Source organism: Ooceraea biroi, chromosome 13, assembly GCF_003672135.1.
Source record: "Ooceraea biroi isolate clonal line C1 chromosome 13, Obir_v5.4, whole genome shotgun sequence".
Classification (NCBI taxonomy): domain Eukaryota; kingdom Metazoa; phylum Arthropoda; class Insecta; order Hymenoptera; family Formicidae; genus Ooceraea; species Ooceraea biroi.
The window spans coordinates 1,316,711-1,595,709 of NC_039518.1; the positions used below are offsets into that span (position 1 = coordinate 1,316,711).

At 39.1% G+C, this 278,999-nt stretch overlaps 16 protein-coding genes, 3 long non-coding RNA genes, 1 other non-coding gene and 2 pseudogenes across 36 annotated transcripts; 12 read left to right on the forward strand and 10 right to left on the reverse strand.

The window, feature by feature from the left end:
- Positions 1 to 1,739: 1,739 nt before the first annotated feature.
- On the reverse strand, positions 1,740 to 5,993 carry LOC105283948 (exonuclease 1). Its single transcript, XM_026974510.1, is given in 10 exon segments — positions 1,740 to 2,369; positions 2,506 to 2,594; positions 2,795 to 2,932; positions 2,934 to 3,460; positions 3,463 to 3,820; positions 4,244 to 4,528; positions 4,681 to 4,896; positions 5,050 to 5,311; positions 5,473 to 5,592; positions 5,680 to 5,993. Coding segments are annotated over 10 exon segments (2,175 nt in total). The 5' UTR covers positions 5,841 to 5,993; the 3' UTR covers positions 1,740 to 2,350.
- A 145-nt stretch (positions 5,994 to 6,138) lies between these two features.
- On the forward strand, positions 6,139 to 40,394 carry LOC105283950 (CCR4-NOT transcription complex subunit 10). Of its 6 annotated transcripts, none has more exons than XM_026974504.1 (11): positions 6,139 to 6,892; positions 20,023 to 20,348; positions 26,531 to 26,637; positions 28,965 to 29,116; positions 29,242 to 29,438; positions 30,054 to 30,342; positions 30,745 to 31,095; positions 31,227 to 31,336; positions 34,153 to 34,231; positions 36,214 to 36,371; positions 40,236 to 40,394. In XM_026974504.1, exons 1-11 carry the CDS (start codon positions 6,484 to 6,486, stop codon positions 40,260 to 40,262), a joined length of 2,205 nt encoding a protein of 734 aa, XP_026830305.1. In that variant the 5' UTR covers positions 6,139 to 6,483; the 3' UTR covers positions 40,263 to 40,394. The 6 variants fall into 6 exon arrangements, 5 of the variants coding, with proteins under 5 accessions (XP_026830305.1, XP_026830306.1, XP_026830307.1 ...); XM_026974505.1 differs by lacking the exon at positions 40,236 to 40,394 and adding an exon at positions 36,462 to 36,488; XR_003407352.1 differs by having other exon boundaries at positions 6,140 to 6,892; positions 36,257 to 36,371.
- LOC113563192 lies at positions 36,935 to 37,560 on the forward strand. The gene has a single exon (XM_026974509.1). The coding sequence runs from the start codon at positions 36,961 to 36,963 to the stop codon at positions 37,396 to 37,398; it is 438 nt and encodes a 145-aa protein (XP_026830310.1). The 5' UTR covers positions 36,935 to 36,960; the 3' UTR covers positions 37,399 to 37,560.
- An 11,711-nt stretch (positions 40,395 to 52,105) lies between the features above and the next one.
- Positions 52,106 to 56,041, reverse strand: LOC105283090. Its single transcript, XR_894635.2, has 2 exons — positions 53,228 to 56,041; positions 52,106 to 52,358 (listed from the first exon to the last, which is right to left on the reverse strand). It is a non-coding gene; the product is annotated as an uncharacterized LOC105283090 (long non-coding RNA).
- A 1,920-nt stretch (positions 56,042 to 57,961) lies between these two features.
- LOC105283527 lies at positions 57,962 to 60,994 on the reverse strand. Its single transcript, XM_026974603.1, has 7 exons — positions 59,985 to 60,994; positions 59,694 to 59,882; positions 59,410 to 59,600; positions 59,155 to 59,309; positions 58,780 to 59,032; positions 58,501 to 58,649; positions 57,962 to 58,426 (listed from the first exon to the last, which is right to left on the reverse strand). The coding sequence occupies exons 1-7, from the start codon at positions 60,765 to 60,767 to the stop codon at positions 58,218 to 58,220; spliced, it is 1,929 nt and encodes a 642-aa protein (XP_026830404.1). The 5' UTR covers positions 60,768 to 60,994; the 3' UTR covers positions 57,962 to 58,217.
- A 320-nt stretch (positions 60,995 to 61,314) lies between these two features.
- Positions 61,315 to 64,094, forward strand: LOC105283945. Its single transcript, XR_003407397.1, has 8 exons — positions 61,315 to 62,079; positions 62,152 to 62,442; positions 62,546 to 62,743; positions 62,838 to 63,026; positions 63,126 to 63,283; positions 63,406 to 63,661; positions 63,790 to 63,935; positions 64,011 to 64,094. It is a non-coding gene; the product is annotated as an uncharacterized LOC105283945 (transcript).
- A 1,523-nt stretch (positions 64,095 to 65,617) lies between these two features.
- LOC113563275 lies at positions 65,618 to 67,406 on the reverse strand (annotated as a pseudogene).
- Positions 67,407 to 67,479: 73 nt separating this feature from the next.
- On the reverse strand, positions 67,480 to 68,048 carry LOC113563276. The gene is made up of 2 exons (XM_026974685.1): positions 67,647 to 68,048; positions 67,480 to 67,575 (listed from the first exon to the last, which is right to left on the reverse strand). Exons 1-2 carry the CDS (start codon positions 68,046 to 68,048, stop codon positions 67,480 to 67,482), a joined length of 498 nt encoding a protein of 165 aa, XP_026830486.1.
- Positions 68,049 to 68,730: 682 nt separating this feature from the next.
- On the forward strand, positions 68,731 to 71,493 carry LOC113563277 (annotated as a pseudogene).
- A 3,614-nt stretch (positions 71,494 to 75,107) lies between these two features.
- On the reverse strand, positions 75,108 to 77,762 carry LOC109611277. The gene is made up of 7 exons (XM_026974686.1): positions 76,755 to 77,762; positions 76,464 to 76,652; positions 76,180 to 76,370; positions 75,925 to 76,079; positions 75,550 to 75,802; positions 75,271 to 75,419; positions 75,108 to 75,196 (listed from the first exon to the last, which is right to left on the reverse strand). Exons 1-7 carry the CDS (start codon positions 77,535 to 77,537, stop codon positions 75,108 to 75,110), a joined length of 1,809 nt encoding a protein of 602 aa, XP_026830487.1. The 5' UTR covers positions 77,538 to 77,762.
- Positions 77,763 to 78,372: 610 nt separating this feature from the next.
- LOC113563268 lies at positions 78,373 to 81,925 on the forward strand. Its single transcript, XM_026974674.1, has 6 exons — positions 78,373 to 79,221; positions 79,326 to 79,514; positions 79,609 to 79,799; positions 79,899 to 80,056; positions 80,179 to 80,431; positions 80,565 to 81,925. The coding sequence occupies exons 1-6, from the start codon at positions 78,436 to 78,438 to the stop codon at positions 80,758 to 80,760; spliced, it is 1,773 nt and encodes a 590-aa protein (XP_026830475.1). The 5' UTR covers positions 78,373 to 78,435; the 3' UTR covers positions 80,761 to 81,925.
- A 1,401-nt stretch (positions 81,926 to 83,326) lies between these two features.
- LOC105283944 lies at positions 83,327 to 84,593 on the reverse strand. The gene is made up of 3 exons (XM_011347090.2): positions 83,812 to 84,593; positions 83,505 to 83,742; positions 83,327 to 83,416 (listed from the first exon to the last, which is right to left on the reverse strand). The coding sequence occupies exons 1-2, from the start codon at positions 84,088 to 84,090 to the stop codon at positions 83,509 to 83,511; spliced, it is 513 nt and encodes a 170-aa protein (XP_011345392.2). The 5' UTR covers positions 84,091 to 84,593; the 3' UTR covers positions 83,327 to 83,416; positions 83,505 to 83,508.
- Positions 84,594 to 96,854: 12,261 nt separating this feature from the next.
- Positions 96,855 to 104,174, forward strand: LOC105283942 (dynamin-like 120 kDa protein, mitochondrial). Of its 7 annotated transcripts, none has more exons than XM_011347085.3 (18): positions 96,855 to 97,116; positions 98,139 to 98,382; positions 98,552 to 98,687; positions 98,789 to 98,926; positions 99,455 to 99,499; positions 99,914 to 100,000; positions 100,092 to 100,252; positions 100,335 to 100,498; positions 100,598 to 100,862; positions 100,949 to 101,140; positions 101,225 to 101,409; positions 101,479 to 101,640; positions 101,718 to 101,905; positions 101,978 to 102,192; positions 102,290 to 102,547; positions 102,632 to 102,832; positions 102,911 to 103,115; positions 103,299 to 104,174. In XM_011347085.3, exons 1-18 carry the CDS (start codon positions 97,088 to 97,090, stop codon positions 103,361 to 103,363), a joined length of 2,940 nt encoding a protein of 979 aa, XP_011345387.1. In that variant the 5' UTR covers positions 96,855 to 97,087; the 3' UTR covers positions 103,364 to 104,174. The 7 variants fall into 7 exon arrangements, with proteins under 7 accessions (XP_011345387.1, XP_011345388.1, XP_011345390.1 ...); XM_011347086.3 differs by having other exon boundaries at positions 98,792 to 98,926; XM_011347088.3 differs by lacking the exon at positions 99,914 to 100,000.
- Positions 104,175 to 104,608: 434 nt separating this feature from the next.
- On the forward strand, positions 104,609 to 108,764 carry LOC105283941 (asparagine synthetase domain-containing protein 1). The gene is made up of 6 exons (XM_011347084.3): positions 104,609 to 105,009; positions 105,248 to 105,448; positions 105,875 to 106,798; positions 106,890 to 107,302; positions 107,379 to 107,556; positions 107,633 to 108,764. The coding sequence occupies exons 1-5, from the start codon at positions 104,950 to 104,952 to the stop codon at positions 107,551 to 107,553; spliced, it is 1,773 nt and encodes a 590-aa protein (XP_011345386.1). The 5' UTR covers positions 104,609 to 104,949; the 3' UTR covers positions 107,554 to 107,556; positions 107,633 to 108,764.
- A 1,767-nt stretch (positions 108,765 to 110,531) lies between these two features.
- LOC105283940 lies at positions 110,532 to 113,342 on the forward strand. The gene is made up of 5 exons (XM_011347083.3): positions 110,532 to 110,870; positions 111,270 to 111,452; positions 111,522 to 112,614; positions 112,691 to 112,875; positions 113,169 to 113,342. The coding sequence occupies exons 1-4, from the start codon at positions 110,637 to 110,639 to the stop codon at positions 112,771 to 112,773; spliced, it is 1,593 nt and encodes a 530-aa protein (XP_011345385.2). The 5' UTR covers positions 110,532 to 110,636; the 3' UTR covers positions 112,774 to 112,875; positions 113,169 to 113,342.
- Positions 113,343 to 113,653: 311 nt separating this feature from the next.
- LOC105283939 (sorting nexin-12) lies at positions 113,654 to 115,616 on the reverse strand. Its single transcript, XM_011347082.3, has 4 exons — positions 115,243 to 115,616; positions 114,601 to 114,696; positions 114,271 to 114,395; positions 113,654 to 114,138 (listed from the first exon to the last, which is right to left on the reverse strand). Exons 1-4 carry the CDS (start codon positions 115,405 to 115,407, stop codon positions 114,033 to 114,035), a joined length of 492 nt encoding a protein of 163 aa, XP_011345384.1. The 5' UTR covers positions 115,408 to 115,616; the 3' UTR covers positions 113,654 to 114,032.
- A 5,518-nt stretch (positions 115,617 to 121,134) lies between these two features.
- Positions 121,135 to 138,579, forward strand: LOC105283937 (aquaporin AQPAe.a). The gene is made up of 6 exons (XM_011347077.3): positions 121,135 to 121,386; positions 122,401 to 122,554; positions 135,191 to 135,378; positions 135,445 to 135,588; positions 135,703 to 136,170; positions 136,680 to 138,579. The coding sequence occupies exons 2-5, from the start codon at positions 122,422 to 122,424 to the stop codon at positions 136,144 to 136,146; spliced, it is 909 nt and encodes a 302-aa protein (XP_011345379.1). The 5' UTR covers positions 121,135 to 121,386; positions 122,401 to 122,421; the 3' UTR covers positions 136,147 to 136,170; positions 136,680 to 138,579.
- On the forward strand, positions 123,888 to 129,340 carry LOC105283936. The gene is made up of 2 exons (XR_894778.3): positions 123,888 to 125,366; positions 125,480 to 129,340. It is a non-coding gene; the product is annotated as an uncharacterized LOC105283936 (long non-coding RNA).
- A 425-nt stretch (positions 138,580 to 139,004) lies between the features above and the next one.
- Positions 139,005 to 153,833, forward strand: LOC105283938 (aquaporin AQPcic). 2 transcript variants are annotated; one of them, XM_011347080.3, is made up of 5 exons: positions 139,005 to 139,226; positions 148,576 to 148,763; positions 148,988 to 149,131; positions 150,164 to 150,619; positions 151,459 to 153,833. In XM_011347080.3, exons 1-5 carry the CDS (start codon positions 139,202 to 139,204, stop codon positions 151,462 to 151,464), a joined length of 819 nt encoding a protein of 272 aa, XP_011345382.1. In that variant the 5' UTR covers positions 139,005 to 139,201; the 3' UTR covers positions 151,465 to 153,833. The 2 variants fall into 2 exon arrangements, with proteins under 2 accessions (XP_011345382.1, XP_011345380.1); XM_011347078.3 differs by having other exon boundaries at positions 139,008 to 139,226; positions 151,456 to 153,833.
- Positions 146,622 to 148,981, reverse strand: LOC113563207. Its single transcript, XR_003407357.1, has 2 exons — positions 148,733 to 148,981; positions 146,622 to 148,322 (listed from the first exon to the last, which is right to left on the reverse strand). It is a non-coding gene; the product is annotated as an uncharacterized LOC113563207 (long non-coding RNA).
- A 3,585-nt stretch (positions 153,834 to 157,418) lies between the features above and the next one.
- LOC105283935 lies at positions 157,419 to 237,564 on the forward strand. 5 transcript variants are annotated; one of them, XM_026974778.1, is made up of 3 exons: positions 157,426 to 158,900; positions 213,185 to 213,668; positions 237,221 to 237,564. In XM_026974778.1, exons 2-3 carry the CDS (start codon positions 213,372 to 213,374, stop codon positions 237,254 to 237,256), a joined length of 333 nt encoding a protein of 110 aa, XP_026830579.1. In that variant the 5' UTR covers positions 157,426 to 158,900; positions 213,185 to 213,371; the 3' UTR covers positions 237,257 to 237,564. The 5 variants fall into 5 exon arrangements, with proteins under 5 accessions (XP_026830575.1, XP_026830579.1, XP_026830576.1 ...); XM_026974774.1 differs by lacking the exon at positions 237,221 to 237,564 and having other exon boundaries at positions 157,419 to 158,900; positions 213,185 to 215,328; XM_026974775.1 differs by lacking the exons at positions 157,426 to 158,900; positions 237,221 to 237,564 and adding an exon at positions 208,647 to 208,837 and having other exon boundaries at positions 213,185 to 215,328.
- Positions 237,565 to 249,453: 11,889 nt separating this feature from the next.
- Positions 249,454 to 256,787, reverse strand: LOC113563309 (alpha-mannosidase 2-like). The gene is made up of 3 exons (XM_026974779.1): positions 256,665 to 256,787; positions 250,847 to 251,019; positions 249,454 to 249,953 (listed from the first exon to the last, which is right to left on the reverse strand). The coding sequence occupies exons 1-3, from the start codon at positions 256,746 to 256,748 to the stop codon at positions 249,761 to 249,763; spliced, it is 450 nt and encodes a 149-aa protein (XP_026830580.1). The 5' UTR covers positions 256,749 to 256,787; the 3' UTR covers positions 249,454 to 249,760.
- Positions 256,788 to 278,999: the final 22,212 nt, after the last annotated feature.

The window sequence follows — 278,999 nt, forward strand, 5'->3', positions numbered from 1 at the left end:
TAATAAATATTAATTAATTTGTTTTTACTGATTAATATATTCGTTGTGGAATAGGAAATTGCTGCGTTTTTAAGACTAACGAATTTGTTGGCGCGTAGTTGAAAATAGGTTCCTAGAGCGAGAAAATTACTGTATCTTAGTCTAACAAATTTGTTGGCATGCAGTTAATAAATTTATCCGACCATCAGATATTGCCAGTGTATCGCGATTTAAAATATGGATTTGAATTTAGAATTCCCTGGCGAATAAAAGATTTTCTATACATAATATTAATATTATATTAATTATTTGAAATATGTAACGAGATAAAAATAATAGAAAAATTATTTGATACAAAAAGATATGTGATAAAAACTATTCTACAAATAAATGAGTATTCTCAATTGGCTATTTTGTAAGGAATATTAATGGTGCATTTTATCAGAAATGTCTTAAAAATCATGACATTAGATTTATCTTATTTATCCATATTATTTTAAGAACGAATATAACTCTAATAAAACGGTATATAAAGAGATCTTGATTAAAAAGATGGATTTAGACATAATAGATCATGATTGCGTTATTCAATCGATTGTTTCTCTTAGATTAGTTCGTAGAAACAAATTAAAGTTATTATGTTTTACAATGAATCTTTTCCACGACTTTTTGCACTATAATTTGTCGAATTATCGAATAAAATATTTTAAAATATATCAATAGGAGTATTAAAGAGTAATGGTACTATTCAACACATAAAATTCATCAAAATTTAAATTTTGATTATTTATTATAAACAATGCAAATATTTAGGTAGAATAATATTTTATAAATACATATTGAAGCTTTGTTAAATATCAATCAAATATCAATTAAATCTTGTGCATCAAGTATTTATTTCATACATCTTATCTCGATATTATAATAAATAGCGAACACGGTGAACAGGTAAATAGAATGCACAATCTAACAATTTGAAAACAAAACAATCGTGGAAAATGGCATATTAATAAAATTAATGTACTTTATTTGTAATACTTATACATTGTATTATTAAATTAACGCTTAAATTATATTTATTGTACATCTACATTGTATAATATTTTATAAGATAGTGGTATCAAATTTTTCTTTATTAAATTATTTTATATGATTTGCGCAATTATCGAATTTTACAACTTTTATGGACAAAACGAACAAAAACCAACAGATGTTTTATTTTATCGTAGATGTAAGTTTCTAAGATCCAAAGTTTATTTCTACTTACTTGAAATAGAATCATAGATTTTGTTTGTTTAAATTTACAATTTATGCTTAGACAAAATTGACGATCTATAATATTTAAGATTATTCAAATATAAGTCAAATTTTATATAACTACAATTCTTTTTGAAAGAAGCTTGCTTTAATAATTGGAAACTAGATAAGATTGGTACAGAGTGTTTGGTAACGAAGGTTCTAAGGCTCGTGAAGTGATAAAGCGGATTGAGTTAATAAAGATAATAGATGCCAGACGAACGGCTCGTCAGAAATGTTTAATTCTGTTTACTGTTATCAGTAATTATTCGTAATTCCGACAAAAATCAGTAATTAAATCGTGCGAAGGGACCACAATACTATGCCTACTGCCTCGATGCACTCTCACTTATAGTAATTTTTTTAATATTAAAATATTTCAAACTTCTTTACGTGATTATTTGAAAAATTATATAGGAGAGATGATGGAGCAGAAAAGACAGGGAGAGAAAGAGAAAGAAAAATGAGAATTTCAAAATATACTTCATTAATTAATATGTATAATTTATGTAATCGCCAACAAAAAGTTGTAGTCTTATTTTGTTTTTCTTGATGATATGTAGATTTTACATTCAATTTGCTACAAAGTTCTCTGAACCTCATTTTCAAAAATAATATAATAATAGTATAATAATAATAGTTTGAGATCATAAATTCAAGATAAATTTCGATGAGATAATTCTACTTAACGAGTCACATAAGATCATTCAACGGAACATAACGTACACTCCTAAAATTGAAATATTAATACGTGGCAGTAGTAAGACGGAAAACAGTTTTAATGCTCACAATCAGTCGATGTTTATATGCGTATATGGCAGTGAATTATACAGAGATATAGAACTCAGGTGTCTTTTTACAATCGTAACGCTCATTCTAAATAAATGTTGATTACGCGCTGGTAGTAACAATAAGAATCACAGTTTTACTTTTTATAAAAGCTTTTACCTGCTTTTTGCGTTTTACTTTCAATATTTTGTAGACTATAAAAACAATCTTTATTCAATATTATTATAGAAAAATGCTATCTGACTTACATAATTACAAAAAATCAAAATATTGGAGCTCCTTAAAGTTAATGTTTAAGACTCGATCTGCAAAGAAAATTACAAATTTATATGAAACTTTTAAGATTATATGTAATGTACACAAGATTGATCTCTCTCTCTTTCTTTCTCTCTCTCTCTCTCTCTCTCTCTCACATACTTGTTTCTATTGTATTAATAATACCTTTTGTGAAATCCATACATGCTTAATAAGCTTTGTTGTCTGGGAACTGATGTTAATTGTTTACTTTGACGCAATTGTTCTTTCTGTTACTGAATTGGCAGGCGAAATCTAAAGCAAAGACGTTTTACACGTATTAGAAATTAATTAAAGATTATATATTTCCATCGATTAATATATTTTCTAGCCAGGGCCAATCAACGTAGAAAACACAGATATTCAGTGTAATTTCAGCTATGTGTGAAAAGTTATTAGCCGAAATCGGACAAAAACATTAAGTATTTGATTGTACATCCGCACTTACCGAATTCATTGAACTTTTCTTCTTTAATGTTTTTTTATGCAAGGATGGAGAACCTTTTGTATTTGACCATTTCGATAAATCATCTCGTAAACTGCTGGTATTTTCGTAATTGGCTAAATCAGGCATGGTTTTCTACATCGGAGCTTGATACCAATAAATTATCAGAAATGCAATTATCATTAACAGTTGTGAAATGTCGCGTTGGCGATATTTCGGTTATCCTGTTACTGGAATACGTCCTTTCTGAAATATTTTCATAAGAGTTGGTCAGACATTTGTTCAGATTCGATGGAGGTGTATCGTCAATGCCTCTTGACGTTAAGTTTGCATTGACATTTTCTATTTCAGAAAATACTTTCAGATCTTGTAATGTTTTTTGTCGTTTCATGCTTGCATCACAGACGTCCATTGTTGAATTCTCATTACGTTTTGTACGTTTTAAATTGAAATCTTTAACGTTGTTTTCTGACTTTAGTGCATCGCTCTTCTCGTTATCATGTTTCGAAAAATATTTGCTTTCCACGATAATGTTTTCGTCTATGATAGTTCGCCTTACGCGCATTAAGTTTCTTCCTCTTTTCCGGCAATTTTCTTGAGACAAAATACTCGGCGAGGTTGTGAGATCGGATACTCTTTTCACGAATGGATTTTTTGTTTTAATAATTCTGGTGATACATTATTTTCTGTTAAATATTCCTTCGATCGTTTTTCGGGGCTGAGAATTAGTTTTGTATTTTGATTTGAATTATACATATCCAAAATAGCGTTTTTTCCTAAATCTTGATATTCTGAAAATCTGTCGCATTGTATAGTTGGACTAGTATATTTTAAAGAAATGTTCTCATTTTTTAGAGAATCTCTTCGTATACATAACTCTTTTCTAGCTTTGATTGATGAGTTTAATGTATTCTCATATCTATGATTGTCTGTTTTTAATTTATACTTGTCGGACCAAATGCTAGTGTGAATAATAGATGTTTGTTCTATTTCAGCATTACACTTCCTTTTACGTTCCTATAATGTATAGTAAAATATTCTAAATCTTTTTGACGTATTTTTTAATAATATTATATGATATAATACGTATTTTATATTTTTATATTTGTATGTGCAATATAACAATATTGTATATTTTACATGTATTTGTTATGTATTATACACACAAGATGTCTGAAAAGACAAGAGCTAAATTTGTATAGTGTATTAATGAAGTCAGGCAAAAACATGTTCATATAAACTTATGTTAAAAAATATAAGAACAATTTTGTTGACGATTTTTCGAACACTTAAAACTCCAAACTCTAACAAATCATTTTTGGACATAATTTATATGAATTTTTTCACTTACTTGACCTTATTAAATAAATTAAATGGCCCCGATTTTTCCGAACATCTTGTATATATTTAATTGTATTATTTTCATAGATGCCTACTTACAATTTTGTCTGGATCGAAATTATGAACCATTTTTAGAGTACATGGATCACAATTACCAAAGGCCAGTTGTAAAGCGATATCTGCATTTAATTCAGTACCAGCATACTGTAATTGATCTTCAGTAATATCAGCTGTGGGCGGATTCAATCGTACTTGTTTCCTTTGTAACGGACAAAATACTAATTGATGTTTAAACGTTATATCCGCTAACACGAATGCATCTCTGTACTCTGCTGTCACAACTAACGATTTCATGTTGAGTACAGATCCTAAACGTGTCAATGCCTTAAAAATATAAAATAAAATATAAAATAAAGTAAGACAGAAGTACCACGTGTATAAATTATAACTTTTCATGTTATTGTATATTATGTATTATATAAAACAAGCTATTTTTATATTGTCATTAAGTTTTAAATAAACATGCAACAACTCACCTTATGTATGTTGTCATCCGTGTTTTTGTCAATAAATTTTTGTGCCTTCCTTAAGCCGATGCCAGGCAAGGACGGAAGATAATCACAACCAGATAAAATACAGATGTGACGGAACTTATCCATGTGAAATTGTTCGGAGTGCACGTTCATTGCTAAATGTAATCGATCTTGTTCGATTAAAACTCCGTTTCCATTAAAATCCATTTTAAAAAGTATCTATAACAAAATAAAACAAACTTTCAATATTGCATTTGGCATAATGAAAACAATTATGCTTAAAATTACGTTTGTTTATCTATATGAATAAAATTTTGATTCGAGATTAAACTTGGGATTATAATACATATTAGAGTAGTGAGACATACTAACTCTTTTACATCCAAATAATGTCAAATCACTGTCTTCTGTGATAACAACGTCAGCTATACCAATAATATTCAGGTACGCCAATTGTGCATCCGCTTCGTAAGGAGCCACAATGCAATCAACGTTCTCTTTTTGACAACGTTTAATTAATTCTAATGCAATTTCATGAGTAACGTCTATGGCTCGTTTCAATAAGTTTTTTCCCTCTGCGACTTGGCCCATTTGTATCAATTCCATTGCTTTACGACGATTCATGTTTCTCGAGCTAATAAATAATATATTTATTTACATGTACTATTTATAAATAATCAAGAAATTGATAAAAAAAATTTGAGATCGAAATAATCTTTTATTTTTATGAGATAATTTCAATTTAAATATTTTGTAAATTTGTATTTAAATATGAACTTGTCTCTTCCTACTTACTCACGTCTTTTAATTTCCGTCTGTTCCTTAGCGGGCAATCGTCGACCATCAAACACCAAGATCGGTTTTATTTTATATTGCAAAAGCATGTTTATGTATTTCATACAGTACGAAACGTACCTGTAACATAAGATAAAAAGTATTGATCATTGTTTACCATTTTAAAGGAGAATATCAAAGTGCACGTAACGTAACACAATCACGTACGCATCCGTCGTTTGTCCCATCATCAGTTTCTCGGCGCAAGAAAAGACACCTTTGTGTAACCAACAGTAAGAATCGATCGCGACAGTGCCACCGGAAAATTCTTGGATATTCGTTCTCTTAGAAGACTTCTCCAAGAATGGTAACAAACCGGTAATACCCATTTTTATTAATTAATTCGTCTAATTCAACAACAAACTACACAATAAAACTTATTCTACAATTGCCGCCAGATCTTGGCTTAATTTATACAGTTACTAACAACTCGTGCACATAGAACGTAACCTCGCTTGGCGTGCGGCAGAAGTTAGTTAAGAAATACCACGGTAACCAATCAACGTCTCGCTTGCCGCCACTGGCTGGCGTAGAAAATATCGCCTTGCTGATTGGTTCCTGCTCGCTGCTTGACGCTTGACGCGTCTGAATCAGCCTTTAGATCCAAGTAAACGCAGCTGAATTCAGTTGTAGTATTTAGGTTTGTATAGACATATAACCTCTAACGTGTATTTGATTATATTTTGTTAAGCGCAAGAAGTGAAGCAAAATTCAAACATAAGTTTATGTTTTGATTTATTAAATTTATTATTTTTATCAAACAATTGTTAAGTTCGTATTACTTGCAACAATATAAATATAGGACAAATTGTGTATATACTTGTGTACACAATCTAGCAGAAGGAAGCAAAAATGCTTACAGATGTAAATAAATAAATCAGAAATTAAGTAATTATAAAATAACTAAAAATCCATTATCATACACGCATACACGTATGTTGTGAAGCAATTATTACGTATCACTGTATCATTATGAGTGAGAGTGCAGAAACGCAAAGTAAGGATAGTGCGGTGTCTGTGATAACTGAGCAGGAACGTGAATTGGCTCAAAATGCATTGTTGGAATTTCAAAAAGGCTCCTATGCATCATGTTTGTTATATTTAAATAAATTGGAGAGTCTTCGGCCCATGGATCTGAAGGTTACGCATAACAAAGTTGTTGTGGAATATTATAAAAGTGATCTGAAGAAAACTGAATTGATGCAAAAGAGCTTGAATGCAATATGCGGTCAAATATCAACGATGGATTCTAGTGAGGCTATTGACGATGTCGAGAAATGCATCATGAGGTACAACCAAGCTGTCCTGCTGTATCATACTAAGCAATATAACACTGCTCTTCGAGTGATGAATAAATTTTTTGCCTTCATCGAGCCGATGGGTACGTAATAATAATGATTTTTAATATAAAATGGACAATATAATCAGAGTTGAAAAATAACTCGTGCCTTGTAACGTTACAGTTATTCTTTATAGTAACTCTTATAGCAATTGCATTATTTACTTTTATCTGTAAATGTAATAATAACTTCGTTACATTTTATGAGTAGTAAGTAACTAATTTAAAAATTACTGTTTATTTTATTGTTACTTTATGGATTCATCAACAGGAAATAATATTTATTATAATAAAATTAATAATATTTAATAATAAATTAATTTTTAATATTTAAAATTAATAATATTTATTTTTAGATTAAATAAAAATAATAAACTACATTTTAATCTTGGTTCCTAATCGAAATTCATAAAAAAAGTACCACACGTGTTTTTTGTCTATAACTGTACATATGCTGCTACAAAAAGTTTGCAACACCTCTTTTTAGATAAATGTTGGGAATGAGGAGGATTGTGAAAACTAGGAACTGCTATCTTCAATATTGCTGGACTAACGTTATTTTCGTCATTCGACATGCGATATCCGATATTCATGATAACAATAACAATGAAATGACAGAAAATAGTATTTTAATCAAAATATTATTATATTTATAAGTATAATTTGGTCTCATATTAAACTACTTAAAAAAATAACGGAAAAAGTAGCAAATATTACTTCTTAAGTAGTGATAACTGTAACTATATTGTATTCACTTTTTAAAATGTATAGTAATTATAACGAGTTATTTTTTTTATAGAGTAACTTTCTCAACTCTGATTATAATCAACAATTATATGTGTTACTTAATAGAATATAAGATAAATTATTATACTATATAATAAAGTATTGACTCCTTAACACCCCTAAATTAACTCGAGGAGTGCTTTATTTGATATCACATTATCATAATGCATCATAATGCATGCGCTCGTATTAACTCGTATGAGATAAAAAATAATTAAACTGAAATGATTTATATATATTTTATGAAAAGATAATTCTTTAACCTGTAAATAAACAATTCAGTTATTGAGTTCTGCTGACATTGCGGATATTTGCTACTACCAGAATAAACAAAATTAAACGTTTCAAACGAGTCATTCATCTGGCATCTATACTCATCAAATATATACTGTATATATATACACACACATCAGCAGAACTCAGTAACTAAATTGTTTATTTACAGCAGTGCTCGGAACGATCTGAATATTTCGAGCGATTTTCGAAGTCGACGCCTACTTTCTTCTCCTTACCGCGCGCCCCCTAACAGATGAGGGTCCGCGGCCGCTGAGCGTTAGGAGCGGCAAATGAGTGGACCTTACTCCTGAGGACCCTGATTACGTAAATTCTGAAATTAAAAAGACTTTACAAAAAATAAAAGTTTAGTATTAAAAATATAATTTTTCTAATATATTAAAAATTATTAGAAACAATTTATATACATATATATATTCTTTTATTATATTAAATTATAATAGATTGATTAAATTAATTTATTATTTATTATGTTAATTGTTATAATTTAATTTAATATAATCTATAGTATAATAATAATAATAAAAAAATATATAAAATTATAAAAAATAAAATATATTCATTTTCAAGTTACGTGGAAATAAAAAAAGAATATATATACAGGGTGTCCCATTTTAAATGCCGCAGGCAAAAATCTCTAAAAAGATGGGACATACGGAAAAATGTTTCGAACAAAAGTTGCATGGTTTGAAGGAGGCCACATGATGAAAATATGTACTTGACCTTGAGTGACCTTTTCAAGGCCAGGTCAATGTGATGGATATTTTCTTAAACGGGACTCCCCCTTTTTTATTGTATATTCTTGTAGCTTAGTTCGAGAGCTTTCCAAAATACTACCTACTTTTGTTTTTTGCCCAAGCAGTTCCCAAGATATGAAGCGTCAAAGTTGACATACCGCCGGCATTCGCATTACCCGATGTAAACCGCGGGGAGGTTGCTCGGTCGGATTTGTACTCATAGTGGCCCTAAAAAGGGCCGATTTTGTGTATGGGGGTGTGGTAAGCAGTACTAGTACTAGTAACTTCAAATGGAATGCACAGTATTTACTAATAAGCAGAGCTCGGACTTCAGTGCCGCTATCCCCACTTCAGGCTCTCGAGCGCCGCGAGAGACAGTGCCGACTATGCCGGTGGAGCGGCCTAAGCAGATGAGAGGTACCGTTGCGTAAATTGAAACATTTTTTGATTGTTTGAGGCACCGTCTCTCGCGGCGCTCGAGAGCCTGAAGTGGGGATAGCGGCACTGAAGTCCGAGCTCTGCTTATTAGTAAATACTGTGCATTCCATTTGAAGTTACTAGTACTAGTACTGCTTACCACACCCCCATACACAAAATCGGCCCTTTTTAGGGCCACTATGATGTACAAATCCGACCGAGCAACCTCCCCGCGGTTTACATCGGGTAATGCGAATGCCGGCGGTATGTCAATTTTGACGCTTCATATCTTGGGAACTGCTTGGGCAAAAACCAAAAGTAGGTAGTGTTTTGGAAAGCTCTCGAACTAAGCTACAAGAATATACAATAAAAAAGGGGGGGTCCCGTTTAAGAAAATATCCATCACATTGACCTGGCCTTGAAAAGGTCACTCAAGGTCAAGTACATATTTTCATCATGTGGACTCCTTCAAACCATGCAACTTTTGTTCGAAACATTTTTCCGTATGTCCCATATTTTTCGAGATTTTTGCCTGCGGCATTTAAAATGGGACACCCTGTATATATATAAATTGTTTCTAATAATTTTAAATATATTAGAAAAATTATATTTTTAATACTAAATTTTTATTTTTTGTAAAGTCTTTTTAATTTCAGAATTTACGTAATCAGGGTCCTCAGGAGTAAGGTCCACTCATTTGCTACTCCTAACGCTCGGCGGTCGCTGGCCCTCATCTGTTACGGGGCGCGCGGTAAGGAGAGGAAAGTAGGCGTCGAATTCGAAAATTGCTCGGAATATTCAGATCGTTCCGAGCACTGATTTACAGGTTAAAGAATTATCTTTTCATAAAAGATAAAAAAAGGCATAACAGGCATCTACACATGTCAGAAAAGTCCTTTTTCTAAAAGTTGATATTAGATAATTGCATTAATTACGAATGCAATACAATTGTAATTATAATGGTTTTTATTGGATATATGTGTATATATGTTAATACAAAACATATCTTAATATCTTTACGCTCCCAATTTTATTTACAAAACGAATTTTCAAACATGTTGACTAACAAGTATACAGTTCAATAGAATTTGATACAAATATATATTGTATACTGACTGAGTATTTAATATATTAGGAAATATTATTTAGTAAAAATTGTGAAACAACACTTCAAAATTACATATTGATTTTTGATCCTGTGTGCGAATTTATTAATAAATGTCAGCGATCCAATTGCAACATCGCAAATGCTTGTGAAGAGTAGTTCAAATTAACTATACCAACAGTTAATGATAATTATGAAAAAATAATAGAAGAGAGATTTAAAAAAGATATATAAAATATTAAAATTATATATCAAGTTATTTTGTACATAAAAAATGTGTGCTTTTAATTTTTTATAAACTTCTTTAATAACACTCTTTAAAAAATAACTTAAAGGTTTTTTTACAAAATACGAAACATAAAAATAAAACAAAAGCAATAAGAATATAAACTAGTTTAGACTATATAATTCTTTTTCTTCGCCAGTATTTGGATAAATAAATAAATGCTGTATCTCTTGACCAAGCTAGCACAGTTGTCATTATCTTCTCTGCATAACGCTTCGACACAATTTTGGTCTTTTTCAAGTGTATGTCTTACAAAACGTTCTACGTATATAACAATTGTGGCAGCAATATGTCGTATTTAATAGACTAGAAATCAATACAAAATTAAGAAGAAAAATAAAAAATACAAAAACGTAAGAATGATCAATAAACTCTTACATGTTTTGAAGCTGACAGGATAATTGAATCGAAGAATTTATGACATTTATAATTGAATTATTTGATTAAGAGTAACAATGTATAATAAAAAGTTTTTAAGACTTCTGGGAAACAGATCAGTATGATAAGGTGACTAACAAGCAACTCTTGGTAGGACAAGCAGTATGTTTTCATGTGATTCTCACAATCTTATCGTAAACAAGCGGTAGGTTGTCAGTGTCTTTTCGCAGGTTAATAGAATTACTATTTTTCGTAATAAAAAACATTTCAACTATTTTTCTTTTTCTATTAATGTTTTCAAAATGTAAAATTTTAGGGTTGAACCAGTCAAATTCATGATTAGTGCGATGTTTGCTAACAACAGAATGATTGCTACTATGTTTCCTAATGGCAGCCCTGTTCTCACCTAATCTTGTTTCCAAATGTCTCCTCCGTCTGGCCTATGTAGCTAGCATCACAAGAAGAATTAGAACAATCAATTTCATAAATTACTCCTGATTAATGCTCGTTCTTTAACTTATCTTAATAATCCTCTCTTTAAAAAACATCCATAACGTCAAAATTGATCGCGATGAATCACTAGTGTCTTTTGATGTTACGTCATTATTTACAAATATCTCGAAGGAATTGGTAATGAAAGGTATCGAAAAAAGATGGCATATAATTAAGAATGTTATTAAATTTATCCAATTAAAGTCTTGGTTCGCCAGGAATTGAAATGCAACAATAATTCTTAAAATTTTTGACCGAACTGGCAATTTTATTTTGATGGTAACCTCACAACGTTTTGCCCTCAAATTTAGGTCCTTCTCAAGTGAGTAACATAATCAGTCATTTTCTACAAATCAAATAAACAAAAGATACATTGTACAATACAAGAGAAACTAAATAAATAAACTAAAATAAAACAATTGAAAGGTAAACTTATTGGTTGAAAATAACCGATACAGTATTGTGATAAGTACGGTAAACGTAGGACATAATACGTTCACGGTCTAATCACTACTGACAGTAATCAAGCAAAACAATTCTTCAAATGCTCTTCAGAACAGAGTCGTAGACACCCGGCAGATTTTCGGTATCCTTTTGCATATTTATCGCGTCAGAATGTTTCTTAATAAACAGCATCTCCACGATCTCCCTTTTGTGAAACGTTGTGAGGTTACCATCAAAATAAAAGGTAATTATGTACTTTAACGGACCCAGCCCCGATGACCTTGACCTTGACATATGTTGTCAAGGTCACCCTCCTGAGTGACCTTGAAGAGGTTTTAGCCGTCGCTCGTTGTTTGTTAAAAAGTTATAAACAAAGAAAGTTTAATGATTTCGCACGAATTTTCAGCTGTCCACGCGAAGCAAGGACTTGAGTTTGACATATATTACAAAAGTCACCTTTCCGAATAACCCGCACTAGGTTTCACCCTTCGCTCGTTGTTTATTAAAAAGTTATTAACAAAAATGTTTAATGAATAAAGCATAATTTTACGATACCAGATACGTTTACGAAAGAGTATATTTGATGGAATTTTAGCTTTAAATCAGAAATAGGTTTGGGTTAGGTTATATTTTCCGAAACTGGAGCCCCGGACACATACGCTCGTTTTCAGCCCGCTTCGCGGGAGGGCGGGGGAAAGGGGCTTTGCGCCTCCCCCCGCTGGAATCCGTGGCGTGTACCAGGTGATCAAAATCTGCACGGTGAAATCTGTTACACTGGCCCTGGCGGGGGGGGGGCAAAGCCCTTCCCCCCGCCCTCCCGCGAAACGGGCTGAAAACGAGCGTATGTGTCCGGGGCTCCAGTTTCGGAAAATATTACCTAACCAGGTTAGGTTAGGTTAGGTTAAGTTACAGCAGAGAATACTTTGTATTTAACTGTTTGTGCTTTTGGTTAAAGTGAAGAATACTTTGTACTTATATTAAAAGAAACTATTCTATATATTAACAATTCACTGCTTTAAATGACTTTCCTTTCTTCGTTCATATACATATTCGTCGTTTATATCTTTCAATATTCAATATTCTTTCAAAATAACTACTATATTTTCGAAATTTCTTTTGTTAATAACTTTTTTATAAACAACGAGCGAAGGGCGAAACCTAGTGCGGGTTATTCAGGAAGGTGACGTTTGTAATATATGTCAAACTCAAGTCCTTGCTTCACGTGGACAGCTAAAAATTCGTGCGAAATCATTAAACTTTCTTTGTTTATAACTTTTTAACAAACAACGAGCGACGGCTAAAACTTCTTCAAGGTCACTCAGGAGGGTGACCTTGACAACATATGTCAAGGTCAAGGTCATCGGGGCTGGGTCCGTTAAAGTACATAATTACCAAATAAAATTACCAGTTCGGTCAAAAATTTTAAGAATTATTGTTATTAAATTTAATTTAGATCAATTTTTATATGCCGTTTTTATATGCCATTGATTTGGTATTAAGCTTGACTAGTTTTTTCATTTTTAATGGACAAGTTTATGATCAGAGTTTTGGCAACCCCATGGGTTCCCTTTTGTCACCGATTTTAGCCGACACAGTACTTGACGATCTTGAAACGCAACGTATTGATGCACTTGAATTTAGTGTACCCATATTTTATAGATATGTTGATGACATTTTTGCCATCCTTCCTAATGACAAAATTGATGACGTACTTAAGGTTTTAAATAACTACCATCCTAGGCTAAAATTCACGTTTGAAATCGAAACTAATAACTTCTTAAACTTTTTAGACACGATAGTTTTTAGGGATAATTAATAGCTAATTTAGGGAAACATTAATAACTAATTGGTACCGTAAGCCAACATTTTCTGGCCACTATATAAATTATTTTTTAAATCATCCTTATAAACATAAAGTTAGCGTAATAACAAGTTTAGTCGATAGAGTTCCTCTCTGACGTGAGGTTCTATGCTTCGAATCTTAAAATTGTTAAAAACATCCTCTACAATAATTGTTATCCATTTCTAGTCTATTGAATACGACATATTGCCACAATTGTTATACGTAGAACGTTTTGTAAGACATACACTTAAAAGGATCAAAAATTCTGGTCGAAACACAGTTGTGCAGAGAAGATAATAATAAATTTGCCAGCTCGATCGAGATACAAAGATACAGCATTTATTTAGTTCAAATTAGTTTTACAATGACAACTTAAACATACATAGATATTGCATTTTAAGTAGTAGTAACGGAAAACTTAACACTTTAAAATCTTTTTCTTTTTTTAAATATTTATCCGTTATATTTTCATTTTGAAGCTTTAATCTGTAATAAAGCTCAACGATTTTATTACACTAAAGTGAAAACTTGATTTTCCAATCAAAGATTTGTTTGCTGATTTTTATTAATTCGAGTATTCTGAATTCAATGGTGAAAACCACATCTCTTAAAAGTCGCGGGAAGTTGTTAAAAAGTTGGATCAAAGTTATGAACATAGCCGTTTAGAACATGTTTCAAGTTAATATAATTCTTGTAACATTAGAAGGTTGTGCATCATACTATTTTAAAACTAAAAACCTCAATTTTTCACACCTGAAAAGAAAACAGAGTTTGGATACTTAGGCTGTATTCCAAATTTACTGCCAGCGCTGAAAAGCTATAATGTACGTGACATAAACTATAGAGTTTCAGTACTGGCAGTCAATATTGGAACGCAGCCTTACTACTTAGTTCTGGAGATATCAAAAATATCTCTGCCAGATTGCATGTCTCAATTGCTCTGCAATTTTACTTCAATCTACATTTTTTCACTATTAAATTCAGCGTACTCGAATTAATAAAAATCATCAAACAGATCTCTGGTTAGAAGACCCGTGTTCCACGGTGTTATTATCGAGAGAGATATTGTCGCAACGAACAACTAAAAATTTTACCTGAAGCAGGTATTTGCGTTATTTTTGTATATCAAAATTTGCCAGACTTACAATTAGATACTTTCTACCTTTCTGCAAAATTCCAATATTTTTCAGAGTCTTCAATTTTATGCATTTCAAGTTTTTCAAAGTCATTTTTTTAAGTTCATAAAAATCATCCAATTCTCACTCAGAACCGTCAACAGATATTCAATGATCCCCACATTACGTTCTGCATTATGTTCAAATGTAAGTCCTCTATAAACTGAATGCAAAGAATTCCTCACTAGTGATATCGGTGACAAAATGATATGACACATATTTCTTTATGGATCTCAATATTCTCTCCCACAACAATTGATTCAATTTGTAATCATAGTTCAATAATATCGCATATAGTTGAATCGATTTTGACACTTGGATATTTCCTTATTTATTATTTATTTCACTTATTAGTGAACAAAATTGTTCACACAAAAAATTTTTTCAACTTTTCTTCAAAAGAAATGGCGGAGGAGGAAAACAATGCATCAGTATCCAACAAAATCATAACATCGTTTGGTATGCGAAAATACATGTTCAGTAAGAATTTGTTTAAAAATAGGTTTATTCTTTAAACAATTGATACACATATCTTTTATTGAAAAAATGGATGCCTCATTATCTATTTCCCCAAATTCAACTCTACCATGATTTAAAATCTCTTCTTTTAACCCATTAACGCCCAACAAGCTCGAATTCTTTGCTCATTTTCCAGCCTCATTCTCGGAAAGAATCACGAAGCATATTTTTACCAAAACAATGATTCTTACTATTTTTGGGTATGCTCTTTCAAATTCCGAGATCAAAATTGAGCCTCCGTGCCTTAGAAAAAAAATATGGCGTGTTAAAAATAAAAACACACCAAAAACTTGAAGACTTTTTTTCTAAATGTTTATTCTTGTACAGAAAAAGGGTTGGAATCCACTTCTAAATTCAACTATCGGTGCATAAAATAGTTGAACTTTAACGACGAATTTTTTTGTTTTTCGAAAAGTCGAGTGATTGTCCTAAAATGACGTTTATATGAGGAAATTTTCGAAAAATACTGATTTCTTGTAATCTAATAAAGTTCGAAATATCGAGGTTTCTGACACTTGAAACGTTACCAATTGTTGAGCTCATTACCGTAGATCATGTTTCAACGTAATTTGTAACTTCAAAGATGGTAGATCCAAGATGGCCGCCAAAAATTTCAAAAATCAGTTTTTCTGTTATTACTCGCTTCTGGAACTTCAATCCGGTAGAATTCATACTATTTTGTGTTTTTGACATTGCTGATTACGAATATCAAGTTAGATTTGCAAAATCAGTTTGTTTAAACAATTTACTGCAAAATTGTATTTTTTCTAAACTTTCTGGAGCAATTTAAGACCAAAATCATTCGAGCAACTAATTCTTTAAACAATGTACACAATCTTGAAGTTTAAGTGTAACGCGTGACCGTTCGCGACCATATAGGCGGTTATTTTATCGCTTTGCAGTTAGCAACAAATTCAGTTATGGATATATTTCGATAGCCCTTGATGCGAGGAACAATTTGAGACCAAAATCTTGCGAGCAACTAATTCTTTAAACAATTTACAGCATCTTGAAGGTAAGAATAGCGCGTGCCCGTCCGCGACCACGTAGGCGAGTATTTTTTCACTTTGCGGTTAGCAACAAATTCAGTTTTTGGTATTTTGCGATAGCCCGTGATACAGACAACAGTTTAAGACCAAAATCATGCGAGCAACAAATTATTTAAGTAATGTGTGTCATGGAAAACTCCTTAGTCTGTGACTGCCCGATTTTTGTTTAATAATAAATAACTATGGTGTTACGGTTGTATATTTGGGTATTTAAAACTTAGTAAGTGAGTAAGTGTGAGCAATACCTTTTTGCAACGTGTTTGGTCGAGAATGATATTGCGCGCTGCGTTGTACTTGGTCATGGATGTCAGTACATGGTTAACAACATTATATTTTTATAATTAATGTATACTATCTTAGAGCAACAAATTCCAGTGTAGTTGTTTTTTCGATTTCGGCACTCTATATAGATTTTCAGTATGGGGGGGGGTCCAGCTTAACATTAAGCTGGACTCCCCCATTTTGATTGCAATTTCCTGCAAAACGGTTCGAGCAACAAAATCGGGAATAGAGCAACTAATTAGCACATAATTAGCACTAAATTTTCTGATAGGTCCGAATTGTTTTGGGGTTGGTGGGGGGTCTAGCTTAATATGGGTGTAATTAACATATCGAGATAACCTGTCGGAGGCGTGTTATCGAGGCCCGTCGGCTTCGGAAAGCGTCTCGCGAAAATAGTATAATCCCGTACACTCCCGGATGTACCGAGCCACCGCAAGGTGTTGCGCACCGGAGTGATTATATCCTCCCTCTCGGAATTCGCCGGCTCCAGTCGTTTTGTATCGTGTTATATTGTATCGCGTGCCTTGTATGGCGTAATGTTCAGTATCGTATGAAATGTTCGTTTCATTTCGTTTCCGGGTCTTGAGTACGACCGTGCTTCGGAAGGTCATGTCGGTTACGGTAACGCGGTAATAGCGTTTCGTCCTTTCGGTCCCGGTAAGTTTGCGGTAATTATCGTTTGCGTGGAGTAACGCTCCAGTATCGTTTTCGTATCGCTTGCGTGGAATAGCGCTCTTGTATCGTTGCGTGAAGTACCGCTCGCGTATCGTGCAAGTTATCGTTTTCCGTACCGCGATTGCGTTTCGGGTGTGCTTTCCGGGTATTGTTCATTCTGTCGATATCGTTCGGGATTTAGCGTCGCGACCGATCCGCGAGATCTCGACGCCGACGCGCTCGTGTCTCCAAAATCGGAGTCGCGTACGTAATAATTACCGCGATATAAACGGCCTCCCGCGTGGCTACATCCCGTATTATTATTTTGTTGATTTTGCGATTATCGTGCTTGTCTTGCGTTGATCCTCGTATGTGGATCTCTACATATTTGTTACGTTTTTTACCAAATATATTACTTGTTGATTTTATGACTTGTTACTGACTCGCCCCTTTCCAGACTCTCATATTATCCGACCTCTGCCCTGAGGTCACGAAATAATCAAGCTACGGTACGGAATCTGGTTCTTGTGTACTTTTGAGTGGTGCGCTCGCGCACCTGGCGCCCAATATTTCAGTCCGCATTTTACCGTGGATTGGTTCTCGCTGACCATCCAACTCGACCTCTAATCACCCGTGACTCCCCACGTCCACGGCGGAACGTGGGCTAGTCACGCGGTCGCGAACGTCGTTCATTTTCGGCGTTACAATACGTATGCTGTCCGCACCAATCTTATCGGCTCGTTACTTGGCTACTTGGTTACTTGGCAACAGTCTCTCTTCTTTTCATTATGATTTTCCACAGTAGGAGATAACGAAGAAACGAGTATTCGTAATAAATCTAATTAAATAACTAAAGAATTGTTTCATATTGTTTTATTCATTTTATACATAATAATAGTTAACGTACACAGCAAAAACACAAATAGGCAAAAAATAAATTATCATCTGTAATAATAGAATGGCACAGCGCGATATGAATATCGCGAAAATAAACATTGCTCGAAATAGAGCGATAATAAATTATACGTGTTTCCACCCCTAAAAGTGAATATCAGCCCCAACAGAAAATTGTTTCCTTATTAGGCCCATCTACTCTATATTTATGCAAAGTTTCAGATTTTTTTTAATTTCACAGTTGCCGATGTTCCCTTGTTAGTATCGTATTAACTGTAATGATTGTAATGCAATGTATATAGGACAAACTAAAAGACGGCTTGAAACTAGAATTGGTGAGCATAGACGCAACATTAATGGAAGTTCGAAAAACTATTCCGTAGTGACTGAACATTGTCTTTCTGGCAATCATGATTTTAATTGGTCAAATCCGATTGTGTTGTACAAAGAAAAGCACTGGCATAAGAGACAAATTGCTGAAATGTTTTTTATAAAACTGTTTGGCAACCCAATTAATTTACAGAATGATACTAAAAATTTAAACTCCGTATATGACAGTCTTATCTGACATTGACAATGTTTTTCACCCTTGACTTCTATTTATCGATGTTTGCTTCGTATTTGCGGACTTGCTATTGTAACATTTCTAATTGTTCGATCTATACGTGCTTTGTAACACGTCCTCTCTCCTAGGAGTTCATATTGTAAAGTCCAGTTCTTATGTTATTGTGAGTAAATTTGCGTGAACTTTTGTATGTAAGTTTATTGTTTAACATCTACTATTATTTTTAGTTTGTAACATCGTCACTTGATAAGGACCACAACCCGCATGGTCGGAATGTAGTTTGTGAATAAAGAAATTTCTTACCAGTTTGGTCGCTTCATTTCTAATTCGTTCTATTTATATACTGGCGCATAGAAGAGTTTTGTTTGGACAAAAATATATACTTAATGTGACTTCTACGTGACCCTACGGAGTCAATCGGTCTTGCCTTCACTGGCCAGATCAATCGTGGGTCTTGCCTTCACTGGCCGGATCAATCATGGGTAATGCTAATGCCGGCGGAATTATAACTTTCAAGCCTTGTAACTCGAAAAGTACTTTATGAAAAAATATTTAATTATAGTGTTTTAAAAAGCTCTCGAGCTACAAGAATATGCAATGAAAAATAAGGGGTTCCATTTAAAAAAACAAAGTTGGACTCCATATGATCTTGGCACGTTTACTCAAGGTCAAACCAATGACATTATTTTATGTCTCCCTTCGAACCAAACAACTTTTGTTGAAACGTTTTTCCGCATCTTTCATATTTTTCGAGATATTTGCCTCTGGCGATTAAAATAAAACACTCTGTATATATATTTAGAAATCACCTAAATCTCTCTTGCGTCGTACCTATGCGCTAATGCCACTCTTGTGCGGCGTGATGCATCACTTTGCATACTTGTAAGTGACATTCATTATTATTTCTGTTACAAGAAATTCCGATTTAGATTAACTATTCCATCAGTAACTATTTTATGGTATTTCTATATAATAACCTGTTACAGAGTTTCTCACACTTCATTAAAATTATTTTTTGTCACTATACTGCTATATTGCTTTTCTGCTATACTGCTATACTGCTTGTACGTTCAATCGTATGTTTTACTTTATTTATACGTTGGTTTATTATTCTTCTGGAATTATATAAATTTAAATTCTAACAAATGGATAAAATGTGAGAGAGGGAGACAGGAGAGGGGAAGGAGAATATTTTAAGAAGATAAATTGATCATTGTACAGAAGTTAATGATTGCATTTTTTCTGATTGCAGAAGAGACTCTGGCGCATAAAGTTTGTCTGTTACTTATCGAGTTATATATAGTAATAGAGCAACCAGACGCAGCTTTATCAATTATAGAGTATGTTGAAAGCCAGTTTGTATCTCTCGACAGCTCTAAAATACCATCAGTCGATAAAGAAGGAATAACGAAGTCTATTAAGGAACAGAAAGAACAAAAGAAAGATGTTTCTGATACATTAGCAGATGCTTTCAAGATTAAACTCTTAAAATGTAAAGCAAGAGTATATCTCCTGACTCATCAGTTAAAGCTCTGCAAAAAAGAGTGGAAGACGTTAGTTTCATTAGGCACACCAGCGGTAATATTTTTTACTTTAATTGTTTATTGCGATATGATGTTAAGATTTATTATAAAAATATACAGAATAGTCAGTTTTGCTTTGGCATTGGTTATGGTCGAAAATTGAGGTCTACCTCAGAGGGGAAGGACCCTGGAGTTTAGTTATATTTTTTTCGGCGGGGTTGCAGAGGTTTGCCTCTCCCCCTGCATTACCCGCCAACGCAGACTGTAAAATGTAATATGGATAAAGTTAGGTTTTTTTAGATTATGTTCCGACTGGAACAAGAAACGCCTTCAACTCACCTTAGGGTTATATAGCGTATACCTGAAACCTAATATAATTAAATAATCCTGTTAATTTTCTTAACAAAGTTATATATAATATCTACCTTCCGTATATCCTGTTTTCTAAGAATCAGTTATATCCTTCGCTCCAAACACGTCATTCCTTCTCAACTCCTCATATACCCTCTCCCTTTCCCTATCGTATCTGTTACATCGCCACACAACGTGATTAATGTCCTTCACCGCGTAACCACATTCACACCGAGCAGACACAATATATCCCTTACGAGCTAATGACGCATTTAAATTATAGTGGTTCGCTCTCAAACGATTTACCCAAGAACAAAAATATCTTTCTCTGTTTAATTTATCAAACCACGGTTTTTTCCTGCTTCTCTTATAGTAATTTTGAAAATAACTTCGCCCCTTAACGACTTAACGGCTTTGAGCCACTACCAAATCTTGCGTATTATTCCACTCATCCTCAGCGAAACTCTCATGACAGTAAAAAATCGGGACATCTATCCTTTCCGTAGCAACGCTACTGGCTCCCTTTTTGGCTAATATGTCCGCTACCTCATTTCTTGTTATACACCGGTGTGAAGGAATCCAAACATACACTATCTTAAAGTAAAGCCTGGTTTGCAAATCAACATGCAAACAGCGCGTACGCAAAATGTAAGGATTCTTATACGTTGAAAGACTATTGTTAGAAAGGGCCTGCAACGCACTATGACGATCCACTATGAAAAAAACAATTATCGCCTTACGAGTTCCATACGAGCCCTGTTCCGCAAAATATCTGACTAAATCCAACGCGGTCCAGATAGCAAAACATTCTGCCGTAAACACCGAACACTCACGAGGTAAACTAACAGAGTATGCGATGTCTGATTCATCCATTACGATAGCCGCCCCCATGGAACAGGAGCTCTGAGGACGAGAGCCATCCGTATAAATGACAATAGGATTAGCATCTAACATTCTAACTGATGCCTTCTAGTCACATTCGTAATCATATTCATATCTTCTACCGTATACCGTATACTGCCTGCAGCGGCACAGAATATTCTGTCTTCTTTTTATCAGAGTACCCTCAAAATCCAGATTAAAGATCTCTTCCGTTAATTCTTTTTAACTGCAGAGGAATTACAATTCTTTATAACTATACCATTATTGTTTGGACCAGCCCAGGAGGATAATCCTCCTGGGCTGGTCCAAACAAACCACATAACTGGAATACCTTGTTCCAAGCCTCCATGATGACACTCAACTTCTGCGCTGGGTTGCGCTAACGAGCGTAATGTTCCACGCGTGACAAAACCGACAAACTGTGCCAAGTATCCGACTGACCATATTTGAGCATCTTACAACAATAGTTTTTTGTCAACATACTCGCCCTCTCTCGCATCGATGTAACTTTAACTTCAGTCAACACAACGTTTGTCGGCGTTGAATTATGGTATCTCATGGCCGTCCGAAGACCCAGAAATTGTCCAGTCGAGTCGCAGGCAAGGTTCCGAACCATGCGGGGTGAACACGAAGCATCCGTAGTCTGCAATGGAGCGCACTAAGCTCTTATAGAGCATCAGAGTCGTATTCATTTCAGCTCTTCTGGAAACGCTGTTCAGATACTTCAAAATAGAATTGGCTCTGTCCATTTTACTCCGCACTTGTTGCACATGAAGCACAAACTTCACTTGATTGTCGAACCATATTCCCAAAAACTTGGCGCCACGAATATTATTCACTCGTTGATTCTTAATCCGAATGTACATATCACAATCCACTACCCCGCTCTGTTAAACTCCACTACAGCTGTCTTACGGGGTTCTAGATCCAGATCCAATATTCGATAACTTGGCAGCAATTCGCTCAACCGCTGGCTCCAATCTTCCTTGTTTTCACGACGATTGACACCCATAGTGTACGCTGCCACATCATCTGCAAATTGAAGAATAACCACCTCCTCAAAATCGCTCGCCAGGTCTTCCGTATATACGTCAAACAATACTGGGCTTAACACACCACCTTGAGGCAACCCCCGTCGAACCGTACGTGTAACCTTTTCCGCTCTACCCAACAAAAAATTGGTACTCCTCTGCTGCAACCAAGTTTCTATAAATCTGAGAAGGCCTGCCGGACACTTCAAAGACTCCAGCTTATGCAATAATATGGTAAAATCGGTGCAATCATAGGCCGAAGACACTTCCAAAAAAGCAGCAAAGACGTTCTTGAGTAAACTGCTCTTAATATCGGCCATCAATTTAACTAAATTGTCAACACACGAGCGACCTCGACGGAAACCACTTTGAGACCGATGAATGATCTGATTGTGCTCCGCCCACCAGACAAAACGTTCTTTGACCATACGCTCCACAAGCTTGCCGACGTACGACGACATGGCTATTGGCCGGACTTCTTTCTTGCCACCTTTATCTATAAAACACATTTGGTACTTACGCCAATCATCCGGGATTACACCACTAGTCCAGAAACAGTTGAAAAGATGTAATAAAATTATCTTGCTAGCGTCGCCAATACTTTTCAACATATGATAAATATCAATCTCATCCATTCCTGGAGGAGAAACCTTCCTGATCATATTGAGGGCTCGTTGTAATTCCTCCATCCTAAAAGGGCCATCATTCTCTGATGACTCTAAAGACGACACCACTCGGATTCGGTTCGATACTCCAGGGAGGGCCAACTTTTCAATTTCATTTCGAATAACCTGATCACGGTCAGTCGTTTGCCATGTATTCTATTGCACACTAATGGAGCTCTTAAATATTCTCATAGTGTTCCACACGTACGACAAACTCGTAAAGCGATTAACACTGTTGCAAAAATGACGAAAACTATCACATTTCTTCTTTAGGATAATCCGCCTCGCTAGTGCACAGCTCCTCTTGTATTCCACGTACGAGTGGAACGTACCCCGTTGCTTGAATTCCCGGAGTTTACTCTTACAATCCTCCAATACCTGAGCACACTCTAAATCCCACCATTTCACTTGCTGCCGAGATTTATGCTTCCCTGTCATCTTCGTAGATGTAGGGACACTCTTCCCGAAGCCGAATTCACTGCCTGCACCAGGATCCGAAGAAATTGACAATAACGATCCATCACAGGGACGTCCTGTAATGCAACTTCTTGGTGCTCAAATGCGTCTTGAACCAAGCGCTGAGACGCCTTCCAATCCGTTTTCTTCGTATTCAGCCTGTTGGATATCTTATTATACACCTTCTTCTCAGACTCAATACCTATTGCAATGGGGAAGTGATCAGAGCCCCACATATCCGAATATTGAGAACACACCACCATGTCAACAATTGAGATGTTAGCGAATACTAACTGTAAGTCAATGTTTGAAGAGCGTTGATTTCTATAAATTAGCCTGGAGAGCGTATTCTTATTCATGCATAGATAATCGTTGTCGAACGTACATTCATACAACCTAACCCCGTTGTCGTCCGTCGTGTGACAGTTGCACATCGCATTATGCGCGTTAAAATCACTCACAAACCGATGGCAAGCATCTACTATCGAAGTTAAGTAGATTCGGCCAAGTCGTTCTCTTGTCTACTCCATAAAGGACCGTCTACAAGACGGTTGTAAGATTGCAAGCAGTAAGAAGTGACCAATCGAAATCGATTATTTCAAAAACTGACCAATAGGAACTCTTACTTCTTACTGCTTGCAATCTTACAACCGTCCTGTAGACGGTCCTTAAGGCTTCCGATACACTGCTACTAAATTAAAATTACGTGTTAAATTGTGTAGCGTGACATCGTATAACATTCGGTGAATGAAGCGCCCAATTCTTCATAACCATGAACTAGATATTCCTCCTGATAAGTATAACGATACCTCCGCTGGATCCGTCATTGTCCAGTCCAACACAGACGAAACCTTCAGCACGCATCTTCAACACATCTTTAATTTTTAATTTTGGTTTCTACGACTGCAGCTATGTCTACGTCTGCCAAATGATAAAGCAACTCATCCTTTTTATCTTTTAAACCTCGTGCGTTCCACAATAACATCTTAATTATATCTCTAAAAAAAATTTATATATTAATGAAGTATTCTTTCGATCAAACTGGCTAAACGTATGCTAGATGGTCAGCAATCTTCTATTATTTTTTTTATTTTAAAAAATTTTTTAATTATTCAAACGCGATCTATTGCACGCCGACGGGATTTGTCAGTCAAATGCAATAATCGTTTTTCCCTTTTCCACGAGAGAAAATTGTTGAAGTTAAGAGCGTTTCGTTCTAGGATCGTCCGCAGACTCATCAGTAGGGCTGTGCAGACGATCCCTTGTCCTAGACGCTGGGATACACGAAGATGTTAAAGACTCGTATATATATATATTTATATAAAAATTTATATATTCTGTAATGCACTCAAACCAACCGAACCTTCACTAAGATTATCTGCGATTGTCACCCTATCTGCCTGGTCTCCCTGTTCTGCATCATTAGAGAGAGCACTGTATCCTGCTTATGATACAGGATAATCAATTCTCTGACCGCTGGAGAATCGTGAAAAATTTTTGCAAGTGCCCGCAACCTCAAATCATGCGGGTACTTATGTAAAATTGAGGCGCTCTCACCTTGGTCTTGATTCTGCATAAAAGGGCTTGTTCTAGTAGCAGAGGTCAGCGCTACACCATTTTTGCTAAAAAATAACAGTTAAAATGCTTTTTACAAAAATTTGGCAATTTATACGCAGAAAATTTCGACCATCCCCACTCGGAATAAAATAAAAAAATATAATGAAGCTTTTCAAAGTGACTTTAGAAGAGTAATAAAAAAGAAAGGTGTTTATGAAAATCTTGTGCATACTTATACATACATACAAGATTTTCATAAACACCTTTCTTTTTTATTACTCTTCTAAAGTCACTTTGAAAAGCTTCATTATATTTTTTTATTTTATTCCGAGTGGGGATGGTCGAAATTTTGTGCGTACAAATTGCGAAATTTTTATAAAAAGTATTTCAACTGTAATTTTTGTATGTGATGTGTGCAAATGGCAACACTGTTCACTAGCCACTCCAGAATCGCCTTAAGGTGATCCTGGAGTGACTAGTGAAACAGTGTTGCCATTTGCTCAAAAATGACAATTAAAATGCTTAATATAAAAATTTCGCAATTTGTACGCATAAAATCGCAGTTTCGCAAGGTGGGGACACAATTAAGGAATATGAGGATGCTTGTCGAAGTGACTTTAGAAGCGTAATAAAAGAGAAATCTGTACAATCCTGTCAGAATCCTGTATTCTGTAAAGGATTGTACAGATTTCTCTTTTATTACGCTTCTAAAGTCACTTCGACAAGCATCCTCATATTCCTTAATTGTGTCCCCACCTTGCGAAACTGCGATTTTGTGCGTACAGATTGCGAAATTTTTATAAAAAGCATTTTATTGTGCAAATGGCAGTACCATCGCGAAGAAATTCCCTGGTCACTCCAGGATCATTTTAAGCAGATGGAATCAGCTGATTTAGAAATTTTTTGTTCACTATATACCATCGACATATAGTATGGACTGCGCGATCCGTACATGGAAGCCACGAAAAAGTGTTCCTCGATTTAGGTTAGGTTAGACGAAGAGGGAACGAAGTGATGGCCATTGCTCTCTTTTTCTATTCTCTATTACACTACTGGTTAGAAAGAGACAGCGCTTGGTCGTCATCAGTCGCTATCTCTTTCTTTCGGTCCGACATGTTTTCTCTGCCTGCGCGTAGTCCATACTATACGTCGATGCTATGTACATAAAAGTTATTGTACTGAATTTTTAATAAGCATAAACCAACTAATGAAAAAGTAGTTAATAATAAATAAAAACAATAAATAAAAAAACACGAATAAAACATATTTGATAAATTATATTTTATTGCTTTCAGAATACATCAACGATCTTCTTGAAAGCTAATCTAGAATACTTACGAGGAAATTACAAGAAAGCAATGAAGCTATTAAATTCCACAACGATAGAGAACTTAGATTTCAAGTATGTAAAACTTCATATACATATACATAATATACATTATATATTATTAAGGGAAGAAAACAAAGTAAAAGCTGGAAAAATTAGGGTTTTTTAATGCTTTGTTTTAGAGAAAACTATGCATGCTAATAAAAATCGCTTTGAATATATAAAAAGTACACTAGATAGGTGGTCAAAATTCTTTAAGAGCGTATTCATCACAGGAATGAAAAAAGGTTATATAATGTAAATCTAAAACTGTATCGGCAGTATATGTTACGTCCAGAGCTCCATGAGCTCGAAGGAAGGGCACAACAGAGTGCCTCTCGTACCTTGTTGCACTTAGGCCCCAAAACACGAGTCGGACTGACCACTGTGTTCGGGCTTAAAGGTCAACGACCACGGGGGTCGATCTTACCCTAAACCCGGAAAGGTTTGCCCGTAGGTCCCTTTTTAGGTCAAGGAACTGAATCCCTTTTACCTGCGATAGGACCGGTATGACCTGCCGAAAGTGGGGATGAGTAGAGGGAGTTCAAATAACTAACACATCCTTATTTTGTTAATTTAAAGAACATTATATTTGCAAAAATTGAATCTGGATATAACGTAATATAGTGAGTTCGTGTTGCTTGGTTTTTTTTATAAATGTGTAAAATAAAAATGGAAATATAATTTGAGTGCTTATTTGCTGGCAAATTAAAATTATCTAATAATCGAATAAAACATATTCAGCAACAAAATGTTTTATTTTTATCCTAAACTAACATTAAAGCTCACTTAAAAAATATCGGCGGAGAAGGGTGGCCGGGATTAGAATTGGATAAAGCCGCCCCCTGACTATGAGAGGTATCCCGACGGTCGGGTCTGTGTGGCGAAGGGCGGCCCTGAGAGTTGGAATGTTAACGATGATTAAACAAACAAAGTAAAAAGGAAAGAAGGAAAGAGACGAGTGACAAACAGAAGATTCGCTCACTTGTTTGCAGGAGTGTAGTCTCGAAGGAAAGAAGCTTTGATTCCGGTTGCGAACCAATGGCTGAAACTGCTGTCCGGTGGGAAGTTTCTGTCTTTGCAGTGCGTGTTGGTGGCTAGGTCGGAAAACCAGAGTGAGAAACCGAGCTGGTGTTATTACACCTTTGGAAATCTTTGTACTAGGCACTGAACGAAACTTCCGCACAACATTGAGATAAACGATGCTTATGATCGCGAAGAGTGACCGAATAAAAAGAGCTATCTTCCGGAGTGGTCGTCGCCTTTTATATGATAGGAATAGTGTGGAAGAGGGGTAGCTTTTCCGGGAACTACTTTTCGGGGACCGTTCGTTAATTAACTGCAGCTATCGACAGTCGGTCTATGAGGCGATAAGTCGTTCACAAATGGTTCTCTTAAAGGCCCAAACACGCAAAATTCCGTAAGACGTAACGTAAGGATTCGACCAATCGCGTTGCTCGATTCGGCCGTCCGTAACCGAATCGAGCAACGCGATTGGTCGAATCCTTACGTTACGTCTTACGGAATTTTGTGTGTTTGGGCCTTAAGCCGGATAATTTCCTCACCAAAGTCTCGCGCCGACACACGTGTGTCTGGACTTGCGGCTCCTGTGAGGGTATTTATCCGGGGATGATCCGGCGCAGCTGTATCATTTCTTTTCCTGGGAGAGCGATATCCCATACTGACACCGCGAGACTACAGTCACGCGCGACCGAATTTGTTGCGATGCGGCTTATTGTCTTTTAATTCAAAAATAATCATTAGAGATCAAGAGGTTTAATATCGGGATCTAATATCGCGCCTACCCGGACACGTGTGTCAGAACCCGCGGCTCCTGTGAGGGTATTTGCTCGGAGATGATCCGACGCAGCTGTATCATTTGTTTTTTTTAATCCCACACTGGGGCTCTAACCCTACTGACCACACGCGACCGGATCGACGCGTCTCGCCACATTGTCCGACAAGGAAAAAAAAAAGATATCGCTATGTTTCGTGGAAGCAAGGAACCGTACAGTCTCTGGACGTAACATATATGTATGTACAAAGTATATTTTGATGTGGAGATTACTACTTTTCAGCAATTTTAAGTCTTCCTTTTTGTAATATAGTTTCTTGTAAACAAAAAGTGTTTATGATTTGAAAAGAAAGCGTTTTTGAATTTTTATTTTGTTTCTAATCCATGATTTAACTCACCTTTTTTCACCCTTATAGTGAATAGAATATAGTTTGGTTACTAATCCTTGAAATATTCTAATATATAAATATTTAATTCACAAGAAATGAGAAATCGTTACCTTACAATATGTTTCCATATATAATATATGTTAATTCGTATTTTTTATATATTAATCGTATTTTTATAGATTATGCGGAGAATCTTCTGCCGTCTTATATTATAATAACGTAGCATGCTTGCATCTTGCAATGGGTAAGCCAAATCTGGCTTGTTTTTATCTTCAGAAAGCTCTATATGAGAATAAATATGCGGTGGAGAATGTGCAAGTTAAAGATACTGGTAATTCTTATAGTTATTATGAAGCATAAGCTATACACACACACACACATACACACACACAATGTATATAAATATACTTTATATGTATAATATATACGGCAAATATTGAAAAATTTATTTTGCAGATCCTTTGTCTCAGCCACTGTACATGTTGGGTGGCAATAAGCATTATGAACTAATGTACAGTTTAGGAGTGTCGTTGTTGCATGCTGGTCAAATTTCAAAAGCCTTTGATTGCTTTACGGAAGCAGCACAGAGATTGCATAATAATCCTAAGCTCTGGCTCAGAATGGCAGAATGTTGTATTTATAGCCATAAATATGTAAGTTACACAATTATGATGTTTCTTTATTGCTTAATTTACATATAAGTCAAACATTTAAGTTATATCTCAAATACATAAAAAACCATAATATTTAAAACATAAAAAATTCCAAATCTTCAGTTGCACATTTATTTTTACTTTTCATAGCAGAAGGTGTATTAAAGTTTATTGAACTATGGAAATGTAGTAATCCCATTTCTAAAACAATTTGTAGCAATGGTAGACAAATATTTTTGAGAGAAGAAAATTCCCTCAAATTTACTGGATAAGTGGTTTATTAAATGTCAGGATATATATATTTTAACGCAAATATTACATTGAGGATTCGGTGGTTGCTCTAAAAGAACCTTGCTGTCCAAGAGTCATCCATTGACTGACTTTGTTCTGAATATCGTTGTCAAAGCCTCGCCGCTATAAAAAATAATAATGCCCTATGTTCAAGGGTACAATCGTAATTCTGCATTTCTAAAACTCAGTGCAATACGAGGATTAGTCTCCTTTTTCTTTAATATAAGATTCAACGTTTGACAATCAGTAATTTTAAACTTTAATCCAAGCAAATAAGTTCTAAATCGACACAATGCATAATAAGATATATTGTTTATTTTTCAGTCAAATGAAATTGATTTTGATATATCAAAGCGACGAAAAGACTTGGTGCAGAAAGTTATAGGTTCCGGTATTTATAGAAAGATTATCCTAGCTACATCTCTTTCAAATGGCATAAATTATCATACAGAAGATCTATCCTATGCAATACCACAGCCAACATTGGAATTTGGATCTTTATGCTTGAAAAATGCATTATTTTTACTACCAAACAATGAACCAAATGTACTTGTGACAAATATAACGAATACACAAACAATGTCGCTATCATTAACATCTGGTCATAGTTTAGGTATGGATTATACTTTAATAATAATAATAATAATAATAATAATAATAATAAAATTTATAATAATAAGAAGAAGAATGGGTTTTCCAAGATTTTGTGCAATATTCACGCATTTATTTCAAGAATCCAAATTATTTAATTATTAAAATATTTTCGATTTATCCAAACTATAGATAATACTTTTATACTATTTATATTATATATTATTATATCAGACAATTATTATTGAATTCTCTCACTATAAAAACTTAGCTATATAAACTCATAAAAATATTGATATTTTCATAATATATGATAATTTCAAAATACCAAAATAAATATAAATATCAATATTTACAACCTTATATAATTTAATTTGACATGATTGTATAGCATAATTATACAACCTTGTATAATTCTGTTTAGGTGTTCATCATGCGGCATTAATGTCCCAAGCTACGATTACTGAATGTTTTAATTTAAAAATTAGTGTATTGGCCGCTAGTACATACATTTCCTTATGTCTTGGAGATTACATACTTGCTTTTGAGCACGCAAAGTCTTTGTTGAGTCTCAATAAATTGCCTGGAGCTTATAAAATGTTAGGTAACTTGTATGCTGCTGAAAGTCTCATCTATATGGATAAAATCAGTGAAGCACTCGAATACCTTAAACCAGAAAATCTTCAAGATTTAAATACATTTACACCTATATCAGAAATACAAGAAAAAGATAAAGAAAAAGCGGAAGAAATTGTGACAAGACCTATAAAAAAAGGTGAATATAGAAATAATATATATTATTGTTTTTAAAAGTCATGGAAGTAAATAGGTATCTTTATACCTCTAACTTTTTCTCAATTATAGTTTTTGTGTTTTTTTTTAATAATGATTCTTTTTTTATTTTAGCATGGTATCCTACAACAGTTTCTACAGCCACCGCTATATTACGTTATAATTTAGCTGTGGCTTATGCCATACAAGGTGAACTAGAAAAATCAGGAGAAACCTTAAAGCAAGTGAGTACATTTTCATCAATATTAATTTTCAATTAATTTTAATTTTATATTAAAATTAAGAGATAAACTTCCGAAGGGTCCCCATGAGCTAGCGAATTGAAATTTTAGTGATACATTTCTCTACATATATAAATAACAAATATAAAATATTGGCCCCGGCAATTGAACGGAAGTTGAATTTTAAGACTTACTTTTGCATACTTCCTAGCGATTAGACATATTGATAAATCTTTCCTATAGCGATAACCTCGCCGATGACATTCATCTTAACATATGTTGTCAAGATCAATGTTCTGAGTAACCTTCAAACGGTTTAAGTCGGCTATCATTGTTTACTAAAAAGCTATTAACAAAAGAATTGTAATGATTTTGCACGAATTTTCAGCTATCCACGCAAAAGAAGTAGTTATAAGTTGAGTTAGGTTAGTTTAGGTTAGATTAGATTAGGCTAGGTTAGGTTAAATTAAGTATTCACTTTGTGCGGACCTTTGGCGGCCTTTTGGGCATCGTTTTGTGACGCGAGGATGTGCGGGATCGGGGGATCCTGCCCTTCCCCGGTTTCAAGGAGTCCGTCCCTGGGTCCCCTCCTGGGATGGTTGGATCCTGGGGGGGGGGGGCACTGAGATATAATAATACTGGAGGAGGCACTGCTATGCTTCGACCGTGGGTGCGTTCGGGATGGACGCGCTCATACGCTTTAAGCGCTTATAAGCATTGCTTAGACCGTTCACTTTGGCGCTGTAAGCGCTTAAAGTGCATGAGCGCCCAAAATGAACGTAAGCGTGAGCGATAAACATGTATGTAACCTAGTTACATGTTTACATGACCGATGACCATTATTGAATATTACGTATTTATTACGTGTGTACTGCGTAGAAGTTTTTGGAAATCGATATCCTGCTGACAATCAGTGATTCCAGCATTAATTGACTTATTAAAATTTATTGATGAACGCCAACGCAGCGATATTGTGAGTGTGACTCGAGTGCAGTTTTAGTTCACCGGTTGAAAGTCACGGATCGCAATCGGAAGGCAGGATCGTAAGCGGTCCACGTGTATCCGCAATATCGCTGCGTTGGCGTTCATCAATAAATTTTATTAAGTTAATTAACGCTGGAATCAATTGGCTTAGTTTACACCCAGCCGTCCAATCTCGATTCACTTCGGAGTGAAGTGACATTTCTGTGTGTAAACACTCTTAATTTGTGAAAGGAAACTGAATTAACAGTGTTTACACCCAGAAAATGTCACTTCACTCCGAAGTGAATCGAAATTGGACGGCTGGGTGTAAACTAGGCCACTGATTGTCAGCAGGATAACGATTTTCAAAAACTTTTAGTACACATGAGGTCTGTTCTTTATTGCTGAACTGCTGCACTAGTTCAGAGTTTATCCTTTTCCTTTCAATGTGTAGTAAAAACGATAAACTCTGAACTAGTACAGCAGTTCAGCAATAAAGAACAGACCTATGATCTCATATTTCTATGCAGTACACACAACAACCATCTTTCCAGTGAGAAATAATTCGTCGATTGACGTCGAAACGATGTCGAATCGATGTCGAAACCGTCAAATCAACGTCGATTCGACATCGTTTCGACGTCGATCGACGAGTCATTTCTCACAGGTTATGTATCACCTCCATGTTGCTTACAAACGCTTAGATGTCCAAACCGAACGACGTAAGTATTAGCGACGTGAGAGCTCACAAACCAAACCGAACGGTTACTTTTAGCGCTTATAAGCGTGAGCGCTTAAAGCGTGTGAGCGTCCATCCCGAACGCACCCCGTAAGCGGAGAGCGGCCGTGAGACAGTAGATTTTCAGGTCACAGTCTGTTTTTGTCTGATGTACGGGACGCATGCGCAATCACTCGCAGTACAATCCGGGTCAAAAGTTGATGATAAGTTTCGTTTGGATACTCGCGGGCTCGCGGGCAGAGAACGTTTGAAGTCTTGAACGTGACTGTACAAGACCTGAATTTCAACTATCTCACTTGGGCCGCGCCAGGCGAGCTAGTGCCCAGTGCCTCCTCCAGTATTATTATATCTCAGTGGGAGGGGAGCTCTGGGACGGGGGATTCTAACCTAACCTAACTTAACCTAATTCAACACAGGCGGGAGAGGCTTCACCCATAACTTTTCTTTTCGCGTGGACAGCTGAAAATTCATGCAAAATCATTAAACTTCTTTTGTTAACTTTATAATAAACAAAGAGCGACGGTTGAAATCTTCTACAGATTATTAGGGAGGATGATCTCTATAACATATGTCAAGGTCAAGTTCTTGCTTCGCGTGGACAGCTCATAATTCGTGTTAAACCATTAAACTTCTTTTGTTAAGAAAACTGTTTAATAAACAACTAGTGCCGGCCAAAATCTTCTAAAGGTCGTTCAGGGTAATGACTTTGATGACATAGTAAAAAAGTATTGCAATCGGGAAGTGGTCCGTATTTCTATATAATTACTGGAAATACTACTTTCATAAGAATTTTCTTTTTTTCCTCCTTCTATTCTTCAGTAATTATTTCTCTTCAACCAACTTTCTTCGTCTGTTCCTGTACTTTTTAATATTCCATTGCATCCATAATTTCTTTCTTTTTTCTATCGTTTTATCTTTTCCTCGTCTTTCTATTTCATTCTTTCTTCTACTTTTTTCTCGCAATACGCTTAACATGATTGAATGAAGCATTTAAGACTTTTTTAACTGAATTTCTTAACTAAATAATAAATATAAATAATACCTATACATTTTTATATTTTTGCTTGCTGTTGTTTCTATTGAGTTTAAATAAAGTAAAAATAAAAATTTATTTCAGGTATGGATGTCGAAAGAACCAAATTGTGATATACCTATACAAGTTATAATGTTGGCCTTGTACATAGAATTGCAATTAGGTAATATCTATTTCTGTTAAAACTAACATTAAGAATTATTTCATAAGAGTCAGTGTATATTTAAAGCTATAGCTAACACCGGTATTCATAGTCGAATCTTATATTTAAGACCGTCTTAAGTTTATCTGCAGATGCTGTATAGATTATTTCATTGGCTATGGAACCTCAATATAGTTAGCAGACAAATATGATAAATCTTTTTTTTTATTGCAATCGTTTGGGAAATAATAGTTTTTTTTAATAATTAATGAAAATTAGTTGAGCGTATAGTTATCATTCCAAATAATGTTCTTTTTCGCTTCGGTAAAACTGAAGGAGACGGGCTTTATCACCGATTTCCTTCTAACTTTGCAATATCGTTTATTTTGATGAGAAAATACGATTGCGAGAAGGAAAATCGTCGCTCTCAACTAGAAAGAAAGTTATCACCTACTGAAAAATGACAGTTTCGGGGTTAGGAAATCTGTCATACCGGCGGTCTACGGGCGTAGATCACACTGACCAAGAATGCGTGGTGACGTCAAAGTGCGCGAAATTAAACGCGTGTGTACTTGCAATGCAAATTAGTACGATTCCAAATAGGTTTTCAATTCATGTGAAGCGAGGTTCCACGCAAAGCAAGGTTCTATATTGTAACTTCACGCAGTACTTTTGGTCACCTAAAAGTTTTGTTATTTTGTTTATGTGGAAGAGTACTAGGTGACGGGCGAAGCCCGTCTCCTCGTGCTCTTCCACCCAAGCATATACTTTCCCAGTATAAACTTTCTTACTTTAATATTATTAATTTTTTATACTGGAAAAGTATATGCTTGGATGGTAGAGCACGAGGAGACTAGAGACCCTCTAATAAGAGTCTGGCCATAGAGCGATTTAGTCAAAATCGTGCGAGAGAGAAAGGTATATATATTCGCTAAGAATGCGCTCACGCACGCGCTACAGATAGTCCACGATACATTTTAATGAGTATATACTGATTAAAATGTATCGTGGACTATCTGTAGCGCGTGCGTGAGCGCATTCTTAGCGAATATATATATCTTTCTCTCTCGCACGATTTTGACCAAATCGCTCTATGGCCAGACTCTTATTAGAGGGTCACTAGAGGAGACGGGCGTACTAGGGGAAGCCCGTCTCCTCGTGCTCTTCCACCCAAGCATATACTTTCTCAGTATAAAAAATTAATAATATTAAAGTAAGAAAGTTTATATGTATTCTGTATTCTGTAAAGGAGAATACACCTTTCTTTTTTATTACGCCTCTAAAGTCACTTCGAAAAGCTTCATTATGTTCCTTTATTTTATTCCGATACGGGACCGCCTCAATCTTGTGCGTACAAATTGCCAAATTTTTGTAAAAAGCATTTTAACTGTAAGTTTTGTGCAAATGGCAACACTGTTTCACTAGTCACTCCAGGATCACCTTAATTATAAAAATTATTGCTTTTCAAACCCTGTGAAAGTGCCTTCCTAAACTTGCCCAAACGATTCCCAAATTATTGAAATGGAAAACAATGAGAAATATCAAAGTTATAAACGTTTTTCTATTATATAGCCTATAGTCAAAAAGTCCCTAGATTATTCCCTAGATTAAACTGTACGTCTGGGTGATGACTTTAAACTCGATTTTGAGGGGAAATCATTATTTCCCAAACTCTGAAAACATTATAGGCGTATTTCCTAAATGATTTGGCGTTGAAAGAAGCGAAAAAGAAAATTATTTGGAATGATGTCTGCTAACTAATGCACTCAACTAATTTTCATTAGTTATTAAAAAACTTATTTCCCAAACTCTAAAAGTTGTTTCCTAAACTTTCCCAAACGATTCCCAAACGATTGCAATAAAAAAATAAGATTTATCATATTTGTCTGCTAACTATATTGAGGTGGCTATGGAGTATCTGAAGATACACTTAAGATGATCTTAAATATAAGATTCGACTATAAATACTGGCCTAAAAGAATGTTTCATATTTCGTTACATAGATTTGAATACGTGTATGTACATAAGGCTAATATACGAGCATAGATCTTATAGATATGGACTGGCCATTGGCTATAGTTTCTGTACAGAAATAGTGTCTGAAGGAGGTTGGAGGGGAAAAGCATGCTTTTCAGTACTTCTCTCTCTGCAGTGTCCGGAAGTAAGCTTTGCACGTGTCAGTTTTAAACATATGAACTCCTATTCTCAATTCATTTTTATCGATATAAGTGCTTTAAATGTGATATTTCAGCTAATCAGATAATTGTTATACTATTTTTAAAGGTACTTTCAATATTTATACAATAAATGCAATACATGTTTTCTGTGCTTAACCTCTATCTTACATACGCACCAATCACAATGTTTTACTGTATAGTATATGTTTCCGAACACTTTAGAGAGAGAAACCTATTTCTCTCTCCAACCTCATGACACGGTCTGGCACGTATTGTCAGTCCATATCTGTAAAGTCTATGAGAGATACGCAGTCTAGTATTATATAGAAGTCTGTGATCCTCACCTTGCCGCTGCTATCGTCATGTTAGGTACAGTGCTGCTCCACTCAGCCAGAGAGAAGTCTGAGAGTCACGCTCGCGTTTTAATTGTAACGCCTAGTCAGCGCCTCTATGTCCACAAAACGTGGACATTGAACTATGGGTCACGAAGTAAGAGAGAAGGAGCTCGAACTCCGTGAAACAAAAGTAGTCCTGATTCTGTCCCCCTAATTGGGAGGGAGTCCGCTGAACGGAATGGATTCTTATGGATGGACGCCATTTGTAATTATCTACCTTAGTTTGTTACCTATTACCGAGCTAAACAGAGTGAAAAGTGAAAGTGACGAAAAGATACCGGTAGCTTTATATATGAAATGGCTTGTTGGATACGTGGATGTACTACCAAAGGAGGGAAAAAAGATGCTTCAAGAAAAAAGTCTTTTTACAGCTCACACGGAGAAAATGTTCAATAATTGGCGTGACAATGGGATTGCTGAAAGAGGCATCAACGAATTCAGCAAAAAAAGTCGTATTTGTGAGTTGCATTTTGAGAAAAATGATATTCTGCGAGAAGATATTTTTCATATGGCAGATGGTGCAACTATTACGGTGCAACGTAAGGTACCGAAATTGAAAGAAGATGCTGTTCCATCTATTTTTCCATCCATTACGTATCGTTACGAATCCTATTAACAAGGAGAAACGGGAAGAACCGCAGAATGAAGGAACGACTCAGTTAAAGAGTACAATTAACCATTCCGTTTCCGTGCTACCTACATGTGAAGCAGATGTCAATCCTATTAAAACGTTATAACACGATGCACGCAATAAAAGACTTCTTTTTAACCCTCTCTATTTATTTGGCTTTATAATTGCAAATCGGAACAATAAACACGTACTGCGACTAGTGACGCTATGTGTACAACTAACCTCACGACACTGTTTTGCAAATGGCGTCCATCCATAAGAAACTGTTCCATTTAGCGGACTCCCCAATTAGGGGGACAGAATCAGGGCCACTTTTACCACTCACGCGCTATGGAGTTCGAACTCCTTCTCTCTTACTTCGTGCTACGGGTGCGTCATTCTGTCTTTATTGCTCACTGAATATTGAATAAAGATAGAATGACGCTCGCGATCGTTGGGAGCGTCAAGTGGAACGCATCCGTAGTTCAATGTCCACGTTTGAGGCGTTAAGGCAGAAGCACAGACTTTTGCATAAGCGCATAAACAGATGCATAAGGAACTTGATTGGTCCATTGCCTTATGCACATGCTTATAGATCAATCAAATTCCTTATGCATCTTTTTATGCGCTTATGCAAAAGTCTGTGCTCCTGCCTTTACAGTTAAAACGTGAGCGTGACCGCTCTCAGGCTTTTCTCTTCTTCTTCTTCTTCTTAATGTTTAATGGCACCCAATCACTTTCAGGTTCGATATGGCCAAAGACTTCTCTCTGACTCAGCAAAGAAACGAATTATGATGAGAATGCTATACACTAGAGTCCTATATAAGCTGCGTTCCGAAATACATTGCCAGTACTAAAAATCTATAGTTCACGTTGCGTATACTATACATTTTCAGTACTATACATTTACTGGCAGTATATTTCGGAACGCAGCTTCAATAAGAGAAGCGCAATCGGAGTCTCACTTGCTGATTGGCTGACCGCCATGTTGGTCCCATAGTGAATCCTATGGGCAAACTAACTGCAATCAGTGTACCATAAATGAGAACAAAATATATTTATGATGTTATTTTCTAAAAAAATATTTTAGATATCCCTAAGATATTTTTGAAACATCTTAGATATACATGTTGTACAAGTTAAAGTTATATCATACCGTAACCTGTACTATTTCTATTGAGAATAACTAAATGGACCAGATACATAAGCTACGTTGTATACAAATAGACAGCTGCGGGTCCAACATGGCGACCATGGGAAGCATGGAGGGGGTAACGATTGTGCTTCTCTTATTATATAGGACTCTACTATACATGGATGAAAAGGTTGCATATATATGCTGCTAAGCACAAATAAGGAGTACACAATGAAGTCTTTTGCACTTATTTAGCAACACAGAGAAAACATTTTTACTTACCACAAGAAAGGGTCGCCTCCATTTGCACACGGAACGATTGCACACGTTGTATTGCACACTGTTCTATTGGACACAGCACGATTGTACACCGCACGATTGCGTACGCACATTGCACGATTGGACACCGCACGGATAAACTTCCGAAAAACTCCCACACCCGATTTACATATCCTTTGGTGAAAATGCTTGAAATGACTCAAAATGAATACCCTTAAATGGATTTTTACCGACAAGAAGGATAAAGGCTTAAAAAGTTGAAACTAATATTACTCCTTTGCAAGACGAAGCAACCCAACCCTGTTTTTTAGTTTGCAAAGTACATGCGTGGATACAGTGTGTTCCGCCCCCCTGCGGGGGGCTCCACTTCCAAAAAATCTAACCTAACCCAACCCATCCCCTGTTTTTTATTTTGCAAAGTACATGCGTGGATACAGTGTGCCTGATACGTCTTTATTTTCCGTACCGTACAAGAAACATCCGAGATACACAATAAACACATTAGAAGTTCATGTAGAAATATATAATGATGCATAGAAAACCGTACATCTACAGAAATGCAGCTGAAAATATTCAATCACTACATATTACTTTATTTGAACTTTTTATGCCTTTATCCTTTTTGTCGGTAAAAATCCATTTAAGGGTATTCATTTTGAGTCATTTCAAGCATTTTCACCAAAGGATATGTAAATCGGGTGTGGGAGCTTTTCGGAAGTTTATCCGTGTAGTGTCCAATCGTGCGGTGTACAATCGTGCTGTGTCCAATAGAACAGTGTGCAATACAACGTGTGCAATATTGCGTGTGCAATCGTGCGGTGTGCAATCGTTCCGTGTGCAAACGGGATACGCCCCACAAGAAATAATAATGTCCATTTAAACTTTCTATCAATACTATATTTGACAACTATATTTGAACTACGCGGAACGTTGCGGACCTAACATGGCGGCCGACCAATTAGGAATTAGGGAACAAGTTCATGTCTCTATATTTTAGGACTCTAGTATGTATCATAGTATAACTAGTATGGACTCTCTGTCAGCCCTTTAATCTTTTCGTTCTTGATCATGTGGTATTCCATCTTTTTAGACTAAAATCCAGCGCTTAATTTGTCAAAACGTGTCACAGTCTCACTGATTTTACACTATTCACATACAACAATTGTCTCATTGGTCACTCCCAAAAAATATCTATGCGCAGAAGGGATTGACGTAAAGCCAAACAAATGAGTGCTCATACCATGTTAAACTATGATATGTATTATTCGTGCATTGCAAATGCTATCGTTTTATATCATTATTGAATAACTATTTCATCCTGTACACATAGAGCGCTTTTCATCCGAAGCGCACCATAGCAAAAAAGTTAAAAATATATGTTGTGCAATAATAATATACATACAAATTGTATCTTCTTTTTTAATTTCAGGTCATGCAGATATTTCAAAATCTATAATAAAAAAGCATTGTCCACAATATCGTTAACATAGAAGATCTGTTTAAGAGATCTTAAAACGCTATTAATATTATATTAATACAATATATAATATTTATACTGCTAAGTATATGTATATATATGAGAAGAAAACTAATATAATAATGTAATTTTAATTTGTAATGTAATTTTTCTGAATACATAATAATAATTAGTATAATAATTAGTAAAAATTATTTTGTATCAAAATCACATACAAAATCAAGCTAAACATTTTACAACCAGCTGTTACGTCTAGTAGATTCCACAGTTCCTCGCTTCCAAAGGAAGTAATAAATACTCTAGAAATAAAAATAATTTAACGAACAACGTACCGCGTCGCGATAAGTTCGGTCGCGTGTGGGCGGAGGTCTCGCGGTCGCAGTGAGAAATATCGCTATTCGTAGAAGAAGAAATGATATGAATATAATGAATAGCTGATGCCGGAGCGAATACTCTCACAAGAGCCGCGAATTCTGGCACACGTGTTCGTCATGGCACAAAGCTTTCAGTTAGAAACGTATCCGGATTAAGGAACGTTTTGTTATCGTCACAGTCGGAAACGATAGATCTAGGGCTAACAAAGCACCTCATAGACCCATCCGCCGATACCGGCTTAATTATCGCAAGTGATGTCCGCTAAAAATAATTATTTTCGGGAATTCTCGGAAAAGGAATAGCCCTCTCCTACATCATTCCTCCCATATAAAAAGACAACGACCTGCCTAGAAGCAGCATTCAATATCCAGAAATCAGTCATTAAGTGCGGAAGCTTCGTTTACTTGATGATAGTAAACAGTCAGTAGCCGGTAGCACAGATTAATAGTCAAATAGCCAAAGGCCCGGGTTAAGGCGAGACCAGCATTTCTCACTGAGTCTGTCGGTAAGGGGCAAAGTATGTCGATAATCAAAGTACGGAAATGCTGGTCTTGTCTTAACCCGGGCCTTAGCTATCTGTCTATTAATCTGTGCCGGTAGTCTTGATCAAGTGCAGAAGTCACGCGCACTTAACGAAAACCGATAGTTAATTTTTCTCAAAAAGAAAAAGAGTGAAGTAGTACCAACTTATCAACCAGCATCTCTGGCCTTGTCCTGGGAAGCGGCTCAGCCAATTAAGCGCACTAAGAACAAACAGCAAAATTTACCAAGTAAGCGATCCTTTTGTTCACTTTCTGTGATACTCTTTACTTTCTTTCCTTTTCCTTTCTCTTCTTTGCTATTATTTTGAAAATTTCCTCGACTTTAGTTGTTTTTCCTTTCGTCTTCTACCGCTGGATTTTTATCCGTCGGTTATTCCTTTAAGGCCCAATCCCACCAACGTCGGTTAATTTTAACCGTAGTTTAACTCACTCTTCGTCTCTTTCTAACTACCTGCCTTAGAAAGAGACGAAGAGTGAGTTAAACTACGGTTAAAATTAACCGACGTTGGTGGATTGGGCCTAATTCAACCCAATTGTCCTTTTTAAGTGGCTCCCACGAAAAGTTCCGCGGAACCAGGAGTGATTCCCCCTTCGCGATCAAATCACGACAACCTAGGAGAGATTACGAGGCATCATCGGGAAACAAACCACCCCGAAAACGGAACAACGGCACCGAGGCCATTCCGCGGTCCTTCTCTCCCGTTTTATCTTCCGCGTCCTCATCTGTTCAAATAATTGATTCCTGACCGTCCTCACCATGCTCAATTTCTTTCGCTTCCTCCTCAGTCCAAATTATCAATTCTCGACCGTACTCTCCGTCGTTAACCTCTTCTGTGTCTGTCCAAATTATTAATTCTCCTTCCCGATTGTCATCAGTTTCTTCCTCTTCTTCTTCGACTTCTTCATCTTCCTCTTCTTTGTCTTCTTCTCTATCCCCTACCTCTTCTTCTCGTCCTTCAACCCCGTCATCTCCCTATTTCTTCTTCCCTGACTCTTCTTCACGGATATCCCACAGATCCTCCTCCATCTCCCCATCTCCTTCCACTCGCTGTTCCCACCTTTCTCTCCTCGGTTATTCCCTTCTTCCTCCTCCGCCTCATCCTCACGCTGGTACTCGCCCATCCTTTCAGCAGACTTCGAGGAGTATCCGAATTCACCTATTCCCTCCTCGACAGTGCAGATAATCACGAAGAGTTTCGGTGAACCCTTTCCCTCCGTTGCCGATCTGAGAGAATTTTCCCAGTGTTGCCTCCAAATTTTGCGCGAACGTTGACTTTCCCCACATACGCTTTACCCCTTCCCCCTTTTATCCTCCTCCTTGGACCTGGGCACGTATTATGATAAACGATTCCGATCGGAATGATTCTACATTTGTCCCTTTCTTCCCTGTTCTTCTCTTCCTTTCTTCTAGGGAAAAATGTGGGGAAAACGGAATCATTCCGATCGGAATCGTTTATCATAATACGTGCCCTGGGCTGAAATTCTGTAACTTCGATATCGATCATTTTCGGTATCGTTAACTAGTGACAACCTATGAGAGCCACGCTTTTCTCCAAGGTCGTTCTTGCCATTGGTTATCGCTAGTTAATGATATCGAAAATTATCGATAACGAGTTGCAGAATCCCGGCCCTGTTCGGAAACGATTCCGATCGGAATGATTCCACATTTGTCCCTTTCTTCCCTGTTCTTCCCTTTCTTTTTTCTAGGGAAAAATGTGGGGAAAACGGAATCATTCCGATCGGAATCGTTTCCGAACAGGGCATCTATCACGTAATTTTTCCCCTAGGATGGAAAATGAAAAATGAAAATTTCTTCATCTCAGCAGCAAATCATACTGTAAAAGTTCATGCGAAATTTTCATTTTTCATTTTCCATCCTAGGGAAAAAGTTATGTGATAGATGTCCTGTTATCACAATACGTGCATCGACGTACCTAGACTGAGGGACGTACTCAGGTACGTCGATCCTAACACCGTATTTCTCCTCATCACTAGAGACTGACCCCATCCCGTTCTCATCTCTATCTCCCTTATCCGCCGTTTTATATACGATTACCAATAAAATTAGCAATAAAATTATAATTCTCTTTAACCCGTATTATGTAAATATTTCAATTTTTTATCTTAGTTAATGTATTACCATCCGCGATTGCAATAATAATAAAACTTATGTTTTATTTTTAATCACTCTGATATAAATGTTGCCAATTGCCAATTTTGGTTTGTTCATATATTTTTCCGACGCCTCAAATATAATGTGTTAAACTTTTAAAAGGTAAAAGCAAAGCCTCATTTATTTCTTTACCCTCAATTCACCCCCTTCCCACAACAGGTCGTACCCCATATAGCACAAGATTTATATTTCAAACACTTTCTAATTACACATTTATGAAACAAACACTTACAAACTTAAGCACTGAATTCTTACAAAATTTCAACAAACCAGATGGCGCTCGCAGCGTAGTTTCTCGCGAGCAAGAGTTGTCTAACAAGGTATTTATTAAATCGCGATACACTGGGAATATCTGATGTGTTTGACATTTCAAACATTTATAAGTGTTGGGTTTGTGGTTGGTGTTTAATTATATTACACGCGTAAGGTGTTTGATTTTCTAATTAATTGAAATTTCCTGCAAATCAAATGTTTATATGTTTTAAGTCTAACGAATTTGTTGGCGCGTAGTGGATGAATTGGTTCCTAGAGCGAGAGATTATCAGATTACTGCATCTTAGTCCGACCATCAGATTATCAGATATTCCCAGTGTATCGCGATTTAATAAATACCTTGTTAGGCAACTCTTGCTCGCGAGAAACTGCGCCGCGAGCGCCATCTGGTTTGTTGAAATTTTGTAAGAATTCAGTGCTTAAGTTTGTAAGTGTTTGTTTCATAAGTGTGTAATTAGAAAGTGTTTGAAATATAAATCTGTTTGACTTTCTAATAATCAAACACAAATTGTGTTTTATTTTGTTCCCGTTTAAAAATCAAACGTATATATTTGTTTAATTTGACCCATGTTTGATTTTAGCAAAACAATTTTAATATATATACAGGGTGGCCCATTTTAATTTATACAGTCGATTTTTTAAAAAACTAAAAGAGATACGAAAAAATGTTTCAGACAGACATGTCACGATTTCGAGGGGGACATAAGATGATACCATTGGTTTGACCTTGAATAGTTGTTTGAAGAACACGCGAAGATCACCTTCAATTTCTTAAATTGAAACCCCAACTTTTTATTGCAGATTCTTATTCTCCATCGAAAAGTAAGTAACTTTTGTCTGAAACATTTTTCCGAAAAATGTCATCTTATGTCCTTAAAATGATCTTCAAGATGAGTTTTGAGGACATTTTAAGGACATAAGATGACATTTTTCGGAAAAATGTTTCAGACAAAAGTTACTTTTCGATGGAGAATAAGAATCTGCAATAAAAAGTTGGGGTTTCAATTTAAGAAATTGAAGGTGATCTTTGCGTGACCTTCAAACGACTATTCAAGGTCAAACCAATGGTATCATCTTATGTCCCCCTGGAAATCGTGACATGTTTGTCTGAAACATTTTTTCGTATCTCTTTTAGTGTTTTAAAAAATCGACTGTATAAATTAAAATGGGCCACCCTGTATAGCAATGTTTGATACAAAAGTGTTTGAAACTCAAACGCTTTTCCACTTGCGTTTGATAAGTGTTCGGAATTGCATTAAAGGAATTTTCGGAAACCGAATCGTCTGAGAAATTGATCATTCAATAGCTGTGCGGGTGATGTTTGTCTCATAAAGTCATTCGAGAAGTTTCGAGAATTGAAATCGAGAAGGAAATTCAGGACAAATATTTTCTTCCCACGCTGTTTGTCCCGCAAAATCGAGACAAACATCAACCGCAATTTAACCGTTCACTCACGACTTTTCTCAGGAGACATGCGCGAGGAGATGACGTCAGACGGCGACGGCCAATCGCTCGGCCTGCGGCTCGCTCCGCGCATGTTCCTTATCATCGGGCTGCGTGAGGCCCAACCATGTGCCAATCGCGTGCGGCACGCGGGGGTCACCCCCAAAACTTTGAAATCGATTGGGCCTAGCCAAAATTCACGGGCTCTACAAATAGAGCTCCAAGCGATCCGCGGACTCACTTTACAGTCAGTCTGCAAAGTATCAAAAGTTTTCTGGCAATCAACTAAACGCAAAGTCCGCTTCTTTCAGTGCGTGCAAATTCCGTCGCTCGCGGAATCGTCACGGGGATAAATTCCGTCGCTTGCGGAATTACCACGTTGATACTTTCCGTCGCTCGCGGAATTAAAACGGCGAGTTGAACTTATATATAGTGTACATAATTTATTTCAATTATATATAACTTTGTGCCGTTACAACAGACGCTTTCTTCTTTTGTGTGTTCGTGGATGTGCTATCCGTCCCGTGATACCTCGCGTACGTAACAATAAGTCAAACATTATTTCTGCTTAAATGTGTATAATTTAAACACTTACGATAAAGCCATTTTTAGAGTGTAATATAGGATATTCTAGGAATATTGTGGGAAATATAAGAAATAAAATATTATAAGAATATTCATTGAAATATCATTAGAATATTCTGAGTACTTACCAAATAACATACCAATAACATTTAGAACATTCGTGGAACTGTTTATGAATATTCTTTTCGAATATTCTCAGAATATAATATGGAAATCATGTTGTTAGAATATTCTCCGAATATTTTGTGCTGTATGGGACGGGTCCTATCCCCGATAAAAGTGATTCAGTTCCGTGACCGAAAAAGGACAAACAAGGAGATCTTTCCGATACTAGGGTAAGATCGATCTTCTGGGCGTTGACCCTAAAGCCGGAGCCCAGGTTAGCTCGTCTCGTGTTTTGGGGCCCGAGTGCCACAAAGCTCGAGAGGCGTTTTATTGCGCGCTTTCCTCGAGCTCACGGAGCTCTGGACGTAACACAGCTATAACTAATAAGCTATACCTAATTTTATCTTAAATGCCTTAAAAATTTAAAAGTATTTCTCAATAAAATCTTATAACATAATTTCTTTAATAAAGAATTTTTGGTAAAAGTGAAGAATAGGGGATCCATCTCCAATGACCTTGACCTTGACATATGTTGTCAAGGTCACCCTCTTTAGTGACTTTCAAGAGGTTTTAACTGTCGCTGGTTGTTTGTTAAAAAGTTATTAACAAAAGAAGTTTAATGAATAGAGCCTAATTTTACGACACCATATACCCAGGAAGCAAAATGATAGCAGTCTGTCGGCAGATTAGTAACAGATTTAATCAGAACATGTTAGCAGACTGACATCAACTGCGTCCGGGCGTATCCCGTTTGCACACGGAACGATTGCACACCGCACGATTGCACACGCAATATTGCACACGTTGTATTGCACACTGTTCTATTGGACACAGCACGATTGTACACCGCACGATTGGCCACCGCACGATTGCGCACGCACATTGCACGATTGGACACCGCACTATTGGACACCGCACGATTGGACACTGCACAGATAAACTTTCGAAAAGCTCCCACACCCGAGGGTCTATTACGTATTTCTTCACGGAGTGAAAATGCGAAAAGTGAACAAATTCATTAGGTGTTGACCAATTAAATTATAAATATTCTAGTAAATTTGCTCATTTTTCACATTTTCACTCCGGGAAGAGATACGTAATAGACCCCCCGATTTACATATCCTGTTGCGTACACCAAGGGTATTATGGCGAACGAACTGCGGGCTCGTGCCCTCCGTACGGTACTCTCCGGCGTTTTTCTCGGGAACGGTACGGTCAAGGAAAATGCTCCTTTTGATTACTACATAACTGTGCACACGACGACACTTTTATTAAACGGGGTACAAAAAATCCACGCTACCACTTTACTATACGAATCTCTCGGCATGGATCGCGTGTATCGAGCGATCGAGGCGATCAGCGTATCTGAGGAACAGCACGCCCGGCTCTAACGGAAAGATGCGTGGAAGGGGGCCGAAAGCGGCCGACGCGGCACGAAACTAGCCGAACGGCTACGGGCGCGTTCAAACGACGAGCTCTATAGTGAGAGCATAGCAACGCACGGGAATAGGCGCGAAACTTTTGGGGCGGACGGTATCAAAACAAAACAAATGTATATATATATATATCCTTAACATATCCTTTGGTGAAAATGCTTGAAATGACTCAAAATGAATACCCTTAAATGGATTTTTACCGACAAAAAGGATAAAGGCATAAAAAGTTCAAATAAAGTAATATGTAGTGATTGAATATTTTCAGCTGCATTTCTGTAGATGTACGGTTTTCTATGCATCATTATATATTTCTACATGAACTTCTAATGTGTTTATTGTGTATCTCGGATGTTTCTTGTACGGTACGGAAAATAAAGACGTATCAGGCACACTGTATCCACGCATGTACTTTGCAAAATAAAAAACAGGGGATGGGTTGGGTTAGGTTAGATTTTTTGGAAGTGGAGCCCCCCGCAGGGGGGCGGAACACACTGTATCCACGCATGTACTTTGCAAACTAAAAAACAGGGTTGGGTTGCTTCGTCTTGCAAAGGAGTAATATTAGTTTCAACTTTTTAAGCCTTTATCCTTCTTGTCGGTAAAAATCCATTTAAGGGTATTCATTTTGAGTCATTTCAAGCATTTTCACCAAAGGATATGTAAATCGGGTGTGGTAGCTTTTCGGAAGTTTATCTGTGCGGTGTCCAATCGTGCTGTGTCCAATAGAACAGTGTGCAATACAACGTGTGCAATATTGCGTGTGCAATCGTGCGGTGTGCAATCGTTCCGTCAGAGAGAAGCCTGAGAGCGGTCACGCTCGCGTTTTAACTGTAACGCCTCAAACGTGGACATTGAACTACGAGTGCGTCATTCTGTCTTTATTGCTCACTGAATATTGAAAAAGATAGAATTTTTTTATGTACTTGGCGTCGGCGACGTTACCGCGTCGCTTGATGACGCTCGCGACGTTGGGAAGCGTCAAGTGGAACGCATCCGTAGTTCAATGTCCACGTTTGAGGCGTTATAGTTAAAACACGAGTGTGACCGCTCTCAGGCTTCTCTCTGGTTCCGTGTGCAAATGGAAGCGACCCCTAACTGTACTTGCAATGCAAATACTCCCCTTAAGTTTATACTCCCCTTAAGTTTATACTCCCCTTAAAGCCCGTATTAGACTACGTATTGGAGATTGGAGATTGCGAATTGGAGATTGGAATTTGACCAATCAAAATAAAGCAGACCAAGATTACTTTGTTCTGATTGGTCAAATTCCAATCTCCAATTCGCAATCTCCAATCTCCAATACGTAGTCTGATACGGGCTTAAGGGGATGCTGGAGCTGCTAGTGAACTTCTTCGCGATGGTGCTGCCATCGCACAATATTTGAGCAATAAAATGCTTTTTACAAAAATTTGGCAATTTGTACGCACAAAAGTGAGGCACTTTTGAATGAAGACAGAATGAAGGAATATGAGGCGGCTTTTAAGGCCCAAACATACAAATTCCGTAAGACGTAACGTAAGGATTCGACCAATCGCGTTGCTCGATTCGGCCGTCCGTAACCGAAGTGTTTATTTTTCTCGTAAAATACTTTCTGACAGCGAAATGAGAGATTACTTGTGTTAACTTTTACTTTATTGTTGTACTTTGGACACTGTGTTTCACTGTGTATTAAGTTATGTTCTATTAAAAAATTTAATAATTTATGCTAAAACTTATTTATTACTAATCTAATCTATCTTAATTTGTCATACCGGCGGTCTACGCGTGTAGATGCAAGCATGTACTTTGCAAGAGTGCTCAGAGTATATAAAGCGCGGTTTCACGCAAAGCAAAGTTCTACATTGTAACTTCCACGCAGTACTTTTGGTCACCTAAACGTTTTGTTATTTTTTTTGTGTGGAAGAGTACTAGGTGACGGGGCGAAGCCCGTCTCCTCGTGCTCTTCCACCCAAGCATATACTTTCCCAGTATAACAAATTAATAATGTTAAAGTAAGAAAGTTTATATTGGGAAAGTATATGCTTGGGTGGAAGAGCACGAGGAGACGGGTTTCGCCCGTCACCTAGTACTCTTCCACATAAAAAAATAACAAAACTTGAAGCGACCAAAAGTACTGCGTGGAAGTTACAATGTAGAATTTTGCTTTGCGTGGGACCTCGCTGCACATGAATTGAAAACCTATTGGATAGCGACAATCACGCAACATTTCTAATTCCGCGCACTTTAACGTCACCGCGCATGCTCCGTCAGTGTGCGCTACGCCCGTAAACCGCCGGTATGACAGATTTCTTAACCCCGAAACTGTCATTTTTCAGTAGGTGATAACTTTCTTTCTAGTTGAGAGCGACGATTTTCCTTCTCGCAATCGTATTTTCTCATCAAAATAAACGATATTGCACAGTTGGAAGGAAATCTGTGAGGAAGTCCGTCTCCTTCAGTTTTACCATATTATGTAATTAGAACTAAGATTAAAAGCCTAGAATAAAAGATATTAGTAATGTAAATTTTATAACCTCAAATACAGATGGAGATGATAAAAAAGAGCAGTAATTCGTACAAAAGTAGGTGCCGGATCTTACGAGAGATGGCGCCACAATCTGTTAGCACGGCAGCATTGGTTTCGTCTGTTCATGGTGTGAAAGTATTATACATACATGTCGCCACACATATGTGTCTACTTTACTTGATCGCATGCTCGCTCGATTGCTCGTTTTGGCTTCTTCGCACCTCGTCAGGGTCGGATTATGATTTTTAGGAGCCCGAATTATGAATTGTTGCAATTCATAAATCAATACCCGGTAAAAAATTGTTTATATATCATCATATAAAACTGTACGTAATTATATAGAAACATATAAAATTATGTATTAAATATATCCATACATACTTCTTTTCTCTTGTATAATTTCTCATATATGTAGAACAAATAATAAGAAAAATAATTGAAAAATAAGTAGAACAGTAATTTGCGCATTGTCTTTTTGTAAAATTGTTATTTTGTATAATTGTGAGATAATATTTTATCATCATGTATAAAATATTATCTATATGTACAAAAGGTATTTATTGTTCGACAATTCTGGCAAGTGTAATACAAAAGTTATCTGGCGGAATTATTATTATTGATATTATCTATATATATAGAAACATGTTATATACGATTATATATGATGATGTATAAAATATTATCTCACAATTATACAAAATCACAATTTTACAAAAAGACAATGTGCAAATTACTTTTCTACTTATTTTTCAATTATTTTTCTTATTACTTGTTCTACATATATGTGATCAGAAATTATACAAGAGAAAGGAAGTATGTATGGACATATATGGACATATTTGATACATAATTACGTATAGTTTTATGATGATCTATAAAAAATTTTTTACCGGGATTGTTCTTCCAAATCTTGAGAGTAAACCTCTACAAGAGTTTTGGTGCTTACTTGCATTTCATCGCTCGCTCTTTCTGTCTCTCATTTACTCACGCAGTCATTCAGTCTCTTTCTAATCAGTCGATCGTTGTTTCATGCTTTTGGAATATTTCATTTCACGTTCTCGCTTCTCTCCTTCACTATATTTATGATTACCCGTTATGATATTCTTTCTTTCATACTGCTTGTATTCTTTACAGTCTTTGCATTTTTGAAAACATAGAAATAAATGTATATTGTATATATAAAATTTTTATGCATTGATTGCTCGCAGATAATGTCCATTCACGCCTATTTATTTTGTTTCTTAGCCGTATAACTTACGTATGAATGTATTAAATAAATGTATATAATATGAATATATTATATGTATATATACATATACACATTTTTATTTTATAGTAGATATGAAGTATTAAAAATATAAGTTATAGTTTTCTTTTATATTAATAAATATAACTATAATATAATAATATAATAATATAATAACATAATATAATATGTATTCTTTATATGTACTAAATGTTCTTAACATGTACTACATAAACATAATTTAAATATATGTATATGTATTATATGAATATATGTATGTTTTTTAACAATTAGTTGTAAAAAACATACATATATTCATATAATATATTATTATTTTATGTTACATTATCATAGGCATATTTATTAATATAAAATAACTTATACGTATAGAATGTTGCGTCCGGGGCGTCTTCGGAGCGCGCAGCTGATTGCGATCAGCTCGTAACACCGGGTGGTTCCAAAACACAGAGCCACCCCGGACACAACAATAATACTTCATGTATATTATAAAATAAAATGTATACATATACATATATGTATGTATGGTGCGTGCGTACGTGCGTGCGTGCGTGCGTGCGTGCGTGCGTGTGTGTGTGTGATATAGATTTTATAATATTCATTACATTTATTTTATGGATTCATACGTAACTTATACGGTAAAGAAATAAAATAAATAGAAGTGATTGGGCATTATATCTGTGAATAATCAATGCATAAAAATTATATATATATATATATATATATATATAATATACAGTTCTTCTTACGTTTGCGAAAATGTAAACGACGTAAAAAGTAAAAGGGACATGAAAGAATATTCGAATAATCAGTGTGAAAACAGAGAAGCGCGAACATGATGAAACCAAACATGTCAAAGGCATGAAACAACGATATAGTAAACGACTGATTAGAAAGAAACTGAATGACTGCGTGAGGGAGGGAGGAAGAGAGGGGAGAGAGAGAGAGAGAGAGAGAGAGACGAGCGAAGGAACCAGAACGAGCAATCGAATATAAGGTAACTTTTCAATATTGTACGTTTTTGATCATTTTTTTTTAAGCAATTTAATGCAGGTAAAAGGATGTCTGGGAATTTATTGGGAAATTATGCACATGTAATAAAAAATTAAATATATCAATATATTTTTTATATGATATTTATTATATAGAATGGAATGGAGAAGGCATATTTTTAAAGACAATTTTTAATATCTGTATGGATATGGGTACGGTGCATACGGTGTGGGCGGCGGCGGTGCGTACGGTGCATACGGTGTGGGCGGCGGCGGCGCGTACGGTGCATACGGTGTGGGAGGCGGCGGTGGTGGGGGTAGTGTATACCCCATTCTCCTCCTCTCCACTTGCAGCGCCCGACGAATGATATTTTTCACTTGCTGAAAAAATATATTTTTTAACTGTAAACAAATTATATTAATCGATCAACTCGCTGTATGTAATTTTTATTCAAATGTGAATTTATTAATAAACACAACGTTTCGATCGTGATTCCGAAACTTTTCAAGCGCTAGTTCAGTCAGAAATATGAAATTGTTGTATGTCAGATTGTACAAACCATGAAGTACTCAAATTAAATTTAAAATGTATAAAAACATAAAAAGTAGTCAATTATAATTGAAATGTATGTTAACTGTAAGACTTGTCAAAAGAATGGAAAGAAAACGTGTAAACAAAAAAAGTACTTATTTTGTTTCCACGTTTCCTTTCTTTTCATTCGTTTTCATTCTTTTGACAAGTCTGACAGTTAACATACATTTTATTTATAATTTACTACTTTTTATGTTTTTATACATTTTAAATTTAATTTGACTTCTCCATGGTTTGTACAATCTGACATACAACAATTTCATATTTCTGACTTGACTAGCGCTTGAAAAGGATCGGAATCACGATCGAAACGTTGTGTTTATTTGAATAAAAATAACATATAGCCAGTTGGTCGATTAATATAATTTGTTTACAGTTAATTATTACTGGCGAAAAATTGCGTGCGTGCATGCGTATGTGTGCGCGCGCGTGTGCATGCGTGTGATGCGTAACGTAAGCGTATTTGCGTGTAACAGAAAAAAGTAAGGAATGAGTGAACGAAGGAATGAGCGAGCGAGCGAATATGTCAACGAGCAAAGAAGCAAGAGAGAGAGAGAAAGCGAGCGAACGAGCGAGCGAGCGAATGAATGAAGAAACATGCGCGCGCGAATGAACAAAACCAAACCTAACCAAATATAATTATAGAAAAAGTACTTACTTTATGCGATACGGGCGCCCCTCTTCCTCTTTCTTTTCCTGCATCCCGTGACGGTGGATGATCCGTTGTTTGTTGCCTCGTCGGCGGTGGTATCGTCACCGTCGTCGTCGTTGTATGTTACCCCGTTGACGGTGGTGATTGCGACGGTGGTGGCGATGGTACCATCGCCGTCGTCGTTGTTTGTTGCTCCGTCAGCGGTGGTGGTTGCGATGGTGGTGGCGGTGGTATTATCGCCGTCGTCGTTTCCGGATGCGTTGCGCCTTCGCTTTTTGCTGTAATAACAAAAATATTATAATATATTAATATATATATATATATATGTGTGTATATATATCATGGGTGTGTATATATCAACATACACACACATATAATTCTTACCTTTTCTATATGTTCGCCGCAGCATGGTCGTCCGGTCGTAGCACAATTGCGACTGGCGCGAGTAGAACAAGGAGGCCTGCCGATATCGGCGGAAAACAAATGAACTTCTTGTATGTTAACGGATGGTGTGTACAGTGCCGAAAATAGTTCGCGTTTCGCCTGGATTAACATTTTGCACCCCTTTTTCAAATATATTGTGACGTGACGTTTCGAGACGTCCGTCACAAGGGGCGGTAGGATTGGGGAAGCACAAATATTCCGTCGGGATCGTTCCTTTCGCATTTGAGGGGGAGCGATACTTTACCGAGCGGCGTGTGAGCGCGTAATTAATAGTGTTCAGAATTTCGCAGAGTGTAAGCCAATCCGGAAGAACTGTATCTCACACCTCGAGACAGCCAACAACGGAGCAAGAACCCGGCGGAAGAGAAAGACCGAAGAAGGGAAGCCTGGGGGTCGCGGGAGCGTTGGAGGTTCCGAGCCGGGTAAGGAAATGATCCTGCCGACCGCCGAATTAAGATGCCGAGCAGCAAGGAACGGAGCTGCGGGCGCGGATCGTCAGCAAGGAATTCCGTGCCGACCCGAGGAAAGGAGCACAGCAAGCTCGACCGCCTGGGAGGGGGTGCGCAACCCCTCGGCGACAACCTCGAGTCCCCTCGTTTGGGCCTGGCCAGCTCGGCGAGGAAAAGTAGAGACCGGGGAAGGTCGGCGCGGCCAGCAACCTAAAACGATCCACGGAAGTGCCTGAGGAACGGCCACCCGCTGTGCGAAAGATAGCGGCGATAGGGGCTGCGGCGGCTCGGCGATAAGTCGGTGGTGGATCGATGCGCGGATCGATGCGCGAACGGTTAAAGGACCTCGCGACGCGCCCCGCGACTCGTCACTTGGAGTGTGGCGAAGCTGGAGGAGCGATCTGGACGAGGGCCCCGAAACAGAGAGCAAGAGAGCCGCGAGCGACGACGCAGAGGATGAGGTTTATGTAAGCTTGCACTCTGCGATTCTTTGTAATTATACCGGCTACGACGGCGCCTTGAGCTCAGTCGCCGCAATAATTGTCTCGCCCCGTACCTAAGGGGAACCGACTATCGTGTAGTGCCGAGGAGAACAAGAAAAGAGGCGAGGCCCGTCCGCCCCGGTGTCGCGCATAAGGAGGGTAGAACTTCCACCTCGAAAGCAAACTCCAGTCAATTGTCGCGTCATATTGTCGTCTTTGTATTAATATGCGTTACCGAGCTGTTAATCGGGGAATCGTGTGTCGCGTGATAGTGCCGTAGTTGTATTGTCGTAACTGCGTTGCCAAGCCGTACATGGTACACTGCCGAGCGGGGAATCGAGAAGTCCGTGATTTCGAGTATTACGTTGTTGAGTCCTAGTATCGTCACGCATCTTACGTTTATGTACGGATCTGCGTTGCTGCCGAGTAGTCTAGTAGCGGGGTATCGACTGCCGAGTGGAATACGGTCGAGACTTTCCGAGTAACGCCTGTGAGAGACAGAGCCGGGATTGAGGCGAGATCGTGAGAAGGAAGAGGATTTCGCGCCGAGAGAATAACGGCCGTTTCTTAACCGGACCGCGGCACCTCGCGGAAATCACCGGGGAGGATCTCGAGAACGGGTGCCGAGAGAGTCCCCGCGAAGAAAAGACTGACTCGCGTATCCTCTATTCGAAAGGGTGCGGTGACGACCGCATCGCGTATGCGTCATTGTGTTACTCGAGTTGGCGTTTGTTGGCGTCCATGTGATTCGGGGTGACGAATCCCTGTACCCCCGGAAGTTCTCGAAATACATATGATTTATTATTTTATACCATTGCGTTGTGTCTTACTGCCTTCCTTCCAGCGGCCTTCTAATACTCTACTCACGACGGCTGACTAGTCGAGCTATCTAGTTTTGCGTGCTGATTTCATAAGCGGCGCAAGTGATTGCGCCTGGCGCCCAATTTATCGTTTGCCGTATCGGTGATCGTGACACCGAGACTCAGATCCGCGGTTGAGAGAGAGAGAGAGTTATCGAGACAGAAAGAATATCGAGAGAGAAAGAATTCCGAGCGAAAGAGGGTCGAGAGGACTTGCCGAGGAAAATCTGAGTCGTCACGATCCCGTTGTTCGGGAATAATTATCGTTTCCGTAGGTTTCGCGTGTACCTCTGATTTGCGACGCCGCGCCTACGCGCACGGCGGCCCGTAGGCACAGCGACGGTCGTCGCAATATATAATAAAAAAACAAAGAAATTTTGAAATGTTGAAATATTTTCAATACGTATTACATATAAGGTACCCTACAGTAATGTCAGATTATAGATATATTTATAATATATACCTTTATGTATTACAAATATATACTCCTTATAATATTACCATTAATAATACAACTTGTAATTCCAAAATGTATATATATATATACAGGGTGTTAAATTTCAAACGTAACAAGTGGAATATCTCGTAAACAATGCATTTAAAAAAAAATGTTTCCTACAAAAGTTGTAGGGTTTCGGAGGGAACATAACATAATAATATTCATATAACCTTGGGCGGCGTCTCCAAGGTCAAGTGGAGGTGAGAATGAATTTTTTAAATGGAAACCCATATTTTTTATTATTACATCTTTTTCTACTAATTAATTTGAACAACGTTTGTCTAAAGCATTTTTTTATTTACCTAATATTTTTTAAAACATTCAAGAAAAACTTGATAACTCTTTCAACATTCAGTTTACGATATTGAAGATTAAATGACGGAACGAAAGGACTCAGAAAAGAAAAAATAAAATAATTAATGAAGCAAATAAGAAATAGACTTTATTAATAAATCTTAATTCAAAAATGAAAGAATTTTTGCAAAAAGAATTTTTAGAAAAAGTAACGAAGTCAACCAAATTCTTTCATTTTTGAATGAAGATTTATTAATAAAGTCTATTTCTTATTTGCTTCATTAATTATTTTATTTTTTCTTTTCTGAGTCCTTTCATTCCGTCATTTAATCTTCAATATCGTAAACTGAATGTTCAAAGAGTTATCAAGTTTTTCTTGAATATCTTAAACAATATTAGGTAAATAAAAAAATGCTTTAGACAAAAGTTGTTCAAATTATTTAGTAGAAAAAGATGTAATAATAAAAAATATGGGTTTTCGTTTAAAAACTTCATTCTCACCTCCACTTGACCTTGGAGGCGCCGCCCAAGGCTATATGAATATTACTATGTTATGTTCCCTCCGAAACCCTATAACTTTTGTAGGAAATATTTTTTTCTAAAATGCATTGTTTACGAGATATTCCACCTGTTACGTTTGAAATTTAACACCCTATATATATATATATATGTATGTATAAATTATAAATATATCCATACTCTGATATCACTGTGAGGTAAAAATTAATATAATTATTTATTTATATAAATATATTTATATATATATATATATATGTATGTACAAATATTTTTTTATACCAATCTAAACTATTATACGCAGGGATACGTGTAAATGTAGTGAATAAATGCATATTGCAGACTGCATGCTATCGTACATTATTGCGCTTTCCAAACACTACACATACACAACTATTACAAAATTACTAATTGAATTGCACTGAGCGACAACAGAGGGTGCGTTCCGAATCGAGCATGAAGCGTGCATTATATATATTATGCGTAACATTCATTATAGATAAATGCGCGCATATGCGCGACTCGAAACGCACCCTAAATGTTGAAAGACCTCTTACAGTCCAGTTGACGTTCCAAATGCTTCAGAGTTTTGAAGCATTCACGTCTTCCCGACATGTCGGTAATGTCAATTCTGTCAGCCACTGATATTTTAGTTCCATCGAAGTAGCAGCACTTTCACGAAAAAATTCACTATAGCGATGGTAATTGCAGTTTCGAAAATTCTCTTTATTGCTTGTGCAGAATAAAAAATCCTTTTCCACAAATGAAGTATAGATAGAAAGAAAGCCCGCTCTACAGGATTTTATATTCAAAATGGAAAAAAGTTAAAAATTTGCATTTGTCTTTTCTAACTTTTTTCCATTTTGAATATAAAGTCCTGTAGAGCGGACTTTCTATCTATACTTCATTTGTGGAAAAGGATTTTTTATTCTGCACAAGCAATACAGAGAATTTTCGAAACTGCAATTACCATCGCTAAAGTGAAAAAATAGTTCACTAGCAACTCCAGCTTCCCCTTAAGAATATCTCATCGGTGACATAACGAAAGTTAGACAGGGAAGTACGGTGTACGTCTCCACGATAGAAGAAAGACAACGACAGTGTGCATATTTTTCGAAATATTTAATATATTTTTAAATATTATATTTATACCCCGGGGTCCCGGGACTTTTTATACACCCTGTATATATATCAAAGAAAAAGAAAGATTTGAACTTATGATACGGAAAGAGACGATGAAGACTAAACCTTGTGTCATCCGGGAGAAAATTGAGAAACTCAGTGTATCAATCTTTTTTTAAATACATTATTTACACAATAATCACACTGGAGTACATTTGTTTCTTCTCCTATGTAACAATTATCTATTTGGAATGATAAAAAAGGTATAATTTGTTATCAATAAAAATATGTATTATTATTAATTATATGATAAAATATATCAATAACTTATTACAAATCACTTTCAGAATCACTTTCAGAATTATTGGTTTCACTGTCAGTATGCAGAGATCCATCGCGGATTATAATCACATCATTGTTACCTTCCACATCCAGTACATTCATGTCTTTACTTTCGTAGAAAATTCTAGGTAAAAATTTGTCTGTTGGCATTTTTTGGATTTCAGGTATTTTTTTATGATATAAGTATTCCACAATCTCTGTAACGATAAGAATTCTCATACAATATTAGGACTCATGCATTAAAAATTACAATTCAGAAAAAGCAACTTACCCGCAAAATTATCCACGTCATTCAAGTCACATTCTTGAATAAGATAATAGAAAACTTTACAAAGAAACTCGGCAGTTGCCCCTTCAAAATATCGAGCAACATTGGGCCATATAATCTCACGAGTGTGCAATATCCCTTTTGCATACATGCTGTAACAGGGAAATGTGTGTATCAAATTACTAGTATGTATCGATCCACATTTATAATATCGACTCGTGAATGCAAAAGCTGTGATATTGAACGAGTCAAGAAGTTGTGATCAATATACATGATACATACTATTCAATTAGCTGTATCTTAATGTCGTTCAAATAGATAGGACTTGTACTGAACAACTGCAGATGCAACTGGTTTTGCCAAAATGTTTTCAGCACATTTTCTTGTATATCTAATTTCTGTTCCATTTTCTGCCATACTGGCTTGGGAATAGTAGCGCATTTAAGTTCTTTTATATCCTCACTCAACGTAACGTTGAGCAAAGTTTTTATGAACTTTTTGATCAATGGCAATGTCCATGTGACATTTTGTAACGCTGTAATTAAATTGAGTGAATTATTTATAATGTGCAAATTGCGGATACACATATGTATACATATTTACATGTATATAAAAATACATATTTTTGTGTGATGCAATATCACGAGAATTACTTACGTTTCGCCTTAGATTTGAGTTTTTGATGACGTTTGCGGACTGACCGTACCGTTCGTCCTAGTAATTGCGCTAATTCGATATATTTAACAGGACGTTTGTGAAAACGTTTATTTTTTATATATGTTAGAATCTTTTTATCCTCCTTTGAAGTATATCTGATTATAAGGCATGATTACAAAGAGTATTGGTGAGTGAGAAATCCAAAGTCGTAAATAAATAGAATTCAAAATCACATTTCAGATGTATATGTCATACCTAACGTTAGTGATTTTATTTTGGTATAATATTTTAAATCTGTTATGGACGCTGTACAGAGTCCGCCAAGGTAATCCATTTGCCAGAAATTGAACGAATTTTTGTCTTTCGCTTACATTTTTTATATAATACATTCTATTATATCTCCAGTAAAAAAACAATTCGACATTCTTGGGATCCCACTTGTGAAGCTTCATATATTAACATATTATATTATATGTATTTGGTAAAATAAAATATTTATATGAAATGTAAAACTATACATAATGTTGTGTGAAACATACCTCACAAAACATTTCCCAGTTTTTCTTAATAATTTTGTCTTCCGCAGGCGAATATGGACCTTTTCGGAGCGGTCCATATTCCTGAAATAAGTTTCTAATCTGTCTTGATGGTGCATGAGCTCCAGTAAGCTCTAATTGATGCTGCCGAGGTACCTCATGTATTAATGTTATATGTAACTCTTGCAGTTTCTGTTTCATGTACATAACAATCAATTAGTTGACAAATGTGAAACAAATTATCTATATATATATATATATGTATGCTGCTATGAATACCAATTAAATACCAACCTTTTTAATACTTGGTGATAATTCCTCTTCTTCTTCTTGTTTTATATCTTCCAATTCTTCCAAGGAATCCTCTTTTTCTAGATGACATTCTTGCTTCATAAAAAGATTAGAAACATTATTGGTCTCATTCTGTTTGCTGGCAAGACGAGCCGATCTTCTTCTTTGTACTTTCTCTTTTGGTGGAGATTTTGCTTTGGATTCTGTCATATTAATATCCTTTTCTTCATGATTACTGATAAAAAGGGGATCTGTTAGTGGATCTTTATTGATGCTCGTTTTCATGATGCTGTCATCAGTTTCCTGTACATAATTGGTATCCATCATTGAGGAAAATAACATATGCGATGATACATTAATGTCATTAAAAGTTATCACAGCGTCTAAATCATGCGCCAACTCAATGTCTCCAAACTTCTGAAGACTCTCCATGGCCGCTAAATCCCATTTGAACACGTCGTATTCGCTACTTATGCTGAGATTCTCCTTTCTCTTTGAATCTATGATCTGCTGAGCTGCATCATCGCATTGTAGGAACTTGTCTTCGTTTTTCTTCATTATGTTCTCAAACAACGGACTCTCCGATGCTTTTCTTTTATTTTCCTTATTCGGAGTGTTTTGGTTCATATTCTGATTCTTTGTATCGTAAAAATTTTGAAGATTCCCTGCTTCATTCGAATATACACTTCCCGTTTCCAATTGTGATTCTACGTGATTTGGTATATTATCGTTACAGGCCCTTTTCGTTTCTTCATTTTCACATTTTCTAGCGTTCATTGTATTCATTGTATTCAATACTGTCGCATTCGTCAAATCCCTTTCTTCAAATTTATTTCCTACATTAGTCACTGAACGGCGGATATGCTGTCCGTATATCCGTGTGACTAACACATAACGATCGGGTCGATAAGTTAGAGGAGCTAGAGTTTTCTAAAGGTAGAGCCTGTCGGTAGAGAAATGGCGTGAGAAGAGTATGAAGCGCGACAGATGGTGGGAGTCGCGGCGATTTTCCATCCTCTACGCGAGACGTAAAACCGAGAGAGAAAGATTACGTGCTTCGCTTTAATGCTGTCCCAAAGTACGTGTGACAATACAAAGAAACAGAATGGTCACACGCTCTCACCGCCTATACGTGAGGCATACGCGGTGTCGCGCTATTTTGTGCGCTCTTCAATAAAATTACTTGAACAAATTAGAATAAAATACTGAAATATTATTTTAATATATTAATAATATGTAATTAATATATTAATAATATATTTCAGTATTTTATTCTAATTTGTTCAAGTAATTTTATTGAAGAGCGCACAAAATAGCGCGACACCGCGTATGCCTCACGTATAGGCGGTGAGAGCGTGTGACCATTCTGTTTCTTTGTATTGTCACACGTACTTTGGGACAGCATTAAAGCGAAGCACGTAATCTTTTTCTCTCGGTTTTATGTCTCGCGTAGAGGATGGAAGATCGCCGCGACTCCCACCATCTGTCGCGCTCCATACTCTTCTCGCGCCATTTCTCTACCGACAGGCTCTACCTTTAGAAAGCTCAAGCTCCTCTAACTTATCGACCCTATCGTTATGTGTTAGTCACACGGATATACGGACAGCATATCCGCCGTTCGGTGACTAATGTAGAAAATAAATTTGAAGAAAGAGATTTGACGAATGCGACAGTATTGAATACAATGAATACAATGAATGCTAGAAAATGTGAAAATGAAGAATCGAAAAGTGCCGGTAACGATAATATACCAAATCAGGTAGAATCACAATTGGAAACGGGAAGTGTATATTCGAATGAAGCAGGGAATCTTCAAAATTTTTACGATACAAAGAATCAGAATATGAACCAAAACACGCCGAATACGAAAAATAAAAGAAAAGCGTCGGAGAGTCCGTTGTTTGAGAACATAACAATGAAGAAAAACAAAGACAGGTTCCTACAATGCGAAGATGCAGCTCAGCAGATCATAGATTCAAAGAGAAAGAAGAATCTCAGCATAAGTAGCGAATACGACGTGTTCAAATGGGATTTAGAGGCCATGGAGAATTTTCAGAAGTTTGGAGACATTGAGTTGGCACATGATTTAGACACTGTGGTAAATTTTAATGACATTAATGTATCATCGCATATGTTATTTTTCTCAATGATGGATACCAATTATGTACAGGAAATTGATGACAGCATCATGAAAACGAGCATCAATAAGGATCCACTAACAAATCCCTTTTTTATCAGTAATCGTGAACAAAAGGATATTAATATGACAGAATCCAAAGCAAAATCTCCACCGAAAGAGAAAGTACAAAGAAGAAAATCGGCTCGTCTTGCCAGCAAACAGAATGAGACCAATAATGTTTCTAATCTTTTTATGAAGCAAGAATGTCATCTAGAAAAAGAGGATTCCTTGGAAGAATTGGAAGATATAAAACAAGAAGAAGAAGAGGAATTATCACCAAGTATTAAAAGGTTGGTATTTAATTGGTATTCATAGCAGCATACATATATATATATATATATAGATAATTTGTTTCACATTTGTCAACTAATTGATTGTTATGTACATGAAACAGAAACTGCAAGAGTTACATATAACATTAATACATGAGGTACCTCGGCAGCATCAATTAGAGCTTACTGGAGCTCATGCACCATCAAGACAGATTAGAAACTTATTTCAGGAATATGGACCGCTCCGAAAAGGTCCATATTCGCCTGCGGAAGACAAAATTATTAAGAAAAACTGGGAAATGTTTTGTGAGGTATGTTTCACACAACATTATGTATAGTTTTAACATTTCATATAAATATTTTATTTTACCAAATACATATAATATAATATGTTAATATATGAAGCTTCACGAGTGGGATCCCAAGAATGTCGAATTGTTTTTTTACTGGAGATATAATAGAATGTATTATATAAAAAATGTAAGCGAAAGACAAAAATTCGTTCAATTTCTGGCAAATGGATTACCTTGGCGACTCTGTATAGCGTCCATAACAGATTTAAAATATTATACCAAATAAAATCACTAACGTTAGGTATGACACATACATCTGAAATTGATTTTGAATTCTATTTATTTGCGACTTTGGATTTCTCACTCACCAATAATTTTTGTAATCACGCTTTATAATCAGATATACTTCAAAGGAGGATATAAAGATTCTAACATATATGAAAAATAAACGTTTTCACAAACGTGCTGTTAAATATATCGAATTAGCGCTTACATTACTAGGACGAACGGTACGGTCAGTCCGCAAACGTCATCAAAAACTCAAATCTAAGGCGAAACGTAAGTAATTCTCGTGATATTGCATCACACAAAAATATGTATTTTTATATACATGTAAATATGTATACATATGTGTATCCGCAATTTGCACATTATAAATAATTCACTCAATTTAATTACAGCGTTACAAAATGTCACATGGACATTGCCATTGATCAAAAAGTTCATAAAAACTTTGCTCAACGTTACGTTGAGTGAGGATATAAAAGAACTTAAATGCGCTACTATTCCCAAGCCAGTATGGCAGAAAATGGAACAGAAATTAGATATACAAGAAAATGTGCTGAAACATTTTGGCAAAACCAGTTGCATCTGCAGTTGTTCAGTACAAGTCCTATCTATTTGAACGACATTAAGATACAGCTAATTGAATAGTATGTATCATGTATATTGATCACAACTTCTTGACTCGTTCAATATCACAGCTTTTGCATTCACGAGTCGATATTATAATAATGTGGATCGATACATACTAGTAATTTGATACACACATTTCACTGTTACAGCATGTACATAAAGGGATATCGCACACTCGTAAAATTATATGGCCCAATGTTGCTCAATATTTTGAAGGGGCAACTGCCGAGTTTCTTTGTAAAGTTTTCTATTATCTTATCAAGAATGTGACTTGAATGACTTTGATAATTTGACGGTAAGTTGCTTTTTTGAATTGTAATTTTAAATTGCAGAGTCCTAATATTGTATGAGAATTCTTATTGTTATAGAGATTGTGGAATACTTATATCATAAAAAATACCTGAAATCCAAAAAATGCAACAGACAAATTTTTACTAGATTTTTACGAAAGTAAAGACATGAATGTACTGATGTGGAAGGTAACAATGATGTGATTATAATCCGCGATGGATCTCTGCACTGACAGTGAAACCAATAATTCTGAAAGTGATCTGAAAGTGATTCTGAAAGTGATTTGTAATAAGTTATTGATATATTTTATTATATAATTAATAATACATATTTTTATTGATAACAAATTAACTTTTTTATCATTCCAAATAGTAGTTGTTACATAGGAGAAGAAACAAATTACTCCAGTGTGATTATTGTGTAAATAATGATATGTTCGTTACAGGCCCTTTTCGTTTCTTCATTTTCACATTTTCTAGCGTTCATTGTATCATTGTATTCAATACTGTCGCATTCGTCAAATCCCTTTTCTCAAATTTATTTCCTACATTAGTACTGAAAGGCGGATATGCTGTCCGTATATCGTGTGACTAACACATAAGGATCGGGTGATAAGTGAGAGGAGCTAGAGTTTTCTAAAGGTAGAGCTGTCGGTAGAGAATGGCGTGAGAAGAGTATGAGCGCGACAGATGGTGGGAGTCGCGGCGATTTTCATTCTATCCGCGATCTAAGACGAGGAGGTGAGGAGAAAGATTACGTGTTGCTTCTGTTCTATGCGTCAAAGTACGTGTGACAATACAAAGAAACGAGAATGGTCAAGCCTCTCATTCGGCTATCGTGAGGCATAACGCGGTGTCGCGCTATTTTGGCGCTCTTCAATAATTACTTGAACAATTAGAATAAAATACTGAATATTATTTTAATAATTTAATATATGTAATTATATATTAATAATAAATTAGTAGTTTTATTCTATTTGTTCAAGTAATTTTATTGAAGAGCGCACAAAATAGCGCGACACGGTATGCCTCACGTAATCGGGGTGAGGCGTGTGACCATTCTGTTTCTTTGATTGTCACACGTACTTTGGGACAGCATTAAAGCGAAGCACGTAATCTTTTTCTTCGGTTTTATTGTTCGCGTAGAGGATGGAAGATGCGCGACTCCACCATCTGTCGCGCTCATATACTTCTCCGCGCCATTTCTCTACTACAGGCTCTACTTTGAAAGCTCAGTATCTCTAACTTATCGACCTATCGTTATGTGTTAGTCACGGATATACGGAAAGCATATCCGCCGTTCGGTGATAACTGTAGAAATAATTTGAAGAAAGAGATTTGACGAATGCGACAGTATTGAATACAATGAATACAATGAAGTCTGGAAAATGTGAAATGAAAGAATCGAAAAGTGCGGTAACGGATAATCTACAATATCAGGTAGAATCAAATTGGAACGGGAAGTGTATATTCGAATGAAGCAGGGAATTTTCAAAATTTTTACGATACAAAGAATCAGAATATGACAAACGCCGAATACGAAAATAAAGAAAAGCGTCGGAGAGTCGTTGTTTGGAAGAAATAAAACTTTCAGAATCACTTTCAGAATTATTGGTTTCACTGTCAGTATGCAGAGATCCATCGCGGATTATAATCACATCATTGTTACCTTCCACATCCAGTACATTCATGTCTTTACTTCGTAGAAAATTCTAGGTAAAAATTTGTCTGTTGGCATTTTTTGGATTTCAGGTATTTTTTTATGATATAAGTATTCCACAATCTCTATAACAATAAGAATTCTCATACAATATTAGGACTCTGCAATTTAAAATTACAATTCAGAAAAAGCAACTTACCGTCAAAATTATCAAAGTCATTCAAGTCACATTCTTGAATAAGATAATAGAAAACTTTACAAAGAAACTCGGCAGTTGCCCCTTCAAAATATTGAGCAACATTGGGCCATATAATTTTACGAGTGTGCGATATCCCTTTTATTACATGCTGTAACAGTGAAATGTGTGTATCAAATTACTAGTATGTATCGATCCACATTTATTATAATATCGACTCGTGAATGCAAAAGCTGTGATATTGAACGAGTCAAGAAGTTGTGATCAATATACATGATACATACTATTCAATTAGCTGTATCTTAATGTCGTTCAAATAGATAGGACTTGTACTGAACAACTGCAGATGCAACTGGTTTTGCCAAAATGTTTTCAGCACATTTTCTTGTATATCTAATTTCTGTTCCATTTTCTGCCATACTGGCTTGGGAATAGTAGCGCATTTAAGTTCTTTTATATCCTCACTCAACGTAACGTTGAGCAAAGTTTTTATGAACTTTTTGATCAATGGCAATGTCCATGTGACATTTTGTAACGCTGTAATTAAATTGAGTGAATTATTTATAATGTGCAAATTGCGGATACACATATGTATACATATTTACATGTATATAAAAATACATATTTTTGTGTGATGCAATATCACGAGAATTACTTACGTTTCGCCTTAGATTTGAGTTTTTGATGACGTTGCGGACTGACCGTACCGTTCGTCCTAGTAATGTAAGCGCTAATTCGATATATTTAACAGCACGTTTGTGAAAACGTTTATTTTTCATATATGTTAGAATCTTTATATCCTCCTTTGAAGTATATCTGATTATAAAGCGTGATTACAAAATTATTGGTGAGTGAGAAATCCAAAGTCGCAAATAAATAGAATTCAAAATCAATTTCAGATGTATGTGTCATACCTAACGTTAGTGATTTTATTTTGGTATAATATTTTAAATCTGTTATGGACGCTATACAGAGTCCGCCAAGGTAATCCATTTGCCAGAAATTGAACGAATTTTTGTCTTTCGCTTACATTTTTTATATAATACATTCTATTATATCTCCAGTAAAAAAACAATTCGACATTCTTGGGATCCCACTCGTGAAGCTTCATATATTAACATATTATATTATATGTATTTGGTAAAATAAAATATTTATATGAAATGTTAAAACTATACATAATGTTGTGTGAAACATACCTCACAAAACATTTCCCAGTTTTTCTTAATAATTTTGTCTTCCGCAGGCGAATATGGACCTTTTCGGAGCGGTCCATATTCCTGAAATAAGTTTCTAATCTGTCTTGATGGTGCATGAGCTCCAGTAAGCTCTAATTGATGCTGCCGAGGTACCTCATGTATTAATGTTATATGTAACTCTTGCAGTTTCTGTTTCATGTACATAACAATCAATTAGTTGACAAATGTGAACAAATTATCTATATATATATATATATATGTATGCTGCTATGAATACCAATTAAATACCAACCTTTTTAATACTTGGTGATAATTCCTCTTCTTCTTCTTGTTTTATATCTTCCAATTCTTCCAAGGAATCCTCTTTTTCTAGATGACATTCTTGCTTCATAAAAAGATTAGAAACATTATTGGTCTCATTCTGTTTGCTGGCAAGACGAGCCGATTTCTTCTTTGTACTTTCTCTTTCGGTGGAGATTTTGCTTTGGATTCTGTCATATTAATATCCTTTTGTTCACGATTACTGATAAAAAAGGGATTGTTAGTGGATCCTTATTGATGCTCGTTTTCATGATGCTGTCATCAATTTCCTGTACATAATTGGTATCCATCATTGAGAAAATAACATATGCGATGATACATTAATGTCATTAAAATTTACCACAGTGTCTAAATCATGTGCCAACTCAATGTCTCCAAACTTCTGAAAATTCTCCATGGCCTCTAAATCCCATTTGAACACGTCGTATTCGCTACTTATGCTGAGATTCTTCTTTCTCTTTGAATCTATGATCTGCTGAGCTGCATCTTCGCATTGTAGGAACCTGTCTTTGTTTTTCTTCATTGTTATGTTCTCAAACAACGGACTCTCCGACGCTTTTCTTTTATTTTCGTATTCGGCGTTTTGGTTCATATTCTGATTCTTTGTATCGTAAAAATTTTGAAGATTCCCTGCTTCATTCGAATATACACTTCCCGTTTCCAATTGTGATTCTACCTGATTTGGTATATTATCGTTACCGGCACTTTTCGATTCTTCATTTTCACATTTTCTAGCATTCATTGTATTCATTGTATTCAATACTGTCGCATTCGTCAAATCTCTTTCTTCAAATTTATTTTCTACATTAGTCACCGAACGGCGGATATGCTGTCCGTATATCCGTGTGACTAACACATAACGATAGGGTCGATAAGTTAGAGGAGCTTGAGCTTTCTAAAGGTAGAGCCTGTAGGTAGAGAAATGGCGCGAGAAGAGTATGGAGCGCGACAGATGGTGGGAGTCGCGGCGATCTTCCATCCTCTACGCGAGACATAAAACCGAGAGAAAAAGATTACGTGCTTCGCTTTAATGCTGTCCCAAAGTACGTGTGACAATACAAAGAAACAGAATGGTCACACGCTCTCACCGCCTATACGTGAGGCATACGCGGTGTCGCGCTATTTTGTGCGCTCTTCAATAAAATTACTTGAACAAATTAGAATAAAATACTGAAATATATTATTAATATATTAATTACATATTATTAATATATTAAAATAATATTTCAGTATTTTATTCTAATTTGTTCAAGTAATTTTATTGAAGAGCGCACAAAATAGCGCGACACCGCGTATGCCTCACGTATAGGCGGTGAGAGCGTGTGACCATTCTGTTTCTTTGTATTGTCACACGTACTTTGGGACAGCATTAAAGCGAAGCACGTAATCTTTCTCTCTCGGTTTTACATCTCGCGTAGAGGATGGAAAATCGCCGCGACTCCCACCATCTGTCGCGCTTCATACTCTTCTCACGCCATTTCTCTACCGACAGGCTCTACCTTTAGAAAACTCTAGCTCCTCTAACTTATCGACCCGATCGTTATGTGTTAGTCACACGGATATACGGACAGCATATCCGCCGTTCAGTGACTAATGTAGGAAATAAATTTGAAGAAAGGGATTTGACGAATGCGACAGTATTGAATACAATGAATACAATGAACGCTAGAAAATGTGAAAATGAAGAAACGAAAAGGGCCTGTAACGATAATATACCAAATCACGTAGAATCACAATTGGAAACGGGAAGTGTATATTCGAATGAAGCAGGGAATCTTCAAAATTTTTACGATACAAAGAATCAGAATATGAACCAAAACACTCCGAATAAGGAAAATAAAAGAAAAGCATCGGAGAGTCCGTTGTTTGAGAACATAATGAAGAAAAACGAAGACAAGTTCCTACAATGCGATGATGCAGCTCAGCAGATCATAGATTCAAAGAGAAAGGAGAATCTCAGCATAAGTAGCGAATACGACGTGTTCAAATGGGATTTAGAGGCCATGGAGAGTCTTCAGAAGTTTGGAGACATTGAGTTGGCGCATGATTTAGACGCTGTGATAACTTTTAATGACATTAATGTATCATCGCATATGTTATTTTCCTCAATGATGGATACCAATTATGTACAGGAAACTGATGACAGCATCATGAAAACGAGCATCAATAAAGATCCACTAACAGATCCCCTTTTTATCAGTAATCATGAAGAAAAGGATATTAATATGACAGAATCCAAAGCAAAATCTCCACCAAAAGAGAAAGTACAAAGAAAGATCGGCTCGTCTTGCCAGCAAACAGAATGAGACCAATAATGTTTCTAATCTTTTTATGAAGCAAGAATGTCATCTAGAAAAAGAGATTCCTTGGAAGAATTGGAAGATATAAAACAAGAAGAAGAAGAGGAATTATCACCAAGTATTAAAAAGGTTGGTATTTAATTGGTATTCATAGCAGCATACATATATATATATATATAGATAATTTGTTTCACATTTGTCAACTAATTGATTGTTATGTACATGAAACAGAAACTGCAAGAGTTACATATAACATTAATACATGAGGTACCTCGGCAGCATCAATTAGAGCTTACTGGAGCTCATGCACCATCAAGACAGATTAGAAACTTATTTCAGGAATATGGACCGCTCCGAAAAGGTCCATATTCGCCTGCGGAAGACAAAATTATTAAGAAAAACTGGGAAATTTTGTGAGGTATGTTTCACACAACATTATGTATAGTTTTACATTTCATATAAATATTTATTTTACCAAATACATATATATAATAATATGTTAATATATGAAGCTTCACAAGTGGGATCCCAAGAATGTCGAATTGTTTTTTACTGATATAATAGAATGTATTATATAAAAAATGTAAGCGAAAGACAAAAATTCGTTCAATTTCTGGCAAATGGATTACCTTGGCGGACTCTGTACAGCGTCCATAACAGATTTAAAATATTATACCAAAATAAAATCACTAACGTTAGGTATGACATATACATCTGAAATGTGATTTTGAATTCTATTTATTTACGACTTTGGATTTCTCACTCACCAATACTTTTGTAATCATGCCTTATAATCAGATATACTTCAAAGGAGGATAAAAAGATTCTAACATATATAAAAATAAACGTTTTCACAAACGTCCTGTTAAATATATCGAATTAGCGCAATTACTAGGACGAACGGTACGGTCAGTCCGCAAACGTCATCAAAAACTCAAATCTAAGGCAAAACGTAAGTAATTCTCGTGATATTGCACCACACAAAATATGTATTTTTATATACATGTAAATATATGTACATATGTGTATCCGCAATTTGCACATTATAAATAATTCACTCAATTTAATTACAGCGTTACAAAATGTCACATGGACATTGCCATTAATCAAAAAGTTCATAAAAACTTTGCTCAACGTTACGTTGAGTGAGGATATAAAAGAACTTAAATGCGCTACTATTCCCAAGCCAGTATGGCAGAAAATGGAACAGAAATTAGATATACAAGAAAATGTGCTGAAAACATTTTGGCAAAACCAGTTGCATCTGCAGTTGTTCAGTACAAGTCCTATCTATTTGAACGACATTAAGATACAGCTAATTGAATAGTATGTATCATGTATATTGATCACAACTTCTTGACTCGTTCAATATCACAGCTTTTGCATTCACGAGTCGATATTATAAATGTGGATCGATACATACTAGTAATTTGATACACACATTTCCCTGTTACAGCATGTATGCAAAAGGGATATTGCACACTCGTGAGATTATATGGCCCAATGTTGCTCGATATTTTGAAGGGCAACTGCCGAGTTTCTTTGTAAAGTTTTCTATTATCTTATTCAAGAATGTGACTTGAATGACGTGGATAATTTTGCGGGTAAGTTGCTTTTTCTGAATTGTAATTTTTAATGCATGAGTCCTAATATTGTATGAGAATTCTTATCGTTACAGAGATTGTGGAATACTTATATCATAAAAAAATACCTGAAATCCAAAAAATGCCAACAGACAAATTTTTACCTAGAATTTTCTACAAAAGTAAAGACATGAATGTACTGGATGTGGAAGGTAACAATGATGTGATTATAATCCGCGATGGATCTCTGCATACTGACAGTGAAACCAATAATTCTGAAAGTGATTCTGAAAGTGATTTGTAATAAGTTATTGATATATTTTATCATAATTAATAATAATAAACATATTTTTATTGATAACAAATTATACCTTTTTTATCATTCCAAATAGATAATTGTTACATAGGAGAAGAAACAAATGTACTCCAGTGTGATTATTGTGTAAATAATGTATTTAAAAAAAGATTGATACACTGAGTTTCTCAATTTTCTCCCGGATGACACAAGGTTTAGTCTTCATCGTCTCTTTCCGTATCATAAGTTCAAATCTTTCTTTTTCTTTGATATATATACAGGGTGTATAAAAAGTCCCGGGACCCCGGGTATAAATATAATATTTAAAAATATATTAAATATTTCGAAAAATATGCACACTGTCGTTGTCTTTCTTCTATCGTGGAGACGTACACCGTACTTCCCTGTCTAACTTTCGTTATGTCACCGATGAGATATTCTTAAGGGAAGCTGGAGTTGCTAGTGAACTATTTTTCACTTTAGCGATGGTAATTGCAGTTTCGAAAATTCTCTGTATTGCTTGTGCAGAATAAAAAATCCTTTTCCACAAATGAAGTATAGATAGAAAGTCCGCTCTACAGGACTTTATATTCAAAATGGAAAAAAGTTAGAAAAGACAAATGCAAGTTTTAACTTTTTTCCATTTTGAATATAAAATCCTGTAGAGCGGGCTTTCTTTCTATCTATACTTCATTTGTGGAAAAGGATTTTTTATTCTGCACAAGCAATAAAGAGAATTTTCGAAACTGCAATTACCATCGCTATAGTGAATTTTTTCGTGAAAGTGCTGCTACTTCGATGGAACTAAAATATCAGTGGCTGACAGAATTGACATTACCGACATGTCGGGAAGACGTGAATGCTTCAAAACTCTGAAGCATTTGGAACGTCAACTGGACTGTAAGAGGTCTTTCAACATTTAGGGTGCGTTTCGAGTCGCGCATATGCGCGCATTTATCTATAATGAATGTTACGCATAATATATTAATGCACGCTTCATGCTCGATTCGGAACGCACCCTCTGTTGTCGCTCAGTGCAATTCAATTAGTAATTTTGTAATAGTTGTGTATGTGTAGTGTTTGGAAAGCGCAATAATGTACGATAGCATGCAGTCGCAATATGCATATTCACTACAAACGTAAAGCGTATAATAGTTTGATGTTAAATATTTGTCAATACAATATATATATATAAGGTACCCTACAGTAATGTCAGATTATAATATATTTATATATATACTTTAGTATTAAAATTATTACTCCATTATATACCATTAATAATACAATTTAATCCAAATGATATATATATATACAGGGTGTTAAATTTCAAACGTAACAAGTGGAATATCTCGTAAACAATGCATTTAAAAAAAATGTTTCCTACAAAAGTTGTAGGGTTTCGGAGGGAACATAACATATAATATTCATATAACCTTGGGCGGCGTCTCCAAGGTCAAGTGGAGGTGAGAATGAATTTTTAAATGGAAACCCATATTTTTTATTATTACATCTTTTTCTACTAATAATTTGAACAACGTTTGTCTAAAGCATTTTTTATTTACCTAATATTTTTAAAATTCAAGAAAAACTTGATACTCTTTCAACATTCAGTTTACGATATTGAAGATTAAATGACGGAACGAAAGGACTCAGAAAAGAAAAAATAAAATAATTAATGAAGCAATAAGAAATAGACTTTATTAATAAATTTAATTCAAAAATGAAAGAATTTTTGCAAAAAAATTTTTAGAAAAAGTAACGAGTCAACCAAATTCTTTCATTTTTGAATGAAGATTTATTAATAAAGTCTATTTCTTATTTGCTTCATTAATTATTTTATTTTTTCTTTTCTGAGTCCTTTCATTCCGTCATTTAATCTTCAATATCGTAAACTGAATGTTCAAGAGTTATCAAGTTTTTCTTGAATATCTTAAACAATATTAGGTAAATAAAAAATGCTTTAGACAAAAGTTGTCAAATTATTTAGTAGAAAAAGATGTAATAATAAAAATATGGGTTTTCGTTTAAAAACTTCATTCTCACCTCCACTTGACCTTGGAGGCGCCGCCCAAGGCTATATGAATATTACTATGTTATGTTCCTCCGAAACCCTATAACTTTTGTAGGAAATATTTTTTTCTAAATGCATTGTTTACGAGATATTCCACCTGTTACGTTTGAAATTTAACACCCTATATATATATATATATGTATGTATAAATTATAAATATATCCATACTCTGATATCACTGTGAGGTAAAAATTAATATAATTATTTATTTATATAAATATATTTATATATATATATATATATGTATGTACAAATATTTTTTTATACCAATCTAAACTATTATACGCAGGGATACGTGTAAATGTAGTGAATAAATGCATATTGCAGACTGCATGCTATCGTACATTATTGCGCTTTCCAAACACTACACATACACAACTATTACAAAATTACTAATTGAATTGCACTGAGCGACAACAGAGGGTGCGTTCCGAATCGAGCATGAAGCGTGCATTATATATTATGCGTAACATTCATTATAGATAAATGCGCGCATATGCGCGACTCGAAACGCACCCTAAATGTTGAAAGACCTCTTACAGTCCAGTTGACGTTCCAAATGCTTCAGAGTTTTGAAGCATTCACGTCTTCCCGACATGTCGGTAATGTCAATTCTGTCAGCCACTGATATTTTAGTTCCATCGAAGTAGCAGCACTTTCACGAAAAAATTCACTATAGCGATGGTAATTGCAGTTTCGAAAATTCTCTTTATTGCTTGTGCAGAATAAAAAATCCTTTTCCACAAATGAAGTATAGATAGAAAGAAAGCCCGCTCTACAGGATTTTATATTCAAAATGGAAAAAAGTTAAAAATTTGCATTTGTCTTTTCTAACTTTTTTCCATTTTGAATATAAAGTCCTGTAGAGCGGACTTTCTATCTATACTTCATTTGTGGAAAAGGATTTTTTATTCTGCACAAGCAATACAGAGAATTTTCGAAACTGCAATTACCATCGCTAAAGTGAAAAAATAGTTCACTAGCAACTCCAGCTTCCCCTTAAGAATATCTCATCGGTGACATAACGAAAGTTAGACAGGGAAGTACGGTGTACGTCTCCACGATAGAAGAAAGACAACGACAGTGTGCATATTTTTCGAAATATTTAATATATTTTTAAATATTATATTTATACCCCGGGGTCCCGGGACTTTTTATACACCCTGTATATATATCAAAGAAAAAGAAAGATTTGAACTTATGATACGGAAAGAGACGATGAAGACTAAACCTTGTGTCATCCGGGAGAAAATTGAGAAACTCAGTGTATCAATCTTTTTTTAAATACATTATTTACACAATAATCACACTGGAGTACATTTGTTTCTTCTCCTATGTAACAATTATCTATTTGGAATGATAAAAAAGGTATAATTTGTTATCAATAAAAATATGTATTATATTAATTATATGATAAAATATATCAATAACTTATTACAAATCACTTTCAGAATCACTTTCAGAATTATTGGTTTCACTGTCAGTATGCAGAGATCCATCGCGGATTATAATCACATCATTGTTACCTTCCACATCCAGTACATTCATGTCTTTACTTTGTAGAAAATTCTAGGTAAAAATTTGTCTGTTGGCATTTTTTGGATTTCAGGTATTTTTTATGATATAAGTATTCCACAATCTCTGTAACGATAAGAATTCTCATACAATATTAGGACTCATGCATTAAAAATTACAATTCAGAAAAAGCAACTTACCCGCAAAATTATCCACGTCATTCAAGTCACATTCTTGAATAAGATAATAGAAAACTTTACAAAGAAACTCGGCAGTTGCCCCTTCAAAATATCGAGCAACATTGGGCCATATAATCTCACGAGTGTGCAATATCCCTTTTGCATACATGCTGTAACAGGGAAATGTGTGTATCAAATTACTAGTATGTATCGATCCACATTTATAATATCGACTCGTGAATGCAAAAGCTGTGATATTGAACGAGTCAAGAAGTTGTGATCAATATACATGATACATACTATTCAATTAGCTGTATCTTAATGTCGTTCAAATAGATAGGACTTGTACTGAACAACTGCAGATGCAACTGGTTTTGCCAAAATGTTTTCAGCACATTTTCTTGTATATCTAATTTCTGTTCCATTTTCTGCCATACTGGCTTGGGAATAGTAGCGCATTTAAGTTCTTTTATATCCTCACTCAACGTAACGTTGAGCAAAGTTTTTATGAACTTTTTGATTAATGGCAATGTCCATGTGACATTTTGTAACGCTGTAATTAAATTGAGTGAATTATTTATAATGTGCAAATTGCGGATACACATATGTACATATATTTACATGTATATAAAAATACATATTTTTGTGTGGTGCAATATCACGAGAATTACTTACGTTTTGCCTTAGATTTGAGTTTTTGATGACGTTTGCGGACTGACCGTACCGTTCGTCCTAGTAATTGCGCTAATTCGATATATTTAACAGGACGTTTGTGAAAACGTTTATTTTTTATATATGTTAGAATCTTTTTATCCTCCTTTGAAGTATATCTGATTATAAGGCATGATTACAAAGAGTATTGGTGAGTGAGAAATCCAAAGTCGTAAATAAATAGAATTCAAAATCACATTTCAGATGTATATGTCATACCTAACGTTAGTGATTTTATTTTGGTATAATATTTTAAATCTGTTATGGACGCTGTACAGAGTCCGCCAAGGTAATCCATTTGCCAGAAATTGAACGAATTTTTGTCTTTCGCTTACATTTTTTATATAATACATTCTATTATATCTCCAGTAAAAAAACAATTCGACATTCTTGGGATCCCACTTGTGAAGCTTCATATATTAACATATTATATTATATGTATTTGGTAAAATAAAATATTTATATGAAATGTAAAACTATACATAATGTTGTGTGAAACATACCTCACAAAACATTTCCCAGTTTTTCTTAATAATTTTGTCTTCCGCAGGCGAATATGGACCTTTTCGGAGCGGTCCATATTCCTGAAATAAGTTTCTAATCTGTCTTGATGGTGCATGAGCTCCAGTAAGCTCTAATTGATGCTGCCGAGGTACCTCATGTATTAATGTTATATGTAACTCTTGCAGTTTCTGTTTCATGTACATAACAATCAATTAGTTGACAAATGTGAAACAAATTATCTATATATATATATATATGTATGCTGCTATGAATACCAATTAAATACCAACCTTTTTAATACTTGGTGATAATTCCTCTTCTTCTTCTTGTTTTATATCTTCCAATTCTTCCAAGGAATCCTCTTTTTCTAGATGACATTCTTGCTTCATAAAAAGATTAGAAACATTATTGGTCTCATTCTGTTTGCTGGCAAGACGAGCCGATCTTCTTCTTTGTACTTTCTCTTTTGGTGGAGATTTTGCTTTGGATTCTGTCATATTAATATCCTTTTCTTCATGATTACTGATAAAAAGGGGATCTGTTAGTGGATCTTTATTGATGCTCGTTTTCATGATGCTGTCATCAGTTTCCTGTACATAATTGGTATCCATCATTGAGGAAAATAACATATGCGATGATACATTAATGTCATTAAAAGTTATCACAGCGTCTAAATCATGCGCCAACTCAATGTCTCCAAACTTCTGAAGACTCTCCATGGCCTCTAAATCCCATTTGAACACGTCGTATTCGCTACTTATGCTGAGATTCTCCTTTCTCTTTGAATCTATGATCTGCTGAGCTGCATCATCGCATTGTAGGAACTTGTCTTCGTTTTTCTTCATTATGTTCTCAAACAACGGACTCTCCGATGCTTTTCTTTTATTTTCCTTATTCGGAGTGTTTTGGTTCATATTCTGATTCTTTGTATCGTAAAAATTTTGAAGATTCCCTGCTTCATTCGAATATACACTTCCCGTTTCCAATTGTGATTCTACGTGATTTGGTATATTATCGTTACAGGCCCTTTTCGTTTCTTCATTTTCACATTTTCTAGCGTTCATTGTATTCATTGTATTCAATACTGTCGCATTCGTCAAATCCCTTTCTTCAAATTTATTTCCTACATTAGTCACTGAACGGCGGATATGCTGTCCGTATATCCGTGTGACTAACACATAACGATCGGGTCGATAAGTTAGAGGAGCTAGAGTTTTCTAAAGGTAGAGCCTGTCGGTAGAGAAATGGCGTGAGAAGAGTATGAAGCGCGACAGATGGTGGGAGTCGCGGCGATTTTCCATCCTCTACGCGAGATGTAAAACCGAGAGAGAAAGATTACGTGCTTCGCTTTAATGCTGTCCCAAAGTACGTGTGACAATACAAAGAAACAGAATGGTCACACGCTCTCACCGCCTATACGTGAGGCATACGCGGTGTCGCGCTATTTTGTGCGCTCTTCAATAAAATTACTTGAACAAATTAGAATAAAATACTGAAATATTATTTTAATATATTAATAATATGTAATTAATATATTAATAATATATTTCAGTATTTTATTCTAATTTGTTCAAGTAATTTTATTGAAGAGCGCACAAAATAGCGCGACACCGCGTATGCCTCACGTATAGGCGGTGAGAGCGTGTGACCATTCTGTTTCTTTGTATTGTCACACGTACTTTGGGACAGCATTAAAGCGAAGCACGTAATCTTTTTCTCTCGGTTTTATGTCTCGCGTAGAGGATGGAAGATCGCCGCGACTCCCACCATCTGTCGCGCTCCATACTCTTCTCGCGCCATTTCTCTACCTACAGGCTCTACCTTTAGAAAGCTCAAGCTCCTCTAACTTATCGACCCTATCGTTATGTGTTAGTCACACGGATATACGGACAGCATATCCGCCGTTCGGTGACTAATGTAGAAAATAAATTTGAAGAAAGAGATTTGACGAATGCGACAGTATTGAATACAATGAATACAATGAATGCTAGAAAATGTGAAAATGAAGAATCGAAAAGTGCCGGTAACGATAATATACCAAATCAGGTAGAATCACAATTGGAAACGGGAAGTGTATATTCGAATGAAGCAGGGAATCTTCAAAATTTTTACGATACAAAGAATCAGAATATGAACCAAAACACGCCGAATACGAAAAATAAAAGAAAAGCGTCGGAGAGTCCGTTGTTTGAGAACATAACAATGAAGAAAAACAAAGACAGGTTCCTACAATGCGAAGATGCAGCTCAGCAGATCATAGATTCAAAGAGAAAGAAGAATCTCAGCATAAGTAGCGAATACGACGTGTTCAAATGGGATTTAGAGGCCATGGAGAATTTTCAGAAGTTTGGAGACATTGAGTTGGCACATGATTTAGACACTGTGGTAAATTTTAATGACATTAATGTATCATCGCATATGTTATTTTTCTCAATGATGGATACCAATTATGTACAGGAAATTGATGACAGCATCATGAAAACGAGCATCAATAAGGATCCACTAACAAATCCCTTTTTTATCAGTAATCGTGAACAAAAGGATATTAATATGACAGAATCCAAAGCAAAATCTCCACCGAAAGAGAAAGTACAAAGAAGAAAATCGGCTCGTCTTGCCAGCAAACAGAATGAGACCAATAATGTTTCTAATCTTTTTATGAAGCAAGAATGTCATCTAGAAAAAGAGGATTCCTTGGAAGAATTGGAAGATATAAAACAAGAAGAAGAAGAGGAATTATCACCAAGTATTAAAAAGGTTGGTATTTAATTGGTATTCATAGCAGCATACATATATATATATATATATAGATAATTTGTTTCACATTTGTCAACTAATTGATTGTTATGTACATGAAACAGAAACTGCAAGAGTTACATATAACATTAATACATGAGGTACCTCGGCAGCATCAATTAGAGCTTACTGGAGCTCATGCACCATCAAGACAGATTAGAAACTTATTTCAGGAATATGGACCGCTCCGAAAAGGTCCATATTCGCCTGCGGAAGACAAAATTATTAAGAAAAACTGGGAAATGTTTTGTGAGGTATGTTTCACACAACATTATGTATAGTTTTAACATTTCATATAAATATTTTATTTTACCAAATACATATAATATAATATGTTAATATATGAAGCTTCACGAGTGGGATCCCAAGAATGTCGAATTGTTTTTTTACTGGAGATATAATAGAATGTATTATATAAAAAATGTAAGCGAAAGACAAAAATTCGTTCAATTTCTGGCAAATGGATTACCTTGGCGGACTCTGTATAGCGTCCATAACAGATTTAAAATATTATACCAAAATAAAATCACTAACGTTAGGTATGACACATACATCTGAAATTGATTTTGAATTCTATTTATTTGCGACTTTGGATTTCTCACTCACCAATAATTTTTGTAATCACGCTTTATAATCAGATATACTTCAAAGGAGGATATAAAGATTCTAACATATATGAAAAATAAACGTTTTCACAAACGTGCTGTTAAATATATCGAATTAGCGCTTACATTACTAGGACGAACGGTACGGTCAGTCCGCAAACGTCATCAAAAACTCAAATCTAAGGCGAAACGTAAGTAATTCTCGTGATATTGCATCACACAAAAATATGTATTTTTATATACATGTAAATATGTATACATATGTGTATCCGCAATTTGCACATTATAAATAATTCACTCAATTTAATTACAGCGTTACAAAATGTCACATGGACATTGCCATTGATCAAAAAGTTCATAAAAACTTTGCTCAACGTTACGTTGAGTGAGGATATAAAAGAACTTAAATGCGCTACTATTCCCAAGCCAGTATGGCAGAAAATGGAACAGAAATTAGATATACAAGAAAATGTGCTGAAAACATTTTGGCAAAACCAGTTGCATCTGCAGTTGTTCAGTACAAGTCCTATCTATTTGAACGACATTAAGATACAGCTAATTGAATAGTATGTATCATGTATATTGATCACAACTTCTTGACTCGTTCAATATCACAGCTTTTGCATTCACGAGTCGATATTATAATAAATGTGGATCGATACATACTAGTAATTTGATACACACATTTCACTGTTACAGCATGTACATAAAAGGGATATCGCACACTCGTAAAATTATATGGCCCAATGTTGCTCAATATTTTGAAGGGGCAACTGCCGAGTTTCTTTGTAAAGTTTTCTATTATCTTATTCAAGAATGTGACTTGAATGACTTTGATAATTTTGACGGTAAGTTGCTTTTTCTGAATTGTAATTTTAAATTGCAGAAGTCCTAATATTGTATGAGAATTCTTATTGTTATAGAGATTGTGGAATACTTATATCATAAAAAAATACCTGAAATCCAAAAAATGCCAACAGACAAATTTTTACCTAGAATTTTCTACGAAAGTAAAGACATGAATGTACTGGATGTGGAAGGTAACAATGATGTGATTATAATCCGCGATGGATCTCTGCATACTGACAGTGAAACCAATAATTCTGAAAGTGATTCTGAAAGTGATTCTGAAAGTGATTTGTAATAAGTTATTGATATATTTTATCATATAATTAATAATACATATTTTTATTGATAACAAATTATACTTTTTTATCATTCCAAATAGATAGTTGTTACATAGGAGAAGAAACAAATGTACTCCAGTGTGATTATTGTGTAAATAATTTATTTAAAAAAAGATTGATACACAGAGTCTCTCAATTTTCTCCCGGATGACACAAGGTTTAGTCTCCATCGTCTCTTTCCGTATCATAAGTTCAAATCTTTCTTTTTCTTTGATATATATACAGGGTGTATAAAGAGTCCCGGGACCCCGGAATATAAATTTAATATTTAAAAATATATTAAATATTTCGAAAAATATGCACACTGTCGTTGTCTTCCTTCTGCCGTGGAGAAGTACACCTATTCACCTAGGGATGGGCGATATTCTCCGATTAATTAAACATCGATGCTTCCCCCACCGATAATCGATTCTTTTTGTCGATGTTTCTGTAAAGCGATTGATCGATTATCGATACTTTTTTACACAACATCGGTATTTTTTTGTCTCCAATGGCTTTGGCAGACTAGAGTCCTAAATATTAGAGAAGCGCGAACTCCATCCCCGTTCTGCCGCCACGCCACCATCTTGAGGCACAATGATAATATTGGGTACGTTCCACTTGACGCTTCGAACGATGCAAGCTGTAGTCATTGTAATTCGCGCTTCTCTAATATTTACAACTCTACGGCAGATCAGCGCGACGCGACACGAGATAGGCGACAGCACAGAAAAAAAACAATGAGAAATGCAAGCTCCATGTTAAACAGTGGAAACATGAGCGGCCGCCACGATTCTAGTGGCCTGGCCTTGAAACTACGTGATATATACGGTGCATTGTTAAATCCGATCCAAAAGTTTTCTTCCTTTGATCATATAATAATATATATATATATTTATAATTATTATTATGATCAATACGTATATAATATATTATATATTTTATTATTATCAGTATATATATATACTAATAATAATATAATATATAATATAATATACAGGGTGTTTCAAAAGGTAAGGTCAACCGGCCAGGAGGTGAAAGAGAAGCATGAGTAGAACACATAATGTAAATAAAATTTTTTCATATTCGCTATAGTTTAGAAGGTATAGCGCTTTATAAAGATGTATGAAAAGTGTGAAACTACTTAATACTTCGAATAATACGTATATTCAAAAACAATGTTTTATACAAAAAGTGTAGGGTTTTAAGTTATGCATTACACAGAAAACTTAGAATGACCTTGAATAGTGTTCTCAAGGTCACGTAAAGATAACCTTGAAATTTTTAATGGGCTTTCCTACATTTTATTACATATTATTGTAGCTTATTTCGAGAGCTTTCCAAAACAGTATAATAAAATAGTTTTTTGTTAAGTACTTTTCGAGTTATAAGGTTTAAACGTTACAGTACCGCCGGCATTAGAATTACCCAAGGTATACCGCGTGGAGGTTGCACGGTCGGATTTATACCTCTTTGTGTATGTGTGTGTGTATATGTGTGTGTGCGTGTGTGTGTGTGCGCGCGCGCGTGTACGTGTGTATGCGTGTAAGGTTTTACAGTTAGAAGTAAGACATAGAAGTAAGCCAGAAGTAAGCATACACTATGGCAAGCAGATTACAATGTTTCGCGTTTACTGCAGTAGGTGTTCAATATGTGCTCCTCTATTGCGTAAGCATAATTCAGCGCGCACTAGGACTTCATGTTTCAGATTATCACACAATCTGCGCTGTCGTATGTGTGCTGCAGCTTCATGAATCCTTTGCACAAGATGGTCTCTATTTTCTATTACGGAATTGTAAACCATTTCCTTCATACAGCCCCAAAGAAAAAAGTCTAAGGGTGTCAAATCAGGGGATCGCGGTGGCCATGTCACGGGACCTCCCCTTCCAATCCATCGTGCTGGGAAATGCTGGTGTAACCAAGGTCGGTAGATGGAGGAACTGGCGAAGTAAGGTCCTCGCATGACCGCCATTTTCGGGACAGCGCGTATGTGTGTATGTATGTATGTACACGTAGTATCATGATATATACATGTGTATTGATATATATGTCAGTCAGCAGGCAAAGTCGACAACAAAGTGAACAGAGTGTTGTGAAACAAAAATGCCAGATTGTTTTGCCAAAACCTGCATTTATGCAAAAATACTTCACCGTTCTTACTCATGTATCCCACATAAAACGAGAATAACCTACATTTCGCCGCCATTTTCGGGTCAAATCGTGTGAAGTGGATGCGAGGATCTTACTTCGCCAGTTCCTCCATCTACCGACCTTGGGTGTAACCACTGACATACCGGACGTGTAAAATGCGCTGGAGCGCCATCTAATTGATACCACATTTGTCGTCGAGTGTGTAGGGGTATATCTTCCAGTAGTATGTGTAGTCTGTTATCAAGGAAGTTAAGATATCTGGCACCATTAATTCTGTCTTCCATTAGGTAGTAGGGGCTGATTAAATTATTGTCAATAATACCTGCTCAAACATTCACAGAAAATCGATGTTGGAATGAGATGGGTCGTGTTGCATGAGGATTCACATCAGACCAAACATGTAGATTATGCATATTCATAATTCCATCTCGTGTGAATCCCGCTTCGTCAGTCCACAACACATGGTTGAGAAAATCTGGTTCATCAATGTTTTTGTGTAGCAACCATCGACAGTACTCGCGACGATATTGATGATCTCGCGGTAGTAACTCTTGCACGGGCTGTAAATGAAATGGATGTAAACCTTGTCTGTTCAATGTTCTCCAAACTGTCGGATGCGGGATATTTACACGATTCGCAATATGTCGAGTACTGATAGATGGGGTTTCATGTACAATATCGAGAATTTCTTCCTCTCGATCCACATTATGCCTTGGACGACCAACGTGATGTTGTGGTTGAAATACACCTGTCTCTCCCATCCTTCGATGTAAGGCTTCAAACACTCGTCTTTTAGGATGTTGTCGCCGCGGAAATCGTATCTGGTATTCTCTCTCAGCTGCAGCAGCATTGCCATCACAAAGTCCATACAGATAATGCATATCGCGATATTCTTCGTTGCTAAACATGTTTGCTTTCTGTTATCACGATACAAAAGAAACTGCTTATGTGGATTAACATTGTTTATTAACTTGAATTTATACCCACTTTTATAGGTATACCCACTTTTTCTGTTTCTTGAGAAATCCGTTCATCGAAAGGAAGAAATTCAAGTTAATAAACAATGTTTCACTTTCACAGTTTGGGAAGCAATAATTTTTATAATTAACGAAGATTAATGAAGCGTATAGTTAGCAGACATCATGCTAAGGGCCAATTTCTTATTCTTTGATCGCAAAGAAAATAGCAAACTGTGATTGGTCAATTTTACGACTACATTTACGGCTACAATTCATTGTAGACGGTCCTTTATGTGTCTTTGTGCTTTGACCTTACACCTATGTTGTATCCACTGGACTTCTTGAATCTCTAGTAGGATATTTACAGTAATGTTTTCATAAATTTCGTAGAGCTTTCGAGATGCACGGTGATGTCAAAGTGCGCGAAATTAAACGTGTGTGTACTTGCAATGCAAATTAGTACGATTCCAAATAGGTTTTCAAGTCATGTGAAGCGAGATTCACGCAAAGCAAGGTTCTATATTGTAATTTCCACGCAGTACTTTAGGTCACCTAAAAGTTTTGTTTCTTTTTATGTGGAAGAGTACTAGATGACGGGCGAAGCCCGTCTCCTCGTGCTCTTCCACCCAAGCATATACTTTCTCAGTATAACAAATTAATAATATTAAAGTAAGAAAGTTTATACTAGGAAAGTATATGCTTGGGTGGAAGAGCACGAGGAGACGGGCTTCTCCCGTCACCTAGGCCGGTATTCATAGTCGAATCTTATATTTAAGACCGTGTAACGTATCAAGGTCCGTAGATGAGCAGACGACGCACGGTAGGGAAGGTCTTCGTACGACCGCCATTTTGGGCCCACGGAGTGAGACAGATATATTTTGTTTCTCACTTTAATTGACTGTAATGTAGTGTACACTACAGTTAGTGCAAACAGATATTAAATATGCCAAGCTGTTGTGCAAAGAAGTGTAAAAATCGTTCAGAACAGGGATTCCGCCTTTTTAGATTTCCGAAAGATATACAACGTAAGAACATTTGGACTAAACAATGTGGTGTACAGCCAAAAGAGAATTCAAAGTTATGTGAGGTATTTATAATCTGATATAAATTATAATTAAATTAAGATATCATAACGTTTCGACCATAAATTTGGTCCTTCTCAAGTGTAAGAATAGAAAGAATATTACATGGTTCTTACAAAATATTCGGAGGTTATGCCAACAAAAGTGTCATCACCTTTGAATATTTTGTAAGATCTATATAATATTTTTTCTATTCACTTCAGGAGGACCATAATCTATAGTCGAAACGATTGATACCTTAATTTCAATAAAACTGGCCAGGTGTGTCGACGAATTATCCCTGTAGCTGAACTAATTAAGATATAATAAGTATCGAGGCTTAGTATGTTGGTGTACTAGGTTTTAAAATTGTAGTTAAACATTTGCAGTGGCAAATAGAATAAGTAGGCAAAAATATATTTGTGTAGTATCATTATTATATAACTGAATAATATGTATTGTATGTTTGAAAATATAATTTTAGTTAATACTTACTTATATTTTATGTTTTGTTTATTTTTCTAATACATAATATAATATAATATGATACATTATACATAATTGCAATACAACTATGTGATAATATTATGCAATAAATTATAATACTTTGTGAATTTTAACAGTTACGTTGTTTTAAACCATTGTAATAAATTATAACTTTTATAAATAATTCATTATGTTCATCTTATTTTCCAAACACTGTTATTTTATTATTTTTCCATCTTATTTCACTCATATTAACTTTCATGAACAATTCTTATCTACTCTTAACCTCTTCTTAAACTGATAGCTCCGGCAAAGAAACAGCTGCAAGGTAGCCATTTTGGGGCCAATGCTAATAAGTAAGTGCGAAGACCTTCTCTATACCGTCCGCCATTTATCTACGGACCTTGTAACGTGTCACGAGTGAGCGGACAGCTCGCGAGTGTCCAAGAGTCGGCGAACCGTGGCGACAGGGAGATTGTTGATTGATGAGCCAAGAGTTGGATATATATGACAACTGTATTTCACGTTAATTATTACAAGCACTTAGATCTACGCGGTCTTATATCTAGTCGCGGAGTCGCGGAATCGGCGTATGATGCGGAGTCACAAAATCGGCGTACCACGCGGAGTCGCGTAATCGGCGTACAACGCGGGGTCGCGGAATCGGCGTGGAGTCGCGTAATTGGCGTACAACGCGGGTTCGCGGAATTGGCGTGGAGTCGCGTAATCGGCGTACAACGCGGGTTTGCGGAATTGGCGTGGAGTCGCGGAATCGGCGTATGATGCGGAGTCACAAAATCGGCGTACCACGCGGAGTCGCGGAATCGGCGTCTGATGCGGGGTCGTGGAGCGGCGTACCACGCGGAGTCGCGGCTAGGCGGTCGGGTTGCTGCTCAGCATGCAGACTTAGGCGGAGTGCTGCTCAGCGTGCAGACTTAGGCGGAGTGGCTGCTCAACGTGCAGGCTTAGGAAGGCCAGAGTCGGAGAGCTCTGGCCGAGGAATGATGCCGACGGTCTCGCGAGCCGCGCTTATATACCCCCAGACACTAGGTCCGGGGGCAGAGACGCTTGGTGGGACCACAGCGGCTCGATGGCGCTTTGGTATGTGGCGCCAGCAGCGTCGCGCGCGGGGGCCTTGCGCGGTGCCAGTGGCGTAGCGAGCAGCTGCGTCACATCCGTTTTAAGTTTATCTGAAGATGCTGTATGGATCATTTCATTGGTTATGGAGTATCTGAAGATACACTTAAGACGGTCTTAAATATAAGATTCGACTATGAATACCGGCCCTAGTACTCTTCCACATAAAAAAAATAACAAAACTTTTAGGTGACCAAAAGTACTGCGTGGAAGTTACAATATGGAATCTTGCTTTGCGTGGAACCTCGCTTCACATGAATTGCAAAGCAAAGTTCTACATTGTAACTTCACGCAGTACTTTTGGTCGCTCCAAGTTTTGTTATTTTTTTTATGTGGAAGAGTACTAGGTGACGAGCGAAGCCCGTCTCCTCGTGCTCTTCCACTTAAACATACTTCCCCAGTATAACAAATTAATAATATTAAAGTAAGAAAGTTTATACTAGGAAAGTATATGCTTGGGTGGAAGAACACGAGGAGACGGGCTTCGCCCGTCACTTAGTACTCTTCCACATAAACAAAATAACAAAACTTTTAGGTGACCAAAAGTACTGCGTGGAAGTAACAATATAAAACTTGCTTTGCGTGGAACCTTGCTTCACATGATTTGAAAACCTATTTGGAATCGTACTAATTTGCATTGCAAGTACATACGCGTTTAATTTCGCGCAGTTTTACGTCACCGCTCATGCTCGGTCAGTGTGCGCTACGCCCGTAGACCACCGGTATGACAGATTTCCTAACCCCGAAACTGTCATTTTTTAGTAGGTGATAACTTTCCTTCTAGTTGAGAGCGACGATTTTCCTTCTCGCAATCATATTTTCTCATCAAAATAAACGATATTGCAAAGTTAGAAGGAAATCGGTGAGGAAGCCCGTCTCCTTCAATATTACCAAATTCAAAAATACATAAGAGAATTGTAGTTGTAGCACAAGATTTACTATCCACAGACGCCTATATGCTACTCAACGCTTTATTGCACGATTGTGTAAACTCGTCGGTCTTGACTGTCATCGAAGATTATAAACATAGGCTAGGGTCAACAAATTCCTAGATTTTTGGCTTCACGTCTGGTTGATGACATGAAACTTTATTTTGAGATGCAATTATTTCCCAAACTCTAAAAGTGGTTTCCTAAACTGTCCCAAACGATTCCAAAATTATTGAAATGGAAAACAATGAGAAATATCAAAGATTATAAACGTTTTTCCATTATATAGCCTATAGTCAAAAAGTCCCTAGATTATTCCCTAGATTAAACTGCACGTCTGGGTGATGACTTTAAACTCGATTTTGAGGGGAAATCATTATTTCCCAAACTCTGAAAACATTATAGGCATATTTCCCAAATGATTTGGCGTTGAAATAAGCGAAAAAGAAAATTATTTGGAAGGATGTCTGCTAACTATACGCTCAACTAATTTTCATTAATTATTAAAAAACTATTATTTCCCAAACTTTAAAAGTGGTTTCCTAAACTTTCCCAAATGATTCCCAAACGATTGCAATAAAAAAATAAGATTTATCATGTTTATCTGCTAACTATACGGCTGTTCTCTAAGGCCGGTATTCATAGTCGCATCTTATATTTAAGATCGTCTTAAGTTTATCTGCAGATGCTGGGGTCGTCTACATTTGCACACGGAACGATTGCACACCACACGATTGGACACGCATGTTATGTCAGTAGCCCTTCATCGGATGGAAGGTTCTCGAACGATCTTCGAAGGCTCCGGCAGGCAAGCCTGCTAGCCGTAGCGAGCGTTATCGCGAGCCCGGCAATAAATAGTGTAAACATCCGCGCATACCAGCATCTTTCTAGAACCTTCTAGCACGTTCTAAAACCCAAAAATATATATATAATATCATATTATATATATATAGTGATTTTATAATTTAGGAAACTTTATATTATTATTTTTCTGAATGCAAATGATCATATAGACGGAATTTAATACGATTACAGTCTTCAAAATAAGCATTATTTCTTTTAATACACATATCTTTGGATTAAAAACAGATACAACAACCATTCAAAATCTCAGAAGATCCATTTTGCAATCAGGAAATTAATATCGAGAGGAAAATATTATAATCATAAGGCGAACTACGTAATTAATCAACTTAGGTATTAAGGTTCTGTACAGGGATGTTTACGCGAAGGGCCTCCCTCCACAGAACCGAGATAACCGTCGAGACGAAAACGCGGGCCCGATTTTCCTAAACATTATTGGTGGAAAATCAGTCCCACCATCGATATTTTCAACCACCCGCCTCTTCGTCCACCATATAAAAGGGCCTGCAGAAGGCCAGGGAACTCAGTTATAAGTGCAGCAATAAGTAATCATTTTCGTTAAGCGTTTTCGTAGTCTTGGGTGTCGAGTCTGATCTCTACGTTTAAGAATAAATTCCGAGCATCTAGTGTTAGCGAGACTGTGGCGACTGCTCTCACTCTAGAGCCACGACAAGGTAGATTTATTTGCGACGCTGCGTTTCCGAACCCGATCATCACACTCATATAGTATCAATAAATAACTTTACTTTAAAGGAACATTTACTGAAAATTAATGAAGCTTCTTCTCTATATTTCTTGTTTTCGTTCAAATTGTTCATTCTGATTTCCTGGAGAATTTGCAACTGGCGCTGCCGAAGAGTGTGGCCCATTGAACTATAACCTAACTGGAATGAGCGCCAAGCCGCCATTGCCGTTTAGTGAGAAAGAAGGACAGTAATACCCATTCTCGTGTCGTCTTTGTCTAAACGGCAATGGCGGCTATAGGTTGGGAAAGGACAGCTATACCCTGCTTTCACCCTCTCTGTCTAAACGGGTCACGTGACCCGAGAACAATAGCAGTGCTCATTCCAGTTAGGATATAGTTCAATGGTGTGGCCCTAATTTGCGACCATAATCCTACAGGAATCCGCGGATAAATATAATTCAATTCATTTCCATGCCCACTAAACAGGAGCGCAGATTCCAAGAAAAGAAGCTCCGTTATTATCTCCGACTTGCTTACTCAAATAATCAGGATCCGTTTCCTCTCATCCAAAAATTAACGAATCTAGAAGCCGACCGAGCATTATCAAAGCAAATTCCGTACGTAACCCGCGAACTCACTTTGAACCACAATTATCCTGATTACCGCAACATCCGTAAGGGTGATCCTCGTCGAGTTGTTTATAAATTACGAGAGTTGTTCGGGTTGAACCGTAAAGAAATCGAGATTCCGAGTTCGTATCCAGTGTTACCACCCATCCAAGAGTTTTAATATACAAACAAGTTCTAATCACAACAGAATAAAACCGTAAACCAAACGTGTGATGTGTCGCGGAATATCGAACCCTTCCCGGGGTACCGATTTAGTACTAGAGTATCAACGGCGATCCGGCGTGGTCGCGTGCATGAGAGATATACGGCGTATCTCCGACCTATAGACGGTTCTCTATTTTGTACCATTTACTTCGTTAATAGAATTTTTCCTTCACAAAAACAAAATTATACTTTGCTATCAAAACACGATTTAATAGTGGGGTTGAGACGGTACGTTCCTACGTGCGTAATTTGCGATAGAGACCTTGCTGGGTACGCGCCGTTTTACAATTGCGAAATCTGCTCCGACGGATATTTAGAGTTGCTCGATCAATTAAACTCAACCGGAGAGGATATTTTTGAGCTTTCAGACCCGACAGTAATTCGATCACGAGAAGAGTCGACGGGATTTCTTTCCTTCGCCTCCGAAAACAATTAGCTTCGCGATCCTCGGGAAGTATCCTCGTATCTAAACATACCTGCAGTTATAATCACGGACAGTCGGAACGTAACACGCAATATTGCACACGTTGTATTGCACACGGAACGATTGGACACCGCACGATTGTACACCGCATGATTGGCCACCGCACGATTGCGCACGCACATTGCACGATTGGACACCGCACTATTGGGCACCACTAAAATAGATGTTCTTTCCACAGTTTTATCAATAAATTTTATTGATGGTAAATATTGAGTTTGACCCGCTCACCTCAAATTACGATGAAATGCACTCAATCGGTGTGTTTTCTCGTAAAAAGAAAGATTTCGCAAGAGAAAAGCGTCGCTCTGCTCCACGAAACGAGATATTACTCGTTAAAGTTGGGCACCGCGTAGGTTAGGAAACCTGTCATATCGACGGTCTACAGGCGTAGCGCACACAAACCGAGCGTGCGCGATGACGTAAAAAAAGTGCGCGAAATTAGAAATGTCGCGCACACTATCGAGGTCCACAGGGTTGGTTAGAGTTAGATTAAGTGTGACAATTAATCTGTATGTATTACAAAAAAGTTAATTACACTTTTTTTAGGAGGAGGAACCCGTCATGGGCCCCCCCGCGCTCCTTGGGCGGAACGCGGGGGGAGTGTGAGACTCTTACTCACTAAACCTACCTCCATCTGCCAGCCCTGGCTGTGCGAGGCGCAGGATCGGTCAAACGACACTTCATCCGCGCCCCACTTTGCCCGGTGTACTGTCCCTTGCGCCGGTGCGTTGCCCTTGCGAGCCCTAACCCCACCCACGGAGTGTGGCAGACCACCACTTCGCGGGGACCTCCCCCTTCTGTTGAGGGGAGGTTTTAGGGCGAGAGCTGACACTTCCAAGTCAGCCCTCGCCCATCCATCCCAAATACTCCCCGTTGGGAGTCGCAGAGTCCTGTGACCCCATGACGATGATGGGCCGGTCAAACGCCCCGACGACCTATCACCCAAGTGCCCAGGCAAAATGCTCTGTCGACACTCTGCCCCCAACAGGGGTCGTCGCGTCTTCCGCCCCAACTCCCTGAGTTGGGGCTCACCCCCTACGACTCCGGAGGGAGATCTCCCCGACCTCCCTCCTGAGTCTCCACCCCGAACTTCTCGCTCTCCCGTCCCGGATGCGATAAGGGGGCCGCCGGTGCCTTTACAACACTCCGCGGCCCCCCCGCCGTCATCCGTGGCCGGGACCCCTCCGCCCGACCCCTGGTCGGCGCACACGCTCGGCCCCCTCCTTCCGGAGCATCACCTGCTCGCAGAAAGAGGAGACCGCCCACCAGTTTCTCTCGTTTCCGACCATCTTCCCCATGACGGTCGGGAGCGAAAGATCCTCCCCAATTATATCCGTAAGGACACGGCGTTCCACCCCCCACGCTGGATATTCAGCAACGGTGTGGTCCGCCGTGTCCCTTTCCGCCTCACAGTGATGGCAGTTCGGTCCGCGCTCCTTCCCGATACGACACAGGAACTTCCCGAAACGCCCGTGTCCGGAGAGAACCTGTGTCGTCCTATACGTCAGCGTCCCCCATCCCTTGTCCACCCATTCGCAGAGGATGGTCTGGACGGCCCCGGCCACCCTCCGACCCGATCCTCCCGGGTCAGAGATGAGGGGAATCACACTTAATCTAACTCTAACCAACCCTATGGACCTCGATAGTGTGCGCGACATTTCTAATTTCGCGCACTTTTACGTCACCGCGCACGCTCGGTTTGTGTGCGCTACGCCTGTAGACCGTCGATATGACAGGTTTCCTAACCTACGCGGTGCCCAACTTTAACGAGTAATATCTCGTTTCGTGGGGTAGAGCGACGCTTTTCTCTTGCGAAATATTTCTTTTTACGCGAAAACACATCGATTGAGTGCATTTTCATCGTAATTTGAGGTGAGCGGGTCAAACTCAACATTTACCATCAATAAAATTTATTGATAAAACTGTGGAAAGAACATCTATTTTCGTGGTGTTCAATTGTGCGGTGTCCAATCGTGCAATGTGCGTGCGCAATTGTGCAGTGGCCAATCGTGCGGTGTATAATCGTGCTGTGTCCAATAGAACAGTGTGCAATACAACGTGTGCAATATTGCGTTTGCAATCGGTCCGTGTGCAAACGGGATACGCCCGCGCAACTCTCTGTCGGCACCTTTGATGTTAGCGTAGGCTAAAACGAACTGCATATGCGCGGGCATGGTAGGTAACCAATCATTTCTTTCCAAGTTATTACATACATACTATACATAGTACGTTCCCGCATCGTTGAAAGCGCCAAGTGGAACACTTGCGTAAAGTCACTAGATATATAAAGTAGCGCAATCGATTTAGCCGTTTTAGCGAATGGAGCCAAAATGGTGTCGAAAAGTGTACATAGTGCACAGTGTATGTCACTTATTTACAATAAGTGCAAATCGCATAACCTGTTGCATGTAGAAGAATCAGAACATTTGTGCGTAAACAAAGAAAAGTGATATTGAGCAATACAACGAAAAATAATGCCAGGTTGTTGCGTCAAAGGGTGTACAAATCGTAGTGAGAAAGCAGTGTGATTATTTCGTTTGCCAACAGGCAATAATAACATTAAGAGAGAGAGTTTGTGTACGCAAACTACTCTGGATGTACAAGTAGAATATTTAGATAGGTTTAAGTATTTATTATTAGGACGTTTCACACAGGACGCGTTAGAAAATCTATTTTCATTAATTCGCGGAAAACAAGCTGTACCAGATGCACGAGAGTTTAAAAACATGCATTACGATTGATATCTTTATCTCAATTTGAAGCAAATATTGATCGTGGCAATTACTTTATTAGTGATTCTGAGCATCTAATTGAATATTGCAATAAAATAAGAAATGAGTGCAAACAAACTGTAGAGGCACAATATCTGGATAATATTGATGCAGATGTATGGACTGCAGAGATACATGCATCATTATTAGGAACTGAGACAGATCTCAATGATACTGTATGTACAAACTGCGCTATACCACTTAACAGGGGCGTTATTATATAAAGTAAAGAAAAATATGAAACATTGTGAACTTTGTTTTAATCCACTTATAACTACTTTCAACATTGATCCTAATAATAATAACTTACAATATTTCTTTAGATTAAGACAGTTTAAAGACAATACATTAATATTTCCCAATATGGATATATATACTATTATATATAAATGTGAACGGTTATTTCGCAAAATGAAAGTCATTTATTATCGAATGCATTAACAGTTACACAGTTTGTTAATATACTTTTACAGAACTCTCCTACAGTCAGCATACCATCATGTCAATATTCTGTATAAGCTTCTAAAACTGTTTGTCATAACAAGAATCCATTTTTCATTAAAAAGAGACAATAATAACAATAATATTGCGTTGTTAGATATTAACAATAGTAGTAGAAGCGTCGCGATGATAACCTATGTAAACAATAGTAAGCGTTATAAATAAATTATTAATGTATTTTATGAATTATTTATGTATTTTATTTTATGAATATATACAACTGTTTAATATACTTTCCCATAATATACTTTTAATATACTTTATGTTTACATAATTTTAATATACAATTCACAGTTCGTAATTCCCGCATACTGGAGCCAAAATGTCGGACCATTGCGTTACTTTGGCTGTGTTCCGATATTACTGCCAGTACTGAAAATCTATAGTATACGTGACATAAACTATAGCTTTTCAGTACTGGCAGTCAATATCGGAACGCAGCCTTTATATATCTAGTGACTTTACACTTGCGTAGGATGAAATGTGTCTGTTACTATCGGTTGCATACCACTTGGCGCTCTCAACGATGCGAACATCATTTTACCTTTATTGCTCACCGAATATTAGACAAAAATAGAATATTGCTCGCGTCGTAACGAGCACGTACCTTTTGGAATATGTAAAAAAATTTTTAAAGGAAAAATGTTTCATTTCGGATTAATAACAAAATATTAAACATAATTTAAAGAATAGGTAATACTTAAGGAGAGTCTCTTCCTCACCGATTTCCTTGAAACTTTGTATAATTGTATATTTTGGTCCTAAAACACGATTGCGAAAAGGAAAATCGTCGCTCTGAAATAGAAAAACAGTACAACGTACTGAAAAGTGACAGTTTGAGGATTAGGAAATCTGTCATACCGGCGGTCTACGGGCGTAGCACACACTGACTGAGCATGCGCGGTGACGTCAAAGTGCGCGAAATTAAACGCGTGTGTACATACTTGCAATGCAAATTAGTATTCAATTGCGCACCGTGCAGTTGGACACCGTTTATTTCGACACGGAAAGACATGAAAAAAAGCGTTTTCCACCCACCACCCTGCGAGGGGGGGGAGTGCGAGTGGAGGGCCGAAGGCCCCCCGCAGCCCCCCTTCGGTTTGTGTGTGTGTGTGTGCGCGCGCGCGCGCAAACAAACTATGTCCATCTTTCCGTGTCCAGGTCTTATAAACGTTCTCACTTTAATATTAAAGTAAGAACGTTTATAAGACCTGGGGCTCGATTCTCTAACTCACTCGCAAGAGAAACATATGCGCAAACTCAGAGTTACGAGCGCTTGTATTTAGTTATTAATGTTAATGTATAAAAGATACGTATACGTATATAAATACGAACGACCGCATATTGTCTTAAAGAATACGAATTGGTGATTAGATGATAAACGTATGTGTATTTCAACCACACGTAATAAGTTGCGCATACTCAAAGTTACGAGTGAGTTAGAGAATCGAGCTCCTGGACACGGAAAGATGAACATAGTTTGTTTGCGCGCGCGCGCGCACACACACACACACAAACCGAAGGGGGGCTGCGGGGGGCCTTTGGCCCTCCACTCGCACCCCCCCCCCTCGCAGGGTGGTGGGTGGAAAACGCTTTTTTTCATGTCTTTCCGTGTCGAAATAAACGGTGTTCAACTGCACGGTGCGCAACTGAACACTAATTTGCATTGCAAGTATGTACACACGCGTTTAATTTCGCGCACTTTGACGTCACCGCGCATGCTCAGTCAGTGTGCGCTACGCCCGTAGACCGCCGGTATGACAGATTTCCTAATCCTCAAACTGTCACTTTTCAGTACGTTGTAACTTTTTTTCTATTTCAGAGCGACGATTTTCCTTTTCGCAATCGTGTTTTAGGACCAAAATATACAATTATACAAAGTTTCAAGGAAATCGGTGAGAAAGAGACTCTCCTTAAGTATTACCAAAGAATATTGTAATTCGTACAGTTCACTCTGCTATGTATTTATACATTTAAATCTATCGTCATTTAAAAAACAATAAAAATAAAAAATCTATATTTAGGAGAAAAAAATTTTTAAGTTGTACAGCTGGTACTAAATATAATGAAGCATATATAAAAGAAATATTTCATAAATTAATTAAGTGACATTAATTAAGAAACATCGCTTTTAAAACTTATTTCGAAAAAGAACTCTAAAATGAAAATGTTGATTTACATTTCCAAACAAAGACAACTCATGCGCTCCAAGAAAGAAACGTCAAAAAAAAAGAATATCAATTAATGTACAAAAGTATAATACACACACGCACGCGCACGCGCACGCACACACACACACACACACAGCATATTTAGGAACATAAAAATATTATAAAAATATTATGTAGACAAAATTGAAATTGCAGAAATTATATTTTGTAAATGTTGTAATATCAATAATTTTGCTTAGTATATATTGTATATAATATAATATATATTATATTATATATATAATATAAATAAATTGGTTTAAAAAACAATTATTTATTAAAACCATACCTGTCATGTTCTTTTGGAAACCGAAACAAATGTCTTTTTTCCACAGTATTTTTATTACAATCTTTTATCCACCATGCACTTGATTTTTTCTTTACTTGATCTTCTGACATTGTTCCTGTTTTTCCGAAAGGATATCTTCTGGAACAAAAATAAAATGCAAATGCTCTTCGACAAGAGAAGTGACACTCTGTACGATTTGTCACTTCCCTAATGTTTTTTCTTTGTGAACACTGAATACTATTCACTGAACACTGTTCACTGAACACTATTCACTGCACCAAACTCCTTTCACTTTCGCTTTCTTATTTTATCACTCCGATAAAATCGCTTTAATCACTCGTGGTCACTAAACTCGTGGTCGTAGCTTGCTGTCAATTTTGTCGTTACAGCAGTTAAAAGGATCAGAATGCTGTGATTGGTTACCTACTATGCCCGCGCATGCGCTTCATTTTCACCTACGCTAAAATTGCCGGAGTTGCGCTACTGTATATACTGTGGTAAGACCGTGATTTAGGATGAACGGCATATAACCTGAAGTCTGATTAGAAAACGGCTTTTGGAGGAGTTTTATACTTTTAATTTCTCTTAATGCACATCTCGTGTATTTTATGATGCACATGTAGAAAATTCTATAGATATTTTTTTATTCGTCGCAAGAGCTGTTATTATCGATAGTAAATAATAATTATTACAAAAATGAAGCAAATTGTATTTGGCAAATTCAGGTAGGAACAATATAATTATCTAGAAAGTAAAACATTATTTATAGCAAAATATTTATCCCTTGAATTACACAGATAAAATACTTTATTAGAATTAATTATAATTTATGTTGGACATTTTTGTGCTTCTCTATAAATTAGGTTATATTTATATATTAATTAATTTAGCAACATCGTACCGCATCAAAATATGTGTTTTTATGTGTAATTAGTTTAAAATATATTCTTACTTTTCTCTTTTTTTGTTTTTATTTGAAGTTTTTATCTTCTGTTTCAACTCTACACTGTATCTTAGTTTTATTGGTTATGGTTATCTGTAACTTTTTTCCGGTAATTATTTATAATGACGGACACAGCACCGATTATTTCAATCTTTACATATGTTGTAAAAGGCATGGTTCTAATATTTAAAAGATTTTAATCGTTCGTTGTCTGTTAAAAAGTTATTAATACAAAATACGTAACTACATTTACAATTACGCAGCCAGATAAAATGTTTGTGACTTTGATATATGTGTTCAAAATGAAGACTGTAAGTAATATTTCAAATCAGCAGCAAAACTAACTCAGAACATAAATATTTATTAAAGTGTCGAAATGTGGCACAATTGGAATTGAGTTATTTATATTTAATATTACACATGTTAAACTGCTGATGCATAACATGAAAATGTAAGGAGAATATTTTGTGTTTTTTTACTCCTATGATTTCATTTCGTATCCATTTTTAACGAAATTATGAACTTCAAAATATATGCAGAAATATTCAGTTAGATTTTGATTTGTGCCCATAGCACTAGATCATTAAATATCTCTGATTGATTTAATAATATTTAATAAACAACGAATGCTGTATGTTATGTCGAAACCGTTTGTATGTTATTCAGGATTGTTCCTTTCAAAATCTTTTGTGTTATTTAGAACTATACCTTTCGTAACATACACAAATGTCAAGTTGATCGTATTCATTATCGTAATTACCATCTTTTCTAACGAAACTAATATGAATCTCTTTTTCTTTCTAGTCACGATATTGTATTGATCTCCAAAGCTTCTAGATACCCGATAACGGTCATTAGTACACGGAAACTAACATCTGGGAAAATCAATAAATATTGTAGACCATTGTTAGTGACTCCACAGCCAAGATACTTTGTAAATCCACATCGTGGATATGCTATGTTTGTAGCAAGAGTTTTAAGAGGAGCACTAAAAATACGTTATCTCCTCTTAGGAGGTGCAGTCGGTGGTGGTTTAACGTTACAGAAAGTAAGTATTGCTAAGTTCTCGTTTTTTTGTTTATTTTTGCTTCTTATATTTATATATTTCTTTCAATTGTAATGTGCCTCGTTTTATTGATTTAATCTATACATATATAAATATAGTTGTATTAAAATCATTAAATGCATGTTACATAATTGCATGATTATTCATACAGAAATACGAACAATGGAAAGAAGGATTGCCAGATTTAGAATGGGTACAAAACCTAATGCCTTCTGAACAGCAATGGCAAGATTTCCGCAAATCGCTCATGGCGGTGAAAAGTAATGTGGGCAGCAAAATCGACATCGGTAAGTACGTACGAATATGGTCTTTTATATCTGTGAAAACGTGAGGCAAAGCAAAATGCATCTTGCAAGTTGCAAAAAAATAAAAAACTGATAAATGCAAGCAGACCCACGTATAAAAGAGATCGGATTAGCTAAGTACCAAGAATACAGGACATGGTTCAATCAAAGACTGGATGATGCTATTAAAGCAGCTGAGAGTCAGCAAAAAGACTACCAAGATAACAATAATTCGATACAGAGTGAGTGAATGTTTTTTTTTTTATTCCTTGATGCTTATGGTCTGTTATGCATTATTATTATTATTATTATTATTATTATTATTATTATTATACTGCTCCTGCAATGTATCCCGTATTCATTTATCAAGTCTTCCTGTGCCACGATGTCCTCTTCTTTTGCCTGACGTTTTCCCATTCCTAGAATGCTAATCATTGCAAACTTGTATGTCAATCACATCTTTCATATTCTAATTCTTTCATGATAGCTGCTGTTAATATTTTATTTACAATTTATGTTTGGATTGTTATATTAAAATATATATTTATATTATATTTATACTAAATGTTGATTTACATATACCTTTGTTCCTTATTCTACAAATGAGATAATAATTTTGCTTTAAAAGCAATTTAGATAATGCTTTTCTTTAAAAACAATTGTATCTTTTGATATACACCGCGCTACATAAATTTAAGACAGCTTATCATATTATAAGATTTCTTTGTATATGTACATATCACAAACTTAATATGGTCTGTTCTGTTCAGGTGCATTTGATAGCATTTCAATGGTAGCTAAACAAGCTTACACAGGTGTGTAAAGAATATGAGATTTATTATTATTTCATACATATTCTGTCCATTCAGCATTTTACACTCAAATACGATCGAATCATACATCCGAAGATTTAAATAAATATGTACAATTGTAAAATACATATATTATATGCGTGTTTTTAACTTTAAATACTGAATGGGACAGAGCCATCTCTTCATACTATTCTGTTCTCACACTCCTTTATTTTTTTTTATAACAACATTCATTTTTTTGCTTTATTTAATTCATACTACACAACACAATTTTTAGTTTGTAAATGTAAAGTTATACATGCACGCAGCAGCTTCATTAATTCTTTTATGTTATTGAGTGATACTAGCTTTCTTGCATTTACCGAACATTAAAAGGTATCATAAATTATAAATACGTGATATCTTATTTTTAAACAGAAACGAAAGATCAGTTATCAAACAATATGACTGCCTTTGCACGTCCATTGGCCACTGATAATGCCGAGGAGGAACGTAAGAAAGCTCGTACGTACACATCATAAATCACAAGCTCTTTTTATTATTAAAAATTACTCTCGATAATAATCTCTTAACGTTTCTTCCTCTTCTCGTGAAGAATCCTCGCAACAGCGGATGAACGCCATGCAAGAGGAGTTGATGCAGATGCAACTGAAATATCAACGTGAAAACGAGAGATTGGAAAGGGAAAATAAAGAATTACGCAAACAGAACATGCTCCTGCGAGGGAATCAGAAATTCAGCGACAAAAAGATTAAAGTAACTAGCATGCGTTATATTATCTTTGCAAGCATATCTCGTCAAAAGTATCATATTCCTCAAGTTGCATTCACTCTTGTAGAAGTCATTGATTGATATGTACAGCGATGTCTTGGATGAGCTTAGTGATTACGATAGCGCCTATTCTACTGCCGACCATTTACCTAGAGTGATAGTTGTTGGTGACCAAAGCTCCGGTAAAACCTCCGTACTTGAAATGATCGCGCAGGCGAGGATATTTCCAAGGTAAGTATTATAATTGTTGAGTCATCTTACGTCTCTCTATTCTACATTATTCCGTCATCATATAACAAACGATGTAATGGTAACGTCCGTTTATTTTAGAGGTGGAGGCGAAATGATGACGAGAGCACCAGTCAAGGTCACCTTGAGCGAAGGTCCGTATCATATAGCCCAGTTCAAGGACAGTTCCAGAGAATTTGATCTTTCGAAGGAGTCGGAATTGGCCGAGCTCAGGCGGGAAGTAGAACTAAGAATGAAGAACAGTGTTAAGAACGGGAAGACGGTCAGTCAGGATGTTATCTCTATGACGGTAAAAGGACCGGGCCTTCAACGTATGGTCCTCGTTGATCTTCCTGGTATTATTAGTGTACGTACATGTTACTTCTGCGTTGTAAATTGCCGTGAAAGAATATTTCGTAACGTAACAGAAAATGTTGAACTTTGTTGAAACAGACGGTAACTGTTGATATGGCGGACGATACTCGTGAAGCCATAAAACAAATGAGCCAACAATACATGAGCAATCCTAACGCGATCATTCTCTGCATACAAGACGGCTCCGTCGATGCAGAAAGGAGTAACGTAACCGATCTTGTAGCTCAGATGGACCCTTCTGGCAAAAGGACGATCTTTGTCTTGACAAAAGTATGAGATATCTCTTTTATCTTGATTAAATACAACTGAACGGATAGATACAGATATTATTGTATAATTGTTGTTGCGCAACAGGTCGATCTAGCGGAAGAGAATCTAACTAATCCCGATAGATTGCGTAAAATATTATCTGGTAAACTATTTCCGATGAAAGCATTGGGCTACTTCGCCGTGGTCACCGGTCGTGGCAAGCAAGATGATAGTATACAAACGATCAAAGATTACGAAGAACATTTCTTCAGAAATTCCAAGCTTTTCAAGTAAGTTCTAACATTAGAAATCAATATAAAGAGAACTTAGCGTCAAGTAATAAACTTTCACTTATTCAGAAACAGTTTGGCAATGTCGGGCCAGGTGACGACGAAAAACTTGAGCTTAGCAGTAGCTGAATGCTTCTGGAAGATGGTTCGTGAAACGGTGGAGCAACAAGCGGACGCGTTCAAAGCCACGAGATTTAATTTGGAAACAGAATGGAAAAATAATTTTCCAAGGTACGTCATTAACGGGATTTATACAATTTTAAGTTTTTATCACTATGTGTATATCCATGTGTATACTTCTTTTTCAGATTGAGAGAATTGGACAGAGATGAACTTTTCGAAAAAGCACGAGGTGAGATTCTGGATGAGATTGTCAACTTGTCGCAAGTGTCCCCAAGGCATTGGGAGGAAGTGCTAATGGCCCGAAACTGGGAAAAAGTCAGCATGCACGTTTTCGAAAATATCTATCTACCTGCGGCTCAAAGTGGAAACCCAAGTAATGTATTACGAGATTATCTGCTAAAAAGCAAAAGGATTTCGTCAAAATAATATGTTTCTCATGTTCTAGATACGTTCAACACCACTGTCGATATCAAACTCAGACACTGGGCAGAACAGCAATTGCCAGCGCGTAGCGTCGAGAGCGGATGGGAATGTTTGCAACAAGAGTTTCAGAAATTCATGGCACAAGCTCGACACAGTCCAGGTCACGACGATATCTTCGACAGTCTCAAAAATGCCGTTGTAAACGAGGCAATGAGACGCCATTCGTGGGAAGAGAAGGTGCAATTTCTGTTTTGACTTTGCTTACTTTTTTCCTACATTCTTGCAAAATATCAATGAATAAAATAAAGATTATAAAAACTTTTCTTTATTGCAGGCTTCAGAGATGCTACGTGTTATTCAACTTAACATTTTAGAAGACAGAAGCATAAACGACAAACGTGAATGGGATCAAGCGGTAAGATTCTTAGAAACGTCAGTGAGAGAAAAGCTACAGAGCACGGAACAGATTCTGCGCGGTATGCTGGGTCCCAATCGCAAGGAGCGATGGATTTACTGGCAGTCTCAGACTGAGGAGCAAGAGAAACGCACGGCGGTCAAGAGTGAGCTAGATAAAATTCTCTACGCCGATAAAGTACGTATATGAAATTAATTTCGACAAGGTGAAGCCCCTCTTCAATCTTTCTGTTAAAATCGTATGATGCATTTCCGATTGCAGAAACACGCACCTACTCTTACACACGATGAACTCACGACCGTCAGAAAAAATTTGCAGCGAAATGGATTGGAAATTGATAATGAATTTATTCGAGAAACGTGGCGTCCAGTGTACAGAAGATTTTTCCTACAACAGAGTTTGTCGAAAGCATACGATTGTAAAAAGGGATATTATCTGTATCACACTGGTCACGAAAACGAAGTAAGCGAGAACAAAATTCATAGAAATGAATTATTACGTTTATGCATTCACTGTTCAACTTAACTCTGATATTTTTAGATGGAGTGTCACGACGTAGTGCTTTTCTGGCGAATTCAGCAAATGCTGAAGGTCACCGCGAATGCACTTCGCCAGCAAATCATGAATAGGGAAGCTCGAAGATTGGACAAAGAGATCAAAGATGTTTTGGAGGATTATAGTCAGGATAAAGAAATCAAAGAGAAACTGCTCACGGGCAAACGGGTCACGTTAGCCGAAGAACTTAGTACGTATTATAATTATATTTTATCTTGAAATTGGCCGTTTCGAAGTGAATTTTTAATGTAACAATAAATGATAAATTGTAGTACATTAGACAAAAACTAAATATAAAAGGAATTATTATTATTATAGTAAATATTTCAAAATTCTTCTTGTTGTTAAATTTTGCGCTTTGTTTTATTTTCAGAACGAGTCAGAAAAATTCAAGAAAAATTGGAAGAGTTTATTCAAGCATTAAATAAAGAAAAATGAATGCATAGTCAAATGTCAGAATTCAAGCACTGGATTGTGCACTAGATTTAATAAAAGAGAACAAATCTCTGACATTACTCGCGATTGAATAAATAGAAGAACACAAGCTGGCGAGTATGTTTGGGGATTAATATTTCGAAAAGTGCGAACACACGTTGCACGTATTTATATTTCAACTCTAGAAACCATTGAAATGACAACTGAGATGTCGTATTTACGATTAACTGAGCATGATATTGGCGCAAGCGTAGGCATAAGCAGAGACTTAATTGAAGCTGTGTGATATATATATATATATATATATATATATAAACTGGAAGCTCTATGCACTGATACTGATGTGATCGAAGTTTGTAAATATGAATGTTGATCAGAATATATAATATAAAAAATTCTATAATGAAAATGCACTAAGTACCATTATAATTATTTGATAAATTAACGTATTAATGTAAAAATGCAATAATATAGAAAAATCACATTAAAATTGTAATGAATTCATTATATTAGTGATAATAATAAGACTTATCACGATTTGCCACCAAAAATGCGCAAAGTTATGGAAATTAAAGGATTTCGGATAAATCGGTATTACGTCAGCTATCTTTTAATTTATGTAATGCTTGATATATATGTATGTATTAATTATATGTATAATAGTGCAGTTATCTACCAGTACTTTCAATCAAAAACTATCTAAAATTACTGCTGGATCGTGCTCTTCATAAATAAAATAAAAATTTTGCTATCTCGTTGCACAATTCCTATTTTTACTGGGATGTTTCATCACCAAATAAAGATAACACGCAAACGAAAGCCATGTTTTTCGGAGGGTTTATTTCTCGCATTCAATTTTATTTTATGCTGCACAAATATGAATTCAAAAGGTTGCATGGTAACAATTAAAATTCATTTAACGTCTAAAATTCAGCGATAAACTTTAACTGCAGAAAATTGACGTTAACAGAGTGGAATATAACATTTTTTTCTTTAAACCATGTTTCATAACTCGAACTCTGATTAAAATAAATTGTCCAGGCATAAACATCTTTATCGTTTTTATTTGAAAATTCGTATCTAGTAGTAAAATACAATGACTGATCAGACATAGGGTACGGTCCAAGTCACGCTTCGAAGCGCTTCTAGACACTTTCCATCCTTTTCCTTCTGTCAAATGAGAAGAAGATAGAAAGTGTCTAGAAGCGCTTCGAAGCGTGACTTGGACCGTACCCATAGACTTATTTTCAAGTAGTAGGGGAATTGATACAACAATGGCGATCTCGATGTGCATGGGATGCACCATTATATTCGTTCCATTGTATACATAGTAATTTAACAGTTTTTAAATTAGGAAACATTATTTTTAAATACATAAGAATTTTATATATAAGACATGTTGCTAATAACAATAGGAATTATTTAATTCGAGCAGTCATTGAGCCTAACCTATTAAAATGTCTATGACGGCAAATACTTTTCAACATTGAACCAAAAGACTGTTTCAAATTTATTCTTCCAATTAATTGTACGTTGCGCGATTCACAGCAAAATTGTAATTTAATTTGCTTGCATCGGAACGGATCACAATGTGCGGAATATTTTGTTCTCTATATCAGCCTGATAACAGCTCCGAATCTTCCAAACAGGTATAAATGTCATCGCTAATCATTAATTAGCAATTAATAGGAAATTAATTAATTAAAATGCAATAAAATTCCAAGTTGAAAATCTTCATATGACTCTAGAAATATTCTTTTTTAAATGGATCTTTGTTTTAATTTATGCACCTTGAAAATTATACAAAGCAGACATTGTCTTCTCTTGCCTAAAAACAAGAATGTTAAATTTATTTTTGTTTACTTATGTATTTTATATCTGTTTCAGTGGAACATGTGCAAAGACATGATAGCTACACGAGGCCCTGATCATTTAACGGAGAAATACATGTCGCTGAGTCATAATTGGCATGGATACTTTGCTGCTGCAATACTGTGGATGCAAGGACCAAGGACAACGATACAACCAAGTATGGACGACAATGGTAATTTGTTACTTTGGAACGGAGATCTCTTCTCAGGTTGTTTGGTAAGTCTTGTATCATATTTACAGAATATTTCTAGTCAGTGTTCTTGCTAGCGATTCTCATCTAGTTTCAACAATACAATCCACGTTTCGGAGAGTGCATAACGCACATGACGAATGTATATATAAAATCGAATTTTTATTACTTTAATTCTTCTTAGAATTGGATCTAAATCGTTCTGAATAAGCTAAAAAGCAAAGCAGGAACATTAAGAATTAAAATCTATTTATCTTATAATAAGAGAGTATACATGGGAAATATTTAGAGAAAATACTCAAACTGAATTGCTTCTAGATACTTGGCTAGTTAACAATTGATTTCAGGCGTAGTTTTTTCACCTTTGTAAGGTTTTTTTAGTGGGATAATTATATCCGGACTTGCAATCACACAATATAAATACAACATAATTACAACGTTCTTGCTTTTAGGCCAGAGACGATGTCTGCGATACGAATGTGATATTGGATGAATTACAATTTACCACGAATGTCATGTCTGTGCTTCGGAAGATCGAAGGCCCTTACAGTCTGATATACTATCAAAAATCAAGTAATACATTGTATTTCGGGCGCGATATTATTGGGCGACACAGTTTACTTTTAAAAGTGGACAACGAAGTTAATTCGTTGACTCTAACATCGGTTGCGAATAAGAGGATGAAAGAAATTGTAGAAGTACCAGCCATAGGTATCTTCGCCATGAATTTAAATAGCTCAAAAATCAATTTAGCATGCTATCCTTGGAAAGAGCCCGACTTGAGATTCACGGATGTTATCGAGGCACTGGAAACGAATCTAAACGTAGACATCGATATTAAGGAGATCATATTGGATGCTCGTCCGTTGTTGACAAATTTACATCTGCATCCTGATCCAAAGGACTTGCAATATCTAGAAAGTGTACCGTACAATAAGGATTTTAGCGAGACGTTACATTATTTATTGGAGAATCGAGAAGTGAACGAGAGAGTGAAACGCTTGACAGAACTGTTGCATCAATCGGTAAAAGTTCGAGTAAAGAAAAAGCCAAATTATTGCAAAGATTGCATAAGAATTATGTTAAACGATGGAAATGTTACTTGCGCTCATTCCAAGGTCGGCATATTATTCTCCGGTGGTTTAGACTCGGCGATCTTAGCGGCGATCGCTGACAGATACGTGCCAAAAGACGAAAGTATCGATCTGATAAACGTTGCATTTGAGAAACCTGGAAGTAGGCAGAAAATAAATCACGCGAATGACGAAGGCGATAATGTAACGCAAAAATATGATGTGCCAGATAGGAAGACTGGACGACAAACTTACTCCGAATTGTTACGAATATGTCCTAACAGGAAGTGGAATCTCATAGAGGTACAGTATTCTATTCCATATTCAAAACACTTTTTATTCATTATTCATTTGATATTAAAGAGAAGACAAACTGAGGAGCTATTTGTTTCAGTGCAACATTACCCAAGCGGAATTGCAACTGTATCGGACTTCACGAATCTGTGACCTGTTGTATCCGTTGTGCACGATTTTAGACGAGAGTTTAGGGTGTGCCATGTGGTTTGCCAGTCGCGCCAAGGGTGTTCTTTACCCAATTAACGAAACGTATGAATCGCCATGCAGAATATTACTGCTCGGCATAGGTGCGGACGAGTTATTTGGCGGATACATGAGGCACCGAACTATATTAAAACACAAAGGATGGGACGCGCTGGTGCAAGAATTGAATATCGAACTGGCAAGGATCTCTGAGAGAAATTTAGGCCGGGACGACCGGGTTGTTTCCGATCACGGGAAACAGTCTCGTTTACCGTATCTAGATGAACACTTGGTGAAATATGTGCAAAATATAAAACCATGGGAGAGGTATATTTCATAATAAATGATTATCATTGTCGGAAGAATATAAGGTATAGAGGAAATGATCGATGAAAAATTACAGGTGTTATCCAACTGAGAAGATGCCAACTGGATTGGGAGATAAATTACTGTTACGTTTGTTAGCATGCAATATTGGTTTTCAAAGTACGGCGAATTTCCCTAAGAGAGCTTTCCAGTTTGGTTCGCGAATCGCCAATGGTAGAGAAAATGCTAATGACGTATCAAATAGATTATAAAATGTAAGTATTATTTATGCACTATCTTTATTTATGATCTGTTATTATATTCTATAATAATTGTAACATTATTTTAAAGCGGGAGGAAACACGTCTATTACTGCAGCTACTACAATAATAACTGTATATTTACTAATGAGCAGTTGCTAAAATACAGTTATAAATTTACGAATACGCGTATACATGCATATGTGTTTTAATACTCTGATTAATCAATTATTTATTGTATATCTTTTGATATATTATATTACATGCTATTTATAGATCTCAAATATAAAACATACATGTAAGTTTATACGTTGTTCGTACAGTTATCAAAATTCTATGAAGATTACCGATACATATATAAATTATCTGCGCCAACTTAAGTTTCTTGTCAATCATTACCAGTCATGAAAGAAAAAGTCAAATAGAATATCTGTTATCATTTTAAAAATTATATACAACAGAAGTGTCTCTAAGTAATAACAGAAGATTATGGAAAACATTTTTTAGAGATATTTATGAGAGTGAATGATCAGTTTTATAAAAGTTTAATATGATTGAGAAAGAAGGTGTGTTTAGTGGAAAAAAAAATATATATATATACATATATTCAGTGACAAAATTAAGGGATCAATATTATGCCAAATATTTGCCAAGTTCAAACTTGGTGAATATTTTTATTACGAATATTTCGCGGTTGTAACTTTGCGAGAAGTAATCGAAGATCAACAGTTGAGATTTTATTTGAAATTGTAAAGAAAAGTCTCATAGATCATTTATTATCGAGAATAGTTTGAAATGCAAATGTGTTCCTTTTAATTTCGCAAATTTATCCATACGGAAGGGAAAACATTTTTCTCAGAAATCTTTTACACAAAACATAAAATTCAAAACTTTCGCTTTGTGAGCAAATTGAATTTGAACACAAAATTGATCTACGATTTTTTTCGCATAGATACGGCATCTTAAAGTGAATCTTGCATTTTGCATAATCGCCACCGACAGCCGATGATGTTATACGAGGTGTACTACGGGGAAATTGCACAATCGGAATTATGTCTCGTGTGTGCGTGTGTGCGTGGGTGTGCATCTGTCTGCTGTGTGTCAAAAATATATAAACGTATAAATGTTGACAGACAAAGTACTTTTCAACCAAACGCATAGTATCTAAATGATTATATCTTCACGATTATATAGTAACAGAAATAAACGGTGCGTAAAACTGATGTGAGATAATGTGTCATGTTTTAATCCTTAATAATACTATTGGGTTGGCCAAAAAGTAATTGCGTTTTTTTTTATATAAATAAAAGGCGAATTTTTCATGGGAAACAAAAACTTTATTAAACAATATATTGTCCATTTTGTTTGATTATCTTTTGCCATTTTTCAGGCAATTTCATGATTCCGCGCTCAAAAAAGTTCTTATCTTTTTCAGCAAAAAACAATTCCAACAACGATTTGATATCCTCATCAGAGGTAAAGGTTTTACCATTCAAGGCGTTTTGCAAAGAACGAAACAAATGGTAATCTGATGGTGCCAGGTCTGGCGAATATGGTGGATGTGGTAACATCATGGTAACACGTCCCATCCAAGCTGCAACAATTTTTCACGAGTGACCAAACTTGTACGTGGTCTAGCGTTATCATGGTGAAACACAACACCTTTGCGATTCACCAATTCTGAACGTTTCTGTTTGATGGCATCATTTAATTTATCCAGTTGACGACAATATACGTCTGAATGAATGGTTCGATTCCTTGCAAGCAGCTCAAAATACACAGTCCCACCAGACTGACAGCATAATCTTTCTTTGGTGAATATCTGCTTTTCAAGTGCTTTCAGCAGGTTCATCACGCTTGCTCCACGATCTTTTTCGTTTGAAGTTGTTGTAGACGATCCATTTTTCGTCGCCTGTTATACGTTTCAAAAATCGATCATTTTCCTCACGTTTCAAAAGAGAATCGCAGATGTCAATACGCTTAGTGAGATGAATTTCTTTGAGCTCGTGTCGTACCCAAATATCGAGCTTACTAATGTATCCAAGTCGTTTCAAATGGTTTTCAACACTCGATTTCGATATGTTAAGATTCTCAGCAATCTCTCGTGTCGTTAAACGCCGATTCGAATCGATCAGTGCCTTTATTTTGTCATCATCAATTTCGATTGGCCTTCCTGAGCGTGGTGCATCTTTCACATTAAAATCTCCAGATCGAAATTTAGTAAACCAATTTTGACACTGCCGCAGTTTTAAAGCATCTTCGCCATATACATGACATAACTTTTTATGAGCTTGCACAGCGTTTTTCCCTTTTCGGAAGTAATAAAACAAAATATGAGGAAAATGTTCTTTTTATTTTCCATTTTGAAATCGACGGCAAACAAACAATGTTAACGAAATGGTGTACTTTCTCTTTCTAAAACAAGCTTGAACTGTGAGTTGTTAACCTACATAATGAATTTGCGGTTTAGAATGAAGTTAGTTACATTTCAAGACATGTATGTCCATCTATTGGAAAAAACGCAATTACTTTTTGGCCAACCCAATATTACATAGTTGAATGCATTAATAATATTTTAATGTTTTGTTCTTTCGTATCCACAACAATGTCTTTCAATGCATGACTCGTTGGCTATATTGCCTTCTTTACCAATATTTAAACCGTATTATTAATTATATGAGCAATGAGAAATATATACTTAAAATACAGAACAGCGCGCCCAAAAGTTTCTGAAAAACAAAAAAGATTTGAAAAATTTCGAAAACTGAAAACTTTGTTAACAAGTCTTTTTTTAACTTTTAGACTTTAAATAACAAGTAATACTTTGAATGTTTAAAGCGGGAAGTCTTATAATAAAAATGAAATATTCTCCATAAATCTAATATATAAATATTTCTCGCCAGAAAGAGTGAGTGAGAGAAAAAAGTTCAGATGGCGATACCAGTATAGTAGCTGCCCTCGGTCATGCGCTACGTATATGTATATTGTATTATTTTTTATCACAGCTTGTTTTGATCACAGTTCACTGGTTATAGGTGACGAGTGGTCTACTTCAGTCTACCTGACTGTCGTGTCAAATTGTAAACGTGCAATCGATGTCCGTTTCTTTCGCGAGATGTGATGATTGCGATTTCTTCTTTATGATGACGGCGACAGATCGCATTGATACTAGTCTGGTACTTACACTAGAAAGAAAACGGAATACGAGGGATGATGGTGATGATGCTAGTCTCAATGATATGGACGATCTTTCATTCTTGTCCTTGTCGTCGATGCCGACTATGAATGATGTTGAATGCAACGATGAATTTCTACGCCTCACTAGAATGGCAGGTTTCCTTTTTTGTTTATTGCTGTTTTTTATTTCATGATTAGTATGAATTTAATTTTATGAATTCTAACCTAACGTAACCTATTTTATCCTGTGATAACTTGTTTGTTTACTTTTTGTATTTTGATCGTCATCAATTTTGTTCACAAGAGGATCAGTATATCTTGTATGAGTTGCAGTTAATTTTGTAAATTTTGTTGCAAGTTGAAGAATGAAAATATCAGAAACTTCGAGATGCTTTGAATTTCTTTTGAGAATTAATAATTTCAGAAAAATAATAAGTATATGATATTCTTACTCGTTAGGTATAATCGAGTAGGATTGCATTGGAGCAAGATATTAATTTTGTATTTTAACAAATGAATAAATGACGTTCATACCGTATACTCGTGTGCAGGTTCGTGCTGTGTACTTGTCATACCTTCACGAGTGCTTACTTAGTAATTACATGACTTGTTACGAAGAGAAGGATGATGGTATACAGAGCGTTCAAGTGAACAAATGTGCAGACCAGATGGAACTTAATGCTGTGCGATTGGCACTCGAAACTGGTTTGTATAGACGAAACATGTTAAAAATGGTAAGAGACATTTGCAAGCTTCAATTGACACTTTGTCTTTCATATTTTTATTTGTCTTTGTCCCTTCAGATTGCAGATGTGAAGTCATACACTGTCCAAAAGAAGCCGTACAAAAAGTTGATAGGATTCTTGGAAACCCCAACCAACAAAATTGATGTCGCTGTGCAAACCGATGACACATGGCCAAATTTGCACGACACGAACGATGTAGAAGGCACGTGTGTTAAATCCAGTTGTGAAGAACTGTCGCAAGTGACATTACCTGCTGTGAGGGACTTGCACGAGAATGAAGAAATTGTGAAGGAGATTAACGACAAAACGGATTTATGGTTACTGGAGACAATGGTGAATCGAGAATCCCATGATCCTGACGAAGAAATCATGGATGTAACTGATTCTCAAATAATGGATAGTGACACTACTGTTACAAATAATAATAATGACACTGTTGTAATGGATAATGACTTTGTCAATGCTATTGTCAAAAATGAGGACGACGATTCGCAAGATTCGTTGTTGCGACACATGGAGGACATGTTTTGCGAGAGTGACGACAGTAGTGACCTTACCCGACTGATCGAGAAACATTCCGGTGTTACGACAGCTAGCATCGACAAAGAAATCGAGGAGATGCGGTTGGAGACTACAGATGCTGACGTGACTACGAATCACTCTGGCCTTTCGCGGAGCAACGAGCCCGTGAAGTGTCACGTACCTCGAATTGGTACTAGTCGAGGCAAACTTACGTTTAGTCGTTATAAGGAAATGCGAAGTAAAACGATGAAAGAGATCAACGGGAACGAGAGCTTTGAGGAGAAACGGAAACGAAGAATAAATGCCGTCTGGTTCGTGGAACGCGTGCACCAAGTATCAAGATTACGCGCCAAGATGACCGAACTGTCGCTGACGAATTATCGAAAACATGGGAGAATAAAAGAAAAATTCCTTTATTTGTTTGGAGGCTCCGAGGAGGAAGAGATGATGCCGGATTCTCCCATTCGCATCGAGGAACATCTACCGGCGTGCAAGGAGAGAATTGCGCCTTGGATCGTTCAATACCTGATGCCGTTTTACAAAAAGAGAAAAATTAAAGATCGACAGCTGTTCAAGGAAGTAGCCAAATACATCGCGGACATGCTCATCATGCAGAATACATTTCCAGGTGAGTCGATGCGAAAAGTTTCGTTACTCTGCCATTTGGTGACGAAAATCCTATTGCCTTGGTTCATCCGTTTCAGAACAAGAGTGCGTGAGCGAGTACATAGAGAATTACTTCAAGAATAAGAGATTTATAAAGACCAAGCAAGATATATATCTATGAGGAATTGTACGACAGTATTGATTCTACTGAATACGGATCGATGAAAACCTAAAGATCCTGTAAAGAATGTATCCTGAAACGTGATTCGTCGTCTTCTTCCACGTAAGCACCTTTGCGTTTCACGTTCGTTAACGGCGATCGAATTGTACACGTATATATGCGCGTAAGCAAGACATAAATTCTGAATGTATACAAATATTTTGTACGTAATAAATGAGATAGAAAATAGTATTGTGACAAAATGGCGATGGCTTGTAAATCACGGTAAAGAGAGATTTAACTTGTTCAAAGAATCGCTCAATTTGAAAAAATAGCTTTAATATAGAGTTATCGCGAGTGTAATTATAAATCAGATATAGATCAGTAACGTATATCTTTTGTTATTTAATTTGTAGACTGATGCGACTTATCCCGTAAAAAGAGGAGAAGAGAAAGAAAGCACGACACGTAGAGATCAACGATAATACGAATCCACTAATCGTAACACGTTTTTGTAGATGGAGAATGTACATGTACATTTTGTACATGATTACTTGATCTAATTAAAACAGTGATAATGAAGATAATAATGATAGCGGTTATTTATTACTAACCCTCTAATTTTATTTCTCCATGGTGAGACAAAAGTCATGCTTATACATATTTTTTCCCAGTAAAATCAGTCCCTTCTTGCCTTTATTGCTGACATAATGATTTCTCTGATTAAGTCATATATTGAATCATATTGAAATTGTTTATTTCCCAGGAGGTGTGAATCGTGCTTACTCCACGTTTCTTTCACGTTCTCGAGTGAGCGTGATTTTGACGTTTGTAATTTACACGTAATAAACACGTCTCGTGAGAACGCAAAGGAGGATGTAATTTTAATGACACATCTTGGTTATCTTTTAAATTTTTTTTTATTTTACTTATATCCTTTGTTACAAACAGTATCATGATAACAGTGGACAGAATCAACCTACTAACGAGTACGAATGATTTTGTCGATTTATATACTATATATTTGTATCTTTATAAAGATGTTTGAAGCTATAATTTCCGCGCAATAGAGTAGCGCGTTTAAATAATAAACTAAAAAGTTTTGCCTTTCGAATAAGCACCCTGCGACCCGATATCGCAGCGCTGGAAGCTTAACTATTGCAAAAATATAGAGGAACGTTCGTGACTTCCAAATAAAATGCCAAAAGACATGATGAAAACGTGATCTCGAATGTAGAAGGCTCGGTGGAAAAGGTAGTTGCGAACATTTTTACAGCGACTTATGTATTACGTATTTTGCCAGGTACGTAGTTCTTGTCTATTACGGGTTCCTGGAGAAACATGTGTAAACATCGTTCATTTTGCGCCAGTGGGTGTCCCGCTATTCTGAAATAATTACATGCAAGATCAGTCACGCGTGTCGATCGAATTAATTAAATTATTATACGGTATAGTGCAGAAAGAAAAGGAGACGATAGTATCGTGACTTTGGAACGATGAGCCATAACATATGCTTACTTGTTGACAAAGAGTTCCAAGCCTTTTCTTCGATCTTCGATAAAATCTTCCTCGAATATACCGTCATCCCCGCGAAAAGGCATTTGACGTTTCCATGCTTTCCCTGGCAAAGGTGGCACCACGATCTACCAAACAATTTTATAAAAATCAATATACATAAATGTAAATAGTGAAAACAATTATTTGAATAATGTTTCAAAGCACATGGAGAGAAACATTTAAAGAATCGCTCTTAGTACTGTCAGTCAATAATATTATATTGAATAACATAATCTTTACAATTCTTACAATTGTTATTACTTTTCAACGCAATAACTTTTGGTTACTAACCTTACTATCTCTTTCTAGTTCATTCCTGAGCCATTCAAAATCACTGTATCGTCTTCTCACAGTCGAGTCCTTTACTTTAAAGACTGGCAGATTTGTCTGGAAAGAGGTTACAATAAGATTGAGAAAATTCAAGAATCGTTCTTGATTCATGCACACAGAATTCCAGAATTCCAGAATGATACGTGAATTCTGAAATACCTTCTAATACACACGTGCGTGCATATATATATTTTTCTTGCAATGTCTTTTAAGATGTCAAAACCAAACTATTCGACTGTAATTCGAATTTTTACGTAAACGTAACAACGTTGCTCCGAACGTCGCACCGTTATATTAAGCACTAAAATATGTCAAAATAAGATACGCATTCAAACGATCTCGGAATGCAGCGTTCGCTCCGAGCGTAATTTGCTTTTTATCAAAACGATAGCGGGCACAGCCCACGACGTACCTACGATACACCCAATCGCCCGTCATAATCGAGTTACGATTGTTGAACGTGGAAAAAACGTCCGCCTCGATCCGCAGCGAGCAAGTAAAAGAGAAATGTCACACAGGGAATACATTTTGCGACGTACTGAACGCGTGCGACCCGCTCGACGTTACGGCAGATATATTTCGCGTGAAACGAACGCTACTTACCCTCATGCGAACCTCGTAATCGGTGTACCGTTTCTTGCTCACGCCGTGTGTGATCGGATTAATCACGTCAATTTCGAGGAAGTTCGCGGGCGCTGCATAAGCGTCGTCCAGCGTTTGTTTTTTCACGTTCAGGCGTCGCGTAGCGTCTACGGTGGTATCCGCCATTTTCGCCGATTTTCAATTAAAACGCGTTCTCGGCGAGCGTGAACTCTACAAAACCTCACTCGCGTACGACGGGTCAAGCGAAACACCACCAAATGACAGCGTTTGCTCGCTTGACACGACTCGACCCGTCGATATCGTCTCGTATCTCGCCTCTCGCCGTGTATATGATCTCTGCTCACGTCAAAGCTTGCCTGTGTGTGTGCATTAAGTGCATCCACAGCTCGCTTCGTCGCACGAGTGTATGCATGTACCGGTAACCGGCCAATCGCGTGTCTTCATTCAAACGCAGCGCTGCGACAGTTTACGTTAGATGCGTAATTAATCGATCTCTCTATACAGCTGCAAAATGTCAAATGATTCGAGATTTTGTAATTGATTGCAGTTTGCGAATTTTAATTGCTCTTTGAGTTGATATTTCATCCGTTGCACGAAAAACTTATCCGCGAGGTCGATTGACTTTGACTGGCAAATGGAATCTCTAGAATTCAAAACGATTGCATACGAGCTTTCGAAAACTTCCCTATTCGATAACCAATCGGATCGAACAGATCGAACGAATTAGCGAGTCCCAGGTATAATGGCCACTGCACACCGGATGCGATCCATCCAATGAGAGCTCTGCTAGAGATAGAGACGTTTGGAAAAGCGTTTTGCATAACGCATGAGGAAACATACTAATCAGAATCCTCCATTTCCAATCCGGGAATAGAAATGGAAAATTCTGATTGATTTATTTTCTTATGCGTTATGCAAAAGTCTATGATCCCGCCTATACGCGTACATGTCGATAAAAACATTTCAAATTGGTTGGAACTTATAATCGATATCGATATTATATAATAATGAATATTTCTGCCGTCGATAATGTCAATCCTGGCACTGCAAGAGACTCGGTAGATAACGTGACGCACCACATTATCGACGTATGGTAAATCGTCCGCTGCATCGGCTCACTCTCTGCGGATGAAGATGCGATCGTACAGCATATCTATAAATTTCAGACGCAAACTTTCCCTTTCGTGACATAGTACCGTGCAAAAGCGTTTTCACTCAATTCATAGAATCCTTGGCTCGTTAACTTGCTCATGTCGCGTAAAATTATCTGCACCTCGCGTAATGGAAGCTTTGACTTTGTTTCTTGATAATAACAGGAAAAGCGTAATTTCATGATAATTTTTGGCAGCACCTCCAACGCATGTCCGTAACCGTGAAAATGTTGTTTTTGTTGCGCGGGCAATATTTGCCCGAACAATTCTCTATTCATATTTTTTCTCCATGAGAAAAATGGATCTTGATGATATACTTACGTAATGTATACATATTTTTAAATTTAGTACGATTGTTGCGATGATTGCGCTATTTTGCTAAGGAAGGCTATTTACTCTAACAAGATCGTAAGAAATGTTTCGTCAAGGCCAAGCGAGAATGATAATAATATAAGTAAGACGATCGCAGACAGACGAAGTCTCTAAGATTTCGAGAAGTCCTTTGCAAAGTCGATCTTCGAATGACCGAAGCGATAACAATTAAGACTACCGTTTGAATAAAAAGTCCCTCATACTTTTCTAGTTTCTCGCTTTGTCGTACAAGGTATTGATACTTTTTTCTGGAATCCTCGCACAGTCCCGTGTACAGAATACCGACAATTAATTCCTACATTGGATAAAGTCATTTAACGTGCCGAGCGATTAGATGCGCAATTAAACGCAGGATTCACGTAATTCTCACGTCAAATCTGGTTTATTAAGACTCCAAAAGACATAATAGATCATCCCCTCTGCTAGTTCGCTGAGGATATCTTTTTCCCTTTCCAATTCTGCCCTATTTCAAGGAGCGACCTTCGCTTTTTGCGTTACATCTATTATATACACTCGGGACACCTGTAAATTTGCAGTTGCGATTATAATGTATATATGTCTCCGTGGGGCATCGAACGAAGACGCTCCTTTGGTAAGCCAAGAGATTTTAGTCTGCTCGCGTTGCGCGTCGGACATTATAAGCGTGCACCTCCAATATCAAATTTTGAAAATAAATATCTCATAATAATTGAACTAATCAATACAGATTCTCAAAGAGAAAGGGAGAGAGTCATTAACGGTCATTTCGTCGGACAATTTCAGCGCGATAAAAATCGAGTTTCGTAGAAATGGTTCGCAAATTACCTCCTATTCGCTCGTCGAAATGTCACAAGTCCCGTGTTTTAGCTGATCATTACGCTCGCGGACAATTGCACAGCGCCAATCGCAGCGCGGGGTGCAACGATCGGGAGTTTTTTGTCAATCGGTCCCCGCGATCGCCGCGGCGAAGAAAATTGCGAAACAATTTGCTACCTGCCTATGGAAAAACAAAGATTGAGGAAATTAAAGGGGCAACGAGGAGAAATAGAATCTTTTCTCTTTGTATACGTCATATACGAGAAAATGCGCAATTAGTCCGTTTGAGCTTGACGCTGCGATTAACAACGAGAGCGGATTTTCTCGCGTGAGGCCCTGACATATTCTCGCGGTGGTCCAGCCAACTTGTTCTCTTTTACGCATATATGGAAGATAGGATGGGGGCGAGAAAGATTTGCGCGCATCTCGTTTCGTCACGGATAGCCGTATGACATACGTACATCGTGTCAATTCGTATTCGTTCTATAAATGCAAAGAAACAGCAAATAATTATACGCAATATGCGAAACGCACGAATGATGGAAAAATAGACGATATTAAAGTGTGCCGAATGAATTACGCAGATTATGCGTGAAACTCTCGCATTTAATCGTTTCCAGACAGGCACAATCTTGTTTTACGAGCGCGAAGAATTCTGCACTTACCTTTAAAAGCGTAATATTCCTGATCGCCGATGAGTCTTTAATTGTTGTATTGTTCGTTCAACATTCACATTTGCATACGCGCAAGTATTTTTGTAATATCTTCAACGCATAATGCTTAATGCGATAATTATATGTCTATAATATGTATATTATATGCAATTTTGTTTATCATTGCTTCTAGCATACACAAAATTTTATTGAGTTTTATTTCGTAGAATTAATATAGTGTGTTTCTGAAAAAGATTAAAAAATTCAATCGCAGTCGTGATTGAATAATAATCGTGAGCAGATTAATCGAGTATATAAGACATAGATTTTGTGTACTATTATATTACATCTCGTTGCATACAATGATGTTGTACACTGTATGACGTGGTATGACGCAAGTGCTAATCGAGAGCGTGTTTTATCGCATATATTCGAAACACGGAAAAGTTCCAGGGATGATACAGTTTACGCTGTATTTTTCCGACATGGTACATGGATAACCGCATTTTTATACAATATTACTTTTACTTTGGTATTTTTTTTAATTTTAAATGAAAACTAAATAAATTTTTATTATACATATAACACACATAATAATAACAATATTCTAATTATATTATTCCCAATCGGAATTAATGCGTTTCAAGCTTAAATGTGTTTGTCTTGATATAGTTGCCTTTTCTTTTGTACATACAATTCGTTATACGCTATTATACATTCGTTATACACCATTATATTAATACTGCTAATTTTGCTAATTGAAACTGTTCGTTACGACTCGTATAGCTTTTTGATGTGATGCATCAAGAAGCCGACTCTTCGCCACTTCAGCCACTTATATTTTGTCACAGAATTGGAGGAGGTCAGGGCAACCATTTGTTTCTAGCACCACAAAAACAAAGACACGTTGGATCTTCCTCTCTCTCCCTGCATTTCCCGTCATACGAAATGACCTACTGTTCCGTTCTCAGGGTCGAGAAAAAACCGTGTCGCAATTACACCATATATTCGCATGATCGATCTACCATTCCTCTCTTTTACTGAATATTGCGAATCTCTACTTTGTACGAGAAATGAACACGTGTACCAACCTCACCCAATCACCATTCGCGCTTATCCCGCCATTTATACGATACGGTATCGCATCAAAAGTTTTATACTTTTAGCTGCTATCGATCATGCGATTTTTCGCTTTTGTTTCGGCAAGAATAGCTGGGAGAGAATGTGTCTATCAATCTACTGAGTTGCACCGAGTGATCGATCGGTGCCCACGCCAGCTACGTTATATCATATCAGTGAGTGCACATAAAAATTTCTCGAGAGTAAGACACAACCAGATAGAATAGGCTAGGGATAGAGAGGGAAAAGTCGAAAGTATCATTTTTGCTTTGCATTCAGCGGAGGAAGAGAGAGCCCATCAGAGAGCGCGGTAGCAACGCGAATGTGCTCTCGCTGTTGGTCGCTTTCAGCCACTTTTAGCTAGCGAGTCGAATTTCTTGCGTATTGTTGCGAGCTGATGGCCGACCAATGTTATATATCCCTTTGTCAAAGAAAGATACAAATTCGTGTGAAACGAATGCGACATTTTGATTTTTATTATTTCAGTTTTGCACATTTAGTTTCATTTTGCATTTTGACTATTACATTTGGCAACAATAGTACGCAATACTTGAATCTCCTGTTTCGCGAGGACAAGACGTGCGGTGCTTTCATCTTCCCGTGTTCAAATAGATACCGTTGAAGTCATCGACCCACGTCGGGCATGACAATCTTATGCAAAATGTGGTTAGTTAATGGCAAGGCAGCACTTGGTTAAGCAGTCGATGGTTCGATTACTTAAGATCTCCGTATATTGCTTGAATCGTTACTGTACAAGAGATTTCAGCTTTTTTGCCACGAAGCGATCAAGCCAATGTTTAGTGTACAAGAAATAGTACGGAAGATAAAAGAAAACGATAGGAGCCATACTTAGAAATTATTTTGTTATGCATGATAATCACGTTTTTGACACATGTAGTCGTTTTCAAGGAGTCGAATGAATTATACAAACAATCTCGATTCAAGCACGAATTGGTTGTCTGATAAATCATGAATGCTTATATCGATAGGTAACGCGGATCAAATTGTAGATTCATTTCCCTATTTTTTACAAGAGCTGATAGCAAAATTGTGATTTAATCGGCTAGACATGATTTATCAGAGATACTCGACATTGTACGTTATCGGACAAATGACAGAATCACTATTGATCGTTTACTTGTTTCTCGAAAAGCACTTGTAAAACACTTTCCGATAATGGAATATCGAAGTATACATTCTGGTATACATCCTGCGTTATCATATCCGATAACGATTCGACGATCCAACAATCGTTTATTACTCACGATCAGTTATATAAGAATTTATACGTGATTAAAGTGGACTCGAGAGACGTAATCAAATATCCATAAAGCACCGAGAATAAACCACGACTGCGCGCAAAACGACTTTGACAAGACTAATTGTAGAAGTCTGGCCATCAAATATAGTAGTTAGCGCAGTGCACAGATTTTCATTGCAAATTGCTTCGAAAATTGCTCAGTAATGGAGCGTGAAATTTCAAGCGGACGATCTCTTGGCAGCACTTTTGTATAATATACCTGTAGACGTAGGTACCATGTATCCACTATGTATAATACGTACGATGCGTGCCGCGCACGTCGTTATTAGACGACAACGTACCTACAGTAGCCGATATTTTCCGATGCGGAAGCGGCGTCGCACGAGCATCGTCATTTCAGCGACAATTTGGCAGAAACATATCCTCCTCGTGGTTGTACTCGCGTGATCGTGCACACGCGGAACCACGTTGATGTGTAACGGGAGAGTGACGGCCGACCGGCCGGCTGTTGGCAGAGGAGGGTTTTCTACATATAGAGGAGAGCGCGACTCGCCGAAACGATTCAGTCTTCTCCAAACCACGCAACAATAAAAGGCAAGACCGTGGGTAAACGACGACGGACGACGACGCGAGTACGTTCGTCCGTTTCACCTCCGCGGTGCTCCTCCGTTTCCGGTTTCACGGATCTCGATGAGTCCTTTGGCGAACCGGACTGGCGAACGAAACTAACTGCCGAGGAGCCTCAAGCGAATCCGTGCGGATTTTCTACAGCTACGAACGCATCCTCTTCGGGGTAAGTGAGACGTAAGATCGGTAACTCTGATCGCGACAATCGCGTTGTCTTCAATAGGAATTTCCCTGGTCGTTTGGCAATCGTTGAACACGATAAATCTACCTTAATCAACGCAATTCTGCCTAATGATTAGAATCCTAATGCAATTAATAAGAGAACATCGCGAGACGTTGAAATGTATTATAAATGAACTTTTCTCGATGAGAAACTGAATGTTTCTCGATAGTTGATATATCGTTCTTCATAGCGCATCAATAACTGTTGTAATGTCACAAGCGGACGCAAGTAATCAAGCGCAATTGCATCTTTCGCGATGCAGGCGTACAATTTAATAATTTGGACCGGGAGCGTTAAAGTACGGCTTCTTGAGTCTAGACAACTCAATTATCTGGATTCCCATTTTGTTATTTGCGCTACGATATAACTTTGACTTCGATTTGACGATATAATCCTGCTGACACGCAGTACCAAGTCCAACGAGATAACGATATTTACATCATTATCGAACATTCGTATGTTTAATAACGATGTATGCACGTCACAGGTGTTCTAACGCTAATCAGCCAAGACACGAAAAATTTACCAGGTCTCGATCTTCCTAGTGATTCTACTATTCATCCATCTATCATTCACATTGTTGCATTGTTGAGTTCTAGAGAAGGGAGTGAAATGCGGATAACAATTCGCGGATACATTTCGTTCAAAGAATCTTGCTAGAGTTTCGTAATTTTGCCAAAATTCGTTAAAAAGCGTAAGAAAGTAGCAGGTAATTCAAAAACACGTGCAAATAAAGTGCAGTAGCGTGTTAGAAAGATAACAGAAAGATAACGTGTGTACTTTTTTGGAAGCACCTGTACCCATCGTTTTTATCTGTCGCTTCTTCATTGCTTGTTGTCTGAACTAATTTACACTTGGTGCGGTTTATGGATGTAATTCAGATAAGGCAAAATCAAAAGGCATCAACGTATTGAATTGAACATGACGTGCTAACACCTCGTTGTACTTTACTTTCAGTGATCGTTTAGTAGCAGCAACATGGAGCAAAACGGTATCTCGATAGTGTCTCCACCGAGTGTCACGGAAAATTCAAACGGAAAGTCCAAGAGCATCGGTATCACCCTCCGATCCAACAGTATACAGTCGGCGAAGGAAAAATTGAAGGCACCATGTGAGTATGAATAATCGATTGATAAATGTATTGTGTAATAATAAATGGATTGTAACGTATATTGCTTCCGTTTTTTAGCGTTTTTAATAACATGGGTTGTAACATAACATATATTCGTTATTAAAAACACGAAATTTTACAAGATTTAGAAGACCTTCCTGCGAAGTCTCGAATATTCGAAAAATAAAACCTCACGATTCCATATCTTTCTTCAACATTTTATGTGATTGGTGATTCGTGAGGAAGAGCTCGCAATTGCGGAAGGGTGGATTGGCAAGGGAAACGTACCTAGAGAAAAGTCATTTTGTAGAAAAGTCTAGCGCGAAGGAATGATGCACGCGCGTTGCACAGGAGGAATCGATCGTGTAACAAGATGGAAAGGCAGCGTGAACGCAATCGTTCGTTTCTGCTTTCGAGATTGACCTTAAACTCGTGAATCGCCTGCCTTTGCGAAGCAACCGACCTCCTATTCTCCGGAATACATAGCGTCGCGTCGCGTCCTGTCGCTGCGCGGTTTCTTCGCGGTGAAAGAAAGAAGAAAGCGGAGGTCGCGCATTTCTTTATATCGAGTTCATGTTAAGCGTTTGACGTTCCACGAACATCTTTGTTTTGGAAATTGGGCCGGAAATCGGATCAAATTCATTAGTTGAATTTTTATAAATCTATAAAATCTGTTGTATCGATATTAAAACATTTGCAAAATTCGAGGTAAATAATTTCTAGTTAAAGATTCTATTGTACTTGTAATCAAAATTATAAGTCGATCGCAAAACCTGAAACACGGTTGTCGAGATGTATATATTTATCTGTCACTCAATTTAGAGTAGCACAATATTGCAAATCTCTTTTCGATTCTGTTTCGAATCCTGTTCAGCGGATAGCTACAGAATAATTTTAACTACTCTTTAGCTATTTGCTGAAGAGGATTTGAAACAGGACTGAAACGTTCGATGAATACTACACTATTATACATTAAGTGTTTGAAATAAACGTACAGACAATCGTGTTTTAGGTTCTGCCTGCTGTTATGATTTTGTAAAGATAATTCAATTCAATTCAAAATGATTCATTACATTTTGAATCATTACCTTGTTTATCTTCCCACGTTTACTTCTTCCCATACTTTGAATTACGTAGTTGGCCATTGTTTCTTTCGTGCAATGTTTTACATCTTCTTCTTATATAAGTATGTTGGATTGACCGGTTGGATTGGCCGATTGTTTCTAGCAAAATTCAAATACAATTCAACTTTATGTATTAAGAATTAATGTATTAATTATTTAAATTTAAATGTATTAATTATTTTATTTGGTATCCTTTTTTAGAAAATTCAAATTTTATACAAAAAAACGTAATACAATTTTAGTTTTTAAAATAATCTCTATTATTTTCTATAGTATTTTCTATGACTTTTTATTACTGTAAGAACAACAGAGCAGAACAATGTTTTAATTTAAAATAGGTATATATTATTAAATAATTTAATTTAATTAAATACTTTAATTTAATTTAAATAGGAACGGGCACTGAATTAATTTATACACGTACTATCGCAGTATATGCGCAGTATGCATGATATCCACTAATACAATTCAAATTGTGGGAAGAAGTAAACGTGAGACGAGAAGATAAATACGTAAGATAATGATTCAAGGTATAGTGAATCAATTGAATCATCTTTACAAAATTATAACGTCAAGCAGAACCTAAAACGCGATTGTCTGCGTGTATTTCAATCATTCAATGTATAATAGTGCAATATATTCATCGAACGTTTCAAATCTTCTTCATCTATGCATTTTTCCCCGAACTTAAAAACTTCAACCATCGGTTGAAACTTTTCAATCGGCGATGCACCGCCTCGCACGTTTGATCTAGAAAGCTGTGTTTCTTTTTAACAAGCGCATTTCGGTGGCGTTTCTCCTAGGAAAAGGAAAGTGCATAAGTGCATAAGACCGCATGAGGAAACCACGGTCGTTTGAATGGTTTTTTACGAGATACATCGGGGATGCGCAAGGAGTCTCGCTCAATTATACGATGAAATTGGATGATAATCATGGGAGCAGATGCACGCATGCACTTGACACTGCGTTTCGTTTTTTTCATTTTTTTCGTACTTTTCCTCGAGCGAGTTGAGCGTCAGACGCGCGAACGATATATTCTGAGAGTCCGATTTCGTGCGATCTCTCTTAACTAGTCGGTTACATGCTTAGCAATTCATATATTTACATTACAATGATTAATGCGCAATTGATTAAGTCCTCGCATTGAATATCGCTCGGATCCTGCGAAAGTCTCGTCTCGTCTGAGAGCGGCGAAAGAAGAAAGAAGGAAGACGCCGTTGGCAGGAATTATTCCTGAATGGCTTTTTGTAGATTCTATCACCCTGAGAAAATCTAGGAAAACGACACCGTGCCACGAAGAATGCTAAATTATCTGCATGTACTTTCACCTGCTTTGAACGCGGTCGCGATGCACGGCTGATTTATAATCGCGAAAATACACTCGGCAAATTAATTTGAATTTGATAATGCAAAGAGAGATTGCAAAGCACCACCAGACATTAGAATGCGGATCACGTATCAGTTCGTACATAATCCCAATTTCTTCATCGGCCTGCGATGTTTCTTCTTTTTTGCGACGTTTCTTTGTCTTTCGATTATCGAGAGAGTCTATAAGATTCGTCGGCACAAATATTTCAAGTATCTTGTGCTAAAATTCATTAAAAATTCGGGAATGTATTGATCTGCTGCCGTTTATAGGTTCCAAGAACGGAGTATGTGAATAATGCAATTTTCCCTTTAAAGGGATGGTAAGTAAAGATGGTTATTTATATAAATTATTTATATTCTTTATATAAAATGTAGAAAAAACTATTAAGATGAAAGAATACAAACCGCTATGTGAGTTACGTTTGCGTTTAAGATCCGCGGTTTATTTCTTGTACAAGCCCAACAACTTTGGAAACGCAAGTCTGAAAGGATATAACGGCAAATTAACAGGGAGGAGGGACGAAGCGGGTTCTTCGCCTTTTACCGCATAAAAAGTAGCTTGAGCAGCGGACTTTACGCGTGTGATTAAATTGTAAGTGTGTATGTACGTGGAAAAATGTGGAACGCCTTCTCTCGTTTTCTTGCTGTCTTGAATAGCAGCCTCTTCTAATATGAAGGATGGCATTCGATTTGTCGAGAGGAAATTTTGTAACTCTCTAGCAAGAGTTAACTTGCATTATATCGTCGGCGATATCGGCAACGATCGACCGCTCGATCGCAATCGAGTGAAACTCACGTCGTTGCAGTCTTGTGTCATCCCGTTATTACAATTTCCGTAATAAAATCATCGATTTGCAATCAAAGCGCGCTTCTCGAGAAAATCTGTAGGTGTATGTGCGTGTCTATGCGTCGCAAATGTGACGACACTATTGCTAAAAACGCTGCGGTGCTGTGCATGATGGATTCAATGGGCGTACCAAGATGCACCGTGCTATTACCACGCTGACTTCTGATGTAAGTTACGCTGTTATGGGATATTTACGAGTGCGGATACGTCAACGTCAGTGTCAGTGGGGTAAATATGTCTTGTCGTTTCGTCGCCAGATTTAAAGGAGTTCACTGTCGGCGGCCGGTCGGGTGATAAATCGAGTTATGCTAATGCATGCAAAATACTTTCGGCCGACTCGCGCTTACCTTCTTGCGTTTCTTATAAATAGTTTCGTAACGGGAGGCAGGTAGCATGTAACATGCGCTCTGTGCGAAATATTGTACATAATTGGTGTGCGAATTAATTCGCTACATTTTAGAGAGAATTGAGTCTTTATTTCTAAAAAGATAATGAACATATCAATCTTCGAAATATTCGCCATTATTTACTTTTGCAATACCTTTTCCATCTATCAAGCAGCTAGCAAATCTCCGCTCAAAAAAAGAAAGTAAATAAAGACTCAATTTTTTCAAATTAATTTGTGTACCTAATACATCTGGAATCTATTTAAATAAATTTTCGAGACTTCATTACAAGTGAGAATATTCTTCTTTAAATAATCATTTAAATATTTTGTTCCGCTTTTGACATTTTGGAGCAACTCCTTGCGCTTTTGCGCTCCGCATCATTCGCGGAATTCGTATAATTGGTCTTAATATCGAGGAGCTGCTCTAGATTACCAAGCAAACATAATTATCACCAGACTCGCATCAAACAAGCAGCGCTCTGAGAAAATTGAGTGCATCGCGATCTTCGCGAGTTTTAAAAGATTCAGAGTTTCACTCTTCCTTACACGTTCAGATATAACAGCTTTATCGTGACGATCACACCGTAATTTACCGATACTTCCCTGGTACTCGTTCTCACCATGGTGCTCGACTTCCATTCCGATCATGCGGCGATACAGCGTGCAGATAACAAAATGCCAGAAACTCTGGGAATGCAATCAGCGCGAGACAATACCCTTTGTATCGCAGTAAAGCGATTTGATTATTATCGAAACGTATCGCTTCACGTATGCAAGAAATGTTCTCGAAACAGATGTCTAGAATACTATACTGATATGAGGTATACTGATTTATTTTAGGATTTATTTTAGGCAGTCGCTTAACTCATTTTATCACATTTATCGATATTACTTTGCACGCTTGTTTTTTAAATTTCTTCTTCTTCTTTTTGATCACGCCGTGAATTTGCGAAATTCAAAGGTAACAAGACGGTCAGTTATATCGAGATTCATCGAGAGGGGATTGTTATGGGGATCGACGCAGTCACCGGACTCCACGGCCATTCACCGCGAACTTGACCCACTGTCACACTTGCAGCACCGGTACGATGCACGTGTTACTCTCGCGTGTACATGCCGAGGTACGTTGTACCGAAGTAAACCCACCATACGGTCACCATATGCCTTCCACTTCCTCCTTTACGACGGATTGAATGAAAAGATTTGGATCGCTGCGTGACAGACGCATAGCGCGACGCAAGAGCGTAGCGTTTCCTCGCGCGGGAAACATCTCGCGATCACGCGTATTGCCATTAAGAGATCGCGAGATCGAACGTAATTGGAGCGCGTGGCCCATTTAATACTCCGCAGCTGAGCGAGAAATGAAAGCTCGAGAAAAATACGCGCGCCCGCTTTTACACACCGCTGCGCATCTCCGTACTATCTGCACGCTTTACTAATTGTATAAGAGCGGTTAACCGATCAGCAGGGCAGTTTGCATTCCGCCGTTTGTTTTACAAAAATAAAATCAAGAATTTCTCCGCGCCGTGATTCCGATCCATTCTCTATTATTTATCCAGTCCGTTTATTCCGTTTTATCCCGCGTGAAATGTGAAAATCAAAAAATTATGAAGACGAGAAAAAATGTGCAATCTGATATCAGATATTAGATATCTGCAATTGCGATATCGGAGCAAACATTTCTTTACTGCCGGAATATAAAACTTGGTACAGTAATGAAACAAGTACATATGTATATAATTATTGGGGATCATGTCGAAAAGGAAGTAAACTATTACGTTGATTGAATAAACCGCTTTGAAACATTGCAGCTTCTGTCCTTTTAATTATTCAATGATTCTCGTAGATTATTATATTTGAGTAGGTCGGCCAGGATACGACAGCTCTGAGGGCTCGCGTGACCGTAATCTTTCTTGTTTAGTGGAAAGGGATGAATATTTATGCGTCTTTATGCGCATGTAACGCCGTCAGCTTTACTCAATGGCATTACATTTTAACGCCACTCACGTCGACTGCGAAAAATATCCACGAAATAAAACGATAATTTTTAACACATTTTTCATTGCATTTTTCTCGATAATATCGCTTTAATATCGCGCAAAAATGCGTTACAAAATTGGCGTGTTTTATGTATTTTTTATTATGTAATGTTTGGACATCCTCATCGTCGGTCAACGATTAGCAAATGTTACTTGGTCAGAGATAATCGCTTCAGCACTTTCATGCGTAATGCGATGAAAGCAGGCGAAATGATCGTACCAACGACGCGTGGAATTTCTTATGTTGAATAAACATGCGAATTTCATGTCCCGTATTTATTTCGCGATCGATTCTTTCGAGTGTCAAAGTTCACGAAGCATCTCACTAGGAGATAAATCGGAAAACTAATTGTAATAATACTGCGAGCAAAGTGCCTTGTGCCCATGCCAATTGCTAACTCCTAACGAGCGCATTACAACTTGCTATAGCGAGCATGGTCGCGCGTAACTTCGTCTATATCCAAGAAGTTCATGCTGCATACTGCTATTAATTAACGGCGTACATAGCGTGTAATTATGTAGTAATGTAACTTGTGATTAGAATATATAATCGATGTAACATACTTTTCACTGTATCACGCCAAGAGAACGCTGGAGCAACAGGAAGAGTATTCTCTCAATACGTACACTTTACGTTACGTGTGTGTATTTACGTAAATATATACAATATTTTATTATACAAAATATTTTATTTATATAAAATATACAATACGTATATCTTGTGCTTGATTATCTTTACACGCGTACAAGTCGTACAACGCGCGTTGCGCTGTTTGATCCGTTACGAAACACCCCAAGTGGGGTTTTCCGACGTTGAAAGTATGGCCCAATATTGGCCCATTGTTGGCAATGTAATATCGATAAGCAACATTGGCTCTATACCATTATTAACGATTCGATAGTCATGTGTGGTTCAGTAACATTGAATTTATGGGAATTATATTTATCGATCTCGAATACGTACTGGCTTTGGCATGAGCCCTCGTTTGATTAAATGATTGCATGATTGAATCATAATGCGAAAAACGAAAATAATGATGTTTTTATAAATTTTATATTTTTTTAAATTTCCGCATTTTCTGAACCGCGAGGAGGATTTACCTGTACTTGACGTCCCTTGACTCTGCTTGAGACGATACGGTAGATTTCTGTCTCTCTTTACTTCCGCGCTATCGATAGTTGGTAAAATCCGTAACGCGATGATCGATACTCTATGGATACGATATTTGTTCGAGGAATATCGCAGATGGTGCATCGATGAAAGTACGAGATAAATTATTTATTTCCCCGCAATCCAAATTTTTCCTTTCCCTTCGACATATCGCCGGCGTAATTAATCCAATTTCTCCGATTCCATCTGAATTTGACCGAGCAGCGACAGTTCCTGACTAATTAAAAGACGCGAGACATCGAGATGAGGCTGGCGGAAACATAGGGAACGTGTCGCAGCCGGCGAACATAATTGTCGATTACTTTCTCAATCCGTAATTGCACACTCGAGCACTTTCCTTTTAATTACTGGCAGATTGCAGCCTCCGCCAGCCAGTTTTTCAATTAGCTATTAGATATACCGTCGTGCGTTTGAGCGATGCTTGGAAAGTCGCGCGTGTTTGCGCCGCTCAAGATATATTTCGATGAATTCTGTGAATTGTATTCGCTCTGTATCTGCCGTACGCCACGTACACCATGTATCTCGAATTACCGTGCAGTACGGTTTTTCTCGCAGGTTTCTACTCGGAGCATAGCGCGCGTAATGGCTTTCTACACTTTATTCCGCCAACACTTGGCCACCACCTTTTATGACCACCGGATCATTAACCGGCGATAAATTAGCGAAACGCTGAGAGAGCTCGTAAACCCGCGTGTTTCAATTTCTTTATGGATCGATTAGCTGCAGGTCGGTCGGCTTTTGCCAACTCCTCGAATTATCTCTTTCGAAATAATTCGTTGAATATTGAAACGCGAAGATAAAATACATGCATTTGGAGACTTTGGCAGGTGACGATCTATCAATCGCCGACTCTAGAATTACACATACTATTGGGTTGGCCAAAAAGTAATTGCGTTTTTTTTTATATAAATAAAAGACGAATTTTTTATGGGAAACAAAAACTTTATTAAACAATATATTGTCCATTTTGTTTGATTATCTTTTGCCATTTTTCAGGCAACTTCATGATTCCGCACTCAAAAAAGTTCTTATCTTTTTCAGCAAAAAACAATTCCAACAACGATTTCATATCCTCATCAGCAGTAAAGGTTTTACCATTCAAGGCGTTTTGCAAAGAACGAAACGAATGGTAATCTGATGGTGCCAGGTCTGGCGAATATGGTGGATGTGGTAACATCATGGTAACACATCCCATCCAAGCTGCAACAATTTTTCACGAGTGACCAAACTTGTACGTGGTCTAGCGTTATCATGGTGAAACACAACACCTTTGCGATTCACCAATTCTGAACGTTTCTGTTTGATGGCATCATTTAATTTATCCAGTTGACGACAGTATACGTCTGAATGAATGGTTTGATTCCTTGCAAGCAGCTCAAAATACACAGTCCCACCAGACTGACAGCATAATCTTTCTTTGGTGAATATCTGCTTTTCAAGTGCTTTCAGCAGGTTCATCACGCTTACTCCACGATCTTTTTCGTTTGACGTTGTTGTAGACGATCCATTTTTCGTCGCCTGTTATACGTTTCAAAAATCGATCATTTTCCTCACGTTTCAAAAGAGAATCGCAGATGTCAATACGCTTAGTGAGATGAATTTCTTTGAGCTCGTGTCGTACCCAAATATCGAGCTTACTAATGTATCCAAGTCGTTTTAAATGGTTTTCAACACTCGATTTCGATATGTTAAGATTCTCAGCAATCTCTCGTGTCGTTAAACGCCGATTCGATTCGATCGGTGCCTTTATTTTGTCATCATCAATTTCGATTAGCCTTCCTGAGCGTGGTGCATCTTTCACATTAAAATCTCGAGATCGAAATTTAGTAAACCAATTTGACACTGCCGCAGTTTTAAAGCATCTTCGCCATGTACATGACATCACTTTTTATGAGCTTGCACAGCGTTTTTCCCTTTTCGGAAGTAATAAAACAAAATATGAGGAAAATGTTCTTTTTATTTTCCATTTTGAAATCGACGGCAAACAAACAATTGTTAACGAAATGGTGTACTTTCTTTTTGTAAAACAAGCTTGAATTGTGAGTTGTTAACCTACATAATGAATTTGCGGTTTAGAATGAAGTTAGTTACATTTCAAGACATGTATGTCCATCTATTGGAAAAAAACGCAATTACTTTTTGGCCAACCCAATAAATATACTAAATATAATAAAAAGAATGTTATAAAATTAATACATCTATAATTCGACACGGGCATTTTTAAGAGTACAAACGCGCAACTTTGAGCTTCAAACTACTGGTCCGTCGTCGAACTCATTTCCATTATTCTAGATCTAGCTAATATAGGAAACATCGATGATGATCGATGTATTCAGGTTTGTGATACACATATGCGCGCTCGTACACCGAGCCCATGTTAATGAAAACCGTACGTGACACATGCTCGCCTTTAATTGTATCTGCCCGACGCACGGTTAATCACGAGAACTCGACCTTAATTCCAGGGCAAACGTGCTTCGGCATCTGTATGCATAGCTGAGAAGCGCGGGCGAGTATATGTACATGTAAGCGTGATTAAACCCGAAGGATATTGACACCCCGCGCGTCAAGTTATAAGTTACGAATATCGTATAAATGAGAGAGTCGGCATGGCAAGCACACATGACGAATCTGAATGATTCGTTCAGGAAATGCATAACGCGAATCTAATGGGGCGGCTGCGCATATGAATCGACGACGCAAACTTACCCCTATCTCTGTCTTTCTTTCTCTCCCTTTCCACTCCCCAGTCTCGCCCCCTGCTATCGTCCCACTCCATCTCTCGCACTTCCCGCCTCTTTACTCTCTCCCACCATTCCCCTCCCCTCCCCTCCCCTCCCTCCCCCCTTATTCTCTCTTTTTCTTTCCTCCCTTTCTGTGTCGACATGCAAGTCGGAATACACACGGTATGTTTGAAAAGTAATTATTGGTGTATTGCAGAATTGCATCGATTTAAATGCTAATCGTAGTGTGTTATAAGATTCGTTTATTTTATTCAAAGCAAGAAATCGCAAAGTTATCAACGTTGCATGCTGAGGATATATGTTACGGAGCCATGACCTCCGACCTCAGCGATTATTTAGCCGTCGATAATATTCTCTGGTCGGCGCTAAGAATACACAACATTGACCTGCGATTGTTACTCAACCTGCGCGATAACGAGTAATGTATCTCGTATATTAACATGTTCTCTGCCAAGCCATTTGTGAGTAATTGTCATTTTCAGGGCATGTACACTAAAACCAATATGTACGTTGTACCGGTTACATAGAGTTAACATAGAGTTACAACATAGAGTTTGATAAATATGTAAAAATGATCTATTTTTTCACTTTTTGTGAGCTGAAAATTTATTTTTTAGTAGAGTAAATAGTGAAACTTGATGCAACTTAACAAACATCATTATAAAGCATGTAATAATGACACCAACAATTATTTTCTTGCACTTTATCTAGCGATGATAAAAATATCACTTGGTCTGAAATGAGTTTTAGTACCGAAAATAGTACACGCAGCAGGGAACGTGTTAATATTATAGTATTTAGTGTATTTAGATGAAGAAAAGGAGAAAAAGGGAAAAATCTTTAATCATTCTCGTGAATGCAGCTTAAGGGGGGAGCCTGCTTTAGAACGCTGAAAATAAGGTATATTTTACGAATTGTTTTTGGAGAAACTATACAGCGGATCATTATAAAACTTTGATGCATTTATTAGTACATATTTAAAGATAAAAAAATTATTTTTTGATTTGAATATATCGCTTGTAGAGGTCGTCCTGGAGAAATCTTAGTGCAGCCGCGTCGCCGGCATCGCAAATTGGTGAGCATTCTCCTGCCTCCAAATTTCGTCTAAACTGAAAAATTGAAATATCTTCTCGTTATTTATGAATTCCCATCGTCGATGAACCAAAGAGAGAAGAAAAAAGGTGAAAAGTGCCAAAATGGTGGAGCTTAGAACACAAAAGTACGAGTTTTAGGCAAAGTTTTTGAACTTTTTCATGCAAAAATAATTGTTTAACTTAATGTTTTTATGAATATTAAAGGTTCATCGACGATGGGAATTCATAAATAACAAGAAAATATTTCAATTTTTCAGTTTGGATGAAATTTGGAGGCAGGAGAATGCTCACCAATGTACAATGCCTCCAGGACGACCTCTACAGGCGATATATTCAAATCAAAAAATAATTTTTTTTATCTTTAAACATGTACTAATAAATGCATCAAAGTTTTATAATGATCCGCTGTATAGTTTCTCCAAAACAATTCGTAAAATTATACCTTATTTTCAACGTTCTAAAGCAGGCTCCCCCCTTAATTCTTTCGGTTTAAAATTGAATCCGAATATGAATGAAACAAGAACAGGTTGCATAACGAAATAGTATTGTGCACTAATGGGCACTATGATGGAATAAGCTTGTTCAAAGAGCGTACTTTAATTTGGTTGCCGCAAACTGTAATTCGGTTCAACTTTGAGTTTTGGACTTGCAAATGAAAATTTTGTACGTCAATTTACGTGAAAGTTATGTTGAAACAATTTCACGGTAGCGGCGAAGAGAATCAAAATTTTTCTGCTAAACAACTCGTTAAAGAAACTCGTTAAAGTACGAATGTCATCAAATAAGTAGACAAAAGCTTGCAGTTTCAAAACAGTTTATTCAATCAATGTAACAATTTACTTACTTTTCATCGTTGTACTAGTATTTTTATTCCAGCAGCAAAGAAATCTTTATCCTGATGTCAGATTTGCACATCTGACTGAAGAACTGAGATGCTTCCAATCCATGCTTTGCCGCTTGAATTCCGGCTTATAACGATGGATCCAAGTCTTGTCACATTATTCTTCTTCCTAAAACTCTCCAAGCAAATAACATTCTTTGAGTTCTTTACACGTGCAAAGTCTAGTTTTTCTGTGCTTGTCTGTAAACTGTCTTGGAACCCATCTTGAACAAGTTTTATGGTAGTTTAATCTGTTATGAATAATGGAATGTGCCCCAGAACACTGATATTGCAATTTTTAGTAGCTTTTTCGATTGTAACTCACTTATCTTTTTTAATAACTTCCTCAATGCGATATTCCAGAGCTAGAATTGAAAGCTCAACTAGGTATCCTAAATATTGTTCATCAGCAACATTTGTTCGGCTACATTTGAAATAATCATTTGTAAAAATGTGCATAATTCACGTAACTTTTATGTTGCTTGATTATTCTGGAATAAATTTCAAACGGTTATTTGAAATAGCATAAATAACACCCTTTGAAAACAAAAATTTTATCAAAATTTACAAAATTTTATTTTTTTACTAAAAGCTGTTTTTTTAAAAGTGTATTTTTCGAGAGAATTGCCATGATGAAATGAATTATACATATTATATATGTAGATTGACAAAGATTTTGGTTGAACAGCTGTTTTTAAGCTACAAGAGATGTATCATGACTTATGATTTTTAAAATACCATTGTTATTTAAATGATTGCCCTTTGTTTCTTTGCTTATTAAATAAACTCCTTTGTAAAAGGGAGAAATATTCAATATTCAATGAAGATCCATTTTATCCAAACCCTATTGATATTCTCAACAACTAAAGCCACGCGAACGTCTACGTTCAATACATGTAACTTTATCAATACTTGTAAATTCAATATTAATTCACAGGAAAATAAAGATATTAATGGAACATGTTTATTCGCGTGTTTCAGGGTTGAAAAAGCTGATGGAAGTGGACACCACGGTGATGGACATGCTCCTGATGATTTTAGCGGAAGTATTCGGAACGGCTATCCTTATATTTGTTGGATGCATGGCGTGCGTGGGCAGTATGGGGATGGCTCCAACGCTTATGCACATATCTCTTGCTTTTGGTATCGCCGTCATGATCGCTATACAAGTATGAACCATTCGTATGTTGGAGTCTTATAGTGATCACAGTGATCAATCGTTTTTTTCTTTTCAGTGCGTTGGTCACATCAGCGGTGCACATATTAATCCATCTATCACAGTGGCTGCAGTGATCCTTGGCAACAAGTCCCTCCCATTGGCCGGACTTTACATCATTGCACAATGTTTAGGTAGCCTGACAGGTTACGGAGTGCTAAAGGTCAGTGGATACGTATATTCTCATTTGCAAGCGACATTCGCCGCTTTGGAATCGCTGGACCGGGCGAAAAATTACTTGGACGTCGATGTTTAACTTGTTTTCCCATGTTTACAGGCCATTACACCGCAATACCTCCTGCATGGCGGTAATCTAACGGCGGCCGACTCCTTTTGCATGACGGATATCAATCAAAACCTGACGCCCATTCACGGAATCGCCGCCGAGATGCTCGCCACGGGAATACTCGTGTTCTTTGCTTGTGGAATCTGGGATTCACGGAACAAGCACGATACCGACTCGGTGGCGATCAAGTTCGGTCTGTGCGTCACCGTGCTGTGTCTTGCCTTTGTCCCTTACACCGGCTGCAGCCTAAATCCTGCCAGAACATTCGGACCGGCAGTCTGGAACGGATACTGGACGCATCATTGGATATACTGGATAGGACCAATTGCAGGCGCGATAATCGCGGCCACGATCTATCGGTATCTGTTCTCACCTAAGACGAATCGGAGGGACACCACGCGTCACGCAGAAACCCTGAATGGCATGGAGACATAGATGAAATCGCACGTACCTTTACACGTAAGTTATTTTTTATGCTTCGAGCTACTATTTTGTATTACAATATTATAATTATTGATTGTTACGCCAAGAATTAACGATTAAATTAAAATTAAATTGCAACATGAAAAATATGTGCTTACAATATTATATTAAAATCACTGCTTTATTCCAAAATCAGAATTTCGACCAAATGAAAAATTTAGAGCGTTCAATTTTCCGTTAAAGCGATATAATAAACCGTTAAGTAACTGATCGTGCGTTACATGATTATATATTAAAAATTCATTATGTTAAATAATTTTTAACAATATGTCTCAAACAGCTTTGTCTCTGATACTGATTTTTAATTGAATTGATTGATATTTTTCATTCAAAATATTATTTGGTTCTTTTATTTTTGTCCGATGTAAAGCTGTCGGCTCACATGCGCATTCGAATTTTGTAATTTATCTGGATATTTTTGGATAATACAACGTCACTTTTAGGAACATCGATCGCGTATTTATAACGTGTGCTTTCTTTTTCAGCGAACGAAATTGCATTGAGGTTGTCGTCGAAATTCGCAAATTGAACGAGAAATCTTGGTAATACTGATATTTTCCACGACCAAGAGGAAAAAAGAATGTTGCGAAAGTTCTGGTGAGAATCTCTCGTGTGAAGCGACGAAAAGAGATCGGACTGGTTGAAAACTTTACCAGCTTTTACTTCCAACGTGCTCGGAAATCATCATTCGAATGTCCCGTAAGGATCCCGGAGGATGGCAACGTTGACGCGGCCTAACGTAGCAGAGGCCTGATCAGTGCAGATTGATCCAACATTTGACGTCATTTTCATAAATAAATTAGATGTGATATCAAATAAAATACCGCGCGTAGATATACTAATTTGTTGAGCAATTTGTTGATGTTATACATCGTACGCGTGTGCGATGGCAGTTCGTGAGGTCAAATTTGAAATGGCTACCGCGAAAGAACGCAACAACGCGGCTGCTCTTCTCTCTCTTAGTTCTGCTGCGATGAAATTCGAAATAACGGAATTAGTCTCGCCTGGAATTCAGGAAATTACCTTCATTGCCGCCGGTTGCATCAAAGTTTTAATTGTACTCGGTATATATACAGGTGCCAATACACATGTCGCGTGCGCGAATGCGAGTGTGAGTGCGAGAATGCTATACAATTAGGTTTCGCGATTTAATGCACATATAAATGTAAGATGCGCCTTTCCCTCGTGTTTTCTCTCTCTCTTCCTTTCTCTGTGCGCAGATTGCGATAACTTAGATTACGATAAGAGTCAAAGAGCGCGCGCGAAACTGCGTTTAGTTTCGATTTAGAAGTTTATAAGAGCTGTTTGCACACCAAACTAATGCAAAAGAATAAGATCAAATTTCGAATTATTCCCGACTATTGCATGTACATGAGTAATTTAAATTGTGCTATTTGTACTGAGAGAGAGATGAGGAAATGTCTCCCGTCGATTTTGATGAGTTTGAAATATGTTGTAATGTACGCAAAAATACAAGTCCCTCTTTTTATACCTACCCATACTTTAAGGGCACTTTTAAGGGCTGAAATACCTCTTTAAAATAATCAGTTTTTTTTTCTTTCGGAGTGTATACACGTTACAACATATTTGTAAACTCATCAAAATTAGAGAAGGGATACTTCCATGGGTCTCTTTATTGTCATTGTTTTTTTCTTCATGCAAATATTTATGTCCTATTATAATTGCAATATTTGAGAAATATTTAAATTAAAGAAATACAGAGAGAGAAAGAGAAAATGGTACTTTAACACTTCTAAAAAGTAGGTTTTTTTAGTAATACTTCTTCAGTTTTATAGTTTACGTAGCTTGTATAACTTGTATAGATTGTGTAACGTGTCGCACTGCGTTACTTGTAATGAAAACTGTTTAAAGATAGTATTAAATGTCCCGTGATATGAACATTTATAGCAATTTATAGTACCATTATTTTTAACCAATTAGCGTTTTCGAATTGAATGTTTATTTTATACGTGCGTGTTGAGTTCTAGTAATATTGGAAAATCATATTTGTATTTAAATGTATAACATAACATATATGATAACGTTTTATTTAAAGAACGAAGGTACGTCGACACATCATGAATGGCAAATTAACCTGTTAAAAAAAACCTGTTACGGCCACAAATAACGGAACCTTGAAAATTCAGACAGTTTGAGAGGAGAGAGAAGAAGCAAGCATAAATGGAGTGATATAAAAATAACAGTGATCGTGAAAACGTGAAGCACATCGGTGCGACAGAGTAGAGAGACGAGTATTTATAAATGTTCCATTTCAAAATTAGTACGCTCTGAGTTTACCATTTCTATAGAATCGGATTACCATGTCCATACAACTTTTCCCTAAAATCGCAGAACTACGATGCATATAATTATATACTCTGAAAATAATTTACGTACATCAAACGTTTGTACCTCAAATCTCCGCAACAAATTAAAATAAAAAATCGACATATATATTATATATATATATATATAATGTTCGTTCAAACTTCCTAGTAAAAGCAGCCAGACATTCCATCGCGAAGACGTAAGAAAATGTCAAGTGAGCAAGTACGCAAGATCATTGGCGGATTTACATATAGCCAAAAGAACTCACGAATGTACGGCAGCGGGATAAACGACACTTGCCCGCCAGAGCATTCGATTTTCTGAAATTAGCATCTCCGCGTGACGAGAGCGAATAGCAAGTGATGGCCGAAGAAGAAGAAGAAGAAGGGAGCCACGCGCGTGTAGCCGCAACAGGCATTACGTCGTCGCGAAGAGCGGCCACGTGTCCGTCGTGACAAAACAAAGTTACAAGATCATTCCCGTTCACAAAGAGGCTGGCTGACGGAGCACACGGACGCCCCTCTTCCTGTCTCTCTATCTTACACCCTCCCTCTCCCTCCCTCTCTATCGCCATTTCTCTCCTTTTTCGACCCCTCTGCTCGTCGTTGAGACCGTCAGAAGCCCATCGTTCGGATCGTTTGTGTCGTTGTGTTGTGACTCGGATTGGAGACGCTCCGTCATGCCGGCGAACGGTTATCGTGCAGGTAAGAAGTGCTTCTTCACTTTAGAAACGCCTTTCTTCGCGCAATCTCCTACATGAATAAGATTTCTTCTGGGACACTCTTGGATTTGCGCGTGTGCATTTGTGTTACAATATTAATTCGATTTTAGTAGAACGTTGAAGTCACGCTCTCCGCAAAACGCTGCCTAAGCTGTGCTCGATTACGTATAAGAAAGAAGACGTTTCGAGTTAACTTGAAGTCTATAATGCTTGAACGTGTTCACAGAATCGTACTTCTTTCCAAGTTCTAACTTTCTATTTCGATCTAACGGTGTCAATGATAGTGGCAATATATATTTGTCTATCATAGTCTATCATACAGCGCTGAAACTCATTGCCAGATTTAAACGTTTGATTGCTACTCAATTTATTCCTTGACCATAACTGGACGGGAAAAAATACAGTATGTTGCACTACGTTTCGACCGCAATTTCAGTCCTTATCAAGTGCGCTACATTAGTTAACATTCAAAGTTACTCTTTCCAGAAAGCAACCAAACAATGAGAAATTATAAAAAAAATTTAAGGCACACAGTAGCACAAACACCGAGAACGGCATCCATCCATGAGCGGAGCTGACGATTAAACTTACTGGCGTTTCTAAGTTGTTTGTCGTATTAAATATTTGACGCCGAACGTGAGATACGAGTGCGAATCGAAGTGATCGGATAACAATGTTTCTCATCGCGGTGGAAAATGTACTTCAATGTAAATTCTAATGGCAGACGTTGATGAAATACGAATGCATAAGTAATCGAACAACTTGAATATGATAATCTGAGAATAATGGATGAAGCTATCCGTACGTTGACGTTACGCGTACTTCAAGAGACATGTAGTTACCTTGAAGTATCACCGGCAGAGACGCGTGCAAGAGATGCGTGAAACTTGCTCTCTATGACATAACAATTCGTTCAATATTTCGTGGTAGCCTATAAGAGAGCAATAGTACCCGTAACATCGGTCTCGAGTGAGTAACAACTCGGGTCGTTGAGCTTAATTCAAATTCACCGGAGCAACCTTCACCGTCAACTTTCGGTTTAGCCAAGTTAAAATAGAGTTCTGGCGATTCAATTTTCTTTCTCGTAAAAAGCGTTACGTTAAATAATATTAAAAGTCGTGTTTCCCGGACGCACCGAAAACATTACAGAAATGCAGGAAAGCCAGAAGGCTAAATTAATATTAATGGTAAAGTTGAGTAATCCAATGGCAGAAGAAAATGAGGGAATAATTAAACACCAAGATAGTAGTTTCGATTTTCCTTTGCGATATGTTTCGCATCGCGTGACGTAAATCAACGCTCGCTATCGTGTTTAATTTTTCATCAAGTCACTCATTGACCAAAGTGCATTTTCCAAGTGCAGCTAGCAACAATGTTCAATTCAATACTAAATGATAGAATGTAATTTTTGTAATTATTCGAAAAGCGTTTGTCACATACACACAGTCAAGGTAATTTATCCAGTTCAATTTTCGTCCCGCATTACGGAATTAATTTGACGAGTTTTAATATTGTTCCGTTTCGCATTTCCATACGGGCGCTAGTTAATATTCCTTTTCACACACGATATAATTATTTCGAGAGCTTTTAAATTTGTATGCAAACGGTAATTATATGTCGATTGAATATTTATTATGTGTACTGTTGTTTCTTAACAATCGCAATATTGTGACGTTTGCACGTATATACGACGTGTTAAGTATTTCCGTCCGTTCTAAGACGATTTATAGTAACGTAATGTACAATAATAATAGTACGTTATCGTAAACAAGTGCCAATTACGAGTTTTTTCCTGTACGCGATTATATGAGACAAATCGATCGTACAATACAAACTAAGCTGAAATATGTGATTAAAATATAAATATACAAATATACATGTGTGTGTATGATTATGAAAATAAAATGATTATGAAGTGAATTATAAAGTGATTATGAAAATAATTAAATTAAACTTGAATAATCTAAATTAAAATCCTAAAAAAGTTGAATGTATTTTGAATGTACTTATTTTGTATTACATCGATTTATATTACAATAATATAAAAGCAGTTGTTTTTTTATTTAAAGCACTTTCATAATCACCGACACATGTATGCACAAGACCCTGTACATAGGTATTCTTAATTTATTTTTAGCATGGGCAAAATTTAATCTGGCGCTTGAATGGCTGCCACATTTCTCTCGAATTATCGTAATGTCTTTAAAAAAAAGAGGAAAAGCAACTCTCAGATATTTTATTAAGTTTTATGGTACGATCGAGCGCTTACGTCACCTGTGTCTTCTTTTCGGTCTGCTCTTACGTAACATTAAATTCTAATTTTATTCGCTAATACGTTTCGAGCTCAGATCTCATCTACCGAGATTCCAATAAAACGGATTCGCAAAGAGAAAGAGAATTTTCACGAGATACAACAGTGATCCCGTTTCGTTGAATTCTTCTTATGTCGAATCTGTGATTATTACGTTCCACGTTCGCGCAACGTACAACTTCAAGGATTTCCTCTTCACATCCGTTCCAATTGCAGTACTATTTTTATCAAGGAGCTGTGAAAGATTGTTTCGTTGATATGAACAACAGAATGCTCGTGTGTCAGGTGTAGTTTTCTTGACTACCGTGACGCGCAGATACAATTTTTCGCGCTCGTTCACTCGTGTTGTGTTTTATTAGATGGAACATTCGTTGCGTTGGAATCGAAAAATCGGGGATAAGGCATACGCAATCATTTTATCTACGTGATAAGAAACATTATAAAATCGACGACAGAGTTTCCTTTCAATCATTATGTTTACCTTGGCAATCATCCGTGAGTGATTGGTCAATCGAAGCTTCATTTCTCAATCACTTTCTCAATCAGTTCCGATAACACACAATCTTATCATGCGTCAGTTAGTTAATAAATATTAAATTCGTGCAATTGCTATTTCTAATTGTTTTAAGTCAACGAAAAATGCTTATAAGTATATTTTTATCAGTATACAAAACTCCCTCTCTCTCTCTCTCTCGCTTGCTTGATTAACGCGAAATGAAGTAAAAAGCGGCTATTTTCTCGTAATGATGACTTCACGTCTGCTCAAACACTCGAAAAGGATTTCGTTAATATTATCAGCGCATACCTCGTAGCGCAAAATTTATGAGATAAAATCGAACTCGCGTGCTATACAATGATACAGCCGCGTAAGTTCGGTGTAAAATTCCGAACGTGAACGAAATTTCTTATCGGCGCGTTTTATTTGAATCCGGTCGTACGGATGCACGAATGAAAATTCTGTCGACGTCACGCGAATGTACCCATTGGCAAAGACCTCACGTATTTACCAAATGTATTTCAACAACGAGAGATATTTATTTAACAGTCGGCATGCGATTAGACTTTCGACTCGGCGCTATCGATTAAACTCGTGCCACTGGCCTTTATCGCGTCAATGCGAAAACAGAGCCAGTCGATATCACGATATTGTACAAGCTGTACGACTGCTGCGCAATTATCTCAATTCTGTTAAGTAAACGCCAATCGATAATTAACGAGAGCGCATTATTCAAGCCCGGCGGAAGAGAACGCTCCTCTCTTTTTGTGATATTGCAACCCGTTACACCCGAAACCCGATCGTGCCGTTATTAGTCCCAGTCATTGATGCTGATGCAAATGAAACGAGATTGCGTCGCATATTAATTCCGCGTGTTGATTAGCGAGATGCTCGGAAAATTACTCGTCCTAGACAAATTATTTCGGTGGAGAAAATGAAAAGCGTTAAGACGCAACTGTGCGAAGGAGATTGAACAACGTGTCGTCGAAAACGAAGACGTCAATTATATATATATATATATATATATATATATGGTTGTTTTTTAATTTAACATTTTAATTTAACATTTCAGAGCCATGAAGATCGAATTTCATTCATTTATCCAGTTCTGTTCATCGAGTCAGTCTTTTCTGAAAGAAACTCTTTTATATCATTCTCGTTCATTTTTCTCTTTGAAATTTGTACGGAAACGGAAAGTTGCAAGGAACAGGTAAGGAATAAGTCTGAAACTGGAAGATTTATAACTACATTTTTATTACATTTTTACGTAAATTAATTAATTAATTTAAAAAAACAACTATATATACATGGTTGTTTTTTAAGTTAACATTTTTTCCATTCTCGTATTTCTTAGGATCTGTATACTGATGAGCGACTTGCGAGATGCGATTGCATAATATCGGCGGCTTGATCGGCGGCATAGTTGGACAAGTTTCTTGATGAAGCATATCTCCACTTCCTCTAAGATGAAGGAAAACAAAAAAGGAATTGATTATCGCTGAAGGTTAAACGATGATAGGTTTTGCATTCTTGAGATTCCGTCTCTCGCTTCTCTCTCTGTTTAAAATACTCCCATAGTCTCACAAATATATACATGGTTAAATGCACAAAGCGATTCAATAATTGATCGTAAACGTACTTGCATCATAGCTCAGTTGCTGCAAATTAAAGTGACGTAAGCCGTACGCAAATATTTTTATTATCACTCATAAAGGAATAAATTGTACTAACGATAAAAATAAAATGTAATAAAAATATAGTTATAAATCTCCCAGTTTCAGACTTATCCTGTTTCTTGCATCTTTTCCTATAAATTGCAAAGAGAAAAATGAACGAGAATGATACAAAAGAGTCTCTTTCAGAAAAGACTGACTCGATGAACGGAACTGGATAAATGAATGAAATTCGATCTTCATGACTCTGAAGTAAACAAAGGAGCTCTGTCGACCTGGCGTCGTAGATGCGTGCATAGTAGGGACGATCATTATCAATCAGCCAATTCGTGACGTTTAACTTATTACGCCTGTGCGTACGAATAATGTAACGTGTATTCGTCGATCTAATAGGTAGATTATGCCAGCTAATTGCCGCGTAATCTCTCGGCGGCGTTCTCGCGAAATTAGCCGATTGTATGCAGATCGCGGATTAAAGCTTCGTTAGCACGGGCGGACGATTAGAGGACGTTCGTCGCGAGCTGAGGGATCTTGAAGACGATTAGAGCGGTCCTGTGAGGGGGCTGCGGCTTCTTCTCGCGTGCGTCGCGTCGTCGTCTTACGTCGCTGATGAAATCTTCGAGAAAATCGATATTTAATTTCTTGACATAGACGTGCATACTTTCAAAGAAAAGTCAACAAAAGGCAACACGTGCATGTAAAGTTGGGCATGTAGCAGCGTAAAAAATATCGTGTAATTCTTAACGATTCGTTCCTACGTGCGATGATACTGAGTTGTAATAAAAGTTTACAATGTTGTTTAATTCTTTTTATGAGATAGATGAGAAATTCTGAAAGGTAATCGAAGCTAAAATAAATATTTATTCAATGGCATTATGGAATAAATATTTAGGTGCTTGCAAAAGTTCATATGATATTAAAGCCATCTTCCTTCTGAATCTTTCTCATTGCTTTTAAATGACGGGATATTATCGATTCATTAACTCCAAGCTGTCTTGTAAGCTCTTTTAATATTTAGGGCGAGTTTTCGTTGCTTCCAATTCATGACCCTGCTTCTATACGTGACCTTGCGAACCTTTTGCAAGCACGTATATTCATACATTAAGTGCAAAAAGTGTTCGTAAAGGAGATCTCTATGAGAAAAGTCTTAGAGCCTTAGAAAGTCTTAAAAGCCTTTTGTAGAAAATTAATGTTAATTAGCAATTTATTAACAATGAACATAATATATAGATAGTATATTTCTTAAAATTATTTAAGCAAAAAAATATAATAACTGAATATATTATTCTAACAATAAACAAAAATAAAAAAGGTTATATTATTTTAGTACACAAAAAGTGTTCGTCCGTTCACCTAAATTTACCCAAAACTTTTTCCTTGCAACACGACTGTGATATCCATCCTCGTGGCACACATTTCGAATGGTATTTATAGAAACGTGTAAACTGTGATCTTCGAGTACGGCCGCAATCCTTGGGGCACTTATTTTTGGATCCATCATTATTTGACAGATTACAAAACATTTGTCAGTGTCGCTTAAAACTTATGGCCAGCCATTCCTCGGCTTATTTTTCCCTGTTTTTCTTTCAGAAAAACGATCAATTATCGATTGAATTGTCGATGAGCTGAGCGATTTCCCGAATTTTTATCTAAAGATTTGCATTGATTATGTAATTTAATAATAATTTTTCTTTCCTCTTCACTTATCTCCTTGTTTTTGCGACCCATTTTGCTTGAATAATGCAGTAAGACTAATATTATTTCTCCTTCAAAAGCCATAATTGAAAAGCATAACCTTTCATCTACTGTAAACAAAAGTACGAATACTTTTTGTGTGTTCAAATAAGACAATTTTCATGTTTATTTATTATTAAGATAAGACATTTTGGTAAAACTCCTGTTTAGAGGACCCACCTCCAATGACCTTGACCTTGACATATGTTGTCAAGGTCACCCTCCTGAGTGACCTTCAAGAGGTTTTAGCCTCTTGAGGCGGTCGTTGTTTATAAACAAGTTATTAACCAACAAGTTTCGAAAATATAGTAGTTATTTTGAATATCAACGAGACAACGAACAAAAATTATTTAAAGCAGTGAATCATTAATATATAGAATAGTTTTTTTATAAATACAAAGTATTCTTTATTTTAACCAAAAGCACAAAACAGCTCTGGCGAGGGGAAGGGTTAAGTCCCTCCCCCCCCGGCCTCCCGCGAAGCGGGCTGAAAACGACCGTTTGTGTCCGGGGCTCGAGTTTCGGAAAATATAACCTAACCCAAACCTATTTCTGATTTAAAGGTAAAATTTCATCAAATATACTCTTTCGTAAACGTATATGATATCGTAAAATTATGCTCTATTCATTAAACTTTTATGTTAATAACTTTTTAACAAACAACGAGCGACGGGTGAAACCTAGTGGGGGTTATTCGGGAAGGTGACTTTTGTAATATATGTCGAACTCAAGTCCTTGCTTCGCGTGGACAGCTGAAAATTCGTGCAAAATTATTAAATTTCTTTTGTTAATAACTTTTTTAGAAACAACGACTGCCGGCTAAAACCTCTTGAAGGTCACTCAGGAAGGTGATCTTGACAACATATGTCAAGATCAAGGTCATTGGAGGTGGGTCCCCTAAACAGGAGTTTTACCGACATTGTAATTATTCTATCTTTTTGGTAAAAGTAATTTTTAAAAATATCAATCTATTTTACTCGTTATTTATAAATTGCTAATTAATGCTCGTTATTAATAAATTGCTCTAATTATATATAATATTTATTTTCTGGTAATAAAGCTTTTTTCATAGATCTGCTCTGTACGATACTTTTTGCACTTACTGTATGTATGTAATAATTATTAAAATAAAGTTGTAACGCCAGGAATGTTCAGCAAAAGTAATCTCAAAACGAACAGTCTAGCAATTTATTAAATAAGTACAGGAAATGTATGTAATAATTGTCTTGAAATTTCAAAGAACGCTACCAACTATTGTTACCTAATATTTGCATCGGAGATAGATTAATGGCAATGCTCTCACGTGTGCACGCAATTAATGTATCCCCATTGCAAATATTTACTTTCGTCGCTTTTCGCTAAAATCGTATCATGCCTGCATTAGCAATCTAATTTTCGATACCGCGAATCTGTCGATGTAACGGACAGAATCACGAATATCACGAATTGTAACAAGTTCCGTAATTCGCTTTACATACGCCAACACATGTTTTTACGTCTCGTTTGTTATCTTTGTTAAGAGCTAAACGTATCAATCCTCAATAGCTCTGTTAACAGCTGAACAATCAAGTGACAAATTCGCCATTTACAAAATTTCAGAAGCGTTAATTGTGGAACGTGGATGTAGTTAGTAACGTTACTTTCACCGCTCGAGGACAGTCTCGTCGAAAAGTTTGCTCTCTGATACGACACACGGCAGAACACGTGAGAAATGTGCGCACATCAAATCGCGACAACAGAGGGAGAGACAGATAGAGACATTATCGTCATTTTTCACTCATCAAGTTGATGAAATGATTGGGAGAAGTGACACAAATCAATATTAAGAAAGATCAATATTGAGAGATCACACATACGAGCACAAATATACTGCGTAAATATAATCGCAAATGGAAACGTGCGCACGCATGCATACTGCGTATATGAGTGTGTGTGATATCTCATTATAATATATCATTTGCGGTTAATGCGTTAATCATAAATTAGAATGACGTCTCACGACGCAGATCCTACAAAACGCGTCCGAGTTTCTATCGCGTATGTACTATACGATAAGAAATTCCGTTCTTTTATCTCCAAAAAGTAGATAGAAGAAAATATCATTTGCCCTCTCTTATTTAGTTTCCTTAATTCGTTATTAAATTAAATTCGTTATTACGTAGAAAATAGCAGCCATCTTAAAAGTGCCTTGGCTCCGATTTACTTTTTTCTCTCGGTTCTTTTTTCTTGCTTTATAAAGAAAGTGCCTCATGAAAAGCGCGTGAAAATTTTTTGAAAGCCGCAATAGGAGGCACGTTGCTCGCGGAATACGCCGCAATATTTCGAACGAATTTATGGCGCCGCGCGAAAGCCCGGCATCATCAGCGGATTTAATTATCTTTCATTTCCGACGTAAAGCGTCGTTTGCGTCACCGTAAATTGAGCAGTTTTCCGCTTTTTCCATCATTACGATCATCCCAAATCGACTCGCCGGTCATCGCACGTTGTGCATCGATATCGCGTGCATTACGCCGTGGGTCAACCTTGTCGAGCGACGGTACGACGTTTCCACGCGGTATCTGCCTCATGAAAGTTATTCAGTCGGCTGTGGCCGTGGACTGCGTGAGTTTGTACGCGCGTCGCTACAACGTGGCAGAAAATGTGGAATCGCCGTAAGCCAAGAGGCAAGTGAAACGAAATCACTGAGAATCGTGTCACCTTTGACTTGATCGCGTAGTGACGATGGTTTCTCGTCGGGGAAGTCGAGGAGACTCTTCGTGCGCGAGAGTGACTAACGAATGGCGACGGAGCTTCAGAAGAACAGATGCAAACATATGTGTAATGCCTGCACCGTTTCTTCCAGAGAGATGGTACGAAACGTCCAATCTGAAAGAATCAGGATCTGAGAATGGCGTGGAAGACGTCAAACGCACTAACAATAAGATTATAATCTTACGATATATCGTCGATTCAGATTCAACCTTTCGCGTAAAAACTGCACAGTTATTTGCGTTGAATTTTATGATTACATCGCAAAGGCTATGATATATCGTTTTCCCGTTTCTTTTTCTATTTATATCCTTCTTTCTCCCTCATTTATTTATTTATTTTATTTTCGAAATAAAAAATTATTTTCCAGGACTCAAGAGATGGGTGCAGGGAGGAGGCACCGTGAAGAACACGCTTATCACCGGACTAGCCGAATTGATTGGCACATCCATGCTGGTGTTTGTGGGATGCATGGGTTGTGTAGGCACTCTTGGTGTTGTGCCACCTCATTTACAAATAACGCTCACCTTCGGCTTGGCGATTATGGTTGTGATTCAGGTCAGTCGGTTGGTTGAGAGTCTAACAATCGTGGCACGGCCGGTAGCTCCACGTTATCACCTTGTCAACGTTTGAAACTTGATAAACAAAATATCGCCATCCCATGTGGCGCAAGGCTTATCAGTCTCTATTTCTGTAACGCGTTCGATGACTGTTTTATAAAATAAAATGCAAGAATCACAGTCAGTGTAAGTTGAAAGTTTACTCTGATTTACTCTTTTCAGTGCATCGGTCACATCAGTCATGCTCACGTTAATCCAGCAGTCACTGTGGGAGCCGTCATTCTCGGAAAGAAGACGATTCTCGAGGCTTTAGTGTACATCATATCGCAAATAATAGGCGGAGCTTTGGGTTACGGCATGCTCAAGGTTGGTACAAGAACGTCTAATTATCCGCTGGATAATTAGGTGGTTACATGTATGTTCAATGTAGAGAGATAACATGATACATGAAAGAGCGATATGTAAAGTGCTATAATCAAATCCAAGTGTTGCCATCATTCAGATATACAAATAGAAATTCGCACAAGAAATTTTTCAATCGTATTGAAGCATCTATAGTGACCATTTCCAACATTATCGTCTCGTTGTCATAACTGAGCTGTAAATATTGTCGAAGGGATGCTCGTGAAACTCGAAATTGATTAATTAACAATTGATTAACTAAATTCTGTCCAATGTGGTATTTCGATGGGACGAAACCAACCATCGAGCAAGGCAGATACGCTCGCGACGTTTACGAAATTGCAGGGAGACGGAAATAAACCGGGAATCTTCCAGGCAAGCCTGTATCAATGTTCAGCAAGACGCAGGTCGAGACCTTTGCTTAATCAGTAATTCAAAGCTGTATGTGTTGTTCGATTAATAATTAATGCTTTCGCGCAATCGAGAAAGAAACTTCGCTACACGGTATATTTATTTCACTTGCTATAAAACATTGTCTTGCATCGCTAGAGGCGTCGGCAATAAAACCAAGACCTAGATAAGGCTAACAAAATGAAAAACATAGTTACACGCCTTTTTTCCTACCATCATTAAAAAATACGCTCCCCAAAATTAATTATGGCGAAAAACGTAGATTAATCTTGATATAAAAATCTATGAAAATATCTATTGAGATTTTTATCGAAATATTTACATTAACAAATAATAAAACCTGCTTTTTATTCATACACAGTTTTACATACTTCTAGTTTGCTTAATTTTTATCTTAATCTTGCCCAACTTTGCCTCATTTTATTCACGATAAGATCCATTGTAGTATCATACAATAAGCGCACAAGGGAAGCAAATTAAAGTGATTACATTAATCTATAATTAAAAAAGGAAGCGTTTAATTTATGCTATTGCATCTAGTCGTATAAGCCTATACGTAAATCATTAATTTTGACCTTCTTACAGGTTGTGACGCCGAAGGATCACCTGACAACCAGCACGGTCGAGCAATCTGACATGTTCTGCGTGACCGATCTGCACAGCGAAGTGTCCGCGATTCAGGGTCTGGTCCTCGAGGGTATCGCGACCGCCATTCTCATGCTGGTAGTATGCTCGGTTTGGGACGTCAGAAACGAAAAGAACTCGGACTCGGTGTCGATCAAATTCGGCCTCACAGTGGCCGTGCTCGCCACCGCGTTTGGACCCTACACTGGTTGCAGCATGAACCCGGCAAGGTCATTCGCACCGGCATTGTGGAACAACCAGTGGGCGCATCATTGGATCTACTGGTTCGGCCCGATCGGTGGTGCCCTGATCGCCTCCTTCGTGTACAAAACCGTTTTCGGTGTGCCGGAGAAGGTCGAGGAAGAGCCAATACCTGAAGCGGTTGCGCTCAACAGCGTGGAGACCCACAAGACGGAGGTAAGACCGGTGAATGACCGGTAACTATGATGATGGTTGACGACACGCGAGCCATTGATTCTCTCTATCGCAATCATTAAGTAGTTGAACCACAATAGATTAACCGAGCAAGTATAAGCGAGCAAGAGCACCTTCTTTATATGCTATACAACATCGTGATACTACGAGTACGCAATGCGTGCAAATCCCGCGCGTAAGAGGAGTCATGTCTCGTTTCAATAATAATTCTCGTTAACGATGTTCCGCCAAAATTAACGGCCACCTTCGTACGACTTTAAACGGCCCTTTCAAATAGGGGAGGAACGAGGCTTTATCATGTAAACGCCATGCCCGCGATGCGTCAAGGTCCTTTGCATGACGCGGATTATGTTGTAAGGACCGGCAGTAAAGGTCGACGATAAATCGCTAGGCGGGCAAGGAAGTTCCGTAAAACTGGTTTTACGGGAACGTTACCGGAGAGCTGGATTTAACGTCGTCGGTTTACCCGATCGTCGATGCGAGCTCTAAGGTGGATAGGGAAAGGGAGCCGTTCATCCCCCGACGATATTGTATTTTATACTTGCGTACTTCTCTATTTCACCATTGATCGAAAACCGTGCGATTCTATCTGCGCTCGATTATAATTGCTCGTGCAGGCTCTTTGAAAGAAAAATCACCTAGTTCGAGACGTAAAAGTGCTTTAAGCGAGAATGTTAAGACGACTTTTAAGCGCGCGTAAACTTCCATCTTTGATCTTTTCTTTGTATTATTCTCTGAGGAAACCCCGTATCCGGCACCGAGTGCCGACCAACTGAAACGATTCAAATTACTCCTTTTCCCATTATTTTATCTTTCAGCAGTCCTAATTCGGTCAGCGAGACAGACACGACCGAGATGACAAGTCCAGTAAGAAAACTCGGTCGACGAGGCTTTCAAGAGACAAGGAAATAAGATCTTCGGAAGGAATACGTGCTCCGAAACGCACAGAAATTTCCAATAGCGGTTCCAGATAGCACGGATCGCGGGAAAGCTTCGAAGCTCAAGCAAGATGCGCTCGCAATCCCCAGGATACACGAGATAGACAATCATCTCGATTCGGCCACCGAACATGGTTACATCATTGTCAACACACACGCGGACGCACAACCTTGACACAATAGTCCTTGCACGTGTATCTTGTACGAGCGCGAGTTACGTCATTTTTCCATTGTCATCGCGATTGTTCCTCATTTTATCAACATTGTTTTCGGTAACTCGGTCTAAATACAAAAGTCAATAAAATTCATAGCCGGATCAATGATTACATGAAATTTTATCAAGGATATTAAACGCCCATTATATTTAGATTTTCAGTACTGGTCAAATTTTCGCGCAAGAAAATGTCTCGACATACGCGATTGTTGCGAAAGTCTCATAATCGTAATCAAATGTTACTCGATATGAAACGTAAAACTGATTTTATTGTTGTATCACTTTTCTTCTGTAATAGTGTATATAGTGTAAATTCTCTCTCTCTCGTTTGCTATTAAAACAATTTATAAATGATATATATAAAATTTAAAGTTACTATATGTATAATTGCATTTTAACTCTTTATTATAATCAATTTGAAAGTGCATTAAGCTTTATGTGAAACTCATTGTGCCATAATTTCGCTCTTCCTAATTCATGAAACTTTCGCATTAATATAATTGAATACGTAACTCGATTATCATAATACTTTTACGCGGTACTGCATCATTTTTATCATTATCTTTATGTTATATACGCTTGATTAGACGGAACAAACACAAAAGTGTATTCGATCTGTATTTTGTATATCTGACGATTGTCCAATTCGTTGGCGACGACAGATAACATTGATTCTCGAGCAGTGGACAAGCGCAATTTCTGATGAGATTTTTAGAGTATGTGTGCAATATATAAATACATATATGTTGCACACACACACAATCTTTTTGTTATTTCCATAGTTACGCGTACGTATTCGCTATTGAAGTTCTGTCGTTATATCGTTTACTCATTGGGAAAGTGTTCCCAATCTCGTCAAGATACATGGCGTGTGCTTTCGATAAAACGACAGATACCGAGAGCGAGGCGAATAATTAGCGTTTCACTATTTATGTACTTTATCAAGAGTCGCACAAATACACGTGTAAATACGAAACGAAATAGCGTTTCATTAATTATTTGTCCACTCGTGCACGTACGATCCCACTTTTCGTACAATTCGCGTGACATAATCAACGCAATTGGCACAATTATAGATTAAATAATTTAGGGTAATGTAGAAGAAAATATTACGAACTTGCAGAATGGATATTTCGAGACCAAAAAGCTTAGAATAGTTTTGTTTGTGAAGAAAATGAGAAATTTTCAAGTGCGAATGTAGCACACACGCGGTGTGTGTTTATGTGGAGAGAATATCATTAATATTTGTACAATATTCTATTTTTTACTGGCTTTATCTTTAATTGCATTCATGGAACGACATATTGCGTCGATCAAATCTGAAACTCTATTTCGCGTTCTATTGTCATAGAATGATGAAAAAAAGGTGTTAACAATCTTCGCATGCACATATTGATTGAGTTTTATACCCGTAGTGTGGAGTAAATAAAAACATGTAAATACAAAAATAACAACTTTGATTGAACGGCATTGAACGAATGTCATCGAAAAAATATGAGGTGCGTAAAAAAGTGTAACTTTTTGATTTTCAGCCTCGCCACAGGTTTTATGTACCGTGAAATTTCTAACTCGTTCGCGCGATCGACGCTGCCTACAATCATGTCGAAATACAAATACTTCATCATTTTATAACGCGCGACAAAAAAGTACGCATAACAAAAGACACTGACAGCGTCATCCTCGCACGCTTTGATCGTCGCACGTTAATTGACGAAAGCCATTTTTATCTGCAAGATATATTCGCGTGGCGTCACGTGAATTGCAGTAAATTGTAATCGCCTAACGAATCAAACATGTAATTGTGTTTGAGTAAATGCGTGATCGTTAATACTGTACATCACCTGTAATGTATCGCAGAGTACACCGCTAAAATAGGAATCAAAGTAGAATATACATGATACTTTTGTTCTTGCCGCAGTGTATTATTACAATGTATCATATAATATAATGCAACGTATGTATGTTTTTCTATTGCGATAAAATATACTAATAGCACAATTTTGTATGACATGTATAGTAGGTAAGTAGAAAAACTCTGATACAAGAATACAGCGTTGAATCAATCAGCGAAAGCATTACTTACCTATACAGGGTGTCCCGAATTTAAATGTCCAAACTTCGGGAGCGTGTAGGGGATGATAAATAAAAAATAAAAAGTCCTTTAGAGATATGCTCGTTTTTACTTCGTTTTGGAAAAATCGCAAAAAAGAAAACGTAGATTTCATGCAGCAATGACTCGTCGTTCCGGAATTCTTCTGTTTGAAAATCGGCGCCGCGCATACTCTCGCACTTACTTTGTTTGTTTACATTTCTTTTTTTGCTTACATTTCTGCTTCTCTCCTATAAATTCGTCAGTTACTCATCAGAAACCATCGAGTGAATTACTCCTGTCACAATGCCGCGTACATGTTCTAACGTTGAATATGCTGATATGGTTTTCGTGTATGGTTTCTGTGACGGTAATGCTAGAGAGGCGGTGCGAGAGTATGCGCGCCGATTTTCAAACAGAAGAATTCCGGAACGACGAGTCATTGCTGCATGAAATCTACGTTTTCTTTTTTGCGATTTTTCCAAAACGAAGTAAAAACGAGCATATCTCTAAAGGACTTTTTATTTTTTATTTATCATCCCCTACACGCTCCCGAAGTTTGGACATTTAAATTCGGGACACCCTGTATATTAGAAATTATCATTAGAAGGAGAAGCATCAGCGCGTCTCGCGGAAAAAATTGATTCGCGTTATCAGTGGTAACGTGTTCCAAATAACTTTTCGAATAGTTTTGCCACTCATCGCATTCCGCATTTGCAGCATGTCGCTTGGTGCATCAGCCGTTCTTGATTGGCTCGAGTTTTACCGCAATACAGGCGCATTTGTCAACGATCCTCGCAGATATCGGAAGAGTGATGCGTTTCGCACGATGAACAGCCGTCGCTTTGATCATTTCCACGAATTAAATGCGGTATTATTTCAATTCCTCGGAAATAAGAATAAAAATAATACGTCTCACTTAGCTGATGATGGGCGCGAGTGGTCGACACCCCCAAAATTATATGATAGCTCTCACTTAAGCACGAGTAGTTCGAGAAGAAGAGGAGACAATAAGAGAATCGGAGAGATTAGGGAAGAGAAAGGGAAGAAAAATTGGCCGCGAGCGAAACTGCATCCGGATGACGTTTCGCGTTCGAGCCACATTTTTCCCTCCGAAAAGAAAAGTAATATTTCCGTATGATTTACATGCCAGGCGGCAGGTCGCTCGTTAATAATTCAATTTTCAATCTGGTCTTAATGCTCGCCGGGCTTTCCCCAACTTCGCGTCCCTCTACCTCCTGTCCCCTCTCGCTTCCTCCGCTTCGCGTCTTCGTGCTTCCTCGTCGCGCCGTTTCCTTCCGCGCACTTTCCATTTTTTTCTTTTATTTCCTTTCCACCCGGTTTTTTTTCTTGTCGGCACTTATTCCGCCGTGTCGACGTCCAGATAAGGGCAAAATAAGTACGGCGGGCGCGAATAAATTTTTACATCGCCGTCCAAGTTCCGCGTACTTTTCACGCTCGCGTCTCGTAATCAAAAGAGGATGAGATTCGACAACGGAAGAGAAAGAAACCCCGACGAAACGAATACCTCCCTCCCTCCCCTCTCTCTCTCTCTCTCTCTCTCCTTTCTCTTATTTGTAATGGAAATTTTATCATGTAACGGGTGGACGGGAAGTCACGTGCTATCCGCGTTGATGGCAAAACGGAGGGACTCCCAAGGTCGAACTGCGAGTGAATTAAGCGGTCGAGGTTGGGCACTAATTAAAGCATGGCTCGACGTCTCGAGCTGCCGCGAGATTGGTTAATTCGATTAGCCATAGGCGAAGTTTCACGTATCCGCTGTAGCCGGGAATACGCGTTACTACGGTATAATACCCAAATAAACCGCCACCGATGTATTACAAAGTGTTACAGGATCTGCAGATGCTCGAATCAGAGGACTTCACACAAGTATTATATTTAAATAATACGGACATTTTGTATATCAAAAGCTGAAAAACCCATCACATTAAAAGATATAAAATATACATAGAGAGAGCGCTTTTACGAGCTAACGGTGCTGAATAATTTGATTCTAGAATTTCCAAATTTATGCGATCAACGGTATGCGGCAATTATTATTGCACAAGGCCAGATTACTAATTTATTTATATACGAATCACGTATCGCGTTCGGAGTAAGAAAATCGATATATTCTCAAGCTCTTCGATATTTTATTATGAAAGGAAGCTAAATTAGGAAACTTGTTTCCAAATTCCAGATTCTCGATAAGACTCGACGAGAGAGAGGAGAAAGCTACCTTCTCCGGCCCGACTAAAGATCAATCAACAATCGATCACAAGGAAACTCGGAGGCTTTTCGGCAACGAAACTCTTCTACTAAATTTGTTGTGTAATTAAAACTGATATCTAACAAGAGCTTTATTGAATTCTCGACACGCATGTAGAGGTCGCGAAAGGAAGCATAACGGAGTGCGCGGGAAGGAAAAGGACACCGACTGGCCATGGCGGTGACGATTTGGCTCTCGTCTCAAGGACAAATCGCGGTGGTTTTTAAAGGCCGACCTACCGCAGTCACGAATACACGTAAGTTGCCTCGTGGAACACGGAAAAAGTTTGTACTCCGTTTACGCTTTGTCCAGTGCGCAAACTCGACCGGTCGTTCGACTCAGTGGTCGGTCCTTTCCCCTTGCTCCTCGGGACCAGCAACCCTACCGCCCCCACCGCCGCGAACTAACCTAACCTGAAGGCTGAGCTGAGGGCAGACCCGACCTAACAGCGGGCGCTTTTCGAGAAAGTTAGGTTGTGTCGCGATACGCCAACTGAATTCATCAATAATTAAAACTGTCGCGTAAACAGAAATGTTTGCGAGGTGCAAACGCGCGTGTGTACAAATTTGTACAGTGTAGAACATTATGTACTATAAAAGTGCGCGTGCTGATAAATTCAATCCTTTGTATCCTTCACGAGTTCAAACAACGTCCGACGTTGTTGAACAATTGTTCGATTCTTTTCAGCGCTCACGTGCAAAAAAATATCGTAACAAAATTATATTCTTTGGCATATACATGTTTCCTTTTTTTTCAAGACAGATAATTCCTGATGTAAAAGATGAGAGGACAAATTGTCGCTAGAAGCACGTGACCATCGCGTCGCGACGGAGTGTCAATCGCGTATACTTAGTTATTTCGTAGTTGAATATGTCTCGGCGAGAGAGAGAAAGCGGATCAATGCCGCGCCAAGGGAAAGCATTCGCGGCACGCCAGTCAATAACGGCGAAAGAGAAACATATTTAGCAAGGAGCGCCGGTGGCGTAGTCGTCGGGGCGTCGCGACGGCCACCTACGCTCCTGCGAAGCATCCCTCTCGCTCTCGTCTACCCCCTACCCAGGCCGCGGCTCCGTGTTTCGGCCTCCTTCTCTGTCGGTTTCGCGCGCGCAGGTCTCGTGTACCACCGTCGGAAGGTCTTCCAGCCTCTCTCTTTCCTTTTCTCTGTCTCCCTCTCCCTCCCTCCCCTCGCTCTTTATCTCTCTCTCTTTCTCTCGTTGCGGCTCTCGCTCTCGCGCTCTCCCTCACGTACGGCCTCGTTGGGAATGGTGGGGGCGCGGGTGAACACTGTCGGACCGACAGTCCTTCCGCGGATTGCGGAGGTCGTGTTGTCGAAGCGTTGTTGTCTCATGCGCTCGTCTCGGCGTTGTTCCTTGTCCTCCCAGTTCCAGCCAGTTCCCGAATCGGTGTGATTCTCTCGCGAGACATTCTTGCTCGTGATGAACTCTCGTGAACGCGGCACAAGCGTAGAGTACGCGCACCCAGAAAGAGGGATGGGAAACCGGGGGAGAGAGAGAGATGCACGCGCACACACGCGCGCACCCAGCGAGGAGTGAGAGACGAGTAGGAGCAGCGCAGGAACTGGTCGCTACCACTCGCTCATCGACGCTTCCCTCGACGTCGCCGTCGTGTCACACCGTGCGACGAAAACCTCGTTCGGATTCTCTCGCGTCGTGTCGTGACGCGTCGGGTGGATGCACCGTCGCGATACACTCACCTGTCCCTCCTCGCTCTCGCGCTGTCCTTCGGTGAGGTTACCGGTCGCATCTCTCGATCGTTGCGTCGCGTCCGTAGGCGCGGTAATCGCTGGGTGATCTCACGAGAGCAGAAACTCGAAAGCGGCTCGTTTTCGAATTTCGAGCAACGTATGGATCGCGCGAGCCGCGAACCACCGAATCAGCGAGCTCGCGACTGCAAAATCGCGATTGGCGAAACGAGCGTCACGTGACCGCGACGCGAGGACACCTGAATTCGGCGCTTACTTCGGAGCGCACTCGGATCCCTCGGTAGCTTCGCAGCGAACAGTTTCGACCAATGCGTTGGACGCCTCGATTCGCGGCATTCACGCGCCAAGACTCTCGCGTGGACACGGAGACCTGAAAAAGCGTCCTGACGTTTCGGTTCCGGCTCGCTTCGAATTGAATCGATATTCCGTGATTGGTGTCCGGAGTAATCGCGACCTCGTCGCCTTCGACCGGCGCGGCGCTCGAAACGATGTTTGCTCCGTACTTTTGTCGCGATTCCTATAACGATACAGTTTGCGCAACCGCGTTGGAGTGCGGAGTCACCATGAATCTTTATCCGTGAATTTTCGTCGTTTAGCTGCTACTGATGGGACGAGGGACGAGAGTCTCCGTTTTGAATCGAATTTCCGTCGTTAACGCGGCAAGGAGTACGGCGTGAAGTGAGTAGCGCCCGCGCGAACACCGCAAAGTCGTGACGGCCAATCGGCAGACGGGAGACGTGTCACGTGACGCACTTAAATTTCGTCCATCCGCTCGTTCGGGCTTTTGAATGACTCGCCATTCCGCGTTGGACTCGAATCGAGTGAGTGCGCTAGGAAAGTGAAATCGCGCGTGTTCCAGTGCCGCCCGGACTTCGAATCTCGATAACGTGTGCTGTCGCATCAGCGTGCCACGAGTGTTAATCGTCAGTGCAATTAGACTGAACGAGTCGTACCACCGTTGTATCGCACGTGTTTCTTCTTTTCGTCACCTTCTCGGAACTCGGTGGTGTTTGATCGGCAATGATGGCGGGTAAGTAGGAAATTAAGCAAAATTAACCCCAGCTTCCCACACTTTCAATTTTCGGACTTCCTGGGGTACAGGCTACCTGACGTCGAATATTTAGTTAAAAATATAAGAAAAAACCTGATTTTAAGTCACTTTTTTCCATCAATACGCCACACATCAAGGAATATGCCTATGTATAGGAAAATTTGAAAAAGAAAGTAGTTTGTAAAATATTTGCTTGTGAAAAAAGTTACATTCATAAAAATCGTCAATTGCTTCATTTTACTTGGGGTTTCAGACCCACCCCCTGTGTGGGAAGGGTTGAGATTTGCGATACGATACCTACGTGAAAAATTAATCTATTGGAACTCGTAAACAATAACGAAAAGAGATTTCTGACGCTCGAAACATTTATGTTGCATACATTTATGTCGTATACGTATATTTGTAGCGCGCGCGCGCGCATGGACCTTATGCATATACATTATGAAGTATAAAGTTTATACTATTCCCAATATGCGGTTACTAATTTCATAATGCAGGAAGATAATCATGGCATTGCACGTTGCGCTCCAAGTTACAAATGTAAAATGAAGCAGTTACGTATTAATGCGTGTTGACCGAATCCAACCGCGTATTAATTTTGTAATTATATATGGCTATTAGTCATTTCTAGTAATATGCAGTTAATTAGCATATTATAAATTAATACTAGCATTACAATATTCGTAGTAATTTTAACTGATTTGCTGTATACACGCTAGCACACGCGAGTAATTTGTCGCCAAGACCAGGACGGATTTAAAAGAAGCGCGGCAGTGAGGAGGCGCGGGATTTTAATCGAATCAGGATTCGCGAGTGAATGGCAAACGCTTCTGACGCGGAAAATTTGTAATTATGAAAAAGAGAGATCTCTCTTGAATTAAGCGCAAGCCGCACGCTCAACGCGGGCAAGTGCGCGGCTTCCCCGGCGTTTCTTCCATATTCGATAAATTCCTCGAGTTCCTCCATTCTTCTCGCCCAAGTTTCCACGCTGTCGCATATTTTGCTGCATATTCGGTCGATGCACCTGCATTTCTGTCGATACCTGTTTCCGACGCGTATCTCGCGCTCTGTTACGTATAGACGTGCCAGAGTGCAGGATCCTTTGCGTGACATTCGAGTACTGTCCATATATCGTGCATTTCTTCCAGCGCCAATCGGGCTGTCTCTCGGCGACAGGTGGGATTCTCTAAAAGTGTTTTTGCATCACGAGCTTGTAAAACAGTGGATTTTTATAGCGCTTCTTTTTCGACCGTTCGTTACACGTGATGAGGTTTTATATGCGCGCGTGCGTTTGTTTGGTAACTGACAAACGGAAAAACAGAGGGAAGAAAACGGACACTGTATGTATGAGCGGGTCATTGACGAGAACTCCAGAGTGGTAGGTGGTAGAAATGAAAAAAGTAGAATAAGGCCACGCGGGTCGGAAGGAAGATAATTAAAGGATACACATCGGACGGCACGAAGGGAGGGAACGAAGCGTGACAAAAGTCGACGATATTATTAGCTATTCATCCAATTAGCGAGGATCATACGCGGTTATCGTGCATCAATGAAAACGGATGTAGGATGGATCAGGTAAAGTGTGACAGACAAGAACAGAGACAGAAATAGAGACAGAGACAGAGAGAGAGAGAGAGAGAGAGAGAGAGAGAGAGAGAGAGAGACTGTTGTAAGATCTGGAAAGATAGTCGAGACTGACAGGTCGTATAGAGGATCGGAATGAAAACAAGTTGATCACAACAGTAGGAGTATTGGCCGTGCAGCCTAAGATCTAGGCGTGTGAACCAGGGATCCCGGAGAGTTCGAGTTCAAATCTAAGGCAGTCTCCTAGTTATTTTTCGCCTCTTACAATTCAGAAGTGGGATAAAATCCGCTACCCCTCGAAGACAGTTGAGATTCATCCGCTAGCCCCCGGAGAGGAGGGAGTTGAGAAGCAGCTGGCCGGTAGTGAAGCCTGAACATGGAGGTCGGGACGGACTCAGAGGAGTGAACCAACATGGAGATTGGGAAGGACTCGGAGGAATGAACCAACATAGAAGTTGGGAGGGACTCAGAAGAGTGAACCAAAAATGGATGTTGGGAGGGACTCAGAAGAGTGAACCAAAAATGGAGGTTGGGAGGGACTCAAGTGGAGTGAACCGACGATTTGGAGACATTCGGGGACGAATGTAATGTCAGGCTGGCCGAGCTGTAAGATCTGGAAAGATAGTCGAGACTTGACAGGTCGTATAGAGGATCGGAATGAAAACAAGTTGATCACAACAGTAGGCGTATTGGCCGTGCAGCCTAAGATCTAGGCGTGTGAACCAGGGATCCCGGAGAGTTCGAGTTCAAATCTAAGGCAGTCTCCTAGTTATTTTTCGCCTCTTACAATTCAGAAGTGGGATAAAATCCGCTACCCCTCGAAGACAGTTGAGATTCATCCGCTACCCCCCGGAGAGGAGGGAGTTGAGAAGCAGCTGGCCGGTAGTGAAGCCTGAACATGGAGGTCGGGACGGACTCAGAGGAGTGAACCAACATGGAGATTGGGAAGGACTCAGAGGAGTGAACCAACATGGAGATTGGGAAGGACTCGGAGGAGTGAACCAACATGGAGATTGGGAGGGACTCAGAAGAGTGAACCAAAAATGGATGTTGGGAGGGACTCAAGTGGAGTGAACCGACGATTTGGAGACATTCGGGGACGAATGTAATGTCAGGCTGGCCGAGCTGTAAGATCTGGAAAGATAGTCGAGACTTGACAGGTCGTATAGAGGATCGGAATGAAAACAAGTTGATCACAACAGTAGGAGTATTGGTCGTACAGCCTAAGACCTAGGCGTGTGAACCAGGGATCCCGGAGAGTTCGAGTTCAAATCTAAGGCAGTCTCCTAGTTATTTTTCGTCTCTTACACTGTGTTTTGCCGTTAAATTACACGCGCGAGTTCGAGACTTGGCCTTGAGACTCTCATGTTTAAAAGTATCGTAGCGAATTGATAATTTTACGATGACGTTCGCTCGACCGATCCTGTTCCCCGAGTGAAAAGCCTGACGTCATCCCCGTGTCGCGACGGAATATTCCGTGATACTTTGCGCGGAGCTTTCTCGAGCAACGCCGTCCTTTGAACGGGGTAAACGCCACCGTGGTAAAGTCGCCCGGCGGCGTTTCCGGCGCTAAATTATGACTTGTCATGCGTTACTATTCGCGGTGTACGTCTCCCCGGGCGACATTAGCATTAGCGAGGCACGCTATCGCAAAAGAGAGATACCGAGCGACGTCTCGCATCTTCTTCTCGAGAAAACCGGAATTTACAACTAGAATTCCGCCGATACGAGCGAAATAAAAAACTCGTTTCATTTTCTGAAATTCTCAGGGGAATTCCAGCGTGTCGAGGAAGGATTAAACGCGCGCGTGCACGCGCGCGGATATATGCGAATAATACATAATTACGTATTATTAGTGCCGTTGTCATGCTTCAAATTAGATTTATACGAGGCTTCTCGCGGCCTCGACTTTCACGTGACCGCGACCATGCACCGCCTAGTACTAATTTGCTTCGTTTCCTCTTTTTCTTTTCACTTACAAGCGAGAGACAGAGAGAGAACGCAAATAGTAGCATTTAACGAACAAGTTGCGTTCGCAGTTGTCGAGTCACATGTCGTGACTACTTTTCTACGAAGGATCTTACAGACGTAATGCAGGAGTTTCTCGCACGTAACGTTGTGACATCACGAGCCTAATCGAAAGAGACTGCGAAAGTTTTAACTTTGATGTATCAAAGTGCATGAATAATGTCGCACTGACCAGAAAGGACTTGGAGAAAATGGGATTCACGGATGCAAATGGATAAAGTTGAATAAGATCTTTCTAATCTCAACTGAATTTTATTTTCAAAGTTTAAGAGACGAGAGGGATAGTGGAGTACAATTTTTCGGGGATCGAACAACGAACGTTACTTTTCTATTTCTGTAATTTTCTTTTTTTTATATCAAATACTGCTTTTGCACAGCAGAATTTGGTCGCGATTGGTAGCTCGAATTGATCGCTCGATATAGCGCATTAACACGTATAGGTGACGTACAGGTGGACGAAAGAAACTTGGTCTGACGATATTACGCCCGTATTTACGTGCACCGCATCCGATAGTAGTCACGCTGGTTTATTTGCCAATGGCAGCAACCTGGCGCACGTGGGAGATCGAACGTTTTGCGAATGTTTATCAAAGGTTTTTACGTGCGATAACGTGCGTTACACATACAAATACAATTCGAATATCCTGCTGTTGCGGAAATGGCCAGCGCGCCATTCTTTTTAGAGAATATGATAATCCAGTTCGTGATCCAAATCTAATCGTTGAAATATTGTGATCCTTTCGGATCGAAATACTATTTGCCGAAATGGTTTGTTTCGATATAGTGATTGATTTAACATTGCAATGTATTGGGTTGCAACATATATTCATGTAACATATATTTTTTAATGTTTTTAATAATGATTCGTAAATATAAATATAAATTAAATATGGGTTGTTTGTAACAGATATTCATTATTAAAAACAGTAAAAAACCAAGATGATTATGTTACAATTAAATTAAAAACAGTAAAACAACCGAGACGATTATGTTACAATTCAATATTTTGACAATCAACTTTCACGCGCACGCACTACTCATTTTATTTTCTAGTCGCTAGTCGGTTAATTTTAGAGATAGTGTCTTATGAGAAGAATTTGCATTTACACCTAAAAGACATAAAAGTATATAATTCTTATGTAGTCGAATAAAACAAAGTTTAGGCTCTGTTGCAAACGGAAAAATATAAGGATAATAAGGATTGATCCTATGTGGACACAAATACTGATCCTACATATAAAAATCGTCCGTTTTCAAAGTACATCCCTGTAACATCGATATAGCATTGGAACATGGTCAACCAATGTGTAAATGCAGATTTTTGAAGGCCTGTTTCGAAAAATTGCCTGGAGAACACTTATCACGGTTACTTGAATGACTGGAAATATCATCGTAGCAAGTTTATTAAAATTCCGAGTTTTGAAAAGCAGAATTGCAGGTAGACGATTTATCTGATTTGATCCCTTGCAATCATTCTCCATTGACAACGTTCGAAATTCCGACGCACATTTGCAATTGTGTTACTTGTATATTTAATAACATTCGCGGTATTATGTACAATAACGGTATAATAGCATGTATTTATTATGCATGTTATTATTTTTATGACGAGCCTCTCGATCAAAAACGCGCAAAATTTTCCGTTTCCGAGGCGTGACACGAATCGTGCGTTGCAACTATCGATTTCATTCGAAAATACCTGACCAACGTATATCACCACGAACCTGGCAGATTAATGTTTCTGCGCTCGTTACAGCAAACGTTTATACCTTTGCGTTTGATTTATGGCATACGTTAGACGTGGCATTAAATCGACTTACGGTCCTATCCGTGATATCAATCCCCATGCGGCCTCGTTGCGTCGGAAAACAAGAAAGAAAGCGATTAGAATACACGACTGCATTTTCATCGGCTTGCAATAATATTTCGGCAATTCCTATGATACAAAAAGGTAGAACTTAATCCTTTAATCGTTTAATGGATGAATCGCAATTTTATTAATTTATCAATTTTATCGCAATTGGATCAATTTTAGCATTGATGTAGTCAGTTTGTATTAACGTTTGAAAATCGCGTTTCGTAACATAATCGGACTACTTTCTCTCTCTCTAATTAGCCAATTCGATAAAAGTCGCTTGAAATCCGTAGATACAGCGAAGCAGTTTGATGCCTTTGAAAGGTGCAGAAAAAGGTACGCTATACAGCAAAACTGCAAAAAGATATTCGCCCTTTCTCTCGCTCTCACACAGATATCATCGAGATATCGCCTAGCAACGAAAGCTGATAGCTTCCAGTGAATCGATAGACGCGCTGTAATGCAATATATCGGATGGCACTCCTCGGCCTTCGGCCTATGCTCGTTCGCCCTGTCTCTCGCTTTTCCTCGCCCTCGGCCTCGCCCTCTCCCTCATCCGCGTTCTCATCCTCGTCCTCGTCCTCGCCCTCACTCTCGCCCTCGTCCTCGCCACCTGCACTTCTGTCTCTCGTTTCCCTCTATCGTGCGCTCTATGTACTCACGAGTGAGTCCCATGTACCTCTGCCCTTGAGTAAATACATTTATTCCCCCCCGTACGTTCGCGCGCCACCCCCGCGCCACTATGTCCGTGTACATGTGAGCATGTGTGTACGCATGCAAATTCGTACGCGACATGCGTTTGCCCGTGAGGCGTGAATCGAACGCAGGAAGTCAACCGTTGCAGACTTGCTCACGGCAACAAATCCCATTGGTCCCCACCACCTTTGACTGCGTGATTACGGGAAATTTTTCGTTTCCGGCTGTATCGTTATCCGTTCCGAATAAAAGTAGCTTTCCAGCGATATCCTGCAACGAGACGGAAACTTGAAAAATGGACAAAATGACGCTTATTTGTTAGCTTCAATCGTGGCTACATCGTGGACACATCGTGTCGTAAATCTTTTCACACACAGTGTAGATTCTCGTTAGTAACAGGGTGCCATGCCATCAGCAGCAATGAATACCGCGCCAGTGCTTATACATAATAAATATACCTATATAAATATGCGTATGCATGCATGCATTTATTTTAATATTAAAAAAGTATTAATCGATTTTCCGGCGCTTGGCCGTGTTCGATGCGATGTGCGTGGACGCGAGTTTCTGCGTTTACGTGGCAAGTTACGCTTTTTATTGCGATGATACGATCAGAATTTCTCACCCTGTAAAATACGCGTTCACCGCATTCAATAACGAAAGAAAGACTCGTGTAACGATGTAACTCGTGTTCGTTTGTGCCACTTTCCGAATGGCAGGGTGGGAGAGGAAGTGATCTTAATTCCAAGAATGGCACCTTAATCCGCGAGAGGTTTGCAGAAATTAAATCTCAGTCGCGAACATCCATTTCTTCTCATTAGTTGAGAATCCATCCATTTCATTCTTCCGCAATTTACCAGAGTATTAGGTATTGTAATACAACGTAAGGGTATTAGTAAGATTTATCGTGTGTCGTAACGTTTTAAAATCCAATTTATATACAATTTCGTACAGTCCTGAATTTTGCAACGTACGACTCTGCAAAATTTCAAAACTTGATTTGAGGCGGGAGGAAAAATTTTCGCTCGGAAAAATGGATGCGCGCGTGTCGGATGTGTGGCGTAGAAATCTGAAAACGTAATAGGTCTCGCAGAGCTTGCTAATTTGGGGAATGACGGTTGCAGAACTCGTGTAATAAGTTCTTGTCGGGGTGCTTTATTTTTCCGCTCTTTGCAGTTCACGTCTCGCTAAATGTGCATTAACGATCCTCTTCTCGCGACGCGACGCAGCGGTGCACGTTGCAGACGACGATGCGCGCACTTGCGCAGGGTAGCAGCGCGTAACACCTCTGCTCTAGATGGCCCGATGGAGACATTGACCCGGTCAGAGAGACGCCATTTATGGATTTCCTGGCGTGTCCCTCTCGATGGAGCCGCTCCTCGTCAGGGATCGTTTCTGCCGTTGCAGCCCGCACAATGAACGTCTCCTCGTTTCGCGCGCGCATACGCCTTATTAGGACATACTTTTCCCTCGGCGAGCGAACGGAAAAACAGACGGCGCGAAACTTTCAGCGAGAAATCTCGCTCTCGTGACGAAAGAGGAAACTTGTCTCGCGATACGCGTCGCCGCTGAAAAAGGCTGAAACGAAATCAGTTTACGGGTGACGACTTATTCTGTCAACGAGGAAACCATTACTTGTCCTTTTCTATGGGACATATCGCTTACAGTTTCACGTGTCTAATTCAAGAAGACACAGGCAATTAATTTCTCACGTCAAATAAAATTCCATTTTCAATTTTAACTTTTCTCATAAATGCCACGTTAATACGAAAATTTCCTCTTCATATTAACGGTTTTTTGCGCGATGCAGAATTATTCTTGTAATATTAATTTATAACAAAGTAATTTGATGATTGTAATTACATTCGTTATCGCGATATCTCAGCCAGGCTAAAACTTATGCCTCTGAATACATAAGGAACGTGGTCGGATTTCAAATTTAAATTTAGAATATGGCCGGAACTGCGACCGGCCGAACTAATTTGGATTAAACCGAGATCCAATTTTGTCCCCCGATAATTCCGCGAGAACGCTCTTGCCGAACCGGTATTTTGATAAGTATTTTACCGCTTGCGGTCTGCATCGCTCGTACACGTGTACGCGACGAGAAAAGAATCTGCGAAAGAAGCGAGATTTAATCGCGATGACGTTGCGGTCTTTCCGTACTCGTAATTACATAACGGACATATACACAGTGGAAGGTTTTTTTTCATCGGACGCGTCTTCTGATTGAATAGCGCATTTTACTCGTTTGACCAGTCATTCACGGGGCAAAGTCGCACGGATTTTCATCACGACGAATCTATTTACTCCCGTACGTACCATCGAAACCCTCCATTTACGTCGTGGATTTATGGTACTGTTAGAAAGCTAGACGAATGGCGGCAATCTGGAAAAGGAGCCGCGATGGGCGGACGGTGGCAATGACTTCTTGCTCGCTCGCGGCAATCGTACCCCGTACTGGAGCTGGAGCTCGCACTTTTGTTTCGTGGCTTCTGATTTATCGTATGGCTCGCGCGCAAGGGATACCGTTCTCCAAATTGAAAAGAATAAAACTAAGGCGTCCACACACGCGATATTCTTTTCAGATCTTTATTGGCTGAAAGCGCCTTAAGTAAGTTTCGAAAAGGCAATGTAGTACAAAATAGTAACTGATCATTACGACTATACGTGTGGTATCGCTTAATAATATTCTTTTTATGTCACATGTTTTAGTTCCTATTTAAAATACACTGTGACAACCAATCCCTGTGCTTGAGACAATCAACCCCACAGCGGAGAAGATTGTCACGTTCTTTGCACAAATTTTTTTTAATTTTTGTAAGTGTGCTGAGAATTATTAGAAAATTGACCAATTTTTTTAGAATGCTTTAAGGATAGAATCTAACATGTATTAACAGTATCATTTTTGTGCATAAAAATAAAGTGTAAAAAATTCATAGGTGAAAAGTGTGACAACCAATCCCGGTCTCCCCTATATTACATCGCTGTGATATAATTACGAAGTTAGTTGATATAGAACATTTGGTTGATACGTTTTAAGAACGCTCTAAACTTCAACCATATTTACTGGTATTAATTAAGAGATACTAATATCTGTAACTTCGTGTACTTTTTTTAAGAGTTACAGAAACTAATTTCGGGTAGGAAAACTTTGCGAAACGTCGCGCGGGATCCGGAAGGGGAACGAAAAGGGAAGAAAAAGAAAATGCTTGGGTGTTTCATAATATTACAAATTTTGAAAATTATCCGGAAAGTTTTGCAGAGCGACGCTCCGGGAAAGAACTCGATTCAGTTGCTGCTTCTCGCAATAAGCGGAATCTCCCGTAGGCCAAGTGAGCCTTTTAATTCCATGACCCCGTTTCCGACAAAATTAACTTCTCTAATTTCGCGTGCGGCCTGCGAAAATAATACGACATACGTGCAAGGAAGATAAGCCCTGTGCTGCTCTTCCCGTACCGTACTGTGGCTCTCTCATGGCTGGCGTGTCGCGATTTCATATCAGATGAGTCTGCAGGGTTAACAGGTGACCCCTCCGGCTGGCGCACGTTTTGAGTATAATGAATATGACGAACGACTCGTTTTACCGTTAAAACAACGCAGTAGGAGAATAATAGGCCCCCACTCGAGGGAACGGGAGTACGCACAGTCACGTGGAAATTTCCAGACGCTGCCATTTATTCTTGTATACACGCTGTTTCTTTCGTTGGACGATTAAGAAAAATATCTTTCATTCGTTTCAAATGCGAGCAATCTCGCGCGATAAAATGTTGCCTGGGAAAAGGATCTTGTTGTTTTCCCGCACGCGCTGCGACTAGAATAATTACATCGATGTAAATTATACTTTACTCTTCTATATTATTATATTAATCTGCTGGGGAGAGGATACAAAACATCATCATCATCGTCAGTCTGATAAGCAATTGATATCCGCGCATCGGGAACCGAATTGCTACAGATTTGATTAAATATGGAAATTAAGGCGGCGCGCCCCGATAAATGATTCAATAGCGTCAAAGTTTCCGCGGAACAGTGTTTCCTTTCTCGGAAGCCAAACGACGGTGAACACCGGCCCAAGTTCTGCTCGGAATGATTATTAATTTACAATAAAGTAGCCGCGCGTGCATTGTGTTCTTCGTAGATTATAAACGTCGCCATCGTGTGTCGATCGATAAACGTATCTACGAGCAAATGGGCAAACTTGCTGGAGAAACGAGATAAATTATCGACTTTTTGGAAAAGTCAAATATGTCAAATTGCTGTTATGATTACCCCATTAACCGGCTACCACAAACATATCCGTAGTCGCACGATATCGATTTTGCAGCCTACACGTGTGCACGAAGTAGACGCCGTTCCTCTTTACTGAGTTTCAGTGATAATAACGTGCAGATAAAGTCCCATCGTTTAATGTCTCCTTCAAGAGGATACGTATATGCACATATATACATACACACAGCCGGAAGGATAGGAAGATATCCAAACTATAATGTTCAAAACGTGCATAGTTCACGACGTAATTTACGAAACTGACAATTTTTTATTAGAATATTAACACTTTCACGGCCATTGTCACGTATGCGTGACTTTGCTTGCCGACAGTTATCGGCCGACGTGACTTTGTTCGCGCAGTTATTATATACATAAATATTAATATCGATAAATAAAATTAAAAATATTTATTAATAATAAAAGTGTATGTTTATTGCATTACAAAATTTATATAATAATTTCTAGAGTTTCTATGCAGAGAATGTTTTTTGTAGCGGTCGATCGTTGCTGTCCGAGCGACCACGGAACGAAAGTTGTCTCGCGAAACATCCAGCCGTGAAAGTGTTAATATCGATAACATTTTTTGTTCGCGATCTTGATCTTGAAGTGCTTGTGACGGATGGTGACAAATCACCAAAGGTAAATTCTAGTAAGTAACAAGATCCCCATGATATGTCACGCTATTACAATCCAATATTGCGAAAAATCACGTTAGGGTAGGGCAGGGCGTGGTAGGGCGCGTTAATCGTCGTGCACCGCTGATGGATCATTGAAGATCGGGCGCTGGTCGTTGTTGGTTATACGGATATCTTCGTTTCCGAACAACTTGCTTGCCACGTTTCTCCCTCCCCCCTCCTCCCCGTCGGCCGTCGTATTAAAATGCGGCGGCATGATTCTAATAGAAGGCATTACCGGCCCGGGGCTGGATGCAAACACGTTGTAATGTATTCATATTGGCCCACTGTGCTCCACGGACCTCAAAGTGAGGGCTCTTCCCCGGCTGTGATATTTGAATTTTAATGCGAATCCTCCACCTGCCGCCATCGCCCGCCCTTCCCCTCGATTCTCCCTCTCTCTCCCTTTTCCATTTCGCCCTCTTTCGGTTCTTTTCAGCACGTTCCCCGCGCGTTTTCCATCACTAGTTCTTTCCTCTCATCGCATTCGTCGACCACTCGAGAAACCATCGTGCCCTTTTCGGTACCCACCTTGGCAACAATCGCCGGATTTCACAAACGTCGCAGCTACTCTTGAAAAGGAAGGTCGTCTTCTTTCCTCTTGGTTTTTTTTAGCGACGGTTCGTAGAAGGAAATATTTCTGTGGAAAGCCTTTCGGAAAAGGCGTTCTTCCACCCAAGGTCCTCGACGTTTTCAAGCCCTCCTCGTCTCTTTTTTTATATTCTTTCAGATAAAATAATTTTTAATCTCAATAATTTTTCATTAATCTTAGTACGCTGCTTTTCAAATATTTATCTGTATTTTATGTGCTTTAACGAAAACAACTTTATGCTTTTTGCTGAAAAGATATATGACATTATTGGTAAAAAGAAGAATTACGCAAAGCCTCGTTACGTAAAGTCTTAGTCAGAACGAAATATCTCTAGAGAGCGACGTGACAGATGAACTGTTGAGCTTCGTGGCTCAGCCAAAGGAGATTTTCCCGCTCAGATTGGCGCCTATACCTGTCCTGTCCTCCGAATAATCGTTCCTGCTCGAAGGATTCCTCGGGGAGGAGTCAAGCCAGTCGCCCGGGCATCTCTACCACCTTCGAAGGAACCTCGACTCTCGTTATCTTCATTCTCGTTGACTCTCTCGTTCGATCCCTGAAGAGGGCGATGCCACGTTCGTTTATAGACCAACCTAACTCCGAAGAGGTTGACAAAGTCGACGTTTGCTCCATCCTTCTGGATTATCTCTACGATGCCCATCTTTTTGGCCATATTAAACTAGAACCCTCACAAAAATTATCCTAAAATAGGTTTGCATATATCGCAAAGTTTATTGCTACTTTGTTGCTTTATTCCAGATTTTTTTACTCCAACTTTTTTTGCAGGAAATTGCGTTTGCAGTAGGGAGGCGAGATTAGCTTGATAAGCTAGCTCACCCCTCATATTGAAGAAATCATAGAACACTTTAACTAAAACAACAGATATACCAGGATTTCTTACTATTTTGTTGCTCTAAGATATGTTTTAAGCCGTAAAAATATTTTTGAAAAATAATACTCTTTAAAAAGAATTATTTTATCGCAAGTTTATATCTTTAAGTTTTGGAAGACAAACTTATTACTCGGAAGTTATTGGCATAGAAATGATTGTCGAAGAACGTACTTTCCGAACAGGCAAGGCTCAATTTTATTGCTTGATGGTAAGTGTTAACAAATTACACTTAACTATGTTAAGTCAACATAGATACATTTGTTTTCCTAATTAAGAAGTAGCTTGTTAGTATCAAGCTTGATCACCCTTCATTTTAAACGCGATTTCTTACAAAATAATAAGAGTAGCAAAATTAGGAATGGAACGAGTTAGAAAGAAATTAGCACTAAATTTTGTAATATGTGCAAACTTGTTTTGTGATGATGGGATTGTGATATGGATCAGCCTCTTTCATTCCGTAGTGATGCGCCACAAAAGAGTCGAAATTAAACGAAACTTTTCTCTTTGGATATGTATTAGGGGTGTAATTTAGTTTTGAGGGTTTTTTTGCTCAAAAACGCATGTATTTAAATATGATAATGAATGAATACCTTAATCAAAATATTTTCCTTCGTTTTCTATAACTTTTTCCCATCTTTCTGGCAAGAGATGGATTCCACCACGATAAAATGACTTTTCTTTTCAGTTGATCCATTCATCGACGAATTTTCGCACTTCTTCCAAATTATCAAAGTGTGTATCCTCTAAAGCGTGTTGCATCGACCGGAACAAATAATAATCCCATGGAGCAATGTCCGGAGAAGACTTGCCATTCAAGCTCTAATAGTGTTAGTTTCACTGATAACGCAACGTGAGGTCGAGCGTTGTCACGAAGAAGAATCACTTTCCGTCGTTTACTCGCAATTGGTGGTCGTTTTTGGTCCAATGCTTGCTTCAACTTGTACAATTGGTGTCGATAACCATCAGCCGTGACAGTCTCGTGCGGATTTAACAGCTCATACACTATTACTTTTGAACCGTAAATATTGCGTCTCGGAGTGGATGTTGATGGTTCGCCTGGATCCACCCATGATTTTCTGTGTTTCGGATTATCAAAATAGATCCACTTTTCATCCCCAGTAACAATCCGAGACAAAAGACTCTTCTTTTTTTGCCTGGCGATCAACGAAATGCAAATGTTCAACCGGTTCGCAATGGCACTTTCCGATAATTCATGTCGAACCCATTTCCCTTCCTTCTGAATTTTTCCCATTTCATGTAAATGTTTCGTAACTGTTGTACGATCAACGTTTAATGCTCTGGCAAGTTTTGAAGTGGATCGTGTTGGATTTTCGTGCAATAATGCTTGCAAATCTGCATTTTCAAGCTTTCTTGGTTGTCCCGAGCGTTCTTTGTCCTTCACATCAGTATCACCACTTTTAAAGCGTCTAAACCAGTATTCACACGTCTTAATTGATGGGGCAGAATCACCATAAATTTCTACTTGCTATAATGCTACTAAATGTCATGGATAATGTCAACACTGTAAGAAACAACAGTTATCGGAAACAGGTATTGGAACAAACTGACACTACAGTCATCTGTTGCAAAACCCTCAAAACTAAATCACACTCCTAATATATCAATTTTACAATATATTTTCTGAAAATTTGGCAGAAAGGAAGAGAGAGAGAGAATGTTTGAAGTCCGCGCGGCAACTCCGCTCGTATTTCGATTCATCCCTAGAGCATCCGACAGGGCTCGTCCGGGAATTTTTGTCGAGATAATCGACGTTTACCCACGTGAACGATGCGTGCAGGATTTCTCATCGATGCACAATAACGAGTAGATTCAAGCGGATCGAGCTGGCTGAGCGCGATAACGAGCTTAATGCGTTTCGGAACCGGAATCGCGGCCATTGTGCGCCCCCATCAGTTATCGACGTCGTTCGATCGTTCACTGATTCACGGGACTCGCGCATTTAATTACCACCGCTTCTTATCCTTCTCTCGTGGAATTTCCTTTTCGATTAACTCGATCCGCATTATCACGACGTCCCACGTTAAATGTAGTAATATTTTTGCTTTTTGATCCGCAGTGAGGAACAACGATGTTATATACTTCTTTTCCTATAGCACAGAAATTCAAATTGTCTCCTATCAATACAATTTTCTTACATATTTCTTTTTGTAGCGCTTGGAATCAGACGTGTTACAATAGACCTCTCATAAGGATATAACATAACAGACTTTGTACGCCCTCATCTTTTTGTTGCGTGCAGAATTCATTTGCAATTGTAGCTCTTGTGTACGACGTATGCAATGCAGGTGTCTTCACGTAAATCGATCTAAGAAAGGTAGAAAGGACAATATACAGCAAGGAAGGACGTCGGAAAGAAATAACGACGGAATAACGAGCCCCGGCTTCCGACATGCTTGTATGCGGTCGTTGTACAAGCCGCTCATTATTTTCGAAGTAAATACGTCGTAAAAGAGGCATAGTTCAATGGGGGAAAAATAGTACCACCAGACGTTACGAGATGCTGACTTTGAGAAACGAGATAGTTGAAACTTTAAAGAAACTGACTGTTGTTAATTAAATTGAATATTAGAAATGAGATATTTGGACTCTGAAGGAGAAATACTCTTATTATTGGGCAGATTTAACAAGAAATTTATATGATTAGTTGTGCAGGGGATGCATCCCGCGACGTCTGATGTGTTTTTAATTTGTGGTGATTTTAGCTGAAAATTTAGCTGATTTCAGATTGATTTTATATGATTTTAGGTGAAGATTATACAAGACGGGTGAGTGTAATATCGCACAACAAATTTCGCAGCGTACAGTTGTAACTTTTTTAGTAGATCAACCGGTCCTGGTGTGAGAAATTTATCGCAGCTCGTATATCGCGCTTTTTCTATTGTACATTCACGGTAACTTTCTTCTTTATCGCTTCCGGAAGAATTTCTTTTTCTCAAAAAAGAAAAATTCTAAACTCTCGCTTTTTTCGGTGATCGATTTTATTTATATCCTTTGCTTTAACTTTCTCGCCTTTCTCGCCTCTGAAAAGTAGCGAGTAATTTACGAGATTTCTTCGCAGTGCGGGAGAACGGGCGTTCGAGGAACGCATTAGCATTTTGCAAGACGATTAACGAGCATTACGAAATGTAGGACACTCGTCGCGAAGACCTTCGTCTCTTTTCGCAGTCCCTTTCCCTTTTTGAAACAAGCAGTAAGTTGCGGCGTGATCGATGGAGTTTAGTGGAATACTTAGCGATTCTACAACGAATTATATAAGCAACGATGTATCACGGTGTGAAGCTGATTGAATTAAATATGTAAGAGGCGAAAAATAACTAGGAGACTGCCTTAGATTTGAACTCGAACTCTCCGGGATCCCTGGTTCACACGCCTAGGTCTTAGGCTGTACGGCCACTACTCCTACTGTTGTGATCAACTTGTTTTCATTCCGATCCTCTACACGACCTGTCAGTCTCGATTATCTTTCCAGATCTTACAGCTCGGCCAGCCTGACATTACATTCGTCCCCGAATGTCTCCAAATCGTCGGTTCACTCCACTTGAGTCCCTCCCAACCTCCATTTTTGCTTCACTCTTCTGAGTCCCTCCCAACATCCATTTTTGGTTTACTCTTCTGAGTCCCTCCCAACCTCCATGTTGGTTCACTCCTCCGAGTCCTTCCCAATCTCCATGTTGGTTTACTCCTCTGAGTCCGTCCCGACCTCCATGTTCAGGCTTCACTACCAGCCAGCTGCTTCTCAACTCCCTCCTCTCCGAGGGGTAGCGGATGAATCTCAACTGTCTTCGAGGGGTAGCGGATTTTATCCCACTTCTGAATTGTAAGAGGCGAAAAATAACTAGGAGACTGCCTTAGATTTGAACTCGAACTCTCCGGGATCCCTGGTTCACACGCCTAGGTCTTAGGCTGTACGGCCAATACTCCTACTGTTGTGATCAACTTGTTTTCATTCCGATCCTCTATACGACCTGTCAGTCTCGACTATCTTTCCAGATCTTACAAATGTAAAAATGAAACGCACCGGAAATGCTCGACAATGCAAACGAGTTGCCAGAGTGCTGGCAAAAGGTAAAAGGTGGAACATAACGGACCACATTGGAGGTCCAAAGTCTAGCTTAATTGATCGTTGCTGCGATCGGGAAGTGACACACGGTCTTTAATTGGCGTGCTAATTACGTCTACTTTACAAACATCTCCGCGCCTTCCTTTGACCATGTCTTCGCGATTCGGACTCCCGCGTTGCGTTGTTGTTCTGGTGTCTCCCGTTAATTAAAAAGCAACTTCTTCCGTTTGTATAACGTTGGCGAACGCACCGCGTCATGACGATGCGAGGTGTGAAAGAGTAACCGTGTAACTTAGTAATTGCAGTAAGGAACAAAGCGGTAGAGAACAAAGCGCATTGTACCACCGTCGCTACTTCACTTCCGGTTGTGTTGATGTTTACGGCCGAGAGGAGGAAGTGTCTTTTTCGGATGGCGGACTTTTAATTACTTTCGTGTACTGAAGTGCAGTTTGAGACGTCCAAACGGATGCGATTGTTCCTCGCGCACGAAGATCGGAAAACTTTGTTGAGAAAGGCAGATGTGAATACAGCGCAATACAGTGTAATGGAGCACTGCGCGAGCGCGATATCGACCGTATTACACGCGATTTTGCAGTGAACTGTAATTTATTCCTTTTCGAGCATTTCTCTCTAGAATCGGTAGTCGTTTCTCCGTGCGAACGTTTCTCAAGCTATAAATATTAGGTCGTTAACTGAGAAATGGGGTCGTATTCAGATGAAACAAAATGCATACTTGTGACAACACATAGCTGGTCGTATATAATTTTATAGCAGAATGGGCAACTTTTAAAAAAATAAAAAATAAAATTTTCCAATACATCACTGCATCGAATTGTGTATCGCTGTTTAAACGCGATCCGGATTATTTAGTTAATGACTTAATAATAGCGCGCTATCGAGAATTGTGCAATATTGTTAGCGTGCGATTGTTCTATCGCTGTATTTCATTGGGACGCGTCTCTTCGAAAAATAATATAATAATATAATATAATATAAATAATATAAGATAATATAATAATATGAAATAATAGAAATAATGCACATTATTCAACGCTATCTTGTCACGCGTCAGTTCGAATTCAGCTTCCGTGGTCACGTGATCCATTTCGCCTCTCGCCGTTCATGCACCTCATCGTCGTCGACGGTATACGTACACGGGTAAGACAATGTCGCGAACACGAGAAAAAGAGATTTTATACGCGAGTACGGTACGAACTCGGCGATTACTTGACTTGAAAACTCTCGCAATCAGACCGCGAGCTGAGTCGCGCGATAGGGCGTGACGCATTTTAATATAATTTATGCGCGCTTGTTGTATTATGCCGGCATAATGATGAAACGAAACGGTAAAAGTAAAATGGAACATGCCGCACATACATTAAACCCGAGAAGATATTATAAGATCTGGAAAGATAGTCGAGACTGACAGGTCGTATAGAGGATCGGAATGAAAACAAGTTGATCACAACAGTAGGAGTATTGGTCGTACAGCCTAAGACCTAGGCGTGTGAACCAGGGATCCCGGAGAGTTCGAGTTCAAATCTAAGGCAGTCTCCTAGTTATTTTTCGCCTCTTACAATTCAGAAGTGGGATAAAATCCGCTACCCCTCGAAGACAGTTGAGATTCATCCGCTACCCCTCGGAGAGGAGGGAGTTGAGAAGCAGCTGGCTGGTAGTGAAGCCTGAACATGGAGGTCGGGACGGACTCAGAGGAGTGAACCAACATGGAGATTGGGAAGGACTCGGAGAAGTGAACCAACATGGAGGTTGGGAGGGACTCAGAAGAGTGAACCAAAAATGGATGTTGGGAGGGACTCAGAAGAGTGAAGCAAAAATGGAGGTTGGGAGGGACTCAAGTGGAGTGAACCGACGATTTGGAGACATTCGGGGACGAATGTAATGTCAGGCTGGCCGAGCTGTAAGATCTGGAAAGATAATCGAGACTGACAGGTCGTATAGAGGATCGGAATGAAAACAAGTTGATCACAACAGTAGGAGTATTGGCCGTACAGCCTAAGACCTAGGCGTGTGAACCAGGGATCCCGGAGAGTTCGAGTTCAAGTCTAAGGCAGTCTCCTAGTTATTTTTCGCCTCTTACAATTCAGAAGTGGGATAAAATCCGCTACCCCTCGAAGACAGTTGAGATTCATCCGCTACCCCTCGGAGAGGAGGGAGTTGAGAAGCAGCTGGCTGGTAGTGAAGCCTGAACATGGAGGTCGGGACGGACTCAGAGGAGTGAACCAACATGGAGATTGGGAAGGACTCGGAGGAGTGAACCAACATGGAGGTTGGGAGGGACTCAGAAGAGTAAACCAAAAATAGATGTTGGGAGGAACTCAGAAGAGTGAACCAAAAATGGAGGTTGGGAGGGACTCAAGTGGAATGAACCGACGATTTGGAGACATTCGGGGACGAATGTAATGTCAGGCTGGCCGAGCTGTAAGATCTGGAAAGATAGTCGAGACTGACAGGTCGTATAAAGGATCGGAATGAAAACAAGTTGATCACAACAGTAGGAGTAGTGGCCGTACAGCCTAAGACCTAGGCGTGTGAACCAGGGATCCCGGAGAGTTCGAGTTCAAATCTAAGGCAGTCTCCTAGTTATTTTTCGCCTCTTACAATATGTTGCTTGTACGGAAAAACAGGGACTCTCAAATCAAACGATCGACCGACAACTTTTTGAACATGTGCCTGAGAAATGTTCTTGACAGAAAGACGGCAATGCGTAAAATCGACGCAGCGGAATCCAAAGTATGTATCCTGTAACGTGGTTTGCGATATCTCTCGCGCGCATTGTACCTCGAAGCGGTTTGTATTTGGATTCGTATTCCGGCTCGGGTAGGACTCGCGGGCGAACTTGGTGCGACGCCAAAACGAATATCAGGCAATTTAGCCGCAATTTCTGTAATGCCATATTGAATCCTCCGAGGATGTAATGCAGTTTCGCGATGCCTTTCGTAACTATCGCGCTTTAGTAGGGCGCGCGGGCTCGTCTGTGACTCCGTCGTTTGTTGCGCCGCTCGCGTTCTCGCTTGCGCAACCGGCGTTTCCATAAAGGCTCTCCTTTGCGTTGCGAGACCGGGATCGTGAGAAAAGGGCTCGCGGTCGTGTCGGCCTCGAGTCGCTCTCGAGAGTAAGAGGTGGAAACGCCCAGAATTGTATTTATCGACTGTATATAGGTACGTATATATACATACATATGTACACGTATACACGCTTGTACTCGCGAAGGATCGTAAGACCAGCTATGCAGCGGGTTAAGATCTTTGCGAGCTACGTCTCGAGCGCTCTCGAGTCGTTACGGGCACTATCGCGATCTAGTTGTCAGAAATTAAATGTATCATCGTAATTAAACAATGTATTATTATATATTTGATAAATCTTTACATTTTTATAGTATGATATAATTTGGCGCAGTATAATAGATCTAGAGACCCTCGACAAATTTTTAATTGAAAACCAAGGTATGTTTTTGCAGTCAATCAAAAAAGCTATAGTCATCTATTCCACAGTTACCCCAAATAAATTTCTGTGGTCCACAACTTTAATCAGGATGCTATTTTCTGCTCGAGTAGTTGTGCTCGGTCGACCCGCCTTGAAACATTACTAATTAACGTTCCTTGGCTCTCCCGCAATTTAATCTCGCGCCAACGAGTTTATTGCCTGCATTTTTGCCCATTGTTACACAGAACCTTGAAGGTAACTGATGAGAGTGATCGTAGTCGAACGGTCGACCTGAAAGCGCAGTCGGCCGGTGCACCGCGTCGTACAGGATACTGCACCTGGTGCATCACGCGAACAGAGAGAGAACCGTATTCCAGGCTAGTCGTAACGTCGTAACGCTGGTCGAACGATGCCAAGTGGCTTACATTTTTCTACGAGACACCGTGGTCGAGCTGCACGCGCAAGTGGATGTCCGATCGCAACGTTAATCGGACAGCCGCGGTACGGTACATTCAACGCGAGATTTATAAGCGCACAATTACGGAGGCTGGGAGACTAGATATTCCGTGGTCGTACGTGGCAAACGTCGCAGCATCGGCAAGTCATAAAACGCGTTTTGCCGTCCGCCTTGGCCTCGTCTCGAATCCACCTCGCGAATGGCTCGGCTGATCATAATCCTACGACGCCAGTAATAAATTTGACATTCACCCGACGAGTATGGCGGGGTTTGGGGAAATTAATTCGCACGTTGCCGAGCGGGAGGAAGCGCGAGACTAGGAGACGCGGAGAAAGTGTTTCGATCGCTTCCGGACGTAGGCGAGGGTGCATCCAGACAGACGGATGCGGAGGGAGCAGAGAGAGCAGGGGCAAATGCACCATAGGCGTGCTGCGCTAACGGTTTACTAACGACCGTGACCAATTGCTCGTTTCCGACCGCATCCGTCGGCCCGCCGCCGATTGTCATCTGTATTTTCATTACTCTGTCGTCGCTCGTCCGGCGAATGATCGCCGCGAGCGAGAAAAGAGGGTGTCGCTCTCCCGTTTTTTCCTGCGGCGCTTCCAAAATCGAGCCCGCTGTGGTGAGGCTCGCGAAATAATTCGCGAGGCGACTTGATTTACGGATTGCACGGTCCCGGACGCCTCATTTACCTTCTCGACGTTGTAATCCATTTTTTATAACCGGACAGACAGGACGCGGTGTTGCGGCACAAGATACCACTCTTTCTTCATTCGCTTTCCGTTTTTTTCTTTTTCTTTTACTTTATTCTACCTCGCATGCTACACCCACAGAAAGATTTCTGGACTTAATGCTATTCCTCTTTAATCTATCATAAAATAAGATCGCTATAGCGACAATCATATTTATTATTGAAAAGAAGCATATTTTAATCTTGAATAGAAAATTCCAAAATCTAGATTTAAATAATCTTGCTGCTATCTCATTCATTTTCTCAGAAGGATTTAGATACAAATTTCTAGCAAGTTCACAATATTCTTGATTTCAGAATATTGTGAGATCTAAAAGACATCTTATTCTATTCTTCTAAGAGAATTTGTAGAATCTGCACAAAACGGCCAATATTTATGTGTTGCAATCGAAAATCGGGAAAGTGTTTCTGTTATTTACAATGAATAAGTGGAAATGTCTTATCTCGAATCTTATTTCTCAAGTAAGTATATCGTATATACTTACTTGAGAAATAAGATTCGAGATAAGACATTTCCACTTATTCATTGTAAATAACAGAAACACTTTCCCGATTTTCGATTGCAACACATAAATATTGGCCGTTTTATCCGAATAAAGGACGGCGCCGAGTCGACGAGCGACTGTGAGAAAATGATGCGTCGACATCGACAAAGCCTACTATAAAGTGGCGCTAATATCAAATTATTCTACATACAAGAATATATAAGCATAAATTTGTACATGTTACTCTTGTCTCGAGACAGTAAGACAATCTTATTTAATTCGAGAGAGAAGAATAGAAATTACTGATTTAAATTAAAAATTGTTTTATTTTCATATTTTTTATACTTGTGATACGATTAAATTAGTCAAGAATATTTTTCGTCTTGTTATCAGAAATCCTTTCTGAGGGTGTATTCTTCATTATGTCGCGTAGATTTATCAACAAGCGTCTTAATTTTGCTAAACAACTTCACGCATCCAATTAGCGGATAATGCTCGAATCGCCGTTCCGTACCGTATACAAGCGAGCGGATTACGCCTTTCACCGATGCCCGGTTTTCGCTCACTCTTTTGCCATCGCGAGGCGACCGCGGGACGCGTTTTGCGAGAATTGCGGTTAATTCGTTGGATTGTCGGCACGTCGCGTCGGGCGGTGTGAAAATGTTGCGCGTACGACACTTGGCATAAATGAAAATTATCGACAAGCGGGCACGCGGCGACCGAGAGCGCTGTCCGTGTACATACGCGATAATTGGATTCGTCCTATCGTTATGTCCATTTGTTTCCCGCCTTTGGCGCGCGCTGTCGCACAGTTTTCCGTCGAATCACGTCGTCCCGTTGTCCCCCGAAGGGACGGACGGACGGACGAATTGATTTTCGATTTTGCCGACTTAGCCCCCCGTGGGTCGCAGGACAACGACACGAAATAATAACGCACTCGTAATCCGTGCGATGCGAGCCGAGGCACGTCCATTTTACTCCCGTGCAATTTTCTTGCGGTTCCATTCCCGAGGAGCTCGGGCGTTCGTAAGAATTTTCGAATCTACTTGCTGATTACATTCCGACATACGCGTTCGAGCGGGCGATTTCGAGCGATCGACTAGCACCGGATAGACTTTGAATTTATCGGATTTGGTTTGAACGAATCGAGCGAATTGAAAATTTGGTTGAGAAACAGAACAGTCTGAATCATTGCACCGTGAAACATATATATATATATATATATATATATATATATATATAGAGAGAGAGAGAGAGAGAGAGAGAGAAATACGCGAGTCAAACAGAATCGGAACACGATTAACAAAAAAATTGGGCCCTCTCGCGTAGACGCGTTTCTGCAATCGTGCATTTTATGTACCATCTACCGGGTCAACGACCGTGAGAATATGCTTTTAAACGTCGATCGTATAATCATCCTCAGTGGTTTATACCCTATAATTAAAAAGCTTTTAGCGCGGTCGCTATCGTCGTCGGCGTCTTATACACCTCCTCCAGCTTTCGTTTTACGTTTTTTCTCCTCACCTCCTTCGTTTGATGTTTTAACAAGAACCAAACCGTATTTTTCAATTTAGCGATACTGTGTATCGAGAGGGAAACACTTTTCGATTTCAAGGTAGAAAGATCTCTTGATAGGTAAAGATTGAGAAAAGCATAATTTTCTTCTTTAAATGGAGATTTTTTAAATAAAAATAGCGCGAGCAAGCAATTTCTCAAGAGGAAAACGATTATCGAACGTCAATTGGAATAATAATTAAGAAATGTTTGATAATTCGTATTTGCACTTGAAATGATCTTTCGCAAGAAAAGAACGTTTTTGTAATTTTTATTGTTGTATCTTATTGACGTTCACAAACTGCTTAATTGCAAATTAAAATCTATCTAAAATAATAAATATCTAGAAAGTTTTCTAGACCAATCATTGTACTATATATTTACATTTACAATAAACACCTATATATAAATATATCTTGCTGTTGACTGAAATATTAATTATATCGAGAGTTATCAAGTTAGCGTTTTAATATTCATACGACAGGAATTTAGTAAAGTTTGTCGATCGTGCTGTCGAATTTGGTGGAGCAAGTATGACAACGAAGAAGCTCTACCACGAAGGGCAATTATCCTGGTGGTGATAAACTTGGCATGGGTTACGCTAATTAACGTATCCGAACTTTCCGCGCGCACAGCGGAGTTCCCGCTGAATCTTGCCGTCTCCTCGCCTCCTGTATTACTCTCTCCCTCTCTGTCTCTGTCCCTCCATCCAGGAAACCCTTAATTCGATTTCAATTCAGATATTGCAACGCACGCGGTCGCGAAACTCCATATCCGCTCTTCGATAATGCTCGTCCCGAAACTGCCGTAAATAATCGATCTCGTAACGCGCTCATTGGCCGGAATGACTTCGCGAGCTCTTAATCTCGATCTTCATACTACTCTAAAGTTTTAACTCGATAAAAAAGTTCCGGACACGGAGAGGATCATTTGGCGTGGCTCCGTTTCCGCTCGCGCTTCTTTCGCGATTACTGCCACGGCTGAAATTCCCTTCGCTTCATGTCGAATCGCCGGAGATTCGACTGCTACGTTGATTTGCTCTCTTCGCGTAATCGTTCGCGTTCGCCGAAAGCGAATAAATTTTACCGCCACCGCGGCGGTAACCGTATGTTTAGAAATAGAGCATAACGTACGGTTCTTCGTATTCGGGCGGCGTCACGCGATTTTTCTCCGTTCCGGACTGGAAATGGATAAAAATGGACGGGACGGAAGCATCCGACGGCTTTGTGGCGAATCGCAGCCCGCGATTTATATTCGTGCGATGCATTTTCATCGGCGCATCGATAATGCATCCGTCAAATTGTCAGGGCGCATGGACGCATAGCTGCAGTCAGAAATCAAGTCGACTCGTTTGCTGATTTGCGACCGAACGCGACGAAACGGAATTAAACTCGATCGCTGACTATTCGCTTCTTTTGGGGAGGGGAAATGCAAGTCGTCGAGAATCGTTTCGCGATTTCACGCCCGTAAATCGCCGAATGCGTTTTAACCGCGCAGAAATAGCGCGCCTTTATTCAAAGTGGTATATTACTTATTCATCCGTTTTACATCGCGGTAAGCAGATATCGCGCGGAATTTCTTTGTAAATGTTGCATGACGGTAAATGGAGTCGAAGAAATAACATTATCGTTCCATTGTCGATTTTCGTTGCAGATTTTTAGACTCAAGATAAATGTGTTATGACGAATTGTAACAACTTTATCGGTCTTATGCGTTAATATAGTTTAGATATATATAACAATATATGAGTAATCATAATTAGTAAACGATCTCGTGCGAGCTATCTTCGCAGCTTTGTGAGATATTATTTAAATAATTGAAATTTTTCTCGCGTATGAATTGAGCTACATTAAGCTGGAATCTCCACTGTCACGAAACAGGTTTGCACGTATCGCAAAATGTAATTTTAATTTATTGCTAATTCATTGCTCCGTTCCCAATTTTGCTTCAACTATTTTGCAAAAAATCGCATTTAAAGATTGATAAGGGAGTTTTTAATTCAACGTTAATTAGTTCTCTTCATATTAGAAAAGCATACAGAATGCTTCGATTAAAAACGTAAATATATTAGAATGTTGGGCTGTTGTTCCGAAAGGAACATGTCGAGTTCATGGTAGTCCTTTTGTGTACTGAAAATAAATACCAAAATAGTGTAAAATACAAAATTTTAGCCGCGGCAAATCATTTTTCGAAGTTTTTACCTAATAGAAAAATGTAAACTAAACGCTATTACAGTAAAGAAAAAGGATATTGTTCCGAAAGGAACATGTCAATTTTAGCTGTCGGAAATTTGTCCAAAACCAAGAAAGCCGCACCTAGTTTTTAGCAGTTTTTACTGAATTTTCGCGATTTTTCCGATTATAGTGACTTAAAATGTAAGCGGCCCGCGTAAGATCTGTGATCAAAACGGCTATACTTTAGAATATTCACCTATAACCTAACCTAACCTAACCTAAACTAAACTAACCTAACCAACATTTTTTCTGTGCAAAAATCGCGAAAATTCAGTAAAAACTGCTAAAAACTAGGTGCGGCTTTCTTGGTTTTGGACAAATTTCCGACAGCTAAAATCGATTTTTTCGTGCTCTCCTCTCCACGGGAAACCCGTGCAAACACTTTCTTTTAAGTTTCTGAGCAGGGACTTTTCTAAAGTATATCCAAAAATAATTTGCCGCGGCTAAAATTTTGTATTTTACACTATTTTGGTATCTATTTTCAGTACACAAAAGGACTACCATGAACTCGACATGTTCCTTTCGGAACAATATCCGAATGTTGTAAGAGTGTAATTGCTATTTCATTAATTTGTGATAGTGTAAAATCAATTTTAAAAAGTAATAAAAATAATAGTAATAAAAAAATCTTAAGAAATTACTCTACCACAACTTCATATCTTTGAGTTTTGTTGCTCGGAAAGTATTGATACACAGAAATATGAATCAAAGAAAGTATCTTTAAAACAAAGCAAGGTTCGATTTTGATTCGCTCCTCTCTCTCTCATTTTAAACACGATTTCTTGAAAAATGTCGTAGTGGAAGCAAAAGTGGGATTTGAACAAAATCGCAAATAGAACAACAAATTAGCATTAAATTTTGCGATATGAACAAACTTTTGTAATGCGGAGCTTGCAGCTTGATAGGGATAATATATTGATAACATGAAAATAAGAATGTTGAGGAAATATCTAATATTTCTAATATCCCACATGATAAAGAATAAAACCTCCTCTCTTCTTCTTACAATAGCTAACGTATAACACGACTGCAGCTAGGAAAACTTTAGCTTGGAATCTATCACGAATAATCGGCGCGATTTATCTTCGAGTATAGACGACGCGTATCGACGTGACAGAAAATGAGAAACGTCTGGAGACTGAGCCATTGTCGAAACGGAAGGTGTACTTTGCATGATGGCGATTTTCCATTTTTTTCTCCCAGTTTGCATGGTGACAGTGTCGGATTGTCGATCACGATCCCATCCAACTCATTCGGCACGTTAGCATGGAGAGAAACGAATTCGGTGTTCTCGTTCGGCCGGTATCCGGTATGTGACAAACAACTCTCACGAGGTATATATATATATTGGTTCCATATATTGGTACAATATTCGATACTCGATGAGGCAATTCATTAAAACATTCAATATTAGTGTCAATGTCTGATCCTGTAAATTATATTCTCTTCAAGCTAATTTTTGTTTTTTAATAGCTGAGATTTTCTTCCTAAATCTTTCTTTTTTATAACTTAAATGATGACTGAAAACAAGTATTTTTTTAGTGTCTTTAATAATATGTATATTGTAACTAAATTAGTTCGTTATTAAAAACATTAAACAAACGAGACGAATATATGTTACAATCCAATATAATATTTGATTATTTTCGTGACATTTCGCTCAGTTGCGTCACGTTCAAAAAAACTGCTATAACTTTTTAACCAATTGATATTTTTTAAAGACATTTTGAGGAAAGACAGGAATGTGAAAAATCTTGAAACGCATATATGTGTCATCCGAATTCTAGTAAAAAATCTGAAAGACACATATGTGCATCCTGCGGCGCCAATGCCAAAAAACAGTGTGGTAATACCTTTGTGTGCTAAATCTCACTCGGAATGAGTCGCAAAAAATTAAAAGAAGATTGAAATTATCATGCGCGATCAGATGAGCATGCCATCGTCATATTGTACGTGCAACAGCCAAGACTTTTCAATAACGTAAAGCGAGAGATTATTGCTTAGATTAGATGGATGGGTATACGATCCTTATTGAAATGCATCTCGTGGCCTCGCGTAATATAGCGCGCTTCCGCACTTTGCCCTTGTTTCGCGCTCGTCAAAATGAAATTTCTATGGAGGGTGGAAATTTAAACGAGAGCTTGTATTACGAGAGTTCCGTTGAGTTATTTACAAAGGAAGAATACAGGAAGGAATCATAATTTTAAAGGAGCTTTAATACTTGACGCGGGCTTTTACTGTCTGGCCCTGACAACGGTTTAATCGCCGGATGAAGTTACCTTACTTAAGGTCAAAGTTTGAGCGTCCTCTTTTTTTCCTCTTTGCAAACGCCGGAGAAAGCGCGGCCATCTGAAAGTCGACGATGAGATTATGCGCGGAAACTCAGCACGTGGAAGAACGTTTGGAAGTAGTTTGCGGATTACAGATTAGCGGAAAAAATGCTGTCGTCGTCTTTGAAGTCAGTAGTAGTCTGACATCATTTATTTAAGTGATCGATTTAAGAAACGCTCGATTTAAGATATCTCGCGCGTTGAAAACACTTCGAGAGATTTCGAGGATTTACGGTATCGCAGGATTTTCAAAAGTGTATACAGATCAATAAGTGCTAAGTATGATTGATAACGGAAACAGGTCTGATCTTTGAAATATAATCTTCTTCTATAATATATAAATCTCTTTCTTCCTCTCGTGAGGGAGATTATTGGGTTGGCCAAAAAGTAATTGCGTTTTTTTCCAATAGATGGACATACATATCTTCAAATGTAACTAACTTCATTCTAAACCGCAAATTCATTATGTAGGTTAACAACTCACAGTTCAAGCTTGTTTTACAAAAGGAAAGTACACCATTTCGTTAACAATCGTTTGTTTGCCGTCGATTTCAAAATGGAAAATCAAAAAGAACATTTTCCTCATATTTTGTTTTATTACTTCCGAAAAGGGAAAAACGCTGTGCAAGCTCATAAAAAGTTATGTCATGTATATGGCGAAGGTGCTTTAAAACTGCGGCAGTGTCAAATTGGTTTACTAAATTTCGATCTGCAGATTTTAATGTGAAAGATGCACCACGCTCGGGAAGGCCAATCGAAATTGATGATGACAAAATAAAGGCACTGATCGATTCCAATCGGCGTTTAACGACACGAGAGATTGCTGAGAATCTTAACATATCGAAAGCGAGTGTTGAAAACCATTTAAAACGACTTGGATACATTAGTAAGCTCGATATTTGGGTACCACATGAGCTCAAAGAAATTCATCTCACTAAGCGTATTGACATCTGCGATTCTCTTTTGAAACGTGAGGAAAATGATCGATTTTTGAAACGTATGATAACAGGCGACGAAAAATGGATCGTCTACAACAACGTCAAACGAAAAAGATCGTGGAGCAAGCGTGATGAACCTGCTCGAAGCACTTGAAAAGCAGATATTCACCAAAGAAAGATTATGCTGTCAGTCTGGTGGGACTGTGTATTTTGAGCTGCTTGCAAGGAATCAAACCATTAATTCAGACGTATACTGTCGTCAACTGGATAAATTAAATGATGCCATCGAACAGAAACGTCGAGAATTGGTGAATCGCAAAGGTGTTGTGTTTCACCATGATAACGCTAGACCACGTACAAGTTTGGTCACTCGTGAAAAATTGTTGCAGCTTGGATGGGACGTGTTACCACATCCACCATATTCGCCAGACCTGGCACCATCAGATTACCATTTGTTTGGTTCTTTGCAAAACGCCTTGAATGGTAAAACCTTTACTGCTGATGAGGATATGAAATCGTTCTTGGAATTGTTTTTTGCTGAAAAAGATAAGAACTGTTTTGAGCACGGAATCATGAAGTTGCCTGAAAAATGGCAAAAGATAATCAAACAAAATGGACAATATATTGTTTAATAAAGTTTTTGTTTTCCATGAAAAATTCGCCTTTTATTTATATAAAAAAAAACGCAATTACTTTTTGGCCAACCCAATATTTATAATATAGTAACACTTTTATTTAGTTGTCCGATTAGTGTCGAAGTGCGACTTCGATGCGGCGTTCAGTCGCAGCCATTTCGGATATACTTTATCGGATATATTTGTGATTCCAAAGGCGACAATATAATGGCTCGAGCAGCAGAGTTGGATCAAAGATTCCGATTTCCTGCACGGTGATAATATCGTTATGTACAAAAAGTCACGCTAGCCGAAGGTGATAGAATGAAAAATGTAACGGGATGCAAATAAGTATTTGTTAGGAAGTAACATCTTTATTGGCGGCATTGAACAGGAATAGCGCAGTGGTTCTCTCGCGTGTGTTAAGGCCATGCAGTCGGCGGCCGCGGTCTGGGTCATAAATAAAGCGGTGCACACGGAAATTACAGTGGAGCGTAACGCCCGGTAATATCGAGCACTGGAATAGAAAAATATAATCGACGATGAGGTCGCGCATGCCACACCGCGATGCTTTTCGTTTTTGCGGTGCGCCTTCGTGTAGGTATCACCGCACGTCACATTGAGAGACGCGCGTGCGATTCGGAACTTTCGTCATGCGAATCGTTGACGCGAACCTCGCTCGCGAGACCTGCTAAATATAGCGCATGTGTCTTCCTCGCTATTATTATGACCTCTTTAACGTGTTGCCGTCCTTGCACGCTAAATTTTAAGGCTCCCTTGCAATCTCGCCAGAAACCAAATGTCGGTCAGAACAACGTGACGGAAAAAGATCTTTTTTTTCGCCTCTCGCGGAAAATTCGCTCGTATTTGCTGGTACTCGCTCGCTCGCTGGGGGATCAAAGATCCGGCTTGAAGTAGTCGTTGGTGAACAGACGCGGAAACGAGTACTGTGACACCGGCGCTCGACGTGGCGTTATTGCGCGCGGCGCGGAGCACAGTACCGCCCATAGGAAGCACAGCGGCATTTATAACGTTCCGGGGGTGAAGGGATTACGGGATGGCGGGTTACGCCGTGGGGAAGGGGTGCGGATACTCTCTGATTTACAGTCGCGAGTCACGCCACAAAGCTACCATTTCGAGGCGAGCGCGGTCGGAAGCGCGCCGCGCCGCCGAGGACGGTTCGTCCGCGCGCACTCGTATCTCGCGTTCTGCAACGACGCTCAGGTGACACCCTCGGCTAATGCGTTGCCGTGCATGTTTTTGTCGATTTACAGCTAGCCAGGATGGAGCATACCGTCATTGTTTAGATAAGGATTACGTTCATGAAGTATATAAGTTTGGCATGACAAAATAGGAAGAATAAGAAAATATAATTTTTTGCGAGGATAATTTGTATTTTATCTGTCCTTATTATTAGTGCAAAGAAGTCATATAGGAACAAATAATGTACAATGTGGATTTTTAATTCTTAATACAAAAAGTTTTGCATTTGAATTTTGGTAAAAAGTCCGCACGGACTTTCCGGTGACCCTATATGCAACGTGTCACTTTCTAATAGTGCGATTTTAGAGTGCAGGACCCGTCGTTAAGGCGTCCCTTTTGATCTCGTGGTACAAGTTACATCGACTACAAGCATTAATTAAGAGCACGTATAAGACGACTAATGTTCAAACATAGAATTCAATTTAGCTGAAGCTCTCTCGCACTACTGAAAATCGTGCCAGATTTAATTGAGAGTAACTTTGTTGTAACCCACTTTCCTAACGGGGAGGGAGCCCTAGCCCGACCGAACTTGGCGAGAATTCTAACAGGAACCTAATCGCGAGAGAGCCAGCCAGCCTGTAGTAATTGCGCCGCGGGATAATTTGGCGGCTTCGAGCCATTTGGTCGTTTTGCGTTTCGCCGGGAAATAGTTTTAATATCTCTCCATGATGGGGTCCCATCAATGCCGCGAGTATAATGAACGAGTTCACTCGGGGCGCTTGATCTCCAATAATGGCCCGCAGTCATTACCGAGTCTTCATACTGATAATTGATTGCTTAAAAAAAAAAGAAACGGAATCTTTCGCACTGGTGTTGTTTGCAATTTTTATCGGCGGAATGTCGCAACGCAACAACCTGATGCCCGCCGAGAGGAATCTTATCAACCGCGCGTAAAACGGTTTCCTTATCAGACGAGGCCGCGCAAGCGGGGAAACAGTCGTTACAATTATAGGAACATTCGGGCATCGTGTGCATCACGGGTTATCTGGAAATGCGAGTACGAGAATGCCTCGGCCGCACGTACACGCCCTGTAGTATCTACCACAGTTAACCTACTTTCTACCTATGTAGCCCAAGTTAACGATAGTTGTTGCATCGTTAACAGACCCGAACGCCGTTAAAGATCATACATTTCGCCGTCAGCGCGCGGTTACCTTCTCCCCAATCTTACAAACTGACGTTTTTATAAGTATTATATTCCATTATTACATTACGCGTAAAATACATGAAGGCATTATACTAAAGACTCGGCTTGATAGTAGAGATTAAAATATATCTTCTCGTTCAATGACGACGAGTCTATTTCTGAATTTTTTTAATCAGCGATGTTTTCTCTGTCTCTTTCATTTCGGTGACGAAACATCGCCATTACGACGCAGTCAATTATACGAGAGCGCGATCCAGTTGTCTAATTTCCTCGGATTGTATAGTCTCGGCTACCGTCTGTGCCTTCGACGCCTTTGCGCCATGGCATTAGAACGATGCTTACGAGCTTAATGACGGGACTTGAACAGTCCCTTTGGTAACTGTTGCCCAAGCAGTCCTAGAATAGTGCTCGAAACTGTATGTATACATTGTCCATCTCGTTCCTTCGTTGCTGCTACTGCTGCAACTATTGCTGCTGCTGTTGCTGCTGCTACTGCAACTCCTTGCGGGATGTTCTCGAAACTGCATAGCCGGGAGTGAAATCTCTGGTCGGCGCAACCACTAGTTGGCAGGAAACCTCGGAGAAATAGTTCCCTCGAATCTCCCTAATGAACGGCCTCGTGATTTCGTTGATCACAGTTAAGGGAGGGGTAGACATCGGGTCGCGTCGACACACCCGACAGTCGAGCTCTGCCTTCAACAAAATCCACAAAGCTGATGCTGACATCGTCTCTCTACGCGTGGTACAGCCCCTAAATCAGCCCGCTCGCTAATGGAGAGTAACGGGATTAAGTAACATCATTGAGCCGGTCTCTCATATCCGGGTGTGAACTCCTGTTTAATTAAAAAATCACAGGAAAATTATTAGCAGTCCTAGTATTACAAGGGATTTTACGTTTTCCATTGAAGTGAGATATGAAGCCGCTCGACACGCACATGAACAGAATTTTTTAGGTCCGTACGTCGAGTCGTATTCAGACTGGCCTATCGCACGGCATTAAAAGGAAAGGATAATGTGAAAAGAGCGACTGAAAGAGAATGAATAAACGACAGTTGGAGAAAAAGAAATAATGGAACGACATATAGTCACGCCCAACATTCAAAAGAGTCTCTATTTTTTCACTTTTCGGTCGATTACTTTTGCTTTGCGAACAGATGGCTCTCACACCGTTTGGTCATCATCACATCCGTATGTGATCCTGTATGTGATTCCCTCTTCGTTCGTCTACATTGAACTCTTCTCTTCTGGCAGTTTAATTCCCTTTCTCACTCCTGTGAGGATAATTTACGCTTGAAAAATCATCTCGCAACGCGACGGACACTCGGCACTCGAGTAGCTGTATGCGAAGTTAAGAAAGTAGAACTCCTACGCGCGCCACGTGCACCGAATTATGATGGTGATGCGAGTACATCCATCGCACAGCCATAACATACGTGCATAATATCGTACGTGCGCGGATAACGCAACCACGGGGAGGTGTGCTCTGGACACCACCCCGTACGCGAGAGCAGCGGGTCTTTGTCGCAAAAGGGATTCCAGTTTCTCTCGATATTGGTTATCGATTCGGACGCGAGCCGTGACAGTCGCCTTCAATTTTATCTCGCGCGAGCCAGCGAGCGCATTCTGCCGAATTATTATTTCTCGCGCAATCGCCCTTTCACGCTCGGCGTTTTTCAACGTCGTTCGTCTCAGCGAATTTTTTCGCTCAACGATTTATGAGCGATTAATCGGGACCACCCGAGCAACGGCGATCTGCCCTCCTTCTTTCGTCGGTCATCGATAATACGTGGCACCGTTCCAAGTGCTTCGGCATTCTGATCCGCCCTTTCATCTTGCTTCAGCCCTTTGGCTCTGTTTCTCCAGTTGGTCACGTTCTAGACGTGGAATATCAGGATGCGAGATTGATAATACGTAATGACGGCGAGGTAGATCAAATTGTCCATCATTCTCGCTCGACAAAACGGTGGCGGGAAACGAAAAATGTGCGAGTACCGATCGGCAGCTCAGAGCAATTTGCTTTAAAGGGAATTTGTTATCTCTTTCGGGAAATAAAAGTCATCAATATTTTGTCGGCAGCGGATGAGAGGACGAAACATTAGCTTTATCGTATCGATCGATAAACTGTCGTTTCACTTGCTCTTTTTGCACGGCGCGATATTTCAGCGTCAAGGATCAAAGTGCATCAAAGGCGACCGGGGCCAGCGCAGCACGGAGACAGCACAGCGGTCCAGACAGTAGTTTGAAAATTAACTCACACATGCACACGATTGCAGCACTTGCCTCGCGGATGAGCGCTATGTAGAAAAAGCCTCTCTTGCCTCTCGTTTTACTTCGACTAACCGTACCCAGGTAAGAGAGGTCATGTACACAGGTGAGAGAGGAAAGGTATCCATCCCTTCGGCTTTGTTCGCGACTGGCCGGTGCCTTTTTCCAGCGTTTTTTCGGCCGTTTACGCTTCAAAACTACGCTCGTGAGAATCGTGCTGCGTGAGAGACGATTATGCCACAGCCTCGAGTTCTCTCTGTACAGCATGAAACGCACGACAAATGAAATTTGCCGGATTTCTCGCGCTGATATTTGTAACAAATCCTCCCCCTTCCACGGTGGATGGACAATTTTACGCGAGAGTTTATTGAGTTGTTTTATCATCTCGCAGATGAAATGTGAAAGCAATGCTAAAATGATTATTCGCGAAAAGTGTCTTTCCTTGTTTGCTCTATGGCAAAGTTTCAAAGTGTGTGAGTTCATAATCAGCCGCACGCGTCAGTCTCGCGTCTGTCTTCGCATCCCTTTCCGTACTTTTGCCGTTTAGTGCTTCCGGTAAACACTCTGAAAGTTGGCGCGGAGTTCCGCAAGTCTCGGACAAGTTCTTCAAGGACGTCGGTACTCAACTGAAACGTGCACGTCATAACTAATCGATTCGTGTGCGCGCTTGACGAGGCTTCCGCATCGTCAATCCTCAACTCTGCTGTGCCATGCTAATTTGAGACCTCGCTTTCACTCGTTATTGTCGCTCGCTGATAACAAGTGCGAATTGGATCAGTGCTCGGTGGGGTTGCAACTCGGTTTCTGATCGGTCGTAAATGAATCCCGTGGCTTTCGAGTCTTGATTTAGGAGGTAACCCGATGGTCCACGGTGACGTTATACTCGGTGCCGTTAACGACCGAAATAACATAGAAACTCGATCATGCGCTGACACTGTTTGCCTTCTCGGATCAGGTGCACGTTGGATTAACGTTGCGCGCATCTCGGCCAACGTGAATGACTGTCCATGCAAATGATACCGACGTACACGTATACACACATAGCTCTACATGTACGTACACGTGGTGAATCATCAAATTCGCTGGGAACGTCGCGTTTCCATCCACGCGAGTCGCGAGAGCTAATTCGCGAGCTCCGTTTTATATGCTGATTGCGGTAGTTAGCTACGCTGCGTTGTCGTATTATTTGCCAAAGAAACGAAAGCGATCAGTCGTCGTCGCTTCGTCTTGGCTGTGCCTTCTCGCGTCAGTTTTAATACCAAGTTTTAATTGCACGCTTTAACACGGAGATTTAATACGAAGTTTCCAATTATACAAAGTTCTTAAATTCAAAGTTTCCCGCGGAACGGGATAAATATATAATTACATTCTCGTAGTTTTCGCGCTGAAACTTTATCCGTCTCTGCGGACGCGAGCCAGCATTTTTCTAATCCGCTAGCTGTTTATCCGTATCGCGAATTTCATCGGGAAAATATCGCGAGCTTTTCTCATTTCGCGGCGTGGTGTGTTTTTGCAGCGAGTGCTCATCGACTTCTTCCGATTTCCGCTGAAATTTCAGCAAACTCGCCCAACAGTCGCGATTCTCCGACATCGAAACTGCAAGCCGAGTTTCGCGATTTTCCTATTCGCGAGCTCCTTGCACGGGCACAGATTTCCGCTTTCACTGCTCCAACTTTATTCCAAGTAGTTCCGTTCGGGCACTACACAGCAGGCTGAATACTTAACAGACCTTTAACTTATGTTAGTCAGGAAGCGCATACGAATATGGAGTGAAATACAGAGATCTATGTCTAATACGATCATTATTTAATGCTTCGTGTCATCTGTATCAAGAACCAACTGCAATTTTCAAATGTCAACTTCGTTGGATCGCATAGTAACATTATTTAATTCGCAATTTCCACTTAATGTTGGTGTGCCTAACGCGTCACATGCGCGCACTCGAATGTATTCTGCTCCTACGTTGCATGAATAGCCGATCAGCTGATTGCCTCGTTCTCCTGTTTTGTTTAGACATAGTTTACGCGATTACGTGACCAGTGTCTTTTATAACTGGTACACGACGATTGTCAACCCTCTCGCTACACCCACAGAAAAGATTTCTCGACTTAAGCTATTACTCTTTAATCTATCATAAAATAAGATCGCTATAGCGACAATCATATTTATTATTGAAAAGAAGCATATTTTAATCTTGAATAGAAAATTCCAAAATCTAGATTTAAATAAAAATTTGTAGCAAGTTCAAAATATTCTTGATTTCAGAATATTGTGAGATCTCAAAGACATCTTATTCTATTCTTCTAAGAGAATTTGTAGAATCTGCACAAAACGGCCAATATTTATGTGTTGCAATCGAAAATCGGGAAAGTGTTTCTGTTATTTACAATGAATAAGTGGAAATGTCTTATCTCGAATCTTATTTCTCAAGTAAGTATATTGTATATACTTACTTACATTTCCATATCTTTTAATATTTCTTGTAGAGTATTGCACTTATTCGTTGTAAATAACAGAAACACTTTCCCGATTTTCGATTGCAACACATAAATATTGGCCGTTTTATCCGAATAAAGGACGGCGCCGAGTCGACGAGCGACCGTGAGAAAATGATGCGTCAACATGGACAAAGCCTACTATAAAGTGGCGCTAATATAAAATTATTCTACATACAAGAATATATAAGCATAAATTTGTACATGTTACTCTTGTCTCGAGACAGTAAGACAATCTTATTTAATTCGAGAGAGAAGAATAGAAATTACTGATTTAAATAAAAAATTGTTTTATTTTCATATTTTTTATACTTGTGATACGATTAAATTAGTGAAGAATATTTTTCGTTTTGTTATCAGAAATCCTTTCTGAGGGTGTACTAAACACCAGCATCAAGTGTGCAGTTTGTAAGTGCAACTTTTAGACAATTAATTTTAAACGTAAAGTATCATAATGATATACAGGAATTTATTTATTTTTTGTCGCGTATAATTTGTTTTTATTGTTTCAGTGTGTTATGTGCGTTTGTTTCTATTGCGAGCGTCCAAGTCAATTACGATTTTCTGGACGCGCGCGATCGCTTAGATATTTCCCTTTCGATTTCAAGCTCGCTTTCTCTGGCAAGCCGTGGCACCGTACGGTCGTGTTCATTTCAGTTGTATTAATAAAGTTGCGCGCTTATATGATAAGATACCTTTGGATTGTTCCCCACATTACACACAGCTACGATGGAACTAATCCGAATGGAACTTTCGCGGTTCAAATTGGTACACGTCACATCGGTGAGCGGTGCCTCTTTCATCGCGAGCTGGTTACCCCGAAGCTGAAATATACGCGGCCGATTCACATCGTGCGTGTGGTCTTTTTGCTCTCTCTTTCTCACTTTCCCTCTCCCTCTCTCTTTCTCTTGGATACGAGATTGCTCCATCGCGCGTCATCGCCGGCGATGCGCGGGAGAAAGAAAGATAGGGCGAGAATGCGTGTGCACGCGAGCCAATCGCGCAGACTGGGTCCATGGGTGGCACTTAGTGTTAGTTGGCCAGATTCGTAGGTAGGTTGTCTGGCCGATGGCCTTTCGACCCGAGTGCAGTTTCCTCGCGGACCTTCTTCTGGCGGCGCGCTACGACTCGACACGTACGCCGGACGAGCGATGCAGCCGCAGTGAGTGCAAACGCGCAAAGAGAGGGAAGGACTCTCGTAATGATTTTGGCTACTATAATGATAACCCGCCGATTACACCGTCGTGCCTATGGCCGTACATAGTGTTGTCCTTGTCTCACCGAGAGAAACCAAATTTCATTGCGGCCGCGATTGAACGTTATCGCGCCGTAATTATCATTACCGTGAGTAGCTGTGCGTTACGTTTGATTCGTAAAATTGTATTAGGGGTGTGATTTAGTTTTGAGGGGTTTTTTTGCTCAAAAACGCATGTATTTAAATATGATAATGAATGAATACCTTAATCAAAATATTTTCCTTCGTTTTCTATAACTTTTTCCCATCTTTCTGGCAAGAGATGGATTCCACCACGATAAAATCACTCTTCTTTTCAGTTGATCCATTTGTCGACGAATTTTCGCACTTCTCCCAAATTATGAAAGTGTGTATCCTCTAAAGCGTGTTGCATCGACCGGAACAAATAATAATCGCATGGAGCAATGTCCGGGGAAGACTTGCCATTCAAGCTCTAATAGTGTCTGTTTCACTGATAACGCAACGTGAGGTCGAGCGTTGTCACGAAGAAGAATCACTTTCCGTCCTTTACTCGCAATTGGTGGTCGTTTTTCGTCCAATGCTTGCTTCAACTTGTACAATTGGTGTCGATAACGATCAGCCGTGACAGTCTCGTGCGGATTTAACAGCTCATAGTACACTATTACTTTTGAACCGTGAATGTTGCGTCTCGGAGTGGATGTTGATGGTTCGCCTGGATCCACCCATGATTTTCTGCGTTTCGGATTATCAAAATAGATCCACTTTTCATCCCCAGTAACAATCCGAGACAAAAGACTCTTCTTTTTTTGCCTGGCGATCAACGAAATGCAAATGTTCAACCGGTTCGCAATGGCACTTTCCGATAATTGAGGTCGAACCCATTTCCCTTCCTTCTGAATTTTTCCCATTTCATGTAAATGTTTGGTAACTGTTGTACGATCAACATTTAATGCTCTGGCAAGTTCTGAAGTGGATCGTGTTGGATTGTCGTCGAATAATGCTTGCAAATCTGCATTTTCAAGCGTTCTTTGTCCTTCACATCAGTATGACCACTTTTAAAGCGTCTAAACCAGTATTGACACGTCTTAATTGATGGGGCAGAATCACCATAAGTTTTCACTTGCTATAATGCTACTAAATGTCATGGATAATGTCAACACCGTAAAAAACAACAGTTATCGGAAACAGCTATTGGAACAAACTGACACTACAGCCATCTGTTGCAAAACCCTCAAAACTAAATCACACTCCTAATACTTGCGATCCTATGAATACGAAAAGTATACATGGCTTTCCATTACTCATCGCGTTGTTTTCATTCATCGCTCATCACAACTATTGTTTTTTGAAGGTATGTTCATCGTGAAATCATGACATATGACGTTCTACAAACTTCGATATTTTAATTCTTTAAACGCGTAAAAAAGCGAGAATTTATTTGAAGTTTAAATAATAATACAAAAGCGCTGAAGGAAAAGAAAACTTTTGTACATGTTTAACATTATATATTATGGGACCCATGAGTCTGAAATGCTAAGCCATTTCTGTTTTTTGTCTTATTAACCCTTTCGCTGTATACGTATGGCGTATTAATAGATTGAGAGCAGGCCATTATAATTTAAACGAATCACTAGCTCGAAAAGGTATTGTCGATAGCCCGCGATGTGAATGTGGAGCGGAATTTCAGGATATTCAGCATGTAGGCAATATGATGAGCCAAGGATAAAATTATATACATTATTAGAGGGAATAGGTACTAGATATCCATGTGATGATATGCGTGATTGGTTGATAGGGATAGATATTAAATCACTAGTAGTATGATCCTTTGTGAAGCATATTGGAAAGATTGTATGATTAGGATAAAAGCCATTTTTCGGTTATGGCAGGTAATGAAAAGAGTTCCAAAAAAGTCGCAAAACAGGAGTTGGCTGTCGGCACATTAAACTAATCATAAAGAAAAAAAAAACGTATAGTATATATACATATACGTAATCGAAAAGTAGCTTCAATTTTAGTTTGTTGTTCAAAACTTTTACATGTTGAAAACTGTTACATGAATATATTAATAAGTATTCCACAAGTATGTCTCTTCTATGGGGTGCAGCAGCTGCATTCGCTTTAATTTCGGTCATCTACCTCATTAGCGCGCGATCGAATATCGTGCTGCATAGAGCGAGCATTTTCTGATCGAACTTCGCGGCGCGGCGAATCAGTTAAGGACTTTAATTAAACTAGAATAAAATAAAAAATGACATAAAAAAATAGAATAAAAATTTTGCGCTTTTTATATCCTTCTTTTAAACTTTCAGCCAGCTATTATCGCAAGATGATTCTAAATTAAAATTTAATTTACATAACTCGGAAATATATGACTTTTCCCGTTATAATCGCATTTCATGCATTAATGGTTCCATCCAAAAGACAAACATATGTATATTTCCCTTTTTTTAAAAAATTATTTTTGTAATCTCGCTCAAAAGGTCACGCGCGCGCCGCATTTTCGCCACACAATCCGCGACCGTCCGCGTCCATTTTTCGTGGTGTTTTTCCAGAATCAAACATGTACGCACGTGGCGCGCAATTAATTCGGCGGAAATAATTTCTACCCAGGCGACGTTTTTCCGGCGAAACTGCGTTCCTCCATGCAGCGAAGCGCACATTCGTATTCGCGTGTGCATCTCGTGTGTGCGCGCGCGCGCGCGTGCGTGCATTTGTAACCGAGACAAAACGCGCAGTTTTAGCCCCAATGGACGATCGGGGACGCCATTTGTCGCCGTGTGCAGGAATGGTTCGGGCAGCAGCTGAAAAACGGCAGTAATCTCGCCAAAAAATATACATTCATTCCGCGCGCACATTATCCCAGCACCAGTCCGATCCCGTGGCTCGGTCGTCTCATTTCCCGTACAGTTCGTCTCTTTCCCTCTCTCTCTCTCTCTTTCTCTCCTCGCGACGCTAAATTCGCCGGACGGAAACACGAACTTCGACCGGCACTGAACGCATGCACGCGTGCGTCTCACTGCGCGTTTGGCCTCATTTTTCCCTTCTTTTCGCGAATTACGTTCCCCTCAAAAGTTAATTTCAGTTACCCGTGACTGATGAGTTACGAGGGCGACTTATCGCGTGCTCGGGTCAACTATAAGTAACTGCAACGTGTGCAACAGTGTATGCAGGTTTATACGCCGCATATAATGTATAATGTTAGGTGGATACAAAAGATTTAATCTTTTTCCTCAGCGCTCTGATAATATTAATGTAGGAGGTTGCATTTTATCTGTTATTTTCAATATACAAGAAATGACTACAGAAATTCGTTAGTATCTGATTAAATAAGATCATATAATTGTTGTTTGCGCGAGGAACGTGTCCTAATAGCTCGTGTTTTTTCATTTTTCAACACATATGTTAATGACCATATGTTGTTAATGTATGATAATCGGTTAAATTCGAAAATTCATTAGAAACGAACAAACAAAAAATCGCAAGACAAAAGGTTCGAATAAGAGATCGCGCTCGTTATCATCAACTCGTTACGTACATTTTTATATATTACGTTATATATTATAATACATTAAATTAACTGTTGTGAACTGTTATAAAACTAAATGAGTTCATTTTATCATCCGCGTTAAATAAAGAGTTATTACATTATTCAAACTTGACATAAATTCTCGCTTTTCTACATTTTTAAAGAGTTGACATCAAAGTTTGTAATGTCATATGTCATGATTTAACGATAAATATTTCTTCAAAAAACAAAAATAGCGAACGCGATGAGCAATGAAGAGTTATATATGCTTTTCGTGTTCAGTAAACCGGTTTGGACTTGGGCTGGAAAGTTTTTCTGCACGCGGTGTAGTCAGCCAACTTGGCGCCTTTGTATTACCACTTATTCCAACACAGTACTTTTTAACTGGATAGTATTATATTATACTTTCGAGATATGGCCGAGATATAAAAAATCTTTTTTCGCAAAGGAATTCGAAATTTACTCGAGAGATCGCAGAAAATCGTAAAGAACGAGGGCAAATATTTATTTCGATAATTGAATTGTATTGCACATAGTATGTACTTAAAAAGCGAAAACATATAAAACTTTTGCATACACTTTTACATTTGTAAACGTAATTCGAAAATTTACGTCTTAACGGATGTTCTATTTGAGGACTGTCTGAATAGCAGGATATTGAGAGTTCGCGAGGAGTGACAACCTCGTGTAGTTTTCATAAAGAAAGGATCGAGCTCGCGTATTTTTCACGCAGAATCCGTGGCGGGAAAGGCACTGGGCGAATCTGGGGCATCCTGTACGTCTTTCAGTTGCCAGCTTACCGTTTCACCGCGAGACACGAGAAAGATCATCGCGATTTGAGGGCGCGCCGAGTTCGCCGGCGCGTTCCAATTTTCCCCACAAACGCAATAAAAATTTAGACAATCGGGTTGGATCGATCTTCTTGAATGTGAGAAAATAATCGAGTTTTACTTCGCTGCGGGCGTTGCTCTTCGCAGTCGTACCACGAGGAACGAGACCGTGCAGCACGGTCTCCATCTTCAAAAGCAACAGCGAAATGAAACAAAAATACTAATGTCATTCGGAAGAATTGGAACGTCACGAGCGCGCGTACGGAATTTTCCAAAAAATAATAGCAACTGAAATAACTTCGTCAAGTGCGCAACGTCGGCATGAATCGCGCGAGATATTATTCAATGCAAGAATCAATATTAAAATAAAAAGAAAGGTATTTGGATCGGAAATCGCCGTATCCTCGCATCGTATCATCGCGGATGAAGTTTCAGTGTGTAAAATCTGGAAAGATAGTCGAGACTGACAGGTCGTGTAGAGGATCGGAATGAAAACAAGTTGATCACAACAGTAGGAGTATTGGCCGTACAGCCTAAGACCTAGGCGTGTGAACCAGGGATCCCGGAGAGTTCGAGTTCAAATCTAAGGCAGTCTCCTAGTTATTTTTCGCCTCTTACAATTCAGAAGTGGGATAAAATCCGCTACCCCTCGGAGAGGAGGGAGTTGAGAAGCAGCTGGCTGGTAGTGAAGCCTGAACATGGAGGTCGGGACGGACTCAGAGGAGTGAACCAACATGGAGATTGGGAAGGACTCGGAGGAGTGAACCAACATGGAGATTGGGAAGGACTCGGAGGAGTGAACCAACATGGAGGTTGGGAGGGACTCAGAAGAGTGAACCAAAAATGGATGTTGGGAGGGACTCAGAAGAGTGAACCAAAAATGGAGGTTGGGAGGGACTCAAGTGGAGTGAACCGACGATTTGGAGACATTCGGGGACGAATGTAATGTCAGGCTGGCCGAGCTGTAAGATCTGGAAAGATAGTCGAGACTGACAGGTCGTATAGAGGATCGGAATGAAAACAAGTTGATCACAACAGTAGGAGTATTGGCCGTACAGCCTAAGACCTAGGCGTGTGAACCAGGGATCTCGGAGAGTTCGAGTTCAAATCTAAGGCAGTCTCCTAGTTATTTTTCGCCTCTTACAATTCAGTAGTGAGATAAAATCCGCCACCCCTCGGAGAGGAGGGAGTTGAGAAGCAGCTGGCCGGTAGTGAAGCCTGAACATGGAGGTCGGGACGGACTCAGAGGAGTGAACCAACATGGAGATTGGGAAGGACTCGGAGGAGTGAACCAACATGGAGGTTGGGAGGGACTCAGAAGAGTGAACCAAAAATGGAGGTTGGGAGGGACTCAAGTGGAGTGAACCGACGATTTGGAGACATTCGGGGACGAATATAATGTCAAGCTGGCCGAGCTGTAAGATCTGTAAAGATAGTCGAGACTGACAGGTCGTACAGAGGATCGGAATGAAAACAAGTTGATCACAACAGTAGGAGTATTGGCCGTGCAGCCTAAGATCTAGGCGTGTGAACCAGGGATCCCGGAGAGTTCGAGTTCAAATCTAAGGCAGTCTCCTAGTTATTTTTCGCCTCTTACAATTCAGAAGTGGGATAAAATCCGCTACCCCTCGGAGAGGAGGGAGTTGAGAAGCAGCTGGCTGGTAGTGAAGCTTGAACATGGAGGTCGGGACGGACTCAGTGGAGTGAACCAACATGGAGATTGGGAAGGACTCGGAGGAGTGAACCAACATGGAGATTGGGAAGGACTCGGAGGAGTGAACCAACATGGAGGTTGGGAGGGACTCAGAAGAGTGAACCAAAAATGGAGGTTGGGAGGGACTCAAGTGGAGTGAACCGACGATTTGGAGACATTCGGGGACGAATGTAATGTCAAGCTGGCCGAGCTGTAAGATCTGTAAAGATAGTCGAGACTGACAGGTCGTACAGAGGATCGGAATGAAAACAAGTTGATCACAACAGTAGGAGTATTGGCCGTACAGCCTAAGACCTAGGCGTGTGAACCAGGGATCCCGGAAAGTTCGAGTTCAAGTCTAAGGCAGTCTCCTAGTTATTTTTCGCCTCTTACAATTCAGAAGTGGGATAAAATCCGCTACCCTCGAGACAGTGAGATCATCCGATCGGAGAGGAGGGAGTTGAGAAGCAGCTGGCTGGTAGTGAAGCTGAACATGGAGGTCGGACGGACTCAGAGGAGTGAACCAACATGGAGATTGGGAAGGACTCGGAGGAGTGAACCAACATGGAGGTTGGGAGGGACTCAGAAGAGTAAACCAAAAATAGATGTTGGGAGGAACTCAGAAGAGTGAACCAAAAATGGAGGTTGGGAGGGACTCAAGTGGAGTGAACCGACGATTTGGAGACATTCGGGGACGAATGTAATGTCAAGCTGGCCGAGCTGTAAGATCTGTAAAGATAGTCGAGACTGACAGGTCGTACAGAGGATCGGAATGAAAACAAGTTGATCACAACAGTAGGAGTATTGGCCGTGCAGCCTAAGACCTAGGCGTGTGAACCAGGGATCCCGGAGAGTTCGAGTTCAAATCTAAGGCAGTCTCCTAGTTATTTTTCGCCTCTTACAAGTGTGTGAGCCTCCGCTCGAAACGATTCCGTTTACCTCAGTCGCTTTAATGTTTCCTAGGATATCGCGTGCGATTATCCGGGACTCTCTCTCTCTCTCTCTTTCCCTCTCTCTTCCGATATAAATCGGCCTTCGTCGTTTACCAATGCGGAGTGCTGCGGAGACAGAGAAACGTTAAGAACTCTCTGGCAGGACGGACGGGCCGCAATCACGATGTAACGAAGATAACGAGGACTTCCTGCATACTTACGAATTGTAACACCGCCGGTATATTTTTCATCTCCTCTCTCTTCCTCTCTTCCTTCCTCGCCGTCGCGTAGGGCGTCTACAAAAGCCCGAACGATAATGCCGACTGATTACAGTCGGGTTGGCATCTGTCGTTCTATTGGAGCGGAGAGACACCTCGTATATACGCTCGTCTGCGTTTTATTCTTCATTGTCGCGAGTAATGGCCGATCGTTCGTTAAAATTACACGTGTTTCTTCTTGTTCCATTTTTCTTTTTTTCGGAACGTCTCGCTTAAGTGATCGACAATAGGAGAGTAACGAGTGATTTCACTTGCGGACCTACCGCGCGGATGCGCGGCGCGCTCGTTGCTTTTTATACCAGCGGAAATTTCTATTCGACGTAACGCCGACTTTAAGCTAAAGTAGCAGCGGCAACTCGTTGCGCATCTACTAATCCGATTATATCGGCCGTTTTGAAGTTTTCTGCCGGGAGCTTCTCGAGGGCTCTCGCTTGCCCAGAGAGAATGGCTGCTTTCCACGGTTACCCTCGTGTTTTTCTCATGAACGTTTCCCTTCTGCCTACACCGGAATTATGCAGCAGCCACTACGCGCAGGATCCCTTTCAGAAACCCTCTCTTTCTCTCTCTCTCTCTCTCTCTCTCTCTCTCTCTCTCTCTCTCTGCGTGTGGAAACCATCTTTTCCCTTATACGTGAGAATATACATACATACATATGTTGCGCAGATTAGCGCTAACGTGCGCGAACGTTACCAACATTTTGTAAGGTTCTTCGCGCTCCCTTTGCATTTTGCATCCCTCGAAAAATCCCCGCAATTTTTTTATCAGATGAAAGCGACCATTTTCCACCCTTTATGTCGCGCCCATTAGCATAATCGTCAGCGCAACAGAACCGATGTTTCCTGTCGGGCTTCTTTCCTCGGATTCATCTTCTCTCTCCTCTCTCTCTTGCTTTTCTCTCGCACGAGGGCCTCGGGTCGCCCGCTGGTAGCCGTAAACCAGCGCATGCCACTTTCCGAGAGTGTCTACTCCCAAACTTGCAAGTGTCTCGCTTACGAGCACCGAGTCGCAGCCACACCAGGGAGCAACTACGCGAGCAAGTTTGATAGGTGGTTCCTCTACACGTGCGCGAGCGTGTACCGGGGGTATCGGGATTATCCGAAAGATTGCCGCCACGCGGCTGTGCGGCGGGGTTTCGTGCTGGCAGCGATCGCGGAAATCGAGCGTTAATTTTGCTCGCAAACTGCTTCGCCCGGAGCGAATGGAAATACTTTACTCGCGCAACGCGGTCGTTACGGGGCCGTTAGTAGATTAGTAGATGTACATACCATTGCCGGGCTTCCATTATAATTTGTATCAAGTTTTCTCGCAAATTGCATGCTCGCGTAATAATCGAATAATCGATCGTATCGGATGGCTGAAAAAGTCGTGATTTGTGTTTCAGTGGATGGCACTGCCAAATCTCGCAACACATGCTTCACATTTCGACGTATCGTGTAACGGAAATCGAAAACGGGGGAGATTATTCAGTTGAATAATTTTGAGTGTGAATAAACCGGTTAACCTTTTTTTATTTCGAAAAATCACCAAGTGTCGAGTCGCGGTATGTTCAATGTCGAACAACGTGTTCCTCTCGAGACTCGGAAAGAATTCATCGCGTATTTTTAAAGATTTCTTTAACGGGAAACAATGTTTTGATTTTTCGTCTCGCCAAAACCAGAAAACGGATGCAGAAACGAGAGATTTATGTCTCCAGACGTCGGATATCCAGACGAGACACGGCGAATCCTGAAAAGATGCTCAGGATGTTTGCAGATATAGAATACTATACATTATAGTAAAGCAGTAATGTCAACTATATTTTTTTATCAGTGTTCGCAACAGAGAATCCGGCATCGATTAAAGACATACCCTCTATTCGTTACACTCGAACTGCTGTCAACCCTTATCCCTTCGTGGGAACTTGACCTTTCTCGCGCGCATGGCGCGCAACACTCGTGCTCGAAATTATGCCATCGTGTCGCATCGACTCCACGCGCATTTATATCGAGAGGATGATACTCTCGAAGTAATAACACCTTGAAACGACAGATAGCGATGTAATCCCCGCGCATAAACATCTGCCATCCAATTACTCGGAAATGCAATTTCCGGCGAGGCAGATGTAGCCGCATCCACTTTTTCTTATTCCGCCTTTCGTGTTCCTTTCTATGAATTTCGATCATCGAATTTCGTCAAGTTTCTATCGGCGAATATTAATATGATTAGATAAATGCATCCCCGTTACATCATCAAGGTAGCCTATTTTGCAACGTTTTCAAATTATATTTATCGTAACCGATACTCCCCACTGAGAATAAATTATGAGAGCTCGCGCAAATCACGAGTTCTATTAGATCATTAATCGCGTTTAGACGGCGGTGAATCAAACTGAACACATACTATGACAGCACAACACAGCTTGTCGTATATTAATTTTATAGCAGGATAGGCAATCTGTAAAAAACAAACAACAAAATTCTCCAAACACGGGCAGATAATTTAGTTAATAATAACTTAATATTCTTCCGCACGCAGATTACTTAATAAGACTCATTTGTGAAATTACGTTAATAACTGATATTTCCCGCCTGACTGAAATGTGTTTTGATGTTGTATCGTGATTCAGACAGTCAGGCAGCAGGAAATGTTCGCGTGCAACAACTGCACGCCGGACATCTTCGATTCTCCGGGTAGTACGTAGGCGACACTGGTGGTGGCCTTTCAATCAATGTAATTGCCGTTCAATCAGGTTCAAGCTTGCACCAATTCTGTCCGACGACAATGCCTTCTGCTTACCCGTGTTTCACGAAATTGAAAAGTTCCTGAGCTTTCGCACTGACAAGGGAAGGTTTTTAGGTGTTACACTCGGATTTCAAAAATTTTTTGCATGCAGATAGGGAGGTCCCCAAATAGAAAAAAAAATAAAAGTAGCGGCCCAAATGCATATTTGCGCGCTACGTGCGCAATTTTCGATGTTAGGTTAATTACTCAAAAATGCTATTTCCAATCGAATTCTTTACATTTTTTATTTCACCTAACGCACATTTATATTGCTTTGAATAATTTTGTGTGTGTGTGTTTAGAAAATACGAGCGTCTAATGTAATCTCGTGCCGCGCGAGCACAGTGCGTATAAAAGGCCCATTGCTCAAAAATGGTATTTGCATCGTAACTTTTTTAATTTTTTACTGCGACTGCCAATGCACACAATTTGGAATAATTGTACATTGCGCAAATCGTAGTTTGCTCTTTCTGCGTGATTTATTGTACGCGACTTTAAATAGATTTGATCAGAATCCATAACGAGGACATACAAGATCTGGTCAAGGGAGGTTTTTAACTCTTTCAGTTTTAATTTCTTTTTAAAGCGTTGTGCATTAGGTGAAGTAAAAAATGTAAAGAATTCGATTGGAAATAGCATTTTTGAGTAATTAACCTAACATCGAAAATTGCGCACGTAGCGCGCAAATATGCATTTGGGCCGCTACTTTTATAATTTTTCTTCTATTTGGGGACCTCCCTATCTGCATGCAAAAAATTTTTGAAATCCGAGTGTAACACCTAAAAACCTTTCCTTGTCAGACACCGAGCTCATCGAATCCGTCGGGGGATAAATACAGAGAGAACAGGTCTTCGTTAAATTTTTCGTTTGTTTGTGACATAGGATTTTCGTCGCGCGAGGAATTAACCCTTTTGAATAAATAACTGGTATGAGACTGATACGTAAGATGGCTTGAATCGCTCAATTTTCTAAGATCAAACTAAGATTGACGTAAAATCTGTTCCATTTCTATGAGTAATATTTTAAATATAATTTTCATTCTGCACGCGATATCCAGTAATAAATATTACGAAAGAATGCTCGTTTTGTTTGCCTGTCGATGAAAACTATTGACGTTTCGCGCTTCATGTTTTCGGAGCACGCAATCTTATATAGATTTGCCAGCGTTACTTCGCTTAAAACGTCGAGCGGTACTCGCGTTTCATTACCGATAATGTATGATTGTGCGATGCAATGTGCCATGCGCACGTGCAGCTTTCACGACTGAAACGTACATTCAATCACTGCTGTACGTAAATATTAAATAGAGGTATGCTAATCGTAACAGCTTGAGCGATCGTTCCGATTAGTTGTACAGTACATTAAACATTCAGCCGCTTCCGTCAGGTAACAATTCTGGCGTCACGCTATTTTGCCATCTGCCACCACGCATTGCTCTCCGATTCCAACAATACGCAAATAACTCGAGACAAATAATCGCGGGAAACGAACGCGGCGATGAGAACGCTCCGTTGCGGTACGATCAGTCAAAAAAAACACTCCGATATTTTTCCTCATCAGCGGAAACGAACCGCTTTAACCCCGAACGTCGATGTCTTCGCGATGACCGGCGCTCGTCTGTCTCGTTCCGAGTGAAAACACCCCCCAGGCATGAAGAGTCCTCTCGGAGTGCGTATTCTCTGCGTCTCGTCATCCCTCTTCGCCTTCCTTCCATGAGTGCTGGCGGTGGTAGTGGCGGTGGTGGTGGTGATGGGGTGGTGGTGGACGCGCACAACGTACTCCGGGCACAAACGTGGATTATATCGGCACATGCGCCCCGCGCGCGACTGTCGCATCGGCGGAAAAGCGGATATAGCCGGCGGCGTGTCAAAACCATTCCGCCGCCCGTGCCGCACGCGAGTTTAGTACGGCATGGTTCTTGGTTGCGGTTGGACGACCCGTGCATCTGGCCACGCGCCGTGTGGTTGCAGCGAAAACCGCGTCGGGGAAAACGGCAGCCGCACGGGCTCTCGCAGAGAGGAAAACCAACGGTACGCGCGCACGTTGCGGTCGCGTCGTGAAAATCGTCTCGTCCCGTCGCCGAGCAGACGGAGGTTTTTCACGGGAAAAGCCCGCTTGTCGCGCTTACCCGCGCCGCTTTCTGCTCTGCGTTGACGCGATAACGCGGAAAAGCCGCGCTAAGCGCCTCCAACAAGGAACCGAGGAAGCGGATAAACTCGGAGATCAAACATTTTCAAGCATCCCTTTGTGAGTTTGACAGTCCTAAGCCGGGAGTCGGTGTGCGCGCGTCTTACGCGCGGATATTCTCGCGGAAAATGCAGCGACACAGCAGCGCGCTCGCGATGCATACGTTTCGCAGAGATGCGTTTGAGGAGAGTGTCTCGATTCTCTAGTGAGGATGTTACGTCTGAGGTAGTGAACAAGTTCCGCGCGCGCGCGCGCGTGTGTGTGGGCCCGCGCGCGCGCGTATGCATCCCACGAATAGAGAGCCGTGTCAAAACCATGCACCTCGTTTGATCGAATTGAACGACGTGATTTCTTCGATCCATTCGACATCCTGATAAAGTACATTGGCCGTTATTATAGCACGTTCGAGATGCATATTTGACAAAGAGAGCGGCGTTCTCTAGTAGCGATAATAAGTCGACCTCAAAAATTAATATACAGGGTGTCCCGGGTTTTAACCGACAAACTGCGGGAGCATATTCTACTAGTGGAAATGAGAAAAAATTCTTATATCGAGTTTGCTTAGAAATGCTTTATTACAAAGTTATAAACCAATATTGAAAAGAAATATGAGATAAGTAACAACGGAACATAGTGTAAAATTTGGAAGGTCGAAGATGTTTATGTTATGTGTATTCACATGTGTTCATGTTCACTATGTTGAAACGATCCAGTACGATTCTCATCAATGATATTATGGACAGATGAAGCGACCTTTACAAGACGAGGCATATTCAATTCTCATAATAGCCATGTATGGGCTCATAATAATCCACATACTACCAGACGAAGAAACTTTCAACACGAATTTCGATGTAATGTTTGGATGGGTATGCTTCATGACCGGCTTATTGGTCCGTTCTTTTTACCTGACCGATTGAACGGAGAATCTTTTCGAAGATTCCTATCAAACGATTTACCAATTTTGATGGAAAATGTGCCACTGCAGTTTCGCCGAAACAGCTGGATACAGTTAGACGGTTGTCCATCGCACTATGCTAGACAAGTTAGAAACTGGTTAGATGAACATTACGCTCATAGGTGGATTGGTCGAGGAGGACCGGTTTTCTGGCCTCCGAGATCGCCCGATTTAACGCCTCTTGATTTTTATTTATGGGGAACTTTAAAAAATAAAGTTTACAGTACGAAGTAATCTCGCTTGAAGATTTGAAGCAACGAATTACTAATTCAGTTACTGAGATGCAACAAAATTTTCAGGAATGTCGTACTGTAACAAATTCTGTACTACGTCGATGTCTAGCTTGTATCGATGTGCAAGGACAACATTTTGAAATGCGTCACTAAATCATTGCGTAGATAATTTTTATTTTTGTGAAAAAATCCGTTGTTACTTGTCTCATATTTCTTTTCAATATTGGTTTATAACTTTGTAATAAAGCATTTCTAAGCAAACTCGATATAAGAATTTTTTCTTATTTCCACTAGTAGAATACGCTCCCGCAGTTTGTCGGTTAAAACCCGGGACACCCTGTATAGCGTTGTTCGAGGGGCGGTCGCCCCTCTTTCCGCGCAAGCCGGATCTCGCGAACTGGAATTAAAATGTAATATATATATTTACACGCATCACAACATCGAGGGGAGGGTGCTTGAAAAAAATGTATAATGTATATGTTGTTTGTATATAAAACAACTGGTCGTTGCGCCCGCGCAATTTTTATTTGCATGTCGACACATAGTTTCAGCGATGCGGCTTTTAAACGCGGTCTTGTTTCGTGCAAATTTTTTTCTGGATTTATTTCACGCGCACCGCACATAGCAAACATTCTTTGAAAAAGGTATGAGCTGCAACATTATATCGCAAAGCACAAACGATAGTTTGAATTTCTGCCGCAACGATGTTTTGCAGCTGTTTGGATTACCGTTAATTTCCAACAAACGTTTGCCGCTGATTGCCAAGCTGCGGATGCAACCGCGTGGCACTCGTGCAAAACACGATAATTTTATTTAAATCGCGCACCGCGCGCGCACTTGACGCTGATCATTTGATTTTAATTACGTATTTACATCGAGTACACGCACGTGGACATTCGGTAAGTAATATCCAAAACCGAAAGCAGATATTTGGGAATTTGATCCCCGTACGATTTAATACTTTGCAGAGCATTATCACCCGATGCAACACGCGAGGAATACCATTTCCGGATGAACGAGCAGTTGGAAAGTCACGCTTTGACGATTTTGAAAGATTTTTACGATCAATCAATCGAGATGAATCGACAATAATAAATAGAACGCTGCAGGCGGACGGAATTACAAAGAAACAAATTATTGCGAAAACTCGCCGAATCGAATCGAAACGTGCAAGGAAATCACGAATGAAATTATTGCCGCGCCAGAAACGCGAGCGAGATTACGGATAAAATGTCAAAAACACGTGTTCGCGCGCGCCCAAGCGTATGTACGGAGGATCAGCAGGGAACGGGAAAGTTATAATAACAATACGTAACATGTACAGATAATCATAATGTACCGTCGACGGCGCGACACACATTTTTCTCGAGGTGTGCACTCGCAACTCGAGTCACGTAACGCGCGCAAGAGGCGAGATAACAAACGACGAAGGCGTAACGCGCCGCGGAGCGTTGAATAATTCTCACGTTTTAAAGGGTGCCCAATTTAAAGCGCGTCCGAACACGCGAAACACAGCACGCGACGAGATCCAGACCAAAAAGAGAAATCATCCTTTTTCGACCAACATAATGAAACGCAGCATGAAGTTTGTAAGCGTAAAAATAGTCGCAACGAGGCAACAAATCAGGCCCAGATTTTCATCCTCTTGTTGAGTTTTTAATCTTTCTTTTATGCACTCTGAGCAAGTCCCACGCATGCATCCTTGACACGTCGTCTCGTCGTTCTTCTCGTGCACGGACGAAGGGATTACGTCCGTAGAGTCGACTGAATAGCCGCTGGACCAGCAACATCTGACGAGCATCCGGCCGTATTCGTGTCCTTCCGCTTCTCCTTCCTTCGCGATGCACTCGCGTTCTTATTAGTATCCCCATGAAGAAAATAGGGCGTCCGTGAAGCTTCTGGGCCTTCATCGCGAGAGAAAAGTGACGGGACGAGCGAGGAGACGATAGTCGAGAGGGAAACTCCCGTGTCGTCGATCCGCGTCTGTAAACTCGTACTCGGAATCTGATAACTCCACTCTGTCTCCTGCGACTCTCTCTCGTGTATTAATTATTATGTCGATGATATCAATTGCGGCACGAGTATCGGAATTGGATTTATAACGGATATGGATTGTTTCCAGCGGAGCGCGATGTGTGCGAATGTAAATCGCTTCAATTGAATCCATCGCTTTGTGGCTCTGCAAATATTTAGAACGTTCATTAATTTGCCGGTTAGCAAATCGTGTATCGGATAGTTCCATGGAGTACTTGTTTGAAAATTTCGTTCGTCCCGAGAACATCCGATTGACTTTCATTCGTTGAGCTGTCGAGAATCCTCTCTGATTATTACCTGATTAATTCTCCTTATCGATCTTATTTTTTATATTTATAAATGTAATGCCAAAGTCAACGACATTCCTAATTTGTTTCATGATATAATACTGGATTATATTCGCCTCATTTTTCAGTGTTTGTAATCATATTTAATAATATACGAATAATATAATATTTAATTACATATTGTGTAACATATATTCATTATTAAAAACACTTAAAAAACAGGACGAATATATGTTACAACACAATATCTCGTATGTTACTACACACACATGCACGATACAGGATACAGTCGTGCTGTCTGTATATTCCCTACCGAATAATTGCATTTATTGAAATTAATTAATTCAATGTAAATTTCTCTTACACTCTCGTCTCGATGAGATTAAAATGTCCGTATTTCGATCGATCAACGGTAAAGGGCGCGCCGTGCATATATCGCAATTAATTACCGTTTATAATCATAGCTACTATTCAAAATGTCGATACACTGGGTTCATATGTTGCAGTATGAACCCTATTTCACATATCGTTACAGCTACAGGTTTGCAAATTTGCGTGTCCGCTCGTTCGATTTATCAATATTTTATTAATAATAATATTAGTAATCCGTTGATAGATACGAAAATTCCAAGTCGATGCAACGTTCATTCTTACCATTCCCTCTTTCTCTTTTTCAAGATCGTTTCGTCGCTGCGACGTTCCATGAAGTCGAAGGACCACGGTACCAAGGCCGAGGTTTGATCACCAGTCGGCATTGCTGATTCGATCCGAGGCCCGCCGAGACGCGATTCGTCCTCCACTTCTAGATGAATCACCGTGATCTACAGCAGAGGCATCGTACGCGAGTGATCGCACCGAGCAAATCATGTACAAGATACTGCGTCGCGGCTCCGGCCGCGTCTTCGTCCTCTGCATCGTGGTGCTGTCGCTTCTGCTGTGCCTGTACTACGTCAGCCAGGTCCAGGCACCGTCGACGGGTCATCCTGCCGCAGCCGCCGCCATCCTGAATGAGGAGCTTCGATACGACCGTAGTCTAACTTCCGTCACGCCGGATTACAGCGAGTCGCCGGATGCCCAAGTGTCGCTGGCCACCTGTCCCGTCATCGTGGCACGACTTGCAGACATCGATGCTCAACAGGAGTTCAGCACGTTCGACTTTCAGGTGAGTTTTCTCCGCTTGCTCGTATCTGGAAAGCACATTGGCGTTCGAGCCGATTTCCCGACGTTTTCACCTCGTTCGTTTTGCCGCCTCCTGCTGTTCCACGACTCACACGCGCGTTTTCCATGGTTTCCTTTTTCTTCCACTTCCGGTGTGCGCGGTATCTGTTTTTGCACGATTTCACCTTGTCAGAACGTAACTCGCGATTTCACTTCTGTATAAACGATCGAGAATTCAGGCGGATATTCAAGACATTATATTTGCGTTTTACGTGATCGGGCGATGCATAAGAAATAAGGAGAGAGGCTTTGTCAAAAGTCTAGTCACGAGATGAATAAGTTGCGACGACGAGACAAACGGTTACTTTTGATCTTCCCGAAAATCTCAGGCGCAAGTCCAACTTTAAGGTGTAAATGTGATTTACAATATCAAGAGCTAAAGCGCTAATAGATTGAAAGTCGAGCATGGGCAGCGCCTTTCATCCCCGAGATTATCTTCGGCGTATTCCCGACGTACGACGAGATATTTATGTTCGCAAAAAGTTTTCGCGGAATATACGAGCGGCTAAATTTCATACCAATACCTCATGGACAGCGCGCCAAGTCCGGTCGTTTTAAAAGTACCGCGTCATTAGCTGCAAAACTTTGTACGTCCCCCGCGAGAGTCTGCAAACTTCTCTGATTTAATGGCCGGCCATTGTAATAAGGGGATTCCTCCATTTACGATGTAATAAAAAAAGTCATTTTCGAGCATTTCGATAGAGCGATAATTTCTCATCTTTGATAATTAATCGAAGAAAATTTTCGGCCACCGAAAAGAAATCCAGAAAATACTACAGGAATTAAGCTGTTAATTTATTGGGCTGTAACATATATTTTGGTAACTGTTTAGAATAGGACCTTTTTCGAATTTTTATATCTTTTTGCGGCTCTCTTGGTAAAAATCTTCGTTGTGACTCTAACAGTGATAATCACAATGGTTTTTATCGAAAAAGCCGCAAAAATATCAAAAAAGGCCCTATTCTAAAGAATTACCTATATTTTTTTAGTGTCTAATAATATGTTGCAACATATGTTCGTTATTAAAAACATTAAACAAATGGAACGGATATAGTTTGCAACCCAATATTTATACGAGACAAAATGTAATGGTGTGCCGTCGGTCGTATGTGTTGATCAATTATAAGAGAGCGTCGTCGAATTAGCATGATCAATCGCTATTTATTATTTCTGACGTTCTCTTAATCGCCACTTTTGATAAGAGCTACGTTTACCATTGCATTATGCCACCCCTGGTGCGCCTGACAGGCGGAAGCGGAGTCTACAATTCAAATCTTCTCGTGTTCGCCTAATTATAGAGGAACCGGCCGCCAGTTCTCCGGTGCTCAGCTGCTCGCGGTAGCAATTTCCGACATTGTATACTTGCAGCGGTTTATAATCGAGATGCAAAGGAGCATTGATTTCGGTAGCAAGTTAGCAGGCGCAACTTTGTTACATCGTTTGCGATATCGTTCAAGATCCTATAGTATCGTTGCATGCACTAGAATGACACTGGGTGACCTGTCAATTCGAGTAATATGTAAAACCACGAGCAGGGATCGGCAAAATATTAATAATAAATTAATATTACTTGAGTATTTAATTATTTATTTAACAGGAAAAAATAATTCCCGATTAATTGATTAATCAGTAATCAAGATAAGCAATTTTTCAATTGCTCGGTTAATCAGTAATCAAAGTGAAAAAATTTTTAATTATTCGATTAATCAGTAATTATAGTATAAAATATTTTTGTTACTTGATTAATCAGTAATCAGACCGAAAAATTTTTCAATTATTTCATCACTCAGTAATCAGTGTCAGATGTTCCTTGATTATTTAGTTGATTTTTTCTGGATTATTTTCTTGATTATTTAAGTCATCAGCGTACAGCAGCAATTATATACAGAAAAAAATTAATTCAACGCAATATTTTTCTAATAAAATTAGTTGAAGTAGGATTTTTTATGACTGATAAAAAAATAATTTAAATAGTGAAATATTGCGTTAATTTCATTTTTTTCTGTATGGAATTGATGCTGTACGCTGATAACTACTTAAATAATCAAGAAAATAATCCAGAAAAAAATCAACTAAATAATCAAGGAACATCTGACACTGATTACTGAGTGATGAAATAATTGAAAAATTGTTCGGTCTGATTACTGAGTAATCAAGTAATTAAAATTATTCCGTTCTGATTCTGATTAATCAAGTAACAAAAATATTTTATACTATAATTACTGATTAATCGAATAGTTAAAAAATTTTTCACTTTGATTATTGATTACTGGAGTAATTGAAAAATTGTTTATTTTGATTACTGATTAATCGAGTAATTAAGAAATTGTTCATTTTGATTACTGATTAACCGAGCAATTGAAAAATTGTTGATCTTGATTACTGATTAATCAATTAATAATAACTTTCTCGAAGTTGATTACTGATTATCAAAATAATTGTTAATCAAAGCTGAAAATATTATTGAAAATATCGTTGATGCCGATCCCTGACCACGAGTATGTCAAAAGAATTATCATTAATATTCTTCCATTATCTTTCTCGACCCCGAAAATAATTCATGATGCAATCGCGAAAACCTTTTTCTCCGCAAAAAATTGGTTAAATTCGATCGCGAGCACATGCTACTGTTAATATAATATTAATGATAAAAACAACGTGTTGGTATTTCCGGCGTTCCCGAAACGGTCGATAATACCAGACTTCTTTGATCAGCCAACTAGTGGACGCAGCAGCGGGAGCTTGAAAAACCGCGCGTTGTCAGCGCGACAAAAAGACTAATCAAATGTGAATTAATACATCGTATTCAATAATCTACTCGAATCAACGACCTCGATACGTCAGTTACACGCGATGAAAGGCAAATCGGGTTACGTCGCAATGAGCAGCGGCGGCAGTGGCTAACGATGTTTCGAATTCGAGTTGCAAATCGAATTTGCCGTTATCGCACCCGCGCTGAAAATCGTGTTCCTAATACAATCCTAATCGCGTGTACGCGCGCTCGCTCGCTCGCTCGCTCGCCTAATCCACCATCCTCGTAGCTGACGGATTAGCCACGTACGACGGGCAGCAATAGCACTTAATTGCACGAGTCAGGGGGACGCTCGTTAATTCCCTTTAATTCTGTGCCACGGTCGCGCCCGTTAAGTATGGAATTTCGATAATGTCCTCTGTTCGACGGTTTGACAGCACGGGGGGTTGCTCAGCGCGGTGAAAACTTGCCCTCGAACGTCTCGCAGCGAACTCTGATGTAAACTTGTTGATCCACCCGGGCGGCGATTTGTTGATCCCTTGCGCTTATTACGCAAGCGGAAAGGAGCTGATGCCACGCAGCTCGAGTCGCGGTATTCCGATTTCAGTGCACGGATGCGCCTAATCATCTTTCGATGAGAAATGCACATCATTAGGCATGCACGGGTATATCGTGAAATCGATTGATTTTCATTTGGGAAATGATTTGCCGCCACGATAATCAAGGGCATAACGTAATCTCGACGCGCGAGCTGTGAGCGCGGCAGTTTGCGTCGAGCGAGTCGCATATTGATGATCGCATTGACGACTGAGCACTCAAAGAGCAAAGGGTTGCATTCATGATGGCGGGCTGTGTATCGTGCCATAGTCAGCGGCGCGGGCGGGGTAGCGCGTGTAGAGAGATTTACATCGATTATGGGTATTTATTTCGACGCTAGTTACTGGCGCGCGGCTGAGCGTATTTCGTTTATAATTCATCACGGGGAGCGCGGGGAAACGCGGAACATCAAACGCGAGTATCGCTTCAGCAAGTCGGCAGTGCATTTAGAAAATTACACCGGTGATCGCGTTTTACCCGTTTAATTGTCGATTGGAACAACCGTTCCACGTATTACCCGGCGATTTGTTTACGGGAATAACATTATCGGCGAAAGAGTTTCGTAATTTATTAGCGCTCGTTTGGTTTGAAAATATATCGCGCGAACAGTTTTCATTATCAAGAGTACTTCACTGCGCGGTAATTGTGCATTCGTTAAACTGCGCGATGAAACTTTCTAATTGCACGGGGAAACAAATCACTAAAAGGTATTGACCGAGTGAAACAAAACCGACCGAATATCGATCGCTACAAAAACAACACAAAGCAGTTTCCTCGAAGAGTCTGTCTAAACTAATTGGACCATGTGCTGCTTTCTTGCCGAACGAACATCCCACTAACAACGAAAGGTTTTTAGGTGTTACACTCGGATTTCAAAAATTGTTTGCATGCAGGTAGGGAGGTCCCCAAATAGAAGAAAAATTATAAAAGTAGCGGCCCAAATGCATATTTGCGCGCTACGTGCGCAATTTTCGATGTTAGGTTAATTACTCAAAAATGCTATTTCCAATCGAATTCTTTACATTTTTTATTTCACCTAATGCACAACGCTTTAAAAAGAAATCAAAAGCAAAATTAAAACTGAAAGAATTAAAAACCTCCCTTGACCAGATCTTTTGTGTCCTCGTTATGGATTCTGATCAAATCTATTTAAAGTCGCATACGATAAATCACGCAGAAAGAGCAAACTACGATTTGCGCAATGTACAATTATTCCAAATTGTGTGCATTGGCAGCCGCAGTAAAAAATTAAAAAAGTTACGATGCAAATACCATTTTTGAGCAATGGGCCTTTTATACGCACTGTGCTCGCGCGGCACGAGATTACATTAGACGCTCGTATTTTCTAAACACACACACACAAAATTATTCAAAGCAATATAAATGTGCGTTAGGTGAAATAAAAAATGTAAAGAATTCGATTGGAAATAGCATTTTTGAGTAATTAACCTAACATCGAAAATTGCGCACGTAGCGCGCAAATATGCATTTGGGCCGCTACTTTTATTTTTTTTTCTATTTGGGGACCTCCCTATCTGCATGCAAAAAATTTTTGAAATCCGAGTGTAACACCTAAAAACCTTCCCTTGTAAGTAGACAATATTTTACGTGGCCGACAAAATTCCCGCTAAAATTCGCTTTCTTCTCATTCTTTCCCGACTTCTCCCTCTCCGAGCTCCCCCCTCGACAACGTCGACGAGAGATCTCGAGGTGATGGTCCGAGTATCTAAGGGACGAAGGCAGAGAGCTCCGTCGCACAGTTCAAGACTCGCCATTTCGTTTCCCCTCTCGGTGAATCCCTCTTCTGCGTTCCCGCCCGTTCCCGTTAGCGGACTACATTTCGCAATTTGCTTAAGCAAACCTTTCCAGAAATTCATATCCGTCCCCGGCCGTCACCCGCAGCCACCCTCAGCACCCTCAGGCACCCTCGCGCAAGGCGCACGTCTGCAGTTTCTCGAGTAGGTACTCGGGTGCATCTGACGTTTTTAAGACGTAATGCCGACGTGATGTTTTCTCTTTGCACCGTTTTACCGAGAGGACCGACTCAAGTAGCGATAGCGGAGTAACTCCTGCAATTGGGGCGCGTTAACTCACCTGCACGCTTCAAGACGCGAACTCTTCGAGTATTTTGATACATTCCTGTAATTCTGAAGCGATCTGTTAACTGCGCTTGAAACGCACCTTTCGCGAAGGAAACTGCAGAATTTCAAATTACATGGATGCAGTATGCATGATGTAAGCTTTGTCGCGCTCCGAACGACGATCTCCATTATAGTATATCCTGTATTACTGACTTGATGATATCAACGAAAGTTACTTTTTAATGTTTTTTTTACAATGATTGTATTTCTGAATGAGTCATTCAATGTAAGCGTATCTAGGAGACTTTTAGCATACAAGAAGGCTTTGCATTTTGCTTCGGTAGCATATACGGTACGCTTTTTTTATATTAAAATCTCGAAAATCCTAGCTCGCCCCCAATGCGAGTCTTTTAGACGGATCGTGTGCTCTTGACACTTTACGACATAATTCAGACACGTGATACTCTCTTTCTTATTCGCCAACTACGAGCACAGACTTGAAAAGTTGAAAGTCGCGTCGAGCGCCGCGTCTCGAGGCAAGAACAGCTCGCCACAAAATTGGGTCATGATTTTGCAGTCGCTCTTGTTATGCAAATTTGTAGTTTTATGTTTTTCCTTCTTATAACTCTCTGTACCTGATGTATACGTGATATATACATGATGCATACATGCCTGCATCAAGTATATAGTGATTGGATCAAGATACCAAGATACTTGAAAATTATTTATGTTTAACGCGGTCAATCTCATTACCGACCTATTATTAGGGGTGTGATTTAGTTTTGAGGGGTTTTTTTGCTCAAAAACGCATGTATTTAAATATGATAATAAATGAATACCTTAATCAAAATATTTTCCTTCGTTTTCTATAACTTTTTCCCATCTTTCTGGCAAGAGATGGATTCCACCACGATAAAATCACTCTTCTTTTCAGTTGATCCATTCGTCGACGAATTTTCGCACTTCTTCCAAATTATCAAAGTGTGTATCCTCTAAAGCGTGTTGCATCGAACGGAACAAATAATAATCGCATGGAGCAATGTCCGGGGAAGACTTGCCATTCAAGCTCTAATAGTATTTGTTTCACTGATAACGCAACGTGAGGTCGAGCGTTGTTACGAAGAAGAATCACTTTCCGTCGTTTACTCGCAATTGGTGGTCGTTTTTGGTCCAATGCTTGCTTCAACTTGTACAATTGGTGTCGATAACGATCAGCCGTGACAGTCTCGTGCGGATTTAACAGCTCATAGTACACTATTACTTTTGAACCGTGAATATTGCGTCTCGGAGTGGATGTTGATGGTTCGCCTGGATCCACCCATGATTTTCTGCGTTTCGGATTATCAAAATAGATCCACTTTTCATCCCCGGTAACAATCCGAGACAAAAGACTTCTTTTTTTGCCTGGCGATCAACGAAATGCAAATGTTCAACCGGTTCGCAATGGCACTTTCCGATAATTGATGTCGAACCCATTTCCCTTCCTTCTGAATTTTTCCCATTTCATGTAAATGTTTGGTAACTGTTGTACGATCAACGTTTAATGCTCTGGCAAGTTCTGAAGTGGATCGTGTTAGATTTTCGTGCAATAATGCTTGCAAATCTGCATTTTCAAGCTTTCTTGGTTGTCCCGAGCGTTCTTTGTCCTTCACATCAGTATGACCACTTTTAAAGCGTCTAAACCAGTATTCACACGTCTTAATTGATGGCGATTCTGCGTCACCATAAGTTTCCACAAGAATTCTATAACCGTCAGCCGCAGTTTTCTTTTGATTAAAAAACAAAAGCAACGCATGTCGAAAATGCTGTTTCGGAAGTTGCATTTTTACGATGATACAAACACGACTGTTATTGCATCTATTGCTATAATGCTACTAAATGTCATGGATAATGTCAACACCGTAAGAAAGAACAGTTATCGGAAACAGCTATTGGAACAAACTGACACTACAGCCATCTGTTGCAAAACCCTCAAAACTAAATCACACTTCTAATAAATAACACTTGTGGAATTTTTAATTTTTTTAACCAGTTTTACGTAATTACATTCTCACGCTTTTTATCTATTATGACGGCCCAAGTGTCAGGGCGTACGTGCTCAAAAGGACCGTACGTGCTCGACTAACAGCGCGAAAATTCTTTTTGTCGCTGCAACAACGTAAAGTGGCTAAGATAGACTCGGAAACACGCGTGCGGATTTCGCGTACGCTGTTGTAATTTTCGTGAGCTTTATGGACGAGTCTCTCGCTTAACAAAATGCACACGTATTCCGCCTTACGCGAAAATCCTCATTAATAATTTAATGGCAGCGCGCGCGCGTATCACCATTTATAATCTCGCCTCTCAAACAACGTCTGTTTTGTCGCGGTAGGTCTGTCCCCTGCATTTAATTTAATGCGCTCCCATTTACGCCGTCATTACGGCACATCCAACGTCACCGAGGAATCCTCAAAGAAGGCTATTTTCGGTGATCGAGCGGAATCGCGGGCGACACGGCACGTTTTTTCGTTTGTCGGGAATCGATAAACGACCCACTTGAATTCGATGAAAGCGTAATTTGCGAAGCGAAACGTGAAAGAGAGAGAGAGAGATCCACGAGGCTACGAGGAATAAGTAAAACCCATGCTCGCGTAACCCGCTCCCTTTTACCTACTGTTCCCATCCCCTCGCGTCTGCTCACACTTTCCTTTCGCATTCGCTGTACAAAAGGCACCTAGGCATAAATCCACGAAGAAACGACTTCATTACTAGATGTTCTGTACCGTAACCGGCCCGACGACGATGACCCCGTTGGCGAATGGGAAAATGGTCCTTGTTCGCTCTGATGACGAAGGGCACAGGGCGCTTTAATGCGCTATGTACAAAACAGGCGTTTTACGTTTTGATGCAACTTGCGAGTGGCATTTATTGGGTTCGCCAAAAAGTAATTGCGTTTTTTTTTATATAAATAAAAGGCGAATTTTTCATGGGAAACAAAAACTTTATTAAACAATATATTGTCCATTTTGTTTGATTATTTTTTGCCATTTTTCAGGCAACTTCATGATTCCGTGCTCAAAACAGTTCTTATCTTTTTCAGCAAAAAACAATTCCAAGAACGATTTCATATCCTCATCAGCAGTAAAGGTTTTACCATTCAAGGCGTTTTGCAAAGAACCAAACAAATGGTAATCTGATGGTGCCAGGTCTGGCGAATATGGTGGATGTGGTAACATCATGGTAACACATCCCATCCAAGCTGCAACAATTTTTCACGAGTAACCAAACTTGTACGTGGTCTAGCGTTATCATGGTGAAACACAACACCTTTGCGATTCACCAATTCTCGACGTTTCTGTTTGATGGCATCATTTAATTTATCCAGTTGACGACAATATACGTCTGAATTAATGGTTTGATTCCTTGCAAGCAGCTCAAAATACACAGTCCCACCAGACTGACAGCATAATCTTTCTTTGGTGAATATCTGCTTTTCAAGTGCTTTCAGCAGGTTCATCACGCTTGCTCCACCATCTTTTTCGTTTGACGTTGTTGTAGACGATCGATTTTTCGTCGCCTGTTATCATACGTTTCAAAAATCGATCATTTTCCTCACGTTTCAAAAGAGAATCGCAGATGTCAATACGCTTAGTGAGATGAATTTCTTTGAGCTCATGTCGTACCCAAATATCGAGCTTACTAATGTATCCAAGTCGTTTTAAATGGTTCTCAACACTCGATTTCGATATGTTAAGATTCTCAGCAATCTCTCGGGTCGTTAAACGCCGATTCGAATCGATCAGTGCCTTTATTTTGTCATCGTCAATTTCGATTGGCCTTCCTGAGCGTGGTGCATCTTTCACATTAAAATCTCCAGATCGAAATTTAGTAAACCAATTTTGACACTGCCGCAGTTTTAAAGCACCTTCGCCATATACATGACATAACTTTTTATGAGCTTGCACAGCGTTTTTCCCTTTTCGGAAGTAACAAAACAAAATATGAGGAAAATGTTCTTTTTGATTTTCCATTTTGAAATCGACGGCAAACAAACGATTGTTAACGAAATCGTGTACTTTCTTTTTGTAAAACAAGCTTGAACTGTGAGTTGTTAACCTACATAATGAATTTGCGGTTTAGAATGAAGTTAGTTACATTTCAAGACATGTATGTTCATCTATTGGAAAAAACGCAATTACTTTTTGGCCAACCCAATACAATTCTCCTCAGATTACTATTGTCAACTGTAATATGCAGAATGTTGTTTATTATACGTGCAAAAATGATTTTAGAAATGTTTAGCCTCCGACCGCTGCGCTACTCGATTACGTCCTCAATGGCTTTTCGCTTTATATAGCGAGTTAGACGATTCGCACAAATTCGTTTCCTCCTTATCGGCTCTATTCTTAAGAACCTTTCAAATCTCCTTTATACTGTGATACGTGTTCAAGTAAGAGATCCGCGAGATTACAACGGATCCACCACAAAGGCTCCTCTCTTTTCGATCTAGTTTATCCGTCCGCGGGAGAGACGACGAAGAGTTCCTCGACTTGCGACGTCGTGTATCTTGATGCGAGGATGTTCATGAGACGCACGATTAAATCGCATTTAAAAATTAATCTCCCGTAGTGGATACTCTCCGCTTCACCGCTTTTAACGCACGCGTCTTCGCAATAAAATCTATTCTTCTTTTTATCGATTAGCCCTCTCTCGTTTCCGCGTGTACATACATATACACGTCTGCACGTCTGCATACATACACGCGTGGATTTTATATGCGCTCCACTTTGCAAGTAGTGTCGCATCGGGCTAGGCTCGAAGACGTTTCTCAAAGGATTTTCTCGCGTTACCGCATTTCCACCTTGTTCCCTCCTTTATCTGCATTTTGTCCTCATCCTCCTGCTCAGAGAGAGAGAGAGAGACGCGATTCGTCGTCGGCGATGGGATTGCACGGCCTAAGGAACGAAATAGGAAGGAATAGCACGCCGAGAACTGTGGAGACCAAACAAGCGTAAAAGAGGCGGATGCGAGATGCAAAAAAGAGAGAGAGAGAGAGAGAGAGGCCCGAGGAAAAAGGAGAGACGGTCCTTTTGAACTGACGCGCGTATCGCCAGAGCGGTCTGCTCTGATTTGCAAAGGCATTTCCGGGATTGCCCTTCTCTATGTAGCGCATCGCATTTATTCTACACCTCGCTCACCACCCACCCGTTTCGGTAATGAGGCCACTTTCGAGACGAGTGGTTTATGGAACTCCCATTAGTGCGCTCGTCTCCGTTCGTTTCGGAATGTTCCTGTTAATCCGCCGATTATGCCGATACGCCCGATACGATCGATCAGCATCATCGATGAGCGGCAAATACACGCCGGATCGATTAAATATACATTTGGATTAATTGCTCGGCTTCGGTTCTTCAGAGCCGAATTTTGTCGCATGTGAGAAAATCTGTTTATCCCGAGAGATGAGGAAAATTTATTGCTCATTTATTCGCCCAATCGTGCCATCGCAAAATCGCGTCGAAACACGACACGCAGCCAAATTAAAAAATATCATGCTAATTGATTTAATTAGCGGAGGAGCCTGGTGGTGCCTATTAGCCGAACGTGGGGTGCTGTATCACACGAATTTTGAGAATTGCACCGATAAAAGCTCATCCACGAGCCGTGGCGTGATGACGAGTGCCGGCTCATGCGAGCGACAATTTTCCGTGACGTGACAAACGTCAATTAAACGACGTCCGCGGACTCCCGGTGTAAACAATACGCAATTCAATAAACTTCGCCATTCGGGATGCACACGAAAGTCCAATATTTGACTCGGCCGTAGATTAAGCCCGGCGCGCTCGCGCGTCGAACTTTCGAGATTGCTCTCCCGCCGCCACATTAATCGAATATGACAACTTTGACTACCGGATCAATGATCGCCGGACTTTCAGCGACTATTTGTACCTATTATATTCGACGCTGAACCTGTCAAAATATTCAAAAGAAAATATTATTACTTCTGCGTTCGTGAGGAAATTACGAAAATAGAGGAAATCGCGAGGGTATAGCTATCTCCCTGTAAATTCTGTTAGTAATAAAATCTGAGACTCTTGCACAACGAACGTTATCGTATAGGAATTGTGAACAGAGAAATAATTGACGATATTTTCATTGTACGTCGCACGACATTTTCAATTCTCTGGAAATCATATGTAAAGAAAAGGTTTCGATTGGTGTTTAAGATCGTATCTGCAGCGCGTTTTCGTATTAAAACGCGGCCATTTCCACGTTATTTCGAGACACCCTCGGTCATTGCGAGTACCCAGGGTTCTCGTATAATTACACCCGAGCAGCGTATTAATTTACGGCGAGACCAGCGGCGCCTTGGGTTTGGTTTTCACCTCCGCTGCGTCCACGTGTAACGAGCCGAACCCTCTAATTGAACTCCCGCAGGAATGCTCCTGCAGCATAGGCCCTCGGTCAGAGAGGATTACAATACGCGGGTAACCGTGGACGAGCGGCGTTGGCGACAGGTAAACGCAGGCCGCATGCCTCCAGTCAGGCATGCCAGCAAATATCAATTAGCTCCGCTAATGAGAAATCTCACCGTGCGTCAATGTTATTTGCGGAAGTGCGCACGCTCGGCCGTACGCATCGTGTTACGTGTCATGTGATGCATGGTAACGTCGATTTCCATGGTAAGATTGGATCTCCTTTCATTTGCAAATTTTGCAAATTTATGTGATCGCCTGCAGATTGCCAAGGGATGGAATGTTTAAGGAGACAGATGAATTACTAAATGTATTAAGCAAATTAATTCGATGATCTTTTTGAAGAAATCGAGCTTTTATTACAAAAAACATAATGTCACTCTTCGAATTATTCGCCATCATTTTCTAATACTTTTTACATCATATCATATATCCTCTCTCGAAAAAAAGAAAATTAATGAAGGCTCAATTTCTTAAAAAAAGCAGCAAATTAATTTGCACATATATTATTTATCCGTTATTTTAAATAAATTATGTATTATGATGTAATTTAATTTATATATTTGAATCATGTAATATTGTTTCATGCGGAGTACAGTTTATTCGATAGTAGTTGTCATACGGCATTAGTTATATGACCATGTAGTAAAGTGCGAAAAGAGAAGTCGAGATCACCAAATTCGACGTTGAAGAGCGTAATCTCCGCTCCCGGATCGGATAGAAATTCATTTCAGTAGTCGAGCCAAGATATACGCGAGGTCGCCCGCAAAATCTATTGCGAGCAAGAAACTCCATCAGGGCCGCGGCTGCAAGTTCCTCCATTCAAGAATAGTCGCGTGACACCGCGACAATGAGGCAAACGCAACGCCGTTCTTTTGAACCCGCTTGTCTGCACTCGGCATTGTTCTCCGACTTCGTATTGTGTGTCACGAACTTTCCAGTGTAATAATAATAAGAAACGTGCATTAAAACCCGTGACATCGCGCATAAAGAAAGCGCGTTAAACCGCGAGAGTATATTGCTAGTATCACGTGTGTCAGCTATCAGCTCAAGTCCAATCAAAAATAGTTGCACCGTAGAACACGGTTTTCCAACCAGAGATCTGTTTGATGACTTTTATTAATTCGAGTACGCTGAATTCAATGGTGAAACCCGTATCTCTTAAAAGTTGCGGTAAGTTGTCGAAAAGTAGGATCAAAGTTGTGAAAACCATCCCTTTTAGAGCATGTTTCAGGCTAATACACCCACAGAAAAGATTTCTGGACTTAATGCTATTACTCTTTAATCTATCATAAAATAAGATCGCTATAGCGACAATCATATTTATTATTGAAAAGAAGCATATTTTAATCTTGAATCGAAAATTCCAAAATCTAGATTTTAATAAAAATTTGTAGCAAGTTCAAAATATTCTTGATTTCAGAATATTGTGAGATCTCAAAGACATCTTATTCTATTCTTCTAAGAGAATTTGTAGAATCTGCACAAAACGGCCAATATTTATGTGTTGCAATCGAAAATCGGGAAAGTGTTTCTGTTATTTACAATGAATAAGTGGAAATGTCTTATCTCGAATCTTATTTCTCAAGTAAGTATATCGTATATACTTACTTGAGAAATAAGATTCGAGATAAGACATTTCCACTTATTCCTTGTAAATAACAGAAACACTTTCCCGATTTTCGATTGCAACACATAAATATTGGCCGTTTTATCCGAATAAAGGACGGCGCCGAGTCGACGAGCGACCGTGAGAAAATGATGCGTCGACATGGACAAAGCCTACTATAAAGTGGCGCTAATATCAAATTATTCTACATACAAGGATATATAAGGATAAATTTGTACATGTTACTCTTGTCTCGAGACAGTGAGACAATCTTATTTAATTCGAGAGAGAAGAATAGAAATTACTGATTTAAATAAAAAATTGTTTTATTTTCATATTTTTTATACTTGTAATACGATTAAATTAGTGAAGAATATTTTTCGTCTTGTTATCAGAAATCCTTTCTGAGGCTGTACTTCTCGTGATATTAGAAGATCGTGCGATACACCATTTTAGTCAGCAACTAATACTCGAGGCGAGTAATGAAAGCTGTAATTGACCTCGTTTGGTCGTTTTCTTCGCGGATACGGGTTGCCCGGTCCTCGTATCGAGGACTTGAATGAACTGCCGTCGTCGCCTCGACGCTCGAGGCGAGAGGTTCGATCAGTCGCCGAGCGTTACTACTTAACTTGTTCCTCGGACGTTCTCTGCCAAACTCGGAGAACGCTTCCTCGAGTTTACTGCCGCCTCGGTTTTACCCTCGAACTAGGTGCGAATGGCTCTTCCGATTTCGACGCGCAGAATTGCATCGTGCAACTTGGACCTGACGATGACTCGACAAAGCAGTTTCGAGGGACAAGCTTGAAATCGGTCGTCGGGTTTCGTCACTGCCTTTTGTCCTCCCTTTCTCTCTCATTTTCTTTCTCTTTCTCTCTTGCATATGCAAGCTATAATATAATCATACATCGATTACCACGAGGAACAAATCCGCTCATGAACTTTACACGTGTCATTCCGATCTGGCAAGCTTGCTGACCTTGGACGTTTTTAAATATTTTACTTAGCGAGAGCATATACACGTTTCTGCCTGGTCGAAACGGTTGAAGCAACTCTGCCTTCGTGAAACAGTTTTGAAATAGCCTGAAATGGAGATAGATCGCGCCAGGAGGTTTGTCCGCGTAGCTCGGAATAAAATTTTCTCGGATACTAAATGATGTACAATCTTCCATTTTCATTTTCCATCCTTGTAACACAAAACAATCCGACAAATGGAGTATTTTTTAAAATTAGCTTTTTTAAAAATATATTATGTTTGTATCATTGGATAAACACTCTATTTAAAGCAGGCGTGAATACAATAATGCACTTTTTGGAATGGCTTTATGCGCATCTATTATTAACTTTTAGAAATATTTAATTACACAGTAAAAAAATTTGTGTTAAATGCAATATATTTTGCATATTTCAAATGATCTTGTTTTTATTATTTCATTAATCTAACATAATGCGAATATGCCAAACAATGACATTAATATTATGTAGATACTTTAACACAAAACTGAATTTAAGAATTACAATTTTCGGAAATCAGTTTAAAAATAAACGTTTATTTATAATATTAAATTTTACTTATGTAAAATGTTATTCGTTCTTAAATGTATTTATGTAAATCATCTTAAACTTTAAGTAAATTGAAACGTAAAATGTGTGTATGTAATACTATGCTATTTATATGTCAAAATTTAAATATTTCTACAAAAGAAATATGTTAATGTTACTTTTACTTACTTTTTACTTTACTTTTGAAAATTATTACTTTTTGAAAATAATTTAATATTATTGTTTGTACATGTTGTATATAAATTAATTAATGTTATTGCTGCTATATTAGTCAGAATGCAGATGTGATTTGCTCTTAAAACTTCTAAAGAAGATATGCATATAAAGTAGAAATATAACCGTGCATTTAGCATCGGTACTTATATATATTCTATTTATGCTTATTTCTTCCAACCGTTTTAGCAAACAGTCGCATCTGCATTTATCATGTTTAAAGAAAAAAATACTATTGTTGATATTATTTTATTATATTATAAAATATTTAAACAATAACACATTTTTCAGATAACATACATTTTATTCAATATTTATTTTTATATTTAAATTTTATTAAAAATAGTTATATAACTGTTTTTGTGTTTTGATTCGTGAATTTTCTAACGTAAACGGTAAATTTATTGCTTTCATGATAAACAATGTAAAATCATTTTTAATATTGTAATCTATACAGTTGATAGAGATATTTTCAAAACACTCCAATTTTTATAACAAATACTTCAAGAATGTACAGAAAAATATAAATGTAAATAACAGGTCAATTCGTGTGAAATTATATAGAAAAAGATACGTATAAATTTGTTTATTATTAGCCTTTTGCACTCGTAGAGATTTCTCAGATCATTAGCAACTTGAACGTGCTTATTCACGAAATAGTGAACGTGAATAAAATGTTATCATTTCAAATAAAATGGTATAGCATTCGAACAAATTTTATGTTTGCATAAGTTTTTCTCAATAATTGCCTGCAGTCTTTTCGTGTCCCCTTAGAAGGGACATTCGAGTTAGTTGCTACATTACGATGTCTCCTCTAAGGTGACAGTCGAGTGCAAAGAGTTAAGTCTGTATTTCTAAATTTCACGTTTTTTCCAATATAAATATATGAATTAAAATATTCAAATATTTTGTGATAATTGCGATATAGTTAGTAAATTTTTAATAATTAAAAAATTTTTTAAATTTTAAGTAATAGGAAAATTAAATTTTCTTTTACTTCATACTAAAAATGTATAAAGTAATGTGTTTGTCTTTGTAGATATATTTGCATGTATCAATGTGTAACATGGACTACGCGATTTTTATTTTACTTATATTATACAATATAATTACTAAAAAGTGAAATAGTAAATACTCGCAAGCTCTTTCTTTTCATTTGACTAACTAGAAATAGGCGAACATCGAAATAAATCCTTTTTACGAGATGGATTTTACTACTCGGCATCTCGAAAGTTTCATGCAAATATTGATCTATAGTCTAATTTGTGCAATATGAATAGAAAATGTGAAAAAAACTAGAAAAAAAGCAGTCGATGTTCATTTGCAATTTATTCTCAATTCAGTCATACAGAGAAGTAGAAAAGCCTGCGAATATGTACTATTTCACTTTTTTGCTATTATATTCCGTATATGCGAGTGAAATAAAAATCACGCAATCCATATTATATGCTGTACGTAAATTTATCCGACTATTCATATTTTCGAATTCCCGATGGTACATAGTTGACGTGTGTGCATTGGATTGAGGGAAGTTAAAATATCATTAATTTGCATTATTCATATGAACTGTTTTTGTCACAAGGTCACTGATAATCTGTACGTGATCCGATACGTCGCAATAAATTATTGCCTGCCATTACGCATTAAAAAAAGGTAGCATCTATCATTGTTCATTTCCGATTGGTGCGACATTGTCACGCAATGGAACATCGTTGCATTGCGTGTTATCGTCGCGATAATATTTGAAAAAAGTTGACTTACGACGATTGTTGTAGAATCGCCATATGTTGAAATTCTCATGTTATTATATGTAAAATATATTATTTTAACATTTGATTAGTTGATTATAAATTTAATACATAAAGCTCAATTAACGAGAATTTTTAACGGAAATACGAAATTGATTGTTTGCTGCGTATTACATTTACTTATTATTTTTCTATTTCTTTTTAGCGAATAACTTCCAATCTTATTTTCTAGATTTATTTTTTTATTCCCTAAAGTATCGCGAGGTCAATTTCTGATGTACATGGGTCCAGAGAGTCCTGGAATAGAAATTGCAATGCCAATCCAATCTGTGTCTGTCTTCCACTTCTCTCTCTTTTTCTGTCTCTCTCTCCTTCTCTTTGAACTTTCAACGATGTTCTCCTCCACGCAAATTCGCCCTCTTTCGCTTTTTCGCTTTTACTACGCTTTTTCTCAGAGTTAGAAGTTTAAAGAAGTTTGCTTGTGCCGCAATCAAGAGAAAGAATAAGAAGGATCTGTCTTATTTATCTTTCCTCTCGGCGGAAAGCTTGATAGCCCGGCTCAGCTTGGCTTCGATATAATCTCCCCTTGGCAAGTCGAGGAAGCGGAAAATGATAGGTAAATTTTAGTCTTTGGCTGAAGAGAAATATGTATATGCATATATCTGCTCTGCGTACATTTGTGTATATCAATAATGCAGCATTCACGATCGTTTCAAGCACTAGCAGCACAATTACGATTAACCTGGCGCATGCCATTTTAATATTACAGAGTATTCTTTTTTCAATTCTGAAAGATTCATCTCAAAAGTTACGCAAATCAATTTTTTCGCAACGCGAATGTGTTTAATTCTTTTACGAATATCGAATAATCGCTACGTCGTTACGATTTTGCTAATCTCGCTGATTCGAACTGATGCGCCTTTCAAATAAACGACGCGAGTACATATGCATCGAGCGAGGCCTATGCAATCTAATTTGACTCGGGGTGCACTCGGCATGCCGGGGGTTTGTTGATCGCAAGCACAATGACGTCATCTCCGAGCTATCTCCCTTTGAATAGGAATGCAATGCGGTGGAAACGTGGCGAAATCGATACCACATGAAGGAGGACTCAGGGTCGCCGGGTCGACATATTTACATATTGCTCAAGTTGCTTCACGTAATCTGTTTCATCAAACGATTAAACAATTCCAAGGAAACATGATCGCGCAGTCTTAAACACGGTATTTTATTAAACTCATTAAACTCCATAAGACATCTCACTGCCTCGTCCTTAAAATCGATTCTACATTAATGTATTGGGTTAGGTTTCTAACGTATATATTTATCCCGTTTTTTTAGTGTTTTTAATAATATGTCATTAATATATTTTTAATCATATTTAATAATATTAATAATATAATAAAAGTTAATTTTTAATATTTTTTACTGTTATAAAATATATTCGTTATTAAAAACACTTAAAAAACGAAGGAATATAGGTAGTTTTCATCTTTATAAATTAATTGGTTCCTGACGGTCGTTCGTAAAGCGAGAATTTATATCCCATAGACATAATTATCAAGGGTTACATGTTTTGCAGGAAGGACAGAACATAAGACAGAAAAACAATATAAGATGATTAAGAAACAATACAAAAAAAACTTTATTTAGAAACGTTTTATTTAAAAAACAACATAAGAACTTTTGAAAATAATAAAAAAGCTTCCTTTATCAAAATAGTTTCATTTCAAGAAAAATTCGTAAAGCGGAAATTTGGAAAACGAGAACCTGTTATAATCCAATACGATACAAGGAGCACGCAAATCTTTCTTGAACGCCGCTGTACCGTCATACACACATGCGTACAAACCCTCCGACAAGTGTATGCTCGATACGTACGGCAGGGGTGGAAAGCACGAGGGGATCTTTTGATTCGCCGAGAAGCACTTCTGTGCGAACGCTTTTTTTTCTTTTCTTCCTTTTTTGTTCGCCGCCTCATCTGAGCACCGACGTCCCTCGTTGTCGACGTGCGCGAATTTCTCCGAGTTTCCTTCGAGCTTGGCTCCGGCTTCCCTTTTCACGACCGCAGTCAAAAGTTCGCTACACGGCGCATTGTGACGGAAATTGACGGCACGGGGGATGAGAGACAAGCTCCTCTCGATCGGCATTGAAGCAGAATCATACCGAGTGTCGATCGAACGGAGTGCAAGCTGTGTAAGGTACTTGCTTGTCGGAAACCACCAATGGAATGGGTAATAGTACAGAAAGCCATTAATTATACTTTTTATTACCTGTAAAATATTTTTGACTATCTTTTGGTTATTATTAATCACGTGACTCTCCGCACTACTTTTCGAGTTAATTTGCAAGTTCGTTGCTCGACGGTAGCCAGACACTTGCCTTTGATCGGCACCCTCGTCATGCATGCGACGGTGCTCGTTGAATTATTACGTGCATAGAAGGGGACGACGCTTCATCGAGCGTGCCACGAACAAAAGAGGGAAATTAAGCGCAACGTCGGCAAATAACAGTTTCAATAAATCAACGCACATCTTGCATGTCTACATTTCAGTGTCTAACAACGTGTCAAGGATGTTAATACTGATTATCGCCTGTATAACAGCTCGTGTGTGTCACGTGCGCACTTGGCGTTTATTTGATTTATTACTTTTAACAATAGTTTGTAAAACGGTAATAAAGCACACATTGAAGCATTTATCATTAAACGCTTATCATTGCACAATTATCGTATATTTTACACGCTTCGCGATAATTGCGACGCCTGCAGCGATGTAAAGCGGGAAAAAGCATTGTCACCTTTGATTAACGGCATCACTCATCGGCAATCCGATTATTACGGCAACTGTATCAATCGCGTGTCGGAATTGAAATCTAAGGGGGCGAGATGCACCACGCACCGGTGCATCTCGCGTACGCCACGTTAATCCTCCTATGGAATTATCTACGTACGGCTGCATGCTCACCGATTATTCCCCGTAGACGAGCTGCCGGCTTGATTCACGCGATAATGTTAAATAATTTGCACGAGCGAACCGGTTCGGCTGCCAAAATATTTACTCCTAATTCGAGCGCTCGGCTTCGAAAATTACGATTCGCTTGCTCAATCGATATTATCGCAAATATAACTCAAATGTTCCTCGCGATCTTTCCGACATCGGACTTACAAGGGAAGGTTTTTAGGTGTTACACTCGGATTTCAAAAATTTTTTGCATGCAGGTAGGGAGGTCCCCAAATAGAAAAAAAAATAAAAGTAGCGGCCCAAATGCATATTTGCGCGCTACGTGCGCAATTTTCGATGTTAGGTTAATTACTCAAAAATGCTATTTCCAATCGAATTCTTTACATTTTTTATTTCACCTAACGCACATTTATATTGCTTTGAATAATTTTGTGTGTGTGTGTTTAGAAAATACGAGCGTCTAATGTAATTTCGTGCCGCGCGAGCACAGTGCGTATAAAAGGCCCATTGCTCAAAAATGGTATTTGCATCGTAACTTTTTTAATTTTTTACTGCGACTGCCAATGCACACAATTTGGAATAATTGTACATTGCGCAAATCGTAGTTTGCTCTTTCTGCGTGATTTATTGTACGCGACTTTAAATAGATTTGATCAGAATCCATAACGAGGACATACAAGATCTGGTCAAGGGAGGTTTTTAACTCTTTCAGTTTTAATTTCTTTTTAAAGCGTTGTGCATTAGGTGAAGTAAAAAATGTAAAGAATTCGATTGGAAATAGCATTTTTGAGTAATTAACCTAACATCGAAAATTGCGCACGTAGCGCGCAAATATGCATTTGGGCCGCTACTTTTATAATTTTTCTTCTATTTGGGGACCTCCCTACCTGCATGCAAACAATTTTTGAAATCCGAGTGTAACACCTAAAAACCTTTCCTTGTCAGACTATTTTCGATGCTATAGATGCACAGACGATGATCTCAAAGGAGTTAAGCAGAGCGTATCGCCGACACAGCTGCCTCGTTGTTCGTGCGAGATCTTCATCGCAGATTAAACACACGCACACGCACGCGTTATGGATTTTTAGACGCGATCGCGCGCACTCGCTACGCTCGTATGAATTTTGCAATAAACGCCGCGTCGGAGGCGCCCACTTATTTTCCTCGCTAGCGCCCTATCCAACATATTCCGTCGACCCCCTTTTCAACCCTCTCCCGCCCTATGCACGGAGAGAAAGGAGGCCCACCTCCAACCTTGTCTACCCTCGTGGAATTTCTCTTCCGCGTAGTTCATCGGCACTTCTCACGTCAGCTGCGATCGCTCGTTCGTGAAATTCCACGGCGCTCGATATCGATGTTTTTTTCTTCCTTCCTTCTATCCCCCTTGCCTGTCTCGGACTCTTCCACCCTTTTTTCCCTCCGGCTGCAATAGCGCTCGGAAATAATGCCGTCCTCTTGCCTCTCCGTCGTACACGAGTTGTAAAACCTTTCGATCTCCTATATCCCAAAATTCGTGCTAGGCTTTACACATTTTGTTTTGCAAGTATATGTTTCTGTGTCTACTCTGTGATGTCTGCCGCAATTTCGTTCTTTAACTTCTTCAAACCGTTCCTTCACGCCACATCCACCTACGCGATCGCTTTGTTGCCGTGTGTTATGTGTCAGTAACATTTGAACACCAATGCTGCTAAAGATAATTCAGTAAGGATAAGGATAGACTTACAGAAATTACTTGTGACATGAGTAATAAAACATAGATGAGTAATAAACGTTACGTTAGATTGTTGCATCTCTCGATTCATATCTCTGAATTTAATTGCTCTCTCACGTACTAATACAAACAAACCGTGTTAGGAGACTTGACTAACTTCCTTGCCGAAAAGCAGATTTCTTCATTTACACCGATACTGCAGTGAAATCTCTCAATTATCTAACGTATGCATCGCTTACGAACCAACTAATACAAACTCATGTTACGACTTGACTGACTTCCTTGCCGAAAATAAGACTTTCGATTTACACCGAATATTGTACTGAAATCTCTCAATTATCTATGCATCGCGCGCGTGCCACGGACGAGTTAAATCACGATTGCGCGATTAGATCTGATTGCAGCGTTAATACGCCGGTTTAGATTACCCCACTGAGACTTGCGGAACGCGGCTACATTTTAGCCCGCTGAATCGAATTTATGCCGCGAGATCGTAGTTCATGAGATAATCGCATAAAAGTGTGATTATCCGATCCGCGTTGCACGACCGCGCGACCATCCGCTGTTCCATTAATCGCTTAATTGGATATTTATGACGATGAAAAAGCGTCCGGCATAAATAATTCATCGGCCGAAAATTGGACATGGCACGTACGATCTGCGAATGCGAAAGCATCGATTGCGAAATATTCTACCGTATCCGGATTCACTTTGATTAGACATACGCCCGCGGATGTAACGCGGAATTTACAAATTGATTAAAAACAATACCCACGCGATTGCAAGCTCATCGGTAACTCCGTTTGATATGAAAAACGAGAGATTCCTGCAGCACGAAAGGGAGATTTTCAGAGAAACGAGAAAAATCTGTTTTAATCGGAATTTCGAAATTGTTATTGTCATTCTCTCGATTGAAGTCGATACGTCGCAAAATCCGCGGGCGAGAAAGAAAAATAATTAAGAGACGCTTTATCGTGACGGTGATCATTATGTGTGCAGTAGCTCGGTCGAATTTTCCGTAGGAATTCCTCGAGTCGCCCGAGCGTCTCGTGGATGTCAAACTTTTACTACTTATAAGCGACTCGCAAGTGCCGGACTGTTACTACTTATGAGTGTCCTATAAGCGTCGGACTTTTACTACTCCACGGGAGTACTCTACGAGAGTGACTTTTATTTTCCCCGGCGTAGGTTTATGGTACTTTGATGCGACTCGCCGAACATTATACAGAGTGTACCAAAAGTCTGGAAACGGTCGAATATTTCATAAACTATGCATTTTAGAAAGAAATGTTTCAGACAAAAGTTGTAGGATTTCAAGTAGCGCATTACATAGCAACATCAGTATGACCTTGAAGAGTGTTGTCAAGGTCATGTGAAGGTCAACTTTGTTTTCTTAAATGGAACCACCTATAAAATGTTGCATATTTGGATTCTACGGGAAAAAACGAGTAAATTTTATCTGAAACATTTGTTTGAAAAATGCTTCTATCAAAAGTTATACGCATTTAAACCTTAAAGTAGAATGCATTGCAAGTAATGATAAATTAATTAAAAGACTTTATCGTTTTGTTCTTTTACTTTATTAAATGTTCGAACTGGTGTCCATTAACATCTAAACACTTATTAAGTCTTCTTACGAAACTTTGCTCTAAGTAACATTTCTGGGGTCACGCTAACGCAAGCTTCACGTATTCTTCGTTCGAGTCATGATTTTCGAACTTGATAAGCAGCATGAAAACCAGCTCAAAACTAACTAAATGCATAAATTTGTATTTACATTTTCTAATGTGTAAGTTTATGTTTCTTTCAGTTAACATCGAGTACGTACTCCAAGGCCATTAGCTAGCGCTAGCATGACCCCAGAAATGTTACTTAGAGCAAAGTTTCGTAAGAAGACTTAATAAGTGTTTAGATGTTAATGGACACCAGTTCGAACATTTAATAAAGTAAAAGAACAAAACGATAAAGTCTTTTAATTAATTTATCATTACTTGCATTGCATTCTACTTTAAGGTTTAAATGCGTATAACTTTTGATAGAAGCATTTTTCAAACAAATGTTTCAGATAAAATTTACTCGTTTTTTCCCGTAGAATCCAAATATGCAACATTTTATAGGCGGTTCCATTTAAGAAAACAAAGTTGACCTTCACATGACCTTGACAACACTCTTCAAGGTCATACTGATGTTGCTATGTAATGCGCTACTTGAAATCCTACAACTTTTGTCTGAAACATTTCTTTCTAAAATGCATAGTTCATGAAATATTCGACCGTTTCCAGACTTTTGGTACACCCTGTATAATACTGTAGAATACGAATACGATGATAAACAATATTCCAAACTCTTGAGACTTTCCGTTTAAACGGAACGGACGAATCTTCTCTGGAAATGACTTTTCCAGGTCTGTCGGTCCTCGTTGAAAATTTCTGTCGTCGGCCAGTCATCATCATTTCCGTCATTGCTCCTCACATTATGTTGTACTCATATGCATCCGTGTGCGTGACAGGCTTGAAGGAGTAGCCAGAAAGAGATTTGATCACGCACGCGATTCATCCCGACGACGAAGACGACGTCCCTCCACGACGCGCCATGTCGCCGGTATTCTCCGGGATAAAACGTGATCCGAGCGAGGTAGACGGTAATGGATTTTGTTGAGCGGCTTTCTCTGTGCTCGCGATTAATCTATCCGCATCCGCGCGTGGATGGCTGTTCTTCTACTCGGCGGTGGTCCTCGCTGTGGGCACTTGAGACGACGGTGACAAGATGATTATGTCTTTGTACCTCGTGTGACGTGCACTATCGAGATACCTGATCGAGATTCGTTGTACTTCGATTTTCGTTGGTGCTTTTTCCTTTGTTCCTCGTCTCGGAATAATACGGAATGATGTGTGCATGATGATTAAAGAAAATGATCGCTCTTCCGACTTTCATTTTTGTCGAGTGGTCTTTCGTAAAACGTGCTACGTTAATCTGTTGTCGTTAATGATCGCTGGTAGTTATTACATCGTTAATCAATCATGCTCGTCGTCTCTCTTCCGAGCAAAAGCTCGGAGCATTCTAGTGGGATACACCCTCAGAAAGGATTTCTGATAACAAGACGAAAAATATTCTTGACTAATTTAATCGTATCACAAGTATAAAAAATATGAAAATAAAACAATTTTTTATTTAAATCAGTAATTTCTATTCTTCTCTCTCGAATTAAATAACATTGTCTTACTGTCTCGAGACAAGAGTAACATGTACAAATTTATGCTTATATATCCTTGTATGTAGAATAATTTGATATTAGCGCCACTTTATAGTAGGCTTTGTCGATGTCGACGCATCATTTTCTCACGGTCGCTCGTCGACTCGGCGCCGTCCTTTATTCGGATAAAACGGCCAATATTTATGTGTTGCAATCGAAAATCGGGAAAGTGTTTCTGTTATTTACAACGAATAAGTGCAATACTCTACAAGAAATATTAAACGATATGGAAATGTAAGTAAGTATATACAATATACTTACTTAAGAAATAAGATTCGAGATAAGACATTTCCACTTATTCATTGTAAATAACAGAAACACTTTCCCGATTTTCGATTGAAACACATAAATATTGGCCGTTTTGTGCAGATTCTACAAATTCTCTTAGAAGAATAGAATAAGATGTCTTTGAGATCTGACAATATTCTGAAATCCAGAATATTGTGAACTCGCTAGAAATTTGTATCTAAATCCTTCTGAGAAAATGAATGAGACAGCACCAAGATTATTTAAATCTAGATTTTGGAATTTTCTATTCAAGATTAAAATATGCTTCTTTTCAATAATAAATATGATTGTCGCTATAGCGATCTTATTTTATGATAGATTAAAGAGTAATAGCATTAAGTCCAGAAATCTTTTCTGTGGGTGTACGAAAAGTTTTGACAACTATATAATCCTGCTACGTTATATATTTTTGGATGTATAACGATAAGAAATTAATTACCGGGATACTTGGACGTCGGATAAAAGATGCGGGTAAAAAGATGTCGGACGCGGAAAAACTTTCGCGATAAATGACGCGCTGCTAATGACAACGCTCGTGTGCCACGCGAACGTAGACGACGACAATCGACGATGACGAATCGATTTCACGTGCCAGATGACGTTACTGCAAATTTACGAGGCAGTCGCGTCACCAGTATTTTTTCGTCACCGCCAGTTTGGTATGTACGGACGGCAAAACCCACGACAAATCGCGCTGTTAAGGGGCACAGGTTGAATCCTGGCTGTATTTCGTATTTGAAGTTTTATATTTGATAAAGCACCAAACGCTCATTTTGTATGCTTTGTCGTGTTTGAAAATTCTACAATAAAATAGTATTGTCTGCAATAATAATGTCGATTATAGGTGTATGCAAAAGTTTTAATCTTTTTCCGCATTCTAATATTGTTATTTAAACTTCAAATAAATTCTCGCTTTTTTATGTTTTTGAAGAGTTGGCATCGAAGTTTGTAAGACATCATGTATCATGATTTAACGATGAACATAACTTCGAAAAACAATAGTAAACGCGGTGAACTATGCTTTTCGTGTTCAGGAAAACATTTTAGACTTGGGCTGGAAAGTTTTTCCGCACGCGGTGTATTCACCCAACTTGGCGGCTTCGGATTACCACTTATTCCAGTATTTTATAACTCGATAGTACTTTCGAGATGTGGCTGAGATACGAAAAAACTTTATTCGCAAAGGGATTCGAAATTTACCTGAGAGATAGCAAAAAACCTTAAAAAACGAGGACTGAGGAAAAATATTTTGTTGAAATTGGGTTGCGTACATTATGCACCTAAAAAGCGAAAACGCAGAAAAAAATGAAAAATAAAATAAAATTTTGCATACACCTAATATAACCGTGGAAATAATATCAAAGAAACAGCTGATTCTGGAAACTTGATGAACAGCGTTCTTCTCTCTTGAATTTACGTCAATCCATAGTTTAATTCCGGAACGTGCATAATTGGCAAGTTCCTTCGACATTCCTTCGGAATAATGAAACGCGTTGTTCCTTGAACGTTTACATGGAAACGGATATGGCCGCCGGCGCGCGCTTAAATAGCTGCTAGCTGAAGATTCTCAAACCGAAAGATCGCGCCCGTCGAAAGTTCGCGACGTTGCGCTTCTCTCCCGTAGCATTTCGCAAAATTAGCTCCTCCGCGGAAGCGCCATTTTCATTAATTATGTAATCGCGTTTCATTACGCCCGCGCGCTTTTCTCTTCGCTTCCGTTCGCCTTCCTTTCCTTCCGTCTTTCCTTCACGGTTCTTCTCGGCAGCTCGCGTCCTCATTCTTCGGATGTCAACGACATCTCTCACGAAAAGTCAAATAGGCCACGAAAGTTTTTTCGCCCTTGAGATAAAAACTCTCGTGGCCGCATTTCCAGATCCAGCTTGGCTTTCCCGACCGCATCTGCATTTACACGTTGAATTTTTCGCAGCGGAAAAAAACATGCGCGCGCCGTTGGGTATGTGTTTTTTCTTCTTTTTTTTGGCAACGCGGAGGTTTTTTTCTATACATTTCACCGGCGAGTTTCTGGAAATTTGAGCGATGTGCGAGGGCTGGTATTTTGTAAAAATCTGCTTTCAGCATGAAAAATGGGATTCTTCGAATGCTATTTTTACATGGTTTGTCGAGAGATTGGATCAATGATAAAGAATAAAATTTATGTGATGCGTGCTATGAAATGCAATGGCTATGATTTAATTCGTTTGAATGATTAACGTGTCAGACAATATTCTTCAAAAAATACCGATAATGGTAAATTCGAACTTATCGCAAGGTTTTTATGTTGATTGCACAAGTAAGACTTGAAATTTAAAACGATGCTTATCTGTACAACACGAGAAACATAAAATTATGCCTTGGATATATCTTTGCAATTTACGGATAAGTTTAAATCGAATCGTTTGTCCTCACGTAATAACCTTCTACAATACGTGGAAGCAAGACGCGGGTATCATGGCTATTCAGGAGCAAACGAATTTTCGTACTATCGCTTTTACGCTCGCGAATATTACGGGCCACAATGCTCCAGCATTATAAGATCCCATTCTCCACCGAAGTAGATCGCCAATAGAATGCGCTGACAACATCATTTTTTTATCACTACTTTTATCCGAAGACATTCAGCTTGCTCTCACTCTCTGGATTATCAGCAGATCAACTGTTTTTTTTTCTATTTTTCTTTATTATTTTTTTAAGAAAGGATATGCGGGTAACATGACTTTCTCCGAAAGGAAATCGCCCTAACAATCGACTTTCTCTTCTGAAATTACGTAAAACTGATACGGTATCGCCTTCCTGCTCCCCGATACGTAACATTAGAAGCATTAGGAGTGTGATTTAGTTTTGAGGGTTTTGCAACAGATGGCTGTAGTGTCAGTTTGTTCCAATAGCTGTTTCCGATAACTGTTCTTTCTTACGGTGTTGACATTATCCATAACATTTAGTAGCATTATAGCAATAGATGCAATAACAGTCGTGTTTATATCATCGTAAAAATGCAACTTCCGAAACAGCATTTTCGACATGCGTTGCTTTTATTTTTTAATCAAAAGAAAACTGCGGCTGACGGTTATAGAATTCTTGTGGAAACTTATGGTGACGCAGAATCACCATCAATTAAGACGTGTGAATACTGGTTTAGACGCTTTAAAAGTAGTGATACTGATGTGAAGGACAAAGAACGCTCGGGACAACCAAGAAAGCTTGAAAATGCAGATTTGCAAGCATTATTCGACGAAAATCCAACACGATCCACTTCAGAACTTGCCAGAGCATTAAACGTTGATCGTACAACAGTTACCAAACATTTACATGAAATGGGAAAAATTCAGAAGGAACGGAAATGGGTTCGACATGAATTATCGGAAAGTGCCATTGCGAACCGGTTGAACATTTGCATTTCGTTGATCGCCAGGCAAAAAAAGAAGTCTTTTGTCTCGGATTGTTACTGGGGATGAAAAGTGGATCTATGTTGATAATCCGAAACGCAGAAAATCATGGGTGGATCCAGGCGAACCATCAACATCTATTCCGAGACGCAATATTCACGGTTCAAAAGTAATAGTGTACTATGAGCTGTTAAATCCGCACGAGACTGTCACGGCTGATCGTTATCGACACCAATTGTACAAGTTGAAGCAAGCATTGGACGAAAAACGACCACCAATTGCGAGTAAACGACGGAAAGTGATTCTTCTTCGTGACAACGCTCGACCTCACGTTGCGTTATCAGTGAAATAAACACTATTAGAGCTTGAATGGCAAGTCTTCCCCGGACATTGCTCCATGGGATTATTATTTGTTCCGGTGGATGCAACACGCTTTAGAGGATACATACTTTGATAATTTGGAAGAAGTGCGAAAATTCGTCGACGAATGGATAAACTGAAAAGAAGAGTGATTTTATCGTGGTGGAATCCATCTCTTGCCAGAGCATTAAATGTTGATCGTACAACAGTTACCAAACATTTACATGAAATGGAAAAAATGCAGAAAGAAGGGAAATGGGTTCGACATGAATTATCGGAAAGTGCCATTGCGAACCGGTTGAACATTTGCATTTCGTTGATCGCCAGGCAAAAAAAGAAGAGTCTTTTGTCTCGGATTGTTACTGGGGATGAAAAGTGGATCTATGTTGATAATCCGAAACGCAGAAAATCATGGGTGGATCCAGGCGAACCATCAACATCCACTCCGAGACGCAATATTCACGGTTCAAAAGTAATAGTGTACTATGAGCTGTTAAATCCGCACGAGACTGTCACGGTTGATGGTTATCGACACCAATTGTACAAGTTGAAGCAAGCATTGGACGAAAAACGACCACCAATTGCGAGTAAACGACGGAAAGTGATTCTTCTTCGTGACAACGCTCGACCTCACGTTGCGTTATCAGTGAAATAAACACTATTAGAGCTTGAATGGCAAGTCTTCCCCGGACATTGCTCCATGGGATTATTATTTGTTCCGGTGGATGCAACACGCTTTAGAGGATACACACTTTGATAATTTGGAAGAAGTGCGAAAATTCGTCGACGAATGGATCAACTGAAAAGAAGAGTGATTTTATCGTGGTGGAATCCATCTCTTGCCAGAGCATTAAATGTTGATCGTACAACAGTTACCAAACATTTACATGAAATGGGAAAAATTCAGAAAGAAGGGAAATGGGTTCGACATCAATTATCGGAAAGTGCCATTGCGAACCGGTTGAACATTTGCATTTCGTTGATCGGCAGGCAAAAAAAGAAGAGTCTTTTGTCTCGGATTGTTACTGGGGATGAAAAGTGGATCTATTTTGATAATCCGAAACGCAGAAAATCATGGGTGGATCCAGGCGAACCATCAACATCCACTCCGAGACGCAATATTCACGGTTCAAAAGTAATAGTGTACTATGAGCTGTTAAATCCGCACGAGACTGTCACGGCTGATGGTTATCGACACCAATTGTACAAGTTGAAGCAAGCGTTGGACCAAAAACGACCACCAATTGCGAGCAAACGACGGAAAGTGATTCTTCTTCGTGACAACGCTCGACCTCACGTTGCGTTATCAGTGAAATAAACACTATTAGAGCTTGAATGGCAAGTCTTCCCCGGACATTGCTCCATGGGATTATTATTTGTTCCGGTGGATGCAACACGCTTTAGAGGATACACACTTTGATAATTTGGAAGAAGTGCGAAAATTCGTCGACGAATGGATCAACTGAAAAGAAGAGTGATTTTATCGTGGTGGAATCCATCTCTTGCCAGAGCATTAAATGTTGATCGTACAACAGTTACCAAACATTTACATGAAATGGGAAAAATTCAGAAAGAAGGGAAATGGGTTCGACATCAATTATCGGAAAGTGCCATTGCGAACCGGTTGAACATTTGCATTTCGTTGATCGGCAGGCAAAAAAAGAAGAGTCTTTTGTCTCGGATTGTTACTGGGGATGAAAAGTGGATCTATTTTGATAATCCGAAACGCAGAAAATCATGGGTGGATCCAGGCGAACCATCAACATCCACTCCGAGACGCAATATTCACGGTTCAAAAGTAATAGTGTACTATGAGCTGTTAAATCCGCACGAGACTGTCACGGTTGATGGTTATCGACACCAATTGTACAAGTTGAAGCAAGCATTGGACGAAAAACGACCACCAATTGCGAGTAAACGACGGAAAGTGATTCTTCTTCGTGACAACGCTCGACCTCACGTTGCGTTATCAGTGAAAGAAACACTATTAGAGCTTGAATGGCAAGTCTTCCCCGGACATTGCTCCATGGGATTATTATTTGTTCCGGTGGATGCAACACGCTTTAGAGGATACACACTTTGATAATTTGGAAGAAGTGCGAAAATTCGTCGACGAATGGATCAACTGAAAAGAAGAGTCATTTTATCGTGGTGGAATCCATCTCTTGCCAGAGATGGGAAAAAGTTATAGAAAACGAAGGAAAATATTTTGATAAGGTATTCATTCATTACCATATTAAATACATGCGTTTTGAGCAAAAAACCCTCAAAACGAATCACACCCTAATATTATTTACGTATACGACTGTTCACGATTAAAGACGATCGTTTAATTAGCTCGCGTGTCAGATGAACATACAACTCGTGTACGTATTCGTACGCGCGTTCAGTCCATTGTTGCTGCTGCTGTTGTTGCATCAACGTCGTTTTATTACCTGCCGCGCCAGTCGAAACAACATTCGCTATTGATTAGCGATAATGGAATTAAATACTCACGCAGCACGCTAAGCATGGCGCGCGTGCTTTTGTGCTTAATCGCGTTGGCCGCGCCACCGTTGCGGCAACGCGGACATGATTTTTAGTGGCCGCCGTTGCGTTTTCGTGGATAACACTTTAGGAGGCCTTGAATGGCGCTCCCGACATTGCCCATGCGACTTACGCCGTAATCGAACACCTTTAGAGGATACACACTTTGATAATTTGGAAGAAGTGCGAAAATCGTCGACGAATGGATCAACTAAAAGAAGAGTGATTTTATCGTGGTGGAATCCATCTCTTGCAGAGCATTAAATGTTGATCGTACAACAGTTCCAAACATTTACATGAAATGGAAAAATTCAGAAGAAGGGAAATGGGTTCGACATCAATTATCGGAAAGTGCCATTGCGAACCGGTTGAACATTTGCATTTCGTTGATCGCCAGGCAAAAAAAGAAGAGTCTTTTGTCTCGGATTGTTACTGGGGATGAAAAGTGGATCTATTTGATAATCCGAAACGCAGAAAATCAGGGGTGGATCCAGGCGAACCATCACATCCACTCCGAGACGCAATATTCACGGTTCAAAAGTAATAGTGTACTATGAGCTGTTAAATCCGCACGAGACTGTCACGGTGATCGTTATCGACACCAATTGTACAAGTTGAAGCAAGCATTGGACCAAAACGACCACCGATTCGAGTAAACGACGGAAAGTGATTCTTCTCGTGAAACGCTCGACCTCACGTTGCGTTATCAATGAAAAAACACTATAGAGCTTGAATGGCAAGTCTTCTCCGGACATTGCTCCATGCGATTATTATTGTTCCGGTCGATGCAACACGCTTTAGAGGATACACACTTTGATAATTGGAAGAAGTGCGAAAATTCGTCGACGAATGGATCAACTGAAAAGAAGAGTGATTTTATCGTGGTGGAATCCATCTCTTGCCAGAAAGATGGAAAAGTTATAGAAAACGAAGGAAACTATTTTGATGAAGTATTCATTCATTATCATATTTAATACATGCGTTTTTGAGCAAAAAAAGCCCTCAAAACTAAATCACACCCCTAATATATGTCGTGTTTCAGGAAGCAAAATGTTAAGCGAACAACAAATATGGAAAACGCGAGTAAAGTACAATAATTAACCCTTTCATTGCTAACTCTAGCCTCCCTCATTTGCAAATTTTCATGGACTTCCCACACTGGGGTTCAGGCTACCTCACGTCGAACATTTAGTAAAAATATAAGAAAAGATCAACTGATTTTAAGTCACTTTTTTCCATCGATACGCCACACATCAAGGAATATGCCTATGTATAGGAAAATTTTGAAAAAGAAAGTAGTTTGTAAAAATATTCGCTTGTGAAAAAAGATCACATTCGAAAATGGTGAATTGCTTTATTTTACTTGGGGTTTCAGGCACCCCTGTGTGGGATTAAGCTAGGGTTAAGAATTCTAGTTGAGCCTAACAACAGAGCTTGATATTTGATTAGTCTAAGCGATACTGTTTAGTCTTTGTCTTGCTTTGACAGCTACGTCAATAACAATATGAAAATCAGAGTCACAATGTTCGCGGCAAAGCGTAGACTCAACCGTCTCATGTAGCGGGAGCATACTGATGGCCAACTCTGCCGTAACGAAAGGGTTAATTACACGCTTTATATTCACGTTTTGTATCCATTCTGCATTCCCGTCTCGGCACAGCAGCATCAACCATGATTGGCACTCGAGGACCTAATTACGGCCTTTATTAGTGCCTCCGATCTGCCTTCTTCGACCTCTTTCCTTGGCGCTTCGCTTGGTTCCCCATCCAAGAAGATCGCCGGAGCAAAGAAAGCGTTAGAAAAAAGTTGGGCAAGCGTAAGGAGAAAGGGAGGAAGGAACGGGAGAGGGTGCCATTGTCTCCGCACTACCGCAGGATCTCGTTAGCCTACTTTTCTGTCTTCCTCCTGTGATCCTCCAGGCGTGCGTCGTTTCCCTTTCCGCGTGCGACGCGCGACTCCCCGTCCTTTCCACTTAGATGATCATTCTCCCTCTGACCGCTACCCTTCGTTTTCCGCCTATTATCATCGCCCTTCTCTTGTAACTCGCATGCACATCGTGTTCTTAGATCCCTCGCCCTTTTAAGACCTCCTCCTGTTTCCCACGTCTTCCCGATCTTCCGGTCCTTACCTTAGATCTACCTTCCTGTTGCCGTTTCAAAGTAGTACTTTTTATAACTGTTGTGTCTAGAACACGATTCGTACGTTAAATGCACTTTTAGGACACTTTGCCCGTGTGGCTTGCGCGAAATCGCGAAATGGAACAAGACGCGCGCGGAAACGCGAGAGCCGGGGAGAAAATATAAAGCTCTACCTCTCGCGCGTTATACGACGTAGCTCGTAAACGCTTTTTCCCGCGCGATATTCGCACTGGATCTTCAGGAGCGTATCCTCGTGGCAGGAGAAACGTCGAGCTATCATCAGCAGCCGTGAGGAACACGCGGGCGCGCAGTTTTAAAAGGGGCCGGTCTCTCGCTCTCTGATATTATCGCCGCTTATGGCACGCAGGATTACGTTTAATGCTGGCTCGTCGTTTATTAAAAGATCGTTCCTTTGTTCGCGCGCCGTGAAACTCGACTTGTAGAAACGAGAGCCCTGAGAGAGACGGTAGGCTGTCTCCTCGAGATATCACCTGAACGCTGCTCGCGCAAAATTAATTTTCTTGATAAAAAGAAGAAGAAGACGACGAACAAGAAGAAGAAGAAGAAGATGTGAAATGGGATTTAGCGTGACACCGGCCGAAGCGAGAATCAAACGCTCACGGAGACGCTTTATGAAACGAGACGCTCGTCTCTGACATTCATCCCATTATAGAAATCTCATAAATGGCACGATATCTTTTACAGTGCACATTTTTATAATAAGCACGATTATGAAGTATACTGAAAGGCAATTGTACATTGGTGCATTCACACGCCACATGCGTTTGTGGCGCGGTGGCGCCGATCGACCACACACGGATATTGCACATCGCGGCAACAACGTGCACTGCGCGAAATGCACTTGCGGAAAATACTGTGTAATGTGTATATCGGACATTCGGCGCACGCTGAACACGCGGTACACAGCGCCGCCGGATCGTTACCGGTCGTCGCCACCACCGCGCCGAACTTGGCAATTTAGCGTTCCGGGCGCGAACACACGTCGCGCCATACATATTCAGCAGCCTAATAATTAGGAGTTAACACACCTGAGCGGCATTATTTCAATTTAATGTAGTCGCTATGAAATCGCATCTCGCGAACCAATGTGGAGAGAGAGGGAGGGGGGGAGGAAGGGAGGGAGACGTAGAATCGCATAACGCGACATTGCATACATAATTTGTGCTTTATGCGTTTACTACCTTTGGTCTAAATTCGATAATCCCTTTTACAAGCAATGACATCGGCATTATGGAGAAATTCAGAAAATTATTAATACACGTTTGCCATATTCGCTCGCGAATAATATAACACACCTACCATGAGACCTTTACGTGTAACGATGCAATGAGGATTGGAAGTGCTGGAAATTGCTTATGCACGATGTACCATCACGTATTTTTCCTACTGTAACGTGAAATATGTTATAGCTTGCGAATGTAAACGCAAACGAAGAAACGGGAGTCCGAGAGATTTCTGTGCAAAAACAAACGTGCTCCATATCGCACCATACTGTAATGCACACCTGACCTGGCTGCGCCAGTCGGAGAACGGGCGTGCAGGCGGCAGGTACGCCAGTAGGCATTAGGAATAATCCTGCGGGGCGCAGAGCCACAGTTACGCGACATACGTACGATAATGGTTATTACCATTCCTCCCTTCCTTCCTTCTTCTTTCCTTCCTTCCTTTCTCGTCAAAAGATATGAGAAGAGGAGAGGAGAGTAAGCGCACTCTGCCATGATATCGTCGACGATACGGACACGCGTACCTTCCCGGAAAGGTAATCAACGCCAACTGAAATCTCCACGAGAGCGAGTAAAATCTTTCGTGGTAACATTAAACCGGGCCGGAGGATCCTTTTCCCTTCATTGCGACGCGGAGGGAAGGAGACAGAAGAGGGGAGAGAGGGTGGTCGTAATCAGACGGCTTCTAGGGAGGACGGAGGAGACGACGACGTGGTGGAGAGCAATTTTCCGTTGAGAAACCCGCTTGCACCCGCCGTCTTATTACTCTCTCTCCTCCCGCCCCCCCTCTGCGTGGCAGAAGATCCAGAGAGAGAGAGAGAAATCCTTTCCATCCACTCGAATCTTCTTCCTTCCGCGTGCACATCGGCGCGGTATCCTTATTGCTTCCTGTCGGCCGACGTTTGGATAGCAAACGACAGGGATATCCCAGTTACGTATCTATCGGTGGCCGGAATTCCGACATCCTTTTGCCGGTCGATGGAGTATTTCAAAGTGCCGACTGATTTTTACGGTGCCGAGAGGAAGGGAACATCCTTGCTCGTCATGCATTGCACCCTTTACGCATTCCTTCCATTTCACGTTTCTTCTTGCATAGTTCAAGCCGCACTCCGAGCTCATAATTACGCGTTCGCATCGTTTTTCATTTTACTACTTATTTTATTTAATCATATGTATTTTTATATACGTTGAGTTTGTGAGAAAGTTCAAGTACTCACCCTCAATGAGTTGATCCAACATGGCGTAAATGTGAGTAGTCGCTTCGTCGGTCATTACCCATCCTCCGGTGGTCATCTCTAGTCGACCATCCTTGACTAATTTTTTCACGACCATCTTCTTCGTCGGGTGAGCACTGCAAATGAAATCGATACAATGTACGAGATATCGAAGCAATGTATTGCCGTAAAACAAAATTCAATCCGTCAAAGATCAGATAAAATATCCTTCCAAACATGAAACATCAATTTTGACTGAAACGGGATCTACTTCAAATTCATCGATCAACGTACAGACGAAGATTATTCACAGATGAATTTATATCGTGCAACAGCTGTGCTGCACCTGTAAAACGATCGATTCTGTTTGATTTGGATTTCTACGGTAAATTTAATCATTTTCGCGTGACTCAGACCTGCCGCGCTTGTTTTATACTACCTATCACGCGATTCGGGGATTGCAAATCATATTTATCGTTGCCGTCGCATTTCAGCCGACTAGGATTTACGTGATTTGTGCGTCCGAGTGTTATGTACGACCTACATAACGTTCCCTATTCGAAGGTGGTTTCCACATTACGTCGTTTATGTCGGTCATAAAGCCGCCACGGATTCTACCTGTTATACGTTTCTCTCTCTCTCTCTCACACACACACACACACACACACCTCGGTGGCTAGTGGTTGGTTTAAGGTCACTAAAGCTAAGGTGGTTACTCCCCGAGCCAAGTCGGGGCGTTTTGGGGATGAGCCTTTCTCGACGCGGGTCTGCTTAAACTACGCCGGCACTGACATAATAAATTTTTTATGGGGACCAAAAACGTGCGATGCATACCGATATAAGTTCGCGATGTACTATATTCTCAGAGTTTAGAGTCGTTATAAAAAATGACTGACCGTCTTTATATCGCAAACTGGAATTTTCGAAAGGCGCAAGGATAAAAAGAATATTTCAATTTCAATGTCATTAGATATTCAGTATTCCTTTGCAAAAAGTTTTTTCGCAAAGTTAATAATTATCTATTAATCACCTGTCCCACCACAGCGATAGAAATGATACTTCGCTCCAGATAAAGGTCATGTTCGGCCATTGCTGCAGTTTCGAGACCATATTATTCAGGATGCTTCTCGTGGAACTGTGAAAGTATTGTTCGAATGTCTTCAGCCATCCCGGATCGGTGTGACTGTGAGGCACAAGGATAACCTGGAAAAGAGAAACGCAATACTGTCGTGAGTCGTATTATAGAAACGTGTCACAGATAACGATATGCAGGAAAGTTCGTGCAACTTAATGTTGTTTTCATATATCTCACCTATTCTGCAATTTTCCTAATTTACAGCAAATTGCGGCAATTAGGAATTTCGGTTCAAGTGCGGAAATTACGAAACTCGACTCGAATACCTTTTGGTTTACTTATTCACGTAAAGGCAAAGAGAAAACTTTGATAGGTACATGTGCGGGTCCTAGATAACTTGGCTGTAATAGCTGTCCCATAATGACGTGAACAGCGGAACAACCACGTCAATATCACGTAATTGATACACGTACCACCGTAGCGAGTTAATAATTCAAATATGACGTGAGAAGCAACATCGTGCCCAACACAATTCGCGAGATTTATTACGTATTATTGCCGATAAGCTTGTGCTGTTTGAGACGTCTCCATGTTCACAAATTGAAATTTACCTCTCCTTTTGTCATTTGCATCAAGTTGGGAAAATCCAATAGCTATTGGGTTGGCCAAAAAGTAATTGCGTTTTTTTTATATAAATAAAAGGCGAATTTTTCATGGGAAACAAAAACTTTATTAAACAATATATTGTCCATTTTGTTTGATTATCTTTTGCCATTTTTCAAGCAACTTCAAGATTCCGCGCTCAAAAAAGTTCTTATCTTTTTCAGCAAAAAACAATTCCAAGAACGATTTGATATCCTCATCAGCAGTCAAGGTTTTACCATTCAAGGAGTTTTGCAAAGAACCAAACAAATGGTAGTCTGATGGTGCCAGGTCTGGCGAATATGGTGGATGTGGTAACACGTCCCATCCAAGCTGCAACAATTTTTCACGAGTGACCAAACTTGTACGTGGTCTAGCGTTATCATGGTGAAACACAACACCTTTGCGATTCACCAATTCTCGACGTTTCTGTTTGATGGCATCATTTAATTTATCCAGTTGACGACAGTATACGTCTGAATTAATGGTTTGATTCCTTGCAAGCAGCTCAAAATACACAGTCCCACCAGACTGACAGCATAATCTTTCTTTGGTGAATATCTGCTTTTCAAGTGCTTTCAGCAGGTTCATCACGCTTGCTCCACCATCTTTTTCGTTTGACGTTGTTGTAGACGATCCATTTTTCGTCGCCTGTTATCATACGTTTCAAAAATCGATCATTTTCCTCACGTTTCAAAAGAGAATCGCAGATGTCAATACGCTTAGTGAGATGAATTTCTTTGAGCTCATGTCGTACCCAAATATCGAGCTTACTAATGTATCCAAGTCGTTTTAAATGGTTCTCAACACTCGATTTCGATATGTTAAGATTCTCAGCAATCTCTCGTGTCGTTAAACGCCGATTCGAATCGATCAGTGCCTTTATTTTGTCATCGTCAATTTCGATTGGCCTTCCTGAGCGTGGTGCATCTTTCACATTAAAATCTGCAGATCGAAATTTAGTAAACCAATTTTGACACTGCCGCAGTTTTAAAGCATCTTCGCCATATACATGACATAACTTTTTATGAGCTTGCACAGCGTTTTTCCCTTTTCGGAAGTAACAAAACAAAATATGAGGAAAATGTTCTTTTTGATTTTCCATTTTGAAATCGACGGCAAAGAAATAATTGTTAACGAAATCGTGTACTTTCTTTTTGTAAAACAAGCTTGAACTGTGAGTTGTTAACCTACATAATGAATTTGCGGTTTAGAATGAAGTTAGTTACATTTCAAGACATGTATGTCCATCTATTGGAAAAAAACGCAATTACTTTTTGGCCAATCCAATAATTTTTCCAAATATTCGAGTTTTGCTTGCAAATATAAGCCTATGGATTTCGAGAAGACAGATGAAATCTCGCAGGGCTGTTCATGAATGACAGCACGTTGGCGAAGCCAGCTGGATATTTGATTTGCAAGCTATACAAGGCCGGCACAAATTCTTTTAAATCTTTTAAAACGGTAATCAACTCACAGCGGGAACCGTCGTCACCCCTCTATGCGTACCATTCGAGTTCCACATTTTAACCGAGATTTCAGCTCTACCATCCCGTCACCGTCACCGTTGCCATCGTGGCTACCACCGTCGCTGATCAAATTCGCGTCGGCCTTAATTTCATTTTACGCTCACTACGCAGGCGAATTGAAGTGTTCTTTTGCGCGAAATGCGCTCCCAAATTGGCAAGCGAGCCTTCACGTTGATAAAAATACATTTCACCAGATCGGGTGGTGTGTCTTTCTATGATGACGGGCAACGCTATTGTCTGTTACGAAATTCAGACTTTCTACGTGCGTTTACTTTTGGGGATAAATTTGTCTCAAGATGCTTACATAATAAACACACATATGGAACGTTTTACTAAAAATATCAGAGATCCTAATCTTACTTATGAGGCAAGAATCAAACGGCGTAGCTATGGTGGTATCTATTTCACGAGACAAATAAGCAAAGTTGTCAACAAACTACAGGCGAGCACTATACTCGTTTCTATATGCAAGGACAGAGCGTGGATAAAGGCTTATTGGTATGCATGAGACAAGCGCATCGGGTCATAGCGCCCCTTTAATGCACCCCTGGCCTTTTGCCCTTTCTCGTCTTCGCCGATCCGGCCGTGGTGCATCGAGTTGTAGTAGACCCTGAGATCCAGTTTCCTCACCTATTGCGCGTGCATACGATGCCCCACGTTCTTTGTCACTGTGCTATCATGACTTTGTCGGGATCACCGTTATCGCCCTTAATCGCAACACCGAGCACTTTTCGTTGGCGCATGTATACAACCATTTTATTACATGGCCACGAGTTTACTAGGATTTCAGGGGAAACAATATCAAGTAAAAGTGCAGTTCGTTTCTCGTAGCCATCCGGAAAATGCAAATATTCCTAAGTATTTTCTCAAGTGGAGAGCGGCTTCCATATGTACTAGGTTTGGAGAACTCGGAATGCAAATCGCCGGGTCGTGCTATTTATATATCGATCGTGGACGAAATAGTGCTCGAGCGAATAAACAATGCGGCCAAAAGAGCAAATAATATGGAGGAAACTAGAACGCGCACATCAAGTTTTAATATTTTAACGGTCCATCGAAAAGTACATATTGCAGGTAATACTGAAGAGAAAGGAGGAAATGCATGTATCGATGAATCCGATATTTCGCGTTGGTACCAATCATGATGTGCATGACAGCACACAGCATGATAAACTTTGAGATTTGCCAGAGAGAACTGTCCCTTCTAGTGCTCGACGGATACCCTCTGAAATCTCCATGCCGAGAGAATTCAGATCCGAAAGGATATTCCTAGTCCTCGACCCTCGGGATGCATTCAATGCATCTCATCTACGAAATCGCGTCGATCGTTTATCATTGTTGCACATGTTTTCCAAAGAATAACTGCCGTTACCGCCGTTCATGCTATTGTGTTGCCAGGACAATAGACTGATGAGCCGGTATTGTCAAATTCATTGAAATCCCTTTATACTGAATTGGATAGGATAGGTGACGAAGATCTTGGAGAAAGAAGGAGAAGAGAGATTGAGAGATAGAAGATGGGAGGAAGAAGGAGGGAGGAAGGGTGACAAGAAGAGAGAGGGAGAGTAACGATCAATTGTTTTCTAATGGATACGCATATAATTTTGATTTAGATTTGTCTATTAGGACAGTGAGAATAGAAATTATTTCAAAGTCTTACCGCAGTGAAAAAAATGAGCGTTTATGGATCTTGGTGGGATTCTATCACATGGAGAACAAAAATATCAAAGGCAGTCCTAATATTTTTACGTTTGTGATATATTAGAGGGAAACTTATTAGTTATATTTGATATACATGTAATTCTATATGAGACTGAGGCAGATAGGGAACGGAGGGGGGAGAGAGTAAATGGGTGATAGAGATCGCAGCACTCTGCCTGCTCTAAAGAGCGTATGCATCCGGTGGGAATCGGTTCGTTTGACGGGGGTTCGGTACGATCGGGTGTCGGGCGGGTGGTCAAACACTTCGCTCCGACATCCAGTGGTACCCGAGAATTCTGTAATCCTAAGGATTAACATCACGACGGAACGACGAACCGGACGAGTATTTTCCTGATGATGACGACCCAGTTGGGATTCCAGGTTTCCTCGATTCTGGATATTGCAAACGACGACGAACGCCGAGACCGAATATTACGTTTTCCGAGGAATTTTCTTTTTGAGAGATACAGTAGAGCGGAGCAAATAAAGCCGAGTATATATTCGGCGTCAGGAAAGCAATTATGCTGTACCAAGCAGCAAACTTTTAGCGCAAACGCACAAATATTCATCCAATAGTACTTTTGGTAAACGTTTACCCGTTTCAACATGGCTCTCCCTCTTATTTGCAAAATTGCAATCGTCGGGATCGTAATAGAGAAGTTGTTCGTGACCTTTGATCAAACGATTCCGTTAGTTGTCTCGTCAAGAGCAAACCACCATGGGTCTAGGGATGATAGTTAATAGGAGCTGTACAAAGGTTTGCCCGAAAACCGCAACATACGGGATTAACAGCGCCCGGAGTGTATTCTCGGCGTAAAGGAAGGGATTTTTTACGAGTGTACACCCGCAGAACCGTGTTTCCAGTCAGTAAATAAGTAAACAGACGGACTTTCGCTGCATAATTTTGTAGGCGGATCAAACGGATACGTAATTTATAATTTATCGCACTTTATAGAAAGAAAGATGATGTTTAACTGCAATACAAACTGGCGTATTTTCGCAGAAGAATCACTAGAATGTGTCAATAATTATCTACTGATATCATCATTTTATCATCTTATAGTTAATATAGTCTTGTGTGTATTATAATTATTGCATTATATATATAATAATACAACAATAAAATAAGAACGCCATAACTGTCATTTTTTACAAGCACAGAGTCAACTGTCGAGCTATAAATGGCGCATTATCGACATTCAAATATGCTTATAATGGCATGTGAGAATCAAAGGAACAATATGATTGGAAATTTAAATGCCGTAAATTCAAGCGAACGCCCGCCATGAGCGGATCAAGCGAGGGTAACCCGAAAGATCGAGATGCTTTATAGCGTCGTAAACAAGGGCTCCTTCGCGATTTCATGATTCTCTCAGGGGAATCGCGTTGGACGAGCTTTTTACACCCCCCGGGGTCGTAAATCTTCTCTTTCGCATTAACGGCAACCGTGAAGAGAAGAGATCTCGCGTGAGCGCGGATATCTCAAAAATTTTTGCTTCAGACAATTCCCCCTTATTTATATCGGCTTGCACTTTCTCTCCGTGTCTCGTGTGCGACAATCTTTTAATATAATTCTTTCCCTGTTCGTTCGTCATATTACAAAAATGCCATTTATTGGAGTGTAACATAGAGGATATTCCAAAACGATCGAAACCCCGGATCAATAACTTGGAGGGATCAAGTTTTCGAAAAAAAATGTTTCAGAAGAAAGTTGTAGTTTAAAAAGGTCTATTTACTAGCCTTAGTTTGATCTTGGATTGCCAAGGTAAGGTCAAGATTAACTTAATTTTTTTAATGGAAACTTATACACAACGTAATACTTCCAATTGCAATCCTGCAAGTTTTTGCACGTTTTATCCTGCATGTTTGCGTACAAGTACTTCAACGGTTAATTAGCTTACCTTTAACGGCGGTCTCGTCGGATCCTTCCGCAGCTCCGCGAAACGCGCCTCAAAACTGTCGTCCCAATATTCTCGACTTCGCATCCACGAGGGCTGCAACAAGAAAATGAGCAAACGTGAGAAATTTCCTGGCTAGCCTCGAGCAACGGGTGAAGACGGAAAGACGTAAATTCCGCGACTGCCGGGTGCTCTACAAGCCGGGAAATGAAAAGTATCACTTTTAAGAGATGTTGCGAAACTGCTGCACGTGTCTTCCGAGAAACGCTTCACAAATATGCCGCTTTAATTTACATTCCTCGCGGAATCTCGTTCAATTAGTGATTTCATGTTGGCGAAAGTAATGAGACTCCCGCTTTTAACTCCTGGTTAACTCCGTTTCGCATTTATTACTTGTAAATGGACGTTGTAAAATTGCTGCAAGTTGCATCTTCCGAGCGACTCATTAAAAGGTAAATTCCTTCTAGAATCTCGTTTACTTACATCGCATATATTCGTCTCTTCGCAGATTTGACACGCAGGACGATACTTCTATCTATCCGTACATAGCGTAGAATTGTTGTCAAAGTAATAAGTCATTAACTAAGTAATCCGGGTCGCGTCTAAATAATGATTCAACAAAGGCAATGCTGAAAACAGGGAATTTTGTTTTTTAAAGGCTGCCTATCCTGCTACAATACAAAATTAATATACGACAAGCTATGTTGTGCTGTTATAAGTATGCATTGAGTTTGATTCATCGCTATCTGGACGCGACCTAATTACTTAGTTAATAACCTAATAAATAATCGATCAATTAAATATATCTAGCTGACGTAGACATAGACTTATGTACATGTCTATGGATGTAGATCTCTCATCTCTGTCGTGATTTCGCGTGTGCCGTTTCGTCCATTCGTCTCGTGTTAATAACAGCTTTATCGCGGTAATAGTTTTGACGCGATACCTCGCTGATAAGGTAAACGCACGGGTAGCAAAGCTACGATCACGTCGACGATTGACCTTACACGAAAGCACCGCAAAGCACCTTCCGAGCACTGAGTGGGATTTTCTTCGCGCTGATCTCAGGTGATAGGCAACGTGCCGCGACTCTGCTCATGTTGCGCTTAATATTGGGTTGGCCAAAAAGTAATTGCGTTTTTTCCAATAGATGGATATACATATCTTGAAATGTAACTAACTTCATTCTAAACCTCAAATTCATTATGTAGGTTAACAACTCACAGTTCAAGCTTGTTTTACAAAAAGAAAGTACACGATTTCGTTAACAATTGTTTCTTTGCCGTCGATTTCAAAATGGAAAATCAAAAAGAACATTTTCCTCATATTTTGTTTTATTACTTCCGAAAAGGGAAAAACGCTGTGCAAGCTCATAAAAAGTTACGTGATGTATATGGCGAAGATGCTTTAAAGCTGCGGCAGTGTCAAAATTGGTTTACTAAATTTCGATCTGCAGATTTTAATGTGAAAGATGCACCACGCTCAGGAAGGCCAATCGAAATTGACGATGGCAAAATAAAGGCACTGATCGATTCGAATCGGCGTTTAACGACCCGAGAGATTGCTGAGAATCTTAACATATCGAAATCGAGTGTTGAGAACCATTTAAAACGACTTGGATACATTAGTAAGCTCGATATTTGGGTACGACATGAGCTCAAAGAAATTCACCTCACTAAGCGTATTGACATCTGCGATTCTCTTTTGAAACGTGAGGAAAATGATCGATTTTTGAAACGTATGATAACAGGCGACGAAAAATGGATCGTCTACAACAACGTCGAACGAAAAAGATGGTGGAGCAAGCGTGATGAACCTGCTGAAAGCACTTGAAAAGCAGATATTCACCAAAGAAAGATTATGCTGTCAGTCTGATGGGACTGTGTATTTTGAGCTGCTTGCAAGGAATCAAACCATTAATTTAGACGTATACTGTCGTCAACTGGATAAATTAAATGATGCCATCAAACAGAAACGTTGAGAATTGGTGAATCGCAAAGGTGTTGTGTTTCACTATGATAACGCTAGACCACGTACAAGTTTGGTTACTCGTGAAAAATTGTTGCAGCTTGGATGGGATGTGTTACCACATCCACCATATTCGCCAGACCTGGCACCATCAGATTACCATTTGTTTCGTTCTTTGCAAAACTCCTTGAATGGTAAAACCTTTACCGCTGATGAGGATATCAAATCGTTGTTGGAATTGTTTTTTGCTGAAAAAGATAAGAACTTTTTTGAGCGCGGAATCTTGAAGTTGCCTGAAAAATGGCAAAAGATAATCAAACAAAATGGACAATATATTGTTTAATAAAGTTTTTGTTTCCCATGAAAAATTCGCCTTTTATTTATATAAAAAAAACGCAATTACTTTTTGGCCAACCCAATACATATGCAAAATATTTCAGGGGCATCGAGGGTCTTTTCCAGCGCATAGAAATTGCAAGAAAGGCAATGGTTGTTTCGATGATCTTTCGGTTCGGTGTCGCAAGGGTCGATGGCTTTTGGCGCAAGCTGTACAAGCGGCAATAATACTGGTGGAATACCAATGAATACCATCATCTACAATGCGAACAGGCTCGAGGATGGGAAGTAATGAAGTAGAGCGAAATTGGAATTTGCGAGGAATCTGATCCCGACCAGGTTCTAAACATCGATTATACGAGGTCCGAACGCGGGTGCCGCGAATATTAGCCGCGAGTTACCGCGAAATTCGAAGACTCCCGAGCTTTGGCGCGCCTCGCCGACCGCAGAAAATTCCAAACAGCCGCGAACGGCAGCGATATCATTTCAATCAGTCCGTTAAATTTCAACGCCGCTGTTCGGCTGCATAATTGCCAATCGGAACGACATTTTGACGATTTAAACGATTATTTCAACAGCGATCGTGAACGCTCAAACGTAACGGCGTAGATAAAATGGAGTCCTAGGCTGATAAGCGAATCACTTTTAGGCGTAACATAGGCATAACCAATTAGCGAATTACTTTATTAATCAGCGCCGACGATGTAATGTAACGACGGCGCACAAACGCACAATTAATACGTTTTCAAAGAAATGAAGGTCGATCAACTGCGCGAGGGTCGGTTCCCGTTTTAATTTCTATCAACAGCAAGCCGAGCGAATTAATCACCATAAATCCGGGATCGACGGCGGAGATAAAGCCGAGTCAAAATTAAATCCCAAGTGAAGAGAGCTCGTCCATCGAGCCCAGCGGACTCCAAGATATATATCTACTGGAAAGGTCTTCCGCCGTGAAGCTCTACGATTATCTGACGATCGGTCGAGCTTTCTTGTAACGGAGCTTATCCCGTCGACGTTAATTAAACATCGAAAAGCTTCGCTCCCTAATCCATCGACCAAGGTAACTTCTTTCACCCGAGATTATTTAGAAGACCGAAAGAGAAGGAAAGTATCCCAGGGATCAGATCGCTCCAATCTCTCTTCCACTTCTTCGAATACTTCTTTGACCAAATCAACCCAATGTATTCTCGTCCTTATAGTATTAGGAGTGTGATTTAGTTTTGAGGGTTTTGCAACAGATGGCTGTAGTGTCAGTTTGTTCCAATAGCTGTTTCCGATAACTGTTCTTTCTTACGGTGTTGACATTATCTATGGCATTTAGTAGCATTATAGCAATAGATGCAATAACAGTCGTGTTTATATCATCGTAAAAATGCAACTTCCGAAACAGCATTTTCGACATGCGTTGCTTTTGTTTTTTAATCAAAAGAAAACTGCGGCTGACGGTTATAGAATTCTTGTGGAAACTTATGGTGACGCAGAATCACCATCAATTAAACGTGTGAATACTGGTTTAGACGCTTTAAAAGTGGTGATACTGATGTGAAGGACAAAGAACGCTCGGGACAGCCAAGAAAGCTTGAAAATGCAGATTTGCAAGCATTATTGCACGAAAATCCAACACGATCCACTTCAGAACTTGCTAGAGCATTAAACGTTGATCGTACAACAGTTACCAAACATTTACATGAAATGGGAAAAATTCAGAAGGAACGGAAATGGGTTCGACATCAATTATCGGAAAGTGCCATTGCGAACCGGTTGAACATTTGCATTTCGTTGATCGCCAGGCAAAAAAAGAAGTCTTTTGTCTCGGATCTGTTACTGGGGATGAAAAGTGGATCTATTTTGATAATCCGAAACGCGGAAAATCATGGGTGGATCCAGGCGAACCATCAACATCCACTCCGAGACGCAATATTCACGGTTCAAAAGTAATAGTGTACTATGAGCTGTTAAATCCGCACGAGACTGTCACGGCTGATCGTTATCGACACCAATTGTACAAGTTGAAGCAAGCATTGGACCAAAAACGACCACCAATTGCGAGTAAACGACGGAAAGTGATTCTTCTTCGTGACAACGCTCGACCTCACGTTGCGTTATCAGTGAAACAAACACTATTAGAGCTTGAATGGCAAGTCTTCTCCCGACATTGCTCCATGCGATTATTATTTGTTCCGGTGGATGCAACACGCTTTAGAGGATACACACTTTGATAATTTGGAAGAAGTGCGAAAATTCGTCGACGAATGGATCAACTGAAAAGAAGAGTGATTTTATCGTGGTGGAATCCATCTCTTGCCAGAGCATTAAATGTTGATCGTACAACAGTTACCAAACATTTACATGAAATGGGAAAAATTCAGAAAGAAGGGAAATGGGTTCGACATCAATTATCGGAAAGTGCCATTGCGAACCGGTTGAACATTTGCATTTTGTTGATCGCCAGGCAAAAAAAGAAGAGTCTTTTGTCTCGGATTGTTACCGGGGATGAAAAGTGGATCTATTTTGATAATCCGAAACGCGGAAAATCATGGGTGGATCCAGGCGAACCATCAACATCCACTCCGAGACGCAATATTCACGGTTCAAAAGTAATAGTGTACTATGAGCTGTTAAATCCGCACGAGACTGTCACGGCTGATCGTTATCGACACCAATTGTACAAGTTGAAGCAAGCATTGGACGAAAAACGACCACCAATTGCGAGCAAACGACGGAAAGTGATTCTTCTTCGTGTAACGCTCGACCTCACGTTGCGTTATCAGTGAAAGAAACACTATTAGAGCTTGAATGGCAAGTCTTCCCCGGACATTGCTCCATGGGATTATTATTTGTTCCGGTCGATGCAACACGCTTTAGAGGATACACACTTTGATAATTTGGAAGAAGTGCGAAAATTCGTCGACGAATGGATCAACTGAAAAGAAGAGTGATTTTATCGTGGTGGAATCCATCTCTTGCCAGAAAGATGGGAAAAAGTTATAGAAAACGAAGGAAAATATTTTGATTAAGGTATTCATTCATTATCATATTTAAATACATGCGTTTTTGAGCAAACAAAACCCTCAAAACTAAATCACACCCCTAATACCTAAATTCCTCAAGGTTTGTAATCAATAAATTAAGCTTGTTCATATTAACGAAAGGAGAAAGATGGGAGTGTTAAACAATTTGCTTCAACAGTTGTTCACGAGACACAAGTTTTGCATTAAGTTAACTAATCCGGATCGCGTCTAAATGACGATACAACTCAATATAGCGATGTTTTGGAGAATTTTGATTTTTTGTTGTTTAAAGGTTGCCTATCCTACTATAAAATTAATATACAACAAGCTTATGCTGTCATAAGTACGTGTTTAGTTTGATCTATCGCCATCGAAACGCGACCTGGATTACATAGTTAATGATCTAATGCATGACGAGTACATTATTCTGCTTGTGTGATCGTACCTTGTATCAATTAATTTTATTTTGTATTACTTTTAGAATTCGATATCAATTTTAGTCTCAACCGCCTCGTTTTAATGAAGCAACGATGATGTCGGTCGATCACGGGATAAACTGTTCATTTGCTCCGATTATAGCAACTATCCTGTCCATCCAACTCTCTTTTGGTACGCGTGAGCAAATGAAGATGAAGCGTTTTACGGAGTCTTCCTAACGAAGAGAGCAAGAGAGGGGGAGGGGGGAAGGTGAGGGAGGGAGAGAAGGAAGGGGAGAGTATTTCCTCGGAGGATAGCGATCTTCGAAAGATCGTGAGGATGGGAACGAACGGACGGGATATCGGATAAAAGAGATATTGAAGCAATGCTATCTTATCGACGCAAGTCCCGCAGGAGACCAGGGCAACTGCGTGCGGTTCTACAAAAGTCTAATCGTTTTAGCGAATCTCGTCATTCGATTCGAACACCGACAGATTCTTTCTTGTCTCAATTCGTTTGGTAAGAGCTTTAATGTTCGGCGTCTCAAGCTTAACTTTCATCAGTTTCCGTTCACATATTGGGATGTAACATATATTCGTCCCGCTTTTTGAGTTTTTTAAGTATAACGAATATATAATATGTAACAACCCAAAAATATTAAAAAGACAACATGAATATATATATATGTTACAACCCAATATTATTAGATGCTTAATGCGTGTGTGGACGTGTGCGATGCCGAAGTAAATGGCTGCATGGACGATATAAGGGATCGATCAAACGTACTGAATAACAACGGGTCGATGCACACACGCGTTCCGTGCGAAATCTATTGCACTCCATAGATCACGAATGAGGAAGGGAAATGAGAGTCGGAATAAGTTCGCGAACGGAATAGATTGACGTCCGCAGAGTTGCTCGGTCGCTATCAATCCGAGTGCTTCACCGACAGTCTGGTCAAAGTCGAAGCAACCAGTAGAATCCGCGCCACAACACGAACACAAATAGTCAAGTATAAATAATTATCATGATTAATATTGACCGGAAAGTTCGTGCAGATTTTTTTAAATCAAAATTCAAACGCAAAACTTTGTTTAATTCTTAATACAAAGTTTTGCGTTTGAATCTTGCTAAAAGGATCGACACGAACTTTCCGGTCAATATTAATATTATATAATCTCTCGTTGCAAGTACGGTGGATGGAAATTAATTTGCGCTTGGCTAATGTCTAACTATCTCAATTCACTCCTGATCGTTGAACGAAGCGGTACAGTACATGCGACAGGCCATTTTCGCGTCCTTTCCAAAGTGACTTCAATAGGTGCATTCCAGGCATTTGGTCCGCTTTGACGCGCGTGTGTGGAAATTCCTTCACGCAATTTGCGGAAGTACCCCGACGTCGTTTCTGCCGGCAACGCTATTTTCGTTCGTAAAGCCGACCGGGCAGCAACGCGTCGCGTAGCTTAACCCCGACGTGCTGCATTCCCGCGCAAGCAGATTATGGCAAGTGCGGCGGCTACTAAGAGACGGCCATCGCGCTAAAAGCACTTCTGTTCCTTAAAAACTGCGCTAACTGTATACAGTTCGGGCCTGCAGTCTGCCTGTTGCTCCATTAAGCGCTTATCTTTCTTTTGCACTCTGACCACAGCGTATCATCGTCACCGGTAATTATCGTTGCCGGTAATTATGTCCTGTGGCTCGGAAAATGGGGCGGAGAGAAAAGACTTGCCACCAAGACACTTGAATCATTCAAATAATGTCATCACGAGAATCCTCTAGACAATTTCGAAAGCAGATCTTCAGAAATCTACCTATGCATTGGTTGATCATGCCCATCGTTGTATTGATACCGAAGCCACGTATTTTAAATAAATAGAACGAACTGTATTATGTATATAGACACGGTTTATTCAGTCAGCGATACCGAAAAAATACAAACTGTCAAAAATTTTCTGTTTTTATTTTTTTTTATTTAAAATACCAGTCATTCTAAGTCAACACAATGCTGGAAATAATTAAAAACTTTTTCGGATCAATCAATGTACTCCGTTTTCTGAAACATTTTCAAAATCATCGTTAAAGTCTTTTGGATGTCCCGAATGATGTAACGCTTTCCTTTCATCGCCGACTTGAGTTTTTGGCAATAGCCAGATGTTACGCGGCGCCAAATTAGGCGGATACGGGGAGTGTTCGAGCATTTCTTGGCCAGAAAAGGCATCACAATGCACGAACACTCGTATTTGATGAATATGTGCGCTGGTGCATTATCGTGCAGAAGCGACGGAGATCCTTAGTATTCAGGCCAAACTCAATGAATTCTATTCCACAAGTAATTCAGAACACCTAAATACAATAATCAGAGTTTACCATTTGACCTTTGACCTTTTGGTATGATTCTGCATGGATTCCGCCTTTTAAATTGAAGAAAACGGTGAGCAATGTCTTAAGTCGATTCTTCTGTTCATATTAAAAATTCATCATGTTTGTCACCAGGTACAATACTTTTCATGAAAACCGGGTCAATCTCGGTCGCTGTTAGCATTTAGTCTTTGTAATGCTCCACTCTAGCGATTTTTTGATTCTCAGTTAGTGCATGTGCTACGACACCCACAGAAAAGATTTCTGGACTTAATGCTATTACTCTTTAATCTATCATAAAATAAGATCGCTATAGCGACAATCATATTTATTATTGAAAAGAAGCATATTTTAATCTTGAATAGAAAATTCCAAAATCTAGATTTAAATAATCTTGGTGCTGTCTCATTCATTTTCTCAGAAGGATTTAGATACAAATTTCTAGCGAGTTCACAATATTCTTGATTTCAGAATATTGTGAGATCTCAAAGACATCTTATTCTATTCTTCTAAGAGAATTTGTAGAATCTGCACAAAACGGCCAATATTTATGTGTTGCAATCGAAAATCGGGAAAGTGTTTCTGTTATTTACAATGAATAAGTGGAAATGTCTAATCTCGAATCTTATTTCTCAAGTAAGTATATTGTATATACTTACTTACATTTCCATATCGTTTAATATTTCTTGTAGAGTATTGCACTTGTTCATTGTAAATAACAGAAACACTTTCCCGATTTTCGATTGCAACACATAAATATTGGCCGTTTCATCCGAATAAAGGACGGCGCCGAGTCGACGAGCGACCGTGAGAAAATGATGCGTCGACATGGACAAAGCCTACTATAAAGTGGCGCTAATATAAAATTATTCTACATACAAGGATATATAAGCATAAATTTGTACATGTTACTCTTGTCTCGAGACAGTAAGACAATGTTATTTAATTCGAGAGAGAAGAATAGAAATTACTGATTTAAATAAAAAATTGTTTTATTTTCATATTTTTTATACTTGTAATACGATTAAATTAGTCAAGAATATTTTTCGTCTTGTTATCAGAAATCCTTTCTGAGGGTGGAGGCGTGTACAGATCTCCCATTTGCCAAAATTCTTAGTCAGAATTTAATGTACAGTGCTTTCAGGTATGCCGGAATTCCTTGACAAGTCTTGCAGACACACAGCGCTGCCATGGAAGAATTTCAAGCACTTTTTGCACGTTTTCGAAGGTACGACTTGGTTTTGGTGACGGTGCTCGTGGAGCACCTGCAGTCCTCTCTGTCATCACGAAATTAAACGTTCCAACTAAAAACGTTGGAACGATTCAATCACTACCGCACAACTTTATTTTGCTTTTCATCATTTCGTACGTTTCGTCAGCTGTTTTGCCCGGTTTAAAATAAAATTTTATATTGGCTTTTTTCCCACGAGCGTCAATAAGGTACTGTCACATTTAATGTCAAAACTAATGACGCGGACATGCTCGTGTTTTGAAATTTTTGATGATTATAGCTGATAAATTTGTGCGCCGGTGCAGAAGCAACAAAGATCCTTGCTTCTTTGGTATTCAGGCCGAAGCTGAAATATTCATAACGCAACTACTCATCAAGAGATGGCGATCAGTATTTGAATTCGTATAATATCAGTTCTGCCATTTTTCAGGCACTTTGTACTTTGTACGTTTCAGATTTCAGATACTTTGTACATTGCAAACTTGAGCGTTTCGTCAAGCAAAAGAGTAAAAGAATTTAAAAGAGGTAATTATACGTCGTCACGAAACACTTTGCACTGCGAAAAGTAAATTCGCGGTGAAGAAAAAGGCTCTCTCTCTCTCTCTCTCTCTCTCTCTCTCTCTCATAAGAATCCGCTTCACGACAGTTTACACAGTTCCCCGGAGAAACGACAATTCTACGAGAGAAATTCGATATCGAACGTACGGTGAAGAACGGTGAGTGCCAGAGAGGACAGAGGGTTGCGAACTGATAAGGGGGAGAAGGCGCCGCTCCCACGTTTATTTTCCTCCTCGTCTTCGTCGTCGTCTAATAGCGCGTCAAAGGAGACACGTAAACGACGGCAATGACGGCGCCGGCGAAGTGAAGGCAAATGGGTGCATCCAGGGCACTAAGCGCTCCTTTGTTCCCGACATGTGATTGACGGAGAGTGGTTCACGGTTTTCCCTAGCCGATGCGCAGGGAGAGATTACTGTCGAACACTTGGAGAACGATGCACCCGCCGTGCCGCGGATGCACTTCTGACCCCGTTGGGCGCATTTATCGCCGACAATTTGCACGGGGTTTCGCGAGAGAGGCGAATGTTTACATCGTCGTTCGCGAATCACGAGAGTCACGTTTACGGTTGCGTGCAGCCGTGCACCGTTACTAGGCCGGATATCCGCCACGCAAACGTCTCGCGCCTGGCGTTGTCTAGCCGCTCGCGTTCGATCGCGCCAGCATCCTTCGCTAAGCGGGATCCAATTATTTGCTGCCCAGATACAACAGTTCCATTGCTGCAATACGAATGAAAAAAAACTTTACTTCTTTCTTTTCTATTCTTTCACTGGATCCATTTGAATTCGAACAAAAACTACCGGTGAGGACTAAGTGGGACAAAAAAATTTCGCGTCGCTTGCAACTCGTAATTTGTTGGCGTCTGGATAGTTCGCTCGAACGTGGAAAAGTCGATTTCATTTGAAGGATTCGCAATGTTGAAGCAACGGTCGGTAATCACATCGTTGTTGTGAATTGATCACGATTGTTTCGAGCGGAATTGCGGAATTTCGCGCAACAGCGGCATGCGCTCGTGCATCAGAGCGCGCTGGCAAATTATTTCATACGGACGTGAACGAAATTTACTCGCTGTCTCTCTCTTTCTTCGTCAGTGCTGTATTATCGCTCAATTGCGTCGTTGCGATCGTATCAACGAGTGAAGCGAAATTCGCGATATACAACGCGAAACACGTTGTCGGCGCTATATGCAGCCGGTTGGACGTACTCGTATTATATTTTGCTGGACAACTCCGTGTAAATTGCGTTTGCGGAATGTCCAATTCTGCCGGCGTCCAAATGGTGGCGCGTCGGTGCAAATTTACCGGGAAGTATCAGTCCATTAAGGGGGGAGTCTGCTTCAGAACGCTGAAAATAAGGTATATTTTACGAATTGTTTTTGGAGAAACTATACAGCGGATCATTATAAAACTTTGATGCATTTATTAGTACATGTTTAAAGATAAAAAAAATTATTTTTTGATTTGAATATATCGCTTGTAGAGGTCGTCCTGGAGAAATCTTAGTGCAGCCGCGTCGCCGGCATCGCAAATTGGTGAGCATTCTCCTGCCTCCAAATTTCGTCTAAACTGAAAAATTGAAATATCTTCTCGTTATTTATGAATTCCCATCGTCGATGAACCAAAGAGAGAAGAAAAAAGTTGAAAAGTGCCAAAATGGTGGAGCTTAGAACACAAAAGTACGATTTTTAGGCAAAGTTTTTGAACTTTTTCATGCAAAAGTAATTGTTTAACTTAATGTTTTTATTAATATTAAAGGTTCATCGATGATGGGAATTCATAAATAACGAGAAAATATTTCAATTTTTCAGTTTGGATGAAATTTGGAGGCAGGAGAATGCTCACCAATTTACAATGCCTCCAGGACGACCTCTACAGGCGATATATTCAAATAAAAAAATATTTTTTTTATCTTTAAACATGTACTAATAAATGCATCAAAGTTTTATAATGATCCGCTGTATAGTTTCTCCAAAAAAATTCGTAAAATTATACCTTATTTTCAACGTTCTAAAGCAGGCTCCCCCCTTAAGTTTCGAGATTTTCACGCGCGCTGTAAATGCATTCGGCGAAGAAACCGCTCCAAATCATTACGCGCGGACGTTATTGATATTTGAATAACATGAGAAAAATACTGATACCGCGTCACGTCAATATAGGTACCGCTGATGTAAAATTGTGGACGAAACCGTGTTATATTGGGTTGCAACGTATATTCGTTATTAAAAATACGAAAAATATGGGATAAATATATGTTGCAATTAAGAAATAATAGGTCATTAACGGAGTAATCGTGTCTAGATGAATCAAACTTAACGCATACTTATGACAGCACAACATTTTATAAGCAACCATCAAAAATAAAAAAATAAAAAAAACTCCTTAAAATATCTCTCTACAATATTTGTAGGGATATTTATATCGCCATCTATATGGAACCCGGATTACTTAATTAATGACAATAATATTAGCAGACTCGCGGTATATATCTGTTAAAATCTCGTTATAAATGGCTGAGGGGTACATAACGATCTATAGTTTGCTAATACATCTCGACACGTCGGTCGATCGATGATTGATGAGTACATACATACTCTAAATATATTAAAATGTCATGAAGCTAAACATATGTATTTCTAGCATCCAGAAACACAAGGGAGGGTAGGAGGGAAGACAGGGGTGATGCAGCGATCGATTGTCGCGTCACGATGCGTGAGAACGATAATGCGTCCAACAAAGTTAGTTCAATTCGGCGTGTCGCTTCGATGGTGCTTTAGGCTGTTTAACAATATGACGCACGTAGATTGCACGCGGTAGGTCGGTCGCGCATGCAATATAATGCTTTTAGAGCGACGTTTAATAGCGGGCCCCGCGGTGGATCTGCCCGGAAATGCGTCACGATATTATTATTTGCTCAATTAACCCATTTAATTAATTGACACGAGCAAAAAGTCAGTTTACTCGCTCTCTTCTTTTCCAATAAATATAACCGGCGAATTTTTAAAACCGAAGGAAGAGATCGGGAATGCGAGCAACAATAAATTAAAGATTAACGGTGATTTAATAAGGGCAAGAGATCATAGACTCAGCCATCCGCATTTTCGATTTTCCGGGCTTTCGTGGTCATTATCGTGTCGGAGCATTACCAAAATCGATCAATGGAGAGGAAACACCTGATAGCCGATAACCGACGGCGGAATTTCAGCTGAGGGAATTTAGTGTATAATATCTGAACACTGCCGCAAGCTGCGGGGCTATGTGTCTCAACGTAGCTCTCCTACGTATCTTCTATCTACTGGTCTACATACCTAAATTGCCTTCGTTTACGAGAAACGTAACATTTACTGTTCAGCTATATGATTCTAACAGTACAATGTGTGTCATTACGTAAAAGCGATATTATTACGTAAATCGAATTTATTCTATTAAATTCTTTATTATAAGAGAAAATAGAGGAATTTTTTTTATTATGTTTGCAAACAATTAATGAATTGTATAACAGAGAATTACGAAAGACCACGTTACAAAAGAGTAATGCGTTCGCGACTATAATATCGCAATTCTTTCAAATGTTACACTTTAGGATTAACACACTGACATACATAAATGAGATTAATTTGTGGATTTATACGAGTTCTTTTGCTCGAGGCACGATTAAGGTTTTCATGACATAGAAGTAATGCGTTTAAATGTCTTACAGCTATTTTTTTACTCTGCCGTGCTCTAATTCTGGATTCTTGCGCAAGGTTACTTCAAGAGCTATCTAGAGAGCAATGTATAAGCGGAATCGATCGACGTTAATACTGGAAACCTTTTCGCGGGCGCACTTTCGCTGATCGTGAGTTTAGCCTAGAAAATTCATACCTAACAAATTCATGAGTGGATGCATTAAAATTCGAGAGTACCTTCCACCACAAGTTTCTGCACGTCGATTTTCTCAGCCGAGAAGCCAGAGAAAAAGCCGGAGGGTGACGAAGAGAACTGTTTATCATTAAATTATTTTCATCGCGATGTATAAACAAAACGCAGTTAAAATATTTACAATACTATCGTGAGGTATCATTCAATTTGGCAAGCATAGCAATTCTCTAGAAAATACAGGAAAAATATGAAAAATGCAATAGAATATTTTTGCTTGTGGAAAAAAGAAACTTGCTATTGTTGCATTCCGCAACGGCCGACTGAGTTCATTGCTAATGGACAAATGCCTCGGTGTATTTTCGGTAAAGTGATCTCGAAACCAAAAACCAAACGCACAACCGTCACGGAGGATACGCCACGAGTGCGATTCCGACCCGTTTTCTATCGTTTATTCATTCGGGATACGCCGCTTTTTAAGCTTCGCACGTACACGATGCTTCGGATAACATTTTTTCCCCACGTTGCGCATTTGCTGCGGCAGGTCGACATCTGCTGATCGGGAGAACCTCCCGACTTTTCACGGGATCCGGGATGCGTACCAGGGCGATGACGACGGTCAAGGAGGGCGACGAACGAAATACGAAGGGAATGGGAAGGCACGAGCGGTCCTTTCTTTCCGAATTGAGTTCCGAGGTATCGACTTTTCAATTGGATCACGTGCACGACTCTCGATACATCGGCTTATTTATATGGACTGATTCAAAGATGACATCTGTGAGACGCGGGTCTTGAATAAACTCGCGATTAAATGATCGAGCCGAAGATTAAAATGCGACTCGGCTTTAATCATGAGACTCCGAATGGACGAGGAGATTCGTTCAATTAAGAGCTTCCAATGCAGAGTGGAAGCGTCTTTATAGGAAACACATGGCTCGTCGTAACAGAAAAAGGGAAAAAGACCGGAACTGGCGGCAAGTGAACGTACGCGTACCGACTACAAGGTGGGCTGGCGAGAGACCGGGTTAAGGGTCGACCTGTTTGCGTCTGTGTATGTACGTATGCACGTACGTACGTACGGACGTATGTGCACATACCGCATTATTCATTCGAGCAGTGAACCAGGAGAGGTACGACATCATGCTGCGTGAAACGGAACGTAGGGGTAGAAAGAGCGCAGGACCGGCGCGTCTCGGTACGTCACCCTCGGTAACCGAGGGAGCACGAACGCTAACGCGAAAGCTATTTAACTTGCGTCGGACTTCCGACTCGCGTATGGACCGTACGTGTGTGTGCGTGTGAATAAAAGCTAGAACGACTATTTGCTAATGCACCCCGAGGAGTGTTCCTTGCCAACGGAATTGCATCAGAGATAACATCGTTGAAAAAAGCAACAAAGAGTGCATTGTCTAGTCAAACATTATCCTCGTAGTATTATCGTAATTGCTCTCGTAGTAATCCGAAGGGTAATTTGTACAAAAATTAAGCGATCGTGGAAGATAGGCTGTTTCTCCAGGGGAAAACTTTTTCCCCGCGATGCGCCTGCTCTCGCTGGGGATCCCGCGCGACAAAAGTCGGAAAAACGTATCGATCTATCGTGAAAGACGGAAAAATGAGGACGGGAAGAGGGAAAGAGAAAAAGAGAGCGAGAGAGAGATTGATGCGCGCGGCTTTCGCAGTAACGGAGAGTCGTGGAGAATCGATGGCCAGGCAAGGGAATCCGAAAACTTTTGCCGCTGCAGTCGGCCCTGGGATTTCCATTAGCTGGTACGTCGCACGGATCGCGACATGATATTTATTCGGCGGACCGCGCGCGTGTTTCCAAATTTCCGCCGGCAAATACGCCGGCGACGTCGAATAATAGCGGTCGCGTTCGAACGCGAGTGATGCGCTTTTCTATCCGTTGGCTAACGCTAACCGACATCACGAGTGAAACGAACGAACGGAGCGAGCAACTTTCACGTAGCAGGATCGTTAAGGAACTATTCTTCTATTGCAGATTTTTTTCTTTTTCCTGCTACGAAGTTCAGTATCAGAGAAAAGAAAACATTTGCGTTTACCACGATTTGCTCAAGGATGCCTCAATTATTCGATTCGATTGATTATAGTTACACCCTCAGAAAGGATTTCTGATAACAAGACGAAAAATATTCTTCACTAATTTAATCGTATTACAAGTATAAAAAATATGAAAATAAAACAATTTTTTATTTAAATCAGTAATTTCTATTCTTCTCTCTCGAATTAAATAAGATTGTCTCACTGTCTCGAGACAAGAGTAACATGTACAAATTTATGCTTATATATTCTTGTATGTAGAATAATTTGATATTAGCGCCATTTTATAATAGGCTTTGTCGATGTCGACGCATCATTTTCTCACGGTCGCTCGTCGACTCGGCGCCGTCCTTTATTCGGATGAAACGGCCAATATTTATGTGTTGCAATCGAAAATCGGGAAAGTGTTTCTGTTATTTACAACGAATAAGTGCAATACTCTACAAGAAATATTAAACGATATGGAAATGTAAGTAAGTATATACAATATACTTACTTGAGAAATAAGATTCGAGATAAGACATTTCCACTTATTCATTGTAAATAACAGAAACACTTTCCCGATTTTCGATTGCAACACATAAATATTGGCCGTTTTGTGCAGATTCTACAAATTCTCTTAGAAGAATAGAATAAGATGTCTTTGAGATCTCACAATATTCTGAAATCAAGAATATTGTGAACTCGCTAGAAATTTGTATCTAAATCCTTCTGAGAAAATGAATGAGACAGCACCAAGATTATTTAAATCTAGATTTTGGAATTTTCTATTCAAGATTAAAATATGCTTCTTTTGAATAATAAATATGATTGTCGCTATAGCGATCTTATTTTATAATAGATTAAAGAGTGATAGCATTAAGTCCAGAAATCTTTTCTGCGGGTGTAACTTTGATTTGCTAAATCAACTTTGGCAGGTTGACTTTACACGTCGTGGCACACTAAACCGCGCGTTCGCGTGGAAAATCAAGTTAGATTTTATTAAATTTTATCATCATGTGCCAGCTCTTCCAAAAACTCATTTCAAAACTCGCGTTCGTAATGAAGTAAACTCGCGCGGGCAAGGCTTTGATTAATTAACTGCAGCGCGACTCCCGAGCATGCGAATGAAGAACCGATCCTCGCGGAAGCAAAGAGGCACGTCAGAAGATGAGAAGGGGAGGAATTGAACGAAAAAGGAGCGAACTTGATTAAAAGCCGATAATGCCTAACCCGAAGCGGCGCACGGAATTCGATTTCCCGATTTGCGTTCACGGACGAACGCTTCGTTTCTTTTCCGACAAGAGTGGAACTCGCCGGATTAACCTGCCGTTCGGCATTTTCCAGAGAGAGGATTGCACCCAACACACTGCAAAAAAAGTTGCTTTTAGTAGACATTTCCCGTTAGTTAATTTGCTCAAATGAAAAATCCTACCGGAGAGAGTTAGCGCGATTTAGAGAAATCAAAATATTCTATAATAAAACCGCGATATCGGATCGCATTTCTAAATACGTGTCACATTTCATTGCACTTTTTACGATATTCACTGTCAATCAGAGAATCAAATGTCAATATCTATCGCTATCGAATTCATGCATCTCTCTCATATTGAAATTGTATATTAGAGATAATGTCGAAAATGGTTCGTACAAGTATCGAGCAATATGCATTATTTTGATTGACACTATTTTAGAAGACCTTTGACCTTTGTATTACTTGAACCATGCGAAAAAAAATGTTTTCGAGCGATCAATCACGATTCAGCATCGTTTAATTCGGAGTAGGTATCGTTTCACGCCCCAAGCTCGGCCGCGCGTGAAACGCGCGTTAATCGCTGTATACGCGCATAACAAATGAAAAATTTCACCGCGATTATCCATTATCGCGATACATTTCGCGCGATTATCGCCCCCGCGCGTCTCACTCGCGCCGTTACCTATTAACAAATGAACGCCCATCGAAATTACGTGACAAAACAAACTTTAACACAATTCAACGCAAGAGCTTTCCCGCTGAAATTGCATTCTCTTAAAATTGAAAAATTTTTTTCAATTTTAGACTGAACAAAAATGCATTCGTTATAACGAATATGTATTCGTTGGCATTCACGCAGCAGCATGCTGAAAAGAATGACCAATGCGCGGCATTGGCAAGCTGACAATGAGACTTTGTTAAGAGCCAATGTAATCGTCTAATCGATAATTGTCGCAGTCATTGTCGTCGTTGTCGTCACGATAATCGGAATGAGTTATCGGTATGTGTGATCGTGCGAGGAGCACGCGAGGCTCGCGAAGGCCCTGGTCAATGGCAAATTGAAATTAAGCTTCTCATTTTTCAAACTCGCACGAAACCACGACTAAACGCCGGCTGCCGCGGAGCCGTGTAAATCAACTCGATAATCTTTCACGCGACGCTACGGTGACACGCTCGTGTGAACCTCCGTGTACATAGAGACGCTGGCTTTTAACATTTTTCTCATGTGCACATTGACACAGTTTCCGATAAAATCGGTTATCGCAGTTTGTTACTTTTTTTTTAATGAAGGAAGACTCTGGTATCGACAAGCACGTTTTCTTCCGATAATTAACTGAAGTTCAATGCGCGGTAAAAATTCCAACTGAACTTGGTATTTCAGGTTTTTGCACCGCTGATGCAAAGCAATGACGAACAGAATTAACCGAATTGTAGCTCAACGGGATAACGAAATCCGTGGCGAGTGAAATCGATACTCATTGGAGGGACGGAGCGCTTAAGCGTTTAAATCCCGATTTGGGCGATGTAGGTTTACGATTACGGCGTACGTCGCGATGTGCTGAATCGGCATCGCGCGCAATCGAAGGCACTCGCGTTAAAGCCGTTATGCCAACGAAAAGCGCGAACGCGCCACTAAAACCCATGCTCGCGTTGCCGCAGGAAACCGGAAATGCAGCGGCAGCAACGCGATTAAGCACAAAAGCACGCGCGCCATGCTTTAGCGTGCTGCGTGAGTATTTAATTCCATTTATCGGCTAAATCAATAGCGAATTGTTGTTTCCGACTGGCGCGGCAGGTAATAAAACGACGTTGATGCAACAACAGCAGCAGCAACAATGGACTGAACGCGCGTACGAATACGTACACGAGTTGTATGTTCATCTGACACGGCGAGCTTAATTAAACGATCGTCTTTAATCGTGAACAGTCGTATACGTAAAATAATATTAGGGGTGTGATTTCGTTTTGAGGGGTTTTTTTGCTCAAAAACGCATGTATTTAAATATGGTAATGAATGAATACCTTAATCAAAATATTTTCCTTCGTTTTCTATAACTTTTTCCCATCTTTCTGGCAAGAGATGGATTCCACCACGATAAAATGACTCTTCTTTTCAGTTGATCCATTCGTCGACGAATTTTCGCACTTCTTCCACATTATCAAAGTGTGTATCCTCTAAAGCGTGTTGCATCCACCGGAACAAATAATAATCCCATGGAGCAATGTCCGGGGAAGACTTGCCATTCAAGCTCTAATAGTGTTTCTTTCACTGATAACGCAACGTGAGGTCGAGCGTTGTCACGAAGAAGAATCACTTTCCGTCGTTTGCTCGCAATTGGTGGTCGTTTTTGGTCCAACGCTTGCTTCAACTTGTACAATTGGTGTCGATAACCATCAGCCGTGACAGTCTCGTGCGGATTTAACAGCTCATAGTACACTATTACTTTTGAACCGTGAATATTGCGTCTCGGAGTGGATGTTGATGGTTCGCCTGGATCCACCCATGATTTTCTGCGTTTCGGATTATCAACATAGATCCACTTTTCATCCCCAGTAACAATCCGAGACAAAAGACTCTTCTTTTTTTGCCTGCCGATCAACGAAATGCAAATGTTCAACCGGTTCGCAATGGCACTTTCCGATAATTGATGTCGAACCCATTTCCCTTCTTTCTGAATTTTTCCCATTTCATGTAAATGTTTGGTAACTGTTGTACGATCAACATTTAATGCTCTGGCAAGAGATGGATTCCACCACGATAAAATCACTCTTCTTTTCAGTTGATCCATTCGTCGACGAATTTTCGCACTTCTTCCAAATTATCAAAGTGTGTATCCTCTAAAGCGTGTTGCATCCACCGGAACAAATAATAATCCCATGGAGCAATGTCCGGGGAAGACTTGCCATTCAAGCTCTAATAGTGTTTATTTCACTGATAACGCAACGTGAGGTCGAGCGTTGTCACGAAGAAGAATCACTTTCCGTCGTTTGCTCGCAATTGGTGGTCGTTTTTGGTCCAACGCTTGCTTCAACTTGTACAATTGGTGTCGATAACCATCAGCCGTGACAGTCTCGTGCGGATTTAACAGCTCATAGTACACTATTACTTTTGAACCGTGAATATTGCGTCTCGGAGTGGATGTTGATGGTTCGCCTGGATCCACCCATGATTTTCTGCGTTTCGGATTATCAAATAGATCCACTTTTCATCCCCAGTAACAATCCGAGACAAAAGACTCTTCTTTTTTTGCCTGCCGATCAACGAAATGCAAATGTTCAACCGGTTCGCAATGGCACTTTCCGATAATTGATGTCGAACCCATTTCCCTTCTTTCTGAATTTTTCCCATTTCATGTAAATGTTTGGTAACTGTTGTACGATCAACATTTAATGCTCTGGCAAGAGATGGATTCCACCACGATAAAATCACTCTTCTTTTCAGTTGATCCATTCGTCGACGAATTTTCGCACTTCTTCCAAATTATCAAAGTGTGTATCCTCTAAAGCGTGTTGCATCCACCGGAACAAATAATAATCCCATGGAGCAATGTCCGGGGAAGACTTGCCATTCAAGCTCTAATAGTGTTTATTTCACTGATAACGCAACGTGAGGTCGAGCGTTGTCACGAAGAAGAATCACTTTCCGTCGTTTGCTCGCAATTGGTGGTCGTTTTTGGTCCAACGCTTGCTTCAACTTGTACAATTGGTGTCGATAACCATCAGCCGTGACAGTCTCGTGCGGATTTAACAGCTCATAGTACACTATTACTTTTGAACCGTGAATATTGCGTCTCGGAGTGGATGTTGATGGTTCGCCTGGATCCACCCATGATTTTCTGCGTTTCGGATTATCAAATAGATCCACTTTTCATCCCCAGTAACAATCCGAGACAAAAGACTCTTCTTTTTTTGCCTGCCGATCAACGAAATGCAAATGTTCAACCGGTTCGCAATGGCACTTTCCGATAATTCATGTCGAACCCATTTCCCTTCTTTCTGAATTTTTTCCATTTCATGTAAATGTTTGGTAACTGTTGTACGATCAACATTTAATGCTCTGGCAAGAGATGGATTCCACCACGATAAAATCACTCTTCTTTTCAGTTGATCCATTCGTCGACGAATTTTCGCACTTCTTCCAAATTATCAAAGTATGTATCCTCTAAAGCGTGTTGCATCCACCGGAACAAATAATAATCCCATGGAGCAATGTCCGGGGAAGACTTGCCATTCAAGCTCTAATAGTGTTTATTTCACTGATAACGCAACGTGAGGTCGAGCGTTGTCACGAAGAAGAATCACTTTCCGTCGTTTACTCGCAATTGGTGGTCGTTTTTCGTCCAATGCTTGCTTCAACTTGTACAATTGGTGTCGATAACCATCAACCGTGACAGTCTCGTGCGGATTTAACAGCTCATAGTACACTATTACTTTTGAACCGTGAATATTGCGTCTCGGAGTGGATGTTGATGGTTCGCCTGGATCCACCCATGATTTTCTGCGTTTCGGATTATCAACATAGATCCACTTTTCATCCCCAGTAACAATCCGAGACAAAAGACTTCTTTTTTTGCCTGCGATCAACGAAATGCAAATGTTCAACCGGTTCGCAATGGCACTTTCCGATAATTGATGTCGAACCCATTTCCTTCTTTCTGAATTTTTCCCATTTCATGTAAATGTTTGGTAACTGTTGTACGATCAACATTTAATGCTCTGGCAAGAGATGGATTCCACCACGATAAAATCACTCTTCTTTTCAGTTGATCCATTCGTCGACGAATTTTCGCACTTCTTCCAAATTATCAAAGTGTGTATCCTCTAAAGCGTGTTGCATCCACCGGAACAAATAATAATCCCATGGGAGCAATGTCCGGGGAAGACTTGCCATTCAAGCTCTAATAGTGTTTATTTCACTGATAACGCAACGTGAGGTCGAGCGTTGTCACGAAGAAGAATCACTTTCCGTCGTTTGCTCGCAATTGGTGGTCGTTTTTGGTCCAACGCTTGCTTCAACTTGTACAATTGGTGTCGATACCATCAGCCGTGACAGTCTCGTGCGGATTTAACAGCTCATAGTACACTATTACTTTTGAACCGTGAATATTGCGTCTCGGAGTGGATGTTGATGGTTCGCCTGGATCCACCCATGATTTTCTGCGTTTCGGATTATAAAATAGATCCACTTTTCATCCCCAGTAACAATCCGAGACAAAAGACTCTTCTTTTTTTGCCTGCCGATCAACGAAATGCAAATGTTCAACCGGTTCGCAATGGCATTTCCGATAATTGATGTCGAACCCATTTCCCTTCTTT

Coding starts and splice junctions, on each gene's coding strand:
- LOC105283950 (XM_026974504.1), top strand. CDS start 6,484: ATGAGTGAGAGTGCAGAAACGCAAAGTAAGGATAGTGCGGTGTCTGTG. Junction 29,439..30,053: donor GTATTTATAGCCATAAATAT/GTAAGTTACACA, acceptor TTTATTTTTCAG/TCAAATGAAATTGATTTTGA. Junction 31,337..34,152: donor CAGGAGAAACCTTAAAGCAA/GTGAGTACATTT, acceptor AATTTATTTCAG/GTATGGATGTCGAAAGAACC.
- LOC113563192 (XM_026974509.1), top strand. CDS start 36,961: ATGGATTCTTATGGATGGACGCCATTTGTAATTATCTACCTTAGTTTG.
- LOC105283527 (XM_026974603.1), bottom strand. CDS start 60,767: ATGAATACAATGAACGCTAGAAAATGTGAAAATGAAGAAACGAAAAGG. Junction 59,883..59,984: donor TATCACCAAGTATTAAAAAG/GTTGGTATTTAA, acceptor TACATGAAACAG/AAACTGCAAGAGTTACATAT. Junction 59,601..59,693: donor ACTGGGAAATGTTTTGTGAG/GTATGTTTCACA, acceptor TAATATATGAAG/CTTCACAAGTGGGATCCCAA.
- LOC113563276 (XM_026974685.1), bottom strand. CDS start 68,048: ATGAATGCTAGAAAATGTGAAAATGAAGAATCGAAAAGTGCCGGTAAC. Junction 67,576..67,646: donor CACATGATTTAGACACTGTG/GTAAATTTTAAT, acceptor AATTATGTACAG/GAAATTGATGACAGCATCAT.
- LOC109611277 (XM_026974686.1), bottom strand. CDS start 77,537: ATGAATACAATGAACGCTAGAAAATGTGAAAATGAAGAAACGAAAAGG. Junction 76,080..76,179: donor AATAAAATCACTAACGTTAG/GTATGACATATA, acceptor CCTTATAATCAG/ATATACTTCAAAGGAGGATA. Junction 75,197..75,270: donor TGACGTGGATAATTTTGCGG/GTAAGTTGCTTT, acceptor TTATCGTTACAG/AGATTGTGGAATACTTATAT.
- LOC113563268 (XM_026974674.1), top strand. CDS start 78,436: ATGAATACAATGAATGCTAGAAAATGTGAAAATGAAGAATCGAAAAGT. Junction 79,515..79,608: donor ACTGGGAAATGTTTTGTGAG/GTATGTTTCACA, acceptor TAATATATGAAG/CTTCACGAGTGGGATCCCAA. Junction 79,800..79,898: donor AATAAAATCACTAACGTTAG/GTATGACACATA, acceptor CTTTATAATCAG/ATATACTTCAAAGGAGGATA.
- LOC105283944 (XM_011347090.2), bottom strand. CDS start 84,090: ATGTTTAGCAACGAAGAATATCGCGATATGCATTATCTGTATGGACTT. Junction 83,743..83,811: donor CTCGACATATTGCGAATCGT/GTAAATATCCCG, acceptor TTTCATTTACAG/CCCGTGCAAGAGTTACTACC.
- LOC105283942 (XM_011347085.3), top strand. CDS start 97,088: ATGAAGCAAATTGTATTTGGCAAATTCAG. Junction 98,688..98,788: donor GGGCAGCAAAATCGACATCG/GTAAGTACGTAC, acceptor GATAAATGCAAG/CAGACCCACGTATAAAAGAG. Junction 103,116..103,298: donor CACGTTAGCCGAAGAACTTA/GTACGTATTATA, acceptor TTTTATTTTCAG/AACGAGTCAGAAAAATTCAA.
- LOC105283941 (XM_011347084.3), top strand. CDS start 104,950: ATGTGCGGAATATTTTGTTCTCTATATCAGCCTGATAACAGCTCCGAA. Junction 105,010..105,247: donor GCTCCGAATCTTCCAAACAG/GTATAAATGTCA, acceptor TATCTGTTTCAG/TGGAACATGTGCAAAGACAT. Junction 106,799..106,889: donor GGAAGTGGAATCTCATAGAG/GTACAGTATTCT, acceptor TATTTGTTTCAG/TGCAACATTACCCAAGCGGA.
- LOC105283940 (XM_011347083.3), top strand. CDS start 110,637: ATGTCCGTTTCTTTCGCGAGATGTGATGATTGCGATTTCTTCTTTATG. Junction 111,453..111,521: donor GACGAAACATGTTAAAAATG/GTAAGAGACATT, acceptor TTGTCCCTTCAG/ATTGCAGATGTGAAGTCATA. Junction 112,615..112,690: donor CATGCAGAATACATTTCCAG/GTGAGTCGATGC, acceptor CATCCGTTTCAG/AACAAGAGTGCGTGAGCGAG.
- LOC105283939 (XM_011347082.3), bottom strand. CDS start 115,407: ATGGCGGATACCACCGTAGACGCTACGCGACGCCTGAACGTGAAAAAA. Junction 114,697..115,242: donor ATTACGAGGTTCGCATGAGG/GTAAGTAGCGTT, acceptor ACCTCTTTCCAG/ACAAATCTGCCAGTCTTTAA. Junction 114,139..114,270: donor TTGGAACTCTTTGTCAACAA/GTAAGCATATGT, acceptor TAATTATTTCAG/AATAGCGGGACACCCACTGG.
- LOC105283937 (XM_011347077.3), top strand. CDS start 122,422: ATGGAGCAAAACGGTATCTCGATAGTGTCTCCACCGAGTGTCACGGAA. Junction 135,379..135,444: donor CCGTCATGATCGCTATACAA/GTATGAACCATT, acceptor TTTTCTTTTCAG/TGCGTTGGTCACATCAGCGG. Junction 135,589..135,702: donor CAGGTTACGGAGTGCTAAAG/GTCAGTGGATAC, acceptor CCATGTTTACAG/GCCATTACACCGCAATACCT.
- LOC105283938 (XM_011347078.3), top strand. CDS start 139,202: ATGCCGGCGAACGGTTATCGTGCAG. Junction 139,227..148,575: donor GGCGAACGGTTATCGTGCAG/GTAAGAAGTGCT, acceptor ATTATTTTCCAG/GACTCAAGAGATGGGTGCAG. Junction 148,764..148,987: donor CGATTATGGTTGTGATTCAG/GTCAGTCGGTTG, acceptor TACTCTTTTCAG/TGCATCGGTCACATCAGTCA.
- LOC105283935 (XM_026974774.1), top strand. CDS start 213,372: ATGTACAAGATACTGCGTCGCGGCTCCGGCCGCGTCTTCGTCCTCTGC.
- LOC113563309 (XM_026974779.1), bottom strand. CDS start 256,748: ATGCGAAGTCGAGAATATTGGGACGACAGTTTTGAGGCGCGTTTCGCG. Junction 251,020..256,664: donor CGACGAGACCGCCGTTAAAG/GTAAGCTAATTA, acceptor TCTCTTTTCCAG/GTTATCCTTGTGCCTCACAG. Junction 249,954..250,846: donor CTATCGCTGTGGTGGGACAG/GTGATTAATAGA, acceptor TTTCATTTGCAG/TGCTCACCCGACGAAGAAGA.